The sequence below is a fragment of the Neopsephotus bourkii genome, unplaced genomic scaffold (assembly GCF_033783945.1).
Source record: "Neopsephotus bourkii isolate Nb327-2 ecotype Australia unplaced genomic scaffold, CSIRO-AGI_Nbou_v1 NB_272, whole genome shotgun sequence".
In the NCBI taxonomy this organism is placed as follows: Eukaryota; Metazoa; Chordata; class Aves; order Psittaciformes; family Psittacidae; genus Neopsephotus; species Neopsephotus bourkii.
The window spans coordinates 9427002-9659558 of record NW_026900781.1 but is presented as its reverse complement, the minus strand read 5'-3'; the positions used below and the strand labels follow the sequence as shown (position 1 = coordinate 9659558).

At 41.4% G+C, this 232557-nt stretch overlaps 4 protein-coding genes and 1 long non-coding RNA gene across 6 annotated transcripts; 2 read left to right on the top strand and 3 right to left on the bottom strand.

Annotated features, from left to right (window-relative positions):
* The first annotated feature begins 27173 nt into the window (after nucleotides 1–27173).
* BMP6 (bone morphogenetic protein 6) lies at nucleotides 27174–117958 on the top strand. The gene is made up of 7 exons (XM_061346533.1): nucleotides 27174–28055; nucleotides 91261–91453; nucleotides 103437–103585; nucleotides 104821–105018; nucleotides 113826–113902; nucleotides 116100–116210; nucleotides 116301–117958. The coding sequence occupies exons 1-7, from the start codon at nucleotides 27629–27631 to the stop codon at nucleotides 116448–116450; spliced, it is 1305 nt and encodes a 434-aa protein (XP_061202517.1). The 5' UTR covers nucleotides 27174–27628; the 3' UTR covers nucleotides 116451–117958.
* Nucleotides 117959–119177: 1219 nt separating this feature from the next.
* Nucleotides 119178–163123, bottom strand: TXNDC5 (thioredoxin domain containing 5). Of its 2 annotated transcripts, none has more exons than XM_061346535.1 (10): nucleotides 163010–163123; nucleotides 138398–138547; nucleotides 135555–135660; nucleotides 134193–134289; nucleotides 130806–130921; nucleotides 128426–128512; nucleotides 124661–124801; nucleotides 121660–121742; nucleotides 120091–120220; nucleotides 119178–119324 (listed from the first exon to the last, which is right to left on the bottom strand). In XM_061346535.1, the coding sequence occupies exons 2-10, from the start codon at nucleotides 138484–138486 to the stop codon at nucleotides 119202–119204; spliced, it is 972 nt and encodes a 323-aa protein (XP_061202519.1). In that variant the 5' UTR covers nucleotides 138487–138547; nucleotides 163010–163123; the 3' UTR covers nucleotides 119178–119201. The 2 variants fall into 2 exon arrangements, with proteins under 2 accessions (XP_061202519.1, XP_061202518.1); XM_061346534.1 differs by lacking the exon at nucleotides 163010–163123 and adding an exon at nucleotides 143188–143483.
* LOC133208571 (uncharacterized) lies at nucleotides 120226–121317 on the top strand. The gene is made up of 3 exons (XR_009724437.1): nucleotides 120226–120396; nucleotides 120488–120567; nucleotides 121285–121317. It is a non-coding gene; the product is annotated as an uncharacterized LOC133208571 (long non-coding RNA).
* Nucleotides 163124–175147: 12024 nt separating the features above from the next.
* Nucleotides 175148–194221, bottom strand: BLOC1S5 (biogenesis of lysosomal organelles complex 1 subunit 5). The gene is made up of 5 exons (XM_061346532.1): nucleotides 194033–194221; nucleotides 191028–191110; nucleotides 188604–188733; nucleotides 183831–183889; nucleotides 175148–177568 (listed from the first exon to the last, which is right to left on the bottom strand). Exons 1-5 carry the CDS (start codon nucleotides 194124–194126, stop codon nucleotides 177389–177391), a joined length of 546 nt encoding a protein of 181 aa, XP_061202516.1. The 5' UTR covers nucleotides 194127–194221; the 3' UTR covers nucleotides 175148–177388.
* Nucleotides 194222–201851: 7630 nt separating this feature from the next.
* EEF1E1 (eukaryotic translation elongation factor 1 epsilon 1) lies at nucleotides 201852–218083 on the bottom strand. Its single transcript, XM_061346530.1, has 4 exons — nucleotides 217928–218083; nucleotides 215980–216180; nucleotides 208814–208909; nucleotides 201852–202509 (listed from the first exon to the last, which is right to left on the bottom strand). The coding sequence occupies exons 1-4, from the start codon at nucleotides 218033–218035 to the stop codon at nucleotides 202369–202371; spliced, it is 546 nt and encodes a 181-aa protein (XP_061202514.1). The 5' UTR covers nucleotides 218036–218083; the 3' UTR covers nucleotides 201852–202368.
* Between the last annotated feature and the right edge of the window lie 14474 nt (nucleotides 218084–232557).

Sequence of the window (232557 nt, the reverse complement as noted above, 5' to 3'; positions counted from 1 at the left end):
TGAAATGGATTGCTCTAGCTTTGTTTCCTGAAAAAGGTGAAGTTTTTTAGAGCTGTCAACCCTGACAGTAGATGGCCAGCAGATTGCTACAGTTTGAGCTCATTATGGGTCTTGTGTGCTTTCTAACTGTGTAAGTCCAAGCAAAACACAGTTTGTCTCTTTGTTCCTCAAATGCTTGTTCTCCAATTGTAGGGACTGTGCCTGGCCATCTTTGTGGCCTTCTTAGTTTGTGTGCCTGAGACCTTAAAGAAGGTATTAAACTTCTCTTAGTTCCCTCCCAGCCAGTGTTCGGCTTTTTCCAGACTTCTGATTACTTAAGCACTCTAATTTATCATCCTGCTGGTCAAGAACAAATCACAGGTAAAGTGATTTTAAAGTACATGCTTTGAAAAAGAGCTTGCTAGAAGCACAGGCTTTTCTGATAAGCCATATAAGAATATTAGAGACACAGCAGGGTGAGCAGCAGAGAAGTATAATCTCTCAGCCCTCACCTTACTGCTTCAGAGGCTTCCAAGGGCTTTGGTCACTATGCTTGAGAAAAACATGCAGAGTTGTTCTTGTTCCTGCTTCTCCACCTGCAGCAATTCTTTCAAGCCCCAGTGCAGCTCTCTTCCTTAAGTTGCATTTGTGCTTAAAGGAGTTCATTTGTGAATACTTTTCTTTTTCTGGCTTTTTGCTGCAGAGTTTTTACTTTGCCAGCTCTTCCTTAGGAATACCTAGCTAGTCAGAGAGTTGGGTTCTAGCCATATTGAATCCTTTTCTTTCACTGTGGCAGAGCCATTCTGCTGGCACTTGCCAATGATGTCTCAGTTTTACTTTGACAGTGTAAGCTGTCAAGGGAATGCTTTAACACACAGCAATTCTTGTAATTGTAAATGGCATTTCTCCAGGAACAAAAACAAAAAAAAGAATTATTCTATAAACAGTGTGAAACTAATTTATTTTATTTTACTTTATTTTATTTTATTTTCTAAAACAAGATTGAAATTTGGACTTTTCTGTATAAAAATCTCTGTCCTGATCTCCCCATCACTGGAGATGCTAAAATGGTTGGACATTAGGAAATGAAAAGGACTGAGTGAGTTTACACCTCTACTGTCTCCTTTGCCTTCCTAAAACCTGGTTACATAAATGAGTAATGAGATGTGATTTGCATCTACTTAAGGCAAAAAGCTCTTAATCCTCTACAATTTTCAACAACTGGATGAAAATGGACATGTGAAAAGCCACAATTATGAAATAGTCAACATTTTACTTAGAAGTCCACTCATGTATTTGAACTTAAATTGAGGCTAGGTGAAACCTTTAAAAATGCCATACTGATTTTCTTTGGTGTTTGCTGTAAAATGCATCTTTGATTTGTCTTGAACTAGTAAGTCTTATTTTTGTTCCCTTAAAGATGTAGAGCAACATGTTAATCAGAAAATTCAGTATCTATGCCTGATCCATTGTAAAACAGTGTGGCTTCCTTCTCTTTTTTCCCACAAAAAGTCTAACCTGGTAATTATTTTAATTATAGTGATTGGGGTACTTACTGCGTGACTTCTGAGAATATTAATTTTCTTTGCGTGGAGGCATGGCTTATATGGAATACCAGAAAAACGTAGTGACCTATTTCATTCCATGATGCTAGCACATCTGTGAGGGTGAAACATAGGACGCATCTCAATTAGCAAATTACTTTGGATCAGGGGTGTATTTCTGAAGTGTAGCTCCTGAATGTCCTCTCTTACTGTGTTTTCTTTTATGTTTTAAGTATAGAAGCTAGGTTGCTTCCACGTGACACTGAACTGGAAGATGCACTTCAGTGGCTGTGCTCTAACCACTGCCCAGCATTCTGGCCATGGGACCACACCAGAACTAAAGGAAAGTAACCCCTCTTTGAAATGTGTGTAGTGTAGACATCAGATCCTTAGCACTAATAATTCTGGGTTGCTCTGCTCATTAGCATAGCCAGGGCATGTGAATGCAAAAGCCAAAATAGGGAAAGAAGGCATGCATGTTATTTAATGTGTCCATCTTATTCATACTGTATTCATTTATCTTGAAAGTTTGGCAGCAGAATAGTGGACAGGTGGTATATAAAACCCAGCTCTGGAAACTCCAACCCATTGCCCCGCTTCAAAGAATACATCAAAGAACTTTAGTGAATTGTCAAACAAAGATAGCAAAACAGGAGCGACATTATTAATTGCTAATTTGAAGTTAGTGCCCTACTGTTGTCTGGGTGTAAAACATTTGTATCTGTTGTTTTATCATTAAAGTATTAAGAATGCTTGCTGCAGTTCCTGCAGTGTTAGTTCAAAGGCAGCTATTTACATTTGCAGGGAAAATCTTTGCAATGACACCTTGCATTTGGTTCAGTAGAACCAGCACTTACCATTAATTGCCTTTATTATTATATTAACTTGTTTTTCTGCATGTATGATCTTGTGCTCTGGTTTACCTTAGAAACTATCCATCCTCAGAGCTGATTTTATCGTTGCTGTAAGTACAAAGAGAGTAAATTGAAGGCATATTCTGCTCCCAAATTAACTAAGCTAACAATTTAACCTCGTTTGTCTGATTTAAAATATTATGAAAGATATGCCTGTGGACATATGTCCACATACATATGGATGAGATTGGCACCCTAGAGTATCAAATGTTGATTATTAGCCTTTAAATATCATTAATAAAAACTAAGTAACTCATTTTTGTATGGCAGATTTTCAACATGCTTTAAAAATACAAACTAAATGAGTGGGACTCTGTTTCTGAACTGGAAAAGTCCAAATCCAATCTTCCTGTCATTTTTAGCTAAAACAGCTATTTCAGGGAAGAAGCAGTTAAACACCCAACCTAACATTACAGTTCTAAGTTTGGAGATGGCGAGGCTTTTGCAGGCTAGTTTTCTCCAGTGCAGTTCATTTTGCTATGTTTAGTGAATCAAAGAAAATCAAATTAAAACTTAATGTGTCTTTACTTCTTATTATAAACCAAACCAAAACAAAGAAAAAAACCCAAACCAATATGTATAACATCTTATTACCCAGTAACTGCAGATACAAGCACCCTGCTTGTTGCAACCTGCTGGGATCTTAGATTTTCTATGATTTTTGTTTGAACTGAAGTCATATATGTGGCAATATAGTGACTAGCAAGGGACACGCTTGTGATGTAAGTCATCCTACTTCTCAAAGACACACAGAAACGATGACTATATCAGCATTTTGATTTATCATCCCATGAGTGTCAGAGGAGAGCCTGGAGCTTCAGGAAGAACAGCTCCACTTCCCTCATCCTGGAACAGTTTTGTTCCTTCACTCCAAGAAAAATACGCTGGGCCAAATTGACAGTATCTTCGTTTACCTCCATAGAGTTGCAGCCTCCATGAATTTAACTGTCTTCTGCTCTCATGTCTCATGATTTCTGTAGTGTGATTCACAATATCTTTTTTTGTTCTTTTCCTGCAAAGGTAGTTAACTCCCGAATCTTGAAAAAAACACAGGTATTCTCGTTATTCAGAATGACATTGTATTCTCTGCAAAAATTTCTGTGTTCCTGATATAACCAGCTGCTTCTGAAATGATAATTCCCAAGATTGTCTGTTTTGTTTTGTGGGAAACTCTTTCTTAGGTTTTGGAGTGCCTAAGCCGATGGCATCCTTACATGGTCTGACTCAACAAAGGCGTAATTGCTCTCTGCTTGTGCTTTAAACTAGACAGTCATCATGACCTTTTGGCTCAGGCAGAGCTTTTGTCTCTATGCCTGTGGGACAGTTGCTGGCATCCTTGGAATGAGGTAGAGAAAGCATTTAACCACTTGCAGTGTCTTGAATGACCATGTCCTGAAATACCTTTCGGACAAGTAATACAAAGGAGTACTGGCCACTCAGAAAAAAAAAAAAACAAACCAAAGCATCTAAAATACCTTAACTTGAGCATTCTGAATCAAAAACAGTGGGAATAACAAGTAGTTTTTGAAAACATCACCCTGAGCTTAATTATTCACTTTTTTTCTCAGTTTCCAGACTATTGATAATTTTATAATACTTACTATCACAATACTAACATGTACATAATTATAAAGCCATGCCACTTCTTATCCAAAAGAAAAAGAGGAAAGGAAGGAATTGTACTGTAAGGTACTGTAAGTACTACAGATTTATGAAAATGGTTATTAAAAACTTAGAAAAAGAAAAGGAGGAAAAAAGAAAGGTACTTGTGTGTGATTTACAGTTTTATTTATTGAGGCATATGTGTGAGTTACATAGAGCCCACAAACGGAGTCAGAAGGTGATAACATTGAATTTTGTAGCCTTTCACAGTGGTTCTGTCTGTTAAACTGCACATGGGAAATTCCTGCTTTCCTTTTATATTTTGGAGATTTTTGTGTTGTCATGCAGTCTGGTATTAAAGTAAATGCTGTGTTCTGATTTCCATCAGTGTGATGTAATCAGCAGCTGAGTTTTCTTGCAGCACCTAAAAATAACAATACCTCAGTCACCCAAAAATGAATTTAGTTTTCTCTGCCTGGCCCAGTTGCATGTACAGAGGAGGTATACCCTTAGTAATGAAACATGGCTGTGGATTGGAAGGGGATATATTTCTAGCATACACTGTCAAAACTCTCTGGAAGTATATTAAACCTTTTATTCTGTGTATCCATTCTTAAAATGCAGGGCACATGGCAGTTACAAGCCTGCAGTCTCCCTTTGTATTTCATGGTACATACACAGCCTTGAGAAGTGCATACCATCCTCTCTTGTCCAAAACACTCAAATTACATCATTTGCCTAACCTCCCTTTGGGTACCCCTTCATCTTGGCTGCAGTCGTTGCAAGGCTTGCTTTGGCTCTGTGCTTGTTCTCTTTTCAATGCTTTGTGGAATGTAGTATCTCTTCAGGGCATAATCAGTCAGGGTGCAAGAAAAGAACATGGGACAGATTACCAGAAAAATCACTGCAATGCTGATATCTTGCTGATAGGCAAGAATCTCCACCATCAGCATAGCAAGCATCTTATTTTGTTTAATTGTTGTATTTGCTTTTTGGGAAGCAATATCTTAATCACTGTGAGCCCACACGCTGTCTCTCTAGTTTTGTCTCAGTGCCAATGGTTGCGGCACCAAGACATTTGGCATTTTCTCTACCTTCCAGGAATTCATGGTTTTTGCATGGATGCTCCACAGTGACAATCATTTCTTCCCACTGCTTCTTAGGAGGGGTAGCAGGAAATTCTGGCAGTGAAACAGTGTGTTAGACTGTAATTCAGGTGTTCCATATGGTGGACTCGGACCCTTTGTTCCTTAAAAAGCCTGTCCTGCAGGTTTGCTCAGGATGCAGACTGGGAGTTAAAAGTCTTGCCAGTAGACAGACCCCTTTCTCCACAGACATCCTGGCAAGGTTGATTTTCTTAGTCCTTCCAACTCTGTAATTGCTGTTGGTCTGCAGCTGGAAGAGAATTCCTTCTTTCATGCCACTCTTGAATAGGAATTTGTTCTTTAAAATCTTTCTGGAATATAACACATACATTCATAAACTAAGAATTTGGGCTTGCTTCTGTGTCCTTGGTCATTATCTTCTGATTTTGGGTAGATGTAAGAGAAACAGCCCTATGGTGCAAAACTATGAATTCTGTGGGACAAGAACGGAGGTGAGGAGTGCACTACAGAGAGCTGCCTTTGCCGCTCATTCACAAAATATGTCATCTTGGATAACCTTAAGTTTGTTGGCCAAATCTCTTTAGACCTCCTTTGGTACATTACATTGTTCTTCCTAGTTCAGACAACTGGGTTTAATTTTCAACACATAATCATTCTACACTTCTTTGTGCATTCCCTCTTCATCTCCCCCAGACTGAATGCATTTTGACAGTTACTACCAAGAAATAAAAAATGTTATATTCCGTGGTTCATTGGATGCAGTACTGGAAAGTGGTTCATTCCTTTCCTGCGTAAGTGCTACCATATACTGTATTGACTGTTAATGTAGAATATATCACTGTGTCTTGCCTGATCCTAAGGAACCTTAAAAGTTCAAATGCCCTATATAGAACACATATTTGAACATTATTAGGTCTGGTCCACAATGAGTATCTTTATAGCCCTAGAGCCTCCTCAGACACTGTTGTTTTTAAAACCTGCTTAACCACAATAGTTGAACCCTCTCATGTGGCTTTCACAGACAGATTTAATACTTTTGAACAGTAGTTCTTGGAGACTCTTTTTAGCCAGAATATCCACTCTTTCTTTCAATCATTTATGACAATCTTCTTTTTTTTTTTTTTCCCATTTTCCCCCTGGTTTACATTTCTATACCTGATATTTTCTTCATCTCATTCATACTGTAAGCTTGAATAAGAAGTTAATTTTGTACCAGCACCTCTTTAGGTGAAAAAAATCTTGGTTACCTTTTAATCAGCTTTCAATCTGGGATGCAGGTAGGCGTTAGGTTTATACAGCTATTACCAACTCTTAGTGTTCATTAAGTGCTCCTTTTAAATGGCTTTCAAAAAGTGGTTTCATGGAGAGATTTGCATGTGCATTTTTTAATCTGCCACAGCACTGGGACTAACTCATATGCTGAGATATCTCTTCTTTCAAAGACATTTTGACCATCTCAGGAATTGAGAACCAGCATGACGTGTTGATATATTTTTCTACTTTCAACATGAGGGCCTTTTCCTTCGCTGAGGGTAATACATCCTCATTTTTCACAACATGCCCAAGAAAGGTTCAGAAGGTAGTCCAAAGTCATAAATTTATTCTTAACCTACTGGGAGGAAATCTGACTCATTAGAATTCAATATGCTGTCTTTCAAGAAGCACCCATGTTCTGGAGCAGAACATCCCTTATTGCTCATTATGGGGAGACACCACTTTGCAATGCTCATGGTGCAAGAAAACAAAATCATTTTCATCTTCTCTTCTTGATGTAATACATAAAGTGACAAAGCTTTAACCTTAATCTACAATTCTGTCATTTATTTATTTATTTTAACAGCTTGAATCAGCTGTTTGTAACCTTTCTTATAACCTGGCTTTAGCTGGCCCTTCAAGCTGGTTGCATTTTGTGGCAGCCATTCAGTCTTTGTAGGCTTCTTTCTTTCTGCTTTTCTTTATTCATCCATGTCTGGAAAGGCTGCTTTCTTCCTTGTGGGGAGATGAAATACTTGCTCTCTTCTCTCGTTGTAATACTTTACCATATGGGCAGTAGCTGAGCAATAGGAATCCCAACAAAGAGCAAGAACGCCATTTATCTGTAAATTAAGGTTTTTGGATGGGTTTGTTCCCTGGAGAGACATGCTTTTTTCCATCCATCATCCATCCATGTGTTGTTTAGATCATGGATTCCAAGTTGTCTGCTCGCAAAGCAGTGGGACAAATTTTCTGCTGCTATACCTTATCACTTCTCTGTACGTTAAAGGATATGCTGACTGCTGCCGGGGCAGGGCCTTGCACAAAGATTTTCTTAGCCCCACAGACAGAGCTGTTTGCTTGGGGTGAAGACACAGGTGTTCATGTAGAACTTTAGGAGTTGTGATTCATGACTCCTGTAACACATGTTCACATGCTGAGGTGTGTGCTTATCCAATGAAAAAGGCCTTTAGGAGGTGGCAAACATCTGGCAAACCCACATCAGAAAAGAGGCTCGTCCCTTCACTGCTGCCTTGGGTTAGAGAGCTCTAAAGTGAAGAGTGAAAAGGGGAACTATTAGGCTGTGAGAGAGAAGAATTAAGTTTACCTGTAACAGTTTTCTCCTCTGCCCTCTTTTATATCCATTAGTGCTTAAAACTTGCTTCATTACCACACAGTAGTTCTCCAACCTGCTGTTGTATAGATGTAAAAAAAGCCTTCTACATGCATTTAAAATATTGCAGTCTTAAGGAAATGGGTGTTACTGAACATGTAGTGCTGTTAACAAGACATGGAGTGCTGCTGCAAGCTGCTCAGAATATCCTATGACTTTTCCCTGCAGTTTTTAGATATAACTTATACCTTTGTAAGGAATTTTGAATTTCCATGGTGGTGTGAACAGTTATTAACATGAGTGAAAAAGGAGTACTTTGTCTTCTCTCACTTGTTTTTTATAAACATGAAAGAGAGATCTGTATAATAACTGTTCTTTGCTTTTAAATATCTCTAATATATGAGTCAGATTTCAATCTAATTTAAATTAGTGTAATCTCAATGATATGTCCAGGAAACTACTCCAATCTACTGGCCTTATATCTCTAAATATTACTTACTTATAGGGCCCAAAGCTCCATTGAATTTTAGAATTCAAATAATGTCTAAATGAAGCTAAAACTCTTGAAAGCAGGATACATGATTAGCATCTACCTAGGAACTTATTCCTAGCTGTTAGATTTTTCACAGAATTTGAACAGATCTATCAAATATCATAAACCATTATGAAATGCTGTAGTCTGACCTAAAATCAGTTTTACAAGGCTGGAAGCTTCTAGCAAGCAACCCCTTCTGAAGGGAAGCAAATACCCGAAGAAAGCTCCTAGCAGAGCTTAGTTGCAAAGATGCACGGTGACCATGTTGAGGCTTTCACAGCCAGGGATCTGAAAGCATGGGAATATCAACCTGGTGTCATACAAGGTTAAAGTTGCTCCCGTTGAAGCACAGCTGCAGTTCTTACACAGTTGGGTAATGTGTTTTCAGACTTTTAAAACTGGAAGAGTTTGACTCAGTATGAATTAAACTGTGCGCTTTATTATAGACAATAGACATTGCTGCACTTATTAATTTGTTTTGAAAATAATGCTTTCCTAGCAATGTGCTGCAGGCAGTGAATGGGTTGGAAAAAAGTGATGATTGCCTAAGATTTATGTGTAATTTTTTCTAATCCAAATCTGTTGCTTTAAATGTTCATACATTTTTTTCCTCCACCAAATTCTGAATTAGGCAATTGAGGCAACATAAATTTCCAGATAAAAGCAAACAGTGTCCTTTCAGCCTCCCCCGAAACAGCTCTTGGACAAACTCTGAGGGGAAAAAAAATGTTAACGATGCTTAAAACTGCACTGACCCCAGAATGAAGCTTTCCTGGGTTCGCTGCTGCATAGTCTCGCTTTTCTGCGGTGTTTTGTAGGAGGTAATTTCTCTGCTGGTTATGATTTGAAAGGGCTGGCCCACAACCCAACCTCAATCAAATTGGAACAGCATGTCACCAAAGGTCTTGGTCCCATGGTATGTGCTTGGAAATACAACTCCCCAGTGCAGAGAGGTTTCTGGCAATTCAGTGAAACTAAACTCAATTTCCATGGTTAAAAATTGCTGCAGGAGCATTTCATTGTGTTGCAGTTGTTGTGCTCTCTGTGTGTATGTGGGGGTGTGCGAGCTTGCATGTGTGTGTGTGTCACTGCTTTACTGCTAACAGAGCAACTCTGAAAGTTTGATTTGTGGACAGAAATGACAAATTTCTGTTAAATTATTGACACAGAAGGGAAAATACTTTTCTCCTTTGAAGTTAACTACAACCAAATGGGATTGTTTCCCCAAGGGAAAAGTAGGAGTTTAGTTATGATGCATCCCCTCCCAGAAATCTTTAAAATTATACATACTGTACCCTCTGTTTATATAAATATGAATTACATGATTGTGTGTACAGGGTCATTTGCAGTTCAAATGGAAATGCAATGCTGCTAGGCAGAGGCTTTGGAGAGATCGAGGGGATTCTAGGATCTGCCATTTAACCCTTTTCAAACATGCTCTACTAAGTGGCTTTGAGATCTTCAAGACAGCTTTGGCCCAGTGAGAAATGGAGACAGCCTAGGTTTGCTGGTAAATCTGGATTTCCATGAAGCTTTAAATGAAGGGCGAGAGGCTGGTCATTTCTCATTTACGTGGTGTGCTCTGATTGTACATTGTTGTTGATGGTGACAACCAACAGTTTATGCTCTGCATTAAATTTGCTTATGTGTTCTCATTCAGCTGTGAAGTTCAAATTTTGCAAGGGATGTTTTCCCACACGCAGGATAACAAATTTGTCAGATTGACCTAAGGGTTGTTCTTTTCCAGTTTGCCAGTGATTTCTTTTTAATTTCAGCTAACTTAATAATAGTTGGCTTAAATGTCTTTAAGCCATAAATAAATTTTCTTTTGAAATGATTTTTCTCTGTCATGCCATCGGATTTCTGCCATGTATGTCAGTGGAGATACATACCTATTTCAACTGGGTGTTTTTCTGTCTTTTAAGCTCAAATTTATCAAATTTGATTTCACCACAGCGCATTTCATTATGTTTTGCTCTGATTTTCTATATCCTTGCACTTCACTTTCTACTGCCTTATATCTCCTGCCAGTTCTCTGAAGAAACTTAGGCAGAATTGAGAGTTTCCTAGTTTAGGTAGCTCTGGATGATCCAAACATGATGCATGTAAAGTAGGAGTGTCATGACTATTGTAGACAAAAAGTTTTGTTCACAATATGTTCCCCCCACCCCTCCTGATTTCGTCAAGAGTTCTCCCAAACGCCTTGCAAGCTTTGGGTAATCTGCAGCGTATTTCATTTCTAAGGCGGCCTCCTCTGTGCAATATTTCCCCTTTAGGTGAACTTTGCCACTGCAGGTGGGAAGTAATCATAACTGGGTACGTGCAGTGTCTCCTAAAGATTGTCAAGATCAGGCTAATGTATGTGTCTGTCTTACTTTACACAGGCAAAACCTTTCTCTTGCTGCAACTAGCATTTGTAAAACCTACAGGCACCTGGTTTACATTTGTTCTAGGTTTGCAAACTTAAGGTTGCAAACCTGCTTGAGAATAAGACCTTAAACTCTCATGATGTGCCATCCTTACTTTTTCTTTTGTCTTCCTAAAGCCCTAGAGAACTGGTTGCCATTGATTTCGAGATACTTCTCAGCATGGGCAAAGAAGACAGGGCATCCAGCAAGCGCTCCTCAGCCACTTCTTCAGGTGTCTGTTATTTTGCTATGTTGGTGGCAAGCAGGATACAGGGTTTGTCTGGTGTGTTAAAAGACATCATTCACTCCTTTTGTGGGTGGAGTCCTTTCTACTTCCTCTCATGCAAAGACATTAGGAGAGCTGTCCCTGCCTCTCAGGGGGATAAAGGCTGACAGGAGAGCCAAATGCTGCTAACACCAGTGTCCTGTACTTTCTGAGCTGGCAGAGGAAGGACTTGTTTCTTACCAGAGGCTTGGGACAAACTAGTCTGTTACTGGCAGAGAGTGTCAGGCAAGTGACTTTTTACACTGCTGCTGACCTCTTCACTGCTGCATGTACTGTGATCATTCTCAGTTCATTATAAATCATTTTTTGCAGTATCAAGGGATGTGTTTACATTTCCATTAATAGTGATTTTGCCCGAGGCACATTCATAATGGCCTGTTAATAAAAAGCAACGTAGATGGATACAATTTCAGAAAGCAAATGCTTGAATTAGATACAAGGGTATCAGTATTGGATTCGCAGGTATCAGTATCTATTGACCCAACACTGTATCTCTTCTGGTCTCACCTCAGGTAATGTTAGAGCCAGCAAGGTCAGTAGGCTTTTCCAGCTGAAATGGAAACAGGGCACTTGTATCACCTGAAATTTGTAGCAGCTTCTCTCATTTGGAGATTACTCTTGGTTTTTGACAGAGGTGTAACTAATACAGAGGGTTTGCTTTCTAAAAGTTAGTTTTCCAGATGCTTTATTTATGTAATCCTAAGACTCTTAGCCTCAACGTATTTTAACTGAGCAAAATACCCGGGCTATTTAAAGTGTGTATGGATCGTTGTAAAAAGCATCAGACTTATGTTCTTCCCTCTTCAGTTAAAGGCAGTAAGAAATCTGCTGCAGCCTTCTAAACCAGTTTGTGTTTGCCTGACAAAAGATGTAGGCCAGGACCTGAACACTGTTTTTAAAGTACTGGCCTGCTGAGAATGTGGGTTGCATTTTCTGACTCTACTCTTCATCTGCAGAGTCTGCAGCATCAAATAAGAAGAATGAGTATAAAATGTCCAGGAGTAATTTTAGGCTGGAAATAAGAGGGTTCTTGGTATCAGAGCTCTGGGCTTCTGGAACAGTTTTCCAATAGTAGTAATGAGGGCAAGAACAAACTGACTAAATACTTGAAAGAGGAATTACGATTAATGTACAGAACAGCATGAAATGAGTATGCAAGAAGAGTAAAACTCTGGGCTGACCACAGGACATGATCACGTAGGTTATTTCTCTACTAAGTTATCAGTGATGCTTAGATGCTTAGCTCAGTGCTTAGCACTGTCCATTTATGCTTAGTTATTGCAGAGATACTGTAATGTGGATCTGGAGCAGAATGGGAGAAATCAATCCAATCTGTTAAACAAGGTGATATCCTGTCAGTTATTGCTGTTTTTCCTTACTGTAGCAACAGGGTTCTAGGGCTGTGATATCTACCCAAAACCGTAATGCAGCAAAGAACCTGATTATGTTAATTCAGTCAGTATTACCCAGCATTTTTAGATTGCTACCCTACTCTAATCTTCCTATTTCATATAATGGTGTTGAACTTCTTCTGTAGCCTGGTATTTAGCATGCTTTAACACTCCCAGCTCAAACCCATCCTCTCTTCCTACTCTTGCACTCTGAGCTCAGGTAGACTAGCCATGGTTATAGTCAGCTTCAGTCCTCTGAAATCAAGACTGTCTTTGTCAGTGAGGTGATGTTAGGAAGAACTAAGGTAGGTTAGAAACAGAGAGAGAAAGATCCAGCCTTTTAAAAGCACAATATGAGCATTTTACAAACATTTTCACATTTGTGCAGTAACATGCTGAACCTTAACTCTCTCATCTCTACAGCTTTAAAGGAACATTTTCTTAATGAGCACAGTAGAAGTAACTGCTTTTAGCTCGGTGTTTATCAATGGTAATTTAAATGTTTTGTCCTTTGTCAGATTTGTGCATTAATTCAAAGCTCAGTTCAGTTCTGAAGAAGGAATCAGTGGAAGAGGCAGTGAGAAAAACTTCATGTTCATACACTTTCTTGGTCAGTTTACAAGTAAAAATATTGGATTTTCTAGCTGCTAGCACCTAAAAATCTTAACCTGGGCTGGGAAAGTCAAAGAGAGTTCTTTCTTCTATCTACATGACAGCCAGTAACAAAGTCCCTGTTGTCCAAACTGCAATTTGTGCAGCTGCATTTTCTAAAATAGAGATTTTCAGCTTGTGTTGCTTGGATATTGGGACTTCATAGATGGCTTCTACGCCTCTCTGAAAAGTAACTAAGAAAAGTGAGTTTGATAGTAGGCTTAAATTTACTTTCAGAGCTGCACTTCTACTGGGAAAAAAAGCCCCAACAACCAGTGTTAGCAATCTGCAAATACATAAATAAATAAAATTGTCTAAAGTTTATTCTATAGTCATATGGATGGTAACAGCCAAAAGACTAAAAGATTTTACACAGCTGTTACTGGGGACAGATGTGGTGTTGTGTATTTGGGCTTAAAATTGTATTTAGCCTGTGTAGGGAAGCTTTTATGTTGGAGATTAGAAGTACGCATCTGTTAACTCTTGCTTAACCAGCAGTAAAATCTTTGTCATTGAGTGGATGACCTTTTCCCCGCATGCAGGTCTGATTAGATGGGAGTTGCCCTCATTCAGTTTCATTGCACTGATTGGTGTTTGGTATGTGTCATACCAGAATAGGCTCCAATAACCTAAGCAAACTGTACTAATAAAAACATAAACTGATTAAAAGAAATGCAGGATCAGCATGCATAGCTGGTGTGCAATGGTTGCAAACAGAATTACTGCAACACAAAAGCTAGCAAATACTCCAGGTCAGGCATGGGTCTGAAGTCTTCGATGAAATTTTTGCATCCTTCATCCTATTTATCCACTGAAGTGTGTTTAAGTGGAATTAGATTCTTCTGTAAAAACAGTATATTGATGTATATATATGTATTTTATTATATTTATTTCAATTACATTCTTCCTCACAAAAGTTTTCCTAAGCAGGAGCTGCTGAAAGAAGCAGTTCTGCAGTGCTGGTGGTCTTGCAGTATCTATTCTAGCCCACCAATATGCTCTGGAGGAAAGAGCTCTTTGGAGTCCTGTGTGTCACTTTGATGCACTTTTGAGAAAGTGTCTATAGAAAAGGCAAATGCTGAATACCTAAAAACGCTAAATTCACAGTGTATTCTGTGCACATATGCACACACACAGATTTTCCATAGACAAAACATTTCTCTTGCTGTAAATAGCATTCTTAAAACCTAAAAGAGTCTGGTTTACATTTGCTCTAGGTTTGCAAACCCGTTTGAGAAGATCTAAACCCTCTTGATATGCCACCCTTTTTCTATTGTCCTCTTTTTTTTAATTGCCAGCTTTTAAAGGCAAGCTTGAAAAAGAAGCAGCCTTACAATGGCTTCAGTTAACATAGTGATAAGTGCAAAGAGCCTGAGTTTGAATGAACCTTGGACATGTGTTAGAAATATTAGCAAGGGACTTTGTTAATATATAGTAATCCAAGATGACTAAATTAAAATCAGTCCAAGCTGTCAACAGGAAAAGACAGAGATAATTTGTAAATGCTGGGTTTGGGAAGTGATGTGAGAAAAGACCATCATTCAGTGTTTTCTGCAATGGGCGGGATGGATCCATAAAAAGGCCAATTGTGCTAGAAGTGAAACAAAGGAGAGTCATTTATTAGATCAGTTAAATACTCTCAATAGTTTGAATATAGTGATAACAATATATTTTCAAGTTTGTAGTTTGAACATACCAATTTGCAGTGGCAATGAGTAAAAAGGCATCTTTTTAAAAGATACTAAAGTGCTTGTTGCCTGGAGATAAACTGTTAAACATGGGATTTCCTGAAGTTCTTAGATTGCCTGTTTCCTATTTAAATTGATGGGAATTCTTGTTGTGATTTTGGAAATTCTTCTAGTGCCTCACAGCATGTTTGGTGCTCAAATGCATTTTAAAACCCAGCCTAAATGACTGAAGTAGTATTATTTCACCTACTTATTTGCTGCCTGGGGGGAATAACTTACAACCTCCCTTTGGATTTTATGTTTATGGCCAATATTCACAGAGGTCACAGTCACTATGCAGGTGTCCGAGGGTATCAGGACAAGTATCCTAGTGAAGGAGCAGTGGTGTACTCAGGGTGATTTGGCCATGGGGTCAAAGGGAGGACAGTTAGGAGATGCTGGCTTCCTGCACATGAGAGAGGGGAACTTCTGCATCCACTACTCAGCAGACAGGCCAAAACCCCAGGCAGCCTAAAACAGGACAAGACAGGCTTTTGGGTAAAGGGCAATAGCAAGGGGAAGCTGTGGAAGCAGTTTTTCTGAGCTGTTTGGATGACAAGTTTTGTTTTCAGTAGCTGGTTTTGTTGAACTGGATTTAACAGTCCCCAGTGCCTCTCTGGTGATACCCACACTCAGTTTTCCCTTCTCCTCCAGTCCCTCCAGCTCTTGCATTGATTGTGTCTTATTATTCTTCTACAACTCTTCCCACTCTCTCTACCTTGGAAAAGACTCAAAAGCTTTTGTAAGTAAATAATTCACTTACAGTGCTACCATGACATAGGATGCTTCATTTATGCAGTTACTGTTGATTTAAATTTGACTAAAGGCATGCCTAGCAGTTGTAACTACAACTAACAAATATTCTTCAACTAAAAATCCTGTTAGTTCTTCCAGCAATAATAGTTTGTGCACCAATAATGAAAATGGAAATTAGAAACATTAAATATGTTCAATTAAAGTTATGGCACAAAGGCCTACGATAGCTTATCCACAACTAAAGCTAAAGATATCTTTCTGTTTTAATAAACAAAGCAAACCCCTTATCCCAGTGTTTTCCATACCACATCCTTGAAAGACAGAGATATCTGGGAAATCCTGTTGAAGCAGACTGCATGAAAGCATTTTATTGAAGTAATTTCTTTTGTTACCCTGTGGGAAATACATTATGGAGAGAGTAGAGTTGTAAGATTACAGACCCCCAGGTAGGATTTGCAGAGGCAAAAGTAAGTTTGAGAAAGACAGTGTGGGGAGAAAAGAAGGGGAGAACTGTAAGCCATCTCTTATGGAAATGCCCCTGACATTTGGGAATGCCTTTGCTGGGAGATAAAGGGAAGTTTTGATTAGTGCTGTCACTGTTATTTGCCTAGTGTATCTTAGCTGAAGTTTCTGTAATTCATGCATGTCTTGCACTAAAAAAAAACCCAACCACCTCCATAAACAGTTGCAACTGTGTTCCACAGTAGAAAGTTGTGTGCTCTGACTTAAACAGACAAAGATTTTATTGATAACACTGTAGTATAGTCAACATACGGGCCTCTATGTAAAAGGAAGTACTTGATCAAGGATACATCTCATTATTCATTTGTCAGCAACCTGGTTTGTTCTGATACTTTCTTGGATCTGAATTACAGTCAAAAATTGACAATGATGATGACCGTGGGGTGCCTGGGAATACAAAGCACTTTCACCACACTGGCTTCAATATGTTGTCATGTTATAATTATTATAGCTTATTCATTGTCACTGACCTGTTTAAATATTTGTGAACAAAGTGGTGTGGTTATATAAAACTTTGTGCAAGAAAATGCATCTCTCAGGATCTCTTTTAAGAGCTGCTGTTGCCATATGCAGTCCCCTTTGATCCCAACCACATATCCGCATAGTAGCTCTGAGGATCTGTGAACCATTTCTCCCTTTCTCCCTGTTTCAGATTGTGGCTGATGCTGATTAAAACACTTCAGAGCATCTCTTTTGAAGATACATGGTGGTGACAGTGGCTGATCAAGACCCAGATGCTCGAAAACCTTGGTGGAGGAAGGAAATCCATATGTCAAAATCCTGTCACAGCTTGAATCTGTTATTGGAGGAAAAATAGGCTAATGCTTGCACTGACTGGGAATCAGAAAAACAGGGCTCAGCTCTCAGTTTCCTATCTAACTGTGGAAGGACTGTTTTCATTCTCCCTGTTCCTTAGTTCTTGAGGTGAAAATGAGTCTTTCTCACAGAGGATTGTAAGAGTGATTTCATCAAGCGCTTGCACAGAGCCAAGGCCTTCTCTGCTCCTTATCCCACTGCACCAGTGAGCAAGCTGTGGGTGCACAAGCGGTTGGCAGGGAACACAGCTGGAACAGCTGACCCCCAGTGACCAAAAGGATATGACCTGTATGCTGTCATGCTCAGCCTATAAAGCTGGGGGAATAAGAAGGGGATGTTTGGAGTGATGGTGTTTGTCTTCCCGAGTAACCGTTATATGTGATGGAGCCCTGCTGTCCTGGAGGTGGCTGCCTGCTGATGAGAAGTAGTGAAGGAATTCCCTGTTCTGCTTTACTTGTGTGCATGGCTTTTGCTTTACCTGTTAAACTGTCTTTTACCTCAACCCACAAGTTTTCTCTCTATCACCTGTCTTATTCTCTCCCCTGTCCCACTGGGAAGGGGTGAAAGTATGTGAGTGGCTGTGTGGGGCTTAGTTGCCAGCTGGGGTTAAACCACAAGAAAGCAATTAAATACTTGTTTGCAGAGTCCAGCCTCATAGGGCCCCAAATCCAAAACTGGGGTCTCTTGGTCCTTTCATGATGCAAACAGTAATATAAAATACACATCTGGCACAGTGCAAATATGGAACATCCAACATCTGTCACTTTCTATTATCTTGTCTTGCTGCTATTAGATTATTAGTATTTAAATATATCTTCCCACAACTACTAGCCATAATACCTTGTTCAAGTACCCCATTCCTTTTATTGCCACAAACTGTCCTGAACATCACATAAATGAAACTGTAACATCACTTGATGGGCTGTTATCATATTTTATTGCTTTATTTTATTTTATATGGGAAGAAACAAAACTTGCCAAATGATATTGTATGATTTGAAGAAAATTAAATGGATTTCCCTATTATTTTGTGTGAAGGAAGTCAACAGAGGCTTTTCTAATGGAGATCAGCTGCAGGCATTTGGTTCCACACTAGCAAGGGCCTATATGCTGTCACTGGTATATCAGTTTTGTCTTGGGGCTGTAAGGGTCTGGAATGACTGGTTATTTCTTTCTTCCTTTTTTTTTTTTTTTACTGTCTTTTATAATTAATTATCTGCCTCTTCTATCTCTTCAAAGCCGAGTGAAATAAAGACGTTGTAAGAGACTAGAATTACTTGAAGCAAGAAGTTAGTTTAGAAAGGTTTCCTTCCCAAGTTGAATGCTGTGTTTCCAGTGGGAGCTCTGCTCAGCAGTTAGAAACAACTGCCCAAAACCTTGGGTAGCCTTTTGAAATGAGTTGTGGTTTCCACTCACATCAACTCACATGGTAGCTGCCTACCCAGGGCTGAGAGCAGTGCCCTTCTCTAGGTTGCCACAAAGGATGCTCACAAAGCAGCCAGCCTGCATGACAGTTTGGCAGGTGCTTATGCTATGTCTGTTCCCATACATCAAGCAGTGCCTCCTTATGTTCTTAGGTCCTGGGACAGACCAGTTGAACAGAGCAGTCTTTAGCACTATTTTGGCCTGTGTAAATAGTGCCATTTAAAATGGTTCCTGTGATGAGTGGATGCTAGCACAGACCAGCAGCAGTCCAGGGAATAAGAGAGCAGTAGTGTAGACATGAGCCTTTCCAGCTCAGGGGCTCAGTTCCAGAGAGCAATCCTGACAACCTTTACTTTCAAAGCAGGGAAAAGTGTGAGTGCAGCAGCCCTAGGAATGCTGGGGCTGTCCCACTGCCCCAGCTCAAATGAGCTGGAAGGTACCCGCAATGCTCTGGCTGGAAACCCTGGCAGAGCATCATGCTAATGTAACTGTGCAGCTTCTGCTGTTTGAGCTGTGGCATTCAGAGTTACACCAAATATCTCAAAAGTACTTGGAAATGACCTTTTAATTGCTTGTTTGTGAGGCTATTGGTCTTTTGCTGGAAGACTCCCCTGGCACAGAGTAGAATAAGCTATTAGAAGTTGGTTATGCATCAGTCTGATAACAAAGGATCAGTAAGGTGCAGAGACCTTGTTCTGACCATATGTGTGGTGCAAAAAATGGAGATGCTGCTCTGGAGCTGCCATAGCAGCTCTCCCCTCTCCCCAAAATTCCTTTGAGCTGAGCTGCCTTCTTAGGGCAGACAAGGTACACCTATACACTGGAGGTACTTGGTTTTAAGCTAATCCTACCTTCTAGCTGACATTATTTATTTATTGGTTTACATTATTTATTATAGTACTGTAGTTGTTAAATATGAAAACAGTAACAATATGTTAGCGGTTACTCTTTCCACCCTGTGCAAGTCACTCTTTTATGTGTGAGCAGAGACCCACACAGTCCTGAAGCAGATAGGCTGTCCAAGTCTTTTCCAAACAGCTTGCAGGGGCTGGAACTGTCAAGGACAGGTTTTACCTGCTTTTCAGTGCCATAATGGCAGGCCTGCACCCACAGTTGAGCTCACCTGTGTGGATATGCTAGCTCAAGGGATCTGCGTTACAGCCCAAAGACACAAAGTGGCCACATCCCAACCAGGTTTCCCAGCTCGAGCATCAGCTGCTGTAAACTCAGCCTGCATGCCCCGGGGACTAGCAAGGTCTGGGCTGCTGGCTTCCCCACAGGAGGGATGAAGGCTTTGGAGCTTGTGTGTGAGCTGCCTGAGACAGAAAATTCGAGCTCTGCTTTGGGCCAACAGTGCAACAAAGACAAGCCTTACATTACAGGCATGCTGTTGCTCTGGAAACTTGAAGCCTCCCATAAGCAATGTAATTACTAGCTAGTTATCACTTTTGCTTCACCAAGGAGGATATTTTGTTAATTCAGAGAAGGCTAAGAACATAGAAATAGTTGGTTTTTGTTGGCTTTTTTTTTTTTTACAAGGTTTTCTCCTTACACCCTTTAAAGAAACCACATTTCTTTCTCTGTGATTACTTTGGGATGTACCTCCAGAGAGCAAATGTATGAAATCTTTTCTATTGGCCTCTAAACATTTCCTGTAAAAAGAAAAAAGATGACTCTCTTTTCTGAGTCATCATCTTGAGCTGGCATGGAAACTTGTTCAGTGCACAGTAGCAGCTGTATCTCTTCAGCTTAAACTGATACACAGTCAGCTCTTTTCCTGACTTGTTAACAAAATGATTATTGCAGTGTGCACCTCTTAAATCTAAGTATTAAATGGTGTCTGAGAACAATACATGTCCCTTTCCTCCTGACTGAATTAGTTCCCTTAAGTAACTAACTTATCTATAAGGCTATTGGTCATGACAGTAAGTACGGTGTTGAAAAATATCTTCTTAGGGGATGAGAGAGTGTTTTGTTCCTGAAGCACGGAAGAAAAAGCTCAGCTATAAGACAACAGGGTTTTAAAGCTTTTTAAGCCACTACAGTTCTTGATGTCTAAAAATGCCTTTTTAGACTTGCTGCCCTGTGCAGTGTCTTCTGAGACCCTGCTTTTCCCTAGAATACCTGTGTTTGGGTTGGCACCATATGAGGCGCTTTTTAAAGCAAATGTGAATGAAAGCAAGTGATATCTACTGAATGTCTGTAAGCAGCAAAGAACATAGAAAATGTGTTTTATCCCCCAGAGCCTGAGGAGGCCGTAAAGCAGAAAACCTCTTGGTGACAGCTCTACCACAAGGTGGGGGAACAGTGGCAGTGAAGAAGCCTTGGAGATGGATGAGGATGGGAGAAGACACTGTGCTGCCTGCCATGCTCCCTGCAGCTGCCCTACCCAGGAGGGAGATGTCCACTGGGGTTAGGGTAGGATGGGTGAGAGGTGGCTTGGCTTTCTGGTGCAAAATGGCTACTAAGCCTAAGGCAGCAGGGAATGGTCTCTGACACTTATTATTTGAGGGTGTTTAGGGACCATTGCCTTTGAAAGCTCACCTCTGTCTGCATACACGTAAAGGGAAAGGCAGCCTGAGTACAGTCGCCTCTACAACGGGACGCTGCTGGGAACGGTGTTTGTATTTTCAAACTTAAATAATCTGGCAGTCCCCACTGTGGCCTCATGCTATTTGGGTCTATCCCAATTTTATTGAAAAGTGTTGTTGAACAGACATATTTTGCACAATGGTCAGAGCACACTTTGTCAGAGTTACTTTAAATAAGATTTCAGAACTTTTTTCCCCCCTAGTTTTGTTCTCTCCAGGATATTTTCCAGTCCCATTCTGCAATACTTGTTGGCAATATTAACAGCTGTTCTTTCCTTAATTATCATTGGTCTTGTTTTCTTTGGTGGGTTTTTTTTGGTTGTTTGTTGTTTTTTTTTCCCAAAAGCACAAGGTGATGATCAGGCCTGTATATCTCAAATACACACTTTTTGTTTGTCTGTATAAAATGTGCATCTCTGGAGGTGAGTGAGGTCGGGTGTTCAGCTCCAGGAAGCAGTTCTAGTTGCTGCTCTGCAACATGCCAGCCTCACCAATATGTGTGCTCACAGCTGACGCCAGGACGAGGCAGAATGGAAGGGAATTGTTTTAGCCAAGTATGCCGCCTAATCCTCTTCTGTTGATGGGGAGTTGGATAGTGAGAGGGCTAAGCAGCAAGTACCCTAGTCAGTATGGCATGTGGAATACACCTGAACCCCATCCTTCCAAACGTGAGAACTGTAACTCCACACATCACATTCTGAGGTTATCAGTGGTATTGGAAACCATTTGTGGTTTCCCTGATTTCCAATCTCTTTACACCTTCTTTCTTGTAATTTTCTGAATTACAATGGCTTTTACAAGCTCCAGGCTCACTGTTTACAATGCCCATTGCACAAGGGCAGAAATAGCAGCTCCTACAAACTTTGAAAGACCTTTCAACACTTGGAAGAGGGCTCATATTTTAATTTAGCTCCTTCTGTTAATTTGCTAAGGGTTAAAGACAAACCAACCTAATAGAAAAGCTTTCTGTTTCTGTGTGGCTCTGTGAAAAAAGAACAAACAGAAATTAATTGCTAAATAAAAATGTAATCCAGAGTTAGGATTACTAATGCATGTTTATTATCTTAAAGCATTAGAACTTAAATCCAGACCAAATATTTGAAGATGGAGAGTCTCGTAAAGATTTACATATCTTTTACCTTTTCATCCTTTCCCAGCCTTAGCCTATCATACAGACATCTTAACGTTCATTCGTTGTACCTCATGTGAGCCTAAAGGTCATGATTTGCCTGCTAAAATCAATCTTTCAGTTCATCCTCACATTATGAGCTACCCTAATCAGTGTTTAATTTTTTCTACTCACTACACTAGACAACATAATGGCAGGACATCAGCTGACAGCTCACCAGCTGACACCAGCAGAGGATAGACTGAGGACCTCGCCTCTTCTCATCGTGTCTTTTTGGCAGCATTCATGTGCTCACAGCCAGGTACTGCTCTAGTTTTCATCCTTCAGAAGAAATTAAGTTCTTTCTCTGAGAACCCACTATGCAGGCTGGACAAGGCGCTGTGCTTTTTGTACTGGGCTAATCATTACACAGCAGGTATAAGCATACCCACACAGCGGTAGGTCTGATTACAATATAGGTATGGCTGCAGCCGAGTTTATCTGGATTATGATACGCATCTTTGCTGCTGTTGTTACCTATGACAGCAGCAATAGTGGGGACCTATTCTTACTAAAATCTCATCTTCACTTTCTAGAAGTTAAAAGTAGACTCTTACCTCATGCTGGTTAACCTATTTCTACATTTACTGACCTTTCACTTACATCAATCTCAATAACTCCTTTTCTAGTCTACCAAGCCTAACTTGCAGCCTGTACAAAGCAGATTTTGCTGTTTCCCTTTTATAGTTGATGATTCACTTTCCTCAGTTTTAAACAGAAAAAGCGTTATTAGCAAAAATAAAAAAGCAAATATCAAGAAAAGACTCAGAAATATATATTAATGATAGGATATATTAATATTTACTTAATTGCTGTCATTTCAGGTCAGTTTCCCTCAATACATGACACTGTTGACTTCAAATAAACTAAGCTATAATTGTTTGCACCTAAGTATATTCCTGATAGGGTGGAGATGGTGGCCAGGGGCAGAACAGAGTGGAAATTGTTTGTGAAATGCATGTTGGGACTTGCTTCACTTTTAACTGTTTGCTTTTGCAAGGATAGCTGTCCAGTTTTGTTGTTGAATTAATATTTATAACCATTTTTTAAGGTGTTCTGATCTGGGAAATCATCATTGCGTATTTTTAGATGAGATTTCTGAGTAAAGAAAGTAGTGGTTTGCTATGTGCAAATAAGATGATGTTACTATTTTTCAACTATCCCTCCTTGCAGTGGAGAAAGCAAGTTCAGCAAGCGAAGGGAAAAATTTGAGCTTTCATAGCAAATACTGTTTATAGCCTGCTTCGATCTTTGAACTAAGATTATACTCAACCACTCTTTCTCATTTCACAAGTAGACCTTGGAAACCAGTATGCTAAAATTGGGAGGCATGTTTGCATTTTCAACCTCTCCAAGGGCAGCACTGCAAATAGTCCATTCCAGCTATGTCATTATTGTACAGCATAGGGTTGTTTTTTTTTTTAGAAAGCAAAAAGTCATTCTTATTACTTACAGCTCTTCCATGTTGCTTAAAAAAAAAAAATACCTACATTTGCTTAGCAAAAGGATTGTGAAGACAGAAGCTGCCCTTACTGCAGTGTCCTTGCCAACCCCGTAAGTGCACAGGAGCAGGGCTTGCTGCAGGCGCTTTGGTGGCTGATGGTTCAGCTGAAGGGAAGGTGGGAATGCCAAGTTATAAAAATCAAGTGTCTTTTCTGTTTTCAGGAGGTGGAGAAAGGATCTTTGGAATAGTCAGATCAATACTATAGTCAAAAGCATAATTTTAGTCCTGAAAAATAAAGAAATTCAAGGTTGTATTGTTCTGCTAGAGTCATGAAATCCTGGCACCTGGGAAGCTGTACACCTAAAAGCATTGAAAAAGGTTTTGAATATACCTTTTCCTGATTACAGATGAGGTGGTGTATTTTAAGGCATAGTAATGGAACCTCTCTCTTGTTCTTCATTTTATTCTGAAAGCTTCTAACTAGATTTAAATTACCATTTCAGTGCTTTATCTGCCTGGAACTGCTTCTCATGACTTATCCATAGAATAACCAGGAAACCTAATTTGCTTAAACCAGAGCAAGGAATGATTTGCTGAATTAAGACAACAGAATAAACAGTGAATCCTATTCAAGTAGAAACAGGTAGCCCAGCTTTTAATTGCATACAACCTAAACACTGGCACTGCCAGAAGAAATCAAGTGCTGTAGTTAATCCTTGCTGGCACCATGCCACGTCTTGGAACAGGAGTCCTGTGGGGTATGGGCTCTGTTCATGGCCACTTGTACCACACGTCCTCATGAAGCACTGAGCCGGTGCAGGTTTTTGAATACATACTGAAATTTTGTTTACAGAATGAAAATTAAATAAGGACTTATCAGGGGGATGTAGAAAACCTCTTTGGGTTATGGGGTTTTTCGGGGGAGCGGAGGGGGGGGTGTGGAGTGGGGTATTTTTGAGGAAAAAAGGTTTTACCGCTAACTTGCAAACGAGTGAACAGACCCGAGTTTCTTCGCTTTGCCACCAGATGTCCGTCATGAGCAGGAAAAGCCGGTGACCTGAGCGATACCCAGAAGCCTGATTCCGCAGCATTTTTGAAGATACGACAGTGGAAGGAAAGTTGAAGTACATGTTACCGCAGAGCAACGGATGGTGGATTATACTACGAAGGCTCCTTGGCAAGCGAAAAATTCTGCTGGTAGCACTACAATATATTTTCAGTTAACTTTTAAAACGTGTCAGCCTGCAGCAGTTGCTGAATGCAGAGCCTTTGCACTCCTTTGGAGAATTAGGTATGCAGCTCTCAACCGAAGTCTTAAAATTCTTTGCAGAAACTTGCTCTTTCAGATGGGACGAATATCTGAAACCTGTTGCTGTAGGTGACTTCTGTAAAAGAACTTAATTTGTTCCACCCTGCAACAAGTTGCTGAGTGATGCAGTGACTTTCCTAGGTCCCATAACATTAGCTGGACCCCACAGTAAAGCATTCACAACTAGAAGTGAGATGCATTTCTGGGGATAAGTAGTGTACATCTCTGGGAAGCACTTCTGAAAAAAAGTGACAGACTTATTAATTATACTTCAATTAAACTTAACAGAAGGTGCAATGATTTCCTAAGGAGGGCATTAGCTTCCTAGCTACACATGGAAACTTACCTTAAGAATACGGTAACTTAACAGGGAAGTATTGGAAAGTTTGCTGTGTCCCTGTCTCCAGGCTGCATCAAACTCAGATGCCCAAATGCTGCCAACTGTTATTAGAGCTGCAATTTACTGAAGTGATTCCTATGCAAATGACAGTATTTAACATATTTTTCTTTTAGAACAAAAACATAGAGGTGATACACATTTGAGCATCACAGAAGCAGAAATGCCCAACAGCTGTTCTGGAAATTGCTAAAATGCTATCTGGTGCTAAATATGTGCCATCTTTGCTGGACTTGAAGGGAAGTGGGGGACACTTTGGATGGAAAGGTTCACACTTTGGAGATAACGGTATAATGAGACATTTCCCTCTGGTGCTGTCAAAACAGGAAACGGAGGCTACAAAGCTCTGCTGGAGACAGCAACATGAACTACATCCAAATGGGCTCAGACTGGGAAGTGAATGGCACAGAAGTGGCTGCTCCCCTTCCTCACCACCTGCGGGTTAAGTGCCTGCCTGGGAAACCTCCCTCACTGACCTCAGGGCTCTTGCACTTCCTCCCAGCCTCCAAATGTCCTTCCTAAGGCTGCTATAAAATAACTTCTTGGTGGGCTGAGAGGGATGCAGGACAGCTTGTGCACTGGGCTCTCTGCGTGGGAGCCTGGGTTTTCCCCAGTGGAATCCCACACTGCCTTGCAGAAGGATAGGGATGTTGCTCACCTCCTCTCTGGGATTGAACCCTCCTCTCCCTCTTTAATCAAATCACCACTGCTGCTCTAAGCTGACAGAACTGAATAAATGAACCAGCAGTACAGAAGTTTCCCTGAACACTGCCTTCCCCAGTCCTTAAGGAATGACACAGACCTCTTTCATGGTGGTAATGAAGTCCAGTATAGCAAAAGGAGCATGTTTAGTCCATGCTGTTGGACACACCCTCACTTTCAAATTCTGACTATCAGTAACAAAGTGGAAAAAATAGGGGCATTGTTGCAAAAGTGACTTCCATACTCGTCTCTCCCATCCCCGTGACAGCTATGCTCAAATCTCCTTAAAGATGCATTTTTTCCCCTCCAAAACAAGTTTTCAAATACCTAGTGTTACAGTGTTCCTTGACTGGTGCAGTTAAAAGAGCCATCTGCGACCTTGCTTTCACAAAGTGAACGTTTGGAGTAACCTCCACTTCTGAAAATAACATACTCGGTCTTGAATATTCTCAGCTGTGTCTCTGGGAAACTGAATATGAGCTTATTGCCAGATTCTGATTCTAATAAAGTTAATGGAATTTTTGCCAGTGACTTCAAATAGTCCAGATATTATTCTCAAAGCCAACTCCTATGAAATTATCCCAGTTCAAGCCTAGAGCAATTGCGCTGATTTCAGCGGGGCTAGCCTGGATTTACTCATCCAACCCGAGCAAAATCCATTAAGTCAGAGATCAGCATATGGATGAGCTGCTCCCTGCTCAGCTTCATTGCCGTTCTTAGAAGGCTGGATGGTGATGGTGGTGGGGTTATGTTTTATGGAAGGGCTGTAATCACAGCTGCAACCTTAGCATTTGACTTTAGGAATGGGTATGTTCTTTTACAGCGTACAACCTGTTTCACAGTACACAGACACAGGATGGTACTTCATCAATGGGGACTGGGTGTGGAGGGAAAGGTACCTGCACCATTTATCAGTGCTCAGTGCTTACTTTTGCTCGGTATTCCAGAAAAAGGGGCGGGATGCTGTAACCCGTTCAAAGAACGATAAGTTTTTTTCAGATTCAGAACAGGTACCATTCCGCTTATTTTTCAGGAGAAATAATTTACGTTCTCTAAGTGCTGGGAGCGGTGACCGAAATCCTCTTTTACGAAGGAACAAGCCAGCGGAGCCGCCGAGGCGGCCGGCGCCGCTATTTAGCGGAGCGCTGCTCCAGCTCAGCAAACCAATGATAACCGACGGGACTAGCGCTTCCGAACCTGCTCTGCTCTGCCCCCCTCCATCCCCCGCCACCGTCCCGCCCGCCCCGCGGGGCCGCGCTACCTGCGCCCTCACCCGCTCCCCGCCCCGGAGGAGCGGCCGCCCGCCCCGCCGAGAGGCGGGCGCGCTGGTGATTTGCCTTTGCCGGCAACAGCCCCGCTCCGGCCAGCCCGCGGGGACCGGGGCTGCCGCTGCAGGAGCCGCTCGCTCGCTTGCTCCGTGGCAGGGGGGAAAGTTCGCTGCTCTTCCTCTTCTTCCTCCTTCTCCCCCGCACACGCAGACCCCGCAGAGCCCCGGGGCAGGGGCATGGCGGACTGACCGCCCGGCCAGGGCGGGGGGCGGCCCCGCCGCACCTGAGCGGGTGAAGGGAGGGGGGAGGCTGCCCCGCTGTGCCCCGGGAGCGGCCATGCGCGGCGGTGGGGCTGAGCGCTGAGCCCCTCTGGCTCTGGCTGCCCCCGCCGGCCCAGCCGATAGCCACCGCGGGGGGAGGCAGGGCTGGAGGGCGGCGGGGAGCCTCCCCGGGGAGAGGGGGAAGTGGGGACCTCGCCTGCCTCCGCCCGGCCGAGCGCCATGCCGCGGCGGCTGGCCTGGCTGTGCTGCTGCTGGGCGCTGCTGAGCGGCGCCTGCCGCCCCGCCGAGCCCGCGCTGCCCGCGGAGGGCGGGGAGCCGCCGCCCGCGGCCGCCTCGGGCTTCCTGTACCGACGGCTGAAGTCGCACGAGAAGCGGGAGATGCAGCGGGAGATCCTCTCGGTGCTGGGGCTGCCCCACCGGCCCCGGCCGCTGCCGCGGGACCCGCCGGCCCCGGCGCCGGGGCGCCTGACGGCGGCGCCGCGCTTCATGCTGGACCTCTACCACGCCCTGGCCGAGGGCGCGGAGGGCACCGCGGGCGCGGAGCGGGGCCGCTCGTCGCCCCCTGCCCCGCCGCCGCCACTGCCCAGCTCGCAGGACAGCGCCTTCCTCAGCGATGCCGACATGGTCATGAGCTTCGTCAACCTGGGTGAGTGCCGCGGTGCGCGGAGTCCACGCGCACGGTCCGCAGGTACCCGTACCCGCGGAGGGGAGGCGGAGGGGCTGCTCTTCGGGGAGCGCGGCTGGGTTGGCGGTCCGAGGGGTTTGCCGGGCGAGACCTACCTTGAGCTGCACGGATGTCGGCCAGGAGGGCAGCTCGCTTCGGTGAAGGGCAAACCTACCGTTCCTCTCGCCAGTGAGACAAAGCCCCGCAAAACACGAGGGGGACAAAAAAGAAGGGGGCATGTTATTATCATCTTCATTAATAGCGGTTTTGCACTTGTTATGCTGGTAGCAAGCAGCCTGTCGTTCAGGATCAAATCCACCCTACTCTGGTTTCTGGGCAGCGGAGTCGGGTTCACGCCGGAGCGCAAGTTGCGGTCGCTCCGTGCGAGGTCCGGCGGCGCACAGATGTCTTTCGGGCTGGAGCAAAGTACAGTCGCCCCGTGCTGTCCCGTCTCCTCTTTCTTTGAGGAGCTGAGCTAACATGGTGATGAATATGTGATTCCATGTAGGATATTCTGGTGATTGAACCTAGGAATGTGATAAAAAAAAAATCTGTATACTGGAATCTTGACATAAGCTCTGTTAGACATCAACCTGTTCTTCAAACAAACCGTATTGTCAGCGTGTTACTGATGTGAAGGGCTCCAAGTTACCATGTCAGTGGGAAAGCCATTAAGCTTTTTACTTGAAGGAGCCCTGAATACTAGACCGCAATTGCAAAGAAACAGTATAATTAGATTCAACCGAATGTGGGGAATGAAAATATTTCAGTTGGCGAATTGCAGTTCCTTTTCTAGGGAATTCCTGTGAAGCTCAAGTATCTTAGCTGGTCGTCTGAAAACTGTCTTTTCACTAGTGCTGCCAGAGCTATGTGCCAGAACGATGACACCTGTGAACAGCTTGTCTTGTTTAAAGCAAAATACAAGTTGTGCATTTCCTCATCATGATAAGTCACTGCAGCAGGAAGTTTCTCTGAGCTCCCAGAACAGGTAGATGTGTTCAATAGCTTTGTGCCACAGTGTATGTGTTCAGTACAAGAGCTGGGTGGGTTTTGTACCTGATGAAAATCCCGTAGCACGGTGGAAGTGTCCCACTTGTGCTGCAAAAGGTTGTTGAAGGATTTGTCTATGTTGAGATTGTGGCGACTGCAACTCATGCAGGCACAGCAGAGGTGTCTGGGGTGCTCAGCCCCTGCAGTAGTGCACAGAGCCCTGTGGGCTTCACGTACTGCAGTTACCCTTCTCAAGGTCTCAGCCTCCCATTTAAAATTAGCTCAGAGATGTTTAGTTGGTGCTGCTGTCTCAGAGCTGTGATGCTTTGGATTGAGGCATCCTCAAATCATCCTTCAGCGTGATCCTCATTTGGCTTGGACTCTGGGGTGTGGGAATACCATAAAGGTTTTGAGTCCAAAGAGCAGCTGCTTCTCTTTTTCTCCCCTCCCAATTTCCCCAAACCTCTCTGTCCTTTGAATACACAGAGCTGTTGCCACACTGTTCCTTGCCTTGGGGAGTTCCAGGACCTATGCTTGGAGCTGTGAGTTTCAGAAGTATGGTGTTGGTTGTGGATGTATGTTAGAAATCCCTGTAGCACATTTTATTTAAAGGATGCAGAGCAAGGTACTTGCAAAGGTGATGGGTGGTACCCAGAGGAGCTGATTTCGGGGAGAAATGTGAGCATGTGGTGTTTTAGAAGGTATTTCACTGCCTGCTTTATAAAGCACCAGGAGAGAAGTATTAGCCAGTAACCTGAAACTATGTTTCTTTTAAAAATAAAAACCCTAAAATCATATGATTCAGATCAGTTCTGATAATTTTGGATCTAGACACTTATGTAACAACAAGGAAAATTATTCACGTAATGTAGTAAAATAGCATGATTGAAATGCTAGTTATGAGTCTCAGGAAGTATGAATCAACTGCAGAAATTTCTCATCAACTTCCAAGTTCCGAGTCATAAACCATAATGTCATTTAACGTGATTGTTTGTTACCAGAATGTTGGCAAATCGAGGGGGTGAGACTGAACATCTGTTCAGCTGTTTTCTGTAGCTCCTCTGACGTGTCAGGGATTCTGGGGGGCCTTTCACATGTATATTGACGTTTGCTTTTCCATTAAACAATAATTCATTCTGTTGCAATGTAGAAACCAAAGGTGTGATAGGAAAGAGACAGCCTGTGATCTATTAAAGCAGCCTATTAGATGTAGTCTAGGAAATGCAGCAAGAGATGGTGGGATTACAGCAGAAAGGGGAAGCTCCTGACCTCAAGGACACTGACTATTCCAATGAAGTGTATGCTATGTGACCCTGAAATCCCACAGCTGGAGTCTCCTTATAAGCAGACACTGGTAGAATTATTTACTTGGGGTTTTCTGCATGGGATCAGACCTATAATAACTTCTGCTTCATTAAAATCCGCTGCTGAAGAGCTTTGCCTGTGTTCAACATCAAAGACTTCCCTTTCTACTACTGAAGGGCAGCTACCAAACTGGTGTGAGGAGCCCTTGGTGTTCCCTTGGGATCAGGAGTGTATGGTATTATATGGGCAATACCTGTGTACAGGTGCAGGCTGCCCTGAACACGCGTGGGGCTGCATGGATGTGAAGTCAGCATGGGTGACCTACCTTCATGTGCTGATATTGCCTCTGCTGCAGCCCAGAACATTTGATGCACCTGGTTGTGCTGGAAAGCCCTCATCTAGGTCAGCTGTGCAGAGAAGTCCTGCTTTGTCCTGAGAATTTGCAGGTGTTAATGTTCTTTTAAAAGTGTGACTAACTTTTCCAGCCCTGTAGTCCCTGAGTCAGTAGCTTGTAGTCATTGCTGATCTTAATGTGCAGTGCTCCAGCCCTTACTGACCAACACACATATCCCTTCAGTCTGGGGGTATAACTGATGTGTTTTCTGTGTGGGGAAGGCTATGCTTCCATACGCGCTCAGGGTACCAGTCTTCCTTGTCGATGTCTTGCAAAGCCAAGGGATGTTGGTGAGGTCTCGGATTGTTCAGGCAGCTCAGACTTGTCCCAGGCTCCAAGATGGTGTCCTGGGAAAGTTTATTTTAAAAATAAAAAAAAGAAATAAAATTTAAAAAGTAGGGCATAGAGGCATGGATGCTCTCCAGCTGCAGGGAGCTGCTGTCTTACATGAAGGACAAGAAACATCAGTCTTTGAAGCGCAGAGTCTGGGATTTGTCTTGCCTATCTGGTGATGTCTGCACTGTAGTATGGACTTGGGAGGTATGGGCAATGATTCCCAATGGGGCTGACTATAGGGGAACTTTGAGTGTTCAAGGCGTCTAGGAAATGCTTAGCACTTTGTTTTATAAGGCACCTGGAGGGATGTATTAGGGAGTAGAGATAAGTGTTCTGTTACAAGTAAAACCACATGTAAGATATAACCAGTTCAGGTAATTTAGATAATAAATTTCATTTATCAGGTTAGATACCAAAAAACGATTTGACAGAAAATATCACCTATCTTTAGTAAATTTGGTCCCTATTTTTGGAAGATGATCCTAAAAGTGCCTATTTTGGATATTTTCATTAGTCTGAGGCACCTGAAAAGTGCCTGTTTCTTTCCATTTCCCACATAGGAAGTCTGAATACTAGTAAATGTAAGTAGATGGATAGAAGGTGCTGTGGAGCAATCCTGTGTCAAAACAAGGAAGAAGCTTTCCTGATGATCAGCCATGCCTTCCTACCCTGGCATCCATACCAAGAGAAAAAAGACACATGCTTCGCACAAGAAAACCCAAGGAATCCAGTGAGAGTCTTTGCAGGTTTCTGCTATCGCCCAGATCTGGGGCTGCTGACAGGTGGATGTCTGTGCAGGAAAAGCCTGAATCCATCAAACCCTCCAGAGATAAGGACCATAAAAAGTGTGCTTTTTGGGTCTGATGCCTGGTTATCCACAGTGTTGTGCCTTTTTGTAGCAGACAAACAGCATGGATTCACTGTATCCCTGTATTTTTCGAGAGAGGGTTTCCCCCTCTAAAGCAAGACCTACGGGTCTCCTGGGAGGACTTCAGGCAAAAGAATGAGGGAAAAGCACAGCTGTTTACCAAGCAGTCCTGCAGGCAGCCCTGAAGCTTTTCCATGTGATTAAAGTTGGGATCATGGTGAAAAGCCTCTTTGATCTTTGAATCACCAAGCCCTAGGCAATCCCTTTCTTCCCTGCAAGACTTCAAGTATCTGCTGGGGCAAGGGTGCTCCCTTTCAGCGCAAAAGAGCCTCTCAGAGGTCAGTGTAAGGCTTGCTGTACAAATACTCTCTCTCCCATGGCCTATAAAGCAGCACCTTCTGGATGCGATGTCTTCCAAGCAGGCTTTTCATCTTTTTGGCAGCCATCACCTACCAGATTTCCTTCTAGGAATGAGCTTGCACAAATCCATGGCAACTTAGGCGAAAGCAACATGCTTTCGCGCCACATGGCCTTTCACAGGAGGGAAGCAGCACTACAGCATCCTTATGTATGTTTCTGAAGCAGGTGAATTTTTTCATCTGAAGGATTTGATCAGCCCACCTGTCTTTTTCCTGGTATCATGCTTGCTGTCAGGGGATATGAAATGAGGCAACCAAGATGTATCAGGGATGTTGCGTGATTATATTGATGGGACCGTACCATTCATACTGTCATCCCATCTGTTTATACTCTTGGCCACATGTTCTAAAGGTCAAGACATCTACTCGAAGGGAATAACTGGAGTGTGTGATGCTGCAGATCCGACTGTGTTGCCAGCTGGCTGCGTACAGCCTTGCGCTCTCGGCGTGCGAGCAGCGGCCTCCACGTGTGTCCAGAGCAGGCCAGTATTAGAAATCATGAAGCTGATGATGGGAATGAGTTTACTGACTTCTGCCAAGCCTTGTATGCTTGGCTTTGATGCCAAGACAGATCCCAAGCATCGGAGAGCAGCCTTACATTTGCTGTTCAACTGTTGCAGCTCAAGGTCCTCATTTATGTCATCTCCTTGAAGCAGTTGTTGTTTGAGAGCTGCCTGCTAGCGTGCAGCTGCCTAATGACATGATTAAAACTGCAAATGGTCCTTTAGAAGTCCCCAGTTACTCCAGACTCTGAATTCGAGGGACTGCAGTCCTCCTTCTGCCTTTGGCAGGAGCTCTGCAAGATGCACAGCTCCTGGTGAAGCTGCTCTGCTGAAATGAGTGGAGAGTCACATTTATGTAAGGGCTAAGTGTCATCTGGACTAAGCTACTGGAACCAGACCATGTGGCATTAGTAGGACTATTCTCTGTCTTGCGAAAGCTTTTCAGAGCTTGAAAATTTACCGTCTTATATTTGGGTGAAATGTTGAAGTCTTACAACAACCAACAACAAAAAAGTGGTTGTAATTGGAAAAAGTCAGGATTGCCAAAGCAGTCTTGATGGATTTGACTCAGATTTTGTATGTGTAAATAGCTACAAAGTTGCATTTTGAAATACAAACCCAGGTGTGGGGTTTGTTTGGGTTTGTTTGTTTGTATGAAAATAAAAGCAATGCTTCCTAGTTCTTTTCCTCAAACAAGTTGAAACTAAACCAGTTCTTATGAAAAGGTTTTATTTAGGCAATTTTCTTACAGCTGGACACGGCTTCATCAGAAAATTGCTTGGGCAGCTGTTGTGGGTGTCTTGTGCTGAGCTCCTGCAGGGACTTCTTGGTGGAGTCTTGAACCTCTGCTGAAGAGCTATAGATCCTGCCTTGTCTAGCCACAGTGGCTATCACAGTGGTGACGTGCTCTCTTGTAGTTTTAAATATAAACTTTTAAGTGGTGTTTGTGATTTAGGAGGAAGGAAGGTGGTGTTTAGACTTTCCATGCTGCAGAGGAATGATTCTTTTTAAGTCATCTTGCCTCATGGCTAACTTGGCGGGGGTTAGAGTAAGGTACGAGTTGCTTAGGATGTAAACAGTCCCACCGTGTGCTGCTTCTGCTGTATCCCAGCAGTTGCACAGTAATGCTGATAAGTACAGTCCACCTACTGATCATGTAGTGTTTCCATGCGACTGTTTATATAGCGATGTGAAACAGAGAGGAAGCACTAATGCCTGCTAAAACAAATAGAGATTCCCATTTGTTTTAGCAGGCAACAGACCTCAGAGGCTGTAAGACAGGTTAAGGACCAAAACCCCTTATGTGCACTGGTGGAGCGCATGGAACTTTTCTGTTCCACTGGGGCAATGGTTTTATACTGAAAGAGGTTTAGGTTGGATATAAGACAGAAATTTGTTACAGTGAGAGCAGTGAGGCACTGGCACAGGCTGCCCGGAAAAGTTGTGGCTGCCCCATTCCTGGAAGTGTTCAAAGTCAAGTTGGATGGAGCCTTGAGCAACCTGGTCTAGTGAATGATGTCTCAGCCCGTGGCAGGGAGTGTGGACTGGACAATTTTTGACAGTCCCTTCCAGCCCAAACCACCTGTGATTCCAAATGTGGAGAGAGCGTTTGGGACTGGGATTCTCCATCTGTGATACACCAAGGGTGAGGGGCCATGTGTGAAAAGATTCAGCAGGTTGTTTTCAGCTTTTTCCAGCCATAGTTGGCAGAGGATGAGGAGTGGTGCCTCCTGCCACCCTGTCTGCAGCACTTGCAGACTTGCAGCAGGGGTGGCTGGCACTAGCACGCCAAAAAGCGCCTGCTCCCTGAGAGCCACACGGTCCTGTGCTTTGGAACCAGAGCAGGTTCCCAAGGTGATGGCTTTGGGAAGGGCACAGGGCTTTAGCTGCCACAGGGCTGTTGCAGGAGAAAAAGCTTAATTAAAGAAACAGTCCCTCTGGGACTGGAGGGGTGTTTAATACCTCATGTTGGACTTTGATTCCTAAAACCTGCTGTGGATTTGGGCCAGGATTTCTGAACTTTCAGATACTTAAGAAACAGCCTTGTAGTGTTGAGTGGATTTTGGAGCTCATTTTTGTTTGTCATATTCGTGGTGGGATTTTTTGTTGTTGTTTTGGGTTTTTTTTTCCTTGGTGATGGCATGAGATTACTTTTTGTTGTTAAGGGCACAAAGATTTTGACAGCACTGCCTTCAGCTCTTTTGATTTTATGTTGCAGTGTTCATCATAGCACAATGACAGAATTGAATCAGTGGTAGCTACAGTGGGATTTTTTTGGCAAAAAAGGATAATGTAGACAGAGCCGAAGTGTTCTGCTAACTAAAACAGTAGCTGTATTTTCAGAGAGCTAGTCATGACTGTTTTGATCCAATGTGGTGTTAATCACAAGAATACATAACTGCTTTCCTATGAACTTTCCCCTTAAAAATATCCAATGATATCACCTGATGTTTTGCATGAATGCTCAGTATAACCAGAATTTAGAACAGCTGGCTCCATATAAACGTGGAATATTCATAGGTCAAATATTAGTGTATAAATAAAAACATTTTGAAAGTGAAAACAGAAGCACAGTATTTGAAATATACTCAGCGTGCAGATGTACTTGGTGGCTTGAATAGCTTTGCAAGTTCATCAAGACAGTGTTAACACTTGTTCTGAAGAAGTCAAATTTCCCGACAATAAATGATAAAGTGTTTTTCAAACAGTATTCCAAAGTTGTTATTCCGTGTATTTTAATGGTCATTTGCAGTATGAGACATGCAAGTTAGCTATTTGAAGCCTCCCTTTAAAGAACATATATTTGATCAACCCAAAAAATCTTAATGGTAGCAAATTGAGAGCCACAATTTCTTTTATCAAGTGCAGGCTGTAAAATATGCCTTGTTTAAAGCATGCACACAAACGTTCCTGGTGAGGTGTGCCTCTGCACGCAGGCGCAGATGCAGTAGTCTTATCTTGTCACTTACTGCATTGCGTTCATGTGGCGTATATGGTGAAGGTATTAGACATTCTGTTTGTACAAGGACTAAGGAGTGACATAATGTCTATTGAAGCACAAGCGTTTAGCTCCACACCAGGCAACAAGGCACACTTAAAAAATGAGAGCAGATTAGAGCTTGTGGGCAGGTTTTGATAGTCACACCCATAAGCCAGGAGGAAAGAGTCTGCAGTTTTGGTGTGAAATGGAGCTGCTTTCTTGCATCCTTGTGTCTCCTGGGCTTTTCAGACCATTTGATAGATAAATCTGGGAGAGTAAAGCAGTAAGCAATCAATCGCAGTCCTCTTACGAGGAATAAAATTGTCCAAATGATTTGGAAAAATGTTGGGCTGTTACAAGCATGTACCAGATGCAAAAGACTTCTCTGCCTCTAGCTTTGTAAACTCCGTAATAAAAGGTGTTTGGGCATGAACACTTACTGCAGCATCACTTCCATTTTTTTCAAACTGTGTTAAAAGTATCGGGTTAAGGCTCTTTATTGGGGAATAAAGACGTGATCGCAGCTTTAATTCCTTATGTCACAGTGGTGCAAACTCCCTCTGGCCGAATCCAGATGAGCAGAGGTTGAAGCAGCAGTCTTTAATTGTCAGAGGCTCTGCAGGAGAAAAAGGAGGAAGCGTTTTCTGTCACTTACCATATGCTTCCCATTCATGTTTCTTCTCTTCTTATGCCCACACTGGTGGCGTACTCCATCTTAGCTGTGATAAACATTTCTTGGTGCAGGAATAGGCCTTATAAGCTTTTAATATACCTGAGTCTCCATCATGATGCCAAGGACAGTTCATCAACATGAAATCATACAATGGCTTGGGTTGGAAAGGACCTTAGATCATCTGGTTCCAACCCCTCTGCCACGGGCAGGGACACCTTCCACTAGACAATGTTGCCCAAGGCTCTGTGCACTGCCAGGGATGAGGCATTTGCAACTTCCATGGGCAACCCATTGCAATGCCTCACCACTTTCACGGTAAAGAATTTCTTCCTTATGTCTAACCTAAAGCAGTGAGAAGCTTCTCTGAGGGCCTTGTTCTGTATGCACAATTTGGTGCAAAATGGTAGGAGCAGAGCTCTAAAATTTAAGCCTGGTATGAAATTGTCACTTTAATATCTACACAGAGGTTTGATCCACAAGGACAGAATCCAGGTGCTTGACTTAAACAGTGGAGCTTGGAGAAGATACCCTTCATTTTAGAAACGCAACAGTCTCTTGCCCACAAACAGTCATCCCGAGACTGCATTTCAAGAATGCAGACCCTTTTGCTTAATTATTGTAACATCAAATGTCTTTGACATGAAAGGGACTAAGCAGTGGCTATGTAAGATAATGACTTGTTTATAAAAATAATTTAAACAGCATATGAAAAGGATAAACATGCATGTCCTGCCAAAATTCACTGTATGTTCTGCAGGCTTTGGTGATTGTGAATCTCTTGGCTTGCTCTTTCAATTTCTTTTTGTTTGTTTGTTTTTTTTTTCTTAACCCATAAAGACAAAAAAACAGGGGGAAGGGAGTGAAGAAAAAGGGAGACATGAAGTTGTTTAGGGAAGTTCTAACTTACTGTGCTATGGAAGAGAAAATACTTTTGCTTAACACACTACAGTAGAGATTTTCATTCTGAGATGTCTGTGTCTTGTCTCTTGTATGTGGTAGTTTTTACACTTTAATGATTGTAGCAGCTGTCCTGTCCAAAAATGTGCCATTCTGCAGAATGTGTAATGCTTGTTACTTACTAGACAATGTAAAAATACTGCTCGCTCTCTTATTCAGGACCTCAAAGCACTTAGTAAGTGTTGAAGTCTCACATCGTGCTCTGACAAACATAAATTGTTACTATACTTGTGTCCAAATGGCTAAGCTGAGGCTTGAAGAGTGTGACTGGACTGGGGCTGTGATGAGGTCTCTGAAATTCTTGCTTCCAGTCCTGTGATCTAACTGTGAAACTGAGCTCTGTGTTACCACCCTAGCAGGTCCCTAAGCAGCCTGTGGAGTCAGTGGAATAGTAGGGTTTTATTTGGTGAAACCTGCCTTTTCTCAGGTTGCAGCATCAGCCAACTTTAGACCATCCGTAGGTTCTCACCTGGCATAGGCTTTAGTACTTCCCACTTGTGTACCTTGCTCATCCTTGCCTAGTCTGAGCCTTCTGCAGCCATGCTCTGTTAGAGATATGGCTCCTCAGACGAACTTGCAAACAGCCAACACCTCTGATCTTTGTGAGTGCTACCTGAATGTGAATTTCCACCAGACATCACAGAAATCACAGAACTGTTTGGGGTTGGAAGGGACCTCTGGAGATCATTGGGTCCAACCACCCTGCCAAGGCAGGGCCACCTAGAGCAGGTTATACAGGAATGCATCCAGGCAGGTTTTGAATGTCTCCAGTGAGACTCCTGGGCAGCCTGTTCCAGGGCTCTGCCACCCTGAACATAAAGATGTTCTTCCTCATGTTGAGGTGAAACTTCTTGTGTTTTAGTTTATCCCATAAGTGTAGCTTCCCCCACTCCCACTGTATGAATCATCCTTCCACCTGTGTTGTGGTGTAGACTGGTAAGATGAACCTAGTGCTTGGGGTTGAAACTGTCCCTGGGGTTTTCATCCCGTACCTTGACTTCCAAAGCCTTAAATTCCTCCAACTGCATTTTCTTAGCACATATTTCTGCTGCAGTGGGACAGTGACTGGGTGCTCAGGAGGTTCTTCTGCTCAGCCAGGTCTCTGCAGCTCCATCAGGTATCTGTAGTCCTATGGGGGCAGACACAGCTTTGAGCAAAGCCATGGGCTGTCTTAGCCCCTGTCTTAGCCCAACCCACAGGTCACTTGCACGTGTCTCGTGGAGAGGTGTAATCAAATGCCCTCCCATTTGTATATGATGCCTACTATTTGCCCTAAGTGGTAGCTTTTGGAATAGAACAGCTTTTCCTTTGTGGTCTCTGACTGAAAGATGCAGGAGACACTTGGGTGCAGTGGATGGTAGCATGAGCATGAGGGCAGTCTCTGGTTTTATGTGTGTGTTGAAGTGCGGTACATTGGTGTAAGCAGGCACCCCCAAGCATCTGGATAGGAAAAATTAAAGCAGTCAGAGGCTAGCACAACTATTGGAAAGCCTAGTAAGGGTTTGTCTGGCTTTTGGTAACATCCATGATAATGGTGATGTCCATGCTGTGGGGTGGTAATGTTTTTTTTGTTGGTGTCCATGCTGCAGAGTCATAATGCCTTTTGGTAGTGTCTGTACTGCAAGGAAGGTACTACTAGGTAGTCTTTTGAGTTAACTGATAGTTTTGTTGAGAAACTCCAAATAAAAATGCAGTGTAATGGCTGAAGTCAGTATAATGACTCCTTTATGTTTCAGGAGCTATTGGGATTGGGTCTGCCTGATACTTTTGCTATTGCTAGTCTCAGTAAAAACAATTTTATGGGGTCCCAAAACAGTCTGTTGCTTCTGGCAGCCAGAGAGCTGGCAGTCCCGACTCACTGAGGCTTGAAGAGATAGTTCATTAATTCATGGCACTTTCCAGAATAAACATGGCAAACCTCCTCTGAAATAACAGACGGTAAATTCTCCTTGTCACTCAAGACTGCACATTTGTCTTCAGAAAGGGGCCGTGAAAGAAGCTGTCCATCTCCTAATGAATGAGAAAATAAATAGAAGAAGAATCGTGCATTGTGTCATGCTTGACATAGCGAAGCTTCGGGGTGGAATAACAACAAACCTTTCCTCCTGTCTTATCCCTGTTACATGTGGACCTAAACCAAGCAATGCCCACTGGGCAGGCTATCAGATGGAGTAAACTTTCATAGCTCTTCTGCAAGGCTCCCTGGTGGGAACAACTGCCTTTTTTACTTCGACTCTTTTTGGGAATGTGGATTTCAGCACCTCTCAGCTTTGGGTCCTCAGGAATGGGACCCTCTGGCTTCTCTGTGCTGTGAGACTTGTGAAGGTTGCTACAAGCTGGGGTTGCTTGGAGCGCACAGATGTTTTGTGCAGCTTGTTATTTTCTATGTTGGAGGTTATGAGTCAGATTACTGTTACCAAAATGTTTATGTGAAATCATTTCTGAGTCATATATTTGCATCATATACAACCTGTCTGACAATCAAAACATTCAGTGCTCAGCTAATGATTATACTAAGTTTTCCAACACTCTACTCCAGCATAACATAATTACATGGCAAAGTGCAATATATTACTTTGACAGGGTTCTTCATGCGTCTTGTGATGTCAGAAACATCATCATTGCTATTATTTGAACTTATCAGAGAAATATGGACTTTGCACGAAACAAAGTTAAGAATAGCGAGAGGCAGTCCCTCAGAAACAAAATGTCTTGCAAATGTTCCTGGAAAGGGGCTTTTTCCATCTCCAAGAAAACATATTTCAAGAAGTTGTATAGTGGTTTCAGCCTTGTTCTCTCCAGAAACATGCTTGATCAGGACTTACTGGTGAATTGACAGAATAGTTGTGGATATTTACATGGAGAAATTGCTTGGCTCCCAGGATTCGACATTTGCCCTGGGGGGCTGTTTGGTACTTTCTGTAGAATGCATTTTATAAGATAGAACTGGAGCATTTTTAGCAGTGTGGAAGACATAAGTAGTCTGTAAACTGCAACGTAATGCATGCCGTGTTTATTTCTAGCGTAAATAGGGATTGCTTACAGAAGTATTCTGAATAATTAGGGTGAACATTTAAAATTGTATTTACCTTCAGCTGTGTGAGAACTAGGGCAGGAGTATTCGCGGCCATGTTCCAGGGAATTCAGTAACTCCTTTTTAACTGTTTATCCTAGAATGGGATGGGGAAAATCAAAGCACCCTCCCAACTGTGTGCTAAGGAAACAGTAATGTAGATGAAAAAAAAAAATAGTAGGGGCATAGGGCTGCTCTTTTGTTGTTTTTTTTTTTTTAATAACTAACAGTGAAAAAGCATATGGATATTGAAATGGAGAGCAGTTTTAGGGCTGACTTGTCTAAATTTGGTTTGCAGTCTTGGAATTGGCTTTGGGAGCTCAGTTAAAAGCGTGAAGGGCACTGGCAGGTCCTTTTAAGTATAAAATATTGCATTTCATCACTCTTACTGAACTGGCAGTATGCAAAATGCAAGATGGATTATGATGGCATTCTTTATGTTCCTAGTGAAAACAGTAAGGACAATATAGTATTGGACTTTCCTGGCTACAAGTATCTATCTGAACTGTGCTTAGTAATTAGAGAATCCATGTTTGGAGCAATAAAAAGCATCCCCATGCAGTGCTAGCGAGCACCATCTCTGCTGAGGTACTCTCCTTGGCCTGTGTCAGTGGCAAATACATGATTGGACTATGAGGACCAATATATTGTGAAGTGTAGTGGAAAATGCCAAAAAAAAAATTTCAGTTGGATGGAGTCCATTTGTCCTGTGCTAATTTCTAGCCCTGTAAACAAACACAGCTGCTGAGTGTAGAATCAGTGCTCAGAGTGGTTAAAAACAGTGATGCATTGCTAGTGAGATCACGGCAGAAAAAATATGTAACATATGAGGCTGCAGTAAGGATCAAGACTATCCTCAGCTCTGATTAATTGTTTCTGTTTGTATATTTTCATCACGTTATGATGTTGTAGGGTAACTGGAATGTAAAGATGGCTTTTTAATATCCAGACCATTCAGCTGAGACACTTGGAGTATTGAGCATTGGCAAAGTGGTTGCGAACTTTTGTAAGTTCCTATATGTATCTATACATATATATGTATATGTATATATTTTATATTTCTACCTATATGTATATATTTTATATTTCTCTTTTTCCTACCAATATGTTATTGATTTGGTCATCTGGGCTTTATTGTTGTTTGTTTATATATATGAAGGATCCATGCAGGTTGATCTTCCTATAATTTCATCTTCATTAAAATGTCTTTAGAAGTACTGCAGTACTGAAAGAGGGACATGAGGCTTCAAACATCAGAAGCCTCAGGGCCAAGCCTGCTAGGTCATTGGCAAAGCAGGAGCACTTACACTGTAATTTGTCTTGTGGCCCAGTTGTATGTTTTGACATCCCTGAGCTGACTAATTGCTCTGGGGGAAAAAAAGAAGAAAAGAATGATCTTGGTTACTGTAGTGGAAAAGACAGTTTCCAACCTTTTCTGTCCATTGCATCAATCGTTTAGTGACTGCTGCATGATCGTCCCCAGTTCTATCAGATTAGGGCTTCTGTGGCTTGACACAATGCAGTTATGTAATGCGCTTGACATCGTATTGTGCATCACCCATCCCAACTGGTTATTAAAGAGATTACTTTTTCCTTCTTGGTTTTGAGAAAAGAGAAGACTAAAGGGGCTAGATAGATCAGGTGGGAAGTAGCGGACAGTAGATGAGACAGAATATTAATCCCTATGTATGATCGATCAGAGGAGTTGTTAGGGAATCCTACAGTGTGACGCACTTGTATGTAAGTTGTGTGTTGAGGATGGCTGAGGTAGCAAGGCCTATGTGCTTCATGTGAGGCTTCACCTCTGACAAAGCTGTGGTGGTACCTCTGAAGGCTTTTTGCCAGGTGATTTGCGTGGTCCTTGGGCAGCTTGGTTGCACATGTGTTGCTGGGAGGCTGTGAAGCTGAAACATGTCCTGGCTCCTCTGCGGTTTGCTTTGGGCTCTGCAGTTGCAATGTCTCCATGAGCTCCTGGCTCTCTGCTGCTTGTCCTGGTCCCAGTGGCCTTCACAAGCTGCTTAGAAGCCCAGAGAGTAGCAGGTTATCTCCTGCTGCAAATATACATCTGCTTTGTAATATTAAAATCTTCTATGAGATAGACTTTGTCTTTTGAACAGCTTTGGTTTGAAAATTTTGGACATATCATAGCCATCTATGGCTTTGAATTGTGCAAGGAGCTTCACTTCATGCTCTCCTGTGGCACACAGTGGTGCCACCCTCTTCAGAAGCCTCTCGGGGCTTGAGAAATAATTGGGTGTTTGCGTTGCTGTGCACTGGACTGAGATACCATGAATTGTTCTGTATCTGCAGGATGCGACCAGGGTCTGTCGGTATCCCAGGTTCTGGAAACTCCCCTTGCCGCTACCCCAGCTTAGCTACATGCTGGCATGGAGAATTTAAATCTCGAACTGTCAGTCTGGCACTTTCCATAAACACTAAATTGACTCCGAGTGGCTAGGTCTAGTGCTATAAAACATACCGTTCGGGTCTTATTGCCAAGAAAAAAAAATTACCTGTAAATAGCAGACTTACAGCACAGGGGCTTGTTTCTGTGCTTATGCTTTTTACATTTCCATTTTTGCACCAGCTTGGCAAAGAGTTAACGTAAATGCCAAAACTATTTTTATGTAAATATATGCATTATCGAATCTCTTACTCATAAAGCAAATACTACTTTAAACCCACACAAAACAGCTGAAGCTATATATATTTTCTCACTACTGAATTTGGCTTTTAATAACATGGAGTGGACTGTCCAAAATAAAGTTAGGAATCAAGGGCACTTTATTTTCCAGCTAGCAACATATGTATTCTTGGCTTTGGAGTGTACCAGTCTGAGATGGAAGAAACCTTGGATTTGCACTACAGATATTCTCGGCAATTAGAGAGATCATGGTTAAATAAACATATTATTTTTGAATTAGCAAACTTTTCTGGAAGTCTATTAATGTACAGAAAAAAGATGAAGGATATTGAGAAACCTTGAAGGCTTTGATATGAAACAGTGGCTTTCTAATGTGTTTCTCCTGCTGAAAATGAAGCCTTGTGCCAGATTCAGAAGCAGCAGCTACCTGGAGAAAAGGCTGTAGTCTTCAGAGTCCCGTAGATTTCACTGATGCTTTTTGAGGAGTAAGGACAGCAAAACCTGAACTTAGCAAGTACAAACAAAACCAAAGCTGAGGTTAGGGATTGTGTACTAAGCCAAGGTTATAGTGGCATGGAAAGACATTATAGAATCATAGAATCAGCTAGGTTGGAAAAGTCTTTAAAGATCATGTGCAACCATAACCCCAGAGCTGGCCAAGTTAACCACTAAACCATGTCACTAAGGGCCTCATCTACATGTCTTCTGAACACTTCCAGGGACAATGATTCTACCACTTCCCTGGGAAGCCTGTTCCAAAGTCTGACAACCCCTTTCAGTGAAGGAATTTTTGTTCTTCTTCCTGGGATTTATGGCTCGTCTCCATGCCGCGCGTTTTCTTGCCCCACTACTCTCCTGCCTGTGGGAAGTTATCTGAGGTCAGTAGCAGTTCCCAAAGATAAGGTGGGAAAAGTCACTTCAGAAATTAATGCAGACAAGAGATTGTTCCAGAAACTGAAGAATACCTTGCCTTGCCAAGAAGCAGGGTGGAGGAAGAGGGGAATCCTCAGCAGGATCACATGTGTTCTGCCATCCCACATTTCAGTTCAAAGTTTTAAGTCAGTTATTCAGCAATTCAGACCATCTTTGACGGGGTTGCAGGGTATTTGCCTGCTGCTGCATGTGGCATGAAGGGAATACGTTGCTATTTCTGCTGTTTCTGTTCGAATAAACCCAAGCTGTACTCGAGGAGAAAAAAGGCGTCATGCTTTCTGAAGCAGATGGGCTGTGAAAACTGCCTTGGTTATCTGAGGCTGAAGGTAATGTGAAGCACAACTGTGGATGCCCCCTGAAAAAAACCCCAAACAAACAAAAAACTTAAAATGTTGAATACCATCACAAGCAGAATCTGGAAGACCTACCAGTGTCGGAGCAAATGCTGCAGTTGGTCATGGGTGGGTCACATCCAGCCAATCTCTTGGGCTGGCTATGCATGCCTGACTTCATGGGCATGGAGAGGGGGAACTTTGGTGGCTGGAGGAATGAACTGTAGGGCAGAGAGAGGTATGCATTCAGGTCCTGACTCTCACCCGTGCAGGCAAGTGAATCTGAAGGATGATGTCCAAGAGATTCCAGTATTCTAAAAATAATGTTTTCAGCTGGTTGAAACCACAGCCCTTGCTGAGGCAGCTTTTATTTTGCCTCTTGTTCTATCTTTCCTAGTTTGCATGATTTAGACCTGTGTAAGCACTAGTAATGGTGCCTTGCTGCTTTGAGAGCAGTGCTGTGTGAAAGAGGCAGGGCTCACATGTGCAGGAGGTTTGCCATCACTGATGATGATGAGGAAACAAGCACGCTCTCTGTCCTAAAAGCCTTTTTGTCCATGAGATCCCCTGTGCATCTCTGGGTGGTACCCTGCTGAGCTCCCCAGATGGCTGTTGGAGTGAGGGGTTGAGCTGCCTCTGCCTGGCTGTGCCTGGGGCGGAAACCTGAGGAAATGGTGCTGTTCTGCTTTTCTTGTGATGTCCCTTCCTAGGAAACTTGATCATAATGTTCCTTATTCTTTCTCGTTAAATAACAGTGTGTGTTAAAAGGCTCTGAGAGTAGGCTGCTCTGGGTTGTGTTTAAATGCAAGCCTTAAGGAAAAAAACTGAAACAACAGATGAATAAAATGGTTGTGGTTTAGCTTGCTCCATAAACACTGTTTTCCTTTTAAAATACATTTTTGGAAGGTGAGGGGAAACCAGTTACAATTAAGTTTAAATCAAGCAGACTTTCCTTTATTTGACTGGGATGTGTGATTCATCTTGACCAGCTTTTTCTTCATGTTTAAGTCATTCTGCTTGAGCTGCATTAATTCCCTGAGCTTGTTTTGTTAACCTTGCCACCTGAACAAATTAAGCATGTGTCATCATGTGGTGTTGCCTTAAGTATGTACCTGCTGGTCACAGCTGGGACACCTATGGTTTCACCTGCTTCTCTGTGTAGCCATAGGACAATTCATCTTCCAGATTTTTTTCCAAAATCATAGAATCATAGAATAGTTAGGGTTGGAAAGGACCTTAAGATCATCAAGTTCCAACCCCCCTGCCATGGGCAGGGACACCTCACACTAAACCATATCACCTGAGGCCTCGTCCAACCTGGCCTATCCTTCCGTGCTCCAGGGGCTCTGGAGCTGCCTTGGGGCTGCCTTTACCTGCCGGGGGGTGCTTTGGCTCCGGCTCCAGGAGCAGTCAGAGATCCCAGATAATGAAAATCTAATCTTTGAAATTCTTTTCTGGGTATTGTACAGTTTATGTGAATACAGTTCAATGTCCTGTTTTTTCACTGCTTTGAAATTTCTGTGTGTAGTGGTAGCAAGTGCAGAGGTAGTAAGCTTTGGGTCCATAGGTAGTTATCCAAGGTACAACAGCTGATACTTTCATTAGCAGTGGTGAAGCACGCAAAAGGGGCAGATCCGAGCAAGAAAGGTAAATTGATGTTGGGACTAGCAAGGACCCTCAGGACCATTGCGTGCAACAAAGTTGTAGGCATTTTGTGCAGCAAGCTCCACAGAAATCCTTCCCACTTTACCCCATGTCTCACAGGTCTCCTGCCAGCTGCCCTGGCAGGAAAAAATTAAGAGCAAAGAAGTAAAGACCAGCAACTACAGGTGTAAGGTGACTTTGCATGTGAGGGATTATCAGTAACTCAGAAATGGGTCTCAGCAGGCTCTTGCCCTGTGAAAGGCACTGAGGCTCTTTCTCTAGCTGGGGTTGATATCTGATGCTTCACAGGACCACATGAAATAAAGCTTGGTCCATTGATATAACTCATGAAACATGGGACTACTACAGTGTAACAATGGGACAAACAAACATGGGAAGAATAGTGATCGGAGGTGACTGTTGCACTCTGGCAGTACTAACAAAGTCGACACCTCTGCCCTCACTTCCCAAGTTTCAGATTCCTGTTTTAGGAGCTGCAAGAACATGGCTAAGTAGGACAAAGCACGCCCCAACTCTTATCCAAGTTTTTTCATGTAGATATGTGTATGTTGTGCTCACTCTCTTGTATCTTCCTCCTCAACACTGTCAACTTTTTCTTAGGAAAGTCTAAAATTTGCAGCAGGAATGTATTGGAGGTAGCTTGTGAGAGATGTAGAACATGAGTATTTCCTTGGGGAAACGTCTGCTTTTGTTGAAATTTGGCTTTTGGGTCTGACTCGTGCCATCTATACTGAGAGTGGTGAGGCACTGGAATGAGTTGCCCAGGGAAGTTGTGAATGCGCCACCCCTGGTGTGTTCTAGGCCCGGTTGGACAGAGCCTTGGGTGACATGGTTTAATGGGAAATGTCCCTGCCCATGGCATGGGGGTTGGAACTAGATGATTGTAAGGTCCTTTCCAACCCTAACAATTCTATGATTCTATGATAACACATGCATTAATATTTGTAGAAGCCATGACTGAATGTCATTGTTCAGTGAATGCCCCAGACATAAGTGTTGGTTTACATGAAGTTTGACATTATCTCTTTATTATGTATATGATGAAGAATGAACTCAGAAGATCTCCAACTCCACACAAAGTTATTTGAAGAGATATGTGGCCAGTAGGTACCCTGTATGAGTGTGACTGGTTTAACTGAGATATTTTTCAAGAAAATGAGACAGTTTAATGATAGTGGGTAAAAACCCTAGAGTTTAACTGAAACAGCACTAACAGACTGTTTCTGTCTTGGAATGCAATCAGCTAACAGTAGAGGTTGTTAGATAGATACAAAGTTTAAGTGACCATACTCTTCAGAAAAAAGTAGCTAAATAAATATTTCAAGAAAGTAGTGAAGTAAAATTGCAATAAATTTTATTAGTTAGTGCCCTTTTAAGGCCCCAGGACAGGAATATATCTGCATTCAGGAAAGCACTTAAGCATGTGCTTTCCTGAATAGGGACAGTCTAAAGCTTGTACTTAAGTGCTTTCCTGAACATGGGCCAAAATCTTCTAAGAGTTTATTTTAAAGACACTCTTTCCTTAATTAAAACGCTTGGTTGAATTTAACAATTAGGTGTCGGCTCGCTTACTGTCACAGAGCAGCTTTCTGTAACAGCAGGCAGTAGCACGCTACAATGACTGAGGTCAGGAAGAGAAGACTGCTTCATCAGTTGACACTAGGAAAGGAAACCCAATTTTTATGGGCCTCCCAATAGTTCCCTCCAGCAAGTGCCGGCCATCTAAAATAAATCAAAAAGCTCTGCCAAGAAGTGGCCCAAAACTGCTTACAGGTTCTGCATTAGAACCAGCCTGGGCTCAAGGCTTCTCCTTGCTCCAGTGGCACTACACAGTGCTGGAGCTCTTGCTGGTGCCGTTGGTACGTGTGGCTGGACCACAGTTGTTCTACCAGATGTTTTGTTCTGTTTATGCAGGCTTTAAATTTTTATTCAGTCATTCCTCACGAACGTCCAGTTGCTCCTTTTCTCACTTTGTGGCTGAGAGCCAGTTGTGCTAATGGCACTATCAGATGAGCTAGAGAAAGTGAAGTTATTGCAAGGCTGCTTCTCCCCCTGCCGAGGGCCTGACCAGTCTGTAGCTCTGAAAGGCAGGATGGAGTACTGGTGACTCTTTCTTGGAGGCAGACAAGTAACTTTGATGAGAGGATGCCCGTACAGAGCCCACCATAGGTCCTGTACTTTGGGCATCCTTGTCCAGAAACGATGTTGATGAAGTGCTGGAAGTGGTGTAGGACTCCTGTCTTGTTGGACTCTTGTCTTGTAGCAGCCTCAGCTGACCTATGGGGGAGGAAATTCACTCTTTCGTTTTCCTGAGCTGGACTTTAAACAAGGTGTATATGGTTCGAAAACTGCTTGTATTTTCTTTCTTCTTAGGTTTAGTGGGCCTGCTGTTTGCTTCCTAACTGAAGCAGTTCAGTGTCTTCCACCCTTCCACTGCCTGTGCTTGGCTCCATTGTTACTATGATTGTCTTGTCTCACTTATTTTTATTTTCTTTTCTTTTTTCTTTTCGTAATTTGAGATCTGCAATTGCAGCACAGCATGCAGCAATCTAAGCCATTGCCTATGTGTAACTGTCTTCCTACGAGTGACACCTGCACAGGGTTTTCCTCATGTTGCAATAACCTGGGCATTTAATTTCTGAAGTGGATAGGTGTTAGCCATGGCCAAGCTTTTAAAGGTGAGGTGAGAGCAGGTCTGTGCCACATTCAAAGCTTCTCCTGAAAGATTTTCCTATTTGAAATCTCATGTGCTGCTGTCCCCTCCTTGTCCTTTTGGACATCGTTTCTACCTGAGCTAAGGAGGACCTGAGGCTTCCTCTTGGTGCCTCCTGGAAAGGAGGTGAGGAATGAAGGGGAAAATAATTTTTGTGAAAAAAGGCAAAGGAGGATGTAAGGTTTGGTAACCAAAGACTTCAAATTGGATCCCTGATAGGCTGAATTTGCCATTTTATGGAGAATGTGCCAAAACACTACAATAAAATACATAGTGTTTTCTCCGCCTTCCCATTGTAAAACTTGAGAGTTGTGGCATATTAACCAGAACCAGACACATCCATCGAGTTTCCATACTCTGAAGCAGTATAGGGTGGGGTGAAGCTGGTGTTAATAGGTCTATTCATCACAATAAATTTTCCTGGTAGATGTGGGTGGTTCAGACTCAGTGAAGAAATGGCTCAGAAGCAATCAGCCTCCACCCAGAGAAGCAGGAATTTGTAGTAGGGAGTGTCCCACATACCGGTAATAAAAAATGATGGCTAACTGAAGAGTCTTTTCCTCAAGGGTTTGATTTTAAATTCAGGTGCACTGAGGTTTAGTTAACACCAAGACTTATTTTGGTTTCCCAGCTGTTTTCTAATGTAATCACCATAGGTAAATCTGTATTTGATTAGGAGCTGGCTTTAGGCTGTCATCTTCTCACTTCTGTCCCAGTGCACCATAAAAAGCCCTATAAAATATGGAAGTTCTCGAGGGATTTGGTGTTTGCCGTGCTGACTGACATGAACCCAGCATTTTTGTGAATTTGTGTCATAAAGTTGTACATTCTCTTCAGAAATTTATCTATTTATTCTTCAGTTTAATTGCCTTTTTCTTTTTTTTTTTTTTTTTTGTAGTGGGGCTTGGAGTTTGTAATGAGAAGTCTGTGCTGGGCGTTGTACCAGTACATAACAGAGAAATCAGCTCAGCCCTTGACCGCTAAGAGCACGTAGTGGGCTGATAGGAGTAACAAAAGGGGTGGAGGACAGAGTAACAAAGCGTACAGAGATTAACAGTTTAAAATATGTGGCCACCCACATGAAACAAATTATTTAAAATACATTGTATTATGTATCAATTACACGGGAACATGTATTTTGTGTTGTTTCATATGACATTTGGAGATGTACATGTTGTTTTCTTTTTAAGGAAAAGTAAGATTGGACAAAACTTATCTGTGTATACGTAGTCTTCAGTACCTAATCACTAATGCCAATGAGGAACTGGTGATGGTTGGGTTTAGAACTTGGATATCTGATCACGAGGGGATGGTTTGAACTCTGCTCAGTGGAGAGAAGAGGGGTCAATCTGTTGTGAAATGATGGATTTGTATTGATAATTGGTCTCAGCAGAATGTACAGAATCATCCTGCTTTTGGAGAGCATGGGCGTAGAGACTCAGGAAGAGACTGGACAAATCTGTAGTTTAGTGTGAAGCCAAAACACAGATGGAAAGGAACCTTTTCCCTTCAACTTAGTCTTTTGGGAGGATGGCAGGAGTTCATCTGGGGTTTGTGACATGAAGGAGTTTCTGAGGTAAAGGTAACCTGCCATTTCCTGCCTACACTGTTTGCTGTGGGCATCTTCAGAGGTTGTAGGGATAGCTTTGCATTTGGTGTATATTCTGCAGGGGAGCTTATGGGCACCCCACAGGTTAGAAGCACATTCTTCCTGCATCTGATATATGGACTTTCTGGACTTCCACCTATGAATAGTCATTTTGATATCTACACTGAAATCACTGAGACGAGGTGGAACTTACATCTAACCTAAATCTCCCCTATTTAAGGAAAAAGTTCTTTACTGTAAGGGTGGTGAGGCACTGGAACAGGTTGCCCAAGGAAGTTAGGAATGCTCCATCCCTGACAGTGTTCAATGCCAGGCTGGACAAGACCTTGGGCAACCTGGTCTAGTAGGAGGTGTCCCTGCCCATGGCAGGGGGTTGGAACTAGATGAGCTTGAGGTCCTTTCCAACCCAAACCAATTTATGATTCAATGATTTCTTACAGTAAAGCTGATGTTTGCCTCAGCTCTGAGTTTCTTTACAGCAATTGAAGACAGTCTGTGGAAGAACTTTGCTCAGCTATGCAATGGCTCGTAATTTGATCAAGTAATTCTGAGATGGTCACATTTTTGTGGATGAGTGTAGGAGGCTGTGTGCCACATCACACCCTTACAAACTCAGCTTTTACAGTTTAAACCTCATGTTTGCTGATTACATAAACACTGAGGTTTCGTTCCTAGGGCTTTATTCCTGGGGCTTACTGTTCTTCACTCTGAAGAAAGCAGCCACCTCCTCCACAGTCCAGCCAGCGTTCACAATGTGCCTTCTAGGCTGGCTTCGTATGCCATGTGGTTAGCACCGATGAACTGCTGGCCCTTGCAGGTGAGAGACAGTGGGTTCTAAGGTGAGTATCAATGCCTATGGGTTCCTCTGAAATACTTGCCATTGAGGAATTCAGATGGTACATCAGGCACCTGGCTGGTAGTGTTGAGAAGACATCAGTGGTAAGCCAGGCTAGGATGGCAGAAGTGGCGAGAGGCTGAGGACAGGCACCAGTGTTGGTCAAGGATGGAGAGGAGAGACAAATGGGCTGGTAGAACAGGTGAGTTGGCAAGTTAGATGAGAACATTTTTGCAGAGATCCCTGGGCAGATGGCCAAGTGAGCATGGAAGTGAGTAAGGTGGCTTACTGGCACCTGGGGAAGCACTTTAGGTTTCACAGTGAGCAAGGGTGCTACTGTGCTTCTGGCATTAGCTGGGACAGCATTGTAGAAATGTAATGATTTTTGTGGAAGGGATAGTAAATGGCAACATCAAAGAAATTGAAAGAGTGTTCTTAAGAGTAGTGGGATGCTGAATTGCCTCACAAGCAGTGTATTGCGGGAGTGAACGTTTGCAAAGCAAGTTGCTGTAATTTGCTGCTGTTGACTTTCACTGGTGCTCCAGACTAAGTCTCAACCGTGCCTGCAAGGAGAGGGAAAAGCCTCTTGGCTCCTGAGTGCCAGGGTTCCTGCTGCAGGTTGTCTTTTGGCCTGTCCTTGGCCAGTCAACCTTGGATGATGAGTTGGGTGTGAGCCTGCTCCTCTTCACTTCCCAGCACCAGCCTGAACATCCCTGCCATGGGTATAAAATTATTTCAAACCCTTCTACAATATACCTGATGGAGGGGGATGGCTGGGCATGACTTTTCCTTTCCCCTTCTTCTGTAAGTGCTGGAAGCCACCAGCTTGTGATTTTGTGGTCTTGGTTGGTGGTAGCTACCAGCATTAAGAAGATACAGTTTGGCTTGAAATTCCTCCTACTTCTTACCTTCAGAGGCGAGAGGTATCTTTCTGAGTAGTTCTTGTAACTACTTATTTTGGTATTGCATAAGTATGAATTTTCTTGAGTTGCATTGCTGGATTTTGGCTTTGTTAGTCAATGTTTTTCAAAAATTAACATTTAGCTTTTTTTTAACAAAAGAGCTAAAGTGTTATGGTTTGGGCTTTTTAAGGGAATTATTCATTTTTCTATTGAAATGGAAATGAAAAAGGGAAGGGGAAGAAAATAAAAAAAATGGAGTGTCTTTTTCATTAAGAAAGGTTATTTTTTCAAACCCTTTACTGGCATATATGGTGGATATTTCTAAAAGTGTCCTTTTTTTTTTTTTTTTTCTTTTTTTTTTTTAAGAGCCCCCAGCCATATTTTCTTGGAGAAAATACTTTAAAAATGGAAAAATCTCATTTTTAATTTACTTCATTTTGGAGGGTTTTTTCTTGCTATGAGCTCAGTTTACCAATTGGAATTACCTAGTTGGTCTCTTGAATCCATTTTTGTCAGTGGATCTCTGCATAACAGTTGTCCTCTTCTATTTTTCAAGAGCAGGGTTATGATGAGAAAACCAGCCAAAAGATACAGAGTGGGCCTAGGTTAAACTGTTTGGTCCAGACAAATTAAACAGAAAATGTGCATCTCATGCACCGTGAAAAACACCAGGGGCAAAAAGTATTATCTTTTGAAAGCTGGCTTGTAGAGTGCAAAGAAAATAACTGGATTGCTATACTTTGGATCAAATTTTTGGCTTCCTTTTAAAAATAATTGAAAAATTAGTTCTTTTCGTACAGTCATGTGTAAGCATTTCTTTCAGAGTGTTGATCTTGCCTTTTCATAACTTTTCCTTGCACAGTACTTCAAAAAATTCCTTTGCTGTCTTTCTCAGATTTTATCTCAGAACATGTGTTTTTCTCATTAATTTCAGTCTTATGTATTCATTGTTTTACCAACTTTTGGTTGACTTACAGTCTATCTGCAGACCGTGTGTATCCTATTTCCAGTCACTGTTCAGTTTGCCCTATAAGTGCAATTTCTTCCCCCACTCCCCAAAAGACTCACTTTGTGGTGCATCAGTGTTACAATATGGAAGCCAATTGCTAGTGGATGTTGTGGAGGCCAGAGACATGAATGGTTCAAAAAAGGATGGAAATAATATATGTGCTGGTGACTGATAAATGTGATAATCTTAATTTTATAGAATCATAGAATGTTTTGGGTTGGAAAGGACCTTAATTAAGATCATCTATTTCCAACCCTTCTGCTGTGGGCAGGGACACCTCCCACTAGACCATGTTGCCCAAGGCTCTATCTGACCTGGGCTTGAACACTGCCTGGGATGGAGCATTTTCAACTTCCGTGTCTGTTTCAGTCCCTCACCACCCTCATATTAAAGAACTTTGTCCTTAATTTTCCATGAGGCTGCTAAGCTTCTGATGGATGGAAGACTGCATGCCAGGGTGCAGATACTTCTGTGTCATCTCTTGTCTTGTGTTTGTTCTGAAATATTTCTTACTGGCCACCCTTGGAGACAACATGCTGGGCTGCCTGTGTGTTTGGTCTGGTCTGTAAGGCTGTTTCTATGATCTTGTGAATCTGACTTTGGTTAGGGTTCTGTAGTTTGTGGTTCAAGCAGCATATAGCTCCTCAGCAATAAAATGGTGGAAACCCATAGGGAAACGTTACGTATTCCTCGTCTTTGTGACTGCAGTGTTAATACTTTTAAAGCTGAAGAATAGAGGTAACCACTATTAGAGGTGAGAAGAATGACAATTTTCAACCTTGCATAGGCTCTGAGATGATACTAAAAGGATATTTACTTGTGTGCTGGATGAACTCCTGAGTGAATTCATTGAGTACACAAGAGAAGGATTTAGCTCTTGTGTCTTACCTGCTTTTCCGATGAACCATTTCAGTGCTCAGCAGAGGTGATGATGAATTATTTGTGAGGGTTTACCTTCTCTTCAAAGTACTTGACAACCCAAGAGACCAAGAAGACCCAGGAGCTGGCTGTTTGCTCTGCAAGAGGGCTAAGCTGAGGCATGCAAGTAAATAAGCTTGACTTGCTCAATGACATGTCATAAGATCAGCCTCAGCCTTGTAGCAGCCTTTGGTGGCTGTGTGTTTTGATTAAACAGTTAAAATGGAAGCAGATATTTCAGCTTTTGAGCTTGTCATTGAGCACTGTGAGGAGACTGTTGGAAATTGTTCCTTTGCTCAGCTGTTCCTGGTGGTCTTTCCTGGGAGGCTTTGCTTTGGCATTGCCTTAGAGAAGCCTGCCATCAGGACAAGAGCTTGTGAGCAGACTGTGATGGGCACACAACCACACCTTTTGTGATTTTGCCCCCATCAGCTTTTTCCCACATGAAAACTGCAGGGAGTAGGGTTGCCAGCCTTTCTTTTTGTGTATTTCTGGAGCAAAGAAGAACAACAAAGATTGAACTCTTTAGGTGGTTTTCTTGGATGAAAAGAACAAGATTAATTTTTTTATTCTTTGCTTTTTGGTTTTGGTGTGTTGGTTTTTTGTGGGTTGGGGTTTTTTTTGTTTGGTTGTTTTTTTGTTGGTTTGTTGGTGTGGTTTTGGGTTTTTTCTGTTTAGAGTCATAGAATCATAGAATAGTTAGGGTTGGAAAGGACCTTAAGATCATCAGGTTCCAACCCCCCTGCCATGTGCAGGGACACCTCGCTCTAAACCATATTACCCAAGGCCTCGTCCAACCTGGCCTTGAACCTTTTTTCTTTTGAGTTTTCCTTTGGAAGCCTAGAAAGATCATTATATAGATAATTTAATCGTAAAAGGAGTTGGCTTTAGTGGTTGGCTCAAGGTTTTTGAATATGTGAAAACAAATACAAGTGTATTGTAAGACTTACGATAAAACTGCTTGATTTGGAAATGAGATGAAAAGCAATATTGATTACACAAGGCCATCAGCTGCACTGTGGCTGCAGGGAACCCCTTCCTATTGGAGCACTGGACAGATTTTGCACCAGGCAAGGTGTGTTACCCTGATGAGAAATGCATAGGTATCAGTAACTGCTATTTCAGTCCTAGACTTGTTCATTAAAGGTCCTTGAGCATATGCCCAAGTGATAAACTACATATCTTTCAAAGAAGTAAACCCACTAATGGTATGAGTTTCATGTTACAAGAGAACACACACAAGTAGTAACCTTATGAGGCAAGATTGTTTGGTTTGGATATACCTACAATTAGATAAAAAAAAAAAGTGCAAACAGCTGTTTCAAGGTTTTGTTTTGAATAAAAGTATCCAGTCCTAGGTCAGGGTGTTTTTATGCCAAGTTCTGGTTCAAGGCTTCAGGGAGATCTTACAACTGACTTAAAAAGTCCTGAAATGACTCGGAAAATGAGAGCCAGCACAAACTGTAATGGTATGGAAGGTCATTGCTGACCCCTGTTTACCACCCTTGCCAAGTTATGGTCCTGCAATGGGACTGCTTTGACTGGCCCTGGTGCACATGCTGTGTTTTGGGGGCAATGCTGCGTTTTGTGTGGTTATTGGATCTTGCAAGAATTCACTTGCTTGAGGGCAACTAGGTGGGTCAAGTGAGTGGGCAACTGGGAAACTACCTACATAAGGGACAGATCCACTTGCATTGTTGGGACCTGGATTATAACTATTTATACTGGAAAATTTTAATCATGTTGATTACTAATGATTACTAATAGGAGTGCCTTTTAATTATGTTGTCAACAATTTACTAGAAGGACATGGAGTAAAAGAAAAAAAGTTTCTCAGTTCTTGAAACATAAATTTGTTTAACTGTATGCGTGTCTCCTGTCTTACTGTTTGCAAATAGTTGAATACATTGGCAGGGATATTGGTGAAGGGGTCAAACCTTGGCTGAATATGCAGTGATAAAAAGGGAATTTTGAATTAGAAAGTGTTTGTGTTGGAAAACAATTAGAGCAAAGCAGGGGAAAGAAACATCCCTATCCAGAAGCCTACACAAATGTCCATGTTGTGGATGCTAAGTATAACAGTGCAAGATTTTAGTAGGGTTGGCTACGTGAATGAAAAGAAACTTCAGATTTAGTGTCCACTGAACAAGCCAGTAGGTTGGACAGTGAACTGCTGCTGTGAGCTGTGTGTCTGCAGCTGGCACTCCCTGGAATTTAATTGTAGAAAACAGTGGAGTGGATTATTCCAACCAACAGATCTGGGATGTTCACAGACTGCTCATTGATAACTGGCAAGTGGAGACTGGTAAAAGAAATAACATCTTTATGCTGGTTTAATCCTTGTCGGGTTAGTAACTGAGAACAGCAGTGCTGTTCAAACTAACTAAAGAGCAAACTAAATAAAGAGCATTAGTTCATGAGATTTTTTTTGTTTCATAAGTTAAAATTCAGAAAGATGCATTTCATAGCAACTTTCAAGGAAAAGAGAGTGTGATATGAATCACCCTCACCCTCCCTGATACACCTGAGAGGTATCTGCAGCCAAGAACACATCATTGCTCTCTACTCTCTGGGCTATTTGATTTCTAAGAGGCAAGATTTGCTTCTTCCATACGCTTATCTTTGGTGCTTCTGGCAATTTATCTCAGACCTTAAATTTTGTTGTGGCCATTTATTACTTCTGCGTGTTCAGAGCACAGATGATGCGAGTTTGGTTTGCAGTTTTGAGGATGTAAAAGGCACTTTGGGGAACTCTGCTGAGTCTTTGACTATATTCAGGGGAGTAGGACTTCGCATATGGATAAATCCTCTGTGAAGCAGGTGTATTAGCTTGAGGAAATACTTGTCAAGAGCAAGGAGGAAATGCCAATAGCTGAGCCTAGATTGTTTCGCTTAAAATACCTTGGACTGCTGAGGTGCTGCTGAATCCGGAGTCCAGGGAAACGTTTGCATGTTGTAGCCCTGCCCTGTGGCAGGAAGTGCTGGGAGTTTTGGGGTCCCCAATCCCTGCGAGGTACAACCATATCATCTTGACCATGGTCCCCAGCTGCAGAAAAAGTACATCTAACTTAGTCCAAAACCATACTCGAAAGAAATGAAAATTTCCTGACAACTGGAAATCCTGTTTTTCCGCCAGCTCTATACCTGGCTCCAATTTCATCTCTTAATGGAAACAACCTGCAAGATCCTAATTACTGGCTGACAGCTTGGGACAGAAGAGGCAATGGCACTGTTAAATGCAGGAAGCAGATTTCATCAGTGCTTTGTCAAGTGTCCTGCCTACTCATTCATGTGAGGCAATGACTCAGCTATGGATCCCTGGTCCAGTCCCAGGTCCCTGACTCAGACTGGATCACTCTGCAGTATGGATGTGATCTGGATCACCTGTGAACAGATGACATGGGATTTAATGCTACCTTATTGCTTTTATGTTGTCTTTGTATTACCTGTGGGAAGCACAGACTGACAGATGACTTGGCCTGGAGCCTGACAATGCAAAGTCAAACAGGTAGCAAAGAGTCAAGCAAGCTTAAACCACCAAAGGAAATTTTTACCATATCTTGTTTCTTTATCACATTTTTTTTTTATTTAGTAGTAGTAGTTTTAAAGCTGGATTCATGGTTCCAGGAAACCACAGCATCAGCATTAATACTGATTTTCAACCCCTTTCCCTGTTTTATTAGCTAGATTGTTTTGCAGATTTGACCTGAAGCTTGGCTTCACAGACACTTCACTCAGCACAACGAGGGGCCAGCAGCAGCCATCGGGGATGAGGATATGTCTAGAATGGCATCCTGGAAGCAGAAAGGCAGACAGCAACCTCTGAAACTGTCTCTGCCACCGAAGGTTTTATGTAGGATGTGGTACTGCTCTCTCAGAGCTAGGATCTGCTCTCCTGGCTCTCCATGTAACCTCAGAAGTTCTTCTGGTACTGGCTGTTATTCCCTTCAAAGAATGGTTCATCTTCCCTTCTTTTGTTTTTCGTTGTTTGGGGGTTTTTGTGGGTTTTGGTTGGGTTTATTTGCCCTCTTTCTTTTTTCTTTCCTTTGGGTGTTTCAGAACAGTTGTTCATGTTTTACTTCTTGCTGAAATTCCTGACAGTTTATTATTCGAGGCACAATTTAGATCATTTGTTTTGAAGCCCAGCTGATGGGTCTCTCTTGTTCTATTGAATCTGACGAAGTGAACACAAACAATTTAGTAGTACAATGTAGAACCTTTAAGTGGCGATTTTCTTTTTGTGTAGGACCTTGGTTCTGAGATTGGTTCATAAACAGTAACTCCAAGTGTTCTTTATTAAATATGTGCCCCCAAAAATGTCATTTTAAGATTAAATGTAGGTAGCCCTAATATAGATCTTGCACATACAAATGTGTATAAATGCGTGTATATGTAAAAAAGGGAATTGGATGCAGCTGTACAGAGGACAGAGCATTGGGGTTTTTTTGTTGGAAAGGCCACTACAGTATTGATACATAAAAAAAAAAAGGCAAAAAAACAAACCAAAAAACCCCAAACCAACACCACCCCCCAGCCTTCTGTGGTGTGAAGACCCTCTGGGCTTTGCTCGCATCTCCTCTGCAGGTCTGGGTGAGAAGAGGCTCAGAGATTTGTTGTCTCTTAACTTCTTTTAAGAAGGTTTCCTTTAAAAATCTGTTTATGGTTGGGGAGGACATGCCTGAAAAAACATTTGCACATAAAACAGCTGTTAAGTGAATCTCCACACACTGAGATCAAGAGAACGTGAAGAAATATGTACTTCCAAGGACCTCTCTGCCAACTTGGAGCCTCCTTCAGAAAATAAATACAATCTCCCTATGAGTCTCTGGTAACTTAGTTACTGAAAAATAAATTGAGCTACTTAGACCCTTCAACTTTCTTCCCTCCCCTTCCCCCTTCCCACTAAGTCTGAAGCGAATGCATAAAATTGTGTTGGAATGATACGCACTGAAGCCAAATAGATTGCTTTTAATGTTCCTTTGGTATGTTGTCAGTTAGTCAAGTGCAGGCAGCGATGGAGTTTGTCTGTGTGTGAACTAACCACTTCCAGTAGTGCTGCTGCCGGCCTTCCAGTAGTAAATTTAAATGTCACAAATCCCTTTTTAAGCCTCCCTTTGATGCCACTTGCCAAAAAGAGCATCACCTATGAAGGGCTGTCAGAGTTGCAGTAGTGTTATTAAGGACTTTTCCTTATTTAAAGTTTAATTCCTCTTTACTTCTTTTGCATGGCCCCAAAAGCAGAGGGCTTGCTGTGGTGGCACAACTCAGTTTTCCTCTGAATTTATTTGTTGTGCTCTGGGGTGCCGTTCAGAGCTAGTGTGCATCTAGTTGGGGTGGCTGCAAAGTCCCAGTCCTCTGCTGCAACATCATGGCCCTTTAAAACCCTCTGTGGCCGAAGCCAGAGGCAGTCGGTGGTGCGCTACAGATGTTTTTACAGTTCATTTCCAAACAGCTGCTTTTCCCTTCTTTCGTCTGTTTTTCCTTTATTTATCGAGTCCCTGAGGAAGGCTGATGGCTCACAACCCTGGCAGGGGCTCCCTTGTTCAAAGTCCTCACACGGTGTCCCAGGGCAGACCCCTGGGTGGCGTGGGGGGCTCACTTCAGCAGGTTGCAGTGAGCCAGGGCATGTAAGCCAGCGTACCTACAGCTTTTCCTAAAATGACCCAGGAAAAAGATGGAAAAGCACTTGAAACGAGGGTTCTCAATGGCACCTGGAGCCATGTTCTATCTCGAAGACTCACCGTTCAAATAGGTTTTGCACCACTTCAGGTGCTTAAATGAGCTCTGCGATTAAAATATCAAGGCACATCCCCTACCTGTTATCCCAGAGGAGAGTGCACACTCACTTGCCTGCTTCCACCGTCAACCCCTGGTTTTCCCTGATGTGCTTTGTCCTGTGCCAATATAGAATGTTTTGATCACAGGTAATGGGAAGCAGGAAGACTGAAGACAAGCCAGAGCGCCCTATTTGGCCAGCTGACAAAAATCCCCAGGCATTTGCGACTCAGTCCTTGGCTCATGAGCCAGATTTTTTTCCCATTCATATTCCCTTTCAGCAGACAGATTTCTGTGGATTTTTCAAGGGAGGGGAGTCGAAAGATGAATCCTTTCTCCACCAGCTCTCTAACAAAGTTTTTTGTTTCTTAACTTGTTCCCAAACCCATGAATATGCTCCATCTGCTGCTTTTTCTTTTACATTTTGGTTTTTTTTTATGCAGTTCCTTACTTTGAAGGGCAACTGAATGCTGCAGGGGGACTCTGAGGTTGTTGCAGCCCTGTTTGCTTCTGTTGTGTGAAGCCAATAAATCCAGCACTGCCTTTTTTCTAAACGAGGTTTTGAGTTTTGTAACAGCAGGTTTAGGATGCTGCTTGGACCAGAAGATGCTGGTCGAGAGTTGGTTGAGGGTCAGGTCCAGCTTTGCTAACTCTGAGAGCCTGTCAACCCTTTAGTCATCATGTTGTCAAGTCTGGTCTGGGCAGATAATCACTTGTGACAACTTTGCAACGCTGAGAAATAAGGTTAAGTTTTTCAGTGTGGCAGCTGGAAGGTTGGATGCAAAACCAAAGGGTTTGCTGGATAAAAGTGTACAAAGGACAAATGGACAAATTTCTTTCATTCATGCTGGATGAAAGAAATGAGTGATAAAATGATTTTGCATTTGTGCTGTTCTTTTGAAGAAGGGCTCAACTGATTGCCCTTCAAGCTAAGTTAAATTAACTGTGTGGTCTTGCAAAACAGAGTGCAAGATGCTGCAATTCTCTTTTAATAAATGGCCACCATGCTCTGGCTTCTTGCAGAGTGTATGGAGTTGAGGCAGCATTAGTATGGAAGGAAAAAGTACTAAGAGATCAAATTTGAATAGAATACATTTGAATAGAATACATTATGCAAGCTGGCAGGGAGCTCTGCGACCTGGAACGAAGTGACAGGGAGCCTGAAGGCTGGGCTTCATCTTTAACTTATTTCTGGAGATCCTCAGCAGAAGCTGTGGTGGATGCTGCTTGTGGCAGAGGAGCAGCAGGGCTGAAGGGCAGTACCTCTGCTGGAGGTCCTGCCCATCTGGGAGACGGGGAGAAATGGGTAGGGTGGGTTAAGTTGCTGTCCAGTGTGTGTGTGCATGTGTGTGTGTGTGTGTGCTTGTGCAGCAGGGAAGCCAGAGGGTAGCAAGGATCTCTGCTAGGATGGTCAAGGCAGAAACATGGAAACACCCACTCTCTGGTCTGGGGTCTGAGTGCCGATGAAGGTGGAGGATGTGTAGGTAATCACTGTGAAGACATCCCCATCCCGTTTGTCCATGGAGGAGTAACTGCTACCCAGATTCCTCACATGGTTGAGTCAGAGATGAACTGTTCCCTCTCCCACTTGTTGAGCACCCTACTGCTTTGCAGGTGGTTGGGGATCTCCAAGTTGTACAGTGGATGCTGGTAAATTCCCATTTGTAATATCTTTCATCTTAGCTCTTGAAAGTGAAGCACATAAGCAGACTGTAATAACAATGGATTGGTCTAGTTACGGCTGGGAGGAGAATTGAAACATCAACACTTTGCCAGTAAAGAAATAAAACCAATGTCCTGAAAATGGAGGTTTGCTTCTGCATCTTGCTTTTGTTGGCATTTGAGATGCATCACTTCGGTTAGGATTCCCCTTTCTGTATCAATGCCAGTGATTTACATCTCTCATGCCATATTAAGAGGGTTCAAGCTGAACATGCCTGAATTGCATGCTCCCATGCAAAATAAAATGCAATTTCTTTGCCTGCTGAGTCAGAAAGGCCCAAAACAAGGATGGTACTTGCTAGTTAACTCATTTCCATGCTTTGGGTATTTGGCAGTAGCTTTGAATTCTTTCTGTTTCTCTTCTATTGTCAGGCAAAAGCTACAGCAGTTGGTTTGTTTCAGACCTTATCTGCTGTTGAAGTAAAACCTTCAGAGTTAGTGTGGTGAGAGGCAGTTTGGCAACGGCACAGAAGTTATGCAGCAAGTTTTTCCTGTAGTTTCTTCACTATTACGGCATGCAGTATTAGGAAATGTGCTATGAAAAACGTTATAAAGCTAGAAAGGTGTCTTTGGCTTTCATATTTCTAAAGATGTTCTTTAGGACAAAACCTTTTGTTAAGGTTTATTAAGCATTTATTAATTTATTTTTTTTTTTGCATCCTAAAGTGAGACACCTTTATTCCTAATAAATAAGAGGTCTGATGTCTTTTTTTCAATTCATGTAGACCTCCCAGTCCTGCCCAGATGTTAGCTTAGAGAGGGAGCTCTTCTTTCTCTTTAAAACCTACTTGCTTCTGATTTAGGTTTGAATTCCACAAAGGCTTAAGCTGATGCTTAAACCTGTATACTCAGAAGAGACTCCTTAAAGTTCAGGTGGAATTTATACAACTTGAAAAAAGTCATATACATGAATACCATCTCGGAGGACTGAGGCATTCACAGACTGATGAAGCAAAAATTTGCATTTAGGTTCAACTGAATGAGAGCACTGCTTTGTTCTGTTTAGCTTGAGAAGAATAACTATGCATCTTCCTTTCTGCAACCCCTCCTCTTACAGGGCTGTTACTGACTAACTTCAGTGGAGCATCTGCAGTAAGATAGTCGCCTGTGGTTGTTGCATTTCAGTGACTAGTAAAAGAATACTGTGTGTAAATTCACCCTTAAAGAAGATGATGGGAAAGCAATTAATTTTACTTCTGTTTAGCATTATTTTTGGCCAAAATTTTTTACCAAAAAGGGCTTAGTTTCAGAATACTAAATGTGAAAATCTGTACTGCATGACTTCAGTTATTAACAACAGAAAAGCTGTCCCATATGTTTTACTGGCAGAGAAAACATATTTTTACATAATAGAATTAGAGCAGAAAATATTGTTCCCTCTTGGAAACATTATAGTATATTAAATATGAACTTGGAAGCTACATTTCCAAACAGTTTGATTCCAAAAGCTTATTAAAGTTTGATGCATGCTCTAGTATCTTTCATTTATGTTGGTTATATGCGTCCTAATTAGCAAGGAAAACGTCAGTTGACAACTATAAAATTATGAATGTGTATCTTGCCACTACCGAGTCTTCAAACAGTTCTTAGGGAATACCTTTGTTTTTATGCTGCTTACCAGTGGAAGTACAGATTTCTTGACCAAGTATGTGAAGAAAATGCATACAGGAATGACCTTTTACCCCTTAAAAATTACTCCATACCAGGGAAATCACTGACAGTTCTGAACATACTGTTTTGTTTGTGCTATGGTGACATCTGGAAGCCTTGATCCAAACTGGCCCTCTCCTAGAGTGCAAGGCACTCTATGTAAGAATCAGTCCATGTCTAGGAGAGTTTAGAGTCTAATTAAAACTAGATGCAGTAAGTAGCTTTACCTAAAAGCCAAAAGGGAATGGGAAGAAGGAAGTAAACCATGGTGGTTTTTGTTGTTTCCAGGTTCACATTTAAGAAAACCCCCAAAATTCATAGCAAAAGTGTGAAAGCAGTATTTTAAGCTATGAGACTCGTTGTTTTGCTGGGACACTTTGTATTATTTCACAGCTGGATTTATACAGCTATGTTCAGATGAAGGTTATGATGGTAGAAAGATCTCCTGGTGAGAGCCTGGACAAGTGCAAAGCTAATGGAGAGGCCTCTGCTGGAGTCTTGGACCTGCATACTGCAGCCTCAACTGTCATCAGCTCAGTCTGCACAGACACAGGCAGAGCACTAACAAAAGTCTCTGCACCAATAACACTCCCACTGGGTATCCTTGACCAGGCGTTTAATATATGCCTTGATCTGTTGATGATTCCAGGTTGCTACTGTTCCTCTCTCTGCCTTTGATTAAAAGCAAGCTGCAGCTCATGTCACTGGCTGGAATGAATCCTGTTGGAAAAAAGAAGACACTTCCTTGTCTTAAGCCAGAGAGTTGAACCACTGCCTGGTCCTCCTTAGCAGCCCTGCGAGGCCCATTTGGTATGGGCAGCAGCAATATGTACTGCACCATGCTGTTCCACTGCTGTCCTCTCTCGTCTACCATGGGGAGATGGTAGCTGCTTCCCTGTTGTCTATTAAAGAGCCCTTCTGCAAGGGGTTGTCAGGAAAGAGTCCATCTGAGATGACTTCCAGACGCTGACATTTCTTCTCGAACCTGGACTGGGAACAATGACTTACGTTTCCCTCACTGTCTCCCTTGTAAATGGCTACAGACATTTCAACAGGAGTTTATTCGTTCAGGGCACGCTTCAGCACAGCAGTGCCAGTAAGGAGAAATCTTTGTGGAAACTGCTAGAAATGTGACCATTTCAGCAGCACACCTGTGTCATAATGAAGTCACTGTTGTTAGGAAAAGGAAGAAATTTCTTGCAACTCTGGACATATGAGCTGAATCTTCTATTCAGTCTTGGCTTCTTATAAACCCCACTTTTTAACATAGGATATTAGGGGAGACAGGGAGGAGAGAACTTTCTTCTTCAGAGAGATGCCTCCAGGCAGTAAGCGGAGATCAGAAAAATATTTAAAGACCTGTGTAAGCGCATTTTAACAATACTGAAAGAAACCAAAGGCAAAAATCGTGGTGTTCCTTTTGTGACTGCTTGTTTTTTTTGTTGGTGTGGTAAGTGTGCTTTTTTTATCATCTCAGCTCTCTGGTCAGAGAGCTTTTTATGCACACATTCATTAGGCAGAGCAAGTTGGAGTATAACTTTTTTTAGTCTCTGTCTTCGTATTGTGTTGTGTGCGTTGTGTTCACATATGCTTACATGAACGTTCGAATCAGAATATTGACTTGGAGCACGAGTAAGTTAGGATTTGATTTAAGATATTTGACATGGAACGTGAACAGATGAGGGCTAACAAACGTCCCTGTCAGATGGGATCAGAGGGACCTCCTTGAAAAGGCTTCAGGCACTCTTAAAAATCCCACCCATAAATAATCCTGCAAAATGTCTGTTTCCTCTAACAGAAATCTAGAAGGCGCCATGATTTATCACAAAGCTGTTAAAGTCCCAGCCTCTCTGGGGCTGTGGCAAGCTTTCAGACAGATGGGTGCTCTTTTACTTTGTTCTGCTTACCCTAACTCGTAAATGAGACTCTGCACAGAGTGAGATATAAGAGAACCTGAGGCTCTGTGGCTTGGCTGGGCTCTTTTGACCATCCTTGGTGGCGGTGGTGGTTGTGAAGTGCACCACTGATGGAGAGACAGACCATGGGTTTGTAATGAAGCCCTTGCAAAGTCTGCCATTGACACCTTTTGCTGGAAAAGCTTCTGTTCGCTTTGTTGGCCTTTGGGTTAGGCCCTAGGATTTGCAGCTGGTACTTAATCATGCTGGCACTGAAGAATGGTGTATTTGTTCTTACCAGCCTTCCCATTACTACCTGTGTTTATGGACTGGTGGCAAGTGCTGTAGCCTATTAGCCGTCTCTCTGTGCCCACACTGTCTTCATAACCAGATATTTCCACAACAGAAAAGGGGATTAGTCACAGGAGGAAGCAGGTGTGTCATGTAGAGGAAAGAGCATGATTAAACAGTGGTATTTTCTGCTTAGGCTTCTCCAGTGAACTGAAGGAGTCATCTTCGGCACAGCATCCCCTGCGGTTCAGCTGCAAGGTTCAGGGAAAGGAATACCCCCAGGCTAACACCTGGTGGTCTACCAGCTGCATTTTGTGCAGAAGAATGCTGCCTTTAACTGACCCGCAGGAGGTTTTCTCCTTTATGCTCATGAGCCTTCAGCAATAGAAAAGAAAAAAAATTACTTCTTCAATTGACTGCAGATATAGTTAAGTGGTAATTCTTTTGTCATTCTTTAGCTAAAGCACCTTTATGTCTTTCCCCATGAAACTATTGGGTTTGCTTTTTCTGCTGTGTTTTGCTACCCCTGTGATGGGTGGGGATCTGGCCACCCCTGGCTGAGGAAGGTGGTGTGAAGGGAAGATGAGAAGTTTGGGCTTGCTGCCGTTGGTGAGATATGTTGAAACCCAATATATACCTGGGAGAGCTTCCACTGTGAAATTGGGTTTTGCCTGGTTCAGTCTGAGTGCGTTTTAAGGGGAAGCAAATCCAGGTGAGGGGAAAGTTGTTTCCCCTTTATCAATATTTTAGGAGTAAATTTCACCTTCAGATTCATCTGTAGAGCTATCCCTGTGGCAAAGGGGGTCAGAATTTGGGCTTTAATGTTGTGATCTACTATGATTAAATACTGAGACAGGGTACAAACAAATTTTACCAAGTCGCATGTTACCTACGTGTTTGGGTTTTTATATACTCTCTAATAGTTCTAAGAAATGGCTGAAAAGGTCCAGCACAAAGCCAGGATGTAAGTTTATTGTTATGCTACTGTTGGTCAGGCAATTTAAAGTAAAGCACTATACGTATTTTGGAAGAGCCAAAATAAGTATTAGGACTTCATGCCTCAGTTCCTTTCCATAGCTGCTCTGCATATCACTAGCAGTAATGAAGGAATAAAACTTACACATTGTCACCTGCCTGGAGTGGCTTCAAATGTGCAAACAGAATTTATGGAGGTGTGTTGTTGAGGACACTTATTTTTTCTGTGGCAGATACTGCAACCAAGTAAAGAAGGGTAAAATGTCATTGAAAATAATACCAATGTATTTTGACAGCAGCTTCCGAAACCCCGTATCTAGTCAGGGGATTATCTTAATCTGGGTCAAGAGATACAGCTGAGGATTTGCAGGAGGCAAAAGCATTTGGGGTAACTTCGTTTACTTCAGGCAGCTAAAGAGAGGTCACGGACAAATTCCATTCATAGTCTGATTACAGAGAGTATCCAAAAGGAGTTAGTGCAGATGCTGCATTTGGACTGTGCATGAAGTCCTCTGATTGGAATGATCATTGCTAACAGGGTTGCTGTTCTGTCTGGTGGTCATCCTGAGAGCACTCTGTCACACACCTGGGGAAAGAAAACGATGATAGAACACCAGAGAAACAGCACCTGGGATAGAATTAAGTTAGGGGGTGCCTGAGGAGGAGGCATGGGAAGGTGGCAGGTTCAGAGGCCTGTGTGTTGCTGCTGTCTCTAACCCCCATGGTTCAGAGATTGTATCATGAGGATGTGGCCAAAATGTTAGGTTCCTTGGTAAATCAAAGATAATTATGAGGAGCACGACAAGCTGTAGTTTTTGTGGGGAGGTTTGAATGCCAGTAGCCTTTCAGATGCTAGTGCAAACTGATGGATTTTGTTCATAAGCAGAGCAGTAAGGCATAGCCAGTTGGGGTTGACAGCGCTTGAAGATGGTCCCGAAACAGTTTTATGTTCTTTCTGTCAGGGGCAGGAAGCAGATCTTTTCAATCCAGAAAGAGCCTTGTTCCAACTGGTGAAAGGGCCAGCATCGTCCTTGGAGTAATTGTATCTGCTACAAAAGGTTTTTGTGTGTCAAAGGAGCCTGAACTGATTCATCAGGTGGGTGAGGGGCTTCTTTAATTGGTCTGAAATGATGACTTTGGTGATAGACATGGAGAGCAATGATGTTAGGCTTGTCTAATTGCAGGCTTTCTGAGTAGCAATTAACATGTCAGAAACATAGTTATGCTTGAGGGAAATGCTGAAACTTTCCTTGCCTCCTATTAAAAAAAAAAAAAAAAAAAAAAGCAACCACAAATGGAAGTCTCCTGTAAACTAATGCAAACAATCTGGTAATGCTTCAGGAACCTGTTTGTCAGTGGCGTGACCCACTCGTTGCCTGTTGGGAGATGGCTGTAAATAGGGCTGCCAACAGCTCTAGGTTTGCTCTCACTGAAAGCAGAAAAGATCATGCTGCATGTATGAGGCTTGTTAATACCCCTGGCAGCTGTAAGAATTTCTAAGACTATAAAAGCAGCTTATCTCCTGAGGAGGAGAACCCCCTCACCACCCACCCCCCTCCAAAATCAGACAGATTAACTTCCTAAGAAATGGAGAGTTATTCCACCCCAAACCTACACTGCTCATTCAAGCTAATCTCTGGCGGGCTGAAAGGCCCCTTGTCTGTGATTGGAATCATATGATAAAGCCTTGCTTGCCTTCTCTTTTATTGTGCCAAAAAGTTTGTCTTGTTTTGGATCTAGCTGAGAGCTAAAGTGGCTTTTAGTATGGAGCATTTTGAGACAGGAACATTGGGTCTTGCCTCTGGGCTTCTGGCATGGCATCTCCTCGTCCCCTGCCTCGTGCTCTCCTCAGGCATCTGCTGTACCTTCCCCTTCCAAGTGATGGTTAACAGCACCTCCCAGGGGGGCTTTTCCACTGACGGGTGGGATGTTTCAGACCTGGGGCAGAATGCAGACTAAACAGGGAGGGTAAAGTTGTTGTCTTAATTTGCAGATTAAATTATGCAGGGCAAGGAGAAGAGAATGCTGGAAGTTGCTGTGCTCATGCCTCCCATCCTGCATCCTGGACCCGCGGTAGGGATGGCACTCATACCTACTGCTTTACTTAGGCATGACCTGTAAAAATGCTAACAGTAAACACTGGATTGTACTAGCTGCATGGTAATCAATAGTAATCAATGGTAAAGAATAATCTCTGTCCTATTTTTCCCTATAATCTACTAATACATGTTTGATGGACACTCAGTTTGCTTCTGAAGAGGTCTAGCTTTGGCATAGACATTGTGAAGGCTATAAATGTTATTTTTTTTCCCCCAAAGAAGGCTAACTTTCCACTTCATTAAAAGCTCAAGAGTCTTTTACATCAAAAATCTCTTGCAGATTTTTTCCTAAGAGCAAGCTCTCTTTCCTCCTCCCACCTAAAAAAAGTCCTGAGGAAAAAAGAAATCTTTCCAGTGTTCAATACATCAGGCTTGTAAAAATGTATCTAGCCCTCAGCACATGAGTAAGGCTTATGCTCCCCAGGACTGGATCCTCATTTCTCTGCAGAGCTCTAGCAAATAGGCTTTGCTTGGATAGGCAAAGACAGCATTTCAGGAGGAGGAGGACTTCCTCCACACCATGTTTTCAGTGCTGGTGCCAGATGCTGATGATGAAGTGTCCCCTGTGCTGCAGCAGCTGTGGGTGGCTGTTGTAGAAACTTTCTATTTCTTTCCATTCTGACATGAAGAGCCTAACCAGTGGGCTTATGACAGAACCTAACTGTCCTAATGATGGGCTGGTGCTGGAGGAAGCTTGTGGATGTGATACAGGCTACAGACTCCCCCCACATGGTTAGTCTGTGCTTTCCCAGGCTGCAGTAGATTGGTACCATTCCTGCTTTGTATATTGTAGGCTGGGATTGAGGGTCCTGGGAAACACTTGTCACTGAAAGCCCTGAAGGGAGGAAGAAAAGAGGAATTGCAGGGCATGTGTTTAGTTGAGCACATTTTAATTTGGGAACATCAAGGCAGACTCCCAGGCTCTCTTCTGATAAGATGAAGCAATCTAAACTGTGTCAAAAAATGAGGCTTCCAAAAACATTTGAATTTGGATCGCAGCTTGAACCTTGGCTCCCTTCTGACCTTATGTAAATCATGTAATCTCCCCTAAGAAGCATAAGGGGCTTTGCACTTTGAACCTGTGGTTCTTGGCTCATCCCTCTTCTGGCTTTCCTGTTCAACTCCTGGAAGCCATTCTTGTTTGCTGTTGGGTTGGGGAACTGGCTGCTCTGTTTTTGGAGCATTTCACAGAACAATGGGAAAGATTCATTCATTCATTCATCGAAAACATTTATCTTGTTTCTGTCACAACCTAGTTTTTGCCTTCCTCATTTTTTTGTATCTGTCTTGCTGGTCTGAAGTCTGAGTGAGTGACAATTCAAAGCTTGCTTACCTAACGTCATGTGGGGAATAAAACATTTTAAGTAATGGAGGGAAGATTGGCATTGTTTTCCTGCACACAAGGAAAACATGTGCCAGGAAAACACATGTTTTCCTGATACAGGAAAACATGTGATGTTCAGCACAGGGGAACCCGTTATTATCCACTGAGCATGTGGTACCATGAAGAGAACAGAGCATCTGCCTTGCTTCATTTGAAAGAAATGAAAAATACAATGAAAAGCTTTTCACACGTGGTCTGTACTATGCCACATGCACTTATTTGTATCATTCAAAAGCATTGTTTTTAAAAACTCTTTGCAGTTTTCCATCAGTTGATCAGAAATATGGTAACCAGCTTTGCTTGCACTGGGTTTTGCTTCCCCCACCACTTCTGTGAAGGTCAACATGGATGTTACGGTGGTTGCTGTAGTGGATGCTGTCACTGCGGGCTTCCCTTTATTTTATTTCTTTCTGTGATAACTGTAAAAACTTCATGTTTGTTGAAGCACCTGTGGCATTTAATGCCCTATTGTTTTCCTGCTTTGCAAGCAGGAAAGGAGAGATGTAGATTTTCCTGTACCACAAAACAGCCTTTGGCAGGTGCTGGCTCACTTGGCCTTGGTGTGTTGAACTGCTGCAAGTGAGTTCATTGTAAATGTCTCTAGCAATGTGTATGCCTCATGTTTTTTGGATTATGAAATCCTATACTGCTATAACAGGTATGAGAAGGGCTCTCCATCCATTTAGCACAGGTGAGATTGTTATCTGGGCAGTAATTAGCTTGAATAGGACGCTGGATTTAACTGCTTCCCTCTGATAACTTTGCACAGTTCAGACATTGAAATGCTAGTACTTTTTGCATTACACAGGTTCTTTTTCTCATACCTTATCTCTGTTTTAAATGGTTCAAAATAGATGGCATTTTAATTGTGCAGATGTATCAAAGACTCTGGAATGAAACCAGATCTTTCCCAGTGAGGGTCATGCTGAAGTTTTCATGTAACAAGAATGACTGTGAATCAAATACTTGATACTTCATTATGGTGAAAGAAAACAAACAGGGCATGAACAGTGGGTTTAGCAGTCTTAGCTTTACAAAGAAACTTGCAGAACCATTTAAGGCAAAACAGAATCCCAGAGAGGATCATCAAAGGGCTCAAATGAGAGCATAAAATACTGTACAATGAAAAATGTCAAGAAAACTTCAGTGCCTTAGATACGTATGTGAAAAATTTCAGGCTGAGCCTTCCCACACTATGGGAGGTCATCAAATAAAGCAGAGTTAGCTCTGTTTATCTCCAGTCAAAGCGACACATGACTTCATTTGGGTTTTAGTCTCATTATTGCTGAAGTGTGAAGTGTCAGGTTAAAAAGACTACATGCTTTCCACCAATAGGAATTGCTCTGTTTTAATGGGTCAGGTCAGTGCTGTGGCTCAAAGTGTTGCAAACGATTAATGTTTAATGGATTTTAAACTTCAGTTCATGAGAATACAAAATTAACCCTGTGAATATCTGTGATTGGGGCTTTTTGATATTCACCCGTTTTAAGGAATACAGTGTGCCATTACTGCTGGCAATGGAGAGCTGAAGAAAACCCTGAGGAACATACTTTTCTCAAATCTATTGTTCTTCACAGAGTGATCCTGGCAATATTGCATCCTCAAAGATTGCCAGGATGAATTATGTTACACAGACATGTCAGTCTTGGACTGTGTGAGGAGAGCAAGTGTCCAATCTAGGTCAAGCAAGAAAATGTTGCTAGTCTTCCCCAAAGAGTTTTCCATTTCTGACTTTACCTTCTACATTACTCATAATACATACTGAAACTTAAAACCCCCAAAACAAACAAAAAAAAAAAAAAGAAGAAAAAAACTCCAAACCACCACCACAAAAAAAAAAAAACCAAACAAAACAAAGACCAACAAACCCAACAAAAAAACCCAAACCACAACCAACCAAAAACTTCAGCCAAACAAAAAAACTCAAACCAAACAAAACCAACCCCCCAGAAATCCCTTATCCAGAAGGGCGGAGATTTCTACCCCATATTCTTGCAATTTTTATGGCAAAAATGAGCCGATAGAATGCCCACATAATGTCCATAGGTTAAAAACACTTTATGGGGTTTTCCAACATGCCACATATTTTCTCTGTTGACTTTTGACATTGTAACTGTAGTGGTGGATGTCTAAAATGAATAACTAAGAAATTGGTCTATTCTTTTATCTTGTCAGTGACGTTACTTTCATGGTGGATTATCATAGAATCATAGAATGTTTAGGGTTAGAAAGGACCTTATGATCATCTAATTCCAACCCCCCTGACATGGGCAGGGATGCCTTCCACTAGATCATGTTGTCCAAGGCTCTGTCCAGCCTGGCCTTGAACACCGACACAGAGGGAGCATTCAGAACTTCCTTGGGCAACCCATTCCAGTGCCTCATCACCCTCACAGTAAAGAACTTCTTCCTTATATCTGACCTAATCTTCCCCTGATTAAGTTTTAACCCCATTGCCCCTTGTCCTATCACTACAGTCCCTAATGAAGAGGCCCTCCCCAGCATCCTTATAGGCCCCCTTCAGATACTGGAAGGCTGTTATGAGGTTGCCATGAAGTCTAAAGCATTGTGTCTGTTGCTTACTAATAATGCAGAAAAAGCTGGCTAAGAAACTGCTTAATACACTGCCTTTTTTGGAGTGGCATGAGGACAATTTGCCCTAATCATAATTTTATAGGAATGCAAGAGTCTGCAGTATAACATCTAAGAGGAACAAATTTTTATGGTGGTAACATTCTTCATTCAGACCTTTTTTTTTTCTTTAACCCAGAGTACTGGCACATTTATTTCAGAAAGGCATAGATAATGTCAGCGTTGAGTTCTGTGGCTCTATAAAACAGTGGGGTGATGAGTTAAATTAGTGTATATTGATTTGTGGCTTACTTTTTATATGCTTTAGTAAAAGGAAGCACAATTAATTAAAAGTCTCAAGATTTAAGGTCAACATTCTTCTTCTAGATGTATCATCTGTTGGGGTCCTGTAATGGCTTTTGTTGTTCCTGTGTTGGGTGCCAGAGGAAGTACTCTGGTCAGCAAGGTCTAATGGAGGGTTGTTCCTAAAGTGGAATTGCAAATCTCATAAACTGTTATTTCAGAGACCTTTTCAGTGTCTTGAAAGCTGAAGCCAGCGTGTCACAATCTGTTACTCAGAACCAAACATATCAAATATCTCAGTCAAAATTCCGGTTTTGAATATTTTATTATTTTTTTTTCTTAATTGAACATTTGTTCATAGGAAACAGAAAGGCTAAGGAAGATGTTAATATTTCACCCTCAGTGCCAGCACTAGAGTTGTCTATTTTTATTTACTTTGAGAGACAGGGAGAATTGGACAATTGGCTGAACCACAGTAACCAGCGTCACCCGCTTCTCATTATTTCCGATGCTTCCTTAAACTTCTGAAATCTTGAGACTGTAAAGAAATCACAGAGTCGTTTCTTTTGAAAACCACACGGAATCTGGCAAAAATTCCAGTGCTTTCAAGCAATGATAGGATATATACTGTCATTTTTGATCCACACATTGGGAAGGGCTTCACCCCTATCCCCATTCTCCTCCTCTTTGCTGTATAGTGTGGACTGTCAGAAGTGGTTCCAGTGTAAAACCCTTTGCAGACAGAAATAGATCAGTGTCCCCACAAGCACTAATTTGGCTGGCAGTCCTCAAAAAAAGGTTGACAGTCCTGACATTTGTATTCCAGCTTATCTTGCTATGAAGCGCTTTGTAGCAGATGATCTGTCCTGAGGAGAAGTGAAAGAGCAGCTCCTGAGTTGGGAAAAGAATGCGTAGTGTGGATGTTGTTTTTCTTTGTGGCTGGGTGCAGGCAGAAAAGGATGAAAATGTGGTTCAGAAATCAAATGCAGACAACCACTGTTCTCCTTGGAGGACTGCACAGAAAGCGTGTATGTGCAGGAGGCACTGCTGGTCACTGACCACATCCCACTCACCACCCATTAGGGATTTTCAGAATCCATAAGCAAGACAATGGCAAGAGATTTTTATCTTTATGTTTTCTTTCCTGAAGGGCAATTTATTGTGAGTATTCTTTTTAAGCTTTTGCAGCTGGTGAGCTGGGTTTATATTTGAACTTGAGGCTTCATCTGGGCTAGTAGGGGGTGGGAATAGTAGGAAAAGGTTCAATAGACAAAGGATCAGAAATTTATGCTGGGCATTTGCAAGCTCTTCCTGGGGATTTAAACTATTTGTAGACCTAAACCTCGGATTCAGCTGCCCTTATGGAAGGGGTTTTGTCTTCTCTTTTTTCACTCCATCCCCAGCTCTTTGAGTACAGTAGCATAAAGTTTTGAAAATACTGTATTGAATAGTCTTAGTCTTAAAAGGCTTTGTTTCAAAGCATACTGGCTATATTTAGGCAGATGGCTTAACCCTGTTCAGCATGTTACATGTAGAAGTGTGTGTCTAACTCAACACTTTCATTCAGAGGTTGAGCTCTGCCCTCCTGGGAACTGGGCCAGTGCTCCCAGATAATGTCCTGACGCTCTCAGCATGCTATGGGGTTGCACGAAGCTGGCAGAGTGTGAGCACCTGCCAGTCACACTGAGTTTACATGGACCCTAGAGCCGAACTAGTGAAACAGACTCTTCCATCAGTCCTCTCATTAGCCTTCCCCATGTGTAACAGAGGCCAAAATTACCATTTTCACTCTCAGAAGCTTTCCACAGCTCTGTTGTTTCTCTTTGGTGTGCTTTTCAACTTGATTCTGTTTCGTGGCTTTAGACACAGCATGCAAAAAGCTTTGCTCTTTGTCCAGCCGTTCAGTGCTAAATAGAACATGCAGAAGTCTTTCAAGTTTCCAAAACTCTCCTTCCAATGATGAACCTTGATGCTTGGCAAGAAAAATCCAGAACTTTGCCACCAGTCTCCTGGTGCTGCAGGTGAATGTGCTGGGGGAACCGGTAACTAATTTCCTTCTCTGACTTTTCAGGGTGCTATTGAGAGAGACACAATCTCCTCTCAGTATCTCACCAGTGGTCTCTGGCAATGCAGCATCTAAATGATCTGATGCATGTAACAAGAAGGAAGGGAAGAATTAACTTCATGTAAATTTAACTTTTGAACAATTCTCTCAATCTCTTATTTGAAGAAGGAAGAGAAGTGGAAGGGGTATAAATCTTCCATAGAGACACTTCTTGCTTCCTGATGGAGGCAAGTATCTATTGCCTGGAGTTAGTGTAGCACTGCCTGTGTTACGTGAATACAAAGCCATGTCCCTCCCTAGAGAATACCTGGTGGTATGGAGGACCTAAGAGCTTTACAATGTGGGTGCGAACTCAACATGCAAGAAAACAACGTATTTGTACATCTGTGTAAAACATACCTATTACCAGTGTCTCATCATCAAAATATCCCATCCCCCTATTGTTGGTTTAGCGAGTGTGTGAGAGAGCAAGGGATAGTATGCTTGGAAAGAAACAGCTCAGTTGGAGGGTGCAAGAACAACATGCACAACGGTCCATTGAGATAAGAATTTACAGGCAGGTGTGTGAGCATCTGCTTATACATGCAACCATGGTCATAGGTCCTGTCCAAAGGAAGGGAAGTGCCAAAGCAAGGATTGTCTGGGAAGTGTACAAGGCACTTCAGTTATGCTTACACAGCTCATTTTGTCAGGGATGGTACCAGTGGTGCTTGCAAAGCTCCTGCAAGTACTTGTGGCATTTCCCAGAATGGAATTAAGCCAAGTTCTGGTTCGTCTGTGCCTTGGGAGCAGCAGGGAGAGCTCTAATTCCAGGGTGGTTGGTGAGGGAAGGCAGTCACTTGTATGCACAACGTTTTGAGTCTTTGCAAAGATGCAGGCAGGAGGAAGAGCTGAAGTTCATCTGTGGTTATACTGATGCATATGGTGATCAAAGGGTTTCATTCTTTTATTAATGCACCTATACTTGATACCATCTGTTCCTGAGCTCTTTACTGGCTATAAAACACATTTACCTACAGTAAAAAAAAAAAAAAAAAAAAAAAAAAGTGGTTTGAAAACACATTTTCTTACAGTGTTACATTTGTAGCATAGATAGAAGTGTAGCAAGTGCATGCATGTATGCTAAATGAGCAGTGAAGAGAAGGTTTTTAAGAGGTTAAATAGATTTTGGGCTAAATAGATTATGCATTATTTGATCATGTACTTTCTAGTCTTTCTGAATGTCCGCTCCTGTACCTTGTGATGTGAATGGTATTTCCTTCAAATGCAAAATTTTGTTACAGTTTTCTGCTATCTATAGGAATGCAAAATGAACTCTAAATAAATGGAAACTTTCTATTAACTACATAGACCAAAAAGCAGATGTCAGTCTTTAGTTGGTGGAGGTGAACAGCCAAATAAAGTTCAGCCAATTTTATTGGGAAATGAGGAAAATCAGGTAGAATATTTTCCAGTATTAAATTGCCTTGCTTGTCCAGCATGCTACTGGTATTAAAAATATAGATTTGTTACAGATGCCAGCAAAATGTTTCATATTGTAGAGAGAAGAGCATTGTGAGGGAAGCTACAAAATAATTTACATTCTGGTTTCCCAAGGTCTTTCCAAGGTATTTTTTTAAAACCAAAAGCAAATAGACTTGTGTTTGGTTTTATGTCAGAAGCAAATACCTGCAGTCGGTCAAATGACTTGGAGAGAGGTTGCTTTGTGGAAAGGAGTTTTCATGAGACTCTTAACAATGACTCAGGAGTGGAAAGGGGTTTTCATGAGACTCTTAACTTAGCTGTTACAACTTCGTGAAAGGTGTGCCTATCACATCAGTTAGATAATTTGTCCTATGGAGCTTTTAGTTGAGGAACTATTTAGACTGCAGTACTTCAAATAACTGAAGAGCATCCAGTATAGTTTTGGTTGCGCCTTCTTACTCAAGCAGAGGCAAGAACTTCTGTGTTTCTGATAGCTGTTTTGGCTTGACTGAGCTCTTTGTGAGTTACCTGAAGGGCTTAAGTGTACTTTTGGATTCTACCTGGCAAAGCAACAGCCTTTGATGAAACCAGGCATGTTTCCCTGAGCCCATTCTCTTTGCATGCTCTGATCTCCCTTATGGGTAGTTTCATGCAACACGATGCAAGTGCTGTGATCCACCCCTCTATCACCTGTGTTCTGCAGGAAGCTGGGCTTGAATTCCTGAAGAACCCTCTGGAAAGGACCTTTCTGCTTCTGTCCATAAAAGGAACTACACATAGTGCTCCATATGCCTCCACACAGAGGACTAACCTGTCCTAGTGCTGGTGATATTTCTACCTGTTGTGATACCAGTGCCTTGAAAGGACAGTGCCACCCATACAGGCCAATGCTGTTAAGCTTTTTGGCCAAGGGATTGGTGCTGTTTTGGAGGAACTGACCTCTACAGCACTCAGTCCCTCTGCTGATCTGCTCTCCCTGTGGGTGTAGGACTCTCCTCAGTGGAGAGAGCAACCCAAGGGAGCACGCAGTGCTGCAGCTGGGCTGTAGGTTGGGTTGGGTGCACATCTAGGGACAAGATTTTGTTTTCTGCTGAAAAAGAGTTTTCTCTGAAGGAGAAGTGTTTCTCAGGAGCAGGCTGATTTCATTAAAAAATAATCAGTTATACAACTTCAGAATAAATTGAGGTGAAATTAGTCTGGAAAAGAGAGGCGAGAAAAGACTCTTTCTTCACTTCCTTTCTTTGGATTTTATTAGGAAAAGTGTTGGAGTGGGCTTTCCAAGGTGCCTTGAGGCTAGTGACCATGAGCTTTAGCAGACACTGAGGCTGAAATAGCGTTTGCATGGTCTGGCCCTACTGTGGAGTGAAAGTGGTGGCAAAAGCCTAAAGGGCAGCACTGGAAGCTGGAACTTGCTGTAGGGGCTTGGTAGCTTTGCATTGAATGAGGAAAGCAGAAAGAAGGTTGTTTAATTTGCAGATCATTCAAATCATCCTATTGCCTATGGGAAAGTCATTTCCTTGGAAGGTGCTGAGCAGCATCAGTCTGTGTGCAGAGATGATTCCCCTCTTGAAGGCAATTAGAGACAGGAGAGGGGAACTCCATGCCAGAATTGGAGGGTTTTCAAAGACTTTCTGTCATACCTCCTTCTGTGTGCAGAGGACAGTTGAGTTTCTTAAAAACTAAATAGTCATACTGCTTCAGACACCTGTCTAAAGACTTAGACGTTGACACAGTACCCAAACAGGATTTACTTGTAGCACACTGAGCCAAATCAAATATATGACTGTGGTAAATCACAGGTAGTATTAACCTTATCTCAGGTCAGTCAGGCTGTTAGTTATCAGACCACTGGCGATGCCCAGTGCCTTTTTGAGTAAGATGCAGCTTCAGTAGGTCCTATGGCAAATGATGCAATGGATGCAGGGTAGCTATCCCAGCTGCTATTGCTGCATTGGTGCTGCTCTTGTCACCATGAACAGTTATGAATAGACAGCAGAATGTCAGAGTAAAAATACTTTTCACAAAATTGAGCCAGAAGTATGAGGTTAAAATACATATTCAAGAAGGTCTGTCAGCTTTGCTGTTGTTGAGCATCAGCTTTTTTTAATATTCATAATAAAATCTTGTCTTTGAACATGAATATTTCTTCTCACTAAAAATATCTCATTGTGGGGTTTCTGTTTTCCCTGATTGAAAAAGAAAACAACAACCCAAAATCCAAAATATTAAGAGCATAATTATGAGAAAAGAATTTCTAATGGAAATACTTATTAGAAAACATATTGTATTTACCTGCCTTTTTTAAAGTTGCTGGCCTTATCTCAGTGCCTATGGTAGAGGCCAAGAGTTCTGTTTCACCCACACTCTTTCTGCCTCAACCGAAAGCAGAGTTGCTTAAGCTTCTGATTTTTTCCACATGGTAAAGGCAGAAACTTTGTCTTCTTCCCCATAGAAGAGATTTTCTAACACTGAATGGAAAGATCTTCTAACACTTTGAATGGATGCTATCCTCAGTAAGATAAACCTTCTATCTAAAATATGTTCCAGCTCAGATTTTCCTCTGATGGAAAGATATGGAGTGATTCTTTCCGTGCATTTGGATAACAGGGTGAGAAATGATGTTGCTAGAAGCTCTGCAGGATTTTGAAATACAAAGGCGTTGTTATTCAGGTTTAGGTTTGGTTTTTTTAATGTCTTTGGATGAAAAGCTTGGGTCAGAAAGAGTCTGTGAGGTTATATATATCAACACCTCACCGAGACATCAAGCATGTGGAATTCTATATTGCAGTGATTATGCTCTAAAGAATGCCTGAAAGAATTCTTGTCAGCTACCCAAACAAGTGCACGTATATCAGGTAGTCACTGGTCTTCAGAAAACAAACAAAAAAGTCCCCAAAAAAGCCCTCCTTGGAGTTGGCCTATTTCCTGTAATTTTCTAACTCACGTAAAGTAGCCAGAATCTGTGGTCTGGACTGGTTTGTTCTGCAGATAATTTTTTTTCTTGGGGATTTACAAACCACAGAGAGTTGGAGTGGATCAGAATAAATATTTGCTCATGCACCTACTGATTAGAGCTTTCAAAGTCCCAGTCTTGTTACAACACACATGTGAGCATTAGCATTCAGGTAGGTTAGGTAAATACAAGGGGTTTCCTCTCTACCCACTTCTCTCCTTCTCCCCCCTCCCCAGTTTCAGTGTAATGGAGACAACACTTTAAATATGGTGTGTTTTTCTTTTGGTATCCCCCTGTATTTTCTGCCTGGCGATTCTCTGAGAGACTGTTATTGTACCAGAGAGCACATTTTTTAGAATCATTTTTATCCCCCTCCCTTAGTATTGAACATATTATTACTCATTGTGGAGCACTTCATCACTGCCATTTCTGATTTGGAGCTTTCTCCAAGTATGATAGTATGATTAGCTGCAGCTAATAACGTCAATTATACAACATTTAGGTTCCTGATACTCTATTTTGACTGGAGGAAGTTCTTTACTAGGACATGCCATATAATTAATTTCCCTTTTTGCATATGCAAGTGTATAAAGCTTTAGCCCTGCTGTCTCTACCCGAGAACAGCAGTAAAAACATTCAGTTACGTGAGCCACAACCCCACTTGTTAGGGTGGTTTAGCATTCAGGGGTAAAAGGGTTCTAGTAAATGTGCATTAGAAAGGGGTTTGCTTGTCAGATCACCTTCCTGTCTGTATGTTTGTAAAAAAAGTGCATTGAGGTGCTAGACTGATCCAAACTTTGTAATGGTTGATGGTTTTCTTATTAAAACATGGAGCAAAACCATCTAGGTATGGCAGGTGTCTCCTTGGAGTCTTGCGAACACTGTCACATCTATAGCATTATCATCCTGCAGTAACTTTAAAAATGAAAAGAAATAATAGATTTTAAAGGCCCAGACAAACCCAATGTGCTTGTCACTGAGTCATAAACTAAAATCTGTGTCTGGGCAATTCAGTTGTTGACAATGAAAGATAAAAGACTCAATTTGAGATGAAAATTTGAAATTGGTTGTATTTATTTCAATCAAGATCTCTATATGTTTACTAAAGGTTGAAGAGTCTTGATGTTTTTCTTCAAGGATGGCATGTGACCAGTGAAGGCAAGAGAGGAGGGCATTACTAACAGACAAGGAGTGGAAAAATTAAATCAGTGACGACAAGGCTGGGTTGGGTGGGGCAGAGAAATACTGGGATAGCCAAACAGCCGCACATGAATCGCAGAGTGTGAAGATAGAGAAGCCAAATATCTAAAAGCTAATTTGTGAGCAAGCGGCTCTGCTGAGAATCTTAACACCTTCTCTTTTCTCTTTGTATCCAGGAACCTGGTTCCTTAAATGACCACTATTCAGGAAAAGGGTCAAGATAAACTGAAAGCCAGAAATGCCTACATACACTTGGTTGACTTTAAACCAGCGAGATTTACTAGTTTCCTACTTGTTAACCTGAGGACTTGTGGGGTCAATTTATGTGCTGTTACTTTAAGACCATTTGTATGTAACTTTAATTTTTAAATGCCTAGAGCCCAAGGATTGCTTTGTCTATTTGGTGAGAGTGAGGGAATGGGGGGGGAGAGAAAGGGGAAAAAAAAGTAGAACTTGGCAGAGGTTGTCCTGTTTCCTGCTGGATGAACTACCCAGCTATGCTACTGTATTAAAATGAGTCCAACTATGTGGAACTAAGGATTATTCCACAAATCCTCCTTTAATAGTTCTTTAAATGGTGTTTTTCCTTAAGTTTTACTTTTTTCCCTAGGATTTCCCAACCTGATCGGGACTTCCCCATTTTTCCCAAAGCTCTGCATCTCCCTGGCTTTTGACTGGGCTGGGCACCCATGCTCCACAGCTGGGAAGAGGAGCTGTGTCCCCCACGGTCCTGGTGTGGGGCTGCGGCCACTGATGGCTTTATCAGATGAACAGAGACATTCCAAGTATGCTTCTGGTCACTGGGGGATATGGGAATATAAAAAATAATGAAAAAGGAAGGCTTAGAGAACAGCTGTTAAGCAAACTGGGGCTTTTTGTCAACTTGTTTTTTTTTTTTTTTAATTTCTTTTTTAAAGGGTGAAATTCTTTACTCCTGTGCAGACTGTTAAAGATGTGTGATGCAAGTTTCCTTTCTTTTTAAATGCATGCTTTGAAAAGCTGAAAAGCTGCAGGTTAGGTAAAACTATTAATGACAATTCTGTGACCTCTGCTCCATCTGCCCATAGCGGCTGCAAATTTCTAGATGTCTGATGGCTGCTTGGCTCTCTGCAGCATCGTTATATTGGTTGACAGCAGATGAGATTTCAGAGGTAAAAAAGTCACCTCCCAAATTGCAGCCTGCTGGCATGGCCAGTGAACAGATGAAAAAATAGGATTTCAGTGGTTTGATAGGGCAGAAGACCTCTGTTTTTACGACTGAGGCATGCCAGGAACCCACTTTGGTTGATCCTGGCTGCATTCCTCCTGTGGAATAGAGGACAATGTGCCTGGAGTTCATCCTGTCTAAACCCAAATCTGTGTGGCGATAAGCAGAAGGGCTTATACCATGGTGCTTGTTAAGTGAAGGCTCTGGGGACATAATGGGTAGGCTTCCCCCTTCTGCTTCCACAGTTGTCTGCTTCTGATGCGTACAAGGCAGATGGCAGGGTGGGAAGAATCAGGGTGGCCAGTGCTGGGGCTCCTTAAATCTCCATTAGAGAGGGTTGGCTTTGCTTGAATATCCTCCTGTCCCCAGGGCCACATGTGATGCCATGTAGGTCTTCAGAGCTGTGGCATCTTCTTACCTTGACTCTCCTGGAGACCATTTGCTTTGCAGCCATGATCATGATTTTATTCCTTTAATTCCTGCCATCACTTTCTACCCTTTGTAGGTGCAGGGCTTTCTCTTTTCTCATGTCTTCTCTTTTCTCTGGCTGATACCAAGTCCAGTGTCCTTTGTGCTCTCTCACAGAGTACCCTGCCAGTTCCCCGTGGTCTTTGGTGGGTCTTTGGCTGGATGCTGTTTAACACAGTCCTTTGAAATTGGAGTGCTGTGTAAAATACTCAAAACTAAATAATAAGTGACACAACAGCATTTCATGGTGTCCTCTGGAGTCATATCCGTGATGCTGCCGTTAACAGTGTGGTGGTGTAGACTTCAGGACAGCATGATAAGCTGAAGCTCAGCTGATTTTTTCTGTGTATCGGTGTCTCGAGTGCTGGATTAAACCTTTTCAATAATTTATAAAAAACTTAAGCACTCTGGGCAGAACTTTTACAGGGAGTGATTACACTGTGTTCAGGAGGTATCTTTTTCAACTGGGCTATTAAAGGAAAAGCTGAAACTTGCCTGTGATGCTAAGAGATGAGTGTTCAACAAAATGAAAGCGTGCAACTTACCTTTCAAGCACTTTTATGTCGCCAGCTTTCTTACTTGTTGGTTGATTCACAGTCTTACTGATGAGCACAAAACCTCCCCTGTGAAAAAGGCAGAGAGGGAAAGGCCCATGAATTAAAATAAACCAAAACTTTCTCACTTTGTACAACCTTGATTTTGAAATTTAGCTCAAACGTGCGAGTGAATTGGTTTGGGCTGCCTTAAATTCCTGCAGAAGGGCAGATAATTTTGGGAGATGACGCAAGATAAGCCAGGCAACTGCTACACCATGTAAAAACTCCTGAAAACGTTTCCAGACCCACTCAGTGCACCCGGGGCAGCTGTGCACTTCCAGGGAGCTGTGTGCCGCTGGCCATGCCAGCAGGAAATGTGGCGTGACCTGTGGTGAGCCTGGAGGGTGGGAAACGCTGCGAGCAGAACATTTCCACGGGTGGCTCTAAGCGTCCCAGGCAGTTACTGTGTGGGCATGGAAGCAGGAGTAAACATAAAGCCAAGGAAGCAAACAGGAGCGGAGCATGCTTTTCCCTCCACGTGTGTAGCTGCGATGTGCTTCCCATCGTGTGTCCCTGCTCCCAGGCTGACAGCACTGCTTTCTTCCCCGAATGCTGTTCTGCGTGCCTGAAACCTGGCTGTGAAGTAGAAATGGTTTTTGGAAAGCATAATATTATTTTAATCATAAATTATTTGGAAATGCAATCCAGAAATAGCTTCAGATCAGTTCTTCCAGAGGGGTGTTTTTGCAGTCGGGGTATTTATCGACTTCTCAGTGGGAACTGCATTAATATTGCCACAAAAATGCAAACAGTAGTGCCTTTGATAAAGCAATTTGGCATCTCTTAAGCAGAAAGATGTTTTGTTTTCCTAAGATACAACACTGTTTTCAGTGCAGGGACCTGCCGTATGTGCCAGCATATGGAAAGAAAATACCGTTTTTGTTAACATTTGTGTTTGGAAGCTGTGGGGAGAGGACGAAGGAGGCGGCTGCCTTTGCGGTTGCAGAGTCATCTCTGTTATTGCTAGGGGACAGCACAGGAAGCCCAGAAGCGAATACTGGTTGCAGAGATGCCGGTGGCCTCCAGGCAGTCTCCTGGGCTTAGCTTCCCTCAGAGCGTTGTACCAAAGGCTCTCCTCCTCCTCACATTCGCTTTAGCAATTCCCATCATGTGCCGGAGCAAGGCTGGTCCCCACTGCCGCCTGCCTCCCCAGTGCAGTGTGAAAAAGCTTTACTGGCCATAAAGTAGGCATCTTTGTGGATACTGGAAAAATATCTTTTAGTACTTTTTGGTGTCCCATGGGTACTGCATGTTTTGTTAGTGCATTATTTTGATTTTTAGACTGCCTTTGGTTCAAGAATCCTGAAAGGAAGCTGTTGTGCCACTGTTTTAATCTGATTTTATAAGCCGATTCCAGCTTGATTCCCAGCACAAAGAAACAAAGAGGAGCTCATTGTATTTTTTTTTCCAAAAGTGAAAGGTCCCCCTCCTTTGAAGATTTTTACTATAGAGTTTTATGTTTAGAGAGTGATTTACTATTGTTTAAATTTAATCTCCATAATTACAGTGAGATTGGATTAATGATGGGCTATTTTTCTGGGTCATTATTTTCTGGCACTCAGGTATTGAGCATAAAGACAGGTCTTCATTGGATGTAAACTAGCATCTCTCCAGTGAAGTTAGTGGAATAATTCCACTTTATATTGTGGTGGCCCAGATTTGATATTATAGCTGTTTCGAAGAAAGCACCCTTTTGAAGTTTGTTGGCCTTGAATCTGATTATTTTTAAGTTGTCTTGAATCTTCTTGTAGTTGCATTATATTTATGGTAGCACAGCTAGCTGTTGTCTCTAGCCCACATCAGCTGGTCCCACACAGACCAACAAAAGGTGCAATGTCAGATTCAACCATAAGCATCTTGGCTTTTTTTCCTATTTAAAACGTGCTTTTTAGCCCCAAGAGTGCAGGCAGGAAAAGTTCATTACCGGTGAGCTTTGACATGCTCTTCCAGTGGCAATGTCTGAAAAGCAGAGGGAAGGACTGCTCCTTTTTTGAAATGAGCTATATTTGCTCATTCTAGTTTTCAGAAGGGAGTAAAGAGGGAAGGGATCTAGGGAGACCTCGTATGTAGGAGCAGGAGGAGCAGCAGGCAACACACTTAATATAGGTAGTGGATTTAGGATGGCGCTGCAGTGGTATAGAGTGCATGTCTCTTTAGGCTGGTATCCAACTGACAGTGGCATATACTATATGTATGCATGAAAACCAGATACATCACATCAGTGATTCTTTCCCTTATGCATCCACTCTACTTCCAGGAGCCATCTGTTTTTGCTGCCTGATTTCTGCAGGTCCACTCACAACTTAACTTGTTTCCTTGTTAAACCCAGAAAGTAGCTGTGAAGCCTTTTAGTCTTCTGTTCTTTCCATTTAAGATGTTAAACTGGTATTTTGTACTCTTTGGGTTGTTCTCTTTGCCCTTTTTTACACAGTATTTAGGAAATACTGCTTATTTTAGTAATAAAGGTCAGCTTTCATCTTTACTAGTAACACCACTTATCTAGTTGTGATGATCAGCCAGTGAGGTGGGACTCTTACTGGGAGACTTGGTGTCCTTCTTAAAACTGACCTAATAGGTTTGGAAGAATACAGACAAGCCTTTAGACATATCCTTGCTATCTCTGCATAGTATAAAAAGCATGTGCTGCAGGTCCCATCCACGTATATGCCTGTGTCTGATAGTCTGGATAAGCACTTTTTATGCAATAGAGGGAAATTGTAAGACCCAGATGAAGCATGAGTGTTGAAGTCAGGTTGGACTTCCTCAGACTGGATGTATGAAAGGCTTGCGTGCCTGAAAGCGCGTTTTTCTGTCTCCCCCTGTTGTGTGTCTGTTAGTCTTAGGAAAGTACTGCTAACTTCTATATTAATCCTGCCCTATACGTTGATTCTTACTGCCTTTTGCTGCTTTTTACAGTAATTGTGGCAAAGGTTGAGGGATTTTCTTAAGCTTACATAAATTTTGTCCTGTGTAAACTATTGATAGTTATTACTGAAGAAATTCTGGTGATGGAAGCTGTAAGGTTGCAGCAGTAGATCGATTGTATATGTACATGGTCCTTTTATTAAAGGGTACTGTTGGAGCTGTGGTAATGCTTAAAGTATTTGAGGTGTGATCCACCACTTCATTGCTCCAGATGTGATAAATGCCACTGACTTAATGGAGAAATTGGCGACGTAAACCAGAAATTGCCTCTGCACTTACTATATGGCTGTGGTGGTGAGTCTCCCATTAACATCTCCAGTTTTCAGGGGCTTTTTCATTTTATTAGGTGGCGATCATGTATGAAGGCTGAGAAGAAATGAATGGGAATGGCTTATATTTGTACTCAAATATAACTTTTGTACACATGTGAACATGTGTGCAAAACTCATAAGCAGGCTATGAATACTTTCTATGAAGGTTGCTTTTGCTGGAGTGAAATTGCAGTGGTCCTGAGAAACCAAGTCATCACTGAAGATCTTGGGGTGCAAAAGACTCTTCAGAAGTTTCAGTCTTGCTGGAGACAGGATGAATACAGAACGTCCCATCCCAAATAATCATACCTCATTCATTTGCAACCCCACTCCTTCTCTGCCCCCTTCAAGAAGGCAGGTTGCTGTGGAAATTATTAATATAAACGATTTATTTAAAAATTATTAAAAAAATCATTTTGGACCTCTACGTTATAAGTATACATATTAGTATTTTTGGCATAAGCTCCTAGAGTACGAGCTAGAGACTTTCTTAAGCCACCATTGAGATTCTCACCTGAGCACCTGGCCTAACACAGCTGAGGGCTGGAGAAAACCACCAGTATCACAACATTTGGTACTGCTGTTCTGAGTGAAAATTGTGTTTCCTCGGGAAAGATGGTTGTCCTGTTATTTCTGCATACCGGTTACTTTAGATCAAAAAAGATGCTGAAAATTACTATGCATGAGGAGAGTTTATTTCCATGACTGTCATTAGGGTTATATTTCCTTTGGTCCAAGGTGATGTGACACAGTCAAATGGAAGTTTATTGGTATAGTTACCAAAATAGATCCATTGTGTTAATTTTGTAATTAATCTGTGAGAGTGTGTGCAGTGTTTTTAAAGTAACAAGTATTGTAAGCAGTATGTTATTTTTAAACCAAGGACATTTTGTGCTGAATTTGGCTATTGCAACACTGGGTTAGAATTAGAATACACAAAATTCAAAACCACAGTAACCCTAATTTTGCCATTCTTGCCTTTTTAACTGCTTGACAATAGTGTTGTGTTTGTATAGTATTTAAAAATATTTGTTAAGGGGAATGTAAAGGGCTACTGGCAGGCTTCTCTGTTAACTGTTTGTGCATGCTCAGCCGCCCTGCTGTAATGAAAACTCTGGGGCAAGTACTCCCAATGTCTACAGCTCAGACCCTGCTTGTCATTGCAAGCGAAGGAGCAGCCGAAGCCACAGCTAGGGTGAAGGCAGAGATCTGCACAGTGGGGCTGACAGTCTGTTTTGCTGAGAGGACAGAACACCCACGATGGGCTAAAACTTCTGGTTACAGTCTCCTTTCCCAACTCACCCTGATACGTGCATACCTGGATCTATAGTATCTAAGAGCTACTCTGTCAAATGAGTAATAATGGTCAGGATAATATAATCTGACCATGAGGATGAATTTTATACAGCTGTAGTTCATGTATTGACACTACAATCTCTGGTTTTGCCTGGCTTTGTCCTGACATTCCAGCCACCACTGGGGAGAGGTTATGGGAGGCCAGTACTACACAGGACTGCTTGCTTTCAACCTGCCCTAGCTGTGAGCTGCTTGATTTTCCCTGCAAGGGCTTTGTGCAGCTGGAGCATGGACATGTCCATCTTCAGACAGAAATTAGCTTTGGATTTCATGTGTCACCCATCAGACTGACCTGTATGAATTCATGTGGGAAGAATACTACTTGGAAAGCAGCTTGAGAAATTACTTCTCCTTTTTACTGTTGCCTTGCGTTTTGGCGTGTGCTGTCTGCATTTTGAATACCAGGTCATCTGATGCATTGTATCGTGATAGCAATACAGACTGGGTAATCCTGGGAACCAGCAGCTCCGACCTTCCCTTTCCAAATTTTACTGTTCTAAAACTTGACTTCTTTGTTTAAAAATGAACAGTTTCCAGGGGGTAAAAGCCCCCAGAGAAGATCTGTTGGCATTTTATATTTTTAAGCTGTCTTGCTGAATGAAAACAGTTAATTATTAACTTGATGGGGTGACAATGAGTATATAGAACTTAAATATCTCACCACTCCCACAAAGAAAAAAAACCCACCGCACCCTCCATTGTATCATGGGAAGATACATGGCCAGAAAAACTTTCCAACTCGTTAAACTTTTATACTGGCTTCATACAAGCTTAATGTAGACTTTTTTCCATCCTGTGATGTTGTAGGGATGCTTCTGACTGCATCTGAGGAGCTCACCATCAACTTAACAGTATTTCTTTCTGAGCATGCCTTTCCTATAATAGAAAAAAAGCTAAATTACACAATCTGAAGGATTAAAGAAAATAAGGTTTCCTTGTTTGTTCCAGGTTGTTTATTCTGCCAAGCCTGACAATGAAATCAGTCTGAAGGTTTCTCCTGTAAGCAGTTTAGTCAGCTTCTGTGATTGTGTGGGGCATTTGGACAAGGGCAGGGATAAAGGAAGAAAGTTTTAAAAACAGGAAAATACTATTGTAAATATATGAGGCAAGTTATAAACTGGAAAAGGGTACTTGGAGTCAAGCATCATGCCTGCTGCTACTTCTGATGCTCTGTGGTAGATGTTTTGTTGGGATTTCTTCCTTTTGTGGCTTATGTTTCACTTTTTTGAAGAAGCGTGTGGGAAAATCCTGATTTAAAGGACTGAAGTCTGGCTATATGACTTTTAAACTATGTATTTTGTAGTGGAGGGGAGGCTGCTGTAGCTGACTTGAGGGTGGAAAGGAATAACAAGAAGTGATGTTTGGGCTTGTTTTGAGCCCTCTGCCAGGTGGGACAGCTCTGAGCTCTCCCTTGTGTGCTTGGAGAGGCCACGTAGCATCTCACCGCGTGGGGCTGTAGCTGGCAGAAAGTGTCAAATATTCCCTTTGCTGTTTCTGCCTGGTGTAATTTTAGTTTTCCGGCACCCTGATGGAGCTTTGCTTCTTGCCCTGGCAGTGTCCTTCCCCTTGCTCTTCCTGATCCTCCTTTATCATGTTCAGCTGTGAGCCCACAGGTCAGCTTGTCCCCGTGAAAGCACGGGAGGGTACGTGGGTTTTGGCTGGTCATTACACCCGCAACCAAGGACTTAGCAAGTTCTAAATTGAGAATTGTTGCTTCATGCGCGTGTCTTTCCAAACCCATGGATTTAGACATTCCCTCACCATTAATTACATCCTCTCGTCTCATAGCAGCAAGTAGAAAGGCTAAGCTGGGCATGTCATCCTGCTGCAGGCAGATGAAGGTAGTTTCTTGATTGGTTGCTTGCAAGTTTCTGACAGTATGTGGCCATGCAGTTCTGGGAGGTGCATCCTGCAGGGCTTGCCCCAGGATAGGGAGTAACCAGGCAGTTCAGGCCCCTTCTGAGAGGGTGTGCATTTGAGTGATACCAGCCAGTCTGGTATTGCCAGAATCATTCTCAATGAAAAGCAGGGGCAGGTGCTTCAAAGGTGAGCCCAGATTGCCAATAACTGGTGGTCAGCTAGGTAATTCCTAGGTGGCACTGGAAAGTGAGTGGTACCTTCATTTGCCTTGGTGCAATCTCTGATGGAAATGCTGGTTTCACCCCTCATTTCTGTAAGCCATAGGGTCCAGTCACCTGTGTTTGTCAGTCTTTTGACATCTAAACTGCTCAAACAGATGCAATGCACGACTGCCAAAATTGGCAGTAGCATCCGGCTCTGACAGCAATTTGCAAGTCTGCCTGTTTGCCCCATGGCAGCTCTTAATGCAGCATTTCCAAGTGCAGTGTCCCACTAAATGCTCGGCAGCAGTCACGCGGAGGTGAAAAGATTTCCAGGCAAGCTTCAAAGAGAAGGATGTGACTAACTGTCTCATAGGGAGCCAGGACGTGGACCCAGCCAGATGAGGCAGCTCACATGAAAGGGCTGCCAAAGGAAAGGGAGAGGACACAGACAAAACTGGGGCTGGGGGATGAAGTGGAGCAGGCAGTAAGGAAGGATAGAAGGGAAAATCTCCATGGGCTGTTCCCAGCAGCCAGGAGACGTATTGGCTCTTCAAGGAGGCAACCTGTAGACAAAGCAACAAACCTTAAGCTTGCTGTCCATACGTTGTTCCTGGCTGCACTGCAAACCTCTGGTGCCTGTCCTTGGACAAGTCACTCTCCTGGTGACTCAGTATCCCAGCTGTAAAACGGGTATTGCTGCTTACCTCATGGGATGTTGTGAGGGTGGGCTCATGGATGCCTTTGCAGTTTGATGTATTAATTCGGGGGGGTGGGAAGGGGAGGAGGGCAACAAAAAGCAAAGAGACAAACTTCCCTCACCACCTTCTCTTCTGAATGTAATCATGTCCCTAATGACAATATAATGACGACTTATTCATCACTGAGATATACTCCTTCAGTTGCACTGGTGGGAACAGTTTTTTGGCTTCATTTTTTTCTCATGAGGGTTTTAAAGATGTAATTTTGTATGTTTATGTAATATGTTAATGTTTTAAGCAATTTCTAATAGAAAATTAGAAGAAACGATGAACAATAAATCAAAGTCAGGTTAAACCGAGATGTAATCAAGTAATACAAGAGTGGAACTAAACGTATAATTTGCAAAGGGAGCCTCAAACAGAGAAAACACAAATCCTGAGGCCTGAAGAGGGAGGGGTTCTAGTTTGCATCTGTCTTAAACCCGATACCCGATAACGTACCTGAGGAGGTCTAAGACCAGAAAGCCAAAGGGGTCACTCCACCTCAGCTCGCCGATTCTCAAATAAGCTTCTGCAATAGGAAGGGGATCTCTGGTTTACTTTAACCCTTATAAATGTCACATTAATCTTATTCTGTTCACATGCTAGTCTGATGGCTAACACACAAAATCAGGAGCCAGCTAGGGCAGTTAGGGAACTGGGTGACCTGCTGCTAACACTTATTTTTGTCTGTGCCTGTGTGTGCTAAAGCAAAATGGAAATAATTGTCTCCTCTTTCGGAAGAGGGATGCGAGGCCTAAAGAAATGCTGTAAAAAGCATGGAGATCCACAGGTGGAAAACCCTGGGGTGGTCACAGCTTCAGATCACAGGAGCAAAACACACGGTCATATTTCACCTGTCAAAGCTGGCTTTGCTTTAGAAAACAGGAAATCTCAAAGGCATTGGCTAGGGAAGAGGAACATTCATCTCTTCTCAGTAGTGTATTTGAAAGGCTTTAACAACATAAGCTTTCCTGGCACTAGCCGAGCTATCTTTGGAGAAGAAAATAGGATTGTTGGAGTTTGTTTTTTGTGAGGAGCAGGTGGCAGCATGTGGGAACCTGTTGTTGTTAAATTTTAGTCATGGTCCCTTTTCCCTTTTCCTTCTCCCGTTTGCAGTTGAGTACGACAAGGAGTTCACGCCTCACCAGCGGCACCACAAGGAGTTCAAATTCAATTTGTCTCAGATTCCGGAGGGCGAGGCCGTCACAGCCGCTGAGTTTCGCATCTACAAGGACTGCGTTGTGGGGAGCTTTAAAAACCAAACCTTCCTGATCAGCATCTATCAAGTGCTGCAGGAACATCAGAACAGGTACGCAGGAAGGGGCTCGCTCTGTGCCACCAGTTGCTGTCCTGGGGAAAGTTAAGCTTGCACATTCACGTTGAGAGGACTGCTAAATAAATACCAGGATTGTTCTCATTAATGCGGTTCTGTTATTTCCCTGTGGAAAATGGGCATGGCAGAGTGCAAAATGGACCTTGGCTGCAGAAAGTCCATGGTATTGTAGTCCATGTGTTGTCTTTAAATAGAACAAGAATCTGCTGTGAGGCAGTAGATTTTTAAACCAAAGTTGTTATGCTGGCATTGCTCGTGTACTGAAATACATCTGTCCTCTTTCAACCTAGTACTACTGCATAAATAAAGCATAGCCTGTTTGAAAAATACTGGCAATTACTGCAGACTTGACCTGCATTCAGCTGGACTTACATTTAAGTAAATAAAGCAGAAGAAAATTCAGCATGCTGACCACAGGTACAAAATCACTCCTGGGCTTTCAATGGCAGTGGGGGAGGCAAAAGACAGAGGCAGGGTAGGAAATCTGTTGCAAAAGTCCAAACGAGTGTAAATGAAGTAATTAATCTAAAAAAGGTGATGTTTAGAATGAGGGAATCACATAAGGCTGAAAGCTGGAAACAAAAGTCAATTAAATGTCAGAGTAATGCTGTGGTACTAAAGTGTTTCATTACTTCTGCTGAAAAGTGTCAGCACTGTAACTGTTTCTTTTCTCTCTGAAGGTTTCCTGGGGATTAGCCTTTCTGATTCCTCTTTCTACATCCTTTCCATGGATATCATTTTGGGGGAATCTGCCTTTGATTTGCTGTTGTGAGGACAGCATCAAGTAGCTGGTGGTTGTTCTGTGGGGGGAGTGTGACATCTGGGCAAATGGAGGGAAATACTTGGATATATAGGCGATGGGAAGAAGGTGTGAATTTTAGATGATCAGTGTTCCCTTTGAGCTTTGAGCTGGGTTGCTGGAGTGCCTCCTTGGGTAACGTACGAGCTGGTTAACATGTTACATCAATGCCCACGCTTGAAGAGCTGGTGGAAGTCTGGATGGTCATGCACTTCATAGATGTTAGCTGTATTGTTCATTTAGAGCCACACTAAATAAAAAATGGTGAGTGTTGGTCTGGTTTAGATTTCACAAGTAGAGATTCTGCTTCTGCAGCTGGAGGAAAACTTCTGCCAAGTGTCTGGAAGCGATCGATATGCTGCTCTGTGATGGTCACCAAAGCAGGGCACAGAGTAGGAGAACTGTCAACTTTTATGTGTATATAGCATTTTTTCAGAGTAAAGTCAGCAAGCACTGTGGGAACAAGAATAAAGTACAGGATATGGCCCCTAACGTACCCTGCTCCTAAAACATTTGTGAACTCTTTTTTCTAAAAGGGGCTGTATGCAGCAATGATGCTGGCAACTGGTATCTTTGTTTTGAACACCATGCCAGAAACCTGCCAAAATTGTACTGCATTGTGAAGCTGGGATGCATGTCCTATGGCACTGGGTGCTATGGCATCTTCAGGTCCTGGGTGTCATTGAGTGCTAAAGAGCTCCCTTCAGAGAGAGCAGAGGTGTCAGCTCACGTGGGGATCACCAGGGTGGTCTCTCTCCAGAGTCAGCGAGTATTTCAGGTCTTTCAGGTCCCTTCCATCGTGTTCCTCCTGCTGCTGCTGGCTTTCATGGTGAGGGGATCCCGCTGTTGGGACTGGGAATCATAAAGCAGCTTCCTCCAGGTCCAGACTGCCAGCAATTCACCGTCCCTCCTGACATAGGCTTAGGCGTGAACTGCTGACCCAGGGATGAGTGTCTGTAGTTCATTACTAACCTCTGACTCATCCAGTCCCTGAAGGCTCCCTTTCTGTTTCTTTTTCTTCTTTATTTATTTATTTTTACTGGTGGGAAGGAGGGAGACCTTTGGCTAAAGAAACTTGTGTTTCGGATGAGTCTAAAAGGACTTGTCACATCATCTGTGCAGAGGTGGGTAAGATGTTGCTCACAGATTCTTGCAGCTGTAAAAAGGATGTGCCCTTTTCCACCCTTTTTAGCTTAAAGGACTCTTTCATGTACATGTAAAATACAAAACCACATATGAAAACGTGTGCTTGTGTATAACTAGATGCCTGTGTGTGTATTCTCTGTATGTATCTAAAAGTGTATATTTATTGATAGTCATTTATATTAATTGTTGTGTATATATTAAAAGTATACAGCTGTTAAAAGACAGATATTAGAAGCTACTTACCACTTTCATTTTTACCTTCAGTTGAGGCTCTGACTCCATAGGCTACTGCTGCTACAGATTGGAACGTGCAGCTGCATTGGTGACCTGGGTGGGCTTTGGCCTGTAAACATTCTTGAAAACAAATACTAAAAACTTGTATCTAACTGTTCACGTCTATCTCTGCAGGGGGGGGGAATGCCTCAGATTTTTCTGCTATGTCTTAAGGAGCTTTATTCAGCTCATTTGGGCTTTGATTATCAGTTCACTTACATGCTTTCACTGGGGGTGGGGAGGGAAATCCAAAGTGATTTTTTCTCCTCCTTTTGTCTCAGTAGATTAATGTGGAAGATAATGTTTTCTTTTCCTCTTGAGAACACTAGAAGGTTAAATTACAAGAGGAGCAGCACTGGGTTTTTTGAAGGAACTTGCTAAATATTTGTAAGGCTTCTGTTGCATTTTAGCAGATATTTTATGATCCAGAAAATAACAGCTGCCTTTGACTTAAAAAAAGATATACTAAAAAAAAAGTTGTGTCACACTTCCTTTGGACAGCCTGATATTTCCTGGCATTTTATGACATTTTATTGCATAAGGAAGAGTCTGTACAGATCTGGAAGTCTCGCTGGGGATCTAGCAGGTGAAACAGAAGGAGTTGACATAGCACATTTTTCCATCTTGTTCTGCTGACAAATATTCCTTCTGGTCAGGAAAATTAGTCTCTGAAGGCCACAGAAAGTGCCTGTTCAGTCAACATTGGCAGTCTTCATAGAAAGGTCAAAGACACCATGTTAATCTTGGCTTTTATGAGGTTAACAGTTGTCTGAGGCGATTATTGGTAGCTAATAAAATACTTTTGGGCACAAATAATATTTAACAGGGCAGCTGGCATGAATGGATTTAAACCAGCAGTCTGCAACAGAAAGGCAGCATGCAGCTCTGAGGGAAAACATATAAAGAAAAAGAAACCTGCCTGTTCCTCTCAAAGAAATGAGTTTGGGAGGGCAGGAGATAAGAGGAAGCTTCAGTACATACAGATCTTCACCAAAGCTCGGAGACTGGACATATCCCTTGGCTGCAATTAAGTGTAATGAAGTGGCTTAATTCAGTATTACTTGAGCAAAGGGAAAAAACCCCTCATCTGGACAGTAACAGCATGAGCGTGTGACTCCAGCCCAGATGTGCGTGCTGCTGCATGGAATTGCAAGGCACTGCTGGCTGATCCCTGATGGCTAAAAACAAAACCAAGCCTGAGGCTAAAATTTCTTGCCAGTTACTGAATTATCGAACTGATTTTTGCCACTGTAGCCAAAGTTAAAAGCAAGGATTATATGGGCCTGTTCGAGGCTGTCTCCTAGGTAGGGGTGTATGTGGAGAGAGCATGAATGATCAGAAATCAATGCTGACTGAAATAGCACAAAAGCTATGAGGAGAAATTTGACCCTTTCCTTGTTCAAAGCCATCAGAAATATGAGAATGATACTTGTGGAGATTCCAGGCTAAGAAATGCACACTGAGGACAGTGTGGTCTAAGTACATTCTCTCTTAAAAGCGAAAACATTTTTAATACTGACTCACTTGTGTCAGTAATATTTTCATCTCCCCATTCCTTCCACCCTTTGCTAAGGTAAAAAAAAAACAGTGCCTAGAAACTAGGCTTTTGTTTTCTAACTGAACTGCAGCTAACGGCTACATTTTGTGATAACACAAACTGCTGGAGTCGTCAGTGGGATGCTGTGAAGAGATTAATGAACTCCTCAGGATGGGTCAAGCTTGTGGCCAGTCATCAGCAGTATACATTTCAGATCGCGTGAAGAAGAAGCTTTACTGAACAGGGCTGATGTCTGGTTTGCTCTGAGGGGCATGACTCTGGGTTTAGAAATGGGCTGGGGACTGAAAGGTCTGATGTGGGAGAGAGAACAGGTAATACCTCTTCTGGACCTTTGGCTTCTGACTCCCAGAGCTTAAGAGACTGGGCTGTTTGAAGGCTAGGGCGGATTTTTCTTTTTACCTTTGGTATGTGCAGAGAGCAGGGAGATTTGCCAAAGCACCGGTTCAGGAAGACAAGTGGCATCAGCTTCCAGCTGTTTATCTCACCTTTACCATGTCTGAGGGGGCATTTAGTTTCAACAGACAGGAGCTGCACAACCTTGAATCTCCTCTTTTTCGGTGGTAGCGAAGCACAGCTAAGTCCTGCACATGGGCTTATGTCTAAGGTGTAGCAATGATTTTGTGGAGGAGCCAGCAAAGCCCTCTGACTTCTTGGGAGTGGATTGCCATGTAAGTGAGACCTTTGCAAGGGAAAGGAAGAAATAAGTTTGTCCTTGGAAACAGCTCATTAATTTCTTTTTCCTTCTCAAAAGTTTCTGTCTCTCACCCAGAGAGGTGTCAGGTCAGAACTAGGGAGGGCAGTTTATGGCTGATCAAAGATACTAGGCCTTGGTTTGGATCATAAGTATGTTTTCAAGTGTAAATATCCTGCTAACGCAGACCTCAAACCACTCCCACACTGTCCAAACAACTGATGTATGAAAAACACAGTGGCCTGTGTTAGTGATCAAAGGAAGATATGGTACCTTAATGGTCAAGGTTTATTAAACAGTTTTGTTTGCACCCAGAATGAAATATGAGGACTTGATCTGCAGAAAGATTCTCCTATATGATAAGACACGTGTGGACCCATAGCTGTGCAGAGTGACTGTCTGGGGAGTATGTTCTTCTTCTACTGAGCACTAATTCCTTAAGGGTTAAGACACCCACTGGTTTTTAGCTGCCAGTTACAGTGTTAATAAAGTCTTCCTCTTTGCAACAGGATATTTATACAAATGTGATCCGAGCTTCTAATCTAAAGGGCAAATTGATTTGCCGGCAGTGTTTATAGCTTAGAAAATAAATAACCGTCCTCAACTGCATTTTGGAGTGGGTTGTGTAATACAAATGACAAAGCTAGCATCAATCTGTTTCAAGTTGGGGTCAGATTTGTATATAGTGTGCATATATTTGTATACGATAGAGCTGTTTCCATGATGCTATGGAGAAGTGTCTATCCACGTTTCAGTTCAACTCCCACTGTGGGGATGCGATTTGTTGTGGTTTAGTGTGGCTGCTTTTTAGTAGTTTAAAAGTCAAAGTTTTTCTGGATGAAACTTACTGGTTCCATAGCCAGCTGGCTTTTTCTAACAAAATGAAAAAGTAGCATATCAGTGCCTTATTTCTTTTCATGAAAGACAAAGATAAATTACTACCCTGTTCCCTCTCATATATCTTCATGCCTCAAGGTGCATTTAAATTCTGAGGTGTATTATTGTAGCCATCACTGCAGCTAGAATACTCCTTAGTCTCATTAAATTAAGGAAACGAGAAACACATCTTCTGTCCTGTAACGACTTTTTCATTTTTTTTTTTATGTTCCTGTGGGTAAAATGTTCATTCCTCAGAGCCTGAAGCTCAAGACCTTGAGCTAGATGTGGGGGGACACCTTTGCACTCAAATATCAGTGTTGGCTTTGCTGGATTATAACAGGCCTGTAGGCTGAGCTTCCCACAGTCTTGGCATGGGGAGACAACATCCACTAGTTCTAGGCTCTGATCTTCCACTTTTTGCCAGCTGTAGCCTTGAAACTAGAGTTTCTCTGCTGCTCTTCCAGTGAGTCTACAAGTCTTAGCCCTCTGCCCTTGCAGACTTTACTGCCAGGGGTGATGCCTGCAGTGGTACAGGACAGCCACTTCAGCACATGGGAGCTCTTATCAGACAGAAAGGTAGTGGTGTGAGACTGAGCTTACTTCCCCTTTCTGGTGTGCCTCTGTGTCTTGATACATCCAGGATGGCTCTCCCCTCCCTGTGCTGAATTGCAGACGCCCTCCAGAGTGTCCCAGCATTCCCATTGTGTACTTTTTCCTCCAGTGGCTGTCAATCTTTGCAAATCAGTGCCCAATTGCTGGCCTTCTATTTCACCTTGAAAGTAGGTGTCATTGTACGTGGACAGCTCTTGGTATTTCCTTTGAAAAGGCTGCAGTTTCAAAGATTCATCTATTCTAGTTATTAGTCCGTCATTAGTGGATAAGTGCAAATAAACTTGCTAGTTTGCTATGTGCAGGAAAATTTTTACAGAAGGTTGATGTCAGTGCGAACTAAAGACTCGGATCCCAAGGAAGCAGGAGAGTATTTAGAAAGTGCGTTAATTAAAATGTAAATCCCACACACTTCTGTGCAAAATTCCCTTTTGAGAAACTGCTGCTAGGCAGTCTAGACTATTATGTCAACTTGTCTTTGAAGAAAAGTAAACAAAAAGGTTCAGCTGAGGAAAGTTTTAGAGACTTACAGTAATTAATGCTTTGGTAAATGGCTGTTGATGCGTAACAATCCTTTAAACACCTGGGTAATTGCGAGCTTTGAAGTTAGGCCAAAATGTTGTTCCGAGATCTGTAATTAAAATAAGAGACCTTTAACTTGGTCATTTTGAAGGTGAGATTTCTGTTTGTTCTCACTGCCTCCCTGGTAAAACTTCTGCCTGGCTGGGGAAAGAAGGCCAGGGAGGGTGGGAAAGTAAAAAACCTACTTCAACAGACGCTGCTTTAAATTTAGCTTTTTATAGCTTTGGTGTTTTTCCTGTAGCAAAGTTCCATGTTGTAATGTGTACCCAGAACAGAGAAATTATTTTAATGTGAACATTTCACTTAGTAACTAAGGTTAACCACTTGACCTGCTTACTAATTTGACTAAATTCTAATCTAATTAGTGTTCAATTAAGGAGAATTAGCACCCAGAGACATTTTGTTGAAAGGTTTACACAGAGGTTTCAGTTAACAAAATATTTATCTTACAGCGGGAAAAGCACTGAAGTTAAATGCAAGCTGTTTCTCCTATAAATGCCCTGGGTACATGGTTGGGATGCCGGCGTTAAGAATAGTAGCTATATTTGATATTTATATCTGACAGATCAGCTCGCTCTCCGAGGACACTGGAGCTAAATCCTGCCTTCTGAATTATACAGGCCATATTTCTCCAGTAAACTGTGTACTTTCTGTTTACTCCAGCCACTTGTGATTGCTCTGTTGACCTTTGCTTCTCCATCCTCCTCTAGAGTCCTCTGAAGGCCATGGAAACACTTCCATTTATTTCCTGGGACTTGAGACCATACTTTAGGGCCCTGATCCAGAACAAAGACCTCCTGTTTTGAGTTGGGAATCTCTAACTTGCAACTTCCCATTTAATGTCCTCTCTTGTCTCAGGAAAGTTGTTTCAGGTCATTGCCTCAGTTTCTGCCATTCTCTTGCTTTTCATTAATAATCTAAGGTTAATACATATTTTGCCTGCAGCACCCTTATTATGAAAATCATTAACTGAACTCATCCAGATGGTTAAGCACAGTGAAAGTAAAGATGAGACTGTCAGGCACCATAGTGATAATGAGATGACAGCAGCTGTATAAAACCACAGAGGCAGGTTTAGACAGAGAGGATATTAAAAAGCTGCCTGATTTGGTGATGAAATTCATCTTCTGTACACTGAATTTCCAGTTGTGCAGGTGCCAGAGGTCCTGTGATGTCCTTTGACATGTGGAGTTGCTTGAGCATTAAACCTCTGGGCTGACTCTGCTTTCTTCAGCCTGTGTTGAGAGGGCAGGTATTCCTCTTTGCTCAACGATGCTGGCTCATATATTTCTTCTGGCCTTTCTTTTTCTAGTTTTTTCCCCATTCTTCTTGCCCCCTTCCTGTTTCCCTTAAGTCCCATCTTGCCTCTGTTATTCTCAAATGCTGAAGTTTTCAAATAATCCATTAATGTGACCACGTACACGGTTACATGCTTTTGCTCGAAAGGCCACTGCCCGCCTCACTGCACACAATCAACGTCATCAATTAATGACTAGGAATTCAAGAGTTTGTTGCATGCAGCTTGCACAGTATATGATCTGTTTCTCACCTTCTTGTCCACTCTTGAGATTTTGCTTTAACTATGGGCTTGCATCTACTTGTGTGTAACACTCTCCAGCATGGTATCTTACAGCTTCCTACGCTATTTCTTGTTTTGGCATGGCTACAAGGCAAAGCTAGTGATGATGTTCTCATCATGCAGATGAGAAGCTGATGCAAACACCCATGGCAAAAATGGTCTTTGCCAAAATCATCCAACAGTCCAGCAGCTGGAGTGGCAATAAGGCTATGTAGCAGCTTTAGTTCTCATGCTTCCCACTTTTCTTTTGCAGCCGTGTGAGAGAGGAATGAAATAAATGTGTTTTCTCTGGTCTTCAGAGAGCAGAACGGGAGGGGGGAGAAAATTCCAGTTGTGAACATTGGAGCAAGACTGGAAGTGTAAGACTCACATCACTGACATCTGTCACTATGTTTGTTGGCAGCTGTGTTGCTGCAAATGACAGTGGCAGCAGGTTGTAGCCCTCTGTGAGCCATTGGTGCAGGAAGATTTCAGTAGTTTCCCTACTGCTTCTGGATGCAGAGGGATTCTGAGTCAAGGATAATGGGCCTGATTCACAGAGATTTGGTGGCCATAAGTACTTTTTACTCTCTTTTCTTTGCAGACTTTTTTCTTTTATCCAGGGTCTCTCCATCCAGTCCTTGCATGTCCATGTGTCCCCCACCACTGCAGCAAATCCTTCACCCTTTCCCTTCTAAATAGATATTCTTTCTTTCCCACCATGGGCCAGCATGGGAGATCTCTTAGTCTCCATTCCAAGATCAGACATTGTACAGCCTTTTTGCAGGAGTAATAACAACATTTCTTCTCCGCTATGTGGCTGTAGGGAAAAGCAGTTTGCTGTCAGTTGATACATGGTATTTGGTTTATCAAGGGGGTAAGGAGGAGAAAGTATGTTCCCTGCATACAGAATGTCCAGAGGATTTTGTTGCTAAACTCTGAATCTCTGTTGAGCCTGTGTGGGCAGCAATTTTCAAGTTCTTCTGCTTGGCCAAAATTGAAGTGATTTTCTTAAAGGAGGAAAGACATACAACATTTCTACTCTGAAAAATACAAAGGAGTGGTTAAAGACACTCAGCTAAATACTTGGGATTGTTTTTTATGTGAGTAATTTTCTTTTTTTCCCTAATTTTGTTGGAAAAAGGCGACTTTTTTAACAACCTTCATGCCATAAAACAAGCTAGGAAGAAATTGTATGCAATTTTGTGCAGCCTGGTGAAGTTTGGGTGGCAAACATTAATTGAAATCAGGCTTAAGCAGAAAGTATTAGAACGTGTTACCTGCTAGCATTGCTACTATGACAAAGCAACGCCTGTGGGATGAACCTTCAGTGTTGGCTTCCGGTCAAATAATGCAGAAGTCAGTTGAATAACTGGTTGAAAACAAGTCCTGTGTGAGACTTACTGCAAAGAGTTAACTGGATTGGAGAGCCCAGTTGTCCATTTTTCTGCATTTCACAAAGGAATTGAAATCTTTCCAAAATGAGTGTGACATATTGGGCTAAAGTGGAGGATTTTTATTTGGTAGAATTGTACCATTGCTTATTACTTTTGTGGAGGACACTAAGGTGGGACAGATGCACTGGAAAGCAAGTCCGAATTTTAAGTGCATCTAATCATGATGGCGGTTAAGTCTCAGGGCAGGGGGAAAGTGTGGTTTGGTAGAAAGAAGAACTGCATTTGGACCTGAAAAATCAGTGATGTAAATACACCATAAGGAAATGGCTGGGTCCTGTGCGGTTCAGCAGCATGAATCTAAGGATTATAGTGGATCACACGATGAACGTCAGTTAACAGTGTGAGTTTTGTGAAGAACCCAAAATCATATTCTGACATGTATGAGTAGAGGCATAGTCTGTGAGATGCATCGAGTGCATCAAGTCTGTGAGATGCATCTTCCACTGCACTCAGGGAGATAAATGAAACACATTCAATTTCCTGGAAAGGTGGAAATTCCTGAGTCTGGAAATCTGTAAGATCATGTCAGGCAAACATCTCTCAGGAGTGATGTGGAGGTAGTTGATCCTGCCTGGAATTCAGGGGAATGTGCTAGATGATGCTGTATGGTGGTGCTTTCAGGCTTTACAGCTGTCTGATTTCTGCCTTCCCAAAGTGCAAGGCAATGGGGAATGTAAACTCTGAGCCTCCTCTTCATGTTTTTGAATATCTGACTACTCCCATGTGGTTGAGTGTTCATGCGGGTTTGCTCTTAAGGAGTTCCCAATGGCTCTCCAGCCAGACATGTTTGGGGGGAATGTAATGCTGAAGTTACTCTCCTCTGGAGGCTCCAGCGGGCATTGTCTGGAGTGGATGAGTGCCAGGAAGATAATGGCACTTAGAGGAGGGCAGGCAGGACAGGAGATCAGAACGCAATTAGTGTGAGGGGGAATGTCAGGTGCTAGGAAAACCCCTTTTTGGATATAGTCCATTTCAGGCACTGGAGAGGACCAACGTGTAAGTTGTATTCAGAGGTGGGAATGACCTAGCAGTTCATTCCTCTCTTAAACCTGGGCAGGGTAAGAGTGGTCTCAGCTGCAGCTGCTGTTTGTGGTCTCCTTTAAGCAATACTTCAGCTTATATACCCTGCCTGGGAAAGCCCAACTCTTTCAACCTTAAGGTTTCCAAAACACGTAGCAGCTGGCCATCCCCAGATGCTCACTGCTGTTGGAAGTGAAGGTCAGAGCTGTTCCTGAACCCTCTTCCCATTGGAGGAGCCATGGCAAAGACCCCTATGGGAAAGGCTGCTGAGTCAACCACAGAGTGTGCGGCTACCAGCAAGGCAGAGGAAAGCCTCTATGCTGTAAAAATAGCTGCACTAGGAGCCCTAATATACTTAAGTGCTTATTTTTCCACGTGTGATCTCATGCAACCCAAGCTGCTGGGCAGTATGACATAGCAGTTGGCCAAAAATAAAACATAACTCAATCAAAATGTTGGGTTTTTTTCTGAAGTTAACCTTTGATGGGTGGAAGGGGCAGGTACCTGTTTTCTCATTTCCATTAAGTTATTGTTAGAAAAAAGAAATCCAGGGAGGAAGAGAGGTGAAGATGGGATTGACACCCAGTATCCATTTTGTGGTGATGGCCACAGGTTGAGGATAGGAATTGTAGCTCTCTTGCGCAGGAAAGTTATGCCTATAATACAGTGGGAAAATATACATGGTGTTTCTGGGTGCTTCTCCAGCTGATCTCATTGAACTCATTTCATTGAGTTTTGATAGGCACTTAATGCAGCAAAAAAATGGATGTATAGACTTGATAACATTTGAAGGTGAAGCCTATGAATGAGACTCAGTGCCAAGATTCTGGGAACAAGGTGCTCTAATCCCTGTTGATATGCCTTGGAATAATGTCTTTATAGTGGCCATCACTGCTTGCTGCTTGGCCCGTTAGTTGAGTTTTATTTTTTATTTTGGTCAATTATGGTTTGTTTGTGTTTTGGAAAGGGGGCTGAAACCATGCAACACCTCTGACAAAGCCATTAAATGCCTGGAAATGCTGTTAGTTTGAGCACTGTCCTGCTGGGCTAGCGTTATATTCTTCAGGGAGAAGAGTACCTTACTAATCCCTTGCTGGTGGAGATACTGGACAGATCTGAGGGGCAGAATTGCTTTCCTCCAGCCTAGAAAATAGTGAAAAGCCTTTGTAATCCTGGATTTCACATGTGCAAGCATGTGCATCTCCTGGCAAAACTCTGGATACAGACAGGTAGATTTTAGGTGTTGGGTTTTTTCCTAGCTGTTAACATCACGATGTAACATCATCTGTTAACATCTAATGATTTCAAGTTTTGTTTCTGTAATGGCAAAAGCCAGGGGAGGAAATCCCAGACAACACAATATTATCATTATGCTTTTCCTCTGCAGGGCCTCTGACCTGTTTCTACTGGACACACGGGTGGTGTGGGCCTCGGAGGAGGGCTGGCTGGAGTTTGATGTCACCGCCACCAGTAACATGTGGGTGATGAACCCTCAGCACAACATGGGACTGCAGCTGAGCGTGGTGACTCGGGATGGTAGGTTATGGGCAAGTTAATGCAAGTCACCTCGCAAGTCTCTTGTATGATGTCTAGACGTGGTGCTGACAGAGACCAGCTGTGATATGGGGGTGAGCACCCTGCCTTTGTAGGCAGCTGTAGCCAACAACACGAGCAACAGTCTGAGGGCACATATAGAGGGCTGTGAGTTCTTGGCTGTCCCATGATGGACGTGTCTTTCCTCACAAGTGAGGTGAGGTGTCTCTGAACAGTACCAGGATGAGGTGGTGCAAGTGGGCTGGGGTAAGGCACCAGTTCTTGGGTTGGAGGTGGAAGGGGGCATGAAGCTGGGGTTCCAGGTGGGATGAGGTTTAGGGGTTAGAGGAAGAGAATTGAGCAGGGTTGTGGGTATGCGCCTCCCCATATGGGATTATGGCAACCCTCCTGGCTGCTGCAGCTGCCGTCACTGCTCCGATCTCATCAAACCTGAAATGGGAGCTGTGTACTGGAGAAGCAAATGCAGTCTCTGTGTGAGGCTATTTCCTCTGAGGGTGTCTGCAACAATAGCATTTCACAGTCCACAGAAACTTGCAAAGTGGAAGAGAAAAAGCTGCAAATGAGCATGAAATTAAGTGTTGGAATATAAACAGTGGGGAAGAATAGGATCTACATGAGGAGAAGGTGACTACAAAGATGACTATGACATCTGTTGTCCATAGGAATCAGTCTCCAACTTTATCTTTTCTTTCTGTTGCTTCATGCTGGAGTTTGACACACCTATGGGGTCAAGTGAGACCAGAGGGACTATCCACTGTTCTTCCTGAGGAAACATTAGTGCCAGCTTCCACCTTCCCAAATGGGCTGAGAGCCGTCCCTGTGCTCCTGACAAAAGCACCCCATCTCTTTGCCCTCTGCTCTCTCCTAATCCCATCTCTGCTTCTCGTGTTTAATGGGCAGCAGAAATAATTTCATGACACATCTGGGCTTTGTAGTTTACATATCTATCTGTATACCTTTTCAGTGCCTAAACTGAAGTAGAGATGCCATTGGGGTACCAAAGACCCAGGTGCTGCAAGCCCCTCACCCAGGATGGATGGTGTGCTATCATAAAAATATCCATGGGTCATGGTGGCAGGAGGAGAATGTTTAGTGGTTAAAAAAGCAAAGTATGAGCAGGAAGAAAGGAAGCACTGCAGATGGGGACGCCGAGATGTTGAATGGAACAATCCAAATGCACTTTTTGTCTAACACTTCCTTTTCTGTTTGGTTTGAAGGTTTCAGTGTAAATCCTAGAGAAGCAGGCCTTATGGGCCGAGATGGCCCTTACGACAAACAGCCTTTCATGGTGGCCTTCTTCAAAGTGAGTGAAGTTCACGTACGGACCACTAGGTCAGCAACGAGCAGGCGCCGGCAACAGAGTCGAAACCGCTCCACCCAGGCTCAGGATGTTTCCAGGGTGTCCAGTGTCACAGGTAATGATCCAACACAGGTAATCATCCAACACAAGCTGGGCCGACTTCTTGCCATGTTTGTATTTGCTCTGAGTGCAGAAGCAAGAAGGAGTATGTAAGGTGGGATGCTCTTGGAGGAGCAGGTTGTATCTGCAAGGAAATGGAAGAGGGGGCCTCACTTAAAATGGGACTTACCGGAGACGTCTTGAATCCAGGGTGGAGTCCAGACCCCCATTTGAGGTTGCGGCCATTGAATTCATGGGGCTGAGGTGTTTTAACCCTGATTCTTGTGCTTGTATGTTGCTTGCTACGCAGCATTTGCCTAGCAGTGCATAGTAGGTGAAATGCATTTTCAGGCAGGCAAAGAGGATTGCCTGTTTGCAGCGGAAACATTGCATGCTGCAGGTGTTGTACAGCAGCCTTGTGAGTGCTGTTGTGGGCTGGTGGGACAATACAGTAACTCTGAAATTTTGGCAAAAATTGAGTGTTCTGTCTTCTGAGTATTGTCTGTTTTCTAGCCACTGTTCCCTGCATCACAGTGCTGCAAGTTCTTCATTCACTGACTACCTTCTTTCCTCTCAAACATTTCAGCCTGTTCCAAGTTACTTGATTAATTTGCTTATGCTGCCCCCTTCATTTCCAATAGGATCCCTGCTTTTCCTGTGTCTAGAAATGACTATACCCCAAGGAGGAGAGGTGGCTGTATTATTTACTCCATGTCCAGACACAGCACAGGGAGATGAGGCGGCATTGCCAAAACTTAGCCAGCGTGAATCAGTAGGCTGTCCCCTTCTCTTGCATGTGCACCCGAAGAGGCCCCATGCTGCCTGTGGCACTGGGAGCCTGCAGGGAGCCAGAGCCAGATTAGGAACCCCTCCAGGGCTGGCAGCCAGGCTTTGGGCATGGCTGTGTATCAGTGCAGTCCTATTGCTCCATCCCAGTGTGGTGATGGACTTACCCTTTGGGCTAGTGCGTGCCAGCAGCTGTTGGCCACCAAGTGGCTGTTGTGTGTCCTCATGAGGCCTGCTGCACCGAGGCCATGGGTTCCCATGCCATGTCGTGCAAGTGCTGGGCTTGGCTGGATGTGAAGTTCACTTCATGGATTTTAAGGGTAAAAGGGGTGACTTGGTTCTCCAGCCTGACCTCCTCATGGGAGGCTGGTCAAAGGAGTTATCATCTAATCTGGTGTGAGCCCTCTGTAGCCCTGCAGCCAGGAGCCGTCTGTCAGTCCCAGGTGCTGAGACATGCTTTGGTCCTGGTTTTCCTTGGAGTCTCCAAGCTGCAGTTTTAAAAGCAGGCATCAGGGCTCTTCACTGGGTTACCTTCCCATGTTCAGAGCTTGGCAGCAGCATTAAGTAGTTTATTCATCTGGGTGTTATAAAAGCAATAAGCCCAGCCATTATGCAGGCAGCGTACAGTTCTCACACTTAAGTGGGCTTGGCTGCTGCACTCCCTCCATCACAAGAACCAATATTTTAATGCATTCACAGGATTTGGGGACAGTTACTTGCTGCATTGCTGCTTTGTGACGCTGGTGGCCAAGTCAGGATAAACTCCAAATTTTAATCCCTAGCTCCACAAGCTTCACAGTGCTAAAAACAAATTTTCACTGCTATTAAATCAGGCAATGTGACTCAAAGCCCCAGAGGGAGCAGATAGGGTCAGTAGGCAAAAGGGGTCATTTCTATGTTGTTGCTTTCTTGAATACACTACACATTAGGTCATAAAATTATAAAATGACAAAGAGGGGAAAAATAGCTGGTCATTCTGTGGTCTCGAGGGCTTTTTTGAGCTCTTCCAGCTCAAAGCCATCTTCAGTTTGAAACCTGAAATTTGGCAGTTCAGTAGTCAACAAGGTAATAGTAGAGCCGCTGTGGATTCAAGGCGAGGGAAAGGAGGGGAATTTAAAGTTAAGGTGTATGTTTGGTTGGTTTCTGTGTTTGGAATAGAGACTACATCAGCATATTTTCCTTTCTAAGTGTGACACTCTTAGACACTGTTCTCCTTAAGAAGTGGTTGATTTAATAGCCCAAGAGGCACCAATGACCAATACATGCTTTTAGTGTTAAAGAGATCACAGGGTTTTTAGGGGTTTTCGTGGTGTGAGTTCCTACATCCATGGCCTGATGATGCGTGGCAGGGCTGGAAAAGTGTTCACTCCAGGATGAAGCAGTATGTGAGCCCAGGGGTGTTACCCTGAAGGCTGCCTTGCTCTTCTAAAGGTGCCGTGATGCATCTGGACCCAAAGCAGGTGCAGAACTGGGATGCTGTGGTCCCTTCCTGTGAATCTCCCTGCCTGCACATCTTCCTCTCACTGTATCTCACATCACATCAGATTTTTGGTCTATGGTCTTCCCTGAGCTAGGATTGACAGTGCCTATCAGGGGTTGAGGGCAGTTTTTCTCCTGGAGAACAAGGCAGCTCGCTGGTGTTGATGTTTTTTGCAGATTGAACCTTCCTTCCTCTATGTTAGTGAATACACAGGGCTTTCTTTCTTCAGTACAAAAATGGACCCGTTTCCCAAAAGATGCTGCGAGTTGGGGTGGAGTGGTATGTTTAAAAAAGCCCTATTTACTATCTAAATATGGAAAGCATTCCAAGTCTTGCCATTCAGAGTTCATGAAGTATGCTGCTGGGCTGGTGCTGGATCTGGTGAGCTGGCAGTGGGGGTTACATGAAGCCATGCTGCTACATGCAGGACTGGGACCCTGCTATGTTCCCTTTGATGTGTAGTTGTTGTCCTGCAGTCAGCACCAAGTGCTCAGATACTAAGGTTATGGCTGTGGCATAAGAATCTCAATGGTCTGTATTTTTTCACCAAGGAAGCTTGTTTCCCCGTATTATCAACACGTAATTATGACTGGCTTATATAAAGCAGAACTGAGTAACCCCCATGGCTGTAAACTGCTTCGACAGAGAGTCCTGCATCAATGCACTTCTGGAGCCAAGCTCTGTTCTTCTGTAGAAGGAGGATGAACAGGAAGAATAACAAATATGTTCATCTGTTGAGGTGGAAAACCATATGCCAGTTCTAGCCCAGGACATGGAGAAGGAATGAGGTGGATGGGAGGAGCATGCAGGTGTTTCTATTCTCTTGGCTGTAAGACCTGGAGGCCCTCTCTCAGCCATGTCTTGAAGTGGGTTTAGCTTGTGCTCTCAGACTCCAGGGCTGCCCCTCTGGTTAACCTGAAGAGCTGGGGACGTTCCTTAACATAACAGGTAGTGAACCTTGAGCCTAAGGACTTTGCCGCCATACAGCCAGCTCCTTCATGACTTACAGCTCCTGTATGGGGCTGTCTCTGTCCGGTGGTGATAACCCTCCTATTCTGTCAGTCCTCGGGCACATCCCTTCCCATCAGCTCCTTCTTATGGTGAGAGTTGCATTTAAACATCTCACTTGGGCTGCACTGTCTGCTTTGAGTGAAACTCATGCAATATCCCTTTTTGGGTCCTTCTCTTTAGCCACCCCATCACCTCTGGAACTGCTGTGAGGTGCTCCATGAGAAATGAAGGGGCTCTCCTAGTGGCCTTTCCTTCCAGCAGACATGCAGAGCACCAGGCGGATTTCCCCACATACATGGGAAACCAAATACCACAAAGGGCAGCATGCAGAAACACTGAAGGCAAATAAGGCCAACTGCTTCCATGATGGCAAGGGTCTTGTTAACAAACATCATTATCTTGCAGCCAGTCTTCCCTTTAGTAAGAGCACTCAGATGCAGACTGGAGCGGCGTGGCCAGCATTTCTGTACGTGCCTTCACATGCAGGTCCACGTCAGCCCGACATCTCCCGACTTCCCACCCAAGCAGATCGCTTTCATGTGAAGTGGGCTGTTATTAACTGCGTGATCAGTTTACACCAGCTTTATCCGGACAAATCACCAAAGTCAAACACCAAGAAGAAGGGGCTGGCCTCGGAGACCTCTGTCAAAGCTATTTTGAATCACAGAAGCGATTAATTACTGTGTGGAATTTGGTAAGCTGGCACCTTGGGAGCAACAAGGGTGTTCTCAGACAGATCGACCTCAGTAAATATTTATATCTTCTTTGCCAGCACTTAACGTGGGAGAGGATATAGGAAATCTAAGGTGAGTGTGTAAGTATCTGTAGGAGGAAGACCATTAAGTCAGGCTATTCTCTCCCCTTTCAGCAACACACATGCCAGTGTCCAGCCTTAAGAGAAACATCTGTGCTCGCAGAAAGTCAGACTTACGTTCTGATGAAGGCAGACAGCATTCAGTGCAAACAGGCCACAGACGCAAGCCACCTTAACTGTGCTGTTTTAACTGTGCTGCCCTGGAAGTTAAGTGTAGACCTAGGGTGGCTTTTTTTAAATCTCTGTTTTAGACAAACTAGTTTGCAGTATGATTAAATGCAGTGCCTTGTAAATGCCAAGCTAGTGTTTCTGAATTGCTACATTCAGGGGGGGGAAAAAGACACAATTTTGCTAAACCCACAATGAGCTTATAGGAGCTCCCTAAATTCACTGAGATTTTGAAGGTCTCTGGCAAACAATCCTTGCAAATCATGTCGTGGCAAGGTAAGCTGGGCCTGTGGTGGCTATTTGCAGAGACCTCCCCCCCCCACTGCAGGCTGCCTCCTTTCGACCCTCCTGGCTCCCCGCTGCAGGGCTGGCCAGAAGGGACATGTACACTGCTGTCTTTTGGCAGGTGGGTCTTCCGCTGCAAACCACCTCAAATGGCAATTTGGGCAAAACCAGGTGAGCATGCTGGATTGGGGTAGCTGATACTGGTAGGCTCTGGGGAAAATGTGTGGTGGAGGCCAACTTCAGTAGCTCAGTGAGATCTGTCTCACCACCAGAAACCCTTTACTGTGTGGATCCTTCTTTTAGCCTGCATGTACATCCAGTGTGCATGGCGGTAGGGCATATGTGGAGCCCCAGACCATGGGGAATGGATCACTATTACGTGCATCTGTATTGCTGCATTTTTTCCCCCAACTCAGAAATCAACTCAAAAAGGGTTGGTTAAAGGTTTGTAACATCTGTAAAGTTCAGACACAGTAGATTCCATAAAGTAGACCTGGTAGGCAAACATAGCAAGATGAGAGGGCACAGGAGCTTGGGGTGAGGGCTAAGCAGGGGACAGGGAAAATCCCAGGAGAAGGGATATTTAGTATGTCAACATTTAAGGAAGAAAAAACTAAGTTTGGGCAAGTGAGAATCATGGAGTACCAGGTTGAAGGGACCAATCTTTCTTGGCAAAATCACAACCTAGACAAGATGGCCCAGCAGTCTTTCCAGCTGAATCTTAAAAGTGTCCAACACTGGGGAATCCACCGCTTCCCTGGGGAGATTATTCCAGCAGCTGATGGCTCTCATTGTGAAAAATGTTCCTCTTGTGTCCAACTGGAATCTCTTTTCTGTATGACTCCTTGTAAAAAGGGAGTCTCAGCCTTCTTTGTAGCCACCCTTTAAATACTGGAACATGGTGGTAAGGTCTCCCCTGAGCCTTCTTTTCTGAAGGCTGCACAAACCCAGCTCTCTCAGCCTCTCCTCTCATGGCTTCCCAGTCCTTTGATCATCTTTGTGACCCTTCTCTGCACCTTCTCCAGGTTGTCCACATATTTTTTACATAGTGGGGACCAAATCTGTATGCAGTATTCCAGGTGTGACCTGAGAAGAGCTGAGTGGGATGATGACTTCTTTATCTCTGCTGGTGATGCCCTTGTTGATGCAACCCAGCATCCTCTTGGCTTTCTTTGCCACAGCAGCACACAGTTCACTCACATACATTGAGCTTGTTGTTCACCAGGACCCCCAGCTCCCTTTCCACAGAGCTGCTCCCCAACCAGATAGATCCAAGCCTGTGAGGAGGCAGAGCTGTCCGCATCTACTTTGGATGGAGTAGCCAGCCCTCAGTGCAGAGTGTGAGTCAGGTCACTCCAGCTAGTGAGCTGAGCCGATTTTTGGGGGCCAGTTTCAGGCTGTGTGAGAGCGGACACGTTCATAACATGTTCTGCTTCGTGTAGCTTGTTAAACAGCTCTTTTTTTTCCCCTTGTGTTTTCTTAAACTTGTGATTGCTCACAGCCTTCCTGCCCACTCCTGTTTTCTCTGCCTCCCTTGCCTTCTCCCCTTTCCTGTAGCTGATCTGGGTAAGGTGTAGCTGGATTTGGAATGTAGCATCATTCTGACCAGTTGATTGCGCATAGATCGACTCCACTGTAACTCCCTGTCAAATACAGATGGTTTTCCCCTAAGAAAACTACGCATGCCCCATTGAAGAACAATGAAACTGTGGTTTTAGGTATTTAAATGAAAGCCTTTGACTACTCAAAGTATCTTCTAGGCTGTCTATCTAGAAGTAGTAGACCACTCAAAGTATCTATCTGGGCTGAGAAAGTTGGGGCTGTTGGCTGAGAAAGTTGGGGCTGTTCAGCCTGGAGAAGAGAAGGCTGCGTGGAGACCTCATAGCAGCCTTCCAGTATCTGAAGGGGGCATATAGGAATGCTGGGGATGGACTTTTCATTAGGGACTGTAGTGGTAGGACAAGGGGTAATGGGTTAAAACTTAATCAGGGGAAGTTTAGATTGGATATAAGGAGAAAATTCTTTCCTGTTAGGGTGGTGAGGCACTGGAATGGGTTGTCCAGGGAGGTTGTGAATGCTTCATCCCTGGCAGTGTTCAAGGCCAGGTTGGACGAGGCCTTGGGTGATATGGTTTAGAGCAAGGTGTCCCTGCCCATGGCAGGGGGGTTGGAACTTGATGATCTTAAGGTCCTTTCCAACACTAACTATTCTATGATTCTATGATTCTGCTCATTATTTTTACCCTCATTATGATCAGATCATTTAGAAACATCTCATGCTAGAAATCTGCTCCTGGGCTGAGCCAGGGCTGAAAAGCTTCATCTGAAAAAAAACCACCACACCCTGGTTTCTACTGGGTATGTCTGGTTTGAAAATAGGAAGCTTGAATAGAGAGCGTCACCCCTGTCCTTGCTACCAAGCACTCCTGAAAGAGCGAATGTTTATGCTGCAGCAGGCCGTTAACCAGCGCTGCTCACCTGATGAAATCCATGATTGAAGTGAAGCTATTGAAAGCCTGAAATGCAATCCTTACAGTTTAAAACCCAAACTGCTTCTAAAAACAACTCTCTAATCTTTGGTGGTTTGGAGGCTGGGTTTGAGGTGTAGGGTTTTTTTCAGCCCTCAGTGTTAACTGTACCCAGCTGTGATGCTGTGCTGCCCTTAATGTCAGTTGGATGTGCTTCTAGTATTATAGTTTTTCCTTTGAATAAATATTTGCATTTGTAGTTCCCAAACTTTGGGGGGGGGGGGGGGGGGGTGGGGGTGGAGGGAAGAAAAAGAAAGGCTTATTCAGAGCCAAGGAAAAAGTCACTGAAAATATTTTTCTATCCCAGCTGCTGCATCTGGGGAAAGCTACGCCGGGAGGGTGCCCTTTCAAGCTGCATTAGGGGCGCTGGGGGGCTGGATAGCTGAAAGGCTCAGGACAGCAGGATGCAGGCACATCAGCATGTGGCATCTGCCTGCTGATGGAAATGCCTTTACTTGCAAATGAGGCGTGTGAGAGGAGAGGAGGCCCCTGTGGGTAAGGCACTGGAGGAGAACATGGCCAGTCTGGGTCTAGCTCTGGGATGAGCACACACATGTCACCGCACGGATGGGGACTGGAGCTCCCACACGAATTTGCTGCCATCTCTTCCTCTTGTGCTTCCCATGGGGGTGAACTCGGGTTCGACAGCCACAGCCGGTGGCCAAGGCACCCGGCTGCAAAGGTGGTTTCTGTGGCTGCTGCGCTGAGGTCCAGCAGCCCCATGAGGCGTGACGGAATCGGTCACTGCCCATCAAGGCTGGATGTGTGCAGCCACCCAGGGGTGAAAGGCCCCTCTGTCACGGCTCAGCTCCTCCGCAGTTCCAGGTGTTCATGTGTGGAGCCGCCTCTCATTCCAAATGTAAATGGGAAATTCCACTCGCTGTGAAAAGCTACACTTTGTAGGGCCATCGGGAGCAACTCCTGCATGGTTGAACCATCCTCATACATTGTGCCATGGCAAGGGGGAAGTCTATGGTCAGGGCTTTGCACCCTGTGCCCTCACTTTTCTGTGCTGTGTTGGCAATAAGGGGCAAGTTAATGTTGACAGCACATCAAATCCTGTGTTATCTGTGGGTAAGCAGGTTATGGGAAGGAGGAACTTGTTTTTCAGAGCATTGCTTGTGAAGGTCCAAGAGTGGCGGTGATGCATGGTGCTGTATGTGATGTCCGGGGCAGGCTGGGGGTAAGGCACAGAGAGGGATGGGGACATGGCTTCACTGCCTGTTGGACATCTTAGCTGTTTAAGGACCAGTACAGGGGCACAAGGTGATGATTAACCTTCCCAGGGTTGTAATTCTCTTGGTAAGTAAGTGCATTTTGAGCTCTAACCACCTAGGCTGGCACACGTTGGAAACCACGGCTGTGGAAGAGTGAGTGAGTGGGTGAGTTTGAGCACCCAGCAGGGATGCTCAAAGAGCCCAGCCTGTGCCTGGCTGAAGAAATAGATTTATTTTTAAGAAGTCATTTTACTGGAGATGTTTTACAAGGGCTGTTTGTCAAGCTGTTGAAGGTGGCTGGAGGAATTATAGGCAAGACACTGTTACTTGGGTGCCTCCATTCCCACAGGCATCTTAAAAGCTTCAGTCCTGCTTTGGATGTTCCTCAACACCCTTATCCGTTTGGCTGCTGAGGGAGCTGCTGATTCTCACTGCTGAGCCCACAGCACGAACACATCTGGCCAGCTGTGCCCTCCAGCGATGCTCTGTCTGGTTTACTTTCTAAATTCCTGTTTTGTTCTTTTTCTTTTAACAGATTACAACAGCAGTGACCTAAAAACAGCGTGCAGAAAGCATGAGCTTTACGTTAGCTTCCAGGACTTGGGATGGCAGGTGGGTGATGTTTCTCTCTGGGTAAACCAGACGTTTTGTTATGAAATGTTAGCTAAACAGTGTCACGGTAATTCCACTCAAGGCTGCCATTATGCTTTAAAATGTCCCTTGTGTCTCCTCACTAAAACCAGTCACAGGGAAGGGCAAATAAATATTGATAGTTGTGACATTTGATAAGATCCAGGGGAAGCTTGATACTTTATGAGATTCAAATATACCGTCATTCTCTGTCACTCATGGGAGTCACGGGACGGGCAAGGGCTCATATTCATGTGCCTCTAATGATAAGGAAAAAAATCTGATGTTAAGCAGTGATTTTAAACAAATGAAGTTTTTTCTAGTGATCAGCCCTAATTTTAACCTTGGCCATTGTATTGAAATCCTCCCTCTCTTGCCCCACAATTAGCACTGGCTGCGGTAGGTGGACTGAAGACTGGGTTTTGTTGCAACACTATGAGCGAGGCCAGGGAGTTGTTTAGAGTAAGTCATTTAGGACTATTATGTATAGAGTGTCAGCAAACATCACGTTTCAAAGAATGCCCTCATGGACTCTTTCTTATTTATTTATTTGTTAACATTCTTTCATTCAGCACTTCTGTGAGGGAGGTCCGTTTAGCTCAGCCAGTGTTTTTACCAGATTGTAACTCAGGATGCCAGGGCTACCCCCGCTGCTTCTGTAATACCCAACACATGAAAATCCTCTCCCAGTTAATGGGACAGCAACATTTTTTTGTAGCTTATGTCAACTCCAGCCCACTGGCCACAGACACGGCTGCATACTGACTCCAGTCCCATTACTTGCTAGTGGCTTTTTACTTGTGCACAGTCTTTCCACCTCCTCCCTAGCTTGTTTGCCCTGCTTCCAGGCAGGACGTGTGTTTCAGTTGTGAAGTTCATGGTCTAGAGGGCACTGCCTTCTTCACCTGTCTAGTTGCAGGAAGGTAAGATGTTGCCAAAGAGAGGCCACAGAGCAACAGGAGTTGGAATGCAGATCCTACTTACTGTAGGGAGATGATGGGCAGCAGCCCCCTGCAGTTGCTGCTTACTGCTTTCTCCTTCAAATCTTTTAGCAGAGCACTTCCTTTATACTGCTTTAAACCTCAAGTTTAATTACATGGTCCATACTGGCTGCTGCAGTAGGAGAGTGACTGTCTCATGAAGCTCGGTTTACCGGGTGCAAATTATGGGTCAGCTAGTACAGAAAAGTGGAGGAGTGGTTTTGCTATGCCCAGGTATTCTTATGTTAGCAATCAACCAGCAGACATGGCTAGAAAGCTGCAGCAAGGCTCTGGCTGCTTGGGCCTGCTGTAGCAAACTGCAAGCTAACCCAGGTAACTGTTGTCAGGTAAAGGGGAAATCATCTAAGAATTGTGCGCATGTGAAGTGCACCAGTGCATCCTCCTGCAGAGCCTGACACCAAGGGAGGTGAAATGCCTCCTGAGAATTACTAATGCTTTTAATTTACCTTTGTCTCTTTTGTGTCAGCAGCAGAGTTGTAATGACTTTAATATCCCCTTGGTGAGGAATCATCTTGTTCCCTAGCATGGCATAGATTGCCACTGGGGCCACCTGCTTGCACATGCAGTGCAGGCTGGCTGTCCTGTGTCTCCTTTAGGAGACTGGTAGAGGTGGAGAAGCTGTTATGGTGCTACTACTTCTGACCTTAGCAGACTAGTCTCCCTGTATAAGAGCATATAAGGTAGAGTGTCTGTGAGCACCACACCAGTGTTCTACATTGCCATTATGGAGCTCCCTGGTTGAACTGTTCATGGGTGTACACAGATGCATGTACCTGACTTTCTCCAGGAGATAACACCAGCTGAGAGTGACTCAGGCTCAGAAAGGTACTTACTTCAGCTAGAGGGCCTAACCTGCAGGAAATACTGGAAAATAAAAGCATCCAAACCACAATCCCCACCGGGCAACCCAGCAAGAGTTTTAGGAATACAACTCTTAGTTCATGGCAGTTAAGATGTGCATAGACATGCACCATTCTTTGGACATTAAAATCAGTGTGTCCCTGGAAAAGTGATGGCTCACAAAAAAACCCGAGCCCTAACAGCTTCAGTGAAAACACATTTTCACCCTCAAGAAAAAAGTTGGTGGAAAATTTTCATCTGCTTTTAATTGCATGCAGTTGTCTGTACAAGTTGGCAACTCTTTAATTTGAATCACATTCTGTTTGTTTCCTAAAAAGGACTGGATAATCGCTCCAAAGGGCTATGCAGCCAACTACTGTGATGGGGAGTGCTCGTTCCCACTCAACGCCCATATGAACGCAACCAATCATGCCATTGTACAAACTCTGGTAAGGTTCCAGAAACCTCGATGCCAAAGCAATAGGTGAATTTGTAAATGGGTTACAATTGTCTCACTTGTGTTTTCTTTTTGGCAACAGGTTCATCTTATGAATCCTGATTATGTTCCCAAACCATGCTGTGCACCTACCAAACTAAATGCCATATCTGTTCTTTATTTTGATGATAATTCTAATGTAATCTTGAAGAAATACAGGAATATGGTAGTAAGAGCTTGTGGATGTCACTGACAAACAGTCTTCACATGGACTATGTGATTCTACCATGAACTTCCACACCACATTCCCTGCTTTGATGAACTACCTGACCTTGGAGGAAAAATAATTGATGGACCACCTTTCAGAACACCATGTATGTGCCTTGTGGGAGGAAGTGGGGGGGCTGAGGACTACATGCTGGGGTGCGAGCAAACTGCTGGACTTCTTACTGACTGACCCAATGCCGCAGAGGCTGCTTAGCATTGCAGAGCCGGAGTGCGCAAAGCAGCAATATGCCCACACATGCTTTATTTGTCTGGGATGGTCTTAAGTCTCACATAGTGGCCTGGCATTCAGCAGTTTTGGATGTGTGCTGCAGTTTCACCAGATGGGCACTGGACACCCAAAATAACTTGAGTCTTTTTAGGGAGATGGGGAAAGATGAGGGGAGAGACAGGAGAAACTAGAGTAAGGAGAGTGGTGTTAGTACTTCAGGCTTAGAGCATCCATCTTGTATAAGATGGATACTAAAAAATTCCTAAGGTTAGGAACTGCCTTTTGTCTAGAAGGACCAGTTACTGCACCTAGCCTGTTAGTCTCCTGAAATCTGTCATGACAGTAATAATCTTAAATTGTGCCAAAGCAAATGCTTCAGTTCTCTTACTCTCCAAGCACAGTTTAAGTCAGTCTGATCCTGAGAGCATAAGGTGGCTTGGCTGCACCCTGTGTTAGAAACACTAGTGTGAACTCAGGCACTGGCTGGTCTTTCCCATTCACTACTAGACTGAGCAGTATGACTTCATACACTTGTTCTTACGCAACTTCCTTCCACTCTCCACGTGGAGCTGCCTCATCTACTACCACCTGCCCAGGAAAGAGGGGATGCTTCGACAGCTGTAATTCAGATGTAAAAGTCTAGGGGCCATTCATTCTCTGGCTGGACAATTTATTTACAGGAAGACAGAATGTCAACAACATAGGCAAGTCTCTGCCCAACCGTCCCCAATCAACTCACGCAACTAACAAACTGGTATCAAGGATACATTCATAGTGTAGCCACCGTTTGTCTAGCAGAAGCTAATAGCAAATTGTTTTGATGAATATTAAACTTGTATTAAATGCACTTACCTCTAATTCTTGCATCTAAAAGGCTTCTTGTAAATACAAGCTATAATTTATTGCACTTGTCACTGTATATTCATTGTGCTGTATCATTTATAGAAAGACTGCTTTTTGAAAAAGTTTTTATTTAGAAAAATCTCAGTGTAAACAATTGTACCACTCTGATTTTATACAAGAAACTCATGAGATTGTGCTTCACTAGAAAGTTGTTAAAAACATGATAATAAAGGCTTCTTTTAAGGCAGAAGTATACACATTGATCTAATACATCTGCCAATACAACACTTAGCTTTCACTGTGGCTTTTTCACCCTTACACATTTTTAAATTGAACAGAAACAAAAGTTCTGGACAGACAGTGAAGTACCAGGAGAAATTCACTGATTTAAAAGTTCATTGCTGGTTTGCCTTTTTTTTTTTTTTTCTAAAAAATACCCAACCTACTCCATATGATGGACAAAAATCAGCATCTTGACAGTACAGTCAAATTAGCAATCCTCGTTCCGTGAGTTTCTGTGTACACGACATGCGGAATTCAGTCCTTGGTTTGCTGTTCTCTTTGTATCGTGACAGTCTCTGCAGTGTAAATTCTTTGGCTTTCAGTTATTTCTGACATTGAACACCTTATGCACCAAAGAATAGATCCATATTATAATCCAAGGCACCACAGAGCACGTGGTCCTGGCATTAAAATTTATCAATGCTTACAGCTTCGAAAAAGGTTAAGGCTCAAGGAAGAAAGGGGGGAGCTATTTTACACTACTGTAGAAGAGCTGAATGGGGAAAAATAATTAAACATTGTACTATTCAACACAAAGTCTGGATTCAGGGGAGGGTAGGAAACATGTCATCAGCTCTGAAATCTAACTGATCACTTAGTATTAACGGAGCAGTTATAATAGCGCCTATTCACTTTAGCTCTATAGAAGTAGAGCATAGTTACTTCTCTGGAGCTGGACACAAGCAGCCTACGACAATCCACCTGACACATGTACACTATGGCATCAGTAAGGTTCAGGCACATGTTACAGTACCATCACTTTCATTATGGCTAGACCTCCCATGCCGAGAGGATTAACAGGTAATAACCAGCTCAGGGTGGCCTGGTATATTCCAAAGGTGCGTGTATTTTCAACCTCCCGTGACTTTCCATTTCTTACCAGAGCTATATTAAGACAAACAAGGTATAAGTACAGCTGTAGAGGCAAAAGTGACTCAACACCGTTGCAGCTTTTACCTTTCTAGTAATGGTAGGCAGTTTGTAAGGATTACTTTTGAACCAAATTTAACCTGAATACAAAAATATTCTACTGGTGCCCTTAAGCTGGTTTTCTTCATGTATTTTAGTCTCAAAGGAAACCATTTACACTTCATTGCGGGAAGGCAGAAATGCAGTAACACTACCAATGCTGAAAATATTCTCAATTTGCACAGTAACTACTTGTTACTTTTCCTTCACACACAGGGTAGGATGTCTTTAACACGCACACAGAGGGAAGATACCAATGTTTAGTACATTCAGTTTCCTAAAAACAAACAAAAAAACCCCCGCCAAAATCCCCTCCTCCCCCCCAAATATACTATTTGAAAATTAGCAATGATTGAAATCCCTCAGCTACTGTACAGAGACAGCCAGGGATGGAGCATCTAGACTTGTCTTTTATTAAAGTTCATCCCTTGCCTGACGCAAGACAAAGCTATGCAGTGATTCAAGATCTCTCGTGCCATTGTGTTCACTGACTTTCTTTCCACCTCGGAAAAGCAGAAGTGTAGGATAACCACGTACCTTCAAAAGACACACACACAACAGAGACTCGTTACAGATGTCAAAATTCACTGGTATCCTTCACTTGTTATTTACCTGACTCTGAAAAGACACCAAACCCCTCTAAAATAAGCTACTTTAACTGAGAAAAAAAAGCACCAAACCAACCCAAACACCACCCCAGAATTTCCAGTTATCATATTCACAAAGGCCAAACAGATGTGCTCATTATATATAGTGACAGAAAGGTGCAATAAGTAAAACTAAAGCTAATCCGAGCAACATGGTCTAGTGGGTGGTGTTCCTGCCCATGGGAGTGTGGTTGAAACTAAGTGATCCTTAAGGTCCCTTCCCACCCAAACCATTCTATGACTCTAGGATAAGCGACTGGGCTAATACATGTTAATCTAGGCTCTTGGAATGGCAGTTTGAGCCCTATCGTCAGTTGTCTGCCTACCAGCACCAAAAGACTTTTATTTCCCCTAGAAATAGAACTTTGCATCAGCTACAAGAAGACTGCTTTGGTGTGCTCTCACAGAGGGAGGCTTCTTAAATTAGGGACTTCTTCAGCTTTATCCAATAATAAGAATGACCAAGTCTGACAAACAGGCCAGGAAAGAAACGGTGTCAGCAGGTGCTGTTCTAACTACCTCTTGTTTGGCTAACAGAGAACACAGCTGTGCCGTCACCAGGCACCTGCAGCATAGCAGCAGCTCTGCTGCATGCTGGAGCTGCTAACGTTTGGTACACAATACTATCCTGTTCATTTCAGATCTTTCACACTTACAGAAAATCTGCTGCAGACGTTACGTTCCACAGTGCAGTCTACTTCTGCTATTTTGACATCGGTCAAACCTGGAAATTGCTCTTTGGCAAGGTTCTCCCAAGTTGGAGCCAAGTTCTTACAGTGACCACACCTAGAAACAAAAGAGGGAGATTTGTTTAGCAGATACACCTTTCAGTTTATCTCTACTGTCTTGCTGCAATGGCTGCAAGTTTAACCAGCTGCCTTTTCTATCCCCCAGTGATTTGGCCCTCCAACTCCCCTGCACTATTGTGTCACTAAATAAGCAAAGAAAATGAGTGATTTTATGTAAGTGAAGCACTGAAGTAGTTTCTGGCTTTCATATGTCTCATCTGGAATGCTATTTTGGCTGTCAGTGCATTAACATTTTACCCTACAGAAAATATAAAGCCAAGTAAAGACGAGCACAGAGGATTATTTAAATGAGGAAAAAACCCAACCAACAAACCCACATTTTAAGTAAGGCATAGCATGCCTGTAATACAAATTAAATTTTCAGGTAGCATGTGCTAAAACTACATAGCCCAAGTTTAATTATTTATGAGATTTTAATTTCCCTATTAAATTTCTTCCAGTTCCTAATGGCCTCCTTGTCCAATATATAGTAAAGTATTAATTTTGTTTATATTTTGAACTTGGCTTAGCCAAGTTCATAGCTTGAACTTCTTACTACTGCCTGCCTTCAAGAATAATTCCCAAAGCACTTCAGACTTTAAAGCTGCATTGCTCATTCTATTCTAACCCAGCTGCAGCTTATTTGGGTTAGTGAAAGAGCCTCATAATTGCCTTGAGACTGGATCAGGGCATTTACAAAAATAATAGAAGATGTCTCAGCCAGAGTTTTCTTAATGCAAGCCAGTGTATATTTGAACCACCTTGTTAATACACAGTGACAGCATAAAAGCATTTCTGACCATGCACAAAATCTACTAGAACAGGCTGATTTTCTGCTTACTATGAAAGTTTACATTAATATTTATCCAAAATGAACTGAAAGACAGAACTAGCAAGCAACATAATAGTGTTTGCTGAGCCCTACACAACTTAATCCATTTGGAAGAGGAAAAGGTCCTTTATATGCAGAGCACTACAACTGTATACATAAGCCTGACTTTCAAAGTTAAAACTAGGATAGCAGCTACATAAATATAGGAAGTGGATTTCTGAATATTGCAGCAGGGAGCACACACTGGTTTATGAACCTGACTCTCTGCATCCTGACCCACCATGTCTCAGCAGACTACCTGACACCCAGCAGCACCCCAACAGAATCTCATGAGTATATAACTTAAGTGCAGTATTAGTAAGAAAAGTTAATTAAAAAGGGAGCCTTTCTTTACAATCTCAAACTTTTCCAGAAAATTTTGTCAGCTAATGAACTCCTGTATGGGCCAACCAGCCCTGGGTTCAGAAATCAGACTAGGAGCTGCTTTGTGCACAGGTGTAAACTGGAGGTGTAAAATGGTAGGAGCACAGGCACAGATTCCATATCAATCTCTCACATCACACAGAGGGGCCAGCAATAATCCTGAATAAGAGGTATGAACTTACCATGGAGCATAGAACTTAATAAATGTGATCCCCCTAGCAATGGTTGCATCAAAGTCTTTTTCAGAGAGAGAGAGCACTGTAGCCTGTTCAAAAAACAAACAAAAAAGTGTCAAACCCTTTTGCATATGTAACACCAGCCAAATGAGCTTTTAGCTACCTAAAAGGGAAACTCAAACTGGAAAAGATAATGTTACTGATAATATAAATGAGTAGCAGGAGTACACCTCACTTTTACTCCTCAGTTACTTTCCTCCCCGGGAGAACTGTAGAGAAATGCGTATTTCACACTGAATCTCATCCATAATTGGAAAAATAAAACATCCCTGTTTTCAAGGGATTTGCCTGTATCCAAATTTTAGTTGTTGGGGGAAGAAAAAAAGAAAAAAAAAAAACCCCACCACCTTCATTATAATACACTGCCATGAAAATGTTTCAAGGAACAGCCCTGAGAGGAGTTGGCTCAGAGCACATTATGGACATCTGAGAGTTTAATGAGGTATTCAAGGCATACTATGATGTCTTGACAGCTGTTCTTCCTCTGCTATATCCCTGCATTGCATACATAGAACACTCTTACCAGAAAGACGTATTTGCCTGTCAAGAAAGAGGACATCACCCCACCACACTGGCACAGACACCAGGAGTAATTTTTACTCCTGGTAACATCAGGAGCAAAGGCATGGGAGTGATGGGAGTCTTGCACATTGCTTACAGACAGTCTTACATGAGAGGACAGAACCATAACATATTTCATGAGAACCTTAAGGGTGGGAGGGATTAAAAAACAAGCAAACAAACAAACAAAAAAACCCAAATAAATCTCAAGCCTATAGAAGCCTCAAATTCAAATGAAAGCAAAACAGCAGGATAACTGACAGTATTACCAATTCTACTTTAAACATAGTAAGAGTTTTATAAAGAGAAGTCAAAAAGAAATCAAAATCACAAATTACCCAGTACCTTTAAGCACTTCCATAAAAAACTGCTAGTTCATGAAATGAAGTTATTATTCCATTAAACTTAAGTGTTACACCCTCTGAAGAATTACTTAGAAATTACACTTCCTAATTATTAAATAATTACAAATAAATTAAGAAAAAAAAAGAAGCAGTAAATAATATTCTTCTATTCTGTATTTCCTAAAGGGATATCAGATGTTCCAGACATCATTTACAGTCTAACATACCAAATCTGAAAAACCCATAAATGCCATCTTCCCCATGACTCACATAGCAAAACAAGTATTAAAGAGCCACAGATTACTATCAGAATAGCAATGTGAACTATATAACCATAAAAATAAATTTAGCATCAGATAGCTCAATTTTAGCTTGGTTTCTTAAGAAAAGGCATCTTATGCAATCACATAGTCTTAGCATCTTTTGATCACTCTGCCTTAATCCATCTGGATAATTATTGGGTAATTTTAGTCATGTCTGGTAGGAGAGAAGTCTCACGGACAAGGCAGTACAGCTTCTGTGAAATGACTGGCAATTACTTGGCCTATGTAAGACACGGGGGAATCCACGTAGGGGCTCAACACTGGGACACAAACTTGGAGTCTGAACTCAACTGCTTTTGCTGCCTGTGGCACCAGCTGTGGGCTGCTGATGGTAAAGGCAGTCACTGTGTGCTGGCTACATGGGCTAGCACCTTGTTTCAAAATTCACGAAAACAAAACCAGAACCAAGGTGCATGAAGACAGGCAACCCTAGTGGCATCCAAAGCTGTGTTGTACAGTTGCAAAGACAAGTGGAGCCCTACACTATGTCTCTTATTTGGCAAAAAGTGCCCCCACAATTCATTCCTGTTTGTATGTGTGCTGGTGCATGCAAGGCTTAGTGGGAATCTGCATTACATGTGGTTTGCATTATCTCTATAAAAATAGAAAGACAACTAATTACTTTCTGCACTGTACTAACACCAGCTTCTTGGGATCTCCCAAATATGAGGTCAATTAAAAAAAATAAAATTGAAGGGTATGAAAATTGCATATACATATCATGTTTGGTAAACTACTTTATGCAAGGTAACTGTTAGAAAAGTCAACTGGGAAGAGCAATATTCTCCTGTGAGAAGCTGCACATAAGCTGCATTTCTATAATAACGTTGATGCTTTTTAAGTACATAAGTTCATTCTGCATCACAAGGGAGTGTAAATCACAAGGGAGTGTATATCATAAGGGAGTGTAAATCACAAGGGAGTGTAAAACACTGTCCCTTATTTTCTAGGCAGAAGTATGTTTTCCACATTTCCTAATAGAGTATGCTTGAGAACCACCCTTAATTTCTCAGCCTCACCAATTATACATTCATCTACAAGAAAAATGGCAGATGAAATACCAAAGTGATTATAAAAGAAAACTACACAACATCAAGTACAACTATGCAAAGGTGATAAAAGTTATTCCTGTCAATTCCTTGGTAACACTCACAACCCCTGTAGCTCCTACAGCCAGGATTAAAATAAGCCTCCCAACCCAGGAGTATTCTTGTCACAGGACACGTTCCTTGCCACTTTTAGATCAGTCTTTATAATCTTTGCTTGTTTATTGTTTCTGCAGATAGCTTGTAAGTATAGGACCCTGGCTTTTTTTAGGGGCTTAGTAGCATGTGCCATCTTCCTGGGTTTAAGTGAGAATCTTGCAAGAAACATTCTCCTCCATACTGATGAAACATGCTGTCATACAGACCAAGATGCCAGCAGTTCTGCAGGCCAAAAAAGAACACACTTCTTTTAGCTAAACCATAAAAACAGAGTTCAATTTTCTTCCTTTCTCCTTTATTGACCTGAATTAATCAGGTTAATAAATGCATCACTAGAAATTATGATCTGATTCCACTCATTAATTACTAAAAAAAATAACCAGGAAAGTATTTGGTACAGTTTACTTCTAGAAATTGCCAAGCTATCAGAGAGAGAAATTCATGGAAGTCTCAGATGGGCTGCTGAAGCAGTCTGAACCTGCCTAACGTCGCTGCAAAGTGCAGGAACACTTACCTCAACATGGGTGGGTTCTGCAGGTGGCTGCAGGGCTTCAGCAGGTTTATCTGCTGGTGGCTCTTTCCCAGAGCTCTGTAGTTGGGAATCCACGTATTCCTTTAAGGAGTCAAAGTCCCTCTTCCCTTTGTACTGGTCATTCTACAATTACAAAATAGTTTGTGCAAGCGTATATATGCAGTTAATCGAGCAAATAAATAATCAGCAAATAACTACTAGAAAAAACTAACACAGCCAAATGTAAGCATATTCACAATAAATATGATTAGCTAGTCATTAAACCTCTCCATGGCATTCCATCCACTCTCATCTTCAGGATTTGCCACAGATTCTTCAGTCCCAAAACGGAACAATCTAAAGTTTCCTTGAAATGTAAGGTATTTCAGAAACATAGAAGCAAATTTTAGGGACTTTTCCACTTTGACCTTCATCTCTCACTCTAGTCACATCTTTCAAAGTCTTTAGTGGGTTTTTTTAATCTAAAAGCTACTGGAAGGAATAATAGCTGCTACAGTAAGTAGCTATCCCTGTTTCATGATGGTATCTGTTACCATGAGAGCTCTGTCCAGTGCTTTGAGAGGGCTGAAAGACTCAACTTGCATGTCACCTGACTACATTGTTGCTGACCAACACACTTGTCACACATTCTTGGAAAACCCAAAGAGTAAGGCAATGGTCTCCAGTCAACCAAGTTAACCTAGGAGCAAGAGACAACAGCTGCCTGCTGTGGGGCAGGTATTTCCAGCAGCACCAGTCTCATGTCGCATTTTTGAACCTGCTAATAAAGCCCTCAACCAGCGAGATCTGTGAGAAGCCATGGTTTGCCTTAGTTGCTTCCCCATACCTCAGGTACTTTTGCAACTCTGAAGAGCAAGAAATCAGAGCACCTCCGAGCAGTTTCTAGCCATTCAAATCCACTGTTGGCCATCTCCAAACTGACTCTTGTGTGACTGCCCATACTGTTCTTCACAAAAATCAGTACTATTTTCTCTGTCCAAACAAGAGATCATCTCTTGGAGACACTGTGTATCTATTTTGAGTAGAATTCATGAGTTTTGATCCTATGAGGTGTGGGCTAGAAGATATATTCCCTCTCACACATGAGGAATAATCTTCATATGTTGGAAGGAAGAAAAAAACGCCTCTTCAAATCTTTCCCACATTTTTGGAACTCTTTCTAAAACTTTTGTCATTGATAATGTTACTTGTAACTGCAGCTACTTTCCCCACACTGGTCCAAATCACAAGAGAATTAGTCTAAGATGATGAAAGAAGCCTGTACCTGCTTGTCTGCATCCATTTCTGCAGGGCAGTGGCAGTGCCCACTCATTCCTCCCAGGGTTTCTGCTGGATCTAACCAAGAAGTATGGTCTGATGCCAGACTTGAGTTATAACAATACATTTGGACAATAGGGCTGGATGGCTGAAGCAGTTCTTCTCCTCCTCCCCTCCCTTACTGAACAGTATAAGAGCAGCAAGAGAGATTTCCAGGAATTTCTTGATCAGATTAGTGGAAAGCTGTTGGGACTTTTGTGGGGATCTTTGTGTTTGTTTGCTCTTTTGTTTGAATATATTGTATCAGCCCATGAAAAAACATGTGATTCTGGTGGCAGTATGCCACCAGGGAATACCACACTGCCAATGGAGAAAAGCCAGCCTGATGTCAACCAAAATACATTGTTCAGACCAACAGCTGAGATTCAGTTTTACCAAATACAAGAGCAGTGATCTGACTTTTTCTTTCACTGCACTCCTGATGGAAATAACTGAGCAATTCAAACTTTAATAATTACAAAGGGTCAAGAAAAAATATTGATCTGGCTGGTCGAGAAAAACCACAGCTAACTCTTCTAGATCAAGACAGTTTGGTTCTGGCAAGGTATCTTGCCATCTGTAGCTATCTGAAAAATAAAAACAAACCAGGTTTTTATCCAAATCCTGGATAAACAGCATTTAATTAACTGAAAACACCTCTAACCTTGGGCACACCACCATGTTTGACTTGAGCATTCCCTCAGCTTCCGTATCTGCTTCTGACATGCACCAGGCACCACTGCTCAAGCAGTAACAAGATCATGTATTTCTGGCATGAATCAGGCTGGAATTCAAAAATCCCAGCACTGTTTCATTAAATTCTCTGGAGTGTCTGATCTTACAGGAGTGCTTATACCAAACCTCACAGGCACTGGTATGTATTTATGGCTAATTTCTCTTTAGAGCGCCAGAAAACTGCCACAGGCAACAGCCAGTAAACCGGACTGAGTAGTAAACTCTGACACCACAGATGTTCTCTTCATTAGGGACTGTAGTGGTAGGACAAGGGGTAATGGGTTAAAACTTAAACAGGGGAAGTTTAGATTGGATATAAGGAGGAAATTCTTTCCTGTTAGGGTAGTGAGGCACTGGAATAGGTTGCCCAAGGAGGTTGTGAATGCTTCATCCCTGGCAATGCTCAAGGCTAGGTTGGACGAGGCCTTGGGTAATATGGTTTAGAGCAAGGTGTCCCTGCCCATGGCAGGGGGGTTGGAACTTGATGATCTTAAGGTCCTTTCCAACCCTAACTATTCTATGATTCTATGATTCTATGTTCAAAAGGAATGCAAGATGAATGCAAAGCCCTCCAAAACACAGCAAGTAACAGCTGAAAAAAGAGTTACAGGTTCTCTGCATGCAGACCTGTTTTTATTTCTTAGATTGGTTAGGGTTGGAAGGGGCCTTAAAGGTCATGTAGTTCCAATCCCCCTGCCATGGGTAGGGACATCTTCCACAAGACCAGGTAGCTCAAAGCCCCATCCAGCCTGGCCTTGAACACTGCCAGGGATGGGGCACCTGCAACTTCTCTGGGCAACCTGTTCCAGCATCTCACCACCCTCACACTAAAGAACTTCTTTACATCTAATCTAAATCTACCCTCTTTCAGTTTAAAGCCACTACCCCTTGTCCTCTCACTACACACCCCTGTAAAAAGGTAAAGATTTCTTGTAGGCCTCCTCTAGGTACTGGAAGGCTGCTCTCTAAGGTCTCCCTGGCTTGTTGTCCAGGCTGAACAAGCCCAACTCCCTCAGCCTGTCTTCACAAAATTGTGGCTCCAGCCCTCGGATCATCTTTTTTATGGCCCTCCCCTGGACTCACGTATTTAATTAATCTTGAAAGTGTGAAACATATGATAAGCAACACTATTATTTTTATGTTTATTTGCTGCTGTTCATGTACATTGTATTTATAAATATGTTCAGAATATTGTAATTTTTTTTAATTGCTACAAGGAAAAATGTCAACTGGGCCCACAGGACTTTCACTGTCATATGAACTGTTCAGATTTATAAGAAGGAAATTTTTTGCTACTCAAACATCCCTCAGATAGGTACCACTTACAGATAAAAGCCTTCTGACACACACTGTGAAAATTACATACTTTTAAAATTATTTCTATTTCATCCATGGTTTTGTTTTCCATAGGAGGTAAGGTATTAAGATGAAGTAAACTCTGATTTCTCTTTCTTGCAGAGTAGAATAATTGGAGATACTGTTTACAGATTTATGAACAACATATCAGTTAGTTGCAGAGCATAAAGAGCTGAAAATTATCTTTTATTTGTGGATTAAGTATACCTCTTCCAGTATCCAACTGAACCTCCACCACTTTTTCTCTAATAAGCAGACTTTCATATATACCCTCTTGATCTATTTTTCCCATGACACAAACACAGTCCAAGTATTATTCAGAAAAAATGGTCTTATCTTTTGCTGAGCTTACAGACTCACCTTTTCACCATTCCTAAACCACAGGAGCGTGGGATAGCCACGAACTTGGGTTTCAGAGCAGACTTTGGAGTGCTGGGTACAGTCGACCTACAGTTTAAAATAAATAAATGAAACAAAATAAATAAATAAGTACATAAATAAATAAATAAATAAAACAAACCATCCATTGAGTGCATAAAATAAACATACAACAAGCATCATAGCCTCCCCGATGTTTACAATCTCAGAAAAATACAGGAACAAGCAATACAAGGGTTGGCAAAATTCAGTACCAAGTACTGCCTTGAGAATGATTATGTCTGCCTTCCGAACTGTTGTCCGGAAGGTTGTACAACTGAGCTGTTGGGTTGTACAACTGGGTTGGGTTGTACAACTGAGAGGCTCTGTGTCTGCTTGATTATTACTTTGTTTTAGGAGGGATCAGGGAGGGAGGTATGGACAAGAAAGAAGTAGTAGCAGTTGCAAAGAACAATGAAGACATAATTAAATATTCCAGTCAAAAAGTACTTGGTATTCTCAATGAATAAAATCATTGCACGGACAATAAGATTCAAAACGTTAATGTGAGAAAGCTTTAAAATGAAGATATATTGGCTCATCCATTTTTTAAAAGACTACTCTTTAAAGACTTCAGAAGGCATGTCAACAGCTACCAAGTTAACTTTACCACAACGGAAGTTCCAAGTGCATAGCAACATTCAATTCTAATATGTCATAAACCAATCTGTAAAGTTATCAGTTTATCATCTTTTTTGAAGCAGGAAAAAAAGGTAACTTCAGCATCGGAGTCATTGCTCGACACAGCACTTGGATTATGAATTTTACATCAGAAACACTTTACTCCAGATGACTGAAGATCAATTCTAAAGAGCATCCTGTCAGTGGTATCTCTGCTTTTAAGACACTACTCTCCCAAAATACATGGTGGTCATGGTTCAACCTTCTCAGAAACAGTCATGTTTCCTGTTTACTTACAGACTGACAACCTTAGCCAAGACATGTTTCAAATAGTTTCACAAGGTACACAGTTTCAAAAAATTGATCAGGCATCCAGACAAATCTTGGTGGCTTTATTAAATGGAACTACCAGTAAGAATAACTGCAAACATGACAGACAAGTGAATACAACAAAAATTTTGGACATTTTTTGTTAGTTTTTCTCTGGGTAGCAGAGAATGGTAATTTCAAGAAGCCAGTCAAGCTAAGCAGAGATTTTACCAGACAGCAAGCAAGGTTCTCAAAAAGTAAATCAGCAGATGCAACATTTGGTAAAGACAACATCAAAGGAGCAATAGCTTGCGGTATGTTATTCTATTCCATTTTATATCCAGGTCTCAATTTTTTCTCATAAACATATGTATGTCTTCTCTATGAAGTTCAGCCATGCTGATCTGCTCTACATCTAGAGCGTACCTCAATTTGTGGATTTTCAAAAGCATTAAAAATAGTAAATTAAAAAAGTCAAGCTTATCACCCCCAGTAACAGCTGAAAGTGCTATGAGGGCAGAGGCAGGGAAGACAGCTGGGTTTTTGTCCCTCTGCAGGAATGACAACACTGCTAACCATTATGCAGTCTTTCAGATCACTGGTATCACTTGGAAAGCTTAAGGATATGGAAGTTCAGCCCTGCCAGTTTTCCACTGTTGGCAAGTACAGAGGGATTCACATCATGAGCCACCTAGACTTAGGTATGGGTCAGCAAATAAAGGCACTAACTGCAATTGCCAGACCACCTCCATACCTCAGCACGGAAGTCACTCCACGTACAAGTAACAAGCTCCCATGGTAAATACACCACAGAACCTGGTTATCAACCCTAAGAGAAATAGTAAAGCAGGACAAGATATCAGTTCTTAAGGTGAAGACCTCCTGAAACCTTTAGAAAGTTCTAGGGAGGTAAAGGGGAAAAAACCCAACCAATCAAGAAATAATTCATTGTAAGGAGCCCTGTAGATCTAAAGCTTGCTAAGGAATCCAGTGTGTTAAAGAGCAAATTAAAAGTCACTTTCCCATTCAAAATAAACACTGACATCTATCGAATTCTGAAAAAGGGGAAGCATAATAAAAAGCAAATCTCAAAATATTACTCCACGCATATGAAGTACTGGACTTATTCCCATCTCTTTCTCTCTCAAACACAGGACGCTAGCTATGTTTCTAACAAGTCCTTTCTTAAAATGAGGGAGTCCTGTCAACTGCAGATGTACGGGGGGGGGGAGAAATTCACCAAATTAAAATAGAAGCTGTGACTATAAAAGTATTTAAGAGGTGACAAACAAACAACTGTCATTTGCAAATCAAAGCACAAAAGCTATGATACTTGGCTGAAACATTGTGCATTCACACAAAACTTCTTTTAGATAAAGAGTACTTCACCTACCTTGCCAATCTTGACAGTTTCTGAATGTTCAAAGGCTTGAGCCAGCTGTTCCCAGGTTGGGGCCAAAGCCTTACAATGACCACACCAAGGGGCAAAGAATTTGATGAAGTGATTACCTTTTAAGTCGAAAGGGGAAAAATAAAGAAAACAAAGAAGAATTAAAAAACACATTTAACTCATTTGGAATGAATTTAACTCATTTGGCTGCAGTTAAAGACTGGGTTCTAATCTCAGACTGCAAATTTATCATGGTATTTCCTGAGTTAAAGATAGGAAACACTCTAAATCAAAGGCCAGGACAGAATGCTTCAGCAATTAGGTTTTCTATACTGTATGCAGTCCCAGTGTTGCCAATTTCCCTGAAAATCCAAAAAGCTTCACAACTTAAAGCCAACAAATGAGATATTAAAGATTATAATTTTAACCTAACCAATCGCCAAAATGTCTAATTCTGTCATGTCCATCACTTGACCTATTAGAGAGTAGAAAGAACCACCAAGGCGTGTGTGTTCATAACACCATAAATGAAAGTAATTATTAGACTTAAACTTACATATTTATTAGGAAATGCCACTGCATTAAGCCAATGAACTACCTAAATCATTTTGTTCTGCTTTACATTCTCCTTTTTCTGCCCTGCTCTTTGTATTTTCACGTTAACTACTCAGGAATCACTGCCTTTAGTAGACTTCAGCAGTGCTTTATAGAGATGTTTAGCTTAAAAGTATAATCTTAGTTGCAGAGTACTATTTCCTTCAATTTCCTTCAAGTAATTTCCTTCAATTGAGATTACTATTAATTCAAGATGCTGCACTGTTTTGCACATATCAAGGCAAGACTGTTAATATGAAATAAAAATTCCCTTAATTAAAACAAAGAAAAAAATTAATTTGAAGGAAACACCAGCAACTGGAGAACGGCTCTTTCTAACAAAAGTATTCATAATCCTTTGAAGACTGCTTTTGGGCTGATACTACTAGAATTCATTTGCAATTTGAGGGCTTGTTCACAACAGGAGGTCAGAGGAAAGACGTCACAAAATAACTAGGAAATAGAAACTGCAGTAATACTGTACTGTAACTTGCCTGGTCTGCACATTGAAGACTTTCAAATTGATTGACATGCTTTGCTTTGGTCAAGCAAACTGCAAACTGAAATTTCTTATGAATAAATATCTAGCCAAAATCAGCTATTTCATGCCACATACTCTATGATATACCCTCCTCCCCAACAGAAACAAAACCTTTTTTACCCTAGAACATGAAAAAGGTAAAGTAAAGGGAGACTTTTTAAGAACAAAAATTAACCTTCCAGCTGGAACTGCTAAGCCTCCTGCTAAAATGGTTTGATGTCCAAGAGGAGACTGGTGATGAGTGGCATTCCTCAGGGGCCAGTGTTGGGAATGGTGCCGTTCAACATCTTTATTGGCAACATGAGCAGTAGGATTGAGTGCACCATCAGCAGGCCTGCCATCACCAAGCTGTGTGGTGCGGTTGACGTGCTGGAGGGAAGTGATGCCATCCAGAGGGACCATGACAGGCTTCACAGGTAGGGCAGCACAAACCTCAGGAAGTTCAGCAAGGACAAGTGCAAGTTCCTGCACCTGGGTCGGGGCAATCCCAAGCACAAACACAGGGTGGGTGGAGAATGGACTGAGAGCAGCCCTGAGGGTGAAGGATTTGGGGGTGCTGGTTGACAAGTAGCTCAACATGACCCAGCAGTGTGGGCCTGCAGCCCAGAAAGCCAACTGTATGCTAGGCTGCATCAAAAGGAGCGTGACCAGCAGGTCGAGGGAGGTGATCCTGCCCCTGTACTCTGCTCTCATGAGACCCCACCTGGAGTACTGCATTCAGCTCTGGGGCTCCCTCAGAAGAAGGATGTGGGCCTGTTGGAGCGCGTTTAGAGGAGGATCACAATGATGAGGGGGTTGGAGCACATCTCCTATGAAGACAGGCTGAGAGAATTCGGGTTGTTCAGCTTGGGGAAGAGAAGGCTCTGGGAAGACCTTATAACAGCCTTCCAGTACCTAAAGGGACTTTTTACAAGGGCACCTTGAGACAGGACAAGGGAGAACGGCTTTAAACTGAAAGAGGGTAGATTTAGATGAGATATAAGGAAGAAATCTTTCACTATGAGAGGGGTGCTGCACAGGAACAGGCTGCCTCAGTAAGTTGTGGCTGCTCCATCCCTGGAAGTGCTCATGGCCAGATTGGATGCAGCCAGTGACAGGGATGTTGGAACTAGATTATCTTTAAGGTCCGTTCTAACCCAAACCTGTGGTCCTATGACATTTAAGTACTGAACTTTTTGTAACTGAAGTCAGAGAGACCTCAGCAGCTTTAGAGATTATCATAAACCTGCTCAGCCATTGGATATGACCATGAGAATGTCTCCTCTATGAATGTAAATAGATATATAAGAAAATTACAATAAAAATATTAAAACATTTACAGATACACTAAACTTAGCTATCTTCTCAGACTGTAAAATTCTATAATGCTTAGCATCTCCCTGACAGCTTGTGGAAAAATCCACAAAGAATTTTGTTGCAATTATGTGCTAAGCCACACAGGCTGGGAAATTTTAAGTTAGCTGTGTAAAATGCTCTTTTACACTTGAAAATATTTCTAATTAATGAATGATTGCTTTAAGAAGCTCAAGTATCTACCTCACTGGTGGTATCACATGGATACAGAAGATAATTTAATCCAGCCTTTGTTTTTTAGGAAAACAGAGATCATCTGTTGTTATGACAGCTCAAAGTTGTGTGGTAAGATTCTGCTCATTCTTTAAAAAAGCCACCATGTGGCTGGCAAAATTTCCCATGTTAGGTATTGATCCTGGCATTAATTTAAAAGCTTCCAGACAAAATATTTTTTTAAATGGCCAAACAAGTGAAGTGTTTTACCCACATGAAATTCTGAAGGAAGAAAGCTAAATAAGTGGCCAGACTGGAGTTGGATGGGGCAGTAAGGATGAAGTGGCTGGATTAGATCTACCCAGAACAGCAGCCTGGGAGTAAAAATAAGCCAGCACCCAGTGAAAGGGGAAACTGGACCGGCAAAAACACAAAGTGAGTGGCTAGGCACTCTAGGAAAGAAACAGTTTAGTCAAGCAAGCTCTGCTAGCTTCTTCCATGTGATTATGTGCCTTAATTTTTACTGCCTTCTAAGTGGGGTGGTTTTCTTGAACTTTCGCATGGCGTGCAATGTGTAAACACACCACTACATTTTTACACAGTCTGTAACTTTAATCCTCTTTCACTAGGCATCACTGGAAAAGAAAAGTGGAAAGGAGGTACCTTGAAAACTAATATTTATGTTGCAGACTTCCCACTATTGATGTCTCTGTAAGCAAGTGTCCCTTCATCATGAGAAAAATAGTTACCTTCTGCTATGTGGATCTTGAAATTGTCTGCTGAGAGTTCGTACATTCCCTGCTTAGGTTCAGGGGCTTTTGGTGGTTCCACATCAGATTCTTGATCCTATTAATGAGAAAAAAAAACAAACTTTTATTTGCCTTATACAGTAAATAAACAATATTTGATTCCTGTATCACACCATTCTCTGGTAGTTGTGTAAACTCTGAAATTTTAAATTCCTAAAACAACGTCCTTATTTAGGTTGATTTAGATATCTAATGTTTCCTAACGAACAACTACTTGAAAGCAAAACGTGAAAAAGACAACCACACAGAAAAGAGCTAGCAGAGCTAGCAGTCACTGGAATTTCACCATGCTGTAGTAGAGTGACAGAGCACAATAACAGCTACAGCATTCATCACATCACCATACATTAATACACTTAGATTACATAACAGTTCCTTCGTAGCATCACACATCTGCCACTGCATCTGTTCCAGTGGTCTTTGGGCTATTTAAAAATAGCTGGTGAAAAAGATCTTTTCTTGCTCCCCTATTGCCAGAGGGAGGGACCTAATGGCTCCATGCAGACAGCAACAATGGGAATAGAGCTCACACTTCATAGGTATAACCTGCAGCAAAACCATTGGCACTTCAGCAAAAGCAACTTTCTAGGTACAGGGGTCAAAGCTGGAATGAATTTAAGAACCTCAAAGTACATGTCTTCAAATATTTCAAGCATTTAATGTTTAATTATTAAAAATACCATGTTTGTTTCAATATAATCACATTCTAACTGTGGTTCAGCAATTGTTATAGATTTATCCAGATTAGAAACAGCAATCAAATTTAGTTTTAGGCAAGGCCTGGCTACTTTATGCAAATGCTATCCCTACTCAAGGGGTTTCTTAGTGATGGTTATTAGCTTAACTTACCTAACTGATTATTTTAAAACCTTTCTTTAGGCTTCAACAATATCAGACTATCTGATAACTGATTTATAGACAGCATTCATGATTTAAGAGGTAATTAAGCCCAACACAAATGCAATTTATAATGCATTATAGCTAAATTGCTTTTCTTAATCTATAAACATTATGGCCTACAGGTGTCAACTGAATTAACACTAAGAATTGTATCTTAAAATGTCAATATACGAAGCATTTAAAACTACATTATGTGCTGTAGTTTTAAATACAGGAAACAAAGGGCAGGTTACAGGATGACAGTCTTAATTACTAAGCTGACTTATATGGAAGCTGCCCCATATTGTTATTGCCATCTGCCTTTTATTCTCAGGAACAGATTTCCTCCTGGAAAATGAAACCTAACCTATAGAAATTGTAGATAAGCAAGTTTGCAGGAGAGAAGGTTTCCTTTTCACTTACAGATGGTTCCTCATTTAGTTTCTCCAACATCCAGTTTTCTAGTGCCTGGAAGTCCCTAGGACCTTGATATTTCAGAGGTTCTTGTCCTGGTTTAAGCAGCTTTAGGCTAAAGGATCAAAATGTAGAAAAGAGTGAGGTGAAAATTTGCACACACAGAAAGCATTCTTGGGAAGCAAACATGCTTTGCTAATCCATAGCAACACAGCTCAGGCTAAAGTAACAGCTCTCTTGACTATTAGCATCAGCATCAGGCACCTCCCTCAACTTAAAGGGTCACAGCTAGAACTCAGGATGCTTTTTCATGAGTAATTCCCACATAAGCTTTTAAAGGATATTTTAAAAATAGCAAAAAGAAATACCATGTTAAAAATCAACATAGACTAACATTACTTCAGCCAATAAAGCAGTAACAAATAAAACATTGCAGTGTTCAGTTCTAAGGTTATTCATTCATAATGCCTATGAATCCTAATGCAGTTTCTCAAAAAGCATCAATTTTTTTTTGCTCAACCCTCTGCATCACCAGAGGAAAAATATCCAATGCTTATCTTCCCAGGAATTTCTTTCTCACATTTCATTCCATGACTGCTCTTGGAATGTAGGACTTTTCATGTGGTATTAAAGTGATTAAAAACATGCTCAAACAAGTCAATAGGTCGAAGACATAAGTGACTACTAGTAGGGATTCAAGACCTCACAATTACTGACATTTAGTAACAACTATCAAAACTTTTCCATAAACTACCTAAAGTGTTTACTATTACATATTTAAGTTAAAATTGGAAATATATTTGGTAACGGGGCAATACTGACCTCTGACCTAGTGTTATGTTTAAAGCAAATCATAGTTTCAATCACTACTGTCAACTAGCCCTCAGTTTTCCTTTGTTAGCTGTCATTTCATACCACTTTTTGTTTTTCTCTCTCTTCCTGTTCTACAGTTGGGCAAAAAGAACATATGAAAGTGTTGAAAAAACACATAATACAAATATATGCAAAAGAAATAGGAACTCCCACATCCATTTTTTATTTAAGGCATTATTGAATGTTCTTTGTGATGATAGAAAGTAAGGTGGGGTTTTTTTTGGGGGGGGGGCAGGAAGCAAGTTCATAATAAGGAAACAACAAAAATGAAGCAGAACATCTAAAATGCACCTCATGGCAATGCTTTTGAAAAGTAACAAAAAAAAAAAGCTAATCAGCTTAAAGAGCCATCTACACCTTTATTTCCTTCAAATGAGAGTAAGTATCTCTAGCTCACTTGAGAGAATATTTTGCAGCACCAAATAATCCTGAGACAACTGTACTAACAAGCAAAGGGATCTGCTCAGTCAGTTTTACTCTTTGGGGATGGAAAGGGGATGCAGTCTTTCCTTTGACGGGTGTCTGGAAAAGCAGTGTAGGGACCAGCACATCCTGGACTTGCGACAACCCCTCTGTGCCCAAGGAAACTGTGAAATTTCCTTTGCTGGAGGTTTTTAAAAACAGGCTAGTTCAAAACTGACTCAGACAGGAAGAGAACTGATATCATGAATTCCCTTTCATCTCTGTATTTCTATAACTAGCAAATGACTGCCTTATCATTTTCACTTTTCAAGTAGACAAAAGTGAGGGCTAACTATTCCTAGATATCCAGTGACCTTAGAGGGTGGTGGGGGGAAGCAATCATATGTCCATACATCTTCTTCTTATTGAAAGTATCTGCTAATCTTTCTATTTTACAAGGAATAGCACCACAATACAATCATTCAAATATGCAAAGACACAAATACTCAGTTTTGGGGATATTAGAACAGAGTTCTATATTCATTGTTTCTTAGTATCACTAGTGGAACTAAGACACAAACTGCCCTTAAGGGCAATTCCTGTTTCAACAAGGACTTAGCTATTTATAACTCACAACTTCTACTCAGTAGCACTCATCTGTATCAAAGTGGGTGCAGCCAGGAGCATATGTTAAATTCAGACTGTTACCGGGGTCAGGAGGAACGCTACACAAAGTGAGTAAAGGGTGGGAAACCAAAAACACAGGCTGCAGGAGGGCTACAGATGACTACATTCTCCACCTATTCCCACTGAGATGAGTAATTACTAAAGTGGCTGAAAGAATCCTACCCATTTTTGCAAGAAGCTTTAAGGAAGACACAAGTGAAAAAAATCCCTCTACTCCTTTGTGGCAGCTAAAAAGGGAGCACATGTATTTAACCCAGAAGTACTATACAAGCTGACTTCTCATAGATATTCTAGATCATGTTCTGTCTACCAAAGCTGAGGTAGTTAAGACATACATCCTTTATAACAGGGTAAGTTTAACAACCTCAAATTCCAAGTGAATTTCTCCTAGATCAGTACATGCAAAATTACCTAGAAAAGGTCTGTACAGCATCACCACTGCTATGCTAGATAACGGTATTAATCATTTTATGAGGATTAACTTCACTCAAAAATTTAGAAGTTCATCTATACATGAATTATGAATGGTGCAGTGCACTGACAAACTTGTGACAAGTTATTTTGAAAAGTACCATTACCAGAGATCAGCTCCATCATGCATATCACAGCTGTGTAATGCACTGGTGCTTGAGAAAGAGGTACTCTCAGAGAAAAGAAACAGACAGTTCTGGACTTTGTTTAAACACAGCCATCTTCCAAGACATAAAACAGCTTCTTTAAAAGAGTAAGAGTAGTATGTATCACGTGATTCTTGGCAACATGGTAAAATGGTTTAAAATGAACACATGAAACACACCAGAAAACATAGCTTAGAAGTTAGCTTCAACAAACTGGCAGAGCATCATTTAAAACTAAAAAAGAAACAGGAGTAGACATCTTTTTACACTTACGTAGGGTATCCTCGGACGCCAAATTCAGAGCACAGTGGAGTATCTGTAGTACAATCCACTTTAACAACATACACCTGCGGGTTTTCCATGTTGTTGTATTTATCTCCCAAATCATTCCAAGTTGGCTGGAGGCGCTGACAATGTCCACACCTGCGACAGAAGGAACAAGAGCTTAACGGTTGCTTAGAGGGGAATGAATCTATGGAAAAGTCACACGCATAATGATTAGAGATTCTGATGCATTTAAAAACAGTTAAGTCAGAAATCTTCCATACTCAAGCACTGTTACACTAAGCAACAGTCACTACTATTAAGAATTGTAGGGCACTGCAAACACATGCAAAAATCAAGAGATGACAGCTTCTTGCTACTATCTTTTTACATTACAAAGCCTACTGAACACCCCCATGAAAGTAGCGAGGCTATTAAGAAAAGCACTCAGGAAAAGCACTCCGTCTTCCAGCTTTCTACAAAAATCCTGCAAGGCTGTCTAGCTTTCTGTCCACTCTAACATTTCAATACACTGCATATTTTAGTGGCAGGTAAGACGATAACAGTTTCTAGCCTTATTGTAAGGCCACTCGTACTTGTGCGAGTCACAGGAATTGTAACTCACAAGCCACAAAACATAGCAGGGCTGATATTTGGATAGAATTTCTCAAAATCCTCCTATACCACGCTTTGCCCCAGCAGCAAACCACCAAGAATTTACATCTGCATATACACAGAAAAGTGTCCTCATACAGTTGCTATAACAGCAGGTTCCCAGAAGCAGAAAATCATCATTCTTCTTCTCACAATTTTCTTAGTCCTGCAAGTCATTATAGTAATACCTTATTCCTGTAACTAGATGAAAAATTTTTGAGGAATGGATTTTCATTTCTCTTTAATGGATGCTTTTGCCAACCCTTTAAGACATCTAAAAATACATAATTGGATTAACAGAAAACATTTTCAACCTGACAGTATGAAAACTCTTATTGCCCTTTGCATGACCTAAGCAGTCTGTTTTGTAAGTAACGATCAAAAACCTATTAGGCCTTTTCAGAAAGCTGCTCCCATTTAAAACATTTTCACTTACACAACTGGATTTGAATCCACTTGTAGAAAAGCTGCATGGATTCACACCTTTCCAGGTATCCTGATATCATTAGGAAAAAAAAACAAACCAAACCAAAACCCAACACCCCCTCCCCCAAGATACAGATTTACTTTAGGATAAAGAATGTCTTCTGACCTTAATAAGGTCCTGTAAGTCAGGTGCAGCGTCTGGGGAATCCCCACTATACGGGGAATTCAGACTTCCCATATGATCTTATTCTGATCACCATGACCTCATCATGGTGAAGGGACACCATGCGTTATTACTAAAATTAAATATTCCTTCAAATATTTAACTTCCCTCCATGGTCTTCATAGAGCTTGACTTAAAAGCATTTTGGATTCCATGGTCCCTTCCCCTAGCAGTCATGGGGATTTTAAACACCAAGTTAACACTGACTGCTCTTAAAAAATATAACATGGAAAACTAGGTAAGGCAATCTCAAGTAATTCATACATTAAGTCAGTGGGGTTGGAGGAGCAATCAGAGCAGCAATGATGGAGAACTGGACATCAGTGAGAAGTCCTGCTCTTCCCTCCCTTAATGGGCTAGGAAGGTGCAAGCATTCATAATCTCTGTTTACAAATATAACTGAAGATCTAAAAGAAACTAACAAGGCTGTAGGAAAGACTCATCCTTCTGAAAAACAAAACCAACCAAATCCAAAACTATACTTCTTGTATGCCACTAACATCAGGAAATACGGGTGAAAGAACCTGATTTGTAAGAGTTTGCAGACAGGTTGCCCAATTTAAATCTGAGCAATCATGTGCCACAAGTGTTCATGCATGGGGATTATTTTGCTGTGGTAGTATCTAGAGTACCAGGCTGCTCTACCTCATGTTGCCAGGTCAGTGCTCCACCCACAGTACCAGCACTTCTCATTTGCAAAACTCGATGGCAAACTTCCTGCCAAGATGGGATGTAAAGGTACATAGGAACCATATATGTCAATCTGCAGTAACTGATAAGCTCTCTGTAGTGAGGAATACAGACATTTCTGGAGGCCCTCAGAAGAGCTTGAGCTCTGCAGCTAGCAAGGGCAGCTCTACAGTAAAATACAGAACAAATGATTATCCAGTTAAAAATGTTGGTAGACCTTGCGATAAACAGGCATAAATGGTACAAGCAGCGCAGGACTAGTCTTGCTCCAGACAGAAGCATCCAGCTAAAGTAAAATCCAACCAACGGAGTTACAGTTCAACAGCAAAAAGCTCTGGTGATCAAGTCCAATTCAGCTAAGTGGACTTCCAGAGGTTTACCAAGAAACCACATATGTTGAAAAGATACGTAACGGTCACTATAACACAATGAAACTACTCATCTGAGGTTCCTTCCAGGTAAGCAACCATGGAAACCTCATTCCTCTGCAGACATGCAGCTGGCATGGCCAACATCTTAAGAATATCTAGTGTCTCTAAGAGAATGATATGCTCATAGTTCTCCCTTGCCAAGTGTAGCTACCAAGGGGGACAGCTTGATGACTAAAGACCTTAGACGTCCGATGGCAAATGACTTGGAATGCTCTCTTTTTGGACTAGCCTGTAATATTTGAAAGAAACATAGGACACAAATGTGTACCGCTGCTGTCTGGGAGTGAAGCCCTCAGCAACATTCGTGTCAAGAATCTGGAAGAGCTGTGTCAGCTCCAACCTCTTACTGGTAACATTGATAATGCAACATTAGCAGCATCCATAGCAATCTGATAGGAAATCCTAGCTTAACGTTGGATTGTTTGGCAGGCTTCTCGCTTGTAACTAAATGAAGCAGTGCCAAAACCCATGTCTCTCTGAGAAGCATTAGGAGATTAGCACATTAGTATCACCTAGGAATAGGGCAAGAGGCTCTAATATAGCCTCCAAGGCTGTGAGGTTGCCACCTGATCCCACTGATGATACACCTACTGGGTGTGAGTATAAGCACCTCTCTCAAGCACTCAGATGTTCCCTTTGTCTTTCTCTTCCTCTTGGACCTGAAACCTGACCCTGTTGCTGCCTGTCAGGAGTCAGAAGTCCAGACTGAAGGCCCTGAAGACCCAAGTATCTGGAGGACACTTGCTATGGGTGAGAAGAACATCCAGAGAAGCCACAACAAGCCTGTGAAACAATGCAGCTCCCTCACATTTGAGTTGAGCAGAGATCCTCAGCCCTCACAAAGGCACAGCATGGTCCAGGTTTGCAAGGCCAGTGTACTCCTTGATGCACAGAGGATGTGCAGCATACACTGGACTCTGCAACAGCCCTTTTGGCGCAGCATCTCCCACAGCGTGCTGAGACAAAGCCCATCTGGTTTTAGGGATGTCTGTGAAATAATCAGTCAAACCTCAGCCACACACAGATATTAACACCTGAAAACAGAACAGAACAGAAGTACTCCTGCTCTGCACAGGCATTTCTTAGGCCTTACAGCAGTCCCAGACACAGGGCCTTCACCAGCAAGTCACAACATCCTCTGTTTCTGTGATCTTCAGAGAACAAAAGCAGGCATCTGCTCTTTCAAGCTTTTGATTAACATTTTCATACTGCATAAACAACTTGACAATAACAGAAAAGAAGTAGGAGTTAATCAGTTTTGAAAGGAAATCCTTCTCTGCTACCAATTTCAAAGTGTCATGACTCACACCTAAATGGCACCGTGCACCAATGGTTAACTTAGGATCAGAACATTACTTTTGCACATTGTTCCCTTAACTTTAACTAAATTCAAGAAAACTTGGAAGAAAAACAAAACCAAATCAATCCTAACAACACAACTCCCAGTAACCTACACTGGATCTCAGATAAAAAGGGTAGGGAAAGAGATTAATAGAAGACTATCAACAACCACTAGAAAGGCTCAGGGATGAGAAGTACTGCCCTATGAGAGTGTAACATCCAGCAAAGCCCTGCTCTCCCACTCAACTATTCTTGTGTCAAATGTACCAGTTTTGGCCATAAGCCCACTTGGTCTCTTGCCAATCTGAGAACTCTTCAGCTCTGCTACGGCTACCTGCAGCCTTAGGGACACAGCACTATCATTACAGTGCTCTGTCTGCACATTTACCTTTAAATTCAGTGACTGAAAGAGAAGGTAACTTGTTGCAACCGATGCACTTGTGAGACTTGAGAACACCCGGTAAATCGCAACCGCTGCCACACACAGAGGCCTCGGGCTCTTTGAGGAACAACGTGAAGCTGAGTCCGGGGACCAGGGCCGGCTCCAGCCCATGAGAACCGGGGCTGTCCCAGCTTGCCCCCTCACTGCCCTGCCGAGCAGCTTCATCCCAGGCCCCAAGCGGGAGGCTCCCACGAGTGCTCACGGGGCCTCCTCGGGTGCCTTCGATGCATTCCGTTGGCTAGGGCCCTCAGCAAAGAGGGGGACCACCGCTGACCGGCCCGGCTGAAGCCTCCGACAGCGCCAGCACGGCCACGGAGGCCCGGGCTAGGCACACACGAGGCTTCAGCTCCCCCTCCCCGGCCCGGTGTTCAGCAGATCCCGGCTGCCATTTAACGCGTGCAGCCCCCCGCTGCTCCCGGGGGGAAGGCGCCCGCCCGGCCCTGGCTGTTGGAACTCGGAGCGGCGCGACCCCGAGGCCTCCCCCGCCGCCGGCCCGGCCGCCTCCCGCAGCCACGTCAATAGGGGAAGAGGCGGGCAGGAGTGCGCCGCGCCGGGCCGGGCCGGGCCCAGCTCCGCCGCTCCGGATACCCACCACGGGGCGAAGAACATGACGAAGTGGGGGGCGGCGGCGGCGCCGTGCCGCAGCATCTCCGCGCTGTAGAGGTGCCGCCCGTGCGGGTCCGGGGCCACGTCCGGGTCCGCTTCCGCCGCCGGGACCGGCTCCGGGTCCGGCTCCGGCTCAGCCCGCCCCGGACGGCAGCAGAGGACGGTGCCCAGCATAGCCAAGGAGAGGAGACGCCACCAGGCCGGGCCGGAGCGGAGCGGAGCCATCGCAACGCCGAGAAAGCGATCGGCCAAAGCCCGGACTGCTCCTGCTGCTCCTGCCGCCCCTCCCCGCCCCGCCCGCTCTACGGCTCCCGCCTCCCGCTACCGGCCGGCCCCCCTCGGGTACCCCCTGCACACGGTGTCCGGAGCCCTCCCTTCTGGGGATAAAAAATGAGAAAATAAAATAAAACAATGTTTTAGGTATATTACGTATGTATTATGTTATTTTCATATACCATATTATTTGATGGTTTATATTAATTATATTAATTGTAATTATGCTAATATATAAATCTATATTTGCATTTTAAAAATAACAACATAGATTTATATTTTAATATACGCACACAGAGACATAGAATCATAGAATAGTTAGGGTTGGAAAGGACCTTAAGACCATCTAGTTCCAACCCCCCTGCCATGGGCAGGAACACCTCACACTAAACCATGTCACCCACGGCCTCATCCAACCTGGCCTTGAACACTGCCAGGGATGGAGCATTCACAACCTCCCTGGGCAACCCATTCCAGTGCCTCAACACCCTAACAGTAAAGAACTTCCTCCTTATATCCAATCTAAACATACCGTGATGAAGCCTTCTTTTAAGTAAACCAGTGAAGAAGAGGCAGGCAGGGCTAATAACAGTGCTGTGCTTCTGGGAGAAAGCCGTGCTGCCGAGGTCCTCCCTCCCCAAGAGGTACCCAGCCTGGATAAAAGCTCCAACCCTTGGCTCTCCTGCTTGCTACCAAGAGAAGGGAATTAGTGCTCACACAACTGGGGGTTGCTTGAGTTGCAGTAGTATAGCAATAATCAGTAAATAATACTAATAATAGCAGCAAATAATAATTAAAGATGGGGCTTTGAGCAATGTGGTCTATTGGAAGGTGCCCCTGCCCATGGCATGGGGGTTGGAACTAGATGATCTTTAACATCCCTTCCACCCAAACCATTCTGTAGTTCTACAATAGTCAGTATGAAATAGCTGGAAGCTGATATAACACAGGAGAGGGGGTTGTATTTCTATAATTGCTCCAACTTCAGTTAATTTCAGTCTAGATTTTAACTGCAAGTCCTTGAGCTTGGGGTAGTGAAGTGGGTAAAAATCACCTGGTTTAACAAGAAAATGCATTTTGATGAAAATGTCAGGTGACTAAGTAAATCTGCATGTACACACACAAGAGCACACAAGGCTGGCCTTTGTACCTCTGCAGACATCTGTGCTGGTATAACATCAGGGCTTGTGCTCACCAAGATTGGTGCAGCCCATACCATTCCTCTCTCTGCCAGGCTGCTGCTTGCAGTCAAGAGCACTAATGCTTTCAGACAGGTGGAGTTCACTTCATACCATGTCTTCCAGGCTTCTCCTTCCCCACATCATCTGTTCCCTGAGCTCTACCCTCTAACATCACCTCTTCCAGAGGACTAGCATCAGGTAGGAAGGACCTTTCTGTGCTGCCTGTGTACACATCATTCAACAACCATCTCCTTGCCTGCGCCAGTCTCCAGTTAGAGCCAAGGCTGGGTCTGGTTGCTCAGCTCACTTTGATGCTACATCATTTTTGCAAGGGCCATAAGTAGACCCAACAAGAATCACTTAAAAGAAGTAAAGAATTAAAAGTAGAGATACCTTCTGCTTTCAAAAACTACTATCTACCTCAAAACTAGTCTCCTAACAATCCTCACTATGAGTACATAAAAGAGTTACAAAAGACTCAAACTACATTTATTGCCAAGCAAGAAAAAGGTCAAACATAGGTTGTCCAGAATAGTAGCTAATCACCAGAATTAGAATTTAAGTACAAATCAGTAACCTTAAGTATAAAGCAGCAGCCATTTATTTAAACAAGGTTTATTTCTGTGCTTCAAAGTAAGTGATTGACTAATCATGAATTAAAAAAGAATTAAGAAAAAAAAAGTGCAGATTATTTCCCCCTTCAGCATATGAAAAAATACCTACAAACCCCCTTAAACAAAAAGGCAGTAGCAGAGCGAGTAAGAATGACTAATTCTCAGATCTTGAAGAACAGTGTCCTGATACAACCAGGTGGGCTGTCTAACCACAGAAAGCACCTTACCAGTTAAGCAAGCTGGTTTCTTTTCCACACAAGTGTATTTTTGGTCTTCTTATTTTCTCTGTATATCTACCACATTTAAAAATAGACTTTTAATTAAATTAATGATCCTCTTAATTAAAAATAGATTAATTAAAAGCTATTTTAAGTAATTTTAATAAATGTCTGAATTTAAGGTTTCCATCTAAGATACAGACCACATAAAAATGACAGAAATACACCATTACTTTCAGTAGAAACACAAGTATAATGGTTCAACATTCCTGAGATGAATAGGCACAGATTACAGTTAAGCTTTTGTCAATTAGCAAGAAGTACTGCTAGGACAGAACTGCTGATAAGAGTAAATCTTTCTCTGAGAATACTTCTTTCCAGAAAATGCTAATGAGATTAACATTGCTTATGTGAATTAGTGTTTCCTGCTTGCTGATTTGGATCTTGATTAAAATTCAATTACTCTGTCCACCACTTCACTCCAGCTCCCTTTTCTCTCCATCTTTGGATCTTACAAACTTTTGTTCTAGCTCTCATCCTCCTATTTTTATTAACTACTTTGGGAATACAGCAAGGATAGGGAGAAAAACAGTTGAAGTAGCTTTACAGGTAGCCTGGTGGCAACTGCTGTCTCTCAAAGTATACTTGGATAAACACCCACAAATGTTTCACACAATCTAAGCCACATTCATGTCACATCATACAAAGAGAAGGCACATCAGATAAGGGTGAAACACAAAAGGCTTCCAACATCCATATTCTTCTCACTATCATCTCCCACCTAGTAGTCCTCTTACTCCTGCACTCATACTATCCCTCAGTGCAGCACACCAACATCCCCCAGCCTCCTGCTTCTCCCGCCATCCAGCCCCTGCCTCCTGTGCCCCAGGTGCTTTGCAGGGGTAATCAGTCCCTGCTTGACAGCAGGAGTTTCCACCCAGCTGCAAGTGACTGACATCCAGGAGCTGAACTTCTCAAATGCTGTCCCAGGCTAAGGACCAGACCACCACCATGGAGCAGCTGAGCAGGCAGGAATTGTCCCACTGGTGAAGAGTGACCAGAACCAACTGCTTACACTTACTGCAATTGCTCCTCGCTGAGGGACAGTTCACAGGAGCTCGCTGTGGGTGACAACATACATCTGGGGAGAAAAGCATCAAACCCTGTCAAGCTACAGGTGGGAGCTGATGTTTGCAATAACTGATCTAAACTAACCACCTAATCAAGAGAAAATTGCCAATACACAGGAATGAACCTGCACTGTTTATCAGCAAGATGAATTTATCCTTGGATGTCAAGAAGCCAGTACTGATTATGACTCCTGAGGGGTCCTACAGCCCCTGTATACGTACACCATTTCCCAAAGTCCTTCATGCTCTTTGCCTTAGTTCTGGAAGGACAAATAATGTCAAAAATCTTTGCAGAGGAATGAGCCTGATACGTCAAACCCAGCCCACTGCCTCTTAGCTGCCACTGCCCAGTCAATCAGCTCCCATGGCTAAGAGGCACCAGCTCATTCCTGGGTGTATGCTTTGGCCTGCAGAAGGGAAACTGTACAAACAAGTTGTTTACCCACATATGCTTGGGCAAAGAAAGTCCTTAGTTTGCAGCATGTGCTCAGAGGGGCTGTGTATTGCATAGGCCTCATGTAAATGTTTTGTAGAACCAAGGGAGTGTAGGACTGGAAAGGACCTCAGAGGTCATGGAGTTTAGTCCTTGTTCTAATAATAGCATTGTACAGTCCTATTTGCAAACTGCCTTAGCACTACAAGTGATGGTGTTTTTAGGCCTACACCACTCCTTGCCCAGGATTATGAACTTTTTTCATAATCAGCTTGTATTTATTTATGGGTTATTCATACCACTGTGTTCCTGTGCCAGCCTCATCATTTAGATTAAATACTCTTTTCCTCTCTCACAGTATTTAGAGGTAGCAGTGGCATCCTTTCTTGGCTTTTGTTCTGCTAGACTAAACAAGCTAACAGCTCCCATTCATTCACAAGTACCATCCCACAAATCTTCTGCACAAACCAGACTGGCAAATAAAAACAATCAATCATCCTCTCATCCATTCACACACAGCTGAGCAGCAGATGCATTTTAACGCCTGCATGTCTTAGTCGCCTTATCCCTGACATTAATGCATCCCTAAAACAGGATTTGCATCTTACCTAAGAGTCTGACTGCTTTGCAGATGTTTCCCTTTCCATTCAAGTCACAGACAACTACTTCCCTTCTATGGCCCTGAAGCGAGAAGATGGTGTTATGTATGCATTCAGTTTGGGGGTTTTAAAATATGACTTGCTTACTAGCAATCAAAGCAACCTACAGCAGGTGACTGCCCTGCTTGATAGAGTCCAGAAACAGGTGCTCTGCAAACCAAAGCCTGATGCACACACACCTCTGTGCCACACTTTTTTCTCTTCTGTACTACTCAAGTAATACAGGACTATATGCAGGTGGGGAAAATGACCCCTCAGAAGCATCTTTGTTGCTCTGTTTTTCTCAGCTTCCCTTTCCTCACTTATATTTTCCCCATCTCAAGGACTTTGCTAGAGCCAGTCTTGTTTTCCTAAGAGCTTCCTGTTTCTGATATGTATTTTGAAACAGCAGCTGAAATAGTGTCAGCAGAGGATGCTAATAGCCGGAAACAGTGAGAGAAAACAAGAAACTTCCCAAGACCCTCAAAGAAGAAATACCTATCACATTATCCAGCCCCGCTAATGCGGTCTTTGAGCAGGAAAAGCTGATCCTCTAGGTTTACAATTTTAAGACCTGTGTTGGTCATGTTGAGCTTTCCTGATTTCTGTCACTTAGAAATGTCTTAATTAAATCTTTTCCACCTTGTGAAAGCGGTGTGTACACACTTCTTTGCAGTGCTTGGTTTTAAATGGAATAAAAATAGCATTTCAGGAGTTGCTATGGTTCCATAAAAGTTGCTCTATTCTGTTCCATTCCTTCAAATAGAATCTTGACTATATAATTGACCTATTGTACTGGTTTTGTCTGAGATGGAGTTAAATTTTCTTCATGCAGGCTCTGTAGGAAGGACAGGAAGGGAAGATGAGGAGGGGACATTGCCCTCTATGTTAAGGACTAGCTGGAGTCCATGGAGCTCCAACTGGGGATGGATGAGAAGACTATGAGTCAGGATTAAAGGTGATATAATAGAGGGGTTTGCTACAGGCAGTCTGACCAGGAAGAGAGAGTGGATAAGGCCCTCTATAGACACATAGGAGCAGCCTCACTTTTACAAAACCCAGTCCTCATTGGGAACTTCAACCACCCTAGTATCTGTTGGGGACAACATGCCAAAAGCATAAGCAATCCAGGAGGTTCCCAGAATGCACTGATGATAACTTCCTTTTCTAAATGAGAGAGGAGTTGTGCTGAATGACCTTATTCTCACCAACAAGAAAGGGCTCGTGTGGAAAGTGAAACTCAAGGGCAGCCTTGGCTACAGTGACCATGAAATGCTGGTGTTCAAGGTCCTTAGGGTAGCAAGGAGAGTGCACAACAAACTTGCCACCTGGACTTCAGGAGAGTAGACTTTGGTCTCCTCAGGGATCTGCTTGTTGAAGTGCCCTGGGACAAAACACTGAAGGGAAGGGGGGCCCAAAAATGTTGGTTAATATTTAAGAATCACCTCCTCCAAACTCAAGTCATTTATTCCATCAAAAAGGAAGTCAGGTAAAAACATCAGGAGGCCTCCATGGATGAACAAGATGCTTCTGGACAAACTCCAACCCAAAAAGGAAGCCTACAGAGGGTGGAAGTAGGGATGGGTACCTTGGGGGGATACAAAGCAATTGTCCTTGCAGTCACAGATCAGGTTAGGAAAACTAAAGCCCTCAGGGAGTGAAATCTGGCAAGGGATGTCAAGAGCAATAAGAAAAGATTCTATAGGTATGGTGGTGATAAAAGGAAGACTAAGGAAAATGTGGTCCCTTTCCAGAATAAAATAAGACACCTGGTTACTTGGGATATGGAGAAAACCATGATGCTCAATGACTTATTTGCTTCAGTCTTCACTGCAAATGCTCCAGCCAGACCACCTAAGTCACCCAAGAAGTCAAAGGCAGGGGCTGAGATCATGAAGGCTGCCCACCATAGGCTGGATGGTCACACCCAAAGAGATGTGATCAACAGCTTGATGTCCAAATGCAGACCAGTGATGAGTGGCATCCCTCAGGGGTCAGTATTGGGACTGGTGCCGTTCAACATCTTTGTCAGTGACATGGACAGTGGGATTGAGTGCACCCTCAACAAGTTTGCTGATGACACTGAGCTGTGTGGTTCAGTTGAGACACTGCAGGGAAGGGATGTCATCTAGAGGGACCTTGACACACTTGTGAGGGAGGCCAACACAAACGTCATGAAGTTCAGCATGGCCAAGTGCAAGTTCCTGCACCTGGGTCGAGGCAATCCCAAGCACAAACACAGGCTGGGTGGAGAATGGATTGAGAGCAGCCTTGAGGGATAGGATATGGGGGTGCTGGTTGATGAGAAGTTCAACATGACCCTGCAGTGTGGGCTTGCAGCACAGAAAGCCAACTGTATGCTGGGCTGCATCAAAAGGAGCGTGACCAGCAGGTCGAGGGAGGTGATCCTGCCCCTGTACTCTGCTCTTGTGAGACCTCACCTGCAGTACTGTGTACAGTTCTGAGGCCCCCAACATGAGAAGAGGCAAGTCCAGAGGAAGGCCACAAAGATGATCAGAGGGCTGGAGCACTTGTCCTATGGAGACAGGCTGAGTTGGGGTGGTTCATCCTGGAGAAGGCTCTGGGGAGACCTTAGAGCAGCCTTCTAGTATCTAAAAGGGGGCCTAAAAGAAATCTGGAGAGGGACTTTTTACAAGGACATGTAGGGATAGGACAAGAGGGAATGGCTTTAAACTGAAAGAGCATAATTCTAGATTGTATATTAGGAAAAGAATCTATGATAGCGGTGAGGCACAGGAACAGGTCACCCAACAAGCTGTGGCTGCTCCCTCTGGAAGTTTTCAAGGCCAGGTTGGATGGGGCTTTGAGCAACCTGGTCTAGTGAAAGGTCTCCCTGCCTGTGGCAAGCAAGTTGGAACTGCATGAGCTTTAAGGTCTCTTCCAACCCTAATCATTTTATGATAATAGTTCCTATTGTGCTGTGTTTTGGATTTGTGACCAAACCAGTGTTGATAACATGGGGATGTTTTAGTTATTGCTGAGCAGTGTTTACACAGCATCAAGGCATTCTCTGCTTTTCATGCTGCCCTACCAAGTGAGCATATGGGGGATGCACAAGATGGTAGGAGGGAACATAGCTGGGACAGCTGAACCCAACTGACCAGGGGGATATGATATTCCATATGGTGTCACAGTTGTCAGTAAAAGCTGGAGAAAGAAAGGGAAGAGGAGGCATTCAGCATTACAGCATTTGTCTTCCCATATCAATGTTACGTATAATGGAACCCAGCTTTCCTGGGGATGGCTGTGCATCTTCTCGCTGGTGGCAAGTAGTCCATGAAATCCTTATTCTGCTTTGGTTGTGCACACCTGTTTTGCTTTACCAATTAAACTGTCTTTATCTCAACACAGGAGTTTTCCCTTTTTTACCCTCGTGATTTGCTCGCCCATTCCCAGTGGGAGAAAGTGAGCAAGAAGCTGTGTGGGGCTCAGCTGCCCACTGGGGTTAAACCACAACACTAACCCAAACCAAGATGCTTTTCTCCAAACATTCCCCACACCCCCCCCCCCCCAGTTTGGGGAAATCTTCTAAAACTCCAGGAGTTTTCCTCCAATCACATTCAAAGACTGCACTGAGATTCTTTGATTTAATACTTGTTCATAGCAATTGGCAGGCACTGGGAACAAGTGTGCAGCAGTGGCAGCTGCTAGAGCACAGCTGACTTTGAGACATCAGACAAAACCTGGAAAATCAGAACAGCTTTCACTACACACTGTATAGTGTGATAGTATACAAAACATAGAGAAAGGTCAGTTTTACCATAGGCTACCAGACTCCACTGAGTCAGTATAGTGCTGCCATTTGTGTTAGCCCTGATTTTTGTCCCCATGATTTACAACAAATATTGGTTATTTTAGTCATTTGTATCTCAGGCGTAACACCTAACTGGCCATGTAAATGTAATTTTCTCAATTATGTTCCACTGTTAACTCTACCTATAATCCACCAAAAAAAACCAAGGACAAACTCATATGTATGACCCCCAAGAGACTTTTAAAGCTCAGAATACAGCAACTTGTGTTTTGACAGCTGTCCTTTGAATCCCAAACTATAACCCCTCGAGGGACATAGCATTATGTAATTTTAGTGACAGCACAATTGTCATTCAGCTAGAAAGAAGGATATTGTGATCTCAATGGAAAAACGATACTACCATCTGTAAGCTTATAGCCCTTTTTCTTTGGTAATTTGTACCTCTCATGAAAGGTTAGGAGTGGAAATTACTACAAGCTGCTGAATAAAATGACATCATTTTGCCACCCACAAAATGTTACCAGTTTGACAGCCTAGAAAATGGCAGTAAAGCCTAGCAGTAAGGAAAGAGCAATACCAAGGCAAGTGAGCACTCTTCTTTCTGGAGGAAACCTATGCTCATTGTGTTGGCTGACCGCCATCTCTGTGGGACTGTGACCACTGTGGCCACAAACTCCAGTTTCAATAGTTGCTTTCCCCACTGGCTGCAGGAAAGGAATATATAATTGCTGGAAATGCTACTGATTATTACAGTTCAGTCAAATGAAACAGAATTTTGCTTTCAGGCAATTTACTCTCAATTGTAAGCCACTATGCAGCAAAATTAATAAACAGGGAAATTCAGTTATGCAATTAGAAGTTGTTAGGAAGAATAGGATAATATAGATTGAAGATTTCATGGATCATAAAGAAAGAATTTCCTGTCTATTAATTCTGCAGCTGTTTTAATGTGCTTCTCTGAATGATGGAATACTGGAGGCTATTTTTTTCCATGGTTGAATTCTCTTCCATTACACTGCACACACCCTCTTAAGTAACCTGCAGCTGCTTTTATCTGCCACTATGAATGATGGTCCATTGTGATATTTGACACATTAGAGAGCCCTGTGATTTCTCCACATACCCCAAATAAAACCAACCTGAAGCTCAAGAAACAGAGGCTGCAAGCATGAGTAGGATTTTAAAATGTCCTGGGATATCCAAAAGGTGAATGTGGATTAAGAAAAAAGAAACTAAAAAGCATTTGTGTGGACAGAGTTACTCACTCATCATTTCTGGCCAGCTCCACATGCTGTATAGCAAGAAAACTGGTTTTAATTATTTTTTAATCAGCACTTTTTCCCTGATCTGCCTTGTACCCTTCTGGTGGCTCACAACCAGCATATTCCTATGTCCACCCAAAGAAAAGTTGGACTCTGATGTTGCTCTTTCAAAGCCAGCTGTAATTCCCAATAAGAGCAATTTTTTTCACTTGTTTTTTCTCTTCTGAACTGCAACACCACCTCTCTTTAGAAAAGAAGACCCCAAACTATGGAGGACTATAATTCTAACTGACAGGACTGCCATTACTTAATGTTTGTTTTATACTTTCAGTATGTCACTTAATCTAATTTGGATGTTTTGCAGCACTAATGAACTTCTTTTCCCTGTAACAGCTGATGTCAAACGCAGGATTTATAGTTTAACAGGAGCAGAGGAATGCACAGCGATTCAAGAATAAAGCAAATAGCCAGACTTTTAAATGTGAGTTAGCTGATCAGGATTTAAACACAGATGTCTTCCTTATGTGCACTTCAATCCCTTGAAACTTGCCTTTTCTGTCACTACAATCTACAGTTTTGCATTTCTGGTACAAGGACTTTTTCTTTCTAGTTCTCACCAAGCCAACAGCTTCTTTCTTTATTTTAAGCTCTTTATCTCACTGCTTTGTCTTACACCTTCATACCCATGCTTCTCAGTATTTCCCTTCTTTGGGTATGGAAGCATATCAATTAAGAACTTACACTCTATCCTACAGATTGTAAAATTAGCTCTCCAGCTATCACATGACAAATGAAAGAAATATTTAAAAAATGTATTAAATAATCACTGTTTCTTTCTAAATCAGGCTAACAGTCACCCCCCTTTCTATTTCACATATATGACAAACCCATCTAAGACACACAGAAAAATAACCTACCAGTCATGATCCCCTTGGGTTCACAAAAGGAAGAGGTCTACAGAAAGGCTGTTACTACACACGAGAGGAACAGCACAGCATTGGTAGGAAGAAAGTTTGGAGACAGTTAAGGAACGCAGTTTGTAAAACATAAGATGGGAGCAGTTAGGGTAAAACAAGAAGAAAGTAAAACAGGCATGGTCTGCAGTACAGCACAAGAATTTGTGAGGAGAAGAAATATCTGAGTTGGAAAGGTATGAAGACATGCACGTTGTTTGGGGGAGCCAGGTGTCTATCCATATAGACAAAGGAAGAAGAAATCTAAAAGAAGCTACAGCAACCTATGTGTGCCTGCTGCAGGACCTAGGATATACTGCAGGAGAGATGGTGCCTGGCCGGGAACTGTGTTCTTAATCTGTCAACCAACTGGAGGCCAAGTGTTCACGTATGTAACTTTAGAGCATAAGAACAGCTGTAAATTACCTTGTGTCCTACTTTCAGCTGGGATAGAGTTAATTTCCTTCCTAGTAGCTGGTGCAGTGCTGTATTCTGGCTTTAGTCTGAGAATAATGCTGATAACACACCAATGTTTTAGTTGCTGTTAAGTAGCACTCTAACTCAAGCACTTTTCAGTCACCCATGCTCTGCCAGTGAGGAGGGGCACAAGAAGCCAGGAGGGAGCACAGCCAGGACAGCTGACCTGAACAAGCCAAAGGGATATTCCATACCACAGCACGTCATGCGCGGTATATAAACCAGGGGAGCTGCCTGGGAGGGGTTTATTGCTGCCTGGGGACTGGATGGGCATTTGTTAGTGGGTGGTGAGCAGTTATATCATGCATCACTTATATTTATTGAGTTTGAATCCTCTCTCTCTATTTGTTGTTGTTTATGTCAATTATTAAACTGCTCTCATCTCAACCCATGAGTTTTGCCTTTATCCAAATCCCCTCTTCATCTCAATGGGGTAAGGGCAGGGGGCAGAGAGTTGCTGGCTGGGGTTAAGCCACTACACCTCGGTTGGGATACCCTACCTCAGTCTGCTGCATGAATCAGTGACTGCAGGGCACACCATGCCCGCATGGTAAAATGTTACTTGTTGGGGAACAGCCAGTCTGCCCTGAGAGGACCTCTCAGAAAGGACTGTCAACACTTAGAACTTTTTACCGATCATTATAAGGCAAGGGTCACCAGAGTGACAAACATTTTAGAAGATGCTAATTCCTTGTTAAGCCGGACATCTTATCAAAGTCCGATATAAAGTCACACACTTTAAAACAAGGGATCATGCCATAACATAGACAGTAAAGAAAGGTATTCAGGAGGGAAGAGCTTCACGAAGCACTCAGGAAGCATTTAATGAGAAGGCCAGAGACCAAACATGGTGGGACACTTCCCTAAAAACCCAGGAGAGGGAAGGGAGAGCATTCGTGGTCAAAGGCAGCAGGAAAAGAGAGAGGAAACGGGAAATAATAATGTCACAAAACCCACCCAAAAAGACAAATCTTCAAAAAAAGATGAAGTCATCAAGGAGGCCAAAGCTAGCAGAGAAGCATGCCATCATTCCCCTGGACACAGGAAGTCATCTAGGAACGTTATGGAAATGGGTGTAATGGGGAGACAATAAAGGAGAGGACTGCAGCTAACAGTAGCTGACTTGACTAGACAATGAGTTAGCCAGATTAGCTTTTTCTAGCTTAACCTGAGCGATCTGTTTGACTCCTGCTTGGTAGAAAAAGACTTCAAAACATCATGCATGTTAAGGACTGCTTTCAACAAACGTATTACCACTACCCCTTCACGAGACAGGAAGAGGGGCTGTGGTAAGGATCGTTGGAGTCTGTTTTGGACACACGTAGCCAGCACAGTTTCATCAGCTTTTCTGTCATTCTCCTTATGTGTCCAAATGGTTCTCAAGCAGAGACTTCTGTTTTAGGAGCAGTAACTGTGTCCTTGCCATTTCAGTTTGCTCTAAGCTGCTTTAGCCATCAGAGGTTTTGGAATCATCATTCTCAATGAGAAAATTCGCTCTTTTTGTAGAGAGAATTTAATCTTATCTCATGAAACATGAGTGTGTTTTTAGTTTAGCATTTAGTGTGCTAGAAAAGTATTAAGTACCTGTATTTCTGATCTAATCCTTGGGTAAATACCACCAAATCAGTGACTGTAGCTTTAGGCATTCAGCCAGGGAGAAATTAGTTTTCTGTGCTGATGTTCTCAATGGAAAGCTCAGGTACCTCAAACAATTTAACAAAACTAAACATGCTAACTCTTCTGTGAAGGTTCAGTCTATGAGATAAAAAACAAACCCTTCCTTGATTGCCATCTTGCCAAGATATATAGACCATATGTGTGCCTACTACTAGAAAGTATTAAATGAAATATTATTCTTTGATACAAGCTCAAACACAGTTTGTTAAAGCTCTGCATGTAGAAAATTAAAAATCTTATAATTAGGCAGTGGCAGTCACGGATGGCTTAGAACATCAAACCTTTGAACAGATAAATCTATTTTCTTTCTCCGCCTCATGTAGAAGAACATGTAGTTTGATCATGAAGCAGGGAGGTACCAAAGACAGTCTGGGAACATTCAGCCAGTGGCATAACCCACTAAAATCCGTGTTTCTATCAAGCCCAGTCTTAACGGAAAACCCTTCACCAGGAAGTACTGTTTCTTAAGCACTGTTGTGGGTCATAAGATTCTTCTTAAAGACAGTCACCAGCAAACACCTCTCCAAAGCTTCATTCTTTACAAAACTGCCATGTAAATAAAGTGCATTTTATTCCACATATTCTCCTACTTATCTTACTTTTTGAAGGAAGATGGCAAGGGGGAGAATCTCACTCTGATTTTATGATATTAAAAATGTATTTATCCTCACATATTGCTTATGAACTTGTTTATACTGACCCATGATTTCATATGCTCAAAGCCAGCAATTGGCTCAGGCTCTGACTTTTACACTGAAGAGCTCTGAGTCCCTGCCATCAACAGAAACTGAGCCATAGCTAGCTGTTTTTCATGGGTACAAAGCACTATGCAGAGTCTGTGATGGCAAGCAGATCTTATTGCTAAATAAGTAATTCAGTATAGGCATTTACAGGTCATTCCTGCTGGCAGAGGGCATGTGAGGCACTGGAAACCAGACACGCATCTCACCTTCTAGGAAAAAAAGGAAAGCACCTTTCCTCTCACACCAGCAAGATGCCCTGAAAAGTGGATATACTTTTTATCCAATTTACAATGTTATCTTCAAGAAATAAAATATTATTTGGGAAGACTGACTCCATTTTGAAAGAGTATCTCAGAGTTTTACACTGCCTTCCAAAAACATTAGGATAGTAACAGGCAAGGGCTAAGCATGTTTTGGATGATTGGAGCAGAAGAGAGAGGAAACCCAGGGTTAAGATGCAGCACTTGTTCACTCAATATTTAGTCAGTGTAACACTTAGTTCAGATGTAATAGTCCAGTCTGCATATATTTTATTCCATTTCTAGTGTAAAACTGAAATAACGCAAGCAAAGAACAGAACTGAGTGTCCTACCTCCTGTGCTACTGAGTACCCATGTTTCAAGGTATTGTGGGGAAAACTACTGAGAAGTGATAAACATTTATCATCCAGGCTTATATGTCAAGGAATATTTCTACTTAAAGACTCATGTGACAACCTTGCTTTGCTTGTAAATATATACCTGTTTCTAGGACCTGCAGAAGCTTTCAGCAAAAAAGGAATCTCAGACTCTGAGTTAACCACATTAAAATGAAAGGGCATAAAGCTATCAATGAAACCACCTTTTCCCTCCATTTGTGAATGAGATGGATCCGAATGAAGGCTGCCTGGTCAAAACAACTGCTTTGACCATAGTATGAGGAGGTTGGTGTAAGTGCTGGAAGAATGGAAAGGCATTTTTGGCTGTACCTCAGGGAAAGCACAAGCCACCCTTTCCACATGTTTGCAGGATGTGGATCCTGTTCAGTGCACAGAAAATCTTCCTTGAGCGGGCAGCACCTGTGACAAGGGCTCTTGTTTCATCCACCGAGATGTGATTCTGGCTGCAGTTTCTTCCCCTGTTATCTCAAAGTAGAGGCAATACAAGGTTCTCTAGATAAGGCTGTGTACATACGGCTTGTTTACAAAGGGAATATATTTTTTAATGGAAGATCCTGCTTTTAAGGTGGATCTTTCATTATAAGCATGTAACTGACAGGCAGCCGACTTGAGCCTCCAGCACTCTCAGCGGGCAGGTACTGCCTGCACCAGCCTACCTCAGTCATCATCAGCTGAAGTATCCAAACTGAAGCCTTCAGTGCTACCGGGTTTGGAGAGACACAATACACCCAAAACCTTCCTGATGAGTACAGTGACAAGTCTGCACTTTTGCCCTACTGAAAATAAATTTATACTCAATCCATGTGAGTGATGTGAGGATTAATTTTTGAATACTTGCAAATTAATTTGGAAAAAAGGTACCATAAACAGTAAACATGTTCTCCTGAGCACTCTGGATAGCAACTATAGGAACAAGTTCCAGCATATGATTAACTTTTGCTTTATTCTTCCTCTAACTTTGTTGTTTCCTGTTCCTTGTAACATATTCACTCAAACTACAGTGAGGTTACAGCTGCTGTCACACAACTCTACTTGGACATCCCTACTGTGTAGGGAAAGATCAAAACATGGATTTACAAAATTTGAGAAATCATGCTGAAAAATAAGCATTGTAATACCTGTTGTTACTATTAGCATCTGTTGTCGCAGTGGCATCTGGCTTGGGACTTCTGTTTGCTGATAAAGTTCAGGTACCAGAAGAACAGCTTCTGTTCTGGAGCTCGATACAGCTCCAAAAGTCAACACACATCATTAGCTTTATTACAGTGAATCACTCTTTCAAGCCTTCACCTGCTCAACATCTGACAATTAAAGGAGACTTATTATTTCAGGTACTCTAATGTAGCAATTACTACTGTTACTAACCCAACTCATACATTTGAGATGCTTATTCAAGCTTCTGTAAAGTTGGAAGGCACTCAAAAAAATCAAAGGCTTTGGGTCATTTCCATCTTTATCTGCTTGCACTGTCAGTGTCTGTCCAAAATGGGACACTGCAAATAAAGAGGGGAGTATTTACATGCTGCATTTCTCATACTGACGTGCCTTGAGTCCCACTGATGCAAATGGACCTGGTCTTATGTTGTAAACTATTGATTTCACATGGTAATATTGTACAATATTGCCTGTCTGCTATTTGTACGAGGCACCTCCCTGATACACCAAGTACTTTAAGACATCGCTTTTCCAGTCACTGAACAACACAACGAAAACTAAAAAAGAAAAAAATAAAAATCACAACAAAAACCCACCGAAAAACCTGTCTTGCAATTATTTTTAGTCTTTAATAAGTTTTTGTATGTTGTTAATTCATGAAAACTGCTTCAGGAGGTGTCCTGGGAAATCAAGGAATGTTAAGGCTGGCGTGCTCATTCCCAGGCTCACATGTTGAACTCTGCAGCAGTGTTCCAGAATAACACCTGCAGAAAAATCAATGTAGCTTTGTCTCTTTTGCTCCTCACAGCCTTGTTCCCCTCTATCTACTCCGTGAGGCAGCCCTGACCTACCCACAACAGGCATTTTCAAGAGTGCCCTGTAAATTCAGTCCTGACACTGGGGACACATTTGAGGTTTGTATCTCTCCTCTTTGTATGCTCATGTATTAAGGAACCATAGCAGCTGCTTAAGGCCAGTATCAGAAATGCAACCACAACACTGTCCTCCTCACCATCTCATCAGGGCACTAGATGACACATTTCTTGGAATATTCCAACAATGTAGGCAGGTTATTCTTTTTGCTGAGCCCTGGGTCCCAGCTAAACACCTTTTTATGCTCTGAGTATCCTTCCAATGCTGGACCACTCACAGTTCATGAACAAGAAACCTCCCTGAAGTAAAGGCAAAGCTCTGTGAGGTGAAGCCAAATTCAAGCTGATGTTTCAGCAGCTTCCAGCCACCACCTTCTGAACTGTCCTTCCAAATCAAGCTGCCATCCCACACTTGACTCTTTCTTTGCTGGGGGCTGTCCTGGTGCTGTATATGCACGATGTCTGAAACTCTGGGAAAGTTCCAGTGTCCTCTGCATCAAGAAAGAAAATTGCTTTTTCATGAGTGCATTTAATTACTAATAGAAAGGCATTGTCCACAGGCAGCTCAGAATAGCAGTGTTTGTTGAAAAATTAAGTCTCATAGATATACAGCTCCTGAGTCTGTTTGGATCCTTTAGGGGACAGATTCTGCTAAAATCTACAGAGGTGGGTTAAGCTAGAGGAGATACCAATTTGTACTTGGAGGAAGGGTTATTTGCCTTTACCACTTTCAAGTGCTATTTTTAAGTAACATCAGGTGCTCTTTCTCAAACAGTGTTCAGTGCTATTTGCTCTCCAGTCTCAAAAACACTTTCCAGGTGCATTTGCTGAGTGTTAGTAGATTAACACACTGGGGAGGGAAGACAAACCCAAAGCAGCTGCATCTGCCTGTGTAGAAAGACTTCTGTGTTACCCAGCTTTTAGAGTCCTTTACTCTGTAAAAAAAGAAAGGTTACTGCCTGGCATAGCTATCAGATACACATTTTGGATGTGTTCTTAAGTAATTTGGGGTGAGAAATGGATTGGAGAAAGACGATCTCAACGCTTAGAGTCCTCTTTGAGCCAATGTTACTGCTGTACATAAAGAAACAGCTCTAAGAAGCTGAAGAAGTGGAACATTCATGGATGGTGTCCATCCAAAACTGAAATACCAGGATGCTGCCAATGCCAGTAGCGTCAGGGAGTTCTCTCAAGCTCTTTGAGATAGCTGTGGTGTGAATATAGCACAGTAATCTGTGAGAGGATAAAAAGTTCTACCAGTTGCCTAAAGTAGCCTCAGGGCATAAATGGAGAAATTATAAACCGCCATCCAATATGTTTGGTAATCATGGCTGTGGTGGAAACAACTGACAGTCTTGGCACCACACTTCTGAATCTCCTCCATTCTGAAACATAACTTACCTTGTGGGTTCCTTTTACTCTTACTTGGGACTGACTGGCTTTTCTTGGCCTTTCCAGGTCAGGAAGTTAGCAACAGCCTTTTGGAGCTGAAGCATGCTCTGCTACACACACACAGTCCTGCTGCACCCAAAGTGGCCATACATTTTGATCTGTTTTTAGAAAGACATTTATGACAACGCTCCCTTCTGATCTCATGAGAAGGTGTTTAACTTCCTCACTCCCAACCTTTCTCTTGGGAATCCAGTGTAGTCCATGTTCCTTATTTGTATGTTGTTACTGATAAGTCAAGAAATTTACAACACTTTAAAGAACTAGATAACATCCATCCAGGATGAAGAATGGTGTTCCAGCTTCCTCAAATCCTTGTAAAATATATATATATAATCTGGATGAAAAATACAACTGAGTCTTAGGCAAGGTTAATGTGATGACCCAAAAAGGAGGCTTAAGGAGGTACTAGATGGGAAGGAAAGAGGCACGATGAAAACTCAATAGGCAAATTGATTTGATAGCACATTAAAATAAAAGCAGTTTACATCAAGTGTCAAATAAGTTGCTAACACTTATATAGCTGAATGCTTAGAAACACCAGGTAAGATTATAGGCTGAAACCCCGAGTACTTTAAGGGGCAATCAATAATGGTTTCTAAAGCCATGTTGGTGACACGTTAACCCTGGGCTGAAGCTGGGCACCAAGAGGCTCTCAGCCACCACTTACCATGCTGATGTGAGCAGCTTCTGAACCCATCGCTCCTTTTGCTTCTGCTCCTCACCTGGTAAAGCCTGTTGGGGCACTAATCCTGCTGCCAAACACCCAGCACAAGGGGAGGGCGCCACAGCAACAAGTAGCTGAACGTGGGGGTCACTGCCAGTCCCTACCTAGAGTTAAGGCAGCCCATGTAGCATCTCTAGCCCTGGCCCTGCAGCCCCTGCCTGCTAGTGGCTTCCAAGTTGACACTGGCTAACAGCCCATAGTGCCATCACTAGGTACCCCAAATGACCTTGCACATCATGGCAGTCTCTTTATCAGGAACAGGAAAGATACAGTCAAGAGATTAATTTCATTCATAGAACAGACTGCACTGATTTCTCCCTAGAGTGTGGTTGCATTTTGTGAGAAACATACTTTTCAGTTTGTTGATTTCTTATTTTGCCTTGTGATCTAATTGTAGCTTTTTCCTTTCCTTCCCTGGCACCACACTGGCTATTATTTATTTATAAAGCAAGCAAAAATGGGCTAAAAGGAAAAAAAGATATAGGAAAGGTGTGGTCTCTTCCTCTAGTAATACCCAGTCTATATGTGATGGGACAAAGTGAGAGTGAGAAGACAGGAGGTTGAGGTCAGCTCATAGACAAAGATTACAGCATAAGTACATTTGGGGTGTACAAATTTTGTAAAAGTGTTGGCAATTCACAGGAAATCATTACTTTGCCACCCTGAACTGACATAAACCTCGGAAATCAGTAACTTTCTCAGCTCTTGGTCTAGTGGTTCTGAAAAGTTGTACTGTAAGCCATCTTTGGGGGTTTGTTTACCCCACTTCTTTCTGTTGTGAAACAAAAATAATGTTAATGGTTCAATAAAGCCTAACTTTAGAATTCAAAATACCAGGAAATTTAAAGTTTAAAAAGGAACAGCGATTTCGTGTCCTTGCATTGATGGAACCAGAGTCCTAAATTGGATATGACGCTACATACAAGCCATGTCTTAGATATGAAGTGAGAAGTAGCATGATTAAGGAAACCAAAGCAGAGTTTGAATTGAACACCTGTTTTGGTGGGGACAGCATGTGTCTGTATCACACTTGCAAAGAGCGCATTGCAAGAGCTGAAGAGCAACAGATAACAAAAGGTTAAATGAGAGATTTAGTTTAAGTTATAGAGAAGATAGGCCTGTAGAAAAAGAAGTGGAAGGATCTCGGTGTGTTGCAGCTATACAGACATAGGAGAGGATAGAATAACATGAAATAATCTCTAGCAAGCGAGACTGGAAAGATGGTTTCTGACACCGAGTCAGGTGAAGAAGAAAATTTGAGTAAGGCACATAAAAAAATGCAGAACAAACTAACATGTGCTCCAGTTTCTCCTTAATCTGAATGGGGTTTAGCAGTATGAAGGCCAGCTACAGCAGACAATCTACACCACTTCACAATGCTGCTCACTCTGAACCGCAAAACTTACCATATTTTTTTTGTTAAATTGCACATATTAAGTCATATTTCATTAATCATGATGGGTTGTATGCCACATAGAACTTTATTTCCATGGGTTTCATTTGGATTCAAAATGCTATTTGAAATAGCCATTTTGTCTAAGAACCCATGCAAATAAGAGCTGTAGAGCTCTACCTATCTGAGAGTCATCATGTCTGTGAAGTCTGAATTTATCTGAGTTGCTAGCAGGGGGATCTTCTCTGAGAGAGAACCACGATGCAGTCACAAAGTGAAACTGACACAATTTTTGTAAAAGAATTTGCCTCAGGTGTTCCTACTTTGTACTCTCAAGCAAAAGAGCCCCGAGAACCCAACACAGTTGATTCAATATGACCAGGTGCTCACTATTTTGCAGAATAAGACTCAAGAGAAGCAGGTTGTAACATCCAGTACCAACTGTTGTGAGCCCATTTCACGTCACCCACAGTGCAGGATATGATGACTTGCTCACATTTAAGAATACAGCATGTCATCTGAGAGGAGCTTACCCAATTCAAGGATGAGTGTGCGCTCATCAACACTACTTACCTCAGGACCAAGTTATCTTCAGGGTTTTGTCCGTGTGTATTTGCCACTTGAAAAGTGCCTACTGCATTAGCCTGCTGTGTTGCAGGCTACTTAAAATAGAGCATTATGTTAACTGATGGGTGCCCCTCTCCTCTGCCAGGTAAAGCCTGCAATTTGAATTTGGCTCTTGGTTGCATCCTGCTGTTTATTCGTGGCAGACAAGCGGCAACCCCTGTGCTTCCAGAGCTTCAGCCTCTCCCTGAGCTGGTGATAAGTTACTCCCCAAGTCCTTTTTGCCAGTTGTTCTTGGCAAAGGGACCAGGGAAGACTATTGTTGTTGCTGGCTGTTATCTCTGCCTCTGACTCCACTTGGCAGGGGTGCAAATCCATCTTTCTGGTGTGGAAACAAGCTGCTGGACTCTGGATGAGTCAGCTCATTAATAAACAAAGAGTTACAAAGGAAATGGGAATCAGTCTTAACAAAATAAATGTATAAAAAGTTTATTGGATGCTAGGGTGTTTGTCCTCCCCAGCTTGACGCTGCTTTATCTTGGGCCCCAGTCTTCCTATCAGAAAATAGGGAAGGTAGTAGTTTATCAAATTTTAATCAGCTTAAATGTGGATCTGTTACTTACATAGCATGGAAAGTATTTTCTGTGTTGTTACTGGTGAAGGTGGGTTATTTTTAATTATTAATATATATCCATTACTCCACTTCTATACCTTCTCTGCTTTCTGAATTATGCCAATGCTAACTGGAAAACCTCCTATCACCTACTGCTTACCCTGGTTTCTGTGAAGGAGTCTAAGCCAGCTGCTCAGTGGGAAGCTCAAGACCGAAGTATTAAATTCTCATTAAATTTTCTTCTGTGTTGAAGCAGAAGTATGTGATCAGATTCAGAAACACAGAACTTGGCTGGGGGAGGGGGTGTTGCAGCTTTTTGGTGGAGGGGTTGGTGGAGTTTGCTTTGCATTTCGTTTTTGTGGGAATTTGCTTGTTTTAAAAATGGTGGATTTTTGTATTTTCTCCTTACAACAGCAGCCTTGTCCAAAGCTCACTGTTGGGCAGGGAAGATTTCATTTGGATTGGGCCTTAGTGTTTGGCCAACAATACTATTATAGTGGCAAAGAAAGTCTAGCTCTTCTAAGGTTCCTTGATGCTCCTTATCCCACCCTTCAGGACAGTACTACCGCATTTCTTGTTCTTGCAGCATCACTGGGAAAGCTTCACTGTTTTCTCATTTTCAAGATGTCCACAGCCATATCCCCCTTCTCTCATGCTCAGAAGGCAGTCTTGCTCTCCAAGAGGCGCTTCAACAGCCAGTCCCCACACAAGCACACAGCTACTCCAGTGGCATTAAAATAAAGCAAGATAGATATATTCCAGCTTTTCTTCTAAAGTGTAAGCAAAGCCTGCTGTAGGCAAACATACTGCTGGACTATGAAATTCCACATAAAGCAAAGCTAGCTAGATAGAAAGCTTATTTACCGTGAAGTCTTATTAAACAAAAGCAACAGAGTATTACAAATTTGGTACAGACAGCAGCCACCTTGTCTTTCAGTACTTTTGCAAGGTAAATTTGTTTCAAAGCCCTAGAAAGCTTTTCTAATGGCGTGAATGTGGTTGCTTACAGAAAAATTTTGGATTCTTCATGTTTTCCTAATAGAAGCACTCTCTCTGTCCTCCCCAAGTCACATACCATGCAGTTATAACCTGTACCACCTTTCAAAGTCATGAAGGATCCAAAGCCACCCCACTTCCCACAAGGTATTTCTAACAGACAGCACTGCCTTAGTTCTTCTTCCTGCCTAAAATTCACTGCCAAGTTTAACTCTGGAAATAATTACAAGATGATCAGCCATATGCGTTCTCCTCATTCAGCATTTTGTAAAATACACGTGAATTTGCACCTACCCAGAAAAACATCAAGCTGGAATGAGATGGGGGGATTCTTACAGAAAAAAGAATACAGCAGCATACTTCTGATAAAACATTATTTTGTTGTTGTTGTTTGTGCATTCCTAGAGATCCCTAACCAATTACGAATTAGATAGCAATTGTTACACAAACACATAGCATGAGATTTGCTGTTTGAAAAAGTAAAATCCATGGAAAACACATACCCAAAGCTAAGTGTCCAACGAGATGCCCTCATCTGTATTAGAAAGCATTGTGTAAAGGACAGTACTCAAGAATTAGGAAAGGTCACATGAAATTTGCTTAGAAAAGCCAATGGAAAGTTTCCAAAATGAAGTCCTTCGATGAAGCATGGGCAATTTTCCCACGAAGTTCACCTACAAAGCAGCTGGTCAATGGCAACCTGTAGCGTGGAGTACAAATCAATTGCATGTTACATAAAAAACAGTTTCTTTAATCAGTTGTAAAAGTCAAATAGATTTTATCCGCTTTTCTCTCTACTCTTGCATTATACAGACATATGATTTACTTTGTTCATACTGTTTTACTATATTAAAGACTTTACTCTCCAAGTTAGACTTTTAAAGGTTTTCTCCCTGCGTATACACTTCTCCAAACTTTGTTTTCACTGTCCTTTTCCCATCTCAATCATACCCCTTCTGCAATGAAGCAGACTGTATTTAGTAGTCTATGTGAGCACATACTATATGCCATGGTATTGCATTATTTTTAGTATTGTCCTTTTAATACTACCTGCTTTCCCATGTACCTATCTATTTTTCAGCCAACACTGCAACATGAAGAAATGTTTTCACTCAGTTCTTCACAGCAATGTATCTTTTTTCCTTCTGCTTTCAGTAATTCACGTAAATAGTCAACACTGTTCTCTAAATCATACTGCACTGCAATCACAGCTCCATCATGTCAGATTGCCTACTCTTTGTTAGGCCATTCTACATTTCCTTCTCTTCCTTTCTAAATGTGACTGAGTGATTTTTTTGGTCCTGTGTTGATTTACCACCCCACTGCTGCCTTCCTCCAAATCAAACATTAGACAGCACCAACACCAGTACAAACCTTGGGGGAACTATCCTTAACCTTACTTAAACTCTGTAAAACCAACTTGCATCCATCTTTTCCATTATAAATCTTAGACCTTCTACCATAAAGTAAACCAAACTGACTTTTTCACGTTAAAGAAAGCAAAAAAGAAGGGGAAAATAAATCAGAACTGTGCAACCCGATTTAGGCTTGTTGAGGAAAAGCACAGTCAAGGACAAGGTAGGTGAAAGAGGAATGTTAAGAGCTCAGAGGGTGTCCTTGTTCACTAGGAAGCCAGACACTGAACAGAAATGAGAGGAGAGAAATTCCCCTTGGGAAACATCTCTTGAGGGCAAGTCCACATCATGCAAGGAGGCCGTACACAACGTCTGCTTGCTCAGTTGTACCACTGGCATGCTGCACAGAGAAAGAGAGGACTGATTATTTCTGGTCGTGTACATGTCCTAGAGGATCTCTTTACCTACGAGTCCAAAAGCAGCTGTTGCACCCATTGCCAAGGGTTTATGAGATGCAAAATAAAAGTCATAAAAAAGGAGAAAAAAAAAATTTGAGAAAAACAAAGTGCTAGAACTCTCCAATCCTTGCAGGTATAATTACAGAAAATAAAAACAAAAATAAGGTGGCTTCTGGCACTTTTGGTGTTCCGAGGTGTTTACTGTTTTGAGTCTCGACTGCGGTAAAGTGTAGGACGCATAAACAGTGAAGTTGACCAACCAGATGGAGCACGCAACCTTCTAATTGGGGAGTCTGCCCGAGCATCCGGCCACCGCCGGACACACAACAGCCCCCACAAAGTCAATTTTTGTTTTCATTTTTTAAATTATGATTTTAAATTATAACTTTAAACGTCAGCTCAACCACTGATCTAAAAATTCAATGAATATACACTTGGTAGGCAAAAGATTATTTTTTTTCTTAATATGTATTAGCTTCCATCTTCTCTGTTTATAGCATTTAACAGCAAGAAGTATAGGAAGAGAATCTACTACAAATGCCTTATGTATCTTTGTAATATCACTACCCCTATAGCTTTGGTTTTATCCTTTTCCCTATCTACACAAAGTTAAACAGATCACAGGAGCAAGATATTATACTTATCAGAAAACACAACTATTCCAGTAAGACATTCAGGAAAAAAAAAATAAAAATATCAACCAACTCTTCCTCCCCGCCCCCCCCAGCCCAAACCCTACTACCCCTGAATCCACAGCAGTTACCTGCTGGAAGGAAGCATGATTTGAGATCTTCTCTTTCCCTTTCAGTTTTACAGAAAATAGATTTTGAGCCTTTGTGACTCAATTGTTTGCACTCTAAGATAATCCTGTGTTCTGCAGAAATTAAAATAATAGATAATAAATTCCACCCTATTAAATTCCATAGGTTTTTTTTGTTTTCATTTTTCTGGGTATTTTTCATATGGTGTGCCTAATGTTTCTGGACCATATGTCCTACAATACACTTTGTTTTCAAGCAAGCTGACACTTGAGTCTTCTAATCTGATCTTTACCTTAGCAAAATATCAATATATTTACTGAAGAATAGCAAGACACATTAATGACTCTTAGTTTGCTTTGCTTGACACTCTGCCTCAGTTTTTTTTCATTCTTCTTTACGATCCTATAATAGAGTGAAGGTCTGATTCCCAGCCCAGATTATTTTAGTTAATAATCCTTTGTGCACACTTAATTGCTTAGGAGGCCACAAACACTCGGAGTATTAGGTAGGTAAACAACATACTTGTAATTATGAAAGGTGGCAACTGAAATAATGTTTCACATTGTAAATTATCTGACCTTTCAGTTAAACATCTGTTACCAGCTTAATGGCCACTAAAGGTGTTCCAGTTCTAGCAACAGAAATCTTTTATTACCTTTTATTCCTTTAAGATTACATTGCCAACTCAAAAATAAGCCAAAATGAAGCTGAAGGGACAGTACTGATGAAAAGCAGTGCATCAAGTCCTATGGCAGGCTTGAATCCTACCATCAGTCACAACTATGAGTCCATTTGAAAAGGCTCCACCAAGACATCTGGGGAAATAACTAAGTGAGAAAGAGTATAGAAAACAAAATGAAAATAAGAAATTCACCTTTATATAGCCCTGTTTATGCATCTAGGGCTAGCAGGCAGGAAAAGAAAGATCTATTTAATGATAAGCTAAATTTCTACTTAATTATTTTTTTGTTCATATGAAAGTCACTGTGACATTTTGGCAGTCTTACTATCTGCTCTTTACAGATAGTTCCAACCAGTCTGCTGTTCACAAAGTGCCATTAGCCATGAACATGAAACATGTTAAAGGTGTCTGACCTCATTACTGATGAGATGCCTAGCAATTATAAGTGCTTAGAAAAAGCTAGTGTTGAGTTGTGATGAACCAATGAAAGCTTGATACAGCAAACAGGATTACACTTTCTACTATTTCATAAAATAGAGATAAGCAGATTCATTACAAACCTGCAATGATAGATTCAATTTGAAAAAGACCTAAATAGTATGGACACAAAAGTTACGTGTTACAAGAATAGCTATTACATTCATCACATTTCTTTACCATAGTTCAGTGTCATTACTAAAAAAAAGGAACTACTTGCTTTTGTCCTTGAAGAGTCCTGATTCCAAAAGCACTAGCTAAATTCTAGATGCACTGAAGTTACTGGGAATTTTGCTGAACATTAAAACAGGAGCAGGATTTTGTCCTTCTGTTTTTCCTGGCACAAAGAGAACACACTGTGGAGACATGCAAACCTCTCTGTTGAGTGGAGCTCCTCCTGGCCAAGTGATCCCTTGTAAATGCGGAATCTGCTTCAGGATGCTAAGTACAGAGCTGAATTCTGCAACCTTTGCTGGCATGTGGCATATGCTTACACACCTACCTCTGAAGCTGGCAGGATTGTTCAGTTGAGTTCTCTCAAGTAAGTAACAAAAGAACACAATCTCTTAGAAAAACTGCACTATATGCATATCCTCTCGTTAAATCGGGTCTCTTTTCTTAATTAAATACAATTTATGTATTTTCTATTTGTAGTTCTCTTCAAACTTTACCCTGAAGCAAGGATGAGAGCAGATTCAATTAAGAGCTTCTGTTTTAATAGTACTTGACTTTTGATGCATACCGATCTGCTGTTTTCTTGTTATGACTTTGCAAATTTAGTAGTGCAAGGCTCCTGGTGCTACCTTACCAAAATGCTTCACTTTGGATCCAAACACACACTTCTTCTTCATCAGTATCTTCCATCTGCTTGATCCTTAAATACTTCAAGTCAGTTCTTCAAAGATCAAGTGCATCAACTCTTTTCCCAGGAGCAGCATTTCACTTTTCTATATGCCTGCATAACCTCTGTCATACAATTCAAATGTACAATTCCTTCCAAGAACTATTCAAGCATGTATTAATGTCTAAGCTGAAAACCATATTTGACAGGGAACCTGCAAAAGCAGTATCTGAATCCCCTTCAGTATATTTACTCTTCTTTCCTTTGCACTAATGGGGGGGGGGCAAAAACCCAACCAAAACCAAACATAAAATGAATATGGGGCGCAGATGTAGCTAGTCATTTGAGTGACAGAAATGGGACCAGGATAAGGCTGTTGAAAATTGATTTCTTTGAGATGCAAGAGGAAAAGATGCTTTTTCACTACTTTTTTCCCATTTTTTTCCTGTTACCGTGCAGTTCTCAGACCATGTCACTGGCTTCATTTCACAGAGGTAAAAGGGAGAAACCCCCACCACAAGTATTTATTATACTCTCCTATCTCTAAATAGATTTTGTTCAAGGTACTTTGTTGTCAGATTGCTGTTTCTTCTAGGTGTAATTCATGCGATTGCTGTTGAAAGCCCATTAAGAAGCCATGCCTGTCACCAGACAGAGGAGGATGTAAAAGCACTTCACTGTTCCTGCACTGAAGAAAAACAAATTGCCACAGCCAGACCCCCTTTCAGCAGTGCCAAGTGCATGGTAATTTATTACCTCTGGATGTCTGATTCCAAGTGAAGGAAACTGGAATGTCATACCTTCATTCATAACACCGTCTCATGGAATTATTTTTTCCGGATTCCTAGGAAGTTGAAATATTTGAGAAGAATATCAGGAACTGTTGTTTTAGCCTGTTTGGTGAGTAGATAATTGCCTTCCAACTGTATTATTTCAGGAAATGATGTGAGTGTTGCATTGTTCCTAGATGGGGGCAGTGATGTTTTTTAACAAGACACATACATACATATTTTTAAAAGAAACAAAACACAACAAAAACATGCAGTCTAAGCCACTGCACTGAACCAGACTTTTTGAATCTGGTGTAGATAAGAGGTTGGCCCAGACAACATGTCCACGTTTCACATAACTAAGAGCATTCTTTAGAAGGGATGTAAGCAACACTATTTGTTGAAGAAATAAAGAAAACCCAGCCTCAAACAAAACCTTTTATGATGTGGGATTAAAAAGCTCATTATGTTAAGTGATATCAAATATGACCAGAAAAGACCCTAGGGAGAAATTACACTTCTTTATTGGATTCTGCAGGACAAACTAGCCTGGGAACTTGAAAGCACAGGGAAGGTGCACGTGGAAATCACATCATATATGAAGAATAATTTCTTACCGTGTGAAAATTATTTCAAAATAGTTTTCAGATGAAGTTTCTCTTTATGGCAGCCGTTTCAAAGGCAGCATACTGAGGCAATGACCTACAGTAGCACGAATACAATAGCTGCTAGATCACCTCCTTGCAGAGGTATGTGCTCTTAGTCCAGTCCTGTATCGACAGGCAAAATATAATCAGCACCAAAACTCATAACAACAGAGGCTCAGCTTGAGCCTCTTACATTATTTTGGCTGAAGATAATGGCAAAAGCTCAACTTGGGTTTTGAATTTCTATTAAATTTTTGATAAAAGTAAAATTGGGCCTGGAAAGAGTATAAAGAGGGAACTACTATTTCTTCTTCAGGAGAGACTGCAGAAGACAAAGGGACAGCATACAGAAATTCTGCTATGACTTCTCATGCTCCAGTTTGACCACCACACACTTCTCTAGGATTTGCATCCTTTAAAACCAAACAAAATGAAGAAAGAGTTTGCATTTTGTGATCTCATGGTGATGGTGACTGCCACCTCAGCAACAAACACCAACCACCATCATAAAGCAACCTGATGTAGTAGCCTGCATCATCTGTTTCCTTCCTACTCCAACATCTGGCTAAGTAACAAAATGTCAATAATTAAATAACTTTATTACATAAAATTGTATCTGTTCATGGATGTTTTAAAGGAAACTGCATTTGTTGTACCACAAGTACCAACTGCAAGGAAATTTCAAAACACAATACATCCTGGTCACCCCACATTTATATATATATATATATATATATTGTATTTTTCCCAATCAGAAATGGCAGCATGGTTTGGACCAACTTCTGCTGGATACATGGATACACAGAAAGCCTTTCACAGTCTGAAAAGTACTGTCCTACACTAGGTATCTGCACAGCGTTTGTATTCTGCACTCACAGTGTCCCAGACAATGAAGTTAACACATAAACCTCTGAACTTGCTAAGGACAAAAATATCAAAGCCCTACTAACTCAGAGTGCTTCTGGATGCCACAGAACTTCTCCACTGTTGTGATGTATTGCAGGCTGCTGATTCTGAAAATGTTTTTGAACCATCTAGGGCTTGACAGTTGAAAGGATAATTCCTCCTTAGGATTCCAAATGCGGATCAGTTATTCAAAACCAATAGCTTAATAAGTATTTTCTAAGTTATGTTCAATTTTCTTTAAAATCAGTACACTGGAGGGATGCACAGTATTTCCTATTTATATAATTCAGTTTTGAAGCTTTCTAGGCGACATAGCAAATATTGGAACAACTTAGAGTCACCTAGAAAGCTGATTTTCAGGAACCGGAATTTATTCAGTGAGAGCTAAAAAACATCTGGAAAGGACAAACTTGAGTCCACTCATAAAGGACTTCCTATGGCCTCAAGCAATGCAGAACTAAATTTCCCAAAGCTAAAGCTACTGAAAAGTGCTGTGCATATTCTAGAACATGATACAGCAAGAGGCATTTTTGCATATCCTAGTTTGGGAGACCACTGGCCAGGAACTACCCCACAAACTTTGCAAAGCAAACTTGAGAATTTATTGTCCAGTTAACTCAAAGACAACTAAAAATGCTCATCCAGGTCCTGCAGTGTTTGCTTCAGCAAAAAGAAAGGGCATTTTTCTCCAGATTACAGAATATAAGAACCATATGTCATGAAATGCTGAATAAATTTACAGATTATGCACATCTCAAAATGTTAGTAATGAGTAACAAGCAAGAGCCATAAGTAGTGCTTTGGTTCTCACTAAATTGTTAAATCCAATGTCTGTTAAATGGAAGAATGATACTCAGTTAAAGGTCTCTTTGTATCCACTCACTGAGTCATCAGTAGAGAAGACTGAAGAAATTTAAAGTTTTATTTTACATCAGTTTTGAAATACAGTATTTCCAACCTAATTGACTCTGATTCTCCATCCTTCAGTGCAATTGTCTTGAAAGCTCATATTGAAATGGTCAGCTTTTTCATCACTATTTATAAAATAATATTAAATAAAACCCTGAACCCTCCAGGTTCTGATTTGGCCCAGAGAAAGCATTTAAGGAGGCAATCTGAAATCTAGCTGGACAGCTCTGCTAAGATTCCTAGTGAGGAACCACAGATCTGAGCCCTGGATTTTGAGTGCTACAGCTTTAAGCCCCCACAGAACTTCTGCAAGCCTTTCTTTTTCCTGGTGCTCACCATTGTCTTTGCTTCTTACTGTATATAAAACTTCAAAGGTCCTGCATGCAATACTATACATTTTCAGAACCGGAAGGTACATATAGGTGGAGTACTGTATTTCTAGAACATTTCTTTCAACACTTATAAAACTCCCTTTGTTAACGGCCCCCCAAAATAGCTTTTGAGATTTTTGACTTCTCCCTTCTTTTAAATGTCTGTGTTACTTGGAATTTCTGAATAATATTATGACTAAACTATTTATGAAAGTTGCGTTATTCATTAAAATCCTACTACAGCAGCTGCGATCCCACCTTCCTGCAGATTCTGCTGTATCTTGACATACAGACCATAACTACACCAACACTACTGAGCCTACTGCACCTTTAGTACTTTGAGAAGTTTATTCCATTACAAACAAATAAAATAACTGGCCTGTTTAAAAGTGCATTTTAAGTACGGGAATTCTGTCACAGAATTTATGTCAGAAGTCCTCATTTCTTTACTATGGCACAATCTCTATCAATAAGCATAAACTTTTGCCTCAAACCTTCAAAAAACCTGACCCACTAAGCTGAACACCAATGAAGGTTTTAATCTCTGACACTGGATCTAACTTCTGATTATAACAAATCTTAATTAGAACACGTAAGTATTGTGGACAACACTGTTCAAATCAGCAATAATTATTATTATATTTAATTAAACATAAATAATTTTAGGAGTGACTTGTAAACTTTTTTGAGAACTAAAAGGGCAAAATGCTGTGGGTAAATAACGTGATTTTTTTATTTAAAAGCATGTGGTTTCATGCACAAAATGTGTTGTACTTATACAAAATACTGTATTACAACTGAACATAAGTATTCGCATGCTGTACCTCTTGAAAAAGGCTTTCTAACTTTTCGTCTCAGGCTTGCACTGACACCTACTGGAGAACATTTGGAAAACTCAAAATCCATAGCCCTGAGATACAGGAAGCTTTTCTACTTAGAGTGAATTATATATGATTCAGTCAATTGCCTGATTATGCCATCTATTTGCTATTTAATTTGACTACCGAAAAAAAAAAACCCACAAACCCTCTACAGTTTCTGAGAAAAGATTTAACAAGCCATAAATTAAAATACCAGAGAAGATGCAATGTGCCAGCTGTAGTTACGGAATTTTTCTACAAAAAGTATTACCCAGTGTTAGCATAGAAAGAAGAGTAAGAGCAAATAAATGAGCTTTCTAAGATAAAAAAAAGAAAAAAAAAAAGATAGGCCCCTAGGTATAACATCCCAAGGAGAACACCAGATCGTTAAAACAAGGCAGTTAAAAACAAAAGCCATTAAGTATTTCTTCAGTTCCTCAGTTTCTTATTACCCCTAAATACAGCAGCAGCAGATCTCATAGCAGTTCCAAGAAAGATACCAGTTACTTGCTATGTATTCATTAGAATAAAAAGACTAAGAAAATATTTCAGAAAATATTCCAATATGGTGTTACCTGACACCCAAACCCACGGCAGTTACAAAAGAAGAACAGTTAAACCTACTGTTCAGTATAATAAATAGTTAAGTGAAAAGTTCTACACATAGTCTGGCACAAAGATGGATTGCAAAACTCATCTGCCATACTAGAAGTTATGTGTGGAGGAACTTTTCTAGCTCCTATTGGAATCTAGTGCAAACTTCTATAGCTTTTAACAGGGATTAAATAAACACTCAAGACTTTTAAAACAATGAAATTCAGTCATGCAAATATTGCAAGGTAAAACATGTTCTTTATGCACCAATGACATAAACCCAACTTTTAAACTACTAATTTTTCTATTTCTCCTGTACAGCAGAGACTAGTGAATAATAAGAATTTGTATCTCACAAAAAGTCCCACTGTGGAACTACTGTGTCCAGACAGACCATAGTCCTACCTTGCTAAAAAACTACTGAAGATGGATCATTTTTATCCATTAGATATGTTCAGTTTTGACACATCAGTGTTGTTTGTTTGTTTGTTTGTTTTTTTTGGGGGTAGGGGAGTTTAAGCATTTGGACAGAAAAAATAGGTTTTCCTCTAAATGCTGGCAAGTTGCTTCAAAGACAATGAAGCATTTCCAAGAACCTTAAAACCTCCAGCTTATCATATAAAAAGAGGTGAAAGTTTCTGAACAAAGGATTTCAGCAATACAGTTTTCAGGCAGTCCCCACAATGAATAAGAGTGAGCCAACAGGCAGATACAGACTATGAAGAAAAGTGTTTTCAAATAAGTGTCAAAATAAAAATACCTGTATCATTATAAAAGATGAACACATTTTTAGTGCTGGTGTTTAGAAGCTTTCCAAAGAATCAGGAGCACATATCCCAGAAAATTTTGGAAATACTGGTTTATTTTCCAGTGAATATCCAACTTGGAACACTTGTAATCATTTCTTAAGAGCCCTCAAATTGGCAAAATAGTAAAATCTACAGCTCCAGTGTACAGTTAATTAGATACGAAATCTTAATAAAAATATCAGTGCAAAAGTAAAAATTAATTCAGTATGCAATGAAAGGCATTTTGTTGTAAAGATATGTGGGCTTTGAGCACATATACATCAAATAATCTTCCAAGAGAGAAGCTGTTTTCAGTCTGTGCTCAAAACAATCAAAACTATTCCACACCCAATTCTGAAGACAGGCAAGAACTAACTTTTTAAAGTCTGAGCTTCATTACAACATTCATCACGGGTACATAAGCTGAAAAATATTACAGAGGTCACCTTCTATTCAAATAGGGTTTTTCTAAGAGGCTTTCCTATTTTTCATGTGTGGGATACTTTTGAGACATCTACGTTTTTTCCATCCACAACAGAGAGCTAACAACATTCCAGCATGCCCCTGTGTCAGCAAGTCCTCTTTCCAGTCCAGATACACGATGATGATTGATGAAGCTGTTGGGCCTACAGTAGCAGGCAGAGCAGCTTGGCAGGAATTCAGTGTTATTGAAAGAAATCTCAAATACTTATTCCATCTCCTCTACTAACTTTAATCACACTATCAACAGGCTGCCAGGAACGGAGCCTTGACATGAAGCCATAAACTTACACAAGCAACCATTGTTGGCATATTACTGTTGCAATACAGGTAAAGGGTAAATTCTGTTTATTTTTACCTGTTTCCATTCTATATTGGACACCAGCTAAATTATGGAAAGATATTTCCTGTACTAACGGTTAGCCTGCAGCAGATTTCATTAAGGGACTATGTCTCATTTTGCTTGGTTAATGAGCTGATTAAGTTAACTTTTTCAGTTACACTGCTGTTAACTGCAAGTTGTAAATAAAAGAAAGCAAAAGGAGTTTCACACACCCTGTAAGAGTAACAGTTAGTAAGAAAGTAGATCAGTATTACACGTATTTTACCACTATTCTGCTCATTTGTTATACTGATAAAGAAACAAAAATCTTTCCCCAATTGCTTTATAAAGTTCTGACAAGCTTATCCTAAGTAAACCAATAACATGTCAAATATTTAAGGTAAATACTGTACTAGCTACAAAGCTAATACAAAGACCAATATGTTTCTCTTGATTATTTTTGAGCTTGTTTTGGCTGTGCTTAGAACAGTAAAGCTTAGAAAGAGAGGACTGAGACATTTACAGGGAGAGAAAAGAAACTGTTGTCCAAGCTCACTTAGCCATTTTTATGTTAGCAAAAACCCATCGAAATCTCAACTCTACCTTCACAATACTGACATACAACCCAAAAGCTGGAATTAGAACTGGACTTAAAACTCTGTTGAGAGTTGCTAAAGCTTCAGAATAAAATATTCTGTAAAAGAACTTGGGTTTTCCTGAAATCTATGAAAGACCTTTATGGTTTACCCAATGAATTCTCAGCTAACTATGGCTGGAACCTATTACACCCACTTTTTGGGAAAGAGCTGAGGCTGCACACTGGACTAGTTAATGTTACATTAGTCTCTCTCTTCCCAAACGATATGATAGTCTCTGCAGATGGGAGAGAATTCCAGTTTGCAATTCCCTGAGCCGATGTAGTCACGCAATGTAATTTCCAGTTCCACCTTCCAACAAACGAAGAAATACTGGCATTCCACCTGCCCTGAACAAAACAAGCATAGATAGGCACTTAAGTTGAAAGTATGCAAAGCTTTTCTTCCCATACCAAACCTGTAGAGGAAGCTCTTTTTCTTCTGTGTTTCAGCTTTCCAAAAGAATCGCAATCTAAGTCAGAAGCAACTGAGTATTGGCACAAACCCAGCATTATTAAAAAAGAAAGGTCTTAAAAATGAGCGTATTTGGCCAGTTCTTTCTCCATATCAGAATACTGCTCTTTGAGGCGATCCATAGCTTTTCTGTGCTCTTCATCCACCTCTGCTCTTTTGTTTTGTTGCTCTTTCATGAATTCCTCCCAGTGGGCTATGTGCTTCTCTTCACGAGCCATCAGCTTGTCCGCCTGAAGCTGAGAGAAGGAAAATGTGAAGTTTTAATAATCATTTCCATATTCAAACAGAGGGTTTGATGAGAGCTACATAATGTTCAAGTGCCAGAGAAACTGGACTTTTACTTCAGTAAAGTGAAACTAGCAAAAAAACAGATGAAAGGGTAAAACTAAAAAGAAAACATTTATTTTTTTAAAGTATAGTCAATCGAAAACAAACAGTAAAATGTCTGTGATAATATTAACATGACAGCATTCACAACAATAGCTTTTCTATACTAAACTGGTGAAAAATAAAAAAAAGAATGGAAAGACACTTTAAAATTATTAGCTTGTCTAGCTCATTTCTGTTCGCTTCTAAAGGTCATACTTCGCATTATTTGTTCTTCTGATTACTTATGATGTTATAAATACTGTAAGCAGCTGATATAAATCCATATTATCTCATTAAGATTTGCTTTTAAAATAAAATTCTGATTTTGGAAAAAGTATTCAGTGGTTTTACGCCTGGAAAAAAATCCCCAAATCAGCAATAAAATAGCAAACGGACACTGCTTCCCCCCCCCCCCTTCTTTTCTTGTGTTCATACAGAAAGAAGCTGTCTTCTGACAAAGACAGACTCAGGGGTGTTCACTGTTCTGAAAGTAACCAACCAGATATAATTAAAAAAAAAAATTAAAAAACCCAACAAAACAGATCTAATTTTTTAATAAGTGGTCTTAAAGATTTTACAGCAAGTATGAGCAGGCCTATGTTGTATATATGCTACTGACTAAAAATATGCTGGACACATTACTGTGTCCAAGTTATGAGGAAAACACTAGGCCCACTATATGTTATATTTGTGAGTGCTAGACAAAATTTTATGAAGTTACGTATGTCTTTTATTTAGGTACATATACATTACCAGAGATTAAAGGATACACTTGAACATTCAAGACAACATTTGAGATTTTATGTCAAATATGCATAAATAAAATGCTTATCTATTTCACAAGAAATTACTCTGGTTAATAACACTCCCACAAATGATGTCAGCCAATCCTTCAACATACTGTTCCTCTTTTCTTGACATTTGCTACTTTCCCCTTCAATATCCCATCTGTACAAACAAAATTATCTTCTACATTCTTGAATACAGTTTTAAAAGAAGAAATTTTCTATTTTACCACATAGTAAAATAGTTCAGCATAGGCATCAGAAACTAGTCTTGATGAAAAGCCTCTAATACAAAAAGGAAAGGATGAAATAGAATATAACCACATAGATATTAAATGTTTTGAAACTGGCTGTTAGTGTTTCTGCTTTAGCCAGCTAGCTCTCACTGTGATTAATGTCTTCCTTTATAAATAAGTTATTTTTTCCCCTCATGTTTTCATACTGCTTGGCTTCTGGTAAATCCGATTCCTTTCACTCTCTTATCTTGGGGGGAAAGAAAAAAAAAATCAGCTATTTAGGAACAGAGCTCATACACACATCCAATATGCATGTCAAAATGAGATGTACTTCTGTACTGTATGATTCCTTGCATTAACAGTATTAACAGTCTGTCCTCCTTATAGATGCTGATGTCACAATAAATGTAGACAGTTGTTCTTACATTTGCTCCATCTTCCAACAAAAAAGATTAGTCTTCCCCCCCCCCCTTTTCTTCTCCCTTTTGATAGATCAACAATGACTATTTTCTATGTAAGGTACTTCTGTGTGGGAATAAAAACTATCATACAGCTTTTACAGACATCTGGAATTTTTGTCAACGCAATGGGAACCCACTGACGCATTCTTCAATACTCTCTATGTATTTTACTTCAAAATCACACACTGTGGGTGAAATTCACCATTTTTGCAATGCAGCATTTCATACACATAGTAGCAACATTATGCAGAGATCTATTTTGTTTGCAACAGATGCAATATTTGCTACTAATAAAATACATCAGTGGATACTAACAGTTTAACTTGTACACTACTTCATACTCAATACATTTTGAAACTGTCAGGAATCACACACTTTTTGAAGGGATTACAGAGCACCTATCCCAACCACACTTTGGCTAGACTAACCCATTCTCCTCAGAACATGAACAGTTTGCAAGAAATATAAAATTTATGTTGCTACTTTCTACTTTCATGTTCTACTACACTGTATCTAACCAAGGCTATAAAGTGATTTGCCTGTTAACCTAAGACACTGCTAGAACATGAGATAGCACATGTTCAGTTTATCAAAAATCTGTGGTCTAATTCCTTTCCTCTCCCCAAAATCCTTTCGCCTTTCCCTGCTCAATCAGTCTTTAGCTTGTTCTAGCACAAGAGAAGTGACATTGTGAAATAAAGTGATATTAATGGCCAGGCTATGTACATTGCCTAATCTATGCTTACATAAAAATTTAAACAGTTGAGTACTGAGAAGCAACTGCTGTAAGTGCTTGTTCTTTAAGTAGATAAATGCAAGAACCTTTCTACTGAAACAGGAACTATTTTTTTTTTTTTGGAAATAAAATAACTCCACATAATTGCAATTTACACCTTTAACAAAGCAAAAAGTGACACCAGCCCTGGAGCTAAGGTACTAAAAGGCTTCCCTCATCTGAGCCTTCTCCACTATCTTGTAACAGCTTTAAGATAATATTTTTTACTGTGATGAAGAAGGAAATAATGCTTGCATGTTTGAAAATGCAAGTATGGTTCCATAAAAAAGCAACCCCTTTTTCCTCCTTAAAAAAATAAAGAGATATATATATATATATATAAACAAAAAAGTAGTAATTCAGTGTTAATTTTCATTATTTTTAAACTTGTAACTTTCCAGAGTATAGCTTGATTTTAATAATTCCTACCTTTGTCATTTCAAATGACTGCTAAAACAAACAAATCTGTAAAATAACTATCGTCTAAACTCACAAGTAAAAAACCTACACAAACAAGCTGTTTTCATATTTAGTTGTATAAATATACCAGCGCATGATAACAAGACAAAAGACAATATAAAGATACCATATTCAGCCTTCAGAATAACACATTTTGTTCTTAGGTAAATTCTTGTGTCCTTTGTAACATGCAAAAATCACCATATGAACGAAAGCATCCAGACAGACTTTCCTGAGCCAAGAAGAAGCCTTAGGTAACTCACGAAATTGCATGGTATCGGTACAATATTCAGCTAGGAGCCGAAAAAATTGTTAGCTATATATTGCAATGTTTTAAGCATTAGACAGTCCAACATTTCCTGCCATGCTGTAGAGTTCTATTTGAACCAAAACACTGTTTAACTGTCAGAAACAGTACATTATGCTTTAGGCTTTTACTATCTGTGTTAGTGACTGGCACTTGCTATCCCTCTACTGCATAGAAAAAAACCCCACATCTTTACCCCACCTGCAAAGAATTACAAGGTAATACAAATGGTCTTTCTCTGTTAATTTGTCAACATTTGGATAGATGTTTTTTGCTTATTTAATCACAGAGTCATCTCCTCCGCTCCGAACACTTAGAACTCCAGCTCTATCTTCCTATGAAGTTTCCAGCTCCAGACCACACCAATACAGCTTTTTCCTGTCTTTGGTGGTTATTCATTCTTTCTGCAATTCCTCTTCTCCAAACAGTATTTCAGCTGTACTGCTGGTAGTTCCTTCAGTCACCCAGCAGAACATAAGCCATAGCAAGCTCTTAAATTTCACTTTTCACACATAAGCTGAATACTTGGCCCAATTTCTGTCTTTCAGTATAACTTCGTAAATACAAAGGTTTGGGAAACTCAAGCTGAGCTTATTATCTGTTCTATGTTTGTAACAATGCCAACTACTTTTATGAGTAATTTTTTTAATAAGATATTTAGACATCACAAAATTTGGAAGATTTTCAGCTTTCATGTTCATATAAAAAGTTGACAGTAGTTCTGAGTTAAAGTTCCATTATCTGGTTTAGATAAAAACCAAAGCTTATCTAAATTACAAACGTAGTTGCTGCCTTACTGATTCCTGTTCTGGGAATTCCTTTTGGTGTGTTAGTAAATTTACATATTTTGGCAGTGACATCTTTCATATTCCTTTTATATCAACACCTCAGTTCAGACATTCGTTATTTGGAAAAAATCTAATCTGATTATGAAACCATACTTCACTCAGTAGTGCACACTGCTTGAACCGGAAAGACAGTAAAGCCTCCTTGTATATAGTTCTGACTCATCTGACTTAGTTGTATTTATTTCTATCCTTGTTTTAGTCTCATTGGCTATGCAAAAAAATTAACATTTTAAAAAAGATGGATTTTTTCAGGAAACTCCGATTTTAGTATTAGTTGGGCTATTTTTGCTAACATTAAAAAACGCAAACAAAACCACAACCACGTTTGTAAAACCCCAAACCAAAATCACCACCATCTGTGCAAGACACGGACTTTGAGAACTGTCACCATACTAGTTCATACAACAAACAATAAAGAAGACTATAACGGGAAGTGTTAGATAGCTTCCAGTATAAGCCTATACACTTCTAAATAAAATATTAAAAATAATAATAATAAAAAGAATATAGTACACAAAACCAGGCTGAACTACTAGCTAAATATTACTGATCTGGATGGGAAGATGACTCAATGAGACAGGGGATTCTATGAATGCTTCATTCAATGGCATCCCTGTAATCAGACATCACTTTATACCTTAAGTGATAATGTGGTAGGGGCAACATAATTTCCCTTTTTTTACTTGTTGATACCAATAGCTAAAAGGAACTGCAAGAAAAAAAAAAAAAAAAATTATATTAAAATTCATTCCATGCAGCAGACATTGAATTAATTTCACTGAGGGCTGCTAACAGTAATCACTTGACAGTAAATCCCACTAAAACTGCATTGTATTTTCAGAACACATGATTTTAGAAAGGAAAGTAAGGAAAAAGTATTTAAAAAGTAAGGAAGAATTATTTCTCCTCAAATAGCACTATAATGACAGCTCCCATCCATAATTTTTAAGAAAGTTACCTACCTGACATTATTCACATTAGGAAACTTTCAAGCCAAAAACTCTTATTACACAAGCTTAAGGAAACAGTATTAATCCTGAAAAGCTATTAGTATTCTTCCACTGCATACAAAAGTCCCAAACAAGCCAAACCAAATTAAAAAAAAAAAAAAAAAAAAAAAAGAGTGAAAACATATAGCTAATATTTTTAAAACTAATAGTTACCATTCTTATTGAGTGTTCATTTTATAAATTATAATATTTTATTAAAGTTTTACTTCAAACAGTGAAAGAACTGTAAAGAGTTTCCTATTTAACCTCCCTACCAGTATCTTTGCTAGTGTTAGACACAAGCAAACTTTGTCAGGGTTCAGCGGCCTGCTATTTGCACAGTACAAGTATTCAAACTGCAACCGGACTGCCCATCTTCATCAATTACAAAAAGGAAAGAAAAACACAACTATCAGCTTACATAAATCAATACTCAGCCTGTTTTGCATGATGGCCACAGAAACGTCTTCAGTTTTTCTGAACTAAACGATTATAAGTAACGTTTTGCAAGTAAAAAGATAACACAGGAACACAATCATGAAGGAGTAATGGGAAAACATGTAACTAATTTATTGTATAATTTTCCAAATTTTAGATTCAGAGCACATGTATTTCAAATGCGCAAAGTGTAGCCAACTGAAAAGATTCCAGTGATTCGCATGTTCCTATAATATGGCCCTTCATTAAACAACCCATCCACAAGTGAAAAACACACTTCCTTTTCAACAAGCAATATATATAATATGGTCAATGTTCTCAGCTAACTAGGAAAGATTTACATTTCCATTCTGGTAGGTTAGTAGGTGTTTTTTGTTCCACAGAAAATATTTTTTTTTTTATATTTAAGCTTTCCTTGTATGTGACAAATATTATAGTCTGAGCTAGGAGGGAAAATAAAGCAAAGGAGATTATATATATATACATATATATATATAAACACATATAAATAAAGCAAAGGAGATATATATATATAACTATATATATATAAAGTTATATATATATAAAAATTGTTTCCATACATCAGGAGATTGTAGGAAGAGCTAGTGATCCATTAACTCTGCAGTTAGGAACATACATGTCCCTGCAGTATGTGTTTTATGAGTGAGAAAACCCTCCAAAATAAGTTTTACTGCAAGTATATAAAGTATAGAAAAATATGCTAAATTAAAACTATATGCTACATAGTTTTGCTATACTGAAGGGAGATACTGCTGTAGAAGCACAAGACTCTTACTTAGATCACATTATAAAAATCTACCCAATCTTTACCTTCCTCTCTTCATGCTCCTTCTCTTGGAGTTTATGGATCATACCATTGGCAGCTTGCACTGAAATAACAAATTGCAGTAGATCAGTCTGCTGTTCTAAATAAACAAAAAAAAGTCGCCTGAAAGGGATTTAAAAGACATGAGGCCACTGCAGGTCAAAGATCATATTGCACTGTGACACTTAACTCTGCACAAGAAAGATTTGTCAGTACCTGCAAAAATTACACTGGTAACTGCATGTAAGCTTATTCGAGTTCAACCCTTGTGCATTCTAAAAGCCAAAAAGAGAAAGGCAGCTAGGTCCTCTTATGTCCAGACACCTTAGTGTTGCTGACAAGCTAGAGTGCACTACTCAGCACCTAAGAAGCCATAAAAAACCTCTCAGGTCAGTAAGTAGAAACAGGTGAGCAAGCTCCATGTTTTAGTTGGGTTTTGTTTCTTATTTTTTCCCATCAAATGCAAAAAGTGATTTAGTATAAATGATCTACATGGAGAATATCTTCTCTCATGAGACTAAGCCTAGGAAAACTCCTCAATGAAAACAGGAACAGTGTTCCTAGGCGTTTTGTTTTGGTTTTTTTTTCCTAACTTATTTAACACCTAATTAATGCAGAATCAAATAAACTAATTACAACAAAGCAAAATTTTCCCACTTCTCCCACTAACACATCTTGGTATCAAGAAATACTTTACTCAGCATCTTAAAGCTGGTGACTTCTCATACCAGGAGACAGGCTCCTGCCCCCTGAGGACTTCCAGTTACAGAACAGGCTCACTGCCTTTCTAGCTGATGAGGAGCTGGGAGCACCAGGAACTGGAGCATCTGGTGACTCAGCCTGAGCCATTCAGGACCATGAGAAGACAAGTAACAGTTGTAGCAGACTCCCCACTGCAGGGACAGAGGCTTCCCACCTATCAATACGTTTTGGCATCAAGAGGTTTGCTGCTTGCCAGGAGCTCACAATCAAGATGTTGCAGACAGGCTACTGAGGCTCAGACTATTACCACTGCTGCTCTCCCTTGTAGATTACTGCAGAGGTGACCTGAGAAATATCAGAACTGACTACGGGGATCTGGGACAGTCAGGGCATGAGGATCTGGGTAATGTTCTCCTCAAGTTTACTGGTGAGGGGGATTTGATGGATTTTTGGGTTTAAAAGTTGGTTGCACAGTGGGTGTTGGCAGCAGGGTTTCAGTTTCTACATCCACGAGATTCATTCTGAGCATCAACAGCTATTTGGAATCTACATGACTAAAGAGGGCTTTGCCAAGAGGCTGACCAACCCGGTAGGGACAGCTTTACACTATGAAATGACAGGTGAAGGAGTGATTCCTCAAAACCAGAAAAAAACAAAACCAAAACCAAAAGTAAATCTGTGGATAAGGTAAGCAAATTGAGGGTCTGGGATGATGGCAACATAAAGGACATAGCACCCTTTTTCAAGGATCACTTCCTCCAAGCTCAAAAAAAGACTCATCCCAACCATCAGGAAAATCGAGCAAAGACAGCAGGAGGATGTATGCACGGAACCATTCTTGTATGAACAAGGAGCTCGTAACTGAATTCAGACTGAAAAAGCAAGCTGTCCTGGGTTTAGCAGTGGCAGTCATTTTTCTCTTTCTTGGTAGCTGGTGTAGTGCTGTGTTTTGACTTTCAGCTGGGAACAGAGCTGAAAAACAATGATGTTTTGGTTTGGCCAAGGACTTTGTGGGCCTCATGCTCTGCCAGGGAGGAGGGAAGCCGGGAGGAAGCAGAGACAGGACACCTGACCCAAACTGACCAAAGAGGTATTCCATACCACAGCACGTCATGCCCAGGATGTAACTGGGAGTTACCCGGAAGGGCTAGAGTGGACTGCAGGGTTGGAGGAGGTATCGGTCGGTGCTTGATCGGGCTGGGGGGCAAGTTATCGGTCACCTGGTGATGGGGTGTTGTATTCTCTTCCCTTGTTATTTCCTTTATCATTACTATTATTGGTGGTAGCAGTAGTGATTTGTGTTATACCTTAGTTACTAAACTGTTCTTATCTCAACCTGTGGGAGTTGCATTCTTTTTGATTCTCCTCTCCGTCCCTCCGAGAGTAGGGGGAGGGCAAGAAGGGGAGGGAGTGAGTTAACAAGCTGTTTGGTTGGGTTAAACCACGACACAAGCATATAGGAGGTGGAAGCAGGGGCAGGTGACCCAGGAGAAGTATGAAGTTAGTGCATGATCTGCAAAGACAGAACAGGAAAGTCAAGCTGATCCAGAGCTGAATCTGGCAATGGATGCAAAGGGCAACATGGAAGATTTCTACAAGTATGTAATCAGCAAAAGGAAAACTGGGGAAACTGCAGGGAACTGGGCATGGAATCTGCTGTATTAGTCAGGGGAGCTGGTGACAAAGAACATGGAAAAGGCCAAGGTACTCAAAGCATTCTTTCCTTTAGTCTTTAAGATAAAGACAAGCCTTCATGAATCCCAGGCCCTTGAGAGAAGAGGGGAAGTCTGGAGCAAAGAAGACTTACTGTTGGTGGAGGAGGAGCATGTTAGGGAGCACTTAAACTGGAAATATGCTAAGTCCACAGGGTCTGAGGGACAACACAGCTTGTGTCCACGAGTTCTGAGGGAGCTGACAGTATTTTGAGGGCACTCTCTCTCTTTCAAAGGTCACTGCATCTGGGAGAGGTTCCTGAAGACTTGATCCTTCAAGGAACTTGAATCAACAAGGGCAAAATGGAAGATCAGAGAATACTGACCAATCAGCCCCACCTCAGTCTCAGGAAAGGTGATGGAGAAAAATCCTCCTGGAGGCATTTCCAAACACTTGGAGAAAAAGAAGGTGATTGGGAGTAGTCAGCATGGATTTAGAAATGGGAAATCAATCTTGAACAACCTGATAGCCTTTTATAATGCAGTGGTTAGTTTGGTGGATGGGGGGAAAGCAGCTGATGTTTACTTCAGCTTCAGTAAGGCTTTTGACTCTGTCTCCCACAACATCCTCACTGACAAGTTAAAGTACCGGTGAGATAAGTGGACAGCGAGGTAGACTGAAAACTGGCTGCTAGAGTCTGTGATCAGCAGCACAATGTCAAGTTGGAGGCAAGTCACTAGCTGTTTACTCAGAGATCAGCACTGTGGCCAACAGTTTGACATCTTCACCAGTGACCAAGATGCTGGAGCAGAGGGCAGCCTTAGCAAGTTTGCAGACAATAGAAAACCAGGAATGGCTGAAAGACTGTATGGTTGTGCTGCCATTCAGAGAACAACTGGACAATTGGGCTGAGAGGAATCTTATGAAGTTCAACACGCTGAAATGACAAGTCCTGTATCCAGGGAGAAATAATCCCAAGCAGGAGGACAGGCAACACAGGCCACATCTGTGGTAGTTTGTCCACTTCTAGGTTCCCCAGTAAATAAAAGAGATGGAGTTACTGGAGCAAGTCCAGCACATGGCAACAAAGACAACTAAGGCATCAGAGCATCTCTCGTATGAGGAGAGGCTGAGAGAGCTGGGACTGTTTAGAGTGGAAAAAAGGTGGCCTGGGGGGAAACTCATCAATGTGCATAAATATCTGATTGAAGGGAATGAAGATGAAGGAGCCAGACTCTTCACTATAGTACTCACTGCCCAGAAACACTGGGCCCAAACTGAGACACATGACATTACATCTATACAGAAGAAAACACTTTTTTTTCTGAGGATGGTCAAACACTGGCACCCAGAGTGCCCATCTGTACAAATATTCAAACCCCAACTGAAGACAGCACTGGACAACTGGCTTTAGCTGCCCCTGCTTGAGCACGGAGGTTGGACAAAGTGATCTCCAGAGGTCTCTTCCCACCTCAACCATTCTGTGATTTATTAATAATAATGTATTGCACAGCTGACCATTAGGAACTCAGGTGGTAATATCAAAGGTTTACTCCATTCAGCCCTTATTTGCATGACTAAATTTTAAGTTTCAAATATTTTCCTGCCATTATTTTGTGTGCATAGTATCACCTACAATCTGTTATTCTGCATATGCCAGATGCCATATAAATCAATTATATGAAATTGAATGCTTATACAATATGCTATACATCAGATATAACAAAACCCACACTGGCACGTTTCAACTGCATGAATTTGGCAGCTCAAGCTATACTCCCTTGAAATACCTTTTTCAGAAGCTATCCTCCTGAATGAGTAAAGGGAAAAAAGCTACTGAAAAATTATTACAACAAATTTTAAACTTTCTTCTAAAATCTGATAGTTATATTGGATGGTTATAAAGACGAAACTAGGATTAACATACAACAACTATTACTACTACTCTATTTGTGACTAAAGACTGTAACAATAGCACATTTCGTAACTACAGAGCAGCAAGTTTTGTTTTAAATCATGGGGGCTGTATTATATTCTCCCACAGAAAAAGAAACTTGAAAGTCACATCACAGCACACTTGCAACAAAACAGAAAACTGAATTTTTATCCATGGCTTTAGACAATATGGACACCCATCCTGTTTCTAAGTGAGTAACAAAAGAATGAAATGAAATAACTTCTACTTCAATCAACAAAAAGCTTTAACATGACTTTAACAAGAGCTGTGTTGGCTGAACCAATAGATATAAAAAAAAAGTCCTTGTTTCCTTTTCAAAATCTCACAGAAAGGACAACAAAACCCGTAAATGGTAGAAGATTTATCCAAGAGTGGTAATTTTTCCACAAATCATATTTTGGATCCAAACTATTTAAACCGTTCTTCAAAATGATTCAACAACAGAAAGAAGAAGCAACATGCTTACATTTCTTGAATACTTCATTCAAATTGTCACTCATTGCCTGCTCACACTTAGGAAGAATGTGTTCATTTGTGTCAAAGATTGTGTTCTTCAGATTTTCAAGTACTCGTAGTTCTCGGAGGCCACGTTTTTCCTGACAGAAGAATTGAAAAAAATGAGTGGCTAACAAGGAATTTCCACTTTCCAAAATAAGTTGGTTTCCCAGTTGATAAACTAAAAGCTTTATCTCAAAGACTATACCATTGTCTATTGAAGTGTTACTCTACTTAGCACAACTGATTAGTTTTATAAAAAAATAAAAATAAAAAGAGAGTAATGCTCCATTCTTCAACTAAAATGTAATAATAAGTTGAACGACATTTCTGGCCCTTATGAGATACTAATGAAAATATTTATGTGGAAAAATTAATTTTTTTGTATAAATTATTTCCAGCATTTCAAGAAGAACAGGGATAAGCACAGCTTGAAAGCATTGCATTTTTATAACTCATTATCACAGAGAAATAACATAGCAGTGATTCTCTTTGCTTGATGTCTGACCTTACAGAGTTAGCAGATATTGGACCGTACAGATTTACAAGGTTAAAAAAATGTGAGTAAAATTATTTTTACTGAAGTAAAGCAACGACGTCAAGACTAAGAAAATAACATAAGACAGCTGACTAGAGAGACAGCCATTCTTCTGGCTCACCGCTGATCATAATTACAAGAAGAAGCTGTGCTTGTTTATTGTTTACATAAAAAAACCCAAACCCCTATTTTTCTGAAGCTACAGCACTACTTACACCCTGAATTTCACCTACGTTTTCACTTAAGACAATGGAAAGGATTCTAAAATCTCCTTCAGTTTATGAGTAGAGCTGTACACAAGCATTCCTGTAACTGAAAGTTGTGAATCATAAAGCAATTTTAGATAATCAAAACATACTGCATCACACAAAGTGAGCAACTGGAACATCACACCAGTTTTAAAACTTCAGAAACACAGGCACAGACAAGTAAAGCCACTTAATTAAACAGGCTCCAGACCTCCTGAATGCAAAGCTACATACTTTATGCACTAGATGCTAATTATTGAAAGAAAAAGCATATGTCTTATCCTACTGCAACCAAAAAATATCTGGTATCTCCAAGTTAGAAACAAGTATAACCTTTGGAAGAAATTTTAAGTTCCAAAAAACGTAAATAATCCTCTGCTTTGCCTTCCCCTCCCCGGCCCGCCTGCCCCCTTCAAAGTATACACCAGAAATTAAAGAAAAGATCTAAGGGAATATGAAACTTGTCTAAGAAATAGAACAAGACTTTGGGTGCAACAAGAGAAATGTATCATAGAATCACAGAATGGCTTGGGTTGGAAGGGACCCTAAAGATCATCTAGTTCAAAGCCTACTTCCACGGGCAGGGACACCTTCCATTAGATCAATTCTAATTTTATAATTGAGTTGAAAATTTTTCTTTCTCTGAAAAGCCATTTAAAGCTGTCTAGTGTATCGTAGAACTTGTTTAGGGCAAGCAAAGAAAACAGATCATTCCTTCTGGCTCTCAAGCTTGTACACCACAGATCTGATGAGACTTTGGTTCGCATACATATTTTGCCAGTATAGAGACAAATTAAACCTGCTTGAAATCCTAGAAATAATCTGGGGGGAAGGAAGATATTTTATCGTTTCTTTTTTTTTTTTTTTTGTTTTGTTTTGTTTTGTTTTTTTTTTAATGAGCTCTGCAGACTGAAAGTTTGAGTTATAACTGTATCTTCAGGATTAATTTTAATCCACATTCTGCAAGAATGAAAATCTACTCAGAAACCACCTTTGGCTGACAGAAGATTCTACTTTTCTACACTTTTACTGCCATCTTGTGGAAACTGTATCACACTTTCCAAGCAAAGTTGCATAAAACACTTTTATACCTTCAATACTTCAGCCTTATCTGCAGCTAATCAGATTATATTGACTTGATTTTTAACAATTTTCTCACTTCGCATAAAGTGTTGCTTTTCAAGTAATATTACTTTCTCACAGAACAAAAAAATTACAGCAAAATTAAATTACAACTGTACCAGCTGAATCCAGCTCAGGAACAAACCAGTTTTTTAATGAGACGTAAACCTATACCAGCCAACAATATATTCCTTAAAACAACTAGACGTCTCTAAGATGTTAACACTACATTCTCCTCCATCAGTATTCCTGACAGTCTTCTGCAAGCAAAATATTTGTCCCTTTTGAAACTTCTTAAATAAAAAGACCTCAATTACTGCTTTGTTTAGCAAAGATGCAGATATATACTACAGGAGTTTAAGTTATTCTGGGCAGTAAATATACACCAAGTCTTTATGAAGAATTTACATACACATTATAATATCTAAATCTGTTTAAAGTCTCAGACTCCGAAGACTGCTTCACCAGATACGACAAAAACACTTACTTCAAATTCTTTAATGAAGTAACGTATTTCTCCCTGAATTACTGGTCTGTGATCCAGTAGTCTTGAGTAGATTTCCCCAACATCTAGAAGATAAATGAAAGTCAGATTTTTAGCTTTATTCTCACACTCCAAACTAGGCTACACAGCACACCATACTCCTATGTAAGAAAGACTACTGCTCTCCCAACATATGCAAAATCAAAAGAGCACCAGAACATTATTTGCTGGCTAATCTATCTATTCAGCGAACCAGCAACTTAGATAAAATACGATGAATTGGTATTCCAGGTGCCCCAGAGACCTTTCTGTGAAGGTGTATGTTCTCTGTCTCTCAGCATGCTTGGTTTCAATCCTTCTCCTTAGTACAGCTTCCAGTGTAGTTCCAACAAGCTCTTAAACTGGTACTTAGCTGGTACTGCTGTCTGCAGGAAGAGCCCTACTTTTTCTGTCCAAGCTGTTGAGTTACCATGTGGAACTCCCTCTCTACTGTATCCACACCTGCGTGTTCCACATCCTGAATCCTGTCCCATTCAAAAAAAGTGCAATCATGCAATTCCCAGATTAAAATGTTTAGGTTTATGGACTATGTTATATGACCTTTTTGTTATTTTAACCCAAAGACTTAAATGGATAATTAAAATAAAAACAAACTTTATTTTCTGATGAGATTTTTATTTGAGTGGGAAACACCCTTGTCTTCAGGGATGTTATGAGACAGAAAGGGACTAGGATGGCTTCTAGGTAGGAAATCTGAGGACAGGAGCATTTTCTCTGAGCTATTACTGTCCACTTCGAAAATCTTTACCCAGAGTACTCTTAGAAGGGTCAAAATAAGCCACATGGAAATAACAATTATTTCATATTTGGGGAACATGACTTCAGTAGATAAAGCACAGGTTGAAACACTTCCAAATTCAAATGCTCCTGTGTACAGATGAACTAGGCCAGGACACATGTGCCTGGGCAAACAAGATAAAAGTAAGAACTTCCCAGGGAATTTAATGCGAGTGGCAAGGACCCAGTGTCAGACTCCACTTTGCAAAGTAAAGCCAGACACCTGGATTTGGCTTTACTTCACAAAATAAAGCTAAATACAAGAGACTAAGAAGCCAGTTAAGCCTCCCAGATGCCCAGCTTCGAACCTCAGACCACGCCGCAAAGCCGCTGAGGGTGGGAAAGCGGCCACTCTTTGGGGAAGAGTGGCTGGAATGCTGCCTGCCAGAAAAGGACCTGGGGTGCTGACTGACGGCTGCTGAATGTAAGCCAGCTTGTGCCCAGGCAGCCAAGAAAGCCAAAGGCATCCTGGCCTGCATCAGCATCAGTGTGGCCAGAAGGGCCAGGGCACTGATCTCTTCCACTGGTGAGGCTGCATAGAATCATCGAAACATAGAATAGTTAGGGTTGGAAAGGACCTCAAGATCATCAAGTTCCAACCCCCCTGCCATAGGCAGGGACACCTCGCTCTAAACCGTATCACCCAAGGCCTCGTCCAACCTGGCCTTGAACACTGCCAGGGATGGAGCATTCACAACCTCCCTGGACAACCTATTCCAGTGCCTCACCACCCTAACAGGAAAGAATTTCCTCCTTATGTCCAATCTAAACTTCCCCTGTTTAAGTTTTAACCCATTACCCCTTGTCCTATCACTACAGTCCCTAATGAAGAGTCCATCCCCAGCATCCCTATAGGCCCCCTTCAGATACTGGAAGGCTGCTATGAGGTCTCCACGCAGCCTTCTCTTCTCCAGGCTGAACAGCCCCAACTTTCTCAGCCGATCTTCATACGGGAGGTGCTCCAGTCCCCTGATCATTCTCGTGGCCCTCCTCTGGACTTGTTCTAACAGATCTCCTTAGCCACCCAAGGAGGTCTCCTGGCCCTCTTGCTGCACTTTCTTCTAGTTGGGATGCAACACTACTGAGCGTGTGGCAGGTGATCCTTGAAGACCAATCAAGAGTCTTGAGCCCCCCTGCCCTCCAGGGCTATATCCCATGGAACCTTACTAAGCAGGTTCCTGGAGAGGCCAAAGTCTATTCTCTTGAAGTCTAGGGCAGTGAGCTTGCTGCACGCTCTTCTCACTGTCCTAAGGATCTCAAATTCAACCATCTCGTGGTCGCTGCATCCAAGGCTGCCCTGCAGTGCCACATTTCCAACGAGCCCTTCCCTGTTGGTGAGCACAAGGTCAAGCATGGCACCTCTCCTTGTCGGTTCCTCTATTACTTGCAGAAGGAAGTTGTCTTCCACACAGTAGAGGAACCTCCTGGATTGCTTGTGCCGGGCCGTACCGTCATTCCAATAGATGTCAGGGTGGTTGAAGTCACCCATGAGAACGAGGGCCTGTGAGCGTGTGGCTTTTCCTATCTGCCTATGGAGTGCTTCATCCACATCTTGAATACCATGTTCAGTTCTGGGCCTCTCACAACAAGAAAGACATTGAGATGCTGCAGCAGGTCCAGAAAAGGGTAAGAAATCTGGTGAAGGGTCTGGAGCAGGTCTTACGAGGAAAGGCCAAAAGAACTGCAGTTACTTAGTCTGAAGAAAAGAACATTCTCTACAACTACCTGAAAGGGAGCAAGGAGGTGGCTGGTCTTTTCTCCCAAGTAACAACTGAGAGGACAACAGGTAATGGCCTCAAGCTGCACCAGGGGAGGTTCTGACTGGATGTTAGTAAAAATTTCTTCACCAAGAGGGTGATCAAGTATTGGAACAGGCTTCCCAGGGAAGTGGTGGAACCACGGTTTCTGGAAGTGCACAGAAACGGTGTAGAAGAGGCCCTTACTGACAAGGTTTAGTGATGGTCTTCGCAGTGCTAGGGAAACAGTTGGACCCGATGATCGTAAAGGCCTTTGCCAACCTAGTTGATTCTACAGCCGCCCCTCCCAAGAGGCCCCGCTAACGGCCCGCAGCCCCGCAGCGGTCCAGGCACGGTGGTCCCCCCGGCTGCCCTGTATACTGCGGGCTCGGTCACCGTAAGGAGCCACCGACCTGGGCCGGTCCCGCTCCTTACCTTTGATGATGGGCTGGATCGGGGACCCGGCCGCCAGCGCCTCCCGCTTCCTGTCGCGGGTCCGGCTGGGGGATGCGGGGCTAGCCCCGCTCATGGCCCTCAGCGCCCCAGCCCCGGCGGCGGCCCACGGGCAGCCCGGCCCTTCCCCGCCCGCCGAGCTTCCGCCTCGACCCAGTATCGCGCTGTGAGGTCATCGCCGTGCGCCGGCCGCAGCGGCAGCGGCTGTTGCTGTGGTAACCTTGGCGAGGAGGGCGGCTGGTCTGGCCGCCGGCTGTCACCGGCCAGAGCGGTCACCGGCCACATCCAGATCCTCCCGCGGATCCCCCGTTGGCTGCGCTGAGGGGAAGGATTTCTACACGGAAGGAAGGTGCTGCCTTCGTGGGGAGATCTGTGCGGCCAGTGCGGCAGCGACTGCCCCGTCCCAAGGGGTGCGCCAGGGACGGCTCCAGCGCGGAGCCGCGGGCTCGGCTTCCCTTGAGCACAGCGCCATGCATTCCTAAAACCAAACCAACCAACCAACTAAACCAACCAACGGACCAAACCGACACCACAGCCCCCAACAAAACACACCTGACCACCCCCCCCAAACACCCCCAAACACCCACAAAAAAAAAACACACAAAAAAACAACAAGCCAAAACAACCAAAAGACATCAAACCAACCCCAACACCAGTACTTGCTGTTCGTTTTTTAGGAAACATGCATTCAGATAAATCAGTTTGCTGATATTTATAACAGTATATATATTTCCAAAGTATATAAAATATTTCAGTGTATTTAATATTTTTAAACTGCATAGAATACTTTCAAAGTATATTGAAAATATCTTAACATTCTTAACTGTTTTTAAAAGAACTCTAGCGATTTTATGTAATTTTTGCTTTTTTGCTGGATGTTAAATAGACTGCTGTGCTTAAATTTTGTAGCCAACGTGTCCAACAGTTGTAATTACAGTATAATAAGTTTCTCTTTGAACTTCATTTTCATGCTTCATCAGCTCAATAACTTTTAGAACAGCTTGGCCCTATTTCAGTCGTTGCACCCACCATTTGTTTTCTTTAACACGTTCTTTTTTCTTTGCATTACATACCACAATGCTCCTTGTCTTTGTATGGTCAATGAAGAAAAATGGACCACAAATTCTTCTACAGCTGCTGCAGCCTTCAGTGTCCTGACCTGGAATACCTGAAAGGAGCCAGTTTACGATTAGTGTTTTATCAGTAGAAAGCAGTTTTATACATTTATTACAAATTAGTTCTGCCCATTTCCTTCTCTGCATAGCTTTTGTAAGTAGGAGCAATTGCCTCCAAAAAATGACTTCATTTTTGTTTACTGTTTACTTATTTTTGTTAATAGTGTGAAACTATTACACAACAGACATGAAAAAATGTTCATATTCATGAATTGTTTCCCATCATCAAAACTCAGAAACTGCCCACTGAAATCACCATTTTTTTTTTGACAATACATATAATCTTGTGAACTCAGCATTAAAAATGAGTGAGTAGGTTTCATTGAAACAAACTCCTCCAAAACCAGTCAAAATGTGGTTAGAATCTGTTTAAATAATGAATCTTTGGAAAGTGTTCAATACTTCACTTAAAATATTACTAAATTCAGCATAAAAATGTGCTCTAAAATAGTTTTTCATTGTTACTTGGTCTGTAAATATATTAAATAGGTGATCAGCAGAAATAAGAATTGTTACTAAAAAATAGTTTGCTTTCACATCCCACTCCCCCCCCCCCCCCAGCTAACCACCTCTTGCAACCTATAGATCAGTATTTTTACTTTTCCACTTGGATCCAAAGCAAGTAAGCACTTGCCAATCACCAATAAACTATACTGGTGCTTTTATGTTAACCATATTTGTAGGATATTCCAGCTGGTTTGATGATCACTGATAACCAGGGGTAGAATTGTTCAAATGTTAATTTTATCCCTTTCCAGTGTAGTTGCCATCCTTTCCTAGTCTTTCCCTCTAACAAGTTCTTTCCCCCTCTAAGCCCTATGCTCCAGCTATCTTTTTATTTGCTGAGGAGGAAATCCTGTAGTTAAGGGGGTTTGTAACTACTACATTTCTAGGAAAGAGTTTCTGCATCATGAGTAATGTCAGGTTCGGAACTACAGGGCTGCAACAAGGACAAATCCTGTGACAGATAAGTGCATCAGTTTCTATTACTACTGAAACTGTTTCTCCTCTGTTTGAATACTGATTATTTTTTATTTTTAAGAATATGCTTTATTTGCTGCATTTATGCCGTTTGTTTCTTTTTTCTTCCTCCTCTTGCTTACTCTCACTGCACTGTCAAGCTTATTTTCAAAACATATTTAAAAAAATTAAGGAGGACTTAAAGAGGGGATGGCTATAAAAAGACAATACTTGTGGAGCCCCTAACCTGTCAGTTTGTAGGAAGTAGCCATCAAGTCACAAAAATATGGAAATAGCTCTGGCTTGGAGCATGAAAATCAACATATGTAGTCATCATGTATTCTTTTGGAAGATACGCTAAACAACCTCTGTCACTTTTGCCGTGCAATGGAACCCGCTTTCTCTTTCAGGGATCACCCTGCCACTTCCCATTAGTGTTAGCAGCACTCCGAATTGCAGAATCTCCAGATGAACGTGCCGAATCCTGTCATTTCCCCCACAGGCTGTCTAGCAATGATAATCCACTAAAGGATTGTTTCATCCAAGTGGCGGTGTCCGAGTCAAATGCTGGCAACAGGCAGGAAAGCCCAAACCTGTTGAGGCAGACATCTGCCAAGATGGGAGGAATGGGAGCGACGGCCCTTAAGAGGGCAAGGCGGGGGACATACTTTGCGCCAGCAGAATAAGTCCATGGGCTGCACCCGTGATGGGAGACTGAGACCATGATCGTGATGGGTGGAAGTTTGCAGGCCGCAATGCCAATGCTGGCCAAAGCAGGCCTGGGGGTGTGCTGTTTGGAGGAATGCCTTGTCAGATTAGCCGTGCAGCTACTGTATTTGATGCTCAACCTGGATGGACAGGCCTGCCAGGCAGAAACTGCTCAGGCAGATGATGCTAGGGAGAACAAAAATTATCCACCCCAAGACTAAGAAGACAGATGACACCCAGCAGGAACAGCAAGCCAAATCTGCAGAATCCACAATGCAGCTGGCTTGCCTGAGGCTACCTGCCTCTTTGAAGTGGAATAGACATCACCGAGGAGCTGTCAAATTAGATCACCAGCCTGGAAATGCTGAAAAAGATTTCGTTCTTCCAACACAGAGGGAAAGTTTAATAGATGAAAACCTTCCTAAAGGGGCCAAGGTAGTGTGGGAGGGGAAAGGGGAATCCTTCAGATGCAGCAATGATAAAAAATTACTCACCTCCTGCCTGCCTGCAAAGTGAGAGTCGGGATGTGCCATGTTCTGCAGCAGCTGCAGTGGCTACAATCACTACCAGCATGGAAAATAAAGGCCACGCCTGCAGGAATGTGCAGAGAGCAGCAACAAGTAACTCTGCTACAAAATCAATTCCCCCTCCCCTCCAAATCTCTGGTATCTTTACATATCTCCCTGGAGCTGGGTTCTGAAGTACTATAAATCTAATACTCAAGACATGCAACAGTGGGATGCAAAGACCCAGCCTGAATCTGAAAGCTTGTGCAGCAGAGGTGCACGATGGCATCTCCCCTCACTCATCTTTTGCAGTAAAGCATAAGTGTGTAGCACGATTCAATTTTGATAAATCTAGAATAAAAATTAGCATTACCAAGTGAGTAAGCATGTACTCAGGTGTATGGTGACTATGAAACCTGGCATGGCCATTAGGGAGAGCAGCAGCACGATCCAATTATAGATGCAAAGAAGAAATTCTGCTCTTAGGGGGAAAATACTAAACATATTAATCCATTAAGCAGCTGCATCATTACAATTACACTTTGAAGTTAAAGACCATGAAACACACCAAGGATTAAAAGAAATGATAGGATTGAAAGTGAAAAGGAAAAAAAAATATATATATAAAAAAGAAAATCACGTAAGAGAGTCTAGGTTTGCTAACCTCTGAAAAGAGCTTACACTGGATTTCTTGACAATTTTATAGTTGCACCTATTTTCATCTTTCTCAGCTAATCTCTTGTGAAGCACTTTGTCATTACATCTTCCAAATCCACAGCACCGGGGAGCAGAGTTTTGATCATCTGTTGCTTTTTAACAAAGAGAAGAATAAAGATGCCCAAGTTCTATAGCTGTTTTCATCTGTAATGTCACTTCAGTGACTTTATTTCACAGACAAAAACATGTTAACACTTCTAAGCTGCATTTTCATATGAAATAATTAATATAAATGTGTCTTACTTGAATTGCAAAGTTCTTGTGTGCATCTTAAATCTTAGTGTCTCAGCTCCCTGCTAAAAACCCAGGATCCACACCCACACTGAAGAGTCTAGATTACTCTTCCATGAGTTATACTTTAAATAAATGTGTGCACATGCATGTGAAAGAGAAAGCAAGCAAAGTTGAACGATTATTTTATCAAGATAACCAAATGAACTACAACACCTTCTGGGAAGTTTAAGATATATCATTAAAAAAAAATAAGCTCCCCATTTCTAGGCCTGTGTATTTCAAAAGATTCAGACAATAGCAAGAAATTCCTGGGAGAAAGGCTACTTCGGTTTTAAAATATTTTGAAGAGGGTAGGGTAGGCTATAAAAAAGGATTACAATATCAAAAAACAAGATTAAAAGGATGTGAAAGTATCACCTCTTACATGCCAACAGCTAAGGTACTAGGTAGGAGACTTCAATCTCTGGTAATTCCATAGGAGTAACTGTTCTGAAAGGAAGCCCCTACTGTGGGTGGGCAGTGAAGAAAGGTAATAGACTTTGCCTGATGGGACTGTTTCAATTGTTAACCTGAGGTGGTATCTCCTAACTTGTTTTCTGTGTAGAAAACTGGGATGTCAATCTGATAGGTAAATCACTGACAACACAAAAGGAACTCAGCCCCTCCCCCCCCTTAAATGTTTTACCCATTATATATTTAATCTATCACAGAAAAAAAATAATAAACTCTTTACAGGTCTACTGCTGAAAAGCCTTTGCTTCAGTTCCAGTCAGATTTTCTTAGTACCCAGGTCTAAACTGGAACAGTTTTTTTTTCTGTGCAGTGTAAATCAGATCCTCCCAATTTTCTCATTTCTACTCACTTTTCTCTAACCCTATATTAAACCTGGATTTGTGTTTAAATCACTGCTGCCCAGTTATAAGTCTCAGTGCAAGAACTGCCCCATGAGACTTCGGAACTCTCACTTGAAAATAAAGTCATACATACAAAGACAGCTAAAAATCATCAGCACATTTCTAACATATCAGATACCTGTTTCAGCCTGGCTTTTCTGCAAGCAGCTGCCATCTTGACATCAAAGGGAAAAAGACAAGTGGTAAGTGTACGTTTTCACTGAACACTTACAATTATCGTATTTATTTTACTGCTGAATTCTTCAGTTGCTGAAAGGTTGTCATGCAGCCCTATCTCACCATATGGCAACAACCTCAAGTCCCAGAGGCACATACTTAAAAGACTATAACATGTCAGGCCCCCTGAATAAATCAGATAGAACAATTATGCAAAATAATAATACTGCTATGATGAGATACATTAACAAATGAGAGTGCCACTGTTCATGAAATACTGTGAAAATAAATTCCACATATCACTGTGGTCATCATCATCAAACTGCAAAGCAACAAAAGTAAAACAACATCACGGTATTTACTGTGCCCTTCAGCAACTGAAATTTTGAGAAAGAAGGGAGAAAAGTCACTTCTGCTAATGTTCAGTGAAAGTATGATAAAATATTACACAGACAAGTGTTAGTAGCTTTAAAATCAGCAGAACATTTACCCATGTGCACTCTTTATACAAACCATTGATGTTTGAAAGAGTACGCACACACCTCATCTGTATGTATCAAGAAGCATCATCGTAAAAAATGTATCTCATAGAATTCCACATAGACCAAGCTACGTTTTGTGATTTTTGAGAAGATTTGGGGCAGATTCAGTTGTCCTTGATGATCAAAAGGCATTATAAAGAAGAGGAGAGAAAATTAATACTATTTGGTTTTCTCAGTCATCTCTCTAAGGACAAAATCTTGGCTCATCATTCTTTGCTTTTAGCCCTCTACCTCCTTGAGCTTCTTCATGCAGGGGAGGAAAACAGAAATGCTCAAGTTAGCATACAATAATGAACAAATGCCTTTTTGGATAGCACAGAGTTAAATTTTACTAATCCACTTCTAAACATTTAATCTGTTCCCTGAAATTTTATTTTTTTTTAAAAAACATTTCAGCAGCAAAAAACACTTCTACACCAGAGAAAATAAAACTGGCACAAGAAGCTAGGGGATACTGCTACAGTAGCATGCAGCCACCTTGAGAAATCCTAAGACTTGGAAACAGCAGCTGTTTGGGATTAAAAAGACACTTTGTAGCAGCATCCCTACAAAACTTGCCTGAGCAGATGACAGTATTGTTTTCAGCAGTATTTTTAGCTCTGGTTCCATTTCAGCATTCTTAGCTGTAACATAAGCTGCTTGTTTCGACGGATGAAGGTTTGCACATACGCTTTACAAAGCTCCAATTATTCTCACTCACAATACATATATAAGACCGATGTTTGTAAGATGAACGTGGAAATTCTGCAAACTCCAGCCAAATGCACTGATTCCCACTCATGCTACCCTTCAGAAACAGGAAATGGTTAATCACAGTAGGATTTTGTAAAAGACATTTTTCCAAGTCTCATCATCACTTCCTCCCAACCATAAATGGGGAAAAAAAAGCAAACTCTTTTAGCTACATTTTACCAGGCAACGAACTGGGAATGAAGAGTGCAAGTACTTACAATAAAAACCCAAAACCTTCAGGTAGTCAAAAGTGAAAAGTTTGAAGTTTCTAATGTACATTTGTGCTAAAGCCCACTCCACAATTCTTGAACAGATCTCAATATTTCAGCAAGTATACAAGGCCTACTTCTAAATAGCAAGGAAGAAAGGTAACCAATAGGAGATATAGTAGAATCTAAGAATTAATTCCTCTGGGAAACAATAAGTTTTTTTTTCAAATCAAACAAGAGTATTTTAATTTTTAACAACATAAGACATTCCTGAAAGTGTGCCTGTAAACCCTCTGAAGAAATTATATATATACAGAAAAAACACCTAATAGCCTGGAATTGTGCAAGATAAGCTTACTCATGCAAATTTCTTCTATCCTATTATGTGTTAGGATAGATTTTAGTATCTATTTTTTTCCCTAAGGCTCAAACACCTGTCCAAGGTACCTTTATATTCACCTTACTGGATGGGAGGCTTCTAAAGTAGAGTACAAGATGAAAGAATCTACAATTGAGAAGTTGTTTTGTATCTTTATATTTTTTTCAGCATTTTAAAATAAAACGTTAACTGAATTGCACAGAAGGTAATTACTTAGTTCAGGTGTATCCTTAGGGCATTATGTTAGCACTGTCCAAATGTCTGCTGATCCAACCTTGAGAGTAAACTTGACAGAGGATCTCATTAGCGTCTTAAGCTGAGGGGGAGGTTGGTTTTTTCGTGTTACATGGTTTGGGTTTTATCATCTTGAAACTTGCATTTGCACTTGTGTGGAAACAGCATATGAAGCAGGAATCTTGACAGAACGCTAACCTTTGTTACTTGATTTGAAAGAAAACACTTCTAGAATCAAAATAGAAGTCCATATATCACAAAATGAAGCAACAGGTGAAACAAAATTTTCTTTACTGTAGAGCTACTAAGAATTTTCACAGCCAAATTAAGACTAATGAGTTTTAAAATAATTTATTCAGTCACATAAATACTTTGTAACATTTGCATGTTCCCTTTTTCATATCCTTGGCACACAATATAGCTCTTAACTGTTATAAAACTAGTGTAAACATCCATGGAAAATAAAATGAAAAGAAAGCATGACATACATAAAAATTCAATAAATAGCAAAAGGAGTGAATAATTGAAGGAAAATAAGTAATTCTTTCCTATAAGGACCATGTTATTACCCTCAAATACTTAATTGAAAGAACTTTTCATTTTCAAAAAATAGTGACTTAAAACTCGATTTTCATCTTTCTACCTTTGTTGCATTTAATCAGATACAAGATACAACTTAATAAGTTCAAATTCTTGAATGAACAACAGTAATTCTATGCAATTCTATTTGAGGCATCCACAGTTTTGGTTCACATACAGAAGGTTACAAACCAGTATTTGCAAGTTAGTGGTTTTGGACAGTATAACTTCTAAACTCCCAAACACACTTCTGACACGACATTAAGATTTTCCTTAATGGGCATTAGTGTATAATCTGTTTTTGATAAAGACTACATTAGACAGATGCTGCCGGACACCTGGATAATGTTGAATGTGGTTGAACCAACGAGACACATTAAGGTATTGCTCCTTTTCTTGCACTGTGAGGTCCACCTGTATGGGGAAGAAACACAGCCATCAATAAAATAAGGCACTGCATCATGGGGAAGAAACATAAGGCACCAATAAAACAAGGCACTGCAACATTAGTGTCAAACATGTGGTAAGGGAAAATAAAAGTGGACATTTTTATAGCTGATTCCAACTTGCATAAACAGTTGTTACAGTCCGGCAGTATTCTGTCTTAACTTCACATATGAAAAATCACAAGCCAAAATATGGATTTATTTTTAACTGACTCAAACGAACAGACCTGGAGGTGGAATATATATTGCATTACAACGACGGGTTAAAAAGGGTGTTAGACTGCTTGAATTTAACGCATCTGTCTATTTATGGTGTTAGACTGCTTGAATTTGATGCATCTGTCTATTTATGGGGTTAGCACACATTATTGGGGGTGCAGGGAAGAGTTCCACAGCAGGCACTAGCCTTTCATGTTAACCTAGCCATCAGTCTTATCAGTAAAGTAACCACTTTGTATTTCAAGGTGTATTATAAGTACAGCAATATGGGTTTTTTTTCACGCAATTTCAGACTGGATAGAAAAGTTGAAAGTTGTTTTCTATTTTAAGCAGTGGTCACACAATAGTTACTAAGAAACAGCACAGCTTAATACTTAAACGTTCAGATGTGCTAGCTCACATTGGCAGCAAAGGAATGATTCAAATTACTACAGTAAACCAAACTGTAAACCTGTCCATACTTCATAAACTTATTAAAGTACTATCACTTACTCCTACAGTTTGACATCCTGTTGTGCTCTCAAGTCAACAGCATATACACTTGTTTATTTTAATCCAAATCTAAACAGCTGCAAGAGCAGACAGGAAGAAGCCTCCAACTACAATACAGCTATTCCAACAGCTCCTTGCCACTGGAATTGTGGCCAAAATTAATCAGAAGCTTCAAACCTACCTTAACTTTTTATTAGAGGACTGGTTCAGATAAAGTCATGTACTATTACAGATATTAACTGTATCTTTTAAAGCCACCAAAGTTCACATCACCAACATCCTCACTGAAGTCTTTTATTACTTCAGAATTAAGCCAGCTGCAAAAGAACTATTCCTATCCTCTATCACCTGCATTACTACTCCTTGATTATCAATTTTAGGTCTCCTTACTCCTCTGTTATGAAGTCAGTCTATCAGTTTAGACAAACATGTGTTTCCTCACATTAACCCACTACAACTGAATTACATACCAGGTAGTCCTCAAAACGGACTACAAAAACTGCACCAGGAACAAATGTGATCCTCACATCAACTGCCCTATCTCATCTCACCAATACTTAAACCAAGCAGCATGGGATTCACCTCACTTCATTTTCAGTTAGCCAAGTTACCCATCAAGCTTAACTTAGTCGTCTTGACAACACCTGTGGTCAATGAATGAGGGCACACCTGTAGAGGGTAGTTTTAACAGACAAATAATAGCCAGACATGCCTAATGCTTCTCAAATTTAGACTTCTAGAGCTAATCTAGGTTAAACCCCTTCTCAAAAGCTAAACAGATGTCATATTCCTTATGCCTTGTTCTACATATACCAGATTTTTACGGATAATGCAGGTGCACTGCAAATTTCATCTTGGGCACAGGACACCTGGAGACAAATGTTGCAACAAACTTTAAATGACAGGAAGAGCTATACACATTCATTTACTCAGCTGTTTAAGTGAAAAGCTGGTGTTCAAAACTAACTCTCATGTTAAATTTTACCTCGTGCTGCCCCAGCCCTTTCCTGAAAAAGAGCTGCCTGTAATATTTTCTGCTTTTCCTGACTGTTCTTTCACACAGCCCAGGACTTGGCTAAGAACTGTTAAGATTTAAGTACGTAGCAGTAAAAAGAAAATATAGATATATAGTAGAAGATGAGCCATGGGAAAACTACAGAGGAAGAATAATTTCAAGGAGTTGCAGGAGGAAGGAATTCTAAACCAATGCCACATACCATTAAAACTCTATTAACAGCAAATTAAGAGCACAATAACTGCAGCAACAACCAAAAATCGGGGATCTTGCAGCTGCTCCTAAACCCAACTAGCTGTTCTTCTTATAGAACTCACCTGCCACGATATAAGCATAGCACTGCACATGCATTTCCTCAACAACTTCTGCAATTCTGAACTGCTATGAACCCCAGTTAAGCAGCATGAGAGAAATATGAGTTTTTTCCTGCTGGCATGGAAATGTAAACACTGTTCCTACAGCTGTATGGACTGACAGAAGTGCACAGACAAATCAATTAAAACACAGACATATTATTTTTGCTGAGCTAGAAACATAAAGGAGTCAACCAGCATTAGCCCAGGGGAAGAGAACGACACTGATAAAGGGAAAACTCCAGAATTTTTAAATGCATTACAAAAAGAATGGAAGCTATTAAAATGTAGCACCAAGTGCTTCACAAATTGCCTCTGCTTCTGCAAGCGCAAGATATCCATGACAAAACCTTTCATGCAGCACCATTTAGGGGAAAAAGCTTTGATCATCTGCAGTTTGTTACAATGGTAGTTGGAAGCTAGTGTTTGGTATAAAGTTGTAGAACCATTTACAAATTAACACAGAGCATGAAAAGAGCAACATGTGTATTCTAAGGCCATTTAAAATTACTGAAAATGAAGAAAAACATTTAAGTATGAGCAGGTAATAAAAATACCGTCAGCTTTAACTGTCATTTGTGTGCATGTAAAGTTATAATTACAACGCCTTTTTTGAAAGTCTTTAATGGGTAAGCACTTGATTACGAAAATGCTGAACTAAATTTCAGATTTTGCAGCAGGTACAGTATTTCCTCCCACAACTTTATACTCACAATTCTCAATCTTCATATTTCCCTGATGTAAATAAAAAATAAAGTTTGGAAAACTAGTCTTCCTCCGTTCTGTCAGTGTAGTGAATAAACATCCAAAGGGCAAAACAGCTACTCTAATAACAAAACCCCTTTCTGTACTCTAGGCACAACAAGCAAGATATTTTTACTTATTTACATAATGTACTCCATCAGTGAAATATACTAAAAAGCACTTTGTGGCATGCTCTACTTTTTACTTGGAACATAACTCTTAGGTTAATTGTTTAGAGATCACTTCCACGGCATTTTTTTACAACATTGTTAGATGGGTATTTTCTGTTCTTCCTCATTAAATTAGATAATTCCCCCAAGTTAAGAAAGGCTGCTGTTCTGCTGTTAAAATAATTATTTGCTATTAAAGCAATTATTTTAATAGCAAAGCAGCAGACACTCAATTTGACAGGCTTTTTTATGTCATGGGGAAAAAAAAAGAAAGAGAGTCTTTTATTCTTCCACCACAAAGCTCACAAAGGGTAAGCAAGGTGGTCATCATACAACACAACTAGAAGAGTTTCTAAAAGAGCTATAAATATACATGCTTTAATTATATCTGCTTTCAGTTGCACTGGGGATGGAGGCAAAAATTCTCATTCCCACACCCTGAATGTGCATGGAAAGTCTAAAAATACCTACCTATATCTCAAGTTCTTCAGCATCAAGAAAAAGATAAGATACAATCTCACTTTCTAAATTCAGCCTTTAGATATGAGGGAAAGATCCAAAAAAACCCCCAACCCCAAACAGCTGAACAGTTTATTTAATGAAATATATGCACTTTCACATAGTTTTGACTAATTTTCTGTTGTTGAAGGAACATGCTTATGTCTTCTCTTTAAAGTGAAATTGGTTTTGCATTTAGTGTAAGTACCATTTCTAGCATAATTTTTCAGAAGGAAAGCCTGTTACCTCATTACTAAAAGCAGTGTATCAGTGAATATTAACAAAAATTCACAGTAATCTGTTTATTACAGGAAACGTTCATTATGGGAAAAAAAAAAAAAGGCGGAAAACAAGCTCCTAGTGCATTCTCATTTTAGTTCGGTATTAGTTCTGATCTGAGGAGAACAACTTTGTTTTGTACTTGATTTGACCCGAAACTTTGACTGAGGCATCTTCCATTTGTAGATCTGAATTTCAACCAGAACTTATTTTCTAGGCCTTATTAAAGGAATTTCCAAGTCAGACATACAAAGTTCAGATTACCTCTTTGGTTCTGACAAAGTTTTGTATTGATTATTTTTCTTAAATAGAGCTGAACTTCTGCTGTTTGAAAATCCTTAAGAATAAAACATAGGGAAACAAGTTCATTACCACAGGGGGAATTTAATGCTTACTGATTGCCTGATCTATCCTTAAGCAATGCTTCCAAATTCATGTTTTCGCTGCAATCTATGCTTTAATCTAGTAGAACTTCATTGTTCATTATACTTATCCACATATGTACTTAAGTAATCAAAGTGTGTAAAGACAACAATGTATGACAATGTAAATCACATTGATTAAAAAACCCCAAAACTTATTATCAATTTTAGGTTGTTTGACCAATATTATGATGCAGAACAACAATGTATACAATTTAGTTCCTGGCTTATTATTACAAGTGTATTTCTAGACTCAAAATAAACTCAAGTCTGCAATAAGCCTGAAACACTACCTGTGAATCTGACTTTCATTAATGAAGGTGGAAGGAGGGAAATAATACAAAGACATGTGATCTATATTCAGAAACACTATGAAAGGGAAATGAAACTGGGTGAAGAAGGACTGAGTGGTCTTAAATAATTTCCAATGAAAGTTGCACCAGAAGATTTTTAACGTTTGAATAATACTCCACTCATTCAGGACAATCATGGTCTGCCACTAATACTTACAGTATTTTGTTACTAATGTACATGCTAGCATGTAGTTGTTAGTCTATTAAAAAGTAAGAGATTAAGCCTGAAGGTCATTATCAGTAGTATTTTCAGATCGTTGTTCTAAACAGCTTGATGGACAGCAAGAACTGTGGATCTCCCTCTCCATGCCTCCCATTTCCACCTTCTCTCTTCAAGGACTAGAGGAAGCATTTATTGATATTTTGCACAAGGCTTAGTTGAAACAGTCGTGTATGACAAACTGCTTCACTAGACCACATCACATTAAGAGATAAGCAGCTTCCCCTCCAAAGCTCAAGGCAGAGCTGCAGCTCTGGATGTACTCTCCTCTCATTACAGGAAAAATAAGAATAAATCACAAGATTCTACAGTTCAAGTGTTCACCTTTACAGTTAGGAACCTATATTAATCAAGTCCGAAACCTTCAAAATATATGCAATTCCTAGCTAGCAGCTTCTAAATTTTCCTCTTTATTTAGGACAGCAACCCCATTATTTGCCCTTTATACCCTTCTGATTCAGAAAATGAAGTCAAACATTTCAGAAACAGATGCTGTACTATAAACTTGTCCCAAGTAGTGTCTGGATGGTTGCAGGCAGCCAGGAACACCAAGTCATTTGTTGTTACCATCTGTTCCATTTCCCAAAGCAGTAACTTGTAGCTTATCTTCTTGATTAGGTGGTCTACTCTAGAGCAAACTCTTAAATTTAAAATATGCTTGATTTTCTTCTGCCTAAATTATTTTCAAATAAAAAGTATCATTGGGACTCATACTCTCCTACAGCATATACAGGCATTTTTAGAAAGTACATTTTTCCTGTCTACATATCATATGTGAAGGGTAACCCATTCTGACACTCTAGTCAACACATCTATCCTACTACTTAAGATATTTTACAAGGCAAATATGGTTTAACAGAATTAATTCTAGGTGACTTACTCTAACATGTTTTCAAAAACCTTCTGAAATGAAGCTTCCCTTCCTGCTCCTCTGCTTCACACTTTCTCATTTCAACTTACTCCTCAACAGTCTAAGTTCTCATTTTTGGTAGTATTTTATTACTTGATCTTCCCTCCCCTTCTCTGCCTCAGCCTGCCTTTTGAAGTGTACTGTTCTTGCAGTCTTTAATCAGAGTCCTGTTTTTAATGGTATAACATAACCATTCACCCATTTGATTAAATTCAGTGATTCTCAGACACACATGTATGTCAGAGGGACAGGCATTATCCCTGTTATGTAGAGGTAACTAAAGCATTCGGAACACTACAGGTAATACACTTCTTTTTGACAGACCCATAGCTAAATATTAAAATAAGTAAAAAAAAAACTAAAAGAACCCCCTCAAAAAGAACCACAAAAAAAAAACAACCCCAAACAAACCCCCACAAAAAACAAACCCACGACTTAAACCCATTCTATTTGAAGATTTTTAGACGAAATCTCTCAATTTTCATTATGTGATTTTCACTGAGCAATTCAGTAGGTCAATTTCTACAACAATAAGCTGCCCTTTAGATAAACAGTTATGACAGCTGTACATGTAAAAATAATTCAAATAACACTTACCATGACATGATGCAATCCATAGTACATCAGAATGTCTGCTAAGGTAAAAATGTTTCCTGCAAGGTAGACTTTATCTTCCAGGTGTATGTTAAGATCCTGAAAATGAAAAAGTCATTGTACTGCTGTAGTATTAACATCGTAAGACAAAATATTAAGGCAATTGTTGAAAATAACAGAAAACTTACTCTGGAGACCATGTACATAAAATAAATGCCAGCTTTAATTTATCCCTATTCAGCAAAGGAGAAAAAAGTGTCAAGATAATAAATTATCATCCTCTGACAGCGAGGATTCAATAACATTTAAATGTTGCTCTCTAAACTCAGTACTAGCCAATTTGCTGCTGGCACATAATTTCTTTTAATTCTTCCCCTTATATCCGCTCAAATTTTTGTAAATACAAGTATGATTTATTTTATATTCCAATCTGACTCCACACAAATACTTTCAAGTCTGTCTTCTTGTCTCCAAATTACTGGAGCTCCAAAACCAAGACTTTTTTTATTGTTAGCACATATGACTCAGAACCATTGCTGTTATGACATTTAACATTTGACAAGTGGAAAATACAGTTCTACAATCAAAGGAGAGCGCATTGCTCTTCCAGTAGCTGCTTCTCCTGTCCTCCAGGACTCAGTGCAGCTGGTCAGCAGTCTGGAACTGCTACCCATCTCTTAGTATCATTTGACACCTGCTTTTATTAACATTGAAATCACTGCTAGCAACTCTCATTGACTGATACTATAAATTCAGTTGTTGTCCAAGTCCCTTCAAAGAGAACACTGCTTCAGCATTTTAAGATCATCTCTCAACTATTCTGCATCACAGGCTAAGGGTGGGTAGCAGAAGGCTTCCATTTAGGTTCAGTGAATAATTATTTCAAATCTGTACTACTGAAAGATCCTTTTCCACATCTTTTTGCATGCAGTCATTCTCTGCTGCAAAACAGGGGGCTGACAGACTTATTTCTCAAGTGTATCACTTCTGATACTACAGGCAGTCACTCATAACCTCTACCTCCCTCCTCTTCTCCACATCTTACCTACTTTTCATTCAATTTATGCACCTTTCTGCCCTCTACTTCACTTTGAAGAAAGAAACACAGCAGCAAAGTTACCTATATTAACCCTGATCCTAGCATAAGCAAACTTTAGTTTTTGTAACCTGGAACCTCTCCCTGTTAGTATTCCTCTGCTCATTGAAAAAAAAATTGTAGTAAATGCCCCCCTGTTTCCTCAGCAATCTCCTTAAGCCACCCCTCCCCTGCCCCAGAAACAGAGGTAAGAAACACAAATATAACTAACATTTTTCAAAATGTCCCTGAAATAGTTTTTTGGTCTCAATTACAGCACATTCCATTTTAAGACAACCTTTTATATTTTTTAAAAAGAGTCTAGGGCAAAGAGAAAGGGGTTAATAATTAGTGAACAACAGTGCATATGTAAAACCAACCAAAATACAAAACTAAATGCTGAGACAGAGACACCTAACCCTGCATTTGGTTTCAACAAGTTTGACTCCATTATGCCACCTTATTGTTTGATAAGCTCTTCATGACAGAACTCCTGTACTTCTGCAGTATTTAAACATCCTCATGTCCGCTTTGATTTCTTTTATTAGAGCAAATTGGGGAAAAATATTAACCCCTGTATAGTTAAAACTCTGTAAGGTCATCTGCCCCTGGCTATATAGCTTTTCTTTAGATTGGTTTACTGCTTTGTTCATGTTAGTAAGTTCTCAGATGACTTTAATCATATAACTACCATTCTGTGGAATTTCATACACACATCACAAAGGCAAATGCAATGTTAAGAAAAGGTGTGCAGGAAAGAAAACCCCCAAATATACCCAGAGATTTGTCTACTAGGAAAAAAAATAAATCATTATTCATCTATTGTGACACAGATTCTCTGACCGGTATTTTTCACTTTGATTAACCAGAAATTTAACACATAGCGTGAAGTAACATCACTGAAATTATATCCTCCCTCTCCTCTTTCTTCTTAGTCCAAGCTACAGACTTGGGATTTCATAAAGTAAAAAGCTCATCATCATGAAGGCACAATCAACACATTTATTTCCCTGCTCAAAATTTTATACTGTGCATGTATTCACAGAATACTCATCAATTAAAAAATAATATCTAAAACTTTAAAGGCAAAATAAACCATTACAATGTGAACAATTATTTATTCTGGTTCATGAAATTTTACAGTCAGTTAACTGAACAAACGGAATTTGGCAAAAATGGCTTAGTCTTGGATAAATTAGTATTAGTCTTCAATTCTTTTCTTGAACATGTGCTTTCCTTCCATAAAATACAGACAGATACTACAATTTCACCCTGCAAGTCAAACTAATTCAGAAATGCACAATTCTTTTCATGTGCACTAGGCACATCTAGTTAATCTTGCCTCATGGGTTTGCTTCCCATAGATGATTATATTATTGGCTGATAGCCAACTGTGTAAGAATTCTGGGTTAAAGTCAAGCTTTCATAAGTGACGATGGTATTAAAATGAACTAGTGTTCCTGTCCTGGAAAGACTAATAAAAACACGAATACAAAACTGTATCTGAGTTTCTGTTACATCCAGGAGACTCAGGTCTGTCATTTGTACCACTGTCTTTCATGTACTGAGCATCACTACTTAAACTGATTACATATATACAATCCCAATATTAAATGACTGAAATAGTCTTGGAAATTGCTTGGAACTGTATGAACTTACTGTTGCAGTCCCTTAGGAAGCCCCTTATCAAATTTCAAACAGGTATTTAAGGCATAACTGCAGTCTGATGCACTAGTACACGAAGAACCACCGTAATTCAAATTCCATTTTTGGGTATAAGGGGGAAAAGCAACAGGAAGAAGAGATGTTGCATTATTTATGGGCTGATGGATTCCCATTTCCTTGTTTTATGAAGAAAAAAAATCCAATATACAGCCTGTATCTGGAGCAACACCTCAACACACCCCACCCACAGCACACTTCCGGCTACCCCACAGTATCAGTTATTACCTTTTAAATATGCAATTTAATTATCTGTAATCCAATTCATCCATTAAGGCAACTGAATCCCTTCCAACCACCACAAGTCAAGACAATAGCTCAGATAAGTAACAGCTGCTTCTTACATGACTCAAGAGCTGACAATGGGTCTAATCATACTGATACTGTTTTGGGTATTTTGTCCACAACACACCACTGGTGTGTGTATGTATGTCCAGCACATGCTGCGTGTGCACAGAAGCACATCCTTGCAATCAACAGTATTCTCAAGGTCATTTATACCCTAAATGCCTTTATATCTCATCATGAAAAGACAAAGAGCTGAGCACTCTCAAATGTGTCAGGAAAGCCTCTGACGATGCAGAACTCAAGAAAAGATTCTGCAGCCATACCCAATAAAAGTAGAACTGCACTGCTGGGACATAGGCATATTTTTAATTCTCACGCAAGACTTCTCTTACTGGCAAACTATGAGCTAAACCTGGTCTGGAAGAGTATTATATTCAACATACTGAGTTTCCTGTAAGAGACAGAAGATACTCAAGACACATTGCTCAAGTAATCAAAATAGAATCTTTTATACCTGCAAGTGCACAAAAATATCCTGGTGCTAACAGAAAAGGGAGAGAAGTGAACACAGAAACTTGAAGTTTAATAAACACTTGCTCAACAAGATTGCCAAAGTGGGTAGGCATCCCATTTAGAAGTCTGTCAAAAAACAAGTGTACAAAAACTGTGATTAATGACAAGGGCAGATCATGGATTAACCTGCTTATGTATTTGTGGAAACAGTAATTTTTCAAACAAGGACATTAAATAAGAATTGAAACTCTCTTATTCAGATTTCTAATTGGATTTCATGTTTCTAGCCGGACAGCACAGGAAATTATGACAAAACTAGTTGAAGTCATCGAACATTTTTTGTTTAAGACACTGAAAGCAGAACACAAAAATTCTCTGCTATAATTATCCTTCAGAATCTAGAGATTTCTACAGCAAGCTCACAGTTATTTAGCATATGCCCCCTGAAGATGGGTGGAAGAACTCTCAAGTTTCAAATACCTAAAACTGTCAAGGCAGACATTTAAATCTCTTCAATTGAATTAATAAACACCTAAGTGGACATTTGATGGCACAAGTGTCTCACAAACATTCAGTTCCTTCCTGGAACAGTAGCAAGACTGCTAGTCATCAGGCCCAACTCCTCAGTAATTTTCCAGTTTTTCCTATGAAGCTTCATTTACCATTAACCAAATATCAAAGAATCAAATGAAAATACTCTCTCATCCTATGGACAACAAAGTTAATATAATGCATTAGACATTATGCTGTCACCACTATTAACAACCATCATTCCTGCATATGTGCTGAAGAACAGTCCAGAGGTACTACTCCTGTTTATTCTGCTCAGTACAGGAGCATAAATCAAAAACCAAACTCCAAGAGCACTTTCATTGTCCACTGAACAGCATGGCATTTGCTCTGAATGAAAATAAAAAACCTGGCTGAGATGGTCTGGCTACTTCATGATTGCTTTCATGCCAAGTAAGAGTCAACACACCAGCAAGAACTTAAGAACCTATTTTCCCAAGGCCAACAGAAACCCCTTCCTAATCAAATTATCAAACATTAAACCAGTTACTGACATTTTTCAGAAGCACATCACCTCAATTAAGGGTTAAACAGAGACAGCCTAAAGTTTATAGCAGAAGTAACTGAACTGTTTTTGGCAGCTTATTATAAATTGTGGCTCTAGGCTGCAGCTGTCCCAAGACTGCCATTGTGTATTCCAGACACGTCGTAAAACCACAACCTCAGACTTCCCTTCTTATTTTAGTTTTTAATTTTTTTTCATTCGTACTCCCTCTTGGCATAGTATACTTTAATGGTAGGCTGCCTCTTTTTCTGATTAATCATGGTAGCAAGAGAACAAATTAAAAGAAAAAAAATCTTAATTGCTATACTGTGAAATTATATTAGTGTTGGAATAACCACAGCAGCCCTGCGTTAAAATAAATTCTGGTTATTCAACATCTGCTAAGAAAAAAAAAAAAAATCCACAGGAAAATGTTAAAGTTGTAATATCTATCAGAAAATACTTAAAGGCAGAGCTTTTCCCTCAAATTATGCCATTTCTCAGTAAGGAAATTTTGCTTTGTTTGGAAACGATTTATCTACATATTTGTGTTTCAGTATATTGTCTTTTCTACACTGCCTGTGCTTCTAAGACTAAAACTGAAAAGAGGCATCAGCTTCAACATGAAACCATATCACTGTGTCTGGTTTTAATACCCAAATGCAGTTCTAGAGATACCCACATGTGTGTGCTGACAAAGAAGGTATCATCACTTAAGCCACCCAGAGCACATGTATTCTGTTATAACAAGACAGAAAACTTGCTTTTGTTTTTTGTATAACAGAAGAGCAAGAAAAGTAAATAAAAGTTATTTATTCTCATATGGTCTTCTCACAGTTTGGGAAAGAGCAAAAGGCATCACCAGTTTGTTTGAACAAATGACTGAAATTATACAATACTTGCCATAAAGGTTTTTTTAAAACAACATTAATTAGAGAACAGAACATTAATCTGAGGGCCATCCAGTCATACCACCTGCTCAAAGTACAGGTAAACCTGAAATTAAACCCCAATTAGTCAATGCCTCCTTCAGTAAAGTTTCGGAAATCCCAAAGATAGACAGTTTTCATGACTGTAAAGGCTTTGATAGCATTTGCATGTAGAAAATAAGAGCAGTTATGTTACAAAAAGAGAAGCAATACAAACAAACTGATGCTTAACTGATGGAAGATATTACATCGCTATAATGAGATCTCGATACCTCAGATTATCTGGGGCATAAATGAGAAAAATGGTTCTTTAGAGCTTTCACCAAATTGATCCTTGTAAAGCAGGCATGACATTCAAAGTCCTCAACATCAAGGAGACTGTCAGTTTGAAAAGGACAACAGATTACTAACAAGGTTTTGCTTGGTGCAATTTTAAGATGCAAGATCTTTCTTGACTAAGTAACACAACATATTAACTCTTGAATGCTGCTTCAGTTTATCTTTGGTTTCTGCAACAGTTCTAGTTGACTCAGACTTGCCACACCTAACAGAAGTCAGAAGCATTAAGACTCTGCTAGCCTCATGTAAAATCAACCTTCTAATACCTCTTACATCGCAAAGCTATTTCTAAACCCGGACTCAAAAGTAGCACTGAGCATTGCATACTTGCCATCTAAAATACACCTTTAAAATTAGACAAAATTAACACTTCAAAAACTGATTGAATTTTACTAGTTTCATATACACTTATTAAACAGAGCCCTTAACACTGTAAATCAAATTTTCTCTTCAAGCTCTGTTCCCACAAGACTGCAAAAATACTGATTATCAGTCACAAGAAGTAAGGAGGAAATAGAGTAAGTTTTGTTATCTACTCCTTGCCATATTATTTCTTGTTCAAGTAACAGAGTGACCCTTGAGAGCCTCTTTTATGTTTCCACCTGCCTAAGAGAAGCTAAACTTCTGACTACAAGAAACATTTACTACAGCAGACTAAACCCTCCATATAAGGCAGCCCTATGTGAAGGGTAGTTTTGCGAAGTGCCATTATGATTTCCCTTTCCAACACAGGAACTCTGTCCAGTAACTCCTTCTGATATCAGTATCAAGTACTGCAACATAAAGTATGGCCTGTATTCCATAATTACCAAATCAGTAAGAATTGCTCTTAAAACAGAGCAGTGTTATCTTGAAATACAGCGTCAACTTGTTTTTAACTGAGGTTTTAGGAAGATAGTAGGAAAGTGCCATCTTACATGGCAAATATAAGACTAGGCAGCTGAACAACCTGTAAACCATCTGGAACACCCTGGGTAGTCTCCAGCACTACAGCCATAAACCACTAAGAGCTCTGCTTCCCATCCTTGATAGTTGAAGCTGTTTTCCCTCGTTTCAGGTTGTTGGGGTATTTTTGTCAAGAAAAGTGAAAAGCAGCAAGCAGAATAAAAGCCAGTACTGAGAGATACTGCCAAGTTTTTACCATTTACTCAGTTTTATTACTTGGCTGTTCACACACGTCAGCACCGTAATTTTCTTCAAGGGGTAGTCACTCCAAACTTCAGTGGCAAAGTAATTAAATACTCCTTACCTTCAGAATTATCCTAGTATCTTCTTTACTAGAGCTTCTATCTACTTGAGTCACTCTATATTCCAACCATTGCTGGACAACAGCTTTCTCTTCTGCAGTACTTCCAAGCAGTTGCTCTTTCTTAGCCTGTTTAACTAAGTAGGCAGCTATGGTCATTATTCCTGTCAGACCAGGTCCATTGTTTGTCTGAAGAACAGGAACCTAGAATAGAGAAAAAAAATAAATGAACGTGCAATAAGAATAGACTTTTTTTTGTTGTTGTTGCTCTTCAGAAGGATTTTTAAAGCAATATATTGGAATTCAGAAATATTGATACTAAAGGCTGTAACATTAAAACCACATGTATATTCTCTTCTTACTCTTTGGAGTGGTATATTTTCATTTTTTACAGAAGAAATAGTATTGAACATGCATAAGCCAGATAACTTTAGCTCAAACTAATAAAATTCTACCTCTATTAGCAAGAAATGCTGCTGCTCATTCTGATGTTGTCAGAAATGTCATTAACTAACTTTTAATTTATTTTCAAATTCAGGACTCTGACTTAGGATTGTAAAGTCAGCAGCACCCAATTTCTCTCTGAGCAGATCACAGCAGCAAGGCTTAAGAAAATGCTTATTCATACTTACTATTCTATTCCCAAAAGCTTTGACAGAAGTTAGTAATTCACTGATATCAGGGGAGGACAATACAACACACCTCTAGCTTTAACTATGTCTTTGTTAGTGACACTAGCCCATACTGAACTGTGGGAAAAGAAACTGAACTGCTAAGAATCAGAAACTAAGTGAATGAGTTGAAACTAACTGCAACAGCCTAAAGCCCATTCAGTCATTTACAACATCAAAAGACAAAAGAAGCTGATTAAAATGCAGTACTTCCTTTTTTTCAAAGTATCTGACCACACAAAGAAGCCTCTATGTTTGGATTTAATTAACGTAAAGTACAAGCTAAAATCATGATTTTCATTTTGCAGTTGTACCAAGACTCTCTAACAATTATTCACTTTTTTCTCTCAACATGCAGTCTGGAAAAATACAGATAAATCTAGTTACTTGATTTTTCAGCCTTCTGCTTTACAGCAACAGCATTAAAACACCACTCAGGTTGTCAATAAAGGAAGCTTTTGCAACCAAAGAATGCATATACTGATATTAAGGACTTTGATCATAAGCAGTAAAGAAGGGGAAAACCCCCTACAAACCAACTAACACAAGGTGACCACACACCTTCTTTTCTGTACTCTTTCTCCAAAAGCACCACGTAAAGGCCCTTACACATACATAACACTCTCAGTCCCACATTACACTTTTCAGGCCTAAGATGCCTCTTAAACTACAGAACTTAATGTTTCTGTAAAAACTTCAAAACGCCAAGACTTCTACTTGAAAAAGTAGAATATTTAAGAGCAACAACTCACTACAGATACCTTCTTAATATTAAAACCGTGTCTTTTTTTTCCATGCCATTTAACCACACCAGCACAGATGTAACCTGCGCTGGCACAAGAAAAGCGCAGGGAGGGGTGGTGTAAGCACAAGCACATTTTAAGCCGACATCCCTCCAACGACAAGCAATATCCCTTCCACGGGCGGAAGAAGTTTCCAGAACCTACTAGTAGGTAGCGAGGCCCTAAAGCCACAACTTAGGGTGGGTGATAAAGGAAGCGGCTCGGGGAGAGAAAATGAACCCCCTGCTCAAGCGAAGAGCTGACGGAGCCGGGATGAACAGCTGAGGCCAACACAGGACACGACCCCCCCCCCCCCCCGCCTATCTCGGGAGAGAAGGAGTTTGGAGGGTCTCAGCCACCGTCGCAAAGGCGGTGAAGGGGGATGATCTGGCGGGGCTGGGTCGGAGAGAGGGGAGGGGAAGCGGCGAGGTAAGAGACCGTTGGGGAAGAGGGTGGGTGGACGCCCGCCCGTTGCCAGCCCCTCCTCGCTCCCTTCACCTTCCGCTCCCCCTGGACGCCGTACTTGCTCCCTTTCGGCAGGCCCAGCAGCTTCTCCAGCAGCACCAGCTCCTCCACGCCCGATCCCGGCCGCGCCGCAGCTGCCATCTTTGGCGGAAGACCACCTGGGAAAGGAAGGAAAGCGGCAAGCACCACCTGATAACAACCTCCAATCCCATTGGAAAGCAGAACCACCACACCTCCAAAGGAACCGACACTGCTATTGGCCTGAAGGTACCGGACAGCAAGTCAGACGCTCGGCGTGTAGACAACGCATGCGCTAAGCCGCACTTCGCGTTGGAAACCGTCCGGGGGCGGAGAAAAGCGGAGGACCATGAATTGCGCATGCGCATAGTTTCTCCCCCCGCCCCTTGGCGCACGCTGCTGGCCTAAGCCACGCCTCCGGGGCGTGACCTCAGCCGGGGGTGGGGCGAGCTCTGAAGGGCCGTGGGGCCGACACCGCCTCCCAGGGGCAGTGGTTGCTGGCCGGTCAGGGGCTCCAGGGAGGGGTGTACTGTTGGCTCTATGGCCAGACCACTGGCGGCGGAGGCCGGGCGGCCTCTGAGAGCAAGGCGCTTCCCGGCCGGCCCTGCCAGAGTCGGTTCCTAGCTCGGGATGGAGATAGCCTCCGTTTCCAACGGGAACAGCGGCTGCTTTCTTCCCGGAATGGGGCAGGAGCTGTTGATGGGTTTGTCGCTGTGCCTCTGGCAAAGGACAGTGAAGGTGCCACCCCCTCGCAGCCCCTGGTCTTGGGATATCCCGGTTGCTGGAGGCGGGCAGGGGCGACCAGACGCTGCGGGCCCGCTCTCTGGCCTCCCGGCCTATCCGGTCAGTTGCTGCCGGTTCTTCGATCGCTGGATGCAATGGCAGCGTGCTGTCCGGTGGCGCATCGGGGTGATAGCGCAGGCTAACGAGGCGGACGCGGCTCTTCATTCGCTCTGCTGTCTCGGAAACCGAGACTAACGAGATCACACTGCTCGCCCGCCCGTTTGCCGGTCATGCCTTCCTCTATCCACCTCGTAAACTTTGAGCTGCTTGGCCGAGTGTAGCCAAAAGCTGGTTTCAGAGAGCTACATTTTTTGTGCTATTAAGAAGGATCGCGCAGAACTGAGCCATTAATTACACGCGCTGATCAAAGGCATCAAAGGAAGAGGAGGGAAATAAGTAGGATGAAGAAAAACGTGTTAATGAACCACGGATAATGATAGCAGTGAAGTTAAGAGATAAACCCCACAAAATCTGAGCTGGCCGTGAAATAACCTGATTTAACTCAGTGTAATTGAGATTTGTTGAAGACATTTAATCATCTTTCTAACTGAATATATTCTGCTGTGGATGTCATACCACTATGTCTGATCATAAACGTTAGACATTAAAACAGTTATAGATTGGCAGATGTATTTGTGCAGAATATCAAAGTGCAGTACTTGATAGAAAACTAATAAATACTACTGCTTTTACTAAAAACAACAGGCTGGTCTTGTCCTAGTACTGACAGTTCCAAAATACAGATTCAGGGCTATTACTGCGTCAGTCATATCAGATAAGGTGATCCTGATAAATGTCCTGGTTCCTCAGTGAAACACTTCATCTTGGTACAGGATGACATTTAGATTTGTACCTTCTGTTGCAGAAAAAGTCTGAAAGTGGCCAGAGCCTTCCTCCGAATGGGGAGCAATTCTGAAGTCATGAGGTTTTTTTTTAAGGTTTTGCAGGAATTTGTCCAATCCTTTATATTAACATTTGCAAAGCTCTTCTTTTTTAAAAAATATATATAAAAAATTGCTATGCTTTGAAAACGGCATTGCTCTTTGCAAAGTTTTTTTTTAATTCCTCAGCTCTTTTCCTGCAGCAGTATCTTGAAATGCTAGTGTTCCAGCTGTATTCTAGTGTTATAGCAATGAATGACCTAGAATTGTACAGAAAGCCTTCATTTTCAGTGGGGAAATTGATAGAAAGGTTTTGCCATTTTTTAAAAGACCTAGTTGATTGTTTCATTATTGAAAGATTTAATTTTCAATAATAAACCACCTATCAGTAAATATATACCTACATTTACAGGTTATTATTTATATTTACAATTTTAAAATGCTTTGGAACCTAGAAGGTGAGACCAGTGTGAAATATGAGTATTGATGGATTGAAAAGCTATTGGATACAATTTCAGTCAGATGAAAAACTGAAGTTTTTGGCTTTCCTCCCACCTAAATTTTTAAAGTCTTAGGAAGACCCTCGAGGCTTTATAAATTAGGTGGAGGAGATTAACTGTTTACAGTTGTTTAGCAGTTCTCCATTGATAGGAGTCAGCAGCGTTCCTCTTTTTCTGTGCACAATTCTCCCCTAGTTCCATTAGGTGGAGCTTTGTGATTGAGTCTGCGGAAAAAACTTGCCCAAAAGTGCAAAACAATTCACCAAGGAATGGATGGGGGAGGAGGCGAAAGAAGCCTTCGTTGCTTTGAGGTATCAGTGTCCTGGACGCAAGCTCGATACAGAAATCTGAATCGAGACCCTCACATACAAGGAAAATAACTTGAAAAATCGATTCTGTCAAATGGAGCACTGCTCTGATCTGCTGTTATCATGGTCGAGTTCCAAACCTAAAATACCTTAGGTTATAAATTAAATGTCAAATATAATTAATGTGGCACTTGAAATGTGAAGTGGATGACTGTCCTTTAGAGGAAGCCTGACAGCTTTATGTATGTCACATTGGTATCTGTTAAAACGAGCTTTACATGCCAGACGCTCCTTGTGTGAATCATGTTGCTGTTAGCTGTACCAGAATTTTGTCAATGTAATAAGTCTCCAGTTTTCTCCTTAATTGTCTGAAGCTTTTGCAAGACAATATATATCAAGTGTCATCTGCCTCATCTGTGCAAAATAATAGTTTTATCATACATAAAATAAGCAATTTATTTCTTATTCATTACTAGAGAAGTTATTGTCAAATATTTACATACAAATCTATATTTTATACAAATGGAGAATGTTTTCTGCCCTGTGTCTTGGACCCACTGCAATTACAATTTGCATTCAGTTTTCCTTCCCCCTTCTTAATTTCAGCAGCAGTGGTTGTAGTCCTGCAGTGCACTTCCACAGAGCATCCCAGATTATAGCTGCACATACCACCTCTTCCTCAGCCCACACTGCCCTGACACAGGGAGGCCTGTCTTGCACACCATCCCCTCCTTGTCCCAAACCAGAAGCAAAGAGGTCTCTCTTCGATTTTGGTATTTTGTGTCTCTGCTTTTCACAATGAACTACTCTAGCCTAATGTGTACTTATTCACAGGTACTCTGGGGGAATTGGAGAAGGCAGGTTTGCCCAATGGGCACTTTTACACAGTTGTTGAAATAAAAATATCAATAAACTACATTATTTTCCACTAATAGGACCAGTAGGACCTTCCTACTCCAAACCTCATAAAAATTCCCCAAGCAAAGATTTAATAGCAGAGGTTTGCAGGAAGGTTTCGTGATTAATTTTCAGATGCGTGTAACAAACTGGCTAAATGTTTGTGACTGATACCCCTTACACTGCCTGATCTACAACCTGTGTAAGCACAGTGATTCCTTTAGCTTAAGAGCAAAAAAGAGACCTTGCTGCTGTTACTCTGTTGAAATGAGGGGAATGTATGCAGTCTATGCAGTCAAGGTGAAAGATAGAGACTTGTTCCCTGTTCATGCAGTGGCTGAATGAAACAAAGATGGAATTGGCTTGCTTTTTGTTTTTTTTTTTTCTTCAAAATTCTCTTGGAAAATCGAACACACAAAAAGAATGGTTCTAGTAACAGCCATTTCTCCTCTGTTTGAGCTTCCCTTTTCTGCTGCTCAGCCCTGTGCTGTACAACAGAAACATGAGCCCCAGGTCCCTGTTAAAATTTAGCCATCTTGTATGTGTCAGGCAGAAAACAACTTCATTCAAAAGCAATATTTTACACCTAAGAAGCACAGTAATTCTATCGCTTTGCCTCATTTCCACTAGGTTACACTGACAAAAGGACTTCTAGTTAGAAGCCTTTCTGCAGGCAATGACTCAGAGATGTTACTGTCCTAGCAGCCAGCAGCTGATTTTAGCCTGAGTGCATATGGAAGGAAACAGGGAAAGGAACGTTGCCGTTATATTGCTGCTGTGGTAGTGCAAGACCAAAAGTAGGGCAAGGGAGTCTTGTCATACTCTTGAGAACTCTGATCTCATGCACATGCATGTCTTAATTTAGCAAAATAAGCACATGTGTATGTTCATTGCAGCTGGAGCGACAATAGGATTCATCACTGACCATTACAAAATCAACTTATTTCTGTCTGTCTTCTGTTCTGTGGAAGATGATTGCGAGTCACAGCACTGCCCTGGCATTACATTTCAATTGCAAGGCAGTGCCAGATCCACAGGTAGGAAAGCTGCATTACTGCACTGCTGCATATGTTCCTTAGCCCAGGTAGGAGGCAATTAGCTCCACACTGCTGTGTCTGATTTTAATGTGTTCCCAGAGAAGGCTCATTCATAGCTCAGAGTTCCAGGAACTTTGTCATTCACAGCCATGTCTGTGTTTGGATCTCAAAAGCATCATGACTCAATTTTGAGATTAAACAACTGTTGAACATGGATGTGAGACTGGGTTTGGTAATTCTAGAATAAATTTATAATTTTGACTATTTTCCATGGATTTGGAGACCAATCGTGTATATGTATTAATTTATATATATATCTATCTAAAATGTCTCATTGATACTCCTTTGAAGTGGTGTTTGTTTTTTTTTTTTTTTTTTTTTTAGAAAGCCCAGGTAACTCTATTGTTTAATAAGGAAAGAATCAATTCTTAGGCACTGATTGGCACAAATTTGATTTCCCTGAGACAAGACAATATGGACCTGCATGGAAAATTTACTGAGAGATCTGTACAGACATACTCTACTCTTGGTTCCACCTTGTTTATTAAGTCAAATTTACTACCCTTTATTATTCACTCACCTTCCAAATTAGAAGATATCATTAAAGAAAAACAATTGAAATTGATGTGTGTAAGGAAGTGAAGGATTGTGGCAGAGAGCTGGCTGTTCAGCACAGAAGGTAAAAGACTGGTGTCTGATGTACTAATCTGAATGCTGGGGTTTAGTGTGGCACAGGACCACTGGTCTGCCCAGCAGTTGTGCATGTCTGTCATAAGCAGTTTTGTTCCTGAAAGACAGTTAAATAGCTGAAGCAGATAACTAATTTAAAAAGTAGTATGCCTAGAGCACTACACCTAGTTTGTAAATTTACACACATTGTATGTAAATGTGGTACATTTGGTTGTCGGAAATGTAATCTGCTTCTTTTACAGCTAAGTAAGCACTGGGTTTTGTCTGCTGTGTTTTTAAAAACAAGCATAGTTTGTTGTAACAATCACTACTGCCTTTTTTGGGGGGGGGGAGGGGGGGGCGGGTATGCCCTATTTACATGATGCAGAGTCCTGGGGTGAAAAGGCCAAGCTATTTCAGCCTAAGGTGTTAGTAACATGCCACGTTAGTCCAGGCTAATTGTGTTCTTTGTTCTCCAGCTATTGCTGTGCTGATCTGGAAATATGTCCTGAACATACACTAGATGGCAGGCAGGTCAGGTGGCTGGAAAGGAATCTTGCCCATTCATCACACAGCCTTCCCTCCTGCTTCCAAAAGATCAATTGGTCTTCCTAAGGCCTGTACAAAAGCACATTTGGATCGCTGTGCTGGTTGTGAGTATGCAGTCAGCAGACTAGAAGCTGATCTAGCCCTCTGCCCACAAGGTGCTGGGCATGTTGTTTCCGACAGATTTACTTTTGCCTTTTAGCCGACAAGAAGGAGATGCCTGATCAGTAACAGCTCGATCAGTAGCAGCTGTTGTTGAGAATAAGGCTTGTGTTAGAGAAGTGGATGTGTTAAAGAAGCGCTGTCAGCACCTGAGGCGGGCTCTGGTCGCTTGTCTTCAACAGTACACTCCTGTATTTGCCCTGCAGGAGATGATGGCAGCTTGTCGCAAAATTTTTGTAGCAGAGCATCTTTCTAGTGCTCTGTATTTGCCCCAGGATGAATGATGCCCTCAATGTTGCCCTTAAAGTGGAGATCTTGTTGCAATGCCAGAATGTACAGCCTTGAATACATCAGTGCTTACTGCAGGATCTTCTGGGAGCTGTCATGACACAAGGTCAAGTGTGGCCCTCATGTAAACTGGTGTGATGCTCGCTTGACCCACAGCTCTGTCAGTGTAACAGAAAGGCTGTCAGCTTTCACCTCTCCTGATGTCCTTGAGGAAAGGATGGATTTGAAAGGAGATATCACAGCACTACCAGATTATGCTAATGTCATAGGTGATTCTCACAGGGCTCTAAGAGAAAACTGCATTTAAAAATAGTCTTTCCAATATTTTTTTTTTCCATTAGTGGTATTTGTAGAAATGCCATGAGTGGGCATCAACTGATTTTTTTCCCTCAAATAGAAAGTTTCCTCAGTGTTAAGTTGCAATCACATGCATTTAGGATTCCTGCTAGGGTACAAGAATTCCTGAGCTGGTGCACTTCTTCTGATTTTAATTATCAATTAATCTCCATGTTTTAGGGACACAAATACTCTATGCTCAGACTCATGCTAATGTAGTTAGCCCAAATAAAATAAGTCTATATGGAGGATTTTAGGGAGTTTGCTTCATCTGTTCCAGGGCTAGAGCACTTCCACAGAAGCAAGAGAGTTTTTTGTTGCCAGTTCACCTAAACCTACTCAGCACATCTCTAGACAACAAATGGTGGAAAACCTCCCTTTTTTCTCTAAACTATTACTGCTTGTGGCTCTGTATCATTTTAGAATTGTGGACTAGATGCCCATAGACTATGTAGCTTCAATAGCCTTATTTACTGAGTCAGATAGTATGTTAGCTGGGACTCTTGAGAACAGCAACAGGAAAATCTCATTTTGAATAAACAGACATAGTTAGAAAATAAGAAGTTTAAACTTCAATTTAAATGTGGCTCTAAATACAGTGGTCTTTTGAATTCTGGACAGATTCATACTGAGGTGGGTTAAAACCACACCTGGATGCTGTGCTGTTGCGCTGTGAGCTGTTTTGAATAACTAATTTCCAATCCCAGCAGCGTCTTTACCCCCCTTTTATTCCATCTATCTGCACTGGTGACACAGTTATAAAGCTGCTTGGAGAAACACCCTCTGTTGGAGGCATATCTCATGAACTAGCAGCCTTGGTGGCTCTCCAGGGCAGGTATTGCCTGTATTGCTGTGTACTAGATGCACTGTGGTTAATAATTGTGAGAGAATTCTGCCTCTGCCTGTACGCTTCTATCCTGGATGAAAAGTCTTTATGGCCTTCGGTATTGTACCTTGTAGTATTTACAGAGTCCAGTATTTTAACAAAAAAAGAGGAATCAGGCTTCAGTTGTTGTTACTCTAACCATCTGACACTTCCTATAGTATCTGTGCATTTTCGGTAATAGGACAGGAATGACCAAATACTACACGCAAGCACAATTTTCTTTTGATCTTTTTAAAGTCAATGAGGAGCCACTCAATAAAACTAGGAAATGCTGCAGAACAGAGAAATTAAAAAAAAAAAAAGTAATACAGACTTGACATGGCGAATAGGCAGGTGTATTTATATGGACATGAACGCCAAGAGCGCCCTTCACTGAGCAACAGCCAGCCTCAAAGGAATGCTTACAAACCCCTTGTGCTGCAACTGTGGCTTGAGACAAGTTGCACGAAAACAACAGGCACAAACATCAGGAGACAACCAGGCAAATGAAACTGTGGAGCAAATGACTCACCATATTTTTGAGTTTTTTTCTGTACACGTCCCATCACAAGGTTTATCTGTCTGCAGCAAAGCCCTTTGAAGCCAGTATTGCTAGCGAAAATACATGTTGTGGTCCTTTAATTGTTCTTTGCTTCTCTTTATTCAGTCTGTTTCAACTTTCAATTGCTGGAGACATAAATCTACAAAGCAAGCAAACATATTCAAAATGTAAAACTGTAAAGCAGTACATTTTATAACTTTTTAAATGCATTTTTTTCCATTAAAGCAACTTTCTTAAAGATAAAATACTTTTGGAATATATGCTATAGGCTCAAACTCTGTCGAGGCTGCCTTTCTGAGAACAGATTTACATTCAGCTTTTGGCAAGTGTGTGTGTTTGACATTAGCACATACATCATCCAAAGGAAGATCTGTATTAGTGTAGGGATGTCACATGGTGCTTGACCCAGGCCTGCAGGAAGAGCTGCACACTAAGTTTATGAGTTTAAGAATTTCAGGTTATATTGCACTGTAACCAATGAGTCTGATAATGGATCTACTAGAAAAAAGTGGGGCAAATTTAGGTTTTTGTAATGAACTCCCCTCTTTTTCTTTTCCCTGTTGTTCCCTGCAGTGATCTTCAGTCTTGTTTTTCATCTCCATCCAAAACTTATGGACAAAACCATACCTGGGAATACAGCCTCTTTTTTTTTTTTCAAATCAACTGTTTATTTGCTGCTGTGTTTCGGAAGGCATTTTGTGGAGGTGAGGAGCAAGGCTTATGTGATGATGAGCATTTGAAGTGATTACGGCAAGGAGGTATAATGCGAAAGAAGGTGGTTATAAGCTGCTGGGTGGTGTTCAACACATCAGTGACATTGTGAAAAATCTGGTTTAGAATTATTTGAGCCCACAATCTGGCGGCCTGTAATTGGGTTTTGCCTCACAGGAGCTCACAGAGGTTCAGACAAGAGTTTATAAAATATACACAGAGATCAAAGTGGTTGGAAATCCAGACTGATTTTCTGTCTGTTTTTTTGGTGCAGGAGAAATGAATAAACCCTCAAAACACTTTCATTTAAGGCCAGTTCCTGCCAGCAAGGGAAATTTAATCCACTCAAGCCACCAAATCACTGAGTACATTTATTCATTAAAGTAATCAATCAGTGGAAATAGGTTTTTCTTTTTATATATTAAATGGCAAAAAATGATGAGTTCATAAAAATGTCAAGAAATTTTCATCTCTGCTATCTCTTTTCTTAGGTCAGCTGTCTTCAAATGTATTATCCCATTTGTAGAAAACTTACTTATTCTGTCTTTCTTGTAGAAAGCTGAGTACTGAGTATTACACAGAGATTAAAATTGAGTAGAAACTGTAGAAAATGTCAAACATAGCAGAAATCATGACACTTGCTCTTTTGACTAGTCATAAAAGCATCAACAGTTGTTAATTCTTGAAGCAAGTACTCTGGCGGTCTTACATTAATACATCAGTCACAGCAACTTCTTGTTTACATTTTTGCTAGCATCTACAAGTTTGTCAAGACCTGTCGTCTCTTTCCCTCATACAGTTGGCTTCTTTCATTTTGACAAACAGATCCTTGCCAAGAAGTTATGTATGTGCCTCGCACACTGTCATTTAGATGAAGGAGACAGCACTTTGATTATCATTTTTCTCTACTATTTACAGCAAAGGCTGCTGCTTTGAGATCTGTTAGTGGAAAAGACCTGGTGAAGGAAAACATCAAACGTTGGTTTGCTGCAGTAAATAAAATGACGTGCATTGTTTGTCTGACATATTCTAAACCTAGGACTTAAGCTCCTTTTAGTTTGGGAAAGATGTGGTGCCTCCCAGGTTCTTCTTTGAGCTCACGTTCATTTAGAAAAGTAGGAACTGCAAAGGACCAACTGCGTGTCATGATATTGAGTGTCTTACATTTGCAGGCAGTTCTGTAATACAGACTAACCAAAATTTATAAAACACCCCCCCAGACCTTTGAATGAAAGACCTTACAATTTTTATGAAGATTCTAAGCCTCAAAAGTGGTGTGACAAGTAAGGAAGAAATGAAATGAAGGGTGCATTGCAAATATTTTGGATGAAGCAGGAATTTCTTAGGTGATATTTCCAGATCTTCCCAGGAATCTGTGGTACCGTGAGCCATGCCTCAAACTCCAAAGGAGGAAGGATATTCCCTGAAGCCAATTTCCTGAAGTAAAATCTCATCCTGAAATGTCTTACTATCAAACCATCAGTTTGAGTCTGGTGACAGTTTTAACTCTGAGAGCGTGAAAAAGACAGGTTAAAGAAATAGCTGATCTTCCTCAATAGTGCCAGGAACAGCCACCACCCCCCCCAGTGCTGCATCTCCATCTGTCACCAATCAACAGAGGAAAGTGATTGACAGCTGCCCAGAAGTGTGGACTAATTAAATATATCATAAGTAGGTTGCAGTGAACAAATCAATTTGACCCAAAAAATTTTGGTTCCCAGATGTCAGCAAGGTTTTCTGTTTAGCTCTTTAATATGGTCAAGGTCCAGAAGCAGTCTTTGTAAATAACAGGGGCATCTCTGATGCAAATTACTACTCCTCACAGTTCTAAAGTTGACCAAGAAAGATCTTTGGAGCAAACAGACTCTAAAGGGCAGCCAAAGGCCTGCTTATATAGGGAAATCAGAATGTGGTAAGGTAAGATGAAAACTGATGGTGCAGTAGCTATCTGCATTCATTCTTCATAGGGAGAGTGGTGAGCCCTCAGGGTGTGCTCAGATGGCCTCTGCCAGTGCTCACTAAGGTAGTTTAAGGGGTCACTGTCCCTGGATATCTGCTTTGCCTGTTAGCTGGGGATTATGGCTGCTATTCCAGCAGTAAAAGAAAGAAGCACATAGCCACACTTCTGCCATCCTCCTTCGCAGCCTGCCGAATTCACTGAAATTACCAGAGAAGGCTGAGCTGCTCTTCATGGAGGCTGAAGGACTGAACCACATTTGGGTTTGCTGCCCCAACTAAGGGAAGAAAACTGCTGTCAGAAGAGTAGGGCAGGCACTGTAATGACATAAAAATCTTAAGAACATCTATTTGTGAATGGAATGAAATAAGATATGATGTATTTAATGATTAAAAACACCTACATGGGGAATTGAGGAAGAGTGTCCAGTTGCTAGCATGTTTGCAGTTTACGTAGCTGTGTATGGATGGTCTTGCACTAGCTTCTTCGGCACATCAGCAGAAAAAGCTCTGCAAGTTTCGGTTATTCAAGACTACTAAAACTGTTGCTTTTTGTACAGAACACCACCATATTATTTAGTTGTTTCCCTATAACTCATCAACCCTTGTATTCTTGATGACATTAACCAGGGCAGAACTTTGCCTGAAATAAGGGTACAGCTGTCATTGACTTATCTCCCTAAATGGACTAACAAAACCCTTTCAGATCCTGATGAACATTTTCTTACATGCCTACTGCATGCAATGCAACCTCTTTTTTTTTTTTTTTTTGAGATTTAAATGGGGATCTATGAGTGTTAATGCATATCCTTTTGAGCCTTAGGACTGTGCTTCATTGTCTTTCCACAAAGATGCAGTGTTAAGTAAAGAGAGCAAAGAGGCTGAAACCAATCTCAAAGACTCTATGCAGCTTTGAGACCACATTGTCAGTGTGTAATGACTTGTTAAACACTCAGCAGAGAGCTAATAGAATATTTCAATTGCTTTGGATTTTTGAAGGAATTCAGGTATCTTCAAAGTATCTGGAAAATAAATGTATTTTCAGTTTCAGACTACTGTAGTTGGGTTCACAGTCTTAGCATCTTACCTCATAGGCTCAAAATCAGGGAATCAGCTAGTTTGGAAAAGACCTTTAGGATCATCAAGTGCAACCATCATTCCAAGACTACCAAGTCCACCACTAAACCATGTCACTAAGGGCCTCATCTACATGTTTCTTGAGCACTTGCAGGGACAGGGATGCCACCATGTCCATATCATAGCAGGATCTCCATATCCTGCTTTTAAAAGCAGGTGAATGAATCAAAGATGCACAGGTGATGAAACACAGAGCATGTCCTCAGGTAATTAAATTAGCCCAATTGTATATACTGTATTTACTGAAGTTATTTCATTTTTTTTCCTAGCCAAGGCCCAGGCTGGCAGTGTTTGAACACATCACTGTGCATTGACTGCTGCTCTGTTTGTATGTCTGGGTGGGACAGAAGTCAGTGGCCAAACACAGCCCTCAGGTAACACTTCAGAAGTGTTCAAGAAGACTGTGCTGCATTTTGTATAAAAATTGTAAATTCTTTTCAGAGTGAATTTAGTTCATTTTTCATCACTTAGTTTTACAGCTGAGGACTACCTGTACTAGCTAAACAATGCAGCCATGGTGAGGGTCCAGTCACTTGGAGGGCTTGCAGCTTCATAGACCTCCGTGAAACTGGCTTTCATCCACATGCTGAACCTCGCAGCTGAAAAGCAAAACCTTTTCATCTGATCCGATATCTCACATAGGTACAATACACACATGCATTTATAGGCTGCAAGTCACGTACATATTTAAAAACAAAGTGAAAGCAAACACAAAATTGGGACGTGTGGTGTGAAACATACAAGCACACTGGAGGTAAGGCCCAGTTTCCAGAGCCCACTGACAATCACCATGTGCTATAGGGGGGGAAGCTGCTTTCTATAATGCATGGAGCCAATTATACCAGTGCCTTGACAGAAGGGAGGGTGAGAAATCTTTTCGCTGACCCTGACAGACAGCAAACTTGCACCCTGAAGCCCGATGTCTGATTAATTTTTCAGTTTTACATTGCATGGCTGTTAAGTAGTAAATTAGTTTCTTCTTATATTCTTACTAATATGCTGTTTGGTGCACTCCTCTTAGTTCGTTTCCGACATCAACTTAAAGATCTGTAGCTTCCCTCCTGAAGAAATGGAACAGCAAACTGACAAGCCCGGTTAGTGGAGCTGAGTCAGTAATACCTCCAGGGATTAAGGGGACAGAATATTTATAGGCAATCTAATGTTTTAGAGTACTTTTCATTTAAAAGAAATCTAGCAATTAGGAATAAATACAAAAAGCACTAAATATTAAATTACTAAAAGGTCATGTTTACACAATATGTTTTGCCCACCAGCCACACAGAGAAAAAAGTTCAGCATTTGATTTCACTCTGAACTTTATGCTTTTGATAAATTTAAGATTATTGCTGTATTAAAGCCATTTTACGTCCTCAGTGGGAGTTAAGGCACTCAGCACTTGCAGGATTGAGTCTGAAGTAAGGAGGGGAGCAGTAATGTGACCACTCTTGAATCATACTGCCTAACATCTGAAAAGGATCAGGAAGACAATCCTTAGCCCTGAGCATTATATACAAATGAAATAGGGGTTATCTGGGGGCAGCATAATTCATTAAATGTTCCTTCTAAATGTAAAACACCAAATTCCCTCGACACTGTCAGCCTTTCAATCTGCAGTCTAGTTGTGACATAAAAAACGGTATTACAGTAAAAGTAAACTTAAATTCAGAGAAGCTCAGAAGTTCACTGTAAAAGCTCATTCTATTTTCTTATTACAAACAGCCAGGAAAAACATTATAGATATCATAGTCCTTTGAAAAAGTGTTTGATTTTGGAAGATGGGACTAGATTCTCAGATGGTGTCAATCAGGAGATTTACAGTAACTGTAATCCAATTACCCTGTAGCTCTCTCAGCTGAGAATCCAATCGAGGAGCTATAACAGTTAGAAATGCATCCATGTATAGTTTTGTCTTCCCCTTGAACGTCTTCCTCTTTTACTTCAGACCAGTGATGGGAAAAAAATTTCAAACAAATACTGTGATCAGATTTTTACAAAGACTGAATAAAATCACACTGTGACTGAAAACAGTTTATTTCAAGGGAGGGTGTAAGGTGATCAGACCATGCAAAGTTCAAAAACCCCTCACAACTAATCATAAGATAAGACATGTACATCATCATTCTTGTTACACAGGCTGTAAGCTCTTCTCATCCTTGATACATTTATCCTTACATCAAACTTGTGAAACAAGGGAGGATTATTTGTCCAGTCACACAGAGCACAACAGAATAGGTGGTTTCCTTAAGGCTTTGCAGGAAGCATGTATCAGAAGAACATAAATCTTTCTCATGCTGAGCTAATGTTCCAGTCCCCTGACCACTTCTGCTTGCCTAGTTCACCTTCTGTTATTTAATTAAAACAAGCTCTATCAATAATCTTTGGAAAGTCAGTTATTTATACTCCAGCTTAACTAACACAGAAAAGTTGAAATGACTGCCTTGTGAGCTGACAGATGGAGGGTGCTCTATAAAGGCAGTGGTTATTGATTTAAAATATACTACCTGTTACCATGCCATTAATAGGAGACTAGTCCAATGATGAGGACGATTGAGACATGCTCCTCTCAGCTCCATCAGCACTGCCCAACACCCTGCTTGTACTCTGTGTCATGTGGAACAGAGGCAGTCATGTAGCAGCGCTGCTCAGCCTCCATTGTATAGCCCTATTTGTCCTCACAAAGATGGACCAAGCCTCGGTCTGAATGAAGGCCACTGCTGACCCCGGTGAAGATTCCATTATGCCAAATGACACTCACTTTCATTATAAATTGCCAACAAAATGTGAAGGAATTTAAGAACTTAATGCTAAGTTAAGCATTATAAAATAAAAAGGATAAAAGGATAGAAGCTTTGTAGGAATTACCTTGTTTGAGAATATAAGAATACTTGCAGGAAGAAGGGAAAGGAAAAACCTTAAAGATAAATGTTTATGTGTCCTTCGAGGTTTTTTTTCTTCATAATTGTGTTTTAAAATTTCCTCATGGAAGTGCTGCTGATTTATGTACATG

What these genes read in the sequence shown, in the direction of transcription:
- EEF1E1 (XM_061346530.1), bottom strand. Translation starts at nt 218,035, where the DNA reads ATGGCAGCTGCGGCGCGGCCGGGATCGGGCGTGGAGGAGCTGGTGCTG. An exon ending in GCGTCCAGGGGGAGCGGAAG is followed by an intron (nt 216,181 to 217,927) that starts GTGAAGGGAGCG and finishes TCTCTATTCTAG; the next exon opens with GTTCCTGTTCTTCAGACAAA. An exon ending in ATGGATTGCATCATGTCATG is followed by an intron (nt 202,510 to 208,813) that starts GTAAGTGTTATT and finishes TTCCCCATACAG; the next exon opens with GTGGACCTCACAGTGCAAGA.
- BLOC1S5 (XM_061346532.1), bottom strand. Translation starts at nt 194,126, where the DNA reads ATGAGCGGGGCTAGCCCCGCATCCCCCAGCCGGACCCGCGACAGGAAG. An exon ending in GATCCAGCCCATCATCAAAG is followed by an intron (nt 191,111 to 194,032) that starts GTAAGGAGCGGG and finishes TTTATCTTCTAG; the next exon opens with ATGTTGGGGAAATCTACTCA. An exon ending in GAATGAAGTATTCAAGAAAT is followed by an intron (nt 183,890 to 188,603) that starts GTAAGCATGTTG and finishes TTGTTATTTCAG; the next exon opens with TGCAAGCTGCCAATGGTATG.
- TXNDC5 (XM_061346534.1), bottom strand. Translation starts at nt 143,426, where the DNA reads ATGGCTCCGCTCCGCTCCGGCCCGGCCTGGTGGCGTCTCCTCTCCTTG. An exon ending in AAACTGTCAAGATTGGCAAG is followed by an intron (nt 128,513 to 130,805) that starts GTAGGTGAAGTA and finishes TTTAAACTGTAG; the next exon opens with GTCGACTGTACCCAGCACTC. An exon ending in ATTAAGTTCTATGCTCCATG is followed by an intron (nt 120,221 to 121,659) that starts GTAAGTTCATAC and finishes TTTTGTTTCTAG; the next exon opens with GTGTGGTCACTGTAAGAACT.
- BMP6 (XM_061346533.1), top strand. Translation starts at nt 27,629, where the DNA reads ATGCCGCGGCGGCTGGCCTGGCTGTGCTGCTGCTGGGCGCTGCTGAGC. An exon ending in CATGAGCTTCGTCAACCTGG is followed by an intron (nt 28,056 to 91,260) that starts GTGAGTGCCGCG and finishes TCCCGTTTGCAG; the next exon opens with TTGAGTACGACAAGGAGTTC. An exon ending in TCCAGGACTTGGGATGGCAG is followed by an intron (nt 113,903 to 116,099) that starts GTGGGTGATGTT and finishes TTTCCTAAAAAG; the next exon opens with GACTGGATAATCGCTCCAAA.